Below are 288358 nucleotides of genomic sequence, written 5' to 3' on the forward strand. Positions count from 1 at the left end.
TTGGTCTTTGTCCTCTTTTTCTAGATTTTTTTGGAGGTTGGCTGAATAATCCTGATATTCCTCCTCCTGGGGGCCAGTGTGGCCCCAAGTGTACAGGATCCCCCCAAGGAAACACGAGTTTTCTGGCAAAATCTCACAGGTTACCACAGGTGTAAAAATTGCCAAGTGTGTTCCCTAAACAAATGCCAAGATCGTAAGATCTCTCAATTTTCCTCCACCAGCACTGGACGAACCCATGAAGTAAAACCATTTATCACTTGCTCTAGTAAAGGGGTGATTTATCTGCTTCAGTGTCCATGTGGACTTCAGTACGTGGGGAGGACTAAAAGAGAACTTAAAATCAGACTGAATGAGCATATAGCCAAAATAAGAAGTGGTTTTCCAAACCATTCGGTCTCGAGACATTATGACTCAGTTCACCATAGAAACCCAGAAGGAACTCTGTTTGTGGGCATTGACAAATATAAGCCCAACTGGAGGGGAAGCTCTCTAATTAGAGAAATCTCTAAAACAGAAATGGCATGGATCCACAGGCTGAGGACATATCTCCCCTATGGCCTCAATGTGGACACCGACATCAATGCTTTTATAAATAATGCCTGATTTTAGTTTATGATACATTTTATACATTTTTAGTTCTCTTTCTGAAGACAACTAGATTGCCCATACTAACGATAGAATTATGGATGTGCTACTGGACATGGATTTGAAAACATCGGTGCATAATCCATATTGATTATGAATTGTTCACTCTTAATTTATATAATTAATATATTTAAACATTAGTTTTATTATTTAAAACACCCTTCACCGGGAGTGTAATGTGCACGCACTGAAACCCAACTAAATATTGGGAATCAATTTATGTCGCTCACATAATATAACAAAATAAGATTCACTTTTTGTACATATGTATTTATAACCTTTGGTTTAGTGTGGTTACACATAATAGATTTTGATCAATTTTTATATAATTAATTTTTTCTAATTTTTAATTTTTATATTTAATTGGTGTGGTCACTCACACAACATTAAGTCACCATCATGATTAAAAAATATTTTTCAATATTTTTCAATAAAATCTATGTCCATACGGATTCAGTAATATTGAATCAAGTTTCTTTTTCATGATGTGTCATTTAGATAGGGGTCACACTCCTTAGGTTGCAAGATATGCACCGATGGCTCAAGAACATGTCCAGTATGGCCAGATCCAATTGCCAACAGCTATACACCTCACGTGGTGAGGTTATTCTGCTGTTGTCTTAGAGGGAGCGGAGGTGCCTGGATGTGCAGGGTCATCGCGGTGAGCCGCTCTGTGGAGCGCAATCACTTAGATGGGCGCATGCGCGGAAAATCCATAATGAGGCTTGGTTCATAACGTTATGATGCAGCCCAGCATCTAACGTTTATTTTTAATATGTTTTATTAATTTTAATGGTTTAAATTTTCATGTAATGTATATAGGCATATACAGTTCCCGGGCCGGGTGGTGGTTTGGATGTTGTTTAACGGCGCATATGGTGCGATCGTGTGCAGCACTCAATGTCCCACCGTCCGACGCGCTGAGCTGTGTTGCTAGATTCGGAGTTGTGACTTTGCGGTCCCGCCTCTCAGTTGTTCCTGCCACGCCTCGCCGTAGTGGATTCTACATGTCCCGCAGGTATCCGCCCATTTGGGCGGTGTTACGACTTGTGACCCGGATGTGGATCAATACACTTCCGGTGCATGGGGGAGTCCCGGAACGAGGCTTGGTTAGTGAATTTGCTTCATCAATTAATTGTATTTGTATTTCTATATAAAGGGGTGGCGTCCCACGCCACTCGTACCCCGAGACGAAGTGATCTTGTCACGAAACGCGTCGGGTGGATTGAGTGACGTGTGGACGCCATCCCCTTCATTCCTCCAAACGAGTGGCCTCTTTTTGTTCCTGGACACGTCCGGCCGGCGTTACAGGCCAAATGCTGGTTTATTCAACCCAAATGTGAGTGGTATGTACATTTGCTTACTACTGTTTTAAAAATAAATTACCCGGATTTATGCTATGTGGAGCTCTGTCTTGTTGTCTTCTATATCCCTCGTTGAGCACGGAGTGGTTTAGTGCAAGTGAAGGAGTTACTACTGCCTTACAAAATCTCTGCTTGAGAGATATGTGGATAGTGGTCCGGCAGGACCCAGATTTCCGGTAAGCAGCTGCATGATCGGTGGAGGATTCACGTCTGGTGTATTAATTGCAATATTTCTGGAATCTTCACGGGTGTTTTTATTCATTATATGGACTTACTATCTAATTTAAAAATTAGTCTTGGATTTTATGGACTTTTTAAACACTAATATCGTTACTGTTTATCCAATTATTTGAAGTTATGGTTTATCACTGTTTATGTTATTGATTATTGGGTTTACATATATCAATATCAGCAGGGTAAGAAACCCTGACTTCCTGATTCCATTGGATCATTCATTTAGATACAATGGTCTTCACATACACTTGCTCAATACAAGTGTGTATTTGGGTTTAGCGCAATTATTTTCTTTTTTCATTTGTTAATTTTGTTTATACACAACCTAATTGCTGCTTATTAATCCCGATCGCTCATCCTAGCGCAGTTGTTTCCAACTATTTTTGGACTTAGAAAGAGAACATGTTTTCTTTTTTTCAGATTAATTTTTTTTAGGAAATTCCGTTCGTCTGTATGGAACTCCGACGGAGAAAAAAACATGCAGGCTCAGAATTAAGTCGACGCATGCTCGGAAGCATTGAACTTCATTTTTCTCGGCTCGTCGTAGTGTTGTAAGTCACCGCGTTTTGGACGGTCGGAATTTGGTGTGACAGTGTGTATGCAAGACAGCTTGAACGGAATTCCGTCAGAAAAATCCGTCAGAGTTTATGGCGATGGAAATTCCAATTGTGTGTACGGGGCATAACACCTTTCAAACCTCAAATCAACTATACCCTTATATAGCATCTTCAATCTCCAAATCTGCATCACAATACCACTACCCCCTACCATACCTCAAATCAACCCTTCCCTTATGTAACCTCGTAATTCTCCATATCTGCTACACAATACAACTACCACCTACCATACCTCAAATCAACTCTTCCCTTGTGTAACTTCGTAATTCTTCATATCTGCTACACAATACAACTACCACCTACCATACCTCAAATCAACCCTTCCCTTATGTAACCTCGTAATTCTCCATATCTGCTACACAATACAACTACCACCTACCATACCTCAAATCAACCCTTCCCTTATGTAACCTCGTAATTCTCCATATCTGCTACACAATACAACTACCACCTACCATACCTCAAATCAACTCTTCCCTTGTGTAACCTCGTAATTCTTCATATCTGCTACACAATACAACTACCACCTACCATACCTCAAATCAACTCTTCCCTTGTGTAACCTCGTAATTCTTCATATCTGCTACACAATACAACTACCACCTACCATACCTCAAATCAACCCTTCCCTTGTGTAACCTCGTAATTCTCCATATCTGCTAAACAGTACAACTACCACCTACCATACCTCAAATCAACCATTTCCTTGTGTAACTTCTCAAACCACCAAAATTGCCAGACAATACCACTACCAACTACTATTCTCAAATTAATCAATGCCCCAACCTATCCTTCACCATACCATCCAACAACTTTCCATGATTGCTTACATTGCCCCTTTATACATCCATCCCCAATAAACCATTTCTGTGTAGAAACACAGAAGAGTGACAGCAGAAAAAAAAGTAGACCATTAAGTCTGTTTTTTTCACATTTTGTCTGAGTAAAGCCCTACACTGGGGTAAATTCAGATAGATCAGCGGATCTTTAGATCCGCGTAATCTATCTTATTTACGATCCGCCAACGCAAGTTTTTGAGGCAAGTGCTGTATTCAGAAAGCACTTGCCTCTAAAGTTCCCCCGGCGGAATTCAAATTACGCGGCTAGGGGGAGTTTACTATTTAAATCAGGTGCGTCCCCGTGCTGATCGTACTGCGCATGCGCCGCCGGATAAATTTCCCAGCGTGCATTGCTCCAAATGACGTCGCTAGGACGTCATTGGTTTCGACATGTACGTAAATTACGTTTGAACACAAGAAAGGGCTGGGACAGCCGCACTCCAAAAAAACTTCTCCTTTTATTAAAAATGGATCACAAAATACATGCCACGGCCAAAAACAGAACAAAAAAGCTGACGCGTTTCGCACTGTATCTCAGTGCTTATTCATAGCTACGTAAATGACGTCCATCCGTATTCGCGACCGACTTACACAAACGACGTAAAAAATTCAAGATTCGACCCGGGAACGACGGCCATACTTAACATAGGATACGCCGCATATAGCAGGGGTAACTATCCGCCGGAAAAAGCCGAACGCAAACGACGTAAAAAAAAACGACGGGCGGGCGTTCGTTTCTGAATCGACGGATCTCCTCATTTGCATATTCGTTGCGTATACAAACGGAAGTGCCACCTAGCGGCCAGCGGGAGAATGCAGCCTAAGATCCGACGGTGTAAGTCACTTACACCTGTCGGATCTTAGGGAGATCTATGCGGAACCTGATTCTATGAATCAGCCGCATAGATCCGACCGGATCAGGAGATACGCCGTCGTATCTCTATCTGAATCTGCCCCACTATGTTTATCCAGGGAAAATCCGATTGCCTCTCGGGGGATCAGGAAGGAATTTATTCCCCTGCTGTAGCAAAATGGACCATGCTTTACTGGGGTTTTTCGCTCTCTTCTAGACCAAATCTGGGTTTAGGATTGTGTATATGGTATTGTATTTTTTTGGTTGAACTAGATGGACTTTTTTCAACCTGACTAACTATCTAACAATGTAACTATGTAACCATGCGTGCATGGACAAGTAATTGCAAATTTTGATAATTTCATTAAAACAGCCCAACCCCTTCAATGGATTTTGGTGTTTCCATGAAACCACGCCTGCCTTTCTCCTAGCTCTCTCCTAATCCCATTTTGGCTTCTGCTTTCACATTATTCATTCACAGTGCCCAGAAGGGAAAAAATTATTTTCCGAAAAGTCAGGAACTGTAATGATTTCTGACAATTTCAGATGTACAGTTTAGTATCCAGTCTGCCTAGTAAAATAAATCTCTGTTTGGTGCCAAGATCAGCTATGTTGTATAGTATCAAAGAATGATGTGTCTGTTATACTTTATACAGTGCCTTGAAAAAGTATTCATACCCCTTGAAATTTTCCACATTTTGTCAACCAAAAATATAAATGTATTTTATTTCGATTTTATGTGATAGACCAACACAAAGTGGCACATAATTGTAAAGTGGAACGAAAATGATAAATGGTTTTCAAATCTTTTTACAAATAAATGTCTGAAAAGTGAGGCGTGCATTTGTTTTCAGCCCCCTTTACTCTGATACCCCCAACTAAAATCTAGTGGAACCAATTGCCTTCAGAAGTCACCTTATTAGTAAATAGAGTTCACCTATATGTAATTTAATCTCAGTATAACTACAGCTGCTCTGTGAAGCCCTCAGAGGTTTGTTAGAGAACCTTAGTGACCAAACAGCATCATGAAGGCCAAGGAACACACCAGACAGGTCAGATATAAACTTGTGGAGAAGTTTAAAGCAGGGTTAGGTTATAAAAAAATATCCCAAGCTTTGAACATCTCATAGAGCACTGTTCAATCCATCATCAGAAAATGGAAAGAGTATGGCACGATTGCAAATCTACTAAGATATGGCCAACCATCTAAACTGACAGGCCAGGCGAGAAGAGCATTAATCAGAGAAGCAGCCAAGATGCCCAAGGTAACTAAGGAGGAATTGCCGAGATCCACAGCTCAGGCGAAAGAATGTGTCCACAGGACAACTATTAGTTGTGCACTCTACAAATCTGGCCTTTATGGGAGTGGCAAGAAGAAAGCCATTGTTGAAAGAAAGCCATAAGAAGTCCTGATTGCAGTATGCGAGAAGCCATGTGGGGGACACAGCAAACATGTAGAAGACGGTGCAAATTCACACCACACATTTCAGATATTTACTGTACAAGTGGTTTCATCTCAAAAGAAATACCTTTAAAGGAATAGTGTACTACTGTATCAGAGAAAGTATAGATACCCTTTTGACCACTGCTGCCTAAACTAAACCGCCCACCCTGTATATACCATGGTAGGGGGATCTTCAAATATATTTTCCTGGTTGTGCCTGGGTAGTAGACCCACACTAAGGCCCCGTACACACGATAGAATCCATCCGCAGATAAATCCCAGCAAATGGGTTTCTGCGGATAGATCCTATGGTGTGTACACGCCAGCGGATCTGTTTCCGCGGAGAAATCTCCTCTGGGATTGATTCCAGCAGATCGGATATTTGCTGTGCTGCACAACAAATCCATCTGCTGGAATCCATTCCAACGGATGGATCCGCTCGTCTGTACAGACTTACCGGATCCATTCGTCCAAAGGGATTCCCCGCACGCGTCGTAATGATTTGACGCATGCGTGGAATTCCTTATATGACAGCGTCGCGCCCGTCGCCGCGTCATAATCGCGGCGACGGCGCGACACGTCATCGGCAGAGGATTTCCGCGCGGATTTCAATGCGATGGTGTGTACACTCCATCCCATCGAAATCAGCGGAAATCTTTGAGAGGATTTATCCGTGGAAACGGTCCGCTGGACCGTATCTGCGGATAAATCCTCTCGTGTGTACGGGGCCTTACTCCTGTATTTAGGAGTGACTCCATAGAAGTCAATAGGGTTTTGATGCAAAAAACTCTTGTGGGAAACATTCATCTGATTCAGGTAATTATGTGATGGGGAAGTGGGGATTCAGTGGAAGTACAGTGTCCATAGTAGGGCAGATTTCTCCATTTAGTCCAAGGGTTGCACTTCCGCAAAGAAAAAGTTTAACCTACAGATTCATCCAGTTGAAACGTTCTTTTTCTAATCTAGTCTTGCTGGAGTACCTCAGTCTACCATATTGTAGAATCCCTGCGTGTGGTTACCTGTTGTGGAAGCCCTTTATCCAATGTATAATCTACTGACCGGGATTCCCAACTCCACCTATCTTCCTATATTTGCAGTCACTGGGCCAGATTCTCGTAGATTTGAGGCGGGTGTAGCGTAAGCCATTTACATTACGCCGCCCCAACCTACTGGAGCAAGTGCCATATTCCTCAAGCACTTGCTCCGTAGTTTGCGGAGGCGTAGTGTAAAAGGCCCGGCGTATCCCCGTGTATTTCAAAGGGGGCGGCTTATATTTAAATTAAGCGCGCTCCCGTTCCGATCGAACTGCGCATGCGCCGGGCTAAAAGTAGCCCAGTGCGCATGCTCCAGTTCTCGGCGGAAAACGTCAATGACGCCGACGTGTGCGTCATTGACGTAAAGTCGTATTCAAGAACGACTTAGGAAAACGACGTACCCGACGGGAAAAGACGACGCGGACCCGCCATACTTAACATGGCATACGTGGGACTGGCGTAAGGTTACCCCTCATATAGCAGGGGTAACCTTACGCTTACGCAAACGACGTAAGCGACGGTTACGCGACGCGATTTTGTTCGGGAATCGGCGTATTAGGCTCATTTGCATAAACAAATGAGACCTGAACGTAAACGCCACCTAGCGGCCGGCGGCGAATTACATTTAAGATCCGACAGTGTAAGTGACTTACACTAGTCGGATCCTAGCCTAAATCCGGCGTATATTGTTTTGTGAATACAAAATAATGATACGCCGGCGGGAAATTCGATTTACGCCGGTGTATCAGTAGATACACCGGCGTAACTTGTTTGAGAATATGGCCCACTGCAATTATATACAACAAAAGACTGCTTCCCTCCCCATGCTGATGCTACAATAAGCATTTCATGGAGCCAGATATATATCAGAAAGGGGAGATGCAGGACACAGAATAATTGTCAAAATATAATGTAAAGGGGATAGTCAATTACATATTTACCGGCCCCTTCCTCCACTCACCCTTGCAGCAACCGCTGGCGGGAGAGGAGGGAAGATGGTAGCACTGCAGAGGCACACTGTGCGCACGCCTATGGTAGTTATCAAAGCCCAGAGGAATTTGCATTCTGCAGACAAACTCACTGTAAACAAAGCAAAAATTCCTGTCTATGCAAAGCTTTGTGAAAGTAGCGCTAACCCCTTTGGAGACGCTGGATTTTTGGGTCCCCCTTAACATGCCCAGCCAGGCAACAGGGATTTTCATAAAAAAGGGAAGGGAAACGGGTCCTATAAAATCAAATCCACAATGGGATTGATAAAACCCTTATACCACCCACCAGTTTATGGTGCTGTTGCCGTAGCCAAAACAGACAGAGCATACAAAGTAAGACCCAGGTAAGGCTACCGGGGTCAAAAAGCAGCTACTTTGGCAACAGAGGGTCTTGGTCAGGGTTTAATTATAAAAAGTACAAAATGTATTGATATTCACAATTGCCGCAAGACATAATAATACATGATGCCACTATAGTTAATGAAACACGGTACACACGATCATTTTTCGGGGTTGTAAAAAACTACGTTTTCAGGCTCTAGAAAAACGAAGTTTTTTTCAACTTGATCATTAAAACGGCCTTGCCTACACACGATCGTGAAAAAAAAATGCTCTAGCAAAGCTCGGTGGCGTACAACACGTACGATGGCACTATAAAGGGGAAGATCCATTCGGATGGCGCCAACCTTTGGGCTGCTTTAGCTGATTTTGTGTTAGTAAAAGACGATTTGCGCTTTTTTGTCTGTTACAGCGTGATGAATGTGCTTACTCCATTATGAATGGTAGTTTTACCAGAACGAGCGCTCCCGTCTCATAACTTGCTTCTGAGCATGCGTGGATTTTTCACAACGTTACTGTAAAGCCCACACACGATCATTTTTTACAACCTGAAAAACGACAACGTTAAAAACTTTGTTAAAAAATAGAGCATATTCAAAAAAAATTTGGGCCATTTTTCAGAACCCGAAAAATGCACTGGAGCCCACATGACATAAAAAAAAACGTAATTTTTTACAACCCGAAAAATGATCGTGTGTACGCGGCATGAGAGTTTTTCCAGAAAAACACCAAAGGACAGTGCTGTAAAGCAGACAAAAAAACTGAAAACACACAAAACAAATATCGACACACATTAACAAAGAAACTGTCGTGCGATTATAATCGCATTAAAAATGAAGTAAATGAACAAAACAAAAAAAAGGTTTGTTCAAAACATGATCAACAAATGATGCGAATGATCCCCAGGGAATCTCAGTTAATTCTTGATCTCCCTAAAGCCGAGAAGCTTACTTAATAATAGCTGAATAGCCAAAATAAAACCCGTGGTTACGGAATGGACAATGATTTGGTCCTGTCGCTAATTAGTTAAATCACTATGGCCCAGATTCTCGTATCTGGGCGTAAAACTGTGCGGGCGTAACGTATCTGGTTTACGTTACGCCGCCGCAAGTTTTACAGGCAAGTGCTTTATTCACAAAGAACTTGCCTGTAAAGTTGCGGCGGCGTAGCGTAAATCTCCCGGCGCAAGCCCGCCTAATTCAAATGAGCTGGGTAGGGGGCGTGGAGAATTTTAATTAGGCGCGTTCCCGCGCCGAACGTACTGCGCATGCACCGTCCGGAAAATATCCCAGGGTGCATTGCTCCAAATGACGTCGCAAGGACGTCATTGGTTTCGACGTGAACGTAAATGGCGTCCAGCCCCATTCACGGACGACTTACGCAAACAACGTAAATTTTAAAATTTCGACGCGGGAAAGATTGCCATACTTAACATTGGTTGCCCCTCATATAGCAGGGGCAACTTTACACGGCGCAAATCTAATGTTAACGTCGTAACTTGACTGCGTCGACCGGGCGTACGTTCGGGAATTCGCGTATTTTGCTAATTTGCATACTCGACGGGGAAAACGACGGAGGCAACACCTAGCGGCAAAAAAAAAATTGCATTTAAGATCCAACAGCGTAAGAGCCTTACGCCTGTCGGATCTAATGGATATCTATGCGTAACTGATTTTAAGAATCAGTCGCATAGATACGACGGCCCAGATTAGGACTTACGACGGCGTACATTGCATTGCGCCGTCGTAAGCCCTTTGAGAATCTGGGCCAAAGTTTTTACATGCCAGTCCTTATTTGCCTAAGGGTGGAATCCATTTAGTAACCAGAGTATAAATATTGTTTCTTTGAAACTCAGTCCCATTTGTATTCAATACAAGCCAAAGCTCTCGTAGTATCCTCAGCAATATCCCAAATAACTTGTTTATATCTGACGACACCTCTGTATAGCAAAACTGGTTCCCGAGAACTTGACATTGATATCTGATGAATAGTTGCTGAAAGTGTAAAATATTGCCAGTCCTGTCATCAACAAAGTAACTCAGGCCCCGTACACACGACCGTTTTCCTCGACAAAATCCATCAAGAAACTTGGTGGCAGAGCTTTTTTGCCGAGGAAAACGGTCGTGTGTATGTTTTTCGTCGAGAAAACTGTCGTGGATCTCGACGAGAAAAAAAGAGATCAAGTTCTCTTTTTTCTTGTCGGGAGTCTCAATTTCCTCGTTGTGTTTCTCGTCGGGCTGGTTTACGACGAGAAACACGTTTGTGTGTATGCTTAGAAACCCGCGCATGCTCAGAATAAAGTATGAGATAGGATCGCACCTTCGGTAAAAGTAGCGTTCGCAATGGATATAGCACATTCGTCACGCTGTAACAGACTGAAAAGCGCAAATCAACTCTCACCAAACTTTTACTTAAAGCGGGGGTTCACCCTTAGAGGGCACTTTTCCCCCTTAGATTCCTGCTCGTTATTACTAGGGGAATCGGCTATTTATTTTAAAATATGTGCAGTACTTACCCGTTTACGAGATGCATCCTCTCCGTCGCTTCCGGGTATGGGCTTCGGGAATGGGCGTTCCTTCTTGATTGACAGGTTTCCGAGAGGCTTCCGACGGTCGCATCCATCGCGTCACGATTTTCCGAAAGAAGCCGAACGTCGGTGCGCAGGCGCAGTATAGAGCCGCACCGACGTTCGGCTTCTTTCGACTACGAGTGACGCGATGGATGCGACCGTCGGAAGCCTTTCGGAAGAATGTCAATCAAGAAGGAACGCCCGCTCCCGAAGACCCATACCCGGAAGCGACGGAAGAAGATGCAGCTCGAAAACGGGTAAGTACGGCTCATATTTTAATATAAATAGCCGATTCCCCTAGACCGAACGAGCAGGAAGCTAAGGGGAGATTTTTAATTTTTTTTTAAATGGGTGAACTCCCGCTTTAACACGCAGTAACATGAGATTAGCAAAAGCAGCCCCCAGGGTTGTGCCAGTGGAATAGAACTTCCCCTTTATAGTGCCGTTGTACGTGTTGTACGTCACCGCGTTTGAGAACGACGAGATTTTGTCTTGACAGTGTGTACGCAAAGAAAGCTTGTCAAGATTCTTGATAAGTACAAAAGAGAAGGATGAGACAGAGGTCTCAAATAATGTCTTTGAGGGAGAATCAGCAACAGGGTCAAATGGAATGGTAACAAAAACTTTATTGATGAATACACATACAGTTTAATAAATAAAGGTCCAACTGGGGTGGTGCAGAGACCTCCCGAGTGGGACCCGTTCCTCCAATGTCGTTATCTATAAAAATGCAAAAAATGACAACGTTGTATAATAATAAAAGTTTGCTAAAAGACTGACCAGCCGCTACTGACTGGGGAGATAAACACAATCCTCCAAAATGCAAACTGATCGCTGGCAAAAAAATATATATATGGATATATGTGTGGCTGATCCCACTGATCTGGGTCAAAGAAAAGGGGGAAACGGATGCAGATTCAAACACACATGTTGAGTATGTGCAGCCTATCAGTTCAAGGAAGGTATCCAGGAAGTGCTCAATGGATTGCTGGATGTCTCCAAATGTAATGGAACAAAATTGATCGATCTCAGATTAATGAAAATCAAACAAAAATAGTCCTTAAAGGGGTTTTCCACCTTTTTTTAAGTTTATTAAAAGTCAGCAGCTACAAAAAGTGTAGCTGCTGGCTTTTAATAAGCAGACACTTACCTGCTCCACGGCTCCAGCGACACGCCGGCCGGGGCTCCGCTCCTCGCCCCCCCTCGCCGGCCGGCGTCTTCATTCTTAGTGTGGGCACCCGGCAGTGACAGCTTTCGGCTTCATGGCTGGGCACCCACTGCGCATGCGTAAGCGGCAGTGCGCATTCGCGTGCGGCGCCGTCCGATTGGACAGGCGCTCGCCTACAGGGAGGGGCTGTGAAAAGGCGATTAAGCTAATCACCTTTCCAGCCCCTCGGCGGAAGGAGGAAGTGGGACAGGAAGTCCCCTTCTCCTGAAGCCCCCACTCCCCCCCAAAAAAATGACATGCCAAATGTGGCATGTAAGGGGACGAGGAGTGGGTTAAGCGGAAGTTCCATTTTTAGGTGGAACTCCGCTTTAAGCGCATCCTGTGCAAAGTAAGCTCAAACAGGTCCATTCATAAAGGCATATGGCTGCCATGAACATACAGGGAATAGAAATCACCGTCCCTGCCAAACTTGAAGCACTTATCAAACCTCAATATGGAAATATTATGAAGTGATTTTGCTGCTTGGAAGGTGATAGATTTCCCTTGACAAGCCTGACAAGAAACTCGTTGAGGAAAACGATGTTTCTTTTACGACGAGATTCTGGGTCGTGTGTACGAGGCCTGAGACTTGGCTCCTGAGTGAATGGACTGATCGTTCAGCAAGAATCAGAACAGGGATTTTCAGCATGCACCCAGTAGACAGAAACCAGTCCAAGGGCTTTGTTATGTTTGTAGTTTATTAGAGAAATCAGCTTGGATGGAGATGGGATGATAAGGAATGCCCACAACTGTATTTGAACGTGACTCGAGGACTTGAAAACAAACTGTCTCTGGCTTCCATAAAGATCACAAGGCTGTGTTCCTGTGGGACAAACTTAAAGTGGGTGTAAACCCACTTTTTGGACTTCTACCTATAGGTAAGCCTAGAATAAGGCTTTGCAGGCTTTGCAGCAAACAAAAGGGTTTACTTCCTCTTGAACAGCCCTGAAAAACACTTGGGTGCTTCTACCTTCCCAGATAACAGCTCTGCCCGGTGCTCAGACCTCGAGGCTGCTGATACCTCCAACATACCAGGATAAGAAGAAGATATAGGGCCAGATCCACGTACCTCCGCCGGCGTAACTTTCAGTGTATTTTCCGTATCCTGAAAGAATTTGCACCGTAAGTTACGGCGGCGTAGTGTAACTGTGTTGGCGTAAGGGCGCGCAATTCAAATAGATAAGATGTGTGCGTGTTTTATGTTAATACGTCTTTACCCAACGTAAATTACGTTTTTTCTGAACGGCGCATGCGCCGTCCATGGGGGTATCCCAGTGCGCATGCTCCAAATTAACCCGCAACAAGCCAATGCTTTCGACGTGAACGTCATTCTACGCAAAGCCCTATTCGCGAACGTTTTACACAAACGACGTACACAACAGAAAATTCGACGCTGGCCCGACGTCCATACTTAACATTGGCTACGCCTCATATAGCAGGGGTAACGTTACGCCGAAAAAAGCCTTACGAAAACTACATAAAAAATGCGCCGGCCGGACGTACATTTGTGGATTGGCGTATCTAGCTAATTTGCATACTCGAAGCGGAAATCGACGGAAGTGCCACCTAGCGGCCAGCGTAAATATGCATCTTAGATCCGACGGCGTACTAAGACGTACGCCAGTCGGATCTAGCCCAGCTTCAGGCGTATCTTGTTTTGTGGATACAAAACAAAGATACGCCGGAGCAACCTAGAAGTTACGTGGCGTATCAATAGATACGCCAGCGTAACTTCTTTGTGGATCTGGCCCATAGTCTACACAAAGAATCCATCTATTCTTAAACTGCACTTTTTGCCAGATCAAATGTCTGCCTCCTCCCTGATCTTACTCTCGTAACGATCACATTGGGTCCGTTGACCTTTATCACACGGAGAATTGTTCGATCCAGCCTGTCATGCCAACCAAACACTAATATTACTAATATACTAATATTATTAAGTCCTTTATCTGACTTGACTCCTGTCTAGTATCTTCAACACCACCTCTTGGGTTATAATCCGGTATGGTTCAAGATATTCGTGTCTTGCACATAGACAGTTAGGCCGCGTACACATGACCGGTTCATTCGATGAGAATGGTCCGACGGACCGTTTTCATCGGTCCACTGCTAAAGTGGCCTGATGGTCTGATGTGTGTACACACCATCAGTTTAAAATCCGATCGGGTCAGAACGCGGTGACGTAAAACACAACGACGTGCTGAAAAAACGAAGTTCTATGCTTCCAAGCATGCGTCGACTTGATTCTGAGCATGCGCGGGTTTTGAACCGATGCTTTTGTGTACTAACCATCGGTTTGGACCGATCGGTCAGCGGTCCATCGGTTCGATTTTAAAGCAAGTTTTAAAATTTTGGTCCGAAGGACAAAAGACCGATGGGCCGTACACACGGTCGGTTTGGATCGATGAAACTGAACTTCGGTCCATTCTCATCGGTTTTGACCGATCGTGTGTATGTGGCCTTACTATTACTATTGCCAGTTACTATTGTTATAGAATACTCCATACCAATTTGCTCCTGGTCGGGAATCCCACTTTGTTGTTCAACAACCCAAATGTAATGCGGACCATCACTTCTTCTTAAACTGAACAGCCTAACTGGTAAAAGACAATTACAACTTCTGACTGCAGGTAATTAATCTACATAGAATAATGCTAAGGCACCTGGCTTCTCATTAAGATTCCCAAGGAAAGGGTGCTGTATGGGTAGCTGTATGGGCTTTGATGGCTCTAAGCTGTTCCTTGTAGATAGTTAGATGGTTATTGCCCCTGGCTGCTTCTCCTCCTATAGGCTCTGGGGTGTAGAATTGAGGCTACTCACTCAGTCCCTTGTAGATGGATAGCTGGGTATTGCACCTGGCTGCTTCCTCTCTTATAGGCTCTGAGGTGTAGAATTGAAGCTACTCACTCAGTCCCTTGTAGATGGATAGCTGGGTATTGCACCTGGCTGCTTCCTCTCTTATAGGCTCTGAGGTGTAGAATTGAAGCTACTCACTCAGTCCCTTGTAGATGGATAGCTGGGTATTGCACCTGGCTGCTTCCTCTCTTATAGGCTCTGAGGTGTAGAATTGAAGCTACTCACTCAGTCCCTTGTAGATGGACAGCTGGGTATTGCACCTGGCTGCTTCCCCTCTTATAGTCTCTGGGGTGTAGAATTGAAGCTACTCACTCAGTCCCTTGTAGATGGATAGCTGAGTATTGCACCTGGCTGCTTCTCCTCTGTATAGTCTCTGGGTGTAGAATTGAAGCTGCTCACTCAGTCCCTTGTAGATGGATAGCTGGGTATTGCACCTGGCTGCTTCTCCTCTGTATAGTCTCTGGGGTGTAGAATTGAAGCTGCTCACTCAGTCCCTTGTAGATGGATAGCTGAGTATTGCACCTGGCTGCTTCCCCTCTTATAGTCTCTGGGGTGTAGAATTGAAGCTGCTCACTCAGTCCCTTGTAGATGGATAGCTGGGTATTGCACCTGGCTGCTTCCCCTCTTATAGTCTCTGGAGTGTAGAATTTAAGCTACTCACTCAGTCCCTTGTAGATGGATAGCTGGGTATTGCACCTGGCTGCTTCTCCTCTTATAGGCTCTGGGGTGTAGAATTTAAGCTACTCACTCAGTCCCTTGTAGATGGATAGCTGGGTATTGCACCTGGCTGCTTCTCCTCTTATAGGCTCTGGGGTGTAGAATTGAAGCTGCTCACTCAGTCCCTTGTAGATGGATAGCTGGGTATTGCACCTGGCTGCTTCCCCTCTTATAGTCTCTGGAGTGTAGAATTTAAGCTACTCACTCAGTCCCTTGTAGATGGATAGCTGGGTATTGCACCTGGCTGCTTCTCCTCTTATAGGCTCTGGGGTGTAGAATTTAAGCTACTCACTCAGTCCCTTGTAGATGGATAGCTGGGTATTGCACCTGGCTGCTTCTCCTCTTATAGGCTCTGGGGTGTAGAATTGAAGCTGCTCACTCAGTCCCTTGTAGATGGATAGCTGGGTATTGCACCTGGCTGCTTCTCCTTTTGTAGGCACTGGGGTGTAGAATTGAAGCTGCTCACTCAGTACCTTGTAAAGATCCAGTAGCTCATGTGCTGAACAGGCCTTCTGCTGGACAGGTCCCAATGGCTCATAGGGTGACTCTGAGGCTGAAAGGGCGTGATGCCTCAGCCCAGGGGTCTCCTCCCAGGCCACTGGACCCCCTAGACTCTGCTCCCACATGGCCATGCTCCAACATATTTATGGGCTATCTCTCCACCTTCTGGGCTGTCCTCATCAAGGGATTGTGGGGGAGACTCCATTAATTTTCAGGCCTTATCTCTGCCCTCCGTCCTCTAAGTTCTAGAACTCTCCAGGAGCTTCTAGAAGCCGGGGGGGGGGGGGGGGTGACATAGACTCAGGCCTCGTACACACGACCGAGTTTCTCGGCAAAAACCAGCAAGAAACTTGCTGGGATTTTTTTTTTTTACAGAGGAAACCGGTCTTGTGTACATTTTTCGACGGGGAAACTGTCGAGGATCCCGTCGAGCCAAAAAGAGAGCATGTCTTCTTTTTCCTCTACGGGAATGGAGAAACTTGCCTTGTCGAGTTCCTCGACAGCCTCACAAGGAACTCGATGAGAAAATGATGTGTTTCGCCCGTCGAGTTCCTCGGTCGTGTGTACGAGGCTTCAGCCCTTGGAGCTCTGCCATGCTAACTCTAAACAAATTAACTCTGGCTGCTCTGGCTTCAGCAGTACCTGTACCTACACTTTACACGGGGGGTGCTACATGAAACAATGTATAAAATGGTTTTAAAAAAAAAAAAAAAACATTTGTTCTTTATGCTGAGTCGCTGACCATGTAAACTACTGAGAGGTCAGACATGCTTGTACAATCCAGCCATCTTACAATGGTTTTAGGCACAACCTCAGCCCTAAAATGAAAACCCTTGGTCAAATGATCATTCCAGTTCAGGGCAATTGAGGAGGGTGAAGGAAATCACATGGAGAAGCCCCCGTTCCAGCATATCTTGGGGCAAAGTTACGAAATCTCATGGTCCCCCGAAATTTCTCTTCTCCATAGACATCGTGGCCCGGATTTAGATAGCCTTTACGTCGGCGTATCTATTGATACGCCGCGTAAGTTCTACGAATCGCCGGCGTATCTTCTTTCTGTATTCAGAAAGCAAGATACGCCAGAATTTTACTAAGATACGGCCGGCGTAAGTCTCTTACACCGTCGTATCTTAGGCTGCATATTTGCGCTGGCCGCTAGGTGGCGGTTCTGTAGATTTCCGCGGAGAATATGTAAATAAGGTAGATACGCCGATTCAGAAACGTACGTCCGCCCGGCGCATTTTTTAACATTGTTTACGTAAGGCTTTTTCCGGCGTAAAGTTACCCCTCATAAAGCAGGGGTAAGTCATGTTAGGTATGGACGTCAGAAACGAAACGAACAGCGTCGTATTTTACGTCATTTGCATAAGTCGTTCGCGAATAGGGCTGTACGTAAGTTACGTTCACGTCGAAAGCATTGACAGTTTGCGGCATAATTTGGAGCATGCGCACTTAGAAACGTTCACGGACGGTGCATGCGTCGTTCGTAAGAAACGTAAATTACGTGGGGTCACAAGTAATTTAAATAAAACACGCCCACATCATCCACATTTGAATTAGGCCGGCTTACGCCTACACATTTACACTACGCCGCCGTAACTTAGGGCACAAGTTCTTTCTGAATACGGAACTTGCGCCCTAAGTTACGGCGGCGTAGCGTATCTGAGATACGCTACGCCCGCCGATAGATACAATAATGTATCTGAATCCGGGCCCGTGTCACCATCTCTGTCACCCAGATTTGTAGCCTCTTATATGATGTCAATGGGCACCATAACACTTGACCTGCTTGAAGTTCCCCTTTTAGGTAACTGAGACAATGGAAGAAATGAATCCGTAACGAGCACTAAAATAACAGATTCTGATGTGACAGTCCAAGAAAACTGCCCAGCAGTCTCAGTATATGGCTTCACATTGCATTTTTCCACTTCATCATTCCTGTGCTCTTTGAGAACGCTCTAAAATAAAATGCAAATCACATGGTATAAAAAGAATAGCTGAGTGCAGTTCTAAAGCTTGAAACCCAAAAGCTGTTATTTCCAGTTGTTCCATGCAGAGCATTCTATACATCTTGTACCAAGTAGAGGTACTGTAGTGATTATGGTATAGGCTGTGCTATAAAAACTGGATAAACACTGAAGCTGGAGCTTATAGCAACCAAACTTCAACTTTCACGGTTCAGTTACTGAAACCGGATAAATTCCTTAGGATGGCAGCTCTGGTTTTCACAACACAGCTGGTGCAGAAGGTTTGAGCGACGAAAACTGTTGCTGTTACCATTACCATTATTGCCTCGTACACACGATCGGAATTTCTGATGGAAAAAGTCAGACGGAATTTAACATCGAATATTCTGACCGTGTGTATGCCCCATCGGACTTTTTCTGTCGGAAAACGCCGACTGATACGCCGGCGTAATTTCAAAATTCCCGCGTCGTATCTTTGTTTTGAATCTGGGTTAGATCCGACAGGCGTACGCCTTAGTACGCCGTCTGATCTAAAATGCAATTTTCCGGCGGCCGATGGGTGGCGTTCACGTCGTAATACGCGTCGACTATGCAAATTAGTTTTTTTACGACGAGCCACGAACGTACGAGCGGCCGTCGCATTCTTTTACGTTGTTTCCTTTTTCCGGCGTATAGTTAAAGCTGCTATCTGGTGGCGTACTCAATGTTAAGTATGGCCGTCATTCCCGCATCTAATTTTGAAATTTTTACGTCGTTTGCGTAAGTCGTCCGTGAATGGGGCTGGACGCCATTACCGTTCACGACGAAAACAGTGACGTCCTTGCGACGTCATTTGGAGCAATGCATCCTGGGAGTTTTGATGGACGGGGCATGCGCAGTTCGTTCGGCGCGGGGACACGCTTCATTTAAATGAAACACGCCCCCTACTCGCCGCATTTGAATTCCGCGCCCTTACGCCGCGAGAAATACACTACGCCGCCGTAACTTACGGCGCAAATTCGTTGAGGATTCAAACTTATGCCAAGTAAGTTACGGCGGCGTAGCGTATCTTAGATACGCTGCGCCGATGCAGATCTTTGTGGATCTGCCCCTAGATGTGCAAAGCTGGTAGAGAAATCCCCAAAAAGACTTGCAGCTGTAATTGCAGAGAAAGGGGGTTCTACAAAGTATTGACAAATGTTTGCACGTCACATCTTTTAGATATTTATTTGTAAAAAATATTGAATATTGGTTCCACTAGATTTTAGTTGGGGGTATCAGAGTAAAGGGGGCTGAAAACAAATGCACGTCTCACTTTTCAGATATTTATTTGTAAAAATATTGAAAACCATTTATCATTTTCCTTCCACTTTACAATTATGTGCCACTTTGTGTTGGTTCTATAACATAAAATCCCAATAAAACACATTTACGTTTTTGGTTGTTACATGACAAAATGTGAAACATTTCAAGGAGTTTAAAGTGACACTCAGGCCTCGTACACACGGCCGAGGAACTCGACGTGCCAAACACATCGAGTTCCTCGTCGAGTTCAGCCCTGAAGCCGCCGAGGAGCTCGGCGGGCCGAGAGCTCCCATAGAACAACGAGAAAATAGAGAACATGTTCTCTATTTTCTCGACGAGTTCCTCGGCGGGTCCAACGGGCCGAAAGTGTACAGACGACAGAGTTTCTCGGCAGAATCAGGCTCTGACCGAGTTTCTCGCCGAATTCTGCCGAGAAACTCTGTCGTGTGTACGAGGCCTCAAAGGTTCACTTTTAAAAAAAATAACAAACATGTTATACTTACCTCCACTGTGCAGTTCGTTTTACACAGAGTGGCCCCGATCGTCCTCTTCTGGGGTCCCACGTGGGCTCTCGCGGGTCCTCCCCGCAATAGCTGACCCCCTCTGGGAAGCTCTCTCCCGAGGGGGTTACCTTGAGGGCGCGCTCCCGTGTCATACACTCAGCGTCCATAGCCGCTGGGTGTATGACTCCGCCCCGCCACCCGCATCACTGGATTTGATTGACAGCAGCGGGAGCCAATGGCTGCACTGCTACCAACCCAACCAATGAAGAGCCGAGAAGCAGTGGAGAGAGCGACGCGGGATCGTGCCCACGGAAATTTGGGGATCAGGTAAGTAAAACGGGGGGGCGGACATCGGATGCATTAAGGTGAAAAAACACGAAGGTTTACAACCCCTTTAAATACTTTTTCATGGCACTTTTGGGTCACTGTTTGTTCAACTTGTAAATTTCTTAAACTTCTGCTTCAGCTTACATCCGATGAGATTCATTGATTTGCATTTTATGTTCTGATGTAGGCAAATCTTTTTTTTTAAAGTTTACATTTGCCTATATGGATTTATCAGGTTCATCCAGGTGAGCTATTCTTCCACACATTCACCTGTCACTTCTATTGCTTAACCACTTGCCGCCCGCCCTATTACAGAATGACGGCGGCAAAGTGGTTTCAATATCCTGACTGGACGTCATATGACGTCCTCAGGATATTGAGCCGCTGTGCGGCCCCGGGGGCGCGCATCGCGGCGATCGTTGTTGCAGGGTGTCAGCCTGACACCCTGCAACACCAATCTAGGTAAAGAGTCTCCGACGGAGACTCTTTACCACGTGATCAGCCGTGTCCAATCACGGTTGATCACGATGTAAACAGGAAAAGCCGGTAATCGGTAATCTGCCGATCGGCTGCACCTCTGACAGGGGGGGTTTGCGCTGATCGATTTTCAGCGCAGCCCCCACGAGGATGCCCACACTGGACCACCAGGGATGCCACTAGACCACCAGGGATGCCCACCACAGGTATGCCACCCTAGACCACCAGGGATGACAATCACAAATAATGGATGCCAATCAGTGCCCACAATGGATTCCAATCAGTGCCCAGGCATTATTGTTTGGCACTGATTGGCATCCATTAGTACAACACATACATTAGTACGTTAGTGCCACCTATCAGTGCCCATCTATGCCCATCCGTGCCACCTATCAGTGCCCATCCATGCCGCCTATCAGTGCCCATCCATGCCGCCTATCCGTGCCCATCCATGCCGCCTATCCGTGCCCATCCATGACGCCTATCCGTGCCCATCTGTGTCGCCTATCCGTGCCCATCCATGCAGCCTATACGTGCCCATCCGTGCCGCCTATCAGTGCCCATCCGTGCCGCCAATCAGTGCCGCATATTAGTGCCCATCATCAATGCCCACCAATGCCACCATATCAGTGCCACCTCATCGGTGCCCATCAGTGCCGCCTTATCAGTGCCTGTCAGTGCAGTACCATCAGTGCCCATCAGTGAAGGAGAAAACTTACTTATTTACAATGTTTTATAACAGAAACAAAAAAAACATTTTTTTTTTCTAAATTTTCGGTCAATTTTTTATTTATTTTTTGCAGAAAATAAAAATCGCAGAGGTGATCAAATACCACCAAAGGAAAGCTCTATTTGTGGGAACAAAATGCTAAAAATTTAGTTTGGGTACAGTGTAGCATGACCGCGCAATTGTCATTCAAAGTGCGACATCGCTGAAAGCTAAAAATTGGTCTGGGCGGGAAGGTGTATAAGTGCCCGGTATGGAAGGGGTTAAAGGGGTTTTAAAAGATTTTTTTTTAAATAACAAACATGTTATACTTACCTCCACTGTGCAGCTTGTTTTGCACAGAGTGGCCCTGAAACTGGTCTTCTGGGGTCCCTCGGCGGCTGTCTCGTCTCCTCCCCGCAAGAACTAACCCCCTTCATGGGAGCTTTCTCCCATGGAGGTTAGTTCTTGTGGGCGCACTCCCGTGATACAGCCGCTGTATCACTGTATCACTTGGCCCCGTCCCCCAGCGTGTTGCATCATTGGATGTGATTGACAGCAGCACGAGCCAATGGCTGTGCTGCTATCAATCCATCCACTCTAGCCAATCAACGGCCAGGCTGAGCGGAGAAGAGGATGTTGTGGGGCGAGCACAGCAGGTAAACGGGCTCAGGTAAGTAAAATGGGGGGGGGGGGGGGCGTAACTGTCAGATGTTTTTTCACCTTAAAGCGGATGTTCGCTGAAATAAAAAATATTAAAAGCCAGCAGATACAAATACTGCAGCTGCTCACTTTTAATATTGGCACACTTACCTGTCCTGGAGTCCAGCGCCGTCCGTCACTCTGCTGCCCCCCCCCCCCCCTGCCATCCTCGTTGAGGGAACCAGGAAGTGAAGCGCTCCGGCTCCACTGCCCGTTTCCCTACGGTGCATGCGCGAGTCGCGCTGCACCTGCTGACTGGCTCCCGCTGTGCTCTAGGAGCCGAGTGGGGGGGATGGGAGGTGACGTCATGCCCGCAGTCTACCCGCAGACTGTGGCCGTAAGTGGGTGCAAATACCTGTCTTTAGACAGGTATCTGCACCCCCCTCCCCCCCTGAAAGGTGTCAAATGTGACACCTGAGGGGGGGAGGGTTCCGATCAGCGGGTGTTCCACTTTAGGGTGGAGCTCCGCTTTAATGCATAGGAACCCCCAAACATTATACCCTGTTTCCCCAAAAATAAGACCTACCCTGAAAATAAGACCTAGCGTTATTTTCCAGGAGGGCTGCAATATAAGCCCTACCCCGAAAATAAGCCTTAGTTACAAAAATGCTTGTAAAATCCTATAATCCAACATATTACAGTAGTATATAATGTACAATGTGTGTGTTTCTGTAATATAATTGCGGGGAAGAGAGCTCCGGCGGGTCACAGAAGTGCAGAGCGGCGCTATAACAAATGTATTTGGCACAAGTATATTACAGAAACGCACACATTGTAAATTATATACTACTGTAATAGAGTGGATTATAGGATTTTACAAGCATTTTAACTCAGTTTACACTGGGGATTCCTGACAGGCAGGGAGGGGGAGAGAAGACAGCACATTGCATGGCAAGACCTACCCCTAAAATAAGCCCTACTGTGTCTTTTGTTGGCATAATTAATATAAGACCCGGGCTTATTTTCGGGGAAACACGGTATAAATATTTTTTTGCAGAGAACCTGCAGAGAACCTATTCTCTAGGGTCTCTGCTAAAAATATTTATATAATGTTTGCGGGATTTCAGCAGGTGATTGTTGCAATATTTTATGTCACACTGTATTTGTGCAGTGGTCTTTCAAATGCAATTTTTTGGGGGAAAAAATTAACTTTAATGAATAAAAAAATAATAATAATAAAAAAAAAACACAGTAAAGTTAATAAAAAATGAACCTTTAGGGGTTGTAAAGGTTGTGATTCTCATTTTTTCCAGATTCGTGCAGCTCTGGGGGGGGGGGGGGGGGGTGATTTGTGCTAAGATTGGATTTTTTTTTTTGGGGGGGGGGGGTCTATGCTAGTAGGGATAATTGGGAGATGGGGGGTATTTGTGCTAGGTGGGGATATTTGAGCGGTAGAGGGGGGAAGTTTTTTTCTTTTTCTTTGGGGGGGTGGAGATTTGTGCTGGGGCATATGTGGAGAGACAGAGAATTTGAGCTGGGGGGGGGGATTTGTGCCAGGAGGGGGATTTCAGCAGGTGGGGTTGATTTGTACTAGGCACCTGTGGGGGGGGGGGATTGTTGCTGACACATCTTGGGGGGGGCAGGGCTGTCTTAATGAGAGGGCAAACCTGGGCACTGCCCAGGGGCCCCAGCTGCATGGGGGGCCCATGCACATTCCCCAAAGCTACTGGTCCTTGAGCCCACCCTGCCCCGAAATTGGGGGCCCCATGATGGCACTTAGAGTGATAGATACACAGGGGAGGCACTCTGCCTCCTACCTACTTGATGTCCGTTTACCTGCACTGTCATCGTTGTAGGGGCCCCAGAGCATTACTTTGCCCAAGGGCCCATGATGCTATTAAGACGGCCCTGGGGGGGGGGGGGTCACAGTTTGGCATGTTGGCCCTGGGCACCAGATGACCTTGTCCTGGCACTATTGCCAGTAAAAGAGTTTATAGTGCCTGAGTCTCTATCCTGGAACAAGCAGGTTAGTAGAGGAAAGTCGGAAATCCTCATCTACACGCCTGTTTTGGGTTTGTGATTCAAAGTATCAAACATGACAGCCAGGCAGCTGGTATTTCTGAAGTCAATGGCAATCACTGTTCCTCTCCTATTAATTCCTGGTGTAAAATGTTCACCGTCATAGGAGGAGGAAGGCAGCGGATTGGATCGTCAGACTCTGTACACCATAGAGATCATACTGAGTGGGTGACTGAGGGACTACAAGTGTCAGCGGGTGCACGTCACATCCACACTCCATCCACTCTATCATAGGTGTGCGCACAGGTAGGTAGATTCACAAAGAGTTAGGCCGGCTTATCTACAGATAAGCCGGCCTAACTCGGAATCTGCGCCGACCTATGTTTAAGTGTATTCTCTAACAGAGATACACTTAAACATATCTAAGATACGACGGCTTGCGCCGTCCTATCTTAGATTGCAATGTTTTGGCTTACCGCTAGGGGCGCTTCCATTGCGGCCGGCGTAGATTATGTAAATGAGCATTTACGACGATTCCCGAACGCACGCGAGCCCGCCGCAGTCGATTAACGTTGTTTCCGTAAGGCCTTAGGCGGCCTAAAGTTATTCCACCTATGAGGTGAAATAACAATGTTAAGTATGGCCGCCGTTCCCACCGCAAGGTTTGAATTTTTTACGTCGTTTGCGCAATTCGTTCGCGAATCGGGATTTACATCGTTTACGTACACGTCAAAATCAATAGGCCCGTACGGCCTACTTAGCCGCAATGCGCACTGGGAAATGTAGTCACCCGGCGCATGCGCAGTGACAAAAAACGTGAGGTCAAGCCTCATTTCCATACAACACACCCCCCTCCCAGTCATTTGAATTAGGCGCGCTTACGCCCGCTCGTTTTAGGCTACGCCGCCGAAAATTAGCAGGTAAGTGGTTTGAGAATCACTACTAGCCTAACTAATTTACGGCGGTGTAGCCTAAAAAGACTAGGCTAGGCCGCCCTAAAGTTAGGCGCCCCTACGTGAATCTACCTAAGGGTGTGCCAGGTGTGCCCAGGCATACCCTAATTACCCTGTGCAGCACAGATTCCCCCTATTGTCCTAGCGGTGCCACTGCGGGCATCCCTCCTCTCCTCTTCCAGCGGCTGATGCTGCGGGATGTTTTAAGATTAATGGGGGAAGGGGCCGATAAATATGTAATTTACTGACCCCTTCCCTTTCTGAATAAACATAGTGAGCGATCGGTAGTGTGTGTTTTAACTTTGGGTGCACACCATAATGCCATAGGCTGCGCACACCTATATATATAGGGCCAGATTCAGAGAGAGATACGACAGTGCATCTCCTGATACACCGTCGTATCTCAGATTTAGTCCGGTCGTATCTATGCGACTGATTCAGAGAATCAGTTACGCATAGATATGCCTAAGATCCGCCAGGTGTAATTGTGTTACACCGTCGGATCTTACCTGCAATTTAAAAATGGCGCGGGGGCGTTCTCGCTGATTTACGCTGAGAAATATGTAAATCAGCGAGATACGCAAATTCACGAACGTACGCGGACCCGACGCAGTGTTGTTATGACATTTCCGTAGCGGTTTTCCCGGCGTATACTTACCCCTGCTTCTATGAGGCGCAGCCAATGTTAAGTATAGCCGTCGTTCCCGCGTCGATTTAGAATTTTTTTACGTCGTTTGCGTAAGTCGTTCTCGAATACGGATGGACGTCATTTACGTAAGCGTCGAAACCACTGACGTCCTAGCGACGTCAGTGGGAGCAATGCACGCCGGGAAATTTCGCGGACGCCGCATGCGCATTTAAATCGGCGCGGGGACGCGCCTGATTTAAATAGTACACTCCCCCCTAGCCGCGGAATTTCAATTCCGCCGGGGGTTTTACGATCCGCCGCCGCAAGTTTGGAGGTAAGTGGTTTGTGAATTACCCACTTGCCTCTCAAACTTGCCGCAGCGGATCTTAAATCACATAGATCACGCGGATCTAAAGATCCGCTGATCTATGTGAATCTAGCCCATACTGTGTATGTGATTGTATGGAGAGATCGAATGTATGCGCCGGTATTCTTCTATCCCATTGATGAGAGAAGATCGTTCTCCATCCACACACACCGATCATCTCCGCTCCCAGCCGGGGACTCAGCACAGAGATCGGGGAAGAGATCCGAGTGGCCGGGCTGTAGATGAGGGGCGGGGCTTGTCGGAGGGGGCGTTCCCTGTACTGTGGCCGGACACCGGGCTCTCCGCTCTGTCTGCTCTCCGCTGTCTCCGTCCAGTGATCAGGTAAGGGGGGTCTGTGTGTGTGTGTGCGGGGACCGATCACATGTCACCGATCTACTCATACTGAACCGAGTACACGGACCGCTCTGCACAAAGTTTATGGAGTGTGATCGGTGCTCTGCAACAAGTAGAAGTGCAGTGTTCTGCAGGGTGTAGATGGTCGGTGTTCTGTAATGTGTGTTTTTTTGCAACAAGTGGAGTGCTCTGTAGGGCATAGATGACCAGTGTTCTGCAATGTGAATTTTAGAAGTGCTCTGCAGGGTGTAGGTGACCAGTGTTCTGCAATGTGTAATTGATCAGTGTTCTGCAATGTGTAATTGATCAGTGTTCTGCAATGTGTAATTGATCAGTGTTCTGCAATGTGTAATTGATCAGTGTTCTGTAGGATGTAGATGATCTGTGTTCTGTAGAGTGTAGACCGGTGTTCTGCAGGGTATAGATGGTCAGTGTTCTGCAGGAGGGTGTTGTAGATGATCAGTGTTCTGCAATGTGTAATTGATCAGTGCTCTGTACGGTATAGATGGGCGGTGTTCTGCAAAGTGAAGTTGAGCAGTGCTTTGCAATGTAAAGTTTAGCAGTGCTCTACAGGGTATAAAATAGATGATGGTGTTCTGTAACAAGTAGACATGGATTGCTCTGCAGGGTGTAGATGATCAGTGTTCTGCAATGTGTAATTGATCAGTGCTCTGTAGTGTGTAGAAGATCAGTGTTCCGCAGGGTGTAGATGATCCGTGTTTTCGCAGGGTGTAGATGATCTGTGCTCTGCAGGGTGTAGATGATCAGTGCTCTGCAGGGTGTAGATGATCAGTGCTCTGCAGGGTGTAGAATAGATAATCAGTGTTCTGCAGGGTGTAGAATAGATGATCAGTGTTCTGCAGGGTGTAGAATAGATGATCAGTGTTCTGCAGGGTGTAGATGATCAGTGTTCTGCAGGGTGTAGAATAGATGATCAGTGTTCTGCAGGGTGTAGAATAGATGATCAGGGTTCTGCAGGGTGTAGATGATCAGTGTTTCGCAGGGTGTAGAATAGATGATCAGTGTTCTGCAGGGTGTAGATGATCAGTGTTCTGCAGGGTGTAGAATAGATGATCAGTGTTCTGCAGGGTGTAGATGATCAGTGTTCTGCAGGGTGTAGATGATCAGTGTTCTGCAGGGTGTAGAATAGATGATCAGTGTTCCGCAGGGTGTAAATGATCAGTGTTCCGCAGGGTGTAAATGATCAGTGTTCCGCAGGGTGTAAATGATCAGTGTTCTGCAGGGTGTAGAATAGATGATCAGTGTTCCGCAGGGTGTAGAATGGATGATCAGTGTTCTGCAGGGTGTAGAATAGATGATCAGTGTTCTGCAGGGTGTAGAATAGATGATCAGTGTTCCGCAGGGTGTAGATGATCAGTGTTCCGCAGGGTGTAGATGATCAGTGTTCTGCAGGGTGTAGATGATCAGTGTTCCGCAGGGTGTAGAATGGATGATCAGTGTTCCGCAGGGTGTAGAATAGATGATCAGTGTTCCGCAGGGTGTAGAATAGATGATCAGTGTTCTGCAGGGTGTAGAATAGATGATCAGTGTTCCGCAGGGTGTAAATGGTCAGTGTTTCGCAGGGTGTAAATGATCAGTGTTCCGCAGGGTGTAAATGATCAGTGTTCTGCAGGGTGTAGAATAGATGATCAGTGTTCCGCAGGGTGTAGAATGGATGATCAGTGTTCTGCAGGGTGTAGAATAGATGATCAGTGTTCTGCAGGGTGTAGAATAGATGATCAGTGTTCCGCAGGGTGTAGAATGGATGATCAGTGTTCTGCAGGGTGTAGAATAGATGATCAGTGTTCTGCAGGGTGTAGAATAGATGATCAGTGTTCCGCAGGGTGTAGAATGGATGATCAGTGTTCCGCAGGGTGTAGAATAGATGATCAGTGTTCTGCAGGGTGTAGATGATCAGTGTTCTGCAGGGTGTAGAATAGATGATCAGTGTTCCGCAGGGTGTAGAATAGATGATCAGTGTTCCGCAGGGTGTAGAATAGATGATCAGTGTTCTGCAGGGTGTAGAATAGATGATCAGTGTTCCGCAGGGTGTAGATGATCAGTGTTCCGCAGGGTGTAGATGATCAGTGTTCTGCAGGGTGTAGATGATCAGTGTTCTGCAGGGTGTAGAATAGATGATTAGTGTTCTGCAGGGTGTAGAATAGATTATCAGTGTTCTGCAGGGTGTAGAATAGATGATCAGTGTTCTGCAGGGTGTAGAATAGATGATCCATGTTCTGCAGGGTGTAGAATAGATGATCAGAGTTCTGCAGGGTGTAGAATAGATGATCCGTGTTCTGCAGGGTGTAGAATAGATGATCAGAGTTCTGCAGGGTGTAGAATGGATGATCAGTGCTCTGCAGGGTGTAGAATAGATGATCCGTGTTCTGCAGGGTGTAGAATGGATGATCAGTGTTCTGCAGGGTGTAGAATGGATGATCAGTGTTCCACAGGGTGTAGAATAGATGATCCGTGTTCTGCAGGGTGTAGAATAGATGATCAGTGTTCTGCAGGGTGTAGAATAGATGATCAGTGTTCTGCAGGGTGTAGAATAGATGATCAGCGTTCTGCAGGGTGTAGATGATCAGTGTTCTGCAGGGTGTAGAATAGATGATCAGCGTTCTGCAGGGTGTAGAATAGATGATCAGTGTTCTGCAGGGTGTAGAATGCCTCACACTTTACTTTTCTCTTTATTGGAGTATCACAACTTCATTCACCTCTATGTAGCGGAGTGGTCTGTATATTTATGAAGTGGTTATCACTGCACTTGTATGGCGTGGCCAGGGCATGTTTTCTGTGTGCCCTTGTATGGCGTGGCCAGGGCATGTTTTCTGTGTGCCCTTGTATGGCGTGGCCAGGGCATGTTTTCTGTGTGCCCTTGCATGGAGACAATACAGATCAACACAGTTTGATGGACATGGGGGTAGATTCACGTGGGGCCGCGCAATGATACGGTGGCGCAGCGTATCGTATTTACGCTACGCCGCCGTAACTTACAGGAGCAAGTGCTGTATTCACAAAGCACTTGCTCCGTAATTCGCGGCGGCGTAGCGTAAATGGGGCCGGCGTAAGGGCCGGCGTAAGCGCGCGTAATTCAAATGTGGAAGGGGGCGTGCTTTATGTAAATGTATGATGACCTGACGTGATTGACGCATGCGCCGTCCGTGAACATATCCCAGTGTGCATTGCTTCCAAGTACGGCGCAACGACGTATTGGTTTCGACGTGAACGTAAATGACGTCCAGCCCTATTCGCGAATGACTTACGCAAACGACGTAAAAAATTCAAATTTCGAAGCGGGAACGACGTCCATACTTAACATTGGCTGCGCCTCCTAATAGCAGGAACAACCTTACGCCGAAAAAGCCTAACGTAAACGACGTAAATACATTGCGACGGGCGTACGTACGTTTGTGAATCGGCGTATCTAGGTAATTAGCATATTCTACGCCGACAACAACGGAAGCGCCCCTAGCGGCCAGCGTCAGAATGCACCCTAAGATACGACGGCGTAAGAGACTTATGCCAGTTGTATCTTAGGCTAATGTCGGCGTATCTTGCTTTCAGAATACAGAAAGTAGATACGCCGGCGCAGATTTGAATTTAGATACGCCGGCGTAAATTCTATCTGAATCTATCCCATTGTGTGAATGAACCTGTTACCACTAACCTATAGGGATATGAGATGCGTGGTTACCCATATCAACCAATCAGAAATCCTCTTTGTAAAGAAAAAAATAACAGAACTGAAAGAAGATGCCACTTGAGCGGAGGATCCATAGACTGGTCCGCTCCTGAACTGGATCAGAATGGGAATGGAAGTGACCTTTGTGACCTCCGAGTCCATTCCGCTGACGCATATAATCCATATGGGCAACCGGCTGTAATGGGCGTGTGCCCGTCTATATCTGCCCACATGCGGTCATGTTTGGTACAAAGGTATGGCATTCGGTCCGGCAGACCTGGAATTAAAGTGCACCTTCGCTCACATCCTTCCACCCAAATGGATACATTGCAGTCCTTTCCTAATCTAATCACGGGTCAAAGCTGGAATGATGTATTGCACACGGGAAAGGGTCCTAAGGAACATCAGTGATTTTGGAAAGTGGGGGGCTGGTTGCCATGTAGGGTATAGTTGGCGCACAGTGGAGTTCTTCTATTAAAGTAGCCATTCTCAGGAAGGGATCACTGGAACCCCTGGGGTTCCTCCCTAGGTTGTTAGGGGTTCCTTGATCTGTGACTGATTGACTTACCATTTGATGGGACCCGCAGGTCCCAAGGCCAACACCACTTGGCAGAGCCAGTGGCATGACACCAATGATCTCTTCAGCTGTCTGTAAGTGGGGCATTGCGATCAGCACTATAAGTGGGTAATTCTTCCTACTGACCCATATAATATTTAGGACAACCTGGGATCAGAAGAAGTGGGTTGAATGATGCTGACCATCAGGCTGAGGACACCCAGAGGAAGCAGAAAAATACTGCAGGGAAGTCTATGGATTGCAGATGGATATTGTAGAAAAAGCTGATCTTGTTTTTTTAAAACTTTTATTGGTCTATTCATGTTATCTTATTTTTGGTTAGAGTTCCACTTGGAGTAAGTGCTAAACCTGCATTGTATGTCCATCTTTGGAAGGTGACCGGCCCCGACTCACCCGACAGCCTCCCAGACAACACGATTACATGATCTAAAGCAGAGGTGGCCAACTTTTGAATATGGGGGGGCTTCAAGAATGGCCCCTGACATCACCAAAGGATTGGTTGGTAGGATGCCAGCAGTCCCAGAAACTGACCATGGTGGAGAGAGGGCAGAGGGCTGGTTGGCCGGCAGTGGATGCGCCAGCCTCTGTATTATGATAGACAGCCTGGCGCATCCACTGCCAGCCAGGATTGCTGCGAGTCGCTTGTTTGGAGACTCCTGATCTATAAGAACTGGAGACACACGTCACCTGAATGATTCACTAAGTTACATACTGTTGGTGGCCGACTTACCACCTCTCAGGTTGACGTTGAATCATTTGCTAAAACATTATTAACCCTTGTTGGGGAGTGCACAAGGCATGCAGCAGTCATGGTGTGATCATACATGTGTTTGCTCCTTTGGCTTGAGACAGGACTAAGCTGGTCCTGGCAGTATAAGTGCGGTACTACCAGTATAGGTGAGGTTCTGCCAGTATAGGTGAAGTTCTGCCAGTAGAGGTTAGATCAGCCCTCAAAATTTCCACTCGCCTACTAGCATTTGGCGAGTGGATTTAAGCTGGGGGCGAGTGATGACAGGGCTGCATGACCAATCTTCCTCCAATCTGTGCCTACACTTAGATTCCCGATGAGATTGGCGCCGAAGAGGAAAGGTGCATGCTCGGGAAAAGTAGTCTGGTGAGTCGCGCACAGGCAGAGCAGTACACAGGTGCTCTACTTACAATTCTCATTAAGCCATGGGACCTAACAGTATGACCTCTCTGAGCCTGCCCCCCTCCTCCAGGCCCCGACCAATGTAGCTGGAGAGCAGAAAGTAATGAGTGAGGTGGAGGATTGCAAAAATTACCACTCCGGTGCAGCGCTCACTGAAAGTTGCCCTGACATGAGAGCGGCAGCCTTCTAGTTTGTGCAGTTTTCCTCTCCTTGTGCTCTATGTAAGTGTCCAACAGTTTAGCCTGAGCACTGTGAACAGACTGGTCTCAATGTGTGCTGTGCGCTGTCAGTGTTGCGCTGTGCTATGGTGTCAATGGCTGTGCAGTTGTGTGGATCTCAGCACTGGATTGTACTCCCTCCCGCTGTGCTGCAGCTCCTCTTCTCTCTGCCAGCCTGAATAAAAGGGGAAGTGCGGACATGCAAGCGTGGAGCCGCACACACAGGCTCCTGATGATGAGATGAATGGGAGAGAGAGGATGGATGGGAGTTGCAGAGGAGACAGCAAGAGAATGGGGAAGAGACCCAGTTCTAGTGCCCTGTCCCTCTGGTCTGCCCCCAGTGCCCTGTCCCTCTGGCTTGCCCCCAGTGCCCTGTCCCTCTGGCCTGCCCCCAGTGCCCTGTCCCTCTGGCCTGCCCCCAGTGCCCTGTCCCTCTGGTCTGCCCCCAGTGCCCTGTCCCTCTGGTCTGCCCCCAGTGCCCTGTCCCTCTGGTCTGCCCCCAGTGCCCTGTCCCTCTGGTCTGCCCCCAGTGCCCTGTCCCATTTTGTTAAAGTTGTTGTTGGTAATATTTAATTTTGTAACTTGATTCTGCATAAAACATTTAACAGTGTCATTCCATGAGATAATCTACAAGGGCATGTTTACGGGTGCAATTAGGCGCAGGGCAGTGTATGAATTAGGTGGGGCAACTGGTGGCGAGTAACTCTTGAGGCCTGGCTAGTAGCTCAGGACTTGAAATTTTGAGCCCTGGGTTAGATCATGGTAGTATAATTGTGGTCCTGCCAGTATAGGTGAGGTCCTGGCAGTATGAGTGTGGTCCTGCCAGTATAGGTGAGGTCCTGGCAGTATGAGTGTGGTCCTGCCAGTATAGGTGAGGTCCTGGCAGTATGAGTGAGGTCCTGCCAGTATAGGTGAGGTCCTGGCAGTATGAGTGAGGTCCTGGCAGTATGAGTGAGGTCCTGGCAGTATGAGTGAGGTCCTGCCAGTATAGGTGAGGTCCTGTCAGTATAAGTGTGGTCCTGGCAGTATAGGGGAAGTTCTACCATTAAAAGTAAGGTCCTGGCAGTATAGGTGAGGTCCTGGCAGTATAGGTGAAGTCCTGGCAGTATAGGTGAGGTTCTGGCACTATAGGTGAAGTCCTGGCAGTATAGGTGAGGTCCTGTCAGTTTAGGTGAAGTCATGCCAATATAGGTGAGGTCCTGGCAGTATAAGTGAGGTCCTGCCAGTATAAGTGAGGTCCTGCCAGTATAGGTGAGGTCCTGCCAGTATAGGTGAGGTCCTGCCAGTATAGGTGAGGTCCTGTCAGTATAGGTGAGGTCCTGCCAGTATAGGTGAGTTCCTGCCAGTATAGGTGAGGTCCTGCCAGTATAGGTGAGGTCCTGCCAGTATAGGTGAGGTCCTGCCAGTATCTGCAGGTTTCTATCAGAGTTTGACTTTTACTCCAGGCTACGGCTGAGTGGATGGAGGAGTTTTGGAGAAGAACGGGAGAGGTTTTGGCTTTTGTCCACCTGAATCCGCCTACAGGATAAGAATCTTTCCATTACTCTCGGATAGAGTGAGCGCTGCTTGGATGAAAGGAACTGTACGAGCAAAAAATTCCCAGTTATATTATGGAAATGGGAACTGACATTGTCGTTTTTCTGCAATTAATATTTCCTTATCCACTGATATGAGGAGTTTAAAGTAGAACTATAGGCTAAACTTTTTTTTCATTTTGGATAGAGTAAGGGGGGGGGGGGGTTTAACCCCTGTAATGTTTATGTTTGCCATCTTAGTCCCATTGGGGAGATTTACCTTCACTTCCTGTCCCATAGCCAAACAGGAAGTGAGATGAAATCCCTGCAAATTAACCACTTGCCGCCAAATCACATACCTGGTACATTATTTGACTTCAAGTGGCAGGCATCACCCCGGTATTGTTTTTTGGAGCTGATGGTCATCTCTCTTGTAATTAGAACTGGTTTCGTATTACAAGCAGAAGAAGGGGACGTCACCCCCCTTCTGCCGATTTCCATGGCTTGCTAGGGCTCCTCCCTCCCACTGGGAGACCCGAGCTACTAGCCGGCATGAAGAAAGCCGGAATCGGCTATGATCAGGTCGGCGCTATGGTAACTCGGAAGCGACGATATGACATCACTTGCGGTTCATCGGCATCTTAATGGGATAATTTTTTGAAAATCTAAAGTATTCAAAAAGGCTGATCTTGGCGTTTTGAATGCTTTCAAGTGCAAAGGAGGGATTTGTGGTATTATAGATCACAGACCCCTCCATACAGAGTACCTGTCACATCCCTATTGCTGTCACAGGGATGTTTACATTCCTTGTGACTGCAATAAAATTTATAAAAAAAAAATAAATAAATTGAAAGCAACATTGTAAAAAAAAAAAAATACAATTACCGGTAATTAAAAAAAAAAATGTTCTGCTAGCGTGCAAAGGTGAACGCGTGAATGCATGCAAACTGTGTGACAGGCAGCACAAAGGAGACAGTTGATGGTGGGAGCAGGCAATACAGAGGGGGAAGTTGATGGTGGGGGCAGGCAGCACAGAGGAGACAGTTGATGGTGGGGGCAGGCAGCACAGAGGAGACAGTTGATGGTGGGGGCAGGCAGCACAGAGGAGACAGTTGATGGTGGGGGCAGGCAGCACAGAGGAGACAGTTGATGGTGGGGGCAGGCAGCACAGAGGAGACAGTTGATGGTGGGAGCAGGCAGCACAGAGGAGACAGTTGATGGTGGGGGAAGGCAGCAAAAGGGAGACAGTTGATGGTGGGGGCAGGCAGCACAGAGGAGACAGTTGATGGTTGAGGGCAGGCAGCACAGAGGAGACAGTTGATGGTGGAGGCAGGCAGCACAGAGGAGACAGTTGATGGTGGGAGCAGGCAGCACAGAGGAGACAGTTGATGGTGGGGGAAGGCAGCACAGAGGAGACAGTTGATGGTGGGGGCAGGCAGCACAGAGGAGACAGTTGATGGTGGGAGCAGGAAGCACAGAGGAGACAGTTGATGGTGGGGTGCTCTCTATAAACTGTATGTAATCTCACCTACCTACAGTACACAGCGTCGTGCTCTGACAGAAGGACGAGAACTTCCCATCCCAATTCTGGAGTAAAATCGAGTCGGGTTGAGCGCTATGAATAAATACAAAGTTTCCTCTGATTGGATGAGGTGGGGAGGTGGGTTGATGACATCTCAGTGTACATTACATGTTGTTACAGTGTGTCCCTATTCACATCAATGGTGGTGATAATGCCTAAAGAACGCTATTTGTGCTATTTTTGCCACACTAGGACTGCCACAACGTATACTAACATGGCCAGAGGCATGCGGCTGGGTGGTCAGGACTGGTAAAACTGCGGCTCAACTTTCTATATACACGTGTCCTTATATAATCAGATTTACCATCTTGTCTTTAAGTCTCTCCTGACGTGACTTGGAAAAACGAAGGCTTTTACTAGGCAGAAAAGTGATATAAAGACCCTTCCAGCCTATAGAGTGTTAAATGTGTATTTATTAATGACCTCAGTGTTGGGTGTACTCCATGTAGATCAGCCGAGGAAAGTCTTAACATACATTTCCATTTGGTGAAAGTGATTATTCCCTTTGTGGGTTCCATATAACATCCCATAATATGAGCACCATGGAGGCCGAGACTCGTATCCACTCCCATCTAGAACACCACTGACCTCACTTTCTGAGTAAAACAAGTAACACGAGCCGCCATAAACATGAGAGCTTCAAGACAAATCATATGTACAACTATAATGAAAAGAAAAGCTTGCCTCCGCTGCCATTACTTATATAACCATGACCACTGCGGCAGGAAAAAAGGATGGAGGCCAGTCCCCTACCGCTCCTTTATAAACAGAGAAAATATGGACTATCTCGGTACCAGTTTGGACACTTAACACAAATGAGTTAATAAAAAATTATATTTTTATTTATACAGAGAAAGATAAAAATAGGATATTCCAATACATTGTTTCATATTCAACAAATTCCAAGTTAGTTCACACCTGAGCGTAGCGTCTTTAAGAGATTTTCCGGCGTTTTTTCCGGGCGTTTTTGCACGTTTGCCAATAGAGAAAACTCTTATCTGTTGCATCATTTGTTCCTAGGTATTATAGCTTTTTTAGCTTTTCCATTTCTTCTTTTATTATTATTCATTTATTATAATGTTTTTTCGTTAGGGTAAGGGGTTTGAGTTCAGTTATTATTATTTATTTATTATTATTATTATTATATGAATAATAATAAATCTAAAATGAATACACAAATAAAAATCTTAAATAAAAAATAAAATAAATGAATACCAAGTGATAATAAATAAATAATTAACCCTTAACTTTAATCATTACCCCTTAAAATATAAAGTAATAATAACTAAACACCCTAGCACAAAAAAAATATTATTATTAATAATGTATTTTTTTGTTTGGGTGTTGTTATTTTATTATTATTATTATTAATTATGTATTTAATATTTTTTTTAGGTTATTTATTATTGTATTATTACATATTATTAATTTATTTTACTTACTTATGATGATGTTTAGTTATTTGTGTATTTATTTTCGATTCATATTTAATTTTTTACCTTTTTTTCCTCTCATATCTGCAAATGAGGATATATTTTTCCCTCATATATTACTTGCGATATTCTTTTTACTTCAAATTTTGTCCATGCTCTAGGGTCCCGAATAGAAGTTAAGGCTGCATTCACACCTAAGCGTATATACGCCTGAAGCGCGACGCCGCAGCCGCCCCTAAGACGCTGGAGGGGTGATTTTACATGGTCGACTATGGAGATGGTTCACATCTCCACGCCGAACGGCGAGACACCTGAAGCTCAAAAGAAGTCCCGGACCCTTTTTTTCGGGCGGCTTCGGCATTCGGGCATAGCCGACCATGTAAAAAATCACCCCTCCAGCAAAAAACACGCCGCGTTTTGTCGCCGCAAATCGTGGGACAAAACGCCTATTTGATGTCGCCGCAATACGCGGCAGATCACCTACGCTGAGTTGTGAATGGAGACTTTTAATGTATCAACTTAGGATTTCTCCATAATGGAGTATTTGGGGATATACCGTATTTATCGGCGTATACCGCGCACTTTTTTGCCCTGAAAATCAGGGCAAAATCGTGGGTGCGCGATATACGCGATACCTGCTTTCCCGCGCCGAGTTTGAATACTGCGCCGACATATACCGAGCGCAGTACACTCGTGTATTGTCGGGCAGTCTCGGCTCCTCTCGCGCTGACGTCCTGGACGTACAGAACGTCAGCGCGAGAGTTGCCGAGCCTGCCCGACGATACACGAGTGTACTGCGCTCTGTATATGTCGGCGCACTATTCAAACTCGGCGCGGGAAACGAGCGGGGAGGACGCCGCAGGACGCCGGACCCGACGAAGAGGACACCCGAAGCCGCAGACGGATGCCGGACCCGACGAGGCCGCCGATGGACGCCGCGCAAGACACCAAAACTGTAAGTACAAAAAAACTTTTTTCCACAGGAATTCGGGGCAACATTAGGGGTGCGCGCTATACGCGGGAGCGCGCTATACCCCGATAAATACGGTATCTGTTTTTAGATTACTCTCTCTTGCTATACCTACTTTCCATACCTTTATTGTTGTTATCATTGATGGAGTTAAATCTCGCCTACATTTTAATCCACGAAATGGTAATGCCTGCAGTGCCTCCAAAGACTGGACCACTGCCGCCTCTACCATTGTAGCGGGATCATATCCATCTGGATTCAACCATCTCCTTATTGTCACCAGCTGGGTTGCAAGATAATATTTATGTAAATCTGGAAATGCTAACCCTCGTCCCCACCTTGCTTTAACTAACCATTAATATACTGTAAAATCTATCTAAATGTCCATTTTACTTACCTGATGCCACTGTCACATGGTGATTCTTCTCTCTTCTCTTTACTTCTTGGGGTCCTTCTTTGGGTGTCCACATCGCTCTTGCATGATGTGGACACTTCCTATAGATGGAGGCTCCAGAGGCAGGAGAACGTCCCGTGGTGGGGAGGGGACCAGTGCTAAAGAATATAACAAGCAGAGAAAAATACCCAGCCCACAGGGCAGGAAACTCAGTAGTGTATTTAGGTTTTGTGCTGCTCTAGGCCTGACTAAACTTGTGCACCCCTAATTTAAATATGACCCACCCCTTCCTGTCAAGGCCACACCCCTTCCTGTTTAACCACTTAAGCCCCGGACCAATATGCTGCTAAATGCCCAAAGGCGCTTTTACAATTCGGCACTGCGTCGCTTTAACAAACAATTGCACGTCGTGCGACGTGGCTCCCAAACAAAATTGGCGTCCTTTTTTCCCCACAAATAGAGCTTTCTTTTGGTGGTATTTGATCACCTCTGCGGTTTTTATTTTTTGCGCTATAAACAAAAATAGAGCGACAATTTTGAAAAAAATGCAATATTTTTTACTTTTTGCTGTAATAAATATCCCCCAAAACATATATAAAGACATTTTTTTTCCTCAGTTTAGGCCGATACGTATTCTTCTACCTATTTTTGGTAAAAAAAATCGCAATAAGCGTTTATCGATTGGTTTGCGCAAAATTTATAGCATTTACAAAATAGGGGATAGTTTTATTGCATTTTTATAAATTTTTCTTTTTTTACTACTAATGGCGGCGATCAGCGATTTTTCTCGTGACTGCGACATTATGGCGGACACTTCGGACAATTTTGACACATTTTTGGGACCATTGTCATTTTCACAGCAAAAAATGCATTTAAATTGCATTCTTTATTGTGAAAATGACAGTTGCAGTTTGAGAGTTAACCCCTGTGGGCGCTGAACGTGTTAGGCTTCACCTAGTGTGTGTTTACAACAGTAGGGGGGTGTGGCTGTAGGTCTGACGTCATCGATTGTGTCTCCCCTATAAAGGGGATGACACGATCGATGCTCCGCCACAGTGAAGCACGGGGAAGCCGTGTTTACATACGGCTCTCCCTGTTCTTCAGCTCCGGGGAGCGATCGCGACGGAGCGGCTATAAACGAATAGCCGCGCCGTCGTCCCAGATCGCTCCCCGAGGGAATCCGCCCGCAGCGGGGGGGGGGGGTCCCGATCGGACCCCTGACCCGCGGAAAGGCAAGGACGTATATATACGTCCTTCTGCCTGTCCGTGCCATTGTGCGGACGTAAATAGTCGTGCGGCGGGCGTTAAGGGGTTAAGACTTGTCCTGAAATTTTTGAGTGGGAACGCTAGTTCTAAGGGCCTGGGTGGGGCAATGAATTCCCTTAATTTGCATAGATTTCCTCTCACTTCCTGTTTGGCTACGGGGCAGGAAGTGAAGGTAAATCTCTGCAATAGGACAGGGATGGTAAAAAATAAACTGACATGATCTATATCCAGTGGCGTATCCACGGTATGGCAGCCATGGCAAGTGCCATGGGAGCGGGGGGCGCCCAAAAAAATGCTCAGAAAAAAATTCCCACCCGTCCTTCTGCGGCTGCGGCCGCCTCCCGCACTATAGCCCCGGCGGGCGGCACGGCACTTCACCTGCAACTACTGTTGCTTAGCTCAGCTGTGTCTGGCAGTATGGAGTGTGACAGGCGCCCCCTCTGCGCTCTTCATCTTTTCCCCGAGTGGCGAACGGGTGGGTGAGTGACGTCACCCGTCACGTGAGGTGTCTGAGGAGGACAGAGAGGAGACCTGCACAATTAGGGGAATCCCTCAGCCAGGCAGCAGCACTGCAGCAGCAGGCACGGTACCGTCCGTACACGTGAAGTCACCATCTTGCTCAATATGGATTAAATGGATTTTAATTATGCATAGCCATAGATATCATAAATAAAGTGATTTGTGCAAGTAGTACCTGCTGTTGCACAAATCACTTATTTATGATATCTATGGCTATGCATAATTATGATTTATGTAATCCATATTGAGCAAGCACTATATTTGATTGGCTGCTTGCCTCTATTTGGGCATGTGCCTGGCACATGATGACTAAGGATGAGCTCTGGCGTGTTCGCATAGTACACGTGCAGAGCCCGTCAAGATGTGTGCACGGCGCTGCGCTAATCACAGCCAGGGAGACATTTCCCGATCTCTGTAGCCGAGCATCGGGACAATGTCTCCCTGGCTGTGATTAGCGCAGCGCCGTGCACACCTCTTGGCGGGCTCTGCACGTGTACTATGCGAACACGCCAGAGCTCATCCTTAATGATGACTTAGGTTACTTTCACACTGGGGCGTTGCGCCATCAGCAGTAAAGCGCCGCTATTTTAGCAGCGCTTTACTGTAATTTTTGCAGAGCTATTTGGCCGCTAGCGGGGCGCCTCAAAGACTTTTCTGTCCTGCCAGCACACAGCTAGCGGTCCAAAAGGGTTAAAACCAGCTGCAAAGCGCCACTGTAGCGGCGCTTTGCTGGCGGTTTAGTGTCGCTGCCCATTGATTTCAATGGGCAGGGGCGCTTTAAAGGCAGTGTGTACACCGTTCCTACAGCGCCTCAAAGATGTGGCTAGCAGGACTTTTTTTAACATCCTGCCAGTGCACCGCTCCAGTGTGAAAGCTCTCGGGCTTTCGCATTGGAATGAGAAAAGAGGCTCTTTCAGGGTGCTTTGCAAGCGCTATTTTTAGCGTTAAAGCACCTGCAAAGCGCCTCAGTGTGAAAGTAGCCTAAGACCTCTTTCACACTGAGGCGCTTTGCAGGCGCTTTAACGCTAAAAATAGCGCTTGCAAAGCACCCTGGCTCCATTCACTCTAGTGTGAAAGCCAGAGTGCTCTCACACTGAAGCGGTGCGCTGGCAGGACATTTAAGGCCCCTTTCACACTGAGGAGTTTTTCAGGCGGTACAGCGCTAAAAATAGCGCCCAAATACCGCCTGAAAAATTCCTGCCCAGCCTTCTAAATGTGAAAGCCAGAGGGCTTTCACACTGAGGCGATGCACTGGCAGGAGAGAGAAAAAATCTCCTGCAAGCGGCATCTGCGAGCGGTGAGAGGAGCGGAATGTATACTGCTCCTTCACCGCTCCTTCCCATTTAAAACAATGGGAAACCGCGGTAATACCGCCCACAATGCGCATTGAGGGCGGTATTAACCCTTTATCGGCCGCTAGCGGGGGTTAAAACCGCACCGCTAGCGGCCGAATCCCGCGGCAATTCCGACGGTATAGCACCACTATTTTTAGCGGCGCTATGCCGCCCCGGGCCTCCCGCCCCAGTGTGAAAGGGGCCAAAAAATGTCCTGCAAGCAGCATCTTTGAGGCGCTGTAGGAGCAGCTCCTAAAGCGCCCCTGCCCATTGAAATCAAAGCAGCGCTTTGCGGGTGTTTTTTTTAACCCTTTCTCGGCCGCTAGTGGAGGTTAAAGGCACCCCGCTAGCGGCTCAATAGTGCCGATGCCCCCACCGCCCCAGTGTGAAAGAGACCTTAAAGTCATCATCATGTGCGATTGTGCGTGTGTGCTAAGCCGCTGGTGATCCTACTCCCTCTCTCCCCCAGCACAGTGTCAGAGGCACTGGCGCAGCATTGGCAACATCCTCTGCACTGCTGCGTGCCCCTGATCATCACAGTGCCACTGCCAGTGAGTGTGACCTGTCTGTGTACCACTGCATTTATGGGTGCTGGTAAGGCCGCATTTATGGGTGCTGATATCACTGCAATTATGGGTGCTGGTATTACTGCAATTATGGGTGCTGATATTACTGCAATTATGGGTGCTGGTATCACTGCAATTATGGGTGCTGATATCACTCCAATTATGGGTGCTGATATTACTGCAATTATGGGTGCTGGTATCACTGCAATTATGGGTGCTGATATTACTGCAATTATGGGTGCTGATATTACTGCAATTATGGGTGCTGATATTACTGCAATTATGGGTGCTAATATTACTGCAATTATGGGTGCTGATATCACTGCAATTATGGGTGCTGGTATTACTGCAATTATGGGTGCTGATATCACTGCAATTATGGGTGCTGGTATTACTGCAATTATGGGTGCTGATATCACTCCAATTATGGGTGCTGATATTACTGCAATTATGGGTGCTGATATTACTGCAATTATGGGTGCTGATATCACTGCAATTATGGGTGCTGATATCACTGCAATTATGGGTGCTGGTATTACTGCAATTATGGGTGCTGGTATGACTGCAATTATGGGTGCTGATATAAACAAATAAAAACTGCGCCAACAAATAGTACCTAGCAACCAAATGCTAGTTAAATGTAAAGAATACAGGCCCAGATTCTGGTAGATCGCCGCATCTCTGCGGCGGCGTAACGTATCTCATTTACGTTACGCCGCCGCAAGTTTTACGGGCAAGTGCTTGATTCACAAAGCACTTGCCTGTAAAGTTGCGGCGGTGTAGCGTAAATCCTCCGGCACAAGCCCGCCTAATTCAAATGATCCAGGTAGGGGGCGCGGATCATTTAAATTAGGCGTGTTCCTGCGCCGATCGTACTGCACATGATGCGCCGTCCCTAAAATTTCCCGACATGCATTGCACTAAATTACGTCGCAAGGACGTCATTGGTTTCGACGTTAATGTAAATGGCGTCCAGCGCCATTCACGGACGACTTACGCAAACGACGTCAATTTTTAAATTTCGACGCGGGAACGACGGCCATACTTAACATTGGCTGCGCCTCATATAGCAGGGGCAACTTTACGCGTCGCAAATCTTACGTAAATGTCGTAACTTCACTGCGTCGGTCTTGCAATTAAGATCCGACAGCGTAAGAGCCTTACGCCTGTCGGATCTAATGGTTATCTATGCGTAACTGATTCTATGAATCAGGCGCATAGATACGACGGGCGGACTCAGAGATACGACGGCGTATCTCTTTTGAGAATCTGGCCCAAAGTCTATAACTTCAAATTCTAAATGAATACATTCGAAAAAATGAAAAAAGTCCCAAAGGTACAGAATGAATCGCATCTGAGCCCACAATCAGGACGAACAACACCGCTGTGAACTGGACTTCTGTGAGAAAACTACCACCATATGGAAAGCCGCTTACCAGAAGGACAAGCTTATACAGCATTAAGCATAATAGTCTCCGTCCGTATGTTGGAACACCGGATTGCAAGGACCCCAGAAATAATACTTCCGATGGTAAGGTTGTTATACGAGTATAAGATTTGAACCATCGATGGGCAGGCTGATTGTACCCAAGTCGATCCATCGACATAGGTATAACCAGCATGTTGGATTCTTACATGCAATTATTCTATAGCCACTAGCAATAATCACTGTGTTCTCCCTGGCAGGGACCGACTTCTGGCAGACCGGCTGCCGTACACGGGCCAAATGTTGGCTGGTTTGTATTGAACCATCTGATGCCACCCGATATTTGGCTCATGTGTAGAGGTTTTGGACTACTCAAGACTGAGGAGTAAGATAATTGACGTATAATGCGATATTTACATTTTTCTGCCTGGAATTGGGCTTTAAAAAGCTGGTCTGTGTTATTTTCTGTGCTGTGCAGTCAGCTGAGTTTGTGCTTTGAACCCTTGTGATAAATGTAGCAGTTGTTTGTTAGATCTTCAGATATTCATTAGAATACCAACAAGTGTGCCAAAAATGTTCTGCTTCCCTATTACACGATGACTTAAAAGACAGCCATCAATCATAAGCCACGTGTCCTGATCAGACCAACTCTACCTTTTAAATATAGCAATTACAGTATTTATTGGGGTATAGCGCGCTCCCGCGTATAGCGCGCACCCCTAAAGTTGCCTCCAATTCCTGTGGAAAAAAGATTTTTGTACTTACAGTTTGGTGTCTTGCGCGGCGTCCATCGGTGGCCTCGTCCGGTCCGGTTTCCGTCTGCGGCTTCGGGTGTCCTCCTCGTCGGGTCCAGCGTCCTTCTGCGGCGTCCTCCTCTCTCGTTTCCCGCTTTCCCGCGCCGAGTTTGAATACTGCGCCGACATATACCGAGCGCAGTACACTCAGGCAGGCTCGGCTACTGTCGCGCTCACGTCCTGTACGTCCAGGACGTCAGCGCGAGAGGAGCCGAGACTGCCTGACAATACACGAGTGTACTGCGCTCGGTATATGTCGACGCAGTATTCAAACTCGGCGCGGGAAAGTGGGTATCGGCGTATATCGCGCACCCACGATTTTGCCCTGATTTTCAGGGCAAAAAAGTGCGCGGTATACGCCGATAAATACGGTACATCCATTTATTATTATTATTATTTTCATCGTTATCAGAAATCAGTTTTATATCTGATGGTGTTGGGTTCAGACTGGACTGTAAAATGGACCTGAACTCGAAAACTGAAAATGTGTTATGTTAATACCTTGAAGTTTTAATTGTGGCTAAGCAGTACCTTAAACATGTTACCTTTTGTCTTAAAGCGGAGGTCCATCCTAAAAATAAATTTCACATTATTAGCTTCCTTTTAATGTAATAAAAATCATTTAGTTAAAAAAAATGTTTTACTTGCCTCAAAGACCCTGTTACTAGGCAAACGAACATATTCGCCAGCACACCATGGATCGTAGTTTACGTCCAAAAATGTAATGCAAAACAAACATCACAATTGTGCAACGTTTCGAGGTCACACAGGACCTCTTCGTCAGGCGAGTCACTTGCCTGACTAAGAGGTCCTGTGTGACCTCGAAACGTTGCACTATTGTGATGTTTGTTTTGCATTAAATTTTTGGACGTAAACTACGATCCATGGTGTGCTGGCGAATATGTTCGTTTGTTTGATGGTTCCAGTGCCCAGCTGGTGATTTTTTCAGCACCCACTTCTCTTCTATGAGCCGTTTTTCCAGGAACATGTGCGATTGCAATATTGACTAGCCTGTTACTAGGCAGACTTCCTAATCTGCCTACTTCCTATTCCGCGGTGGTCCTACTCCTCTTCCTGACTCGCCTGGCCTCCTGGTAAATGAGTGTCATCATTTCCAAGGCGTCTGTGGAAGGTTAGGGAGTCATTGTTTTATTATCTGCATACTTCTGTTATCTGAGTTGTCATAACAATGGGGCGGGACCTTCCTACGTCGCCGCCCGTTGTTATGGCAACTATACAGAGTAACGGCTCTACGAGCACCGTTTAACTGCACATGCGCGAGATTGAGAGGTGGTTACCCAGCATGCACCTCTCTCAGGAAAACCAGGAAGATAAATCAACCGGGCTTCACATACCCATAGCTAAGATGGAAAAGGCCAGAAGTTTGATTACAACATATTCTGTACGTTTTTGAATTGATTACTGAACAGATCGGGAAGTATTGATATGTTTTACTGCATATATATTATACAAATTTTGAGATTGTAAAAAAATAAAAATTATGACCAGAACACTGCTTTGAAGTAAGACCATATCCTTATTCTCCAAAAAATAATCCATACATGTCAATTACTTAATGGCCCTATAATCCTATAATGGCCCTATATCTATTTTTCATGAAAGTGGTTCTTTCTGTGCTTTTCTCTCTCATATTGTCTGCTCCTCTACTTTTTCCCATCACTTACGTGTTTGGAATGAGCAGCACGTGTTAGTTGTGGTCATATTTACTGCTCTATGCACACTACACATCCCATAGTCCATCTCAGAAGTAGAGAAGAAAGGGTGGCTAACAAGTCAGATCACAGCAGTGATAAAAAGGAATTTGGAGATTTGGAAGAGGCTGAAAGCAATAGAAGATACTTTTTCTAATTAAGAATACATACCGTATATACTCGAGTATAAGCCGAGGTACCTAATTTTACCACAAGAAAACTGGGAAAACTTATTGACTCAAGTATAAGCCTAGGGTGAGTAATGCAGCAGCTACTGTAAGTGGATAAGCTCTAAAACAGACGCCCGTATCTTCCGGGTTCAATCACAATGCGCGGTGATGTCAGAACGTCGCCTCCCTACGTTTCGTCTCGAAGGGGACGTGGTCACGTGACCACGTCCCCTTTGAGACGAAACGTAGGGAGGCGATGTTCTGACGTCACCGCGCATTGTGATTGAACCCGGAAGATACGGGCGTCTGTTTTAGAGCTGGCCGGCTTGAATTTTACTGGATGCTTTTACTGACTGACTTGATGTAAGTGCATACCCTTTTATTCCTATTAAAACATGAGGATTTTACACTATATGAGTCCTTCTTCTATTGCATATACTTACCGTGGGTTGGCTGAGATGATCGATCGTTTTGAGCGCTCTGAATTGGACAAACCTGTTTGAATACCTGTTTGAATAACATCATTTCATGCTGTATTGGATCTCCTTAAACAGAGACCAATAAGATTCGAAAGAGGCAGTGTTTGTTTTTGGTGGAAGTGCCTTTCTCATCACTTTTCCTGGGATGTTTCATTGATCCTGCACTGGGGACATCTTTATAATGAACTTTCTTGATGGTGGACTTTTGGCTCACTTATGTGACTTTATCCACTGAATTTTTCATATTTTTTCACTAAGAGATTTATATTTTTCACTAAGTATATATATATATTTTTCACTAAGTATATATACATATGTTACAATATATTTGCATATGGTGTCATTTAATTTGATATTAGTTGCTTTGCAGATAGCTTGTCATGTATATTAGCGCAAACTGCTCTCTGTTTTTATATTTGTTTGGTGTAGTATAACACTTTTTGGTCGCAGCTTTTCACTTTTAATTTTAATATTTCGGAACGAGCGCAATAATTTCTCCATTTACCAATAAAAATAAATCCCTGATGTTTCCCCTGCTGTCCACTGAAGCTAATGAAGCACAAATCGTGCTCCATTAGCTTTTTCCTCAATACAGCAGCCAAAGAAAGTGTCAGTCAGATCCTGGACGTGGCAATATACCCTCTGACTCTGTGATCAGACGTTCACTGGACACATGGGCAGTCAGGTGGGGGAAAAAGTACCTTCGGTGGGCTTTATATGATTTAATTAAAGATGAAGTTTCTTTTTGGTTTACGTATGTAGTAAATCATCCTCCAAATTGATACTTCTGTGTTATTTGTATTAGCCTGTTGGATGAAGCCTATGTTCCCTACAGGTATATCAAGGCATCAGCTTCAGTCTTGACTGGAGTACATCTTTAATAAATTCTTACAGTTGGTGTTTCCATTATTCACCAGGAAACTCCCGTTTCACACACAGTAGCTCTGGTTATGTAGCTGAAAATAATTCCATAAATAAAAGTGGTCAGCCTTCCAGGGAGAAGTACATAGAGTTTGAGGAAAGAGATGAGTCACCTATCTTTATTACCCAACCACAAAGTATCAAATGAGATCCTTCATCACTTCATCTAGCAGGAAACTACATCTGGTAGCATGGAGCAAGGACACATAGGCAGATATTATGCCGGCAGTATGGCAGGTCCCTCTGGCCCACAGGGTGCTAACTTGTCTATCTGAGAATGGACATAAATGAAGATACTGACATATTTAGAGCTCATTTTACCTTTAGAGGAAAACATAAATTCTAGGTGCCAGAGTCTAATGTAGAAAGCAGGTGACAGATGGATTTCCATGCCAGTTTTACTATATAAACTTGGCTTTTATTTAATGATCTGAGAACTCTGTGGCAGCAGCCAAAATATTAAGTTTTATTTTCACTTCATGTAAAACCATTACTCATATATAGTATGTTAGATGTACAGTACAATCAAACATGAACATTTTTCAAGATACATGCCTGCTGAGTGATTGTGGCCTTTTTTCCTGTGCTAACCACCCTGTTACCTAAGTCCTTGTTGATGATTGGTTATTGGTTTTTGAAATTTAAATGGCCTGAATCCAAGAATTATGAAAATGCTGACCTTATGGCCAAGGAGCACTGTTTGCTGTAGTTCTCAAAGAAGGAGAATGCATTGTGTAGAGCAGCCTTTCTCAACTAGGGTTCCTCTAGAGCAGAGTTTCTCAACTAGGGTTCCTCTAGAGCAGCCTTTCTCAACTAGGGTTCCTTTAGAGCAGAGTTTCTCAACTAGGGTTCCTCTAGAGCAGAGTTTCTCAACTAGGGTTCCTCTAGAGCAGCCTTTCTCAACTAGGGTTCCTTTAGAGCAGAGTTTCTCAACTAGGGTTCCTCTAGAGCAGAGTTTCTCAACTAGGGTTCCTCTAGAGCAGCCTTTCTCAACTAGGGTTCCTTTAGAACAGAGTTTCTTAACTAGGGTTCCTTTAGAGCAGCCTTTCTCAACGAGGGTTCCTTTAGAGCAGAGTTTCTCAACTAGGGTTCCTCTATAGCAGGGTTTCTCAACTAGGGTTCTTCTAGAGCAGAGTTTCTCAACTAGGGTTCCTTTAGAGCAGAGTTTCTCAACTAGGGTACCTCTAGAGCAGGGTTTCTCAACTAGGGTTCCTCTATAGCAGGGTTTCTCAACTAGGGTTCTTCTAGAGCAAGGTTTCTCAACTAGGGTTCCTCTAGAGCAGGGTTTCTCAACAAGGGTTCCTTTAGAGCAAGGTTTCTCAACTAGGGTTCCTCTAGAGCAGGGTTTCTCAACTAGGGTTCCTCCAGAGGTTGCTAGGGTTCTCTTGAGCAATGTTCAATTTCTACCTCTCTGATACATAATCACTAACTCCAATCTGTGGATATTCTTATCACTAATACACCTCCAATGTAAGGACTGTTCTTTCCATTTATCGGCAGTGCAATGGGGCCATTCTTCTACTTACCCCCAGTGTAAGGTGGCCCTTTTCGCAATGCCCAATAATGTTAGGAGGTTCTTTTTCCAATGACCTCAAATGCAACGGGCTCCTTCTCTACTGACCACCATTGTAAGAGAGCAATTTACTAACCACCAGTGTAAGGTGGCATTTTCCCAATGACCCTCAATGTAAGTTAGCACTTTTCCACCGACAACCAATTTAAAGGAACACTTCTCTACTAACCATGAATGTGAGAAAATAATATGTTTTCAGTAGTACATCAGTTACCATGGCAGGTATTATACCTATGGTATTGAATGGGGCTATACTGTTACAGCATAATAACAGCCCCATTCAATTCTTAAGCTAGCCACAGGACTGAACATGAGAGATAAGTTGACCATCCCCCATCCATGATCAACAGTGTGGATGGACGAATCTGTAGTTCCGGCTATTGTCTTCCTAAATACTCAATATGGCCTGCATCAGACTGGATACAGGCACTGTTTGGCTAAGAATTTAACCCTCTGTTTCCTCTGGTCAGCTGGTTACATAGGTGTAAGCTCTAACGAGCAGGGCCCTCTGATCCCTCCTGTATTGATTGTATTGTGACTGTACTGTCTTCCCTGATGTAAAGCGCTGCGCAAACTGTTGGCGCTATATAAATCCTGTATAATAATAATAGGTGGTGGGGTTGAAAAAAAGACATCAGTCCATCAAGCTCAACCTATGATGTGTGTTTTTGTATTTATGTCAATAGTACATCGTATACCTTTGTATGTTGTGGAATAGTTTTTTTTAAACTATCGATGCTCCCTGCCGATACCACTGTTTGTGGAAGAGAATTCCACATCCTTACCACTCTGACAGTAAAGAACCCTCTACACAGTTTATGGTTAAACCGCTTCTCTTATTACTTTAGTGAATGGCCGCGTGTCTTTTTAAATTCCCTTTCACTAAATAGTTGTTTCCCTATGCTAGGGTCACCAGTACGGTATTTGTACATTGATACCATATCCCCTCTCAAGCGTCTCCTCTCCAGAGAGAATAAGTTCAATGCTTGTAGTCTTTCCCCATAGCTGAGGTCCTCTATTCTCTTAATTATCTTTGTTGCCCTTCTCTGCACTCTCTCCAGTTCCAGCACATCATTCCTGTGGACTGGTGCCCAGAACTGGACAGCATATTCAAGATGTGGCCGGACCAGAGTCTTGCAGAGTGGGAGAATTATTGTTTTATCTTTGGAGTTAATCTTCTTTATAATGCATGCAAATATTCTGTTGGCTTTACTTGCAGCAGCCTGGTATTGCATGCCATTGCTTAGCATGTCATCTACTAGGACCCTAAGGTCCTTTTTCATCCTAGATTTCCCCAGAGGTTCTCCCCGTAGCCAGTAACTTGCGTTCGTATTTTTGGCACCCAAATGCATTACCTTACATTTTTAAACATTAAACCTCATTTAAAACAGGATTGGTCCCAGGACAGATCCCTGGGGGACCCCACTTTCCACACCAGACTATTCCGAGTACTCACCATTTATGACTACCCTTTGGACTCACCCATGTAGTCAGTTTTCAATCCAGGTACTCACCCTATGGTCCATGCTGACAGACCTTAGTTTGGACAGTAATCATTTGTGGGGAACTGTATCAAATGCCTTTGAAAAATTTAGATACACCACATCCACAGCACTTCCTTTATCTAGATGGCAGCTCACTTCTTCATAAAAGGTTAATAGTTTGGTCTGGCAAGAACAATCCTTAATGAAGCAATGCTGTTTACTGCTAATGATAATGTTTTCATTACTAAAATCTTGTATATAGTCCCTTATCATTCCCTCTAATAGCTTGCAGACTATTCCTGTTTCCCAGGGATATATCTTGGCCCTTTTTTAAATACGTTGGTGTAACGGCTAGCCGGACTAGTGAGAGGGTCTCAGCCGTTGGAGACGTCCTTTTCCCTGGCAAGCTGCGATATGCAGGTACCGCCGGTATATCCCATCAAACGCCCTTTCAAGAAACGAGACGGGCTACGTTTGCAGAGTCAAGCAGGACTGAGCTTTAATGCCACATTTTTCCTCCTTATATCTGGTTACAAACTGTACAGGAAACAAATGACACTCCCCCCCCACCCAGGGGGGCCTTCAATACACACACTTTGAAATAATGACATTCCCTTGAGCCAATCAGTCGCTAGCCGTTTTGGCTCCTAAACTTAGTTTGATCAGACAATAGAATTCAATTAACCTTTAAAACAATTATCACTCACACATAATCCCCATCAGCATACACCTCACAGGGGGGCGGTTACCTACACAAGAGAGAGTTCATTAGCTATGCAAAGGTACATTAGCATTCAGCAGTGAAAGAGATCCTTGTCCAATTAACCCTTTGAGCTCAGAATACAATGTGGTACATCCAATTGTGACAAGCCATGCAGTTCCTTGTAGTCCTCCCTGCATGAAGATTATCGATGTCCCGGCAGCATGCATAGGTCCGTTACAGTTGGCTTTTCTCCAATCAGCTGGTACCATTCCAGTCAGCAAGCTGTCCATAAAAATTAGGAACAATGGTGTGGCTATCACTTGGCTGAGCTCCTTAACCACTTACGGACCGCCCACCGTCATTATACGGCGGCTGTTTGAAGAGAGATATCATTGTTATGGCAGCAGCTAGCTACCATAACCCTGGTATCCTCTTCTTCAGCGGGCGGTCCTCTTTCAGATAAAAGTGGTCTCTGCAGCAGATTCGCCGCAAGATTACTTTTATCGGCGGCGGGATAGGGGCCCCCCTTCCGCCACTCTCCAGTGCCCTCCGCCGCTTACCAGAGCTGCCGGCAGTGAGTGAGGGGAAGATGGCCCCCACCCATCTCCATACCATTGCAGGTTAAAAGCAAAATTTTTATTTTATTTTTTAAATTTCAATTTATTTTTTTTATTGCATTTTTGTGTAAATATGAGTTCTGAGGTCTTTTTGTTAAGTTGTAAATAACAAGCTTGAAAAATTCCTGTAAATAACAAGTTTGAAAAATAGGCCCGGGTGTAAGCCATCTGGTCTCGGTGACTTATTTATGTTATGTTTTTAAAGTCTATTTCTTATTCTGTCTTCTGAGATATAGAGATCGGAATTATTTGGTCCCCAAACCAAAGTTCCGAAGGGTAAAGGCAATTGGACTATCTCGGAACAGGTTTGAAAAGTAGACTCGGGTATGGAAACACATATATAGAAAAATATAAATTACGTTTTTATTAATACGATATCAATAAAAGACAACACAAAATCATATAAAGATTAAATACAGATTAATCTGTATATGATTTTGTGTTGTCTTTTATTGATTTTGTATTAGTAAAAACTTAATTTATATTTTTCTATATATGTGTTTCCACACCTAAATCTACTTTTCAAACCTGTACCAAGATAGTCCAATTGCCTCCGCCCTTCGGAACTTTGGTTTGGGGACCAAATAATTCCGATCTCTATATCTATAATTCCTTGGATGATGGTACTACTGATTTATAATATATTACATATATATCTCCAAGAGGCTAAATCGCAATTTGATTCTGTCTTCTGTTAGCCATGAGAGTGCTTCCTGTGATGTGTTACATTACAGTCTTGGTTACTGTATCCCCCCCCCCCCCGTTTCCTTTATCAAGACTGAGGAGAAGAATATATTCAGAACCTTTGACTTCTCTCTGTCCTTTGTAGCCAAATTTCCTTCATCATCCTTTATTTGGCCAATATGTCCTGGTCTCGCTTTCTTACTGTTTATATACTTAAAGAATTTTTTTTTACTCTCCTCCACTATGTGCCTTTCGTGTTCTATCTTGGCCGCCCTGATTTCACCCTTACATTTCTTATTGCATTCTTTGTAATGTTGAAATGCTGACAATGACCCCTCAGCCTTGAACGTTATGAAGGCTTTTTCTTTTGCTTTTATATGCATTTTTACATTGGAGTTTAGCAATCCAGGATTTTTTTTGAGCTCTTTTAAACTTATTTCCCATTGGAATGTACTGGCCAATACCTTTATTTAGTATGCTTTTAAATCACTCCCATTTTTCCTCTGTGTTTTTTGTTCTTAGGGTGCTGAGAGAATTTCAACTAATTTAGCAGAAATGGGCCAATATTTCATCCATGTATGGCTTTATTTAAGGGTATATACTGTGCAAACCTGGGCAGTCCTGAATTAGAAAATACAGAAGAAGGCTACTGCAGTCAGCAAAAAGTGAGTAAGCACTTGGATGGGGGTGTTAGGGCTTATAATAGGTGAGGTTGCTATGGTGGGGAGGGGTTAGGGTTTTTTTTTATTTTTTTATTTTGTAAAAATGAGCTCGATGAGCAGCGCCCCCTTCATTCCCAGCATGATAAAAAGTTATGAACCTGTGCAGACTACTAGTGATGCATCTTGGCATACAGTGTCAGGAATCAGAGCTTTATGGGATTTAGAAGCAATAAGCTGACATAATCAAACCTTTAGTGATAAAAGATACAGTGGAACCTCGTATTACAAGCATTCTCCTGGAACGGATTATGCTCATAATCCAAGGTTCCACTGTATCTTTTATCACTAAAATATTTGTATCCAAAGTACTTGCATATCAAAGCGAGTTTCACCATTGAAGTCAACGAAATGAAAATAATTTGTTCCGAATTGACTTCAATGGGATGCAATACCGCATGCGGACAGAGGCGGGGGGTGCCGGAGAGCCTCGGAAACGGCCGAAATACCCGAGGACACTTCGGCTGGCCTCTGCAAACCTTGGAAAGACCTCGTACCCAAGATTTGCAGAGGTCAGCCGTGCTGTCCTCAGGCCTTTCCGTGCATTTCCGAACGTCGCCGATCAGCTGAAATCGGCGACGTTCGGCTCTGCTCAGCTCCGACACCCCCACCTCAGGCCAAATGCGGTACTGCACACCGATTTGACCTGAATCGTCCTCGTTTTGCGAGACCAAGTCACATTTCTTCCACTTGCTTCAGAGATCAGTCTAGAGGTTTCTTTCTGGGTTTTCATTGGGAACAATGAATTTGGATAGGTAGCATGGGATACCCCGGTAAACTGTAGAACTGAACCATTTGAGGACTCCTTACTTCCGGCTGCACTGCACAAAATTGAATGTCTCACGGGATCTCTATGCTGTTGGTAACCTGTAATGCTTCCAAAGTTAAAAGCTACACATGATCACTATGCTTCAGCCCTGGGGTTATTTACACACACAGCCACAGAATTATCGGTTGCCTCCTGCTGATATCCACCAGGCTCTTCCTAGTAAGGGAGATGTAGACTCACGCCACCATAGGACAGCTAAACTCTTTCTCCCCAACTTCCTCCTGGCTCTCTCCAGTGAGAGATCCCTGGACTTGAACTTGTGAATAGGCCCCCCAGCTACAGTAAGCCTAGCTGGAACATTGTTGTCTTCCTGAAAGTTCCTCCTCTAAGGTCCTGCACCAGGGGTCTCCTCCTGCAGGACTGGACCCAGGAACACTGCACCCTGCTGCCTAGGCCTTAGACTATTTATGGGCTCTCTCACCACCTACTGGACATACCTTCCCAGGGATTGGCCAGAGTCCCATAAATATTCAGGCTGCATGCCCCATCCTTCCTGCCACTATGGCTCTAGAATCCTGTAGAAGACAGGGGAAAGTAACAGAGCAGCAGCCTGTGAAACACTGAGGAGCCCTAAATAATAAACCCCTGCTCCTCTGATTACAGGGGAGCCAAACTAAATTTCTCCAGCAGCCTACCCTAGACTAGGAGGGTACTTCAATACCATATGTGGTGGGCTGCACTTGGCCAATGCAGTTGCCCAACATGTAGACAAGACATTTTGCTCTATTGTTTCAGTGCACACCACTGTGCTGTGGACATTCTCCCTAAACAGTGCTCACGTAATGATGTGAGCTCCTCCCAGTAATGGAGTACGAGCCTAGCCTGCATAATAACACCCACCGAGGTTGTGTCCGTGACGAGAAATTGGCAGTGATGTGCTTTGCCCGAAGAGGACTGGCAGCACATGACAGAGGAAGAAGCTGAGGACATTGCTGAATCATGGAGTGGTCAAATATAGCTTGGGCTCCTTATTTCAACTATACAAAAGGGAGGAGGGGCAAAAAAAAAAAATTAAAAGTGGAGTTGCAATCCAATGACTACAACTTTGAATGTCTATTTAGTGGTGTAAGCTACCACTCCTTGTGAATATATTGTGCAGTTATGTTTTTGGAAAAAAGGATCTTGCCAAAGAATTCCAGAGGGTTTACTCAGCCAAAGTTGACTTGAGTTAAACTGTCCGACATGCAAGGAACTCCTGTTTTAATAGGACCATTACCGTAGACAAATGTTGATCTCTTTATATTGCCCGTAATCTAAGATTACTTTTCCTTAAACTGGTTCCAAGACAAAACATACATTTGAGTCTTCGCAGGTTGAACGTAGTGGCCATAAGTAAGTGCAAGTATAAAACGCGGCTGACGAAAGCTCGTAAACTGGAGGAAGATTTCCGTGTTTGTGTGTCACTTGGGGGCAAATAAGTCTGGCTGTCAGATTCCTAGAACGTCTGTGTGCAGAGGTGTCTGCTAAAGGGTTTTAAGTCTGGATGGCAATTACAGCTGTGGATTTGGGAGAACTGTGCCGATGCATTGTGTTCTGCTGATTCTACACTTCTTTTCATCCCGATTGAAAACTGTGTCTTCATTGTCTTCATCTCCTTCAAGGAGAACAAACTGCAGTAATAATGTTCAAAATAAATATTTACCCTTGCCTACATTTTATTTTTGGCACCATTCATAATTAAAAAAAAGACTTCTGCAAAGCTTTAGGCCTGTAGACATAAGAAAAAGTCTTTCTCTGATTCTTTTTTTTAAATCAGAAAAGTTTTTATTTTGAAAAAGAAAAGCAGTAGCAGTACAGAATACCAGGCATGTACAGTACATACAAGTGACCAAAAGGAAACAAGGCCATACAGAGTACATATTTAGTTGAACACCAAGCCAAGGAGCAAAACATATTCTTAGTAGCAGTAGTAAAGCGATTTTTCCATACTACTGGTATTCCACCTTTAGGCACATTAAACATAAGAGAAATATAAAACACTAAATAATAATAAAAAAGAAAAAAAAAAAGGGGGGGGGAAGAAAAACAATAAAGGGGGGGGGGGGGAACCAGCCCAGCCTGATGCCAAAGGTATCACGTTTGTTAGACCATATATCCCATTAACTGCTCAATCAATAGTCTGGAGAGATGGTCCCATCCCACCGTTGTATTTAACTAGGTCCTCAACCAAGTAACAGCCTATCAAGTACCAATTGTGGAGGGGCCACTTCTGGGGATCCCAGCCACCCCTGCCATATGTTGTCAAATTTTTGTGGTGCCTTTCTATGCAAGTATGTGTTCTTCTCCCTTATAAGGATCCTATTGACCTCCTTTATCCACTGTCGGCTCGACGGAACCCGGGCAGACAACCAGTATCTCGCTATAAGCTTCCGTGCCAAATACAGTAGTCTAAGCAAGGCGGTGTAGACAGGAGGCAGGTACAGGTCCTCATCTATACCCCCCAGCAAGCACACCAGTGGGCTTGCCAGCAACTGGACCTGGTAGGTAGAATTAATGATCTTAACCACAGCGTTCCAGTACCTCACTAGCTTGGGGCACCTCCACAGCATGTGGATGAGGTCACCCGGGTGAGCCTGGCATTTGGGACATATGGGTGTATCACGCCTACCCCAACGGTGCAATTGTACTGGAGTTCGATAGACTCTATGAAGAATAAACAAATGTGACAGTCTTTGGGCTGCTGAGACTGAGACCAAAGGACCTGTACTCAGTATTTGCTCCCATTGCTCCCCATCTATGAGTCATATGTCACTCTCCCATTTCCCTCTGCAGGGAAGAACATCAGGTGCTTGTATGGGTGCCAGTAGCTGTAGGTACGCCCTGGAAATAAACCCCTTTTTCTCAGTGTCATCAAAGACTGAGCCTAAGAAGCGAGACTCTTCCCGTCGCAACGTGGAACAATGACCCTGGGATCTAATCGCATGAGCTAGCCTAATGTATTGATATTGTGACCCGACCAATAAGGGGAACTCCTCCTTCAGCCTTTCAAATGATTTCAGGGCCGCCCCATCAAAGATTTGACTTAAGTATTGAATGCCCGCTGCCTCCCATCTGGAGCAGTCCTGAATTTTAACTAACTCGGTATAGAATCTGTTCCGCCAAATGGGCGTACTAGGCAGGAAGCCCATGATCCCCATCCTCCTCCTAACAGCATTCCACAATTTTTTAAAGAGGCAAATCGTAGGGCACGTATCCGGGGCCCCAGGGAAACCCATCTCCATGTGAGACATTGCAGAGTACGAAGTGGTTGGGTCAATGAGCAAGGCCTTAGAAGGGTCCGTCACTGCTGGCTGGTTCCAACCTGCAAAGTGCTGTAATTGGGCTGCACAGAAATACGTCTGAGCATGGGGAACCGCCACTCCCACCTGATCCTTAGGGTATTGTAAAGTGAGGAATTTTATTCTGGCCACCCGATTGTTCCAGATAAGGGACCGGAATTGGGAGTCTATGCGTTGGAACCAACATTTCGGGATCCACACCGGGGCATTATGCAAAATATACAACAACTGTGAAGCCCAGACCATCTTAATCAGGTTTACTCGTCCCGTTACTGTCAGGTGTAACTTACACCAGGCAGAGCATTTAGTTTTAAATTTATGTAGTAAAGGTTTAAGATTTAGGGTTACATAGTCTGTTGGGTCTTTAGTCACTGTAATTCCTAGGTATTTAAAGAAGTCTACTATTTGTATTCTGGACGCTATCCCCGGCAATTCCGAAGGCGGGTCATCGAGTGGGAGGAGCACCGACTTATGCCAGTTAATGGCAAAGCCAGACAGATCCCCAAAACGCTCAATGAGTTGCATCACGGCAAGCAGGGACCCCTCCGTGTCCCCCAAATACAGCAGTGCGTCGTCCGCATACAAGGACAGTCTGGTCTCTCCATGCCTGCGCCGAAACCCCACTATGTCGGGGGACGTGCGTATTCTAGCGGCCAAGGGTTCCAACACTAGGGCAAAAAGCAGGGGCGACAAAGGGCACCCCTGCCTAGTGCCCCGGAACAAAGAAAAGGCCTCCGACATCTCGTCATTTATCCTAATTCTCGCTGACGGGGCTGCATACAATAGTTTTATCCATTTGACAAAGTCCTCCTCCAGGCCAAATCTATTCAACACCGACCAGAGATACCTCCACTCGACGCTGTCGAAAGCTTTGGCAGCGTCGAGCGAGAGAATCGCTCTATGTCCCGAGCAGGGATAAAGCCTGACTGGTCCACATGGACCAGCCTAGCTATCACCGTGGAGAGCCTCGTTGCCAGAATACGTGCCAGAATTTTAACATCTGAATTTAATAACGATATAGGCCTGTAAGAATCAGGTTGCAAAGGGTCCTTGCCTGGCTTAGGAAGTACCACCACCACAGCTTCTTTCTCTGATTCTGGTCAACTACGCTAGGCATGCAAAAAGCAGAAAACCTTAAAGGGGTTGTAAAGGTTTGTTTTTTATTTTCTAAATAGGTTCTTTTAAGCTAGTGCATTGTTGGTTCACTTACCTTTTCCTTCAATTTCCCTTCTTGTAGCTGGATTCAGGTAGGGCGGCTTACTTTTGAGGCGGCGTAGCGTATCGCATATACGCTACGCCGCCATAAGTCAGAGAGGCAAGTGCTGTATTCACAAAGCACTTGCCTCCTAAGTTACAGCGGCGTAGCGTAAATGGGCTGGCGTAAGCGCGCCTAATTCAAATGTGGAACAGGGGGGCGTGTTTTATGTTAATGACTGGTGACCCGACGTGATTGATGCATGCGCATGCGCCGTCCGTGGACATATCCCAGTGTGCATTGCTCCAAAGTACGCCGTTTCGACGTGAACGTAAATTACGTCCAGCCCTATTCGCGTATAACTTACGCAAACGACGTAAAAAGATAGGCCTGTTCCGACGTCCATACCTTGCATGGGCTGCGCCACCTAGGGAGCAGCTTTATCTTTACGCCGGCGTATCTCTAACGTAAATGGCGTAACTAATTGCGACGGGCGCACGTACGTTTCTGAATCGGCGTATCTAGTCATTTGCATATTCTACGCCGAACTCAACGGAAGCGCCACCTAGCGGCCAGCGTAAATATGCACCCTAAGATACAACGGCGTAGGAGACTTACGCCGCTCGTATCTTAGCCTAATTTAAGCGTATCTGGTTTCCAAAATATGCTTAAATTTACGATGGCGTAGATTCAGAGTTACGACGGTGTAAACTGAATCTAGCTATAAATGTTTTTTTTCTTTGTCTGAATTTCTCACTTCCTGTTTCTCCTCAGTAAGCTTGCCCCCATCATCCGAGCCATTCTGGTTGGGGGTTAGACAGCCAGAACAGCTTACTGAGGAGGAACAGGAAGTGAGAAATTCAGACAAATAAAAAAACATTTAGAAGGGAAATCGAAGGAAAAGGTGAGTGAATCAACAATGCACTAGCTTAAAATGGACGTAAACCCTCCATTGCAACTTTCACCTACAGGTAAGCCTAGATTAAGGCTTACCTGTAGGTATTTGCAATATCTCCTAGACGGTTTAGGAGATTTTTGCCAAAAACAATGCATTGTTGTCTACAGCGAATGCGTGTCGTAGACAATAGCACAGGTGCACTGAAAATGCCGGTTTTCTCAATGGAGAATGCCGGCTTTGACGACTCCCACGCGCATGCATGGAGTGACAATCACAGCGCCGGATCGGCGATACCCGGAAGTAACCTTCCGGAGAGATGTCTTCGGCCGGAGGGAGAGACGAGGACGGCTTCGGGGGCTTCGATCTAAGATAAGTAATGCATAATGAGCTATTATGCTAGTCATACTAGCTCATTATGCCTTTTTCTTGCAGTTTTTTTTTTACTTTTGGGGTTTACAACCGCTTTAAAGGAAGCTATTTACAAAATAAAAAACGGACCTTTACAACCCCTTTAAAGTCCAGGTATGGCAATTTTTACAAAGTTACGTTGGTCCGGCATGGACCGGTGTACTTAAGTATGTATGTGCCATACCTATGAGATCCCCATAGAAGCTGGAAATCATTGTAATAGACATTACTACTACAGTGTCGGCACAGGTCTTGTGCCAAGCAGCTGCTTACTGAGCACACAAGCTCACCTGCTCGGCATGGTTGCCATTTTAGAGAACACTTTGCATTTTCTCAATGAATACAAAGTGTCCTCTGGACGGGCTGGAGATTGTGCTGTCACTGCCCTTTGTCTCAAGCTTGTCCAATCAGAGAATGTTGTGCATTAATTGAAAAAATGCAAAGTGTTTTCTCCACAGGGGTCAGCCAGGTATGGAACGTGCATACTTAAATTGTATTTAATTTGTAATTAAAGCGGTGGTTCCCCCTAAAACTAATTTCTAACAATAGATTCGTAAGACCCGTTACACTGCGGGTAGGCTGGCTTTTTTTTTTTTTTTTTCGTACATACCGAGATCTCCCCGTCTCGTCCCTAGGCGGTGGGCGGAACTAGTTGATTGACGTTCCTCGGACAGGCGCGTACGTGACGTCACGACTTTCCGAAAGAAGCCGAACGTCGCTGCGCATGCGCCGTATAGAGTCGGCTCTATACGGCGCATGCGCAGCGACGTTCGGCTTCTTTCGGAAAGTCGTGACGTCACGTACGCGCCCGTCCGAGGAACGTCAATCAACTAGGAACGCCCACCGACAAGGAACGAGACGGGGAGATATCGGTATGTACTAAAAAAAATTAAAAAAAAGCCAGCCTACCCGCAGTGTAACGGGTCTTACGAATCTATTGTTAGCAATGTGTTTTAGGGGGAACCACCCCTTTAAAGTAAAGAAATGCCATAACTGGAATCCAGCTTTAAAGTGAAACTTCATCCTCCCAATAAAAGTGTCAATCTTTTTACCCCTGACCTTTGATGCACTTTTTATGCTGTAATATTATACTATACCCAGGGGGTCCAGCATTGTCCTCCTCGTTTGCACCACTCTCCTTCTACAGGTCCCGTCCCGCACCATCATCTTCCTTTTTTACATCATAAGGAGACGACTAATGAAGAAGGAATAGGGGGTTGGGAGTTTATATGAGGCATCAAAAATAACTGACCAAATTTCTCCATCCCTGAGGCATACTATACTACCTTGCACCTTTTCAAATACTGCCCTACATTTTGGCACAGTTCTACTCATTATTCACCTTTTTTAGTCAAAGTACTACTACACTTTCATTTAATAATTAGTTACCTCATCTTCTACCCTTATGCATTATTTCACATTAAAGTAGAGGTTCACCGGTAATATGCTGTTTTTACCCTTAGATGGATGCTCATTTAGTCTAGGGGAATCGGCTAGTTGTTTTAAAATCCGAGCATTACTTACCGTTGTAGGCCGGGTACACACGGGCAAACATGTACAATGAAACCGGTCCGTCGGACCGTTTTCACCGTACATGTCTGCCCGGGGACTTCTGTACGATGGCTGTACTAACCATCGTACAGAAGTCCGCGCGTAAACAATACACGGGGCGTGTCCGCGCCGTCGCCACGACGATGACGCAGCGACGTGGGCGGGCCTGCCTTTTAAATGCTTCCACGCATGCGTCTAAGTCATTCGACGCATGCGAGGGACGGCGGGCGCTCGGACATGTACGGTAGGTCTGTACTGACGACCATACATGTCCGAGCGGGCAGGATTTCAGCGGACGGTTTTAAAACAAGTCCAGGAATATTTGCCCGCTGGGAAAAGGCCCGGCGGGCAAATGTTTGCTGGAATTCTGCCCGCTCGCGCCTACACATGACCGAACATGTATGCTGAAACTGGCCCGCGGACCAGTTTCAGCATACATGTTTGGTCGTGTGTACGGGGCCGTAGAGGGCGATCTTCTCCGCCACTTCCGTGTATGGGCTGCGGGACTGGGCGTTCCTTCTTGATTGACAGGCTTCCGAAAGGCTTCCGACGGTCACATCCATCGCGTCACGATTTTCCGAAAGTAGCCGAACGTCGGTGCGCAGGCGCAGTATAGAGCCGCACCGACGTTCGGCTTCTTTCGGCTACTCGTGACGCGATGTATGCGACCGTCGGAAGCCTTTCGGAAGCCTGTCGGAAGACTGTCAATCAAGAAGGAACGCCCAGTCCCGAAGACCCATACCCAGAGGTGGCGGAGAAGATCGCCCTCTACAACGGTAAGAAATGCTCGGATTTTAAAACAACCAGCCGATTCCCCTAGACTAAATGAGCATCCATCTAAGGGTAAAAACAGCATTTATGGGTGAACTCCCGCTTTAAAGGGGTTGTAAAGGAAATTTTTTTTTTTCATAATAAGCATCCTTTACCTGCAGACATTCCTCTTTTCACTTCCTCATTGTTCGTTTTTGCTCAGAAGTTGCTCTATTTCTTCTCTGTTCTGTTCACTTCCTGCTTGTCTGATTTTACTGACCACCGTGATGGGGGGCTTTACTGCGGTGGTGAGTAACGTGCTCACCCCCTCCTGGGAACTACATCTGTGTGGCAGGACGCTCTCTACGTGTTAGAAACTTCAAGGAGGTGTGAATTACTGGGTTTGCCGCAATTCATACTGGGAAATGTAGTTCTTACATGAACAGACGATGCAAACCAGGAAGTGAATGAGAGAACAGAAACTAGAACGCCGGAGGTGATAAAGATGAAGGAATTTAATAGGTATTTACTCATTTTTTAACAGAATCATTACACTATTCTGTCTGTCTACGTTGCAGACATTAATTTTAGGCAAAACATTTTTTTTCCTTTAGTGACCCTTTAAATTTACACCTTGTTATAGATGTATGTTGACACATTTCACATATGGTGGTTCATTCCCGGGGACTGCGGTTTCCTGCTGGTAATTTCCATCGTTGTGCCATGGGGTTTACTACCTCAGCTCTCGGGGCTGATGACCTTTCCGCCCAGCTTCCAGCTCTCCACCCTTGCACCCAGATTCATAGTTGGTCTGTAATATGATTGGGTGTTTATTTTTCCATCCCTTTTCCCTTCTCCTCTTATAGACAGAACCACTATAACATTCTTCAATTTATAGTAACCTTTAGGCTGCATTCACACCTCCGCGACAAGCAACGCCGCGTACGCGGCGTATTTTGCCGCGAATAGTGTATCTTTTTTTTTTTTTTTTCAAATCCTTCCCATTGCTGTCAATGGCCGAACGCCAATGTCGCCTGAAAAAAAGGGTCCGGGACTTTTTTTCAGGCGACAGGCGTACGGCGTCTATGAGATGTGAACCATCTCCATATACAGCAATGGGAATTCTCCCCTCTAGCGGCACAAGCGTCCGGCGTCGGGCGTTTTTTCGCCTAGATGTGAATGGGCTCTTAATATTTTTATAGACTCCTATCTTACATTTGCTCCTGAAGAATGAAGGGAAAAGGGATATGGCAGCCTCTGCCCCATTTTCCTCATGGGAAAATGGCGGGAGGTTAGGCAAGATTAGGTAGTATAGGATGTAAGGGGTTAATTGGCGGGCTCACAGGTCTGAGGGGACAGGCAGATTTTTTCCCTTAGCAACTGGAAAAGCCCGCCTAAAGTTTAAACAAGTAAAAACCAGTTTTCTGAATTTTCTGTCTAGCAACAGGGAAAGAAGCCCGCGCAAAGTGTTCAAATCTAGTTTGAACCAGCTGATTTTAGGGCTATTTAAAGAAGGGTTCCGGCGGCCCGGAGCTCAGTCGCCTCAGAGACAGAAGAACTGTGGTGTTCTCCCCCCCCCCCCTTTTTTCTCATTACTTATGTCGCGGGTGTTATTATGTGGTGGGTCACCTTTGTGTTTGTACAGAGAGGGACGAAGTGTGAATAAAGTATAAAAAAAAAAAAATATTATTAGTTGGGTTTTATGCTATGTTCATGGGAATGTAGGCTGTACCAAATAAATATAACTAATACCTATAAATAAAAACTCAACATACCAAAGTGTATTTAAATAATTTTATTGATAATAATTATTTTTTTATTCATTTTCTTTTTTGGTAATAGAAATGGCCGCGGCACCTTTATTGGTAAATATATCAATATATATAAATAAATAAATAATCCAATTAATAATTTAACTTCTTAATAAATAAAACTTTCAATATTCAACTTCTTAAAATAACTTTCCAAACTTAAAATTCTCTCTCAAGATCTCGCTCAGTCATAAAACTCGAGCGAATACCATAAATAATAAATAAATACAAGTCCCCCCTTGACTTCAAGGGTGACATGACACATAACAGGTGCTGCGACAGGGTGGGAGGGAAGGGGGAGCACACCACGCTGATCCAGGTTACAGCTGGTTAATGCCTCGGGGTGCTGGGCTTATATAGCCCCAAAAAGACCGGGAAAAACGTGACTTGAAAAAGACCGGGAAAAACGTGACTTGAAAAAGACCGGGAAAAACGTGACTTCAGCCTTCCCGCTCAAAATAACGTTTTTGCCGCCCAAAACCAGGCTTCTACCCGCCCAAATTATACCTGACAGCCATAGTGAAGCTGACAGGACGCCATTTTTTTTTTAAAAAGACATATAAAATAACGTTTACTGTAAATTTAATTTATTTATTTATTTTTTATTTATTTTGCCAGCCACTCTCCCCATGTTGTGGGCACTAATTAATGCCCCCTTTTCATTCTGCTCGGTGCTTTGGTTACTTTGCAATGGGTATTTTTGGTTGCAGCCTGAGCCGTGTTGGCTAGGCTTGCTAAAAGTTATGTATATATATTTATTATTATTCTTTAAATTATTATTATTACCCATCAGTTATTATTTATTTTATTTATTTATATAACTATTTATTATCCAGTTAATTAAAACCAATAATAAACATCCGCGGCCATTAATATCCAACAAGTGTCTGCGTCTTTTTTATAATTTTTAGCGTATAAAACATTTTATTTAAAGTTATAGGTTTTATTTCCAGTCTATTTTCCCATGGCGGGAGCCATGAAACGTGTCAGCTATCAGACTGTTGTAGATGTTTTTATGAAAGTTTACAAAATGAACTAATATGTTACTGTATGCTGTATATTATCATGTTGCTATATATTCTGTATGAAATAAATCTTATGTATTTTACTTCTTTGCCATGCAATATGCTTATAATGTAACATATGTAGTTCTATTTTACTAATTACCCACCAGACACACTTTTGTTGTGTCATCTCCCTGGCTGCATGCTTCATATAAAGTCCCAAACAATCCCCATATTTTTCATGGGGAGATTACTGTCTCTGGTTCTTGAAGCTAGCCTCTGGTTCTCTTTTATGCCCCCATCCCTAATAGGACATAATCATTTTTCCTCTTCTGACTTTCCATTTAGCTATGAGTAAGACCCCATTCACACCTGGGCGTTTTGTAGCTTGAAGCCTGAAGCTACAAAACGCTGGAGGGGAAAAAAGCTATTATTCTCTATGGAGATGGTTCACATCTCCACTACAAAACGCCTGAAGCCAGAAGTTCAAAAACGCCTGAAGCTCAAACAAGTTCTGGGACTTTTTTTTAGGAAAATTTGGGCATTTTTATGTTTTTAACATTGGTGGCCCTTAGACCTGTCCAAATTCGCGAAAAAAAAACGCGGCAAATAACGCTGCAAATATCGCGACAAAACGCGGTAAAAAACACTGCAAAATCGCGGCAAAACGGTACGCTCAGGTGTGAATGCAGCCTTAAGCCCTGGTAAACTCAGAGGGGCAGATCCACAAAGATCTGCCCCGGCGCAGCGTATCTGAGATATGCTACGCCGCCGTAACTTACTTTTGTTTGGTTTGAATGCAGAAAGAATTTGCGCCGTAAGTTACGGCGGCGTAGTCTATCTCTCGCGGCGGAAGGGCGCGTAATTCAAATGCGGCGAGTAGTGTTTCATTTAAATGAAGCGCGTCCCCACGCCGAACGAACTGCGCATGCGTCGTCCGTCAAAACTCCCAGGGTGCATTGCTCCAAATGACGTCGCAAGGACGTCAGTGTTTTTGTCGTGAACGTAAATGGCGTTCACGGACGACTTACGCAAACGACGTAGAATATTTAAAATGATACGCGGGAACGTCGGCCATACTTAACATTGAGTACGCCACCAAATAGCAGCTTTAACTATACGCCGGAAAAAGCCGAAAAAAAACGACGTAAGAAAATGCGACGGCCGCTCGTACGTTCGTGGATGGTCGGAAATAGCTAATTTGCATACTCGACGCGGAAAACGACTGAAACGCCACCCAGCGGCCGCCGGAAAATTGCATCTTAGATCCGACGGCGTACTAAGGCGTACGCCTGTCGGATCTAACACAGATGCCGTCGTATCTGTTTGGTGGATACCAACCAAAAGATACGACGCGCAAAATTTGAAATTACGCGGCGTATCAACAGATACGCCGGCGTAATGGCTTTGAGGATCTGCCCCAGTGTTTCTCTAATTGAAGCTTCCACAGGGCTGAGGATAGGCACCAAGAACGTCACATGAGTGAAAGGAAAGGGAGTCACATGTTTCTATACACTTGGAAGTACTGGATATTTTGTGTCTCCCAGCAGCTGAATGAGGCAGCAGGGTAGCTAAGTAATGTACTGCTGAAGAGGGGTAATTTAGATGCCCATAGGTGGTTCGATATTCGTCCGGGTCAGCAGAAACCAGCAACATTTTGATTCATCTATGGCAGGGGTAGGCAACCTGGGGCCCTTCAGCTGTTGTGGAACTACATTTCCCATGAGGCATTGCAAGGCTGGCAGTTACATTTACTCCCAGAGGCATGATGGGAATTGTAGTTCTGCAACAACTTGGGCACCCCAGGTTGTCTACCTTTGATCTATGGCTATTGTTTTGTGAAGGCACTTGGTGCACACAAGGTGGAATTATATCCTAGGTGGCTATCGAGAAATAGGTTTAAATGAAACGTTTTTGTGTACCATAAGTTCAGCTTTAAACTTCACTCATTTTATTTCCAGTTTTAATGGCAGTGGCTTTCCTCTCATCTTTCAGGCATGGCTCTTGTGAATACGTGCATCATGCTTCCACTCCTGTTCCTGGCTACGGAGGCGGTGGAGAAACGACAGTCAGGTGGAAAAACTGAGGTGGAAATTCAATCTGATTTATTAAGTAAGTAGAAACATGTAACTGAAACATTTGCACGCCTACTATATGTGACAGCGCCACACAGCCGAGCCAAGAAGTAGACAGATTTGTCATGTTAACGAGCTGTCATTTGTAGACCTGTGCTTGAAAAATCAATGGACTTTTTGACAATCTTTATTTATAAAGCTGGACAAAACAAAAGTGCACATGTGATACAAGAATATAGAGTGGTGATATGTAGACACAATATAGCTGTCAGTAATACTTTTGAACATTTGCTGACTGGTATATATGTGTAAATACCAGGTCCGCAGACCCTCAATCAACCTGCTGCCCTACTTACAGCCTGGGTCTTTGAAGAACTTGCGCACACAGCATGAACGGGCCTGTTGAGATTGTACTCACAGTTGTACCTGAAACCTGCTTTTATTGTGACATGGTTCACATGAGAGTTGCCATATAACAGGCACAGCTGTCATTTACACGACTTCAACGTTTTTGAGTGACTGTCCAGACTGTTGCATTATAGACTGCCTGGTTGATGAACCAGGATTTACAGAGATTGCATCGTTAGAGATTTACACTGCCCATTTACACTAAGGGTCCTTTCACACTAGCGGACCGTTCGTCCGTTCATTACAAGTCCGTTAACGGACTTGTAATGAATCCCTATGGGATCGCGTCCGTTAGCGTGGCGTCGCAAGGACGTCATTGTTTTGACGTGGACGTAAATTACGTCCATCCCGACGACTTACGCAAACAAAAAAAAAAATTCAAATTAAACGCGGGAACGACGGCCATACTTAACATAGCAGGTTTAACTATACGCCACCAAACAGCAGCTTTAACTATACGCCGGAAAAAGCCGACTAGAGACGACGTAAAAGAATGCGACGGCCGCTCGTACGTTCGTGGATCGTCGGAAATAGCTAATTTGCATACTCGACGCAACGGATTACGACGGGAACGCCACCCAGCGGACGCCGAAGAATTGCATCTTAGATCCGAAGGTGTACGAAGACGTACGCCTGTCGGATCTAACCCAGATGCCGTCGTATCTTGTTTTGAGGATTCAAAACAAAGATACGACGCGGGAAATTTGAAAGTACGCCGGCGTATTAGTAGATACGCCGGCGTACTCGCTTTGTGGATCTGCCCCATAATGTCTAGTTACGGGTGTAGAGTGCTCAGTTACAGAGGGAGAGAGAGAATGCATATGTAGGGAGTGGGAGACTGCCCAGCAACTGGTCCATTTACAGAGAGACAGAGACTGCCTAGTCACTGAGAGAAATAGCCCAGCAACTGCCGAGTTAAAGGTGTCTGCAGAGAAAGAAAGTCTACCCAGCAACTGACTAGTTATAGAGAGACTGCCCAGCATCAACCCAGTTATGGAGAGAGAGACTGCTTAGTTATTGAGAGAAATTGCCCAGCAACTTTCCAGTTACAGAGAGCAAGAGACTGCCTGTCACCTACCCAGTTGAGGAGAGAGAGAGACTGCCCAGCAACTTCCCAGTTACAAAGAGCGAGAGACTGCCTAGTTATAGAGATTGACCATCACCTACCCATTTATGGAGAGAGACTGACTAGTTATTGAGAGAAATTGCCCAGCAACTTCCCATTTACAGAGAGCAAGAGACTGCCAATGTTTAGAGAGACTGACCATCACCTACCCAGATATGGAGAGAGACTGACTAGTTATTGAGAGAAATTGCCCAGCAACTTCCCATTTACAGAGAGCAAGAGACTGCCAATGTTTAGAGAGACTGACCATCACCTACCCAGATATGGAGAGAGACTGCGTGCCCGCCGCGTCACTCAGGTGCCGATGCGCCGTAATATCTCAGTCCTGACAAAAATCACAGATAACCGCCATTACTAGTAAAACAAAATTATAAAAAAAAAAATCATAATTCTATCCCCTATTTTGTAGACGTATAACTTTTGCGCAATCCAATCAATATACGCTTATTACGATTTTTTTACCAAAAATATGTAGAAGAATACATATCGGCCTAAACTGAGGACATTTTTTTTTTTAAATTGGGATATTTATTATTATTATTTTATTATAGCAAAAAGTAAAAAATATTGGCCCAGATTCTTGTACATCGGCGTATCTCTGCGGCGGCGTAACGTATCCGATTTACGTTACGCCGCTGCAACTTACACGGGCAAGTGCTGTATTCTCAAAGCACTTGCTCCGTAAGTTGTGGCGGCGTAGCGTAAACCGGCCAGCGTAAGCCCGCCTAATTCTAATGTGGAAGGGGGGGCCTGTTTTATGTTAAACTACTGTGACCCGACGTGATTGACGTTTTTGCGGAACGGCGCATGCGCCGTCTGTGGAATTTCCCAGTGTGCATTGCTCCAAAGTACGCCGCAAGGACGTCATTGGTTTCGACGTGAACGTAAATGACGTCCAGCCCCATTCACGGACGACTTACGCAAACAACGTAACTTTTTCAAATTTCAACGCGGGAACGACGGCCATACTTAACATTGGCTGCGCCTCATATAGCAGGGACAACTATACGCTGGGAAAAGCCTAACGGAAACGTTGTAACTTTACTGCGTCGGCCGCGCGTACATTCGGGAATTCGCGTATCTAGCTAATTTGCAAACTTGGAATTCGACGGAAGCGCCACCTAGCGGTCAAAAAAAAATGCAGTTAAGATCCGACGGCGTACGCCTGTCGGATCTAATGGATATCTATGCGTAACTGATTCTAAGAATCAGACGCATAGATACGACGGGTCGGATTAGGACTTACGACGGCGTACATGGCGCTGCGCCGTCGTAAGTCCTTTAAGAATCTGGGCCATTGTGTTTTTTTTTTCAAAATTGGCGCTCTATTTTTGTTTATAGCGCAAAAAAAAAAAATCGCAGAGATGATGACATACCACCAAAAGAAAGCTCTATTTGTGGGAAAAAGGGACATCAATTTTGTTTGGGTACAACATCGTACGACCGCGCAATTGTCAGTTAAAGCGAGACAGTGCTGAAAGCTGAAATTTCGCCTGGGCGGGAAGGGGGTATATGTGCTCAGTAAGCAAGTGGTTAATAATGTCCTTTTGTATTACATAATAGAATATCTTCCTAAATGCTTGAAGCTCCCTCAAATGCCAGGGCCCATAGTCGATAGGCAAGAGTTTTATATAACAAAAACTAGGATTTTTTGTACTCACCGTAAAATCCTTTTCTCTGAGTCTATGGACGGACACAGCTCCTTAAATCTTGACAAGTGGGTTATGTTCCCTGCCACTTGTCAAGATTTAAGGAGCTGTGTCCATCCATGGACGATAAGAGAAAATAGGATTTTTTGTACTCACCGTAAAATCCTTTTCTCTAAGTCCATGGACGGACACAGATCCTTAAATCTTGTCAAGTGGCAGGGAACATAACCCACTTGTCAAGATTTAAGGAGCTGTGTCCGTCCATGGACTATAAGAGAAAGTATTTTTTTTAAAAGTCAATAATTGTAAAGTGGAACTGTTCAGAGTCAGCAGTTTTGACTTCTGTTTTACAATAAATCACAATTTAATAAAATGTAATTTTAGTTAAATAAAAAGGATAAGGGATTGTTCTGAATACTAAAAGCAAAAAGAAACCCTTTTCAGGATATAAACACTGCGGACGATCCTTGAGAAAGACTGATCTAAATATTTTACTGCTGCCATTGTGAAATGGAAACCAACATAAAAATCAAGGCTTCTTTTCCCATAGAGCCTGATCTGTAAAGAATAATAATTTCCCATAAAGCCCTCTAACTCCCAATAATCTCTACACTACGGAGTTCTAACATTTGCGTATTTCTGTTTAGATTTTTTATGTGCGATACAAGCCAAATCTTGGGAGTTTAGATCTTTATCTAGAAAAAAAATGTTCCAGAGATTATATGCAATGTAATTAGTTATAATGTGGCACAGATGGTTTCCGTTTCAACTGGCGGGATAGAAAATACATTTAGATACATGAATTCACTGCGGATCCTTTGTAAGTTTCAGCTGTATGCTATGGAAGGTGATTTGGGCTCTAAAGTTCGCTGCTTGGACTGGTTTACTGAATGTGGCTGTCCATGAAACCATGCCCACCACGCTCCCATGCCTGGGGGCAGATATGGAGCTATCTTGTGTAGAGCAAAGAAGCCCAAGGAACACAGGGGTAATTACTATAATTATCCCCTTGCCTTCGAGCATATGCACATATGCGGCCTCGGCTTTCAGGGGTTATACCGGTATGATGCCCGCAGCTGCAGGCATCATCCGGTATCATTTTTTAGAGCCGGCGATTAGCTTTCCAGGGATAACATCTGATGTGGCTAAAAACCGTTCTCTTATTATCCCGGAGGCCTCCTGTCCCACCGGGAGACCTGATCTATGATCCGCCGCCTCCAGTGTCTAGAGACAGACTGAAACAAAGCCGCAAACGGATTCGATCTTGTCTCTTCAATGTAAACACGGAAGCGACGTCACAACGTCACTTACAGTTTGTGTAGAAAAGTGATTTTCGCGCCAAAAGAATTTATACTAAAAGTGTGGGATAAATGAATAAATAAAATATCAAAAAGCAGCTCCCCTAGAAAAAAGAGCATATAAATCTCTAATTCAGTGAATAATGGAGTGATAGGGGGCGCTATAGCCGTAGGCTAACTATAAAGTGTATCAGAAGAGAACATAAACTAACTAAAATATATGCGCAAATGTGAATAAATAAATGCAATTCAGGCCCTAACAGCAGGAACTGCGTGAGGTGATATATGCAGCAACTGGATCTTGAATACATAAAAATATATAGTGCCAATAACCATTTGATGGATATAAAGGTGAACAATATATATGTGAAACACAATATGAAAAAAAGTGCTTTTTTGTTTTGATTTTCTGGTTTTGGGAGCACTTTTTTTCATATTGTGTTTTACATATATATTGTTCACCTTTATATCCATCAAATGGTTATTGGCACTATATATTTTTATGTATTCAAGATCCAGTTGCTGCATATATCACCTCACGCAGTTCCTGCTGTTAGGGCCTGAATTGCATTTATTTATTCACATTTGCGCATATATTTTAGTTAGTGTATGTTCTCTTCTGATACACTTTATAGTTAGCCTACGGCTATAGCGCCCCCTATCACTCCATTAGTCACTTACAGTTTACTCGGCTGCCAATGGCGCCGGTTTAAAAAAAATACACAGTATTCAGAATCACTGTTTTCGGCAATCTGAATACTTTGAAGTGCAAAGAAGGGATCGGGGGTCTTTTAGACCCCTGATTCCTCCATAAAGAGTACCTGTCACCACCTATTACTGTCACAAGAGATGTTTACATTCCAATAAAAGTGATCACATTTAAAAAAAAAAAAAAACACGATTTTATATTATAAAAATAAATTAAATAAATTAAATAAAAAATTTAAAGCGCCCCCGTCCCCGCGAGTTCGCTCAGCAAAGAAAAAACATATGGAAGTTGCGCATATATAAACGGTGTTCAAATCACACATGTGAGGTATCGCCGCGATCGTCAGAGCGAAAGCAATAATTCTAGCCATAGACCCCCTCTGTAACTCCTAATAATAGCATGTAATAGCTAATGAACATTTTATTAGACATATGGGGCATTTAATGCTCTAAAAATATATCATACAGTAAATATATACAGTAAAACCTTGGATTGCGAGCATAATTCATTCCAGAAACATGCTTGTAATCCAAAGCACTTGTATATCAAAGCGAATTTCCCCATAAGAAATAATGGAAACTCAGATGATTCGTCCTGCAACCATTTATTAATAAGTCCTTCAGTTTATAGTCCATGTAAAAAGATTATAGCAATGTGATAGGTTGTGTAACAATAAAATGTCCATCCACAAATGTAACCCTCCACAAGGGGATTAGAAGCAAAATCCAGCAGGAGCTCCAGAGTATAAAAGAGAAGAGAGGCGCCTCTAAGTGTAGCAATGTGTTGCTAAATGCTGTACCTTCATTAAATGTAACCATATTGCTACACTTAGAGGCGCCTCTCTTCTCTTTTATACTCAGTTGTGACATGACGTTACTCTTATATCAAGACATTAGCTGTATATCAAGGCAAAATGTATTAAAAAAATGTTGCTTGTCTTGTAAAACGCTCTCAAACCAAGTTACTCTCAAACCTTGTTTAACCACTTGACCACCAGGCATGTAAACCCACTTAATAACCAGACCAATTTTCCGCTTTCGGTGCTCTCACAATTTGAATGACAATTACTTAGTTATACAACATTGTACCCAAATGAAATTTTCATCCTTTTTTTCGCACAAATAGAGCTTTCTTTTGGTGGTATTTAATCACCGTTGTTTTTTTTTTGTTTTTTTTTGCGCTATAAGAGAAAAAAGACTGAAAATTCTGTAAAAAATATGAATTTTTCTTTGTTTCTGTTATAAAATTTAGCAAATTTTGTATTTTTTCTTCATTCTTTTGCATAATGTGAAAGATGAAGTTACGCCGAGTAAATAGATACCCAACATGTCACCCTTCAAAATTGCACACACTCGTGGAATGGCGCCAAACTTCGCTACTTAAAAATCCCCATAGGCGACGTTGCAGGGTATTGTGGGGTATTGCAGAGTATTGTGGGGTATTGCAGAGTAGTGTGGGGTATTGCAGAGTATTCTGGGGTATTGCAGAGTATTCTAGGGTATTGCAGAGTATTCTGGGGTATTGCAGAGTATTGCACAGTACGGGTATGGAGCAGAGTATTGTTAGTATGGGGCAGGGATGGCTGAGCAGGGATGGATGGCTGGATCTGTGACTGCATTTGTCACAGATCCAGCCCACAGCACTCGTGCTGCATCCGCTCTCTCCCCTCTCCTCTCACACTGTACCGTTCGGTACAGAGAGGGGAGGGATGAACCGGCGTCATCACATGACGACGGTTTGATACAAGTGATCGCTCATTGGACGGAGCGATCACGTGGTAAACCGCCGCCATCAGCGCCGATTTACCATGATGCGGACCCGGTGGTCATGGACATTCCCGCGTGCGTGCCCCAGGGGGCACGCGGGAGCGCGATTCTGGGAGGACGTCCATGGACGTCCTCCCAGAGTTAAGGAACCGCCTTGTAGACGTCTTTTGTCTATAGGGCGGTGATTAAGTGATTAAAAACACTGTAAATCAAACTCTTTTCAAATGAACCGAGAGTGTGTAGAATCAATAATCAAAGATAATAGATGAGTTAAACCAGTGGTCTCTGAACCTTGTCCCACAGACCGGATGTTCCCCTTGCACCTATTTCCCCCACTGACACCAAAGATGGGGCACTATTCCCCACCACTATTACCAATGATGGGGCACTATTCCTCCCATCAATACTAATGATGGAGCAGTATTCGTCCCACTGACACCAATGATAGGGCACTATTCCTCCTCTTATTGACTACAGGTGCTATGTAATTTTTTTCCTTTGGCTGACTACCAAACCTGAGGCACTTTTGCTAGGGAATTTCTACTCCCACTGACCACAGTCTGCGCACTCCTGTAGACTGACATCCACCCATCAAGACATTTTAGGAAGCCATGTACAGCTTTCTGCCAGCCCCACCCAGCAGCCATGATCTGTCTGCATTGCACAGAGAAGACCCAGTGAACACAGGAAAATATTCAATGTAAATTCCTGGTGTTTCCCATTAACTTACAGATACCTAGTGAAGTGACTGGCCTCAGGTGATGATCAGAGATGAAACAAATCCATCAACATAAGTTGTACCTGTTTTTCTGCAGTCTTCTCTACATATGTTCAAAGTCCAGAATTTATAAGGCTTGTCTAAAGCTGTCAAAAAAAGAGCGAAGTTAGGAGAACTCTGAAAGCTGGTTGGAAGGAAGGGATACACCCACCTCCACAGAGTACACAGGAACAGAGCTGGGGCTGTTAATCTGCTGTAGGTCCCTCCCCTTGTTACCTTTTTTCTCATGGTGTCAGGAAAACTTGTCAGAAGTCACTTATGCTGATAGTAGAGGAACAGAGCAGTTGACAGAAATGGTTCAAACCAGTCATCAGTTATATTACTTATGTTTTGTAGCCATTTAAAAGTTTTTTTGTTGTTGTTAATAGTTTTGCATGTATTATAAGAGTATTTCATTGCCTACCGTGTATTCTTTTTCAGAGGAAGCCTGTCATAACAAACCATTGGATCTTGTCTTCATCATCGACAGTTCCAGAAGTGTACGCCCGTATGATTTTGAAAAGGTGAAAGAATTTCTAATCACTATGCTAAAGTTCCTGGACATTGGCCCAGATACCACCAGGGTGGGCCTGTTACAATATGGCAGCACCGTAAAAAATGAGTTTTCCTTAAAGACGTACAAAAAGAAATCTGATATTGAACGAGCAGTGAAGAGGATGATGCACCTTGCCACTGGAACCATGACGGGACTGGCCATTCAGTATGCCATGAACATTGCCTTTTCTGAATCTGAGGGGGCCCGCCCATCGCATCAATTTGTGCCAAGGATTATTATGATAGTAACTGATGGCAGGCCGCAGGACCCCGTAGCTGAAATCTCAGCAAAGGCAAGGAACTCTGGGATCTTAATATTTGCCGTTGGGGTGGGTCGGGTAGATATGGACACTTTGATATCCATTGGAAGTGAGCCACACGAGGAACATGTCTTCTTAGTAGCCAATTTTAGTCAGATTGAAACGTTGACATCTGTCTTCCAGAATAAGCTTTGTGGTAAGTGCGTGTATATTTTTTTTCCTTTTTTTTTATTTTTTTATTAAAGCGTATGTTAACCTCCCCAAAAAATATGAATCCCGCTCCTTTAAAGCATGTTATGACACAGTGCTTGTCCTGTGTAATTTGGACCCCTGTAACACCTTTAAAACCTGGCTGATCCTGCCAGTTTTTCCCCTCTCCCTATGTAAACTGACCACAGTAATTATGGCTGCTGAGCCCTGACACAGTGGTCAGTTTGCGTGCCTCCATCAGCCGCAGCCCTGCTGTTTTTCCTTTCTGCCTTGTGTCCCCCTCCCCTCCCTGCCTCTCGGCTCCTGTGTCAGGGTCCGCCCCGCCGCCCCTGCTGCTGCTGTAATAGCATGATTTATTGTATATAATCTACTCTGTCTTATAATGATACGTCCCCCTGTGTGTGTGCTGTATAAAAATAAAAGCCGTATATATGTTGTCTGTGAGTGCTGATTATGATCACGTGACAGGCGCCACATCTATCCGGCTCTCGCCTGCTCCCCTCTAGACTGACACTAGTGGAGGAATCTCGGCCCCTCCCACTGCATCTGTAAGACAGGGAGAGGAGAGATGTGGCACGTCACGTGACCACTGATTGGCACTCACAGATGAGGTAAATATATATATATTTTTTTATACAACACACACACGGGGACATATCAATATAAGGCAGAGCGGATTATATAAATTACATGATGTGAGTTAACAAACCCTTTAATTAACCACTTCCCGACCCCCGCATGTACATATACGTCCACAATATGGCACGTACAGGCACATGGGCGTACACGTACGTCCTCGCCTATTAGCGGGTGGGGGGTCCGATCGGGACCCCCCCCGCTACATGCGGAGGTCGGGTCCGCTCGGGGAGCGATCCGGGACCACGGCGCGGCTATTTGTTTATAGCCGCTCCGTCGCGATCGCTCCCCGGAGCTGAAGAACGAGGAGAGCCGTGTGTAAACACGGCTTCCCCGTCCTTCACTATGGCGGCGCATCGATCGCGTCATTCCCTTTATAGGGAAGACACGATCGATGACGTCATTCCTACAGCCACACCCCCAAACAGTTGTAAACACATACTAGGTGCACCCTAACTCCTACAGCGCCACCTGTGGTTAACTCCCAAACTGCAACTGTCATTTTCACAATAAAGAATGCAATTTAAATGCATTTTTTGCTGTGAAAATGACAATGGTCCCAAAAATGTGTCAAAATTGTCCGAAGTGTCCGCCATAATGTCGCAGTCACGAAAAAAATTGCTGATCGCCGCCATTAGTAGTAAAAAAAAAATAAAAAATAAAAATGCAATAAAACTATCCCCTATTTTGTAAACACTATAAATTTTGCGCAAACCAATCGATAAACGCTTATTGCGATTTTTTTTACTAAAAATAGGTAGAAGAATACGTATCGGCCTAAACTGAGGAAAAAAAATGTTTTTATATATGTTTTTGGGGGATATTTATTACAGCAAAAAGTAAAAAATATTGTTTTTTTTTCAAAATTGTCGCTCTATTTTTGTTTATAGCGCAAAAACTAAAAACCGCAGATGTGATCAAATACCACCAAAAGAAAGCTCTATTTGTGGGGAAAAAAGGACGCCAATTTTGTTTGGGAGCCACGTCGCACGACCGCGCAATTGTCTGTTAAAGCGACGCAGTCCCGAACTGTAAAAACACCTTGGGTTTTTAGGCTGCATATTGGTCCGGGGCTTAAGTGGTTAAAAAGCCTTTATTTCATTAGTAAATAGCATTACAATGTTTTTTACCAGAAAGGGACAAATTCCAGAATAAAAGTTGTTCTTTTGATACGTTACTGTAGAACTAACCATAGTTCCCAGATAGAAGAATAAATTTTTCTTACAATAAGTTTAATGAAAACCTGATTATCTTTCGTTGTGCTCATTATGAGTAAATCACGCTAGTTTAACCAAGTTGCAACTCCCATCATCCTGTTTCAAAGACCAAAAGGTAGTAACCTTAGGGCCGATGAACAGCAGCCACCATTTCTGCACACCGAGTCAGCCCGTCTATTGTATAGTTTTACATGCAAGCATGATCTGTCTGGGTCTGGTGGATGGGCAAGGGGCACACGTTGGCATCTTCATCTTGGGTGGTAGAGGACCCTTTCCAGGCATTGTATATGCTGGGTAGGTATAACCTGACAGGATTGTTCCTATAGTGTTGGTATCTCAATCCTTTCACATTTTGAGTTTAAAAAAAAGACATAATTGGTGTCAGTAGGAGGAATAGTGCCCCATCATTGGTGTCAGTGGAAGCAATAGTACCCCATCATTGGTGTCAATGGGTGGAATAGTGCTCCATCATTTGTGTCTGTGGAACGAATAGTGTACCATCAATGATCATTGGGAGGAACAGTGTTCCATCATTGGTATCATTGGGAGGAATAGTGTCCCATCATTGCTGTCAGTGGAAGCAATAGTAACCCATCATTGGTGTCAGTGGAAGCAATAGTAACCCATCATTTGTATTAGAGGTGCGCTGAATGGAAAATGTGGGTACCGAAACTGAAAATTCAGAGAATAACAGTTTAAAAAAAAAATTATATATATATATATATATATATATATATATATATATATATATATATATATATACACACACACATACATATATTTAATATATATTTTTATATGTAATTGTATTATATTCGACTTTTTAATTAATATCATGAACCTAAATGAATATGAATCTATTGTTGGCCATTATCAGCACCTTTAGCGTGAGAAAAGCTCAGGAAAAATGCATCCCTTTAAATTCTGTGCATGTCTTCACACCAGTCCATTGTGCTTCCATTGCTTGCTGCGTTTTTGGTCAGTTAAAAAAACTGCACCAAAAAACACACCTTGAAATGCATTTAAAACGCAGCAAGAATGCATCAATAACTCATCCGTTTTACGTTTTTGATGCGTTTTGTTGAGTCACATGACTTTTTGACATACATTTTTGGCACAATTATCGTCACCTTTTTCTCTAAGTGCAAAAACACAATTTTTGGGTGATATGTTTCGGACGCTGAAGTTTCGGTGCATCTCTCTAATTGGTATCAGTGGGAGGAATAGTTCCCCATTATTGGCGTCAGTGGGAGGAATAGTGCCCATTCATTGGTGTCAGTGGGATAATTAGTTCCCTATCTCTGGTGTCAGTGGACGGAATAGTACCCCATTGTTGGTGTCAGTGGGAGGAATTGTGCCCTGTCTTTTGCATCAGTGGAGGGAATAGTGCCCTAAGGACTAGATAAAAGCAAGCAAAGGGCCACATCTGGCCCACGGGCCAAATTTTGGAGACCCCTGGAGTAGAATGAATGAGAGTTAGGACCTCTTCCAGGTTTCTTCTGGTGTCCATGTTCCCATTGAGATGGTGTAATGGAACTATGTATTCTGCCTGGACATCTATAATCCTCATGCAGTGAGGCCTACAAAGGGTTAATTGTAGAGTGACTCTTTCACTCCTAAATTCTAATGCCCCCCTTTCTTCAGCTAATTGACTCTCCTTTGTGTAGTTAACAGCCTCCTGTCAGGTGTATGCTGATGGGATTATCTGTGAGTGTGTATTGTTCTAAAGGTTAATTGAATTCTATTGAGAAAGGAATGTGTCTGATCAGGTCATGTTAAGTGGGTCTCGGGGCCGAAACGTCTAGATACTGACCAAGTGATTAATTTAAGGAGATGTCATTATTGTAAAGTATCTGTATTGAAGCCCCCCCACTGTGTGAGGAGGGGGGGGGCGGAGTTTCATTCTTCCTGTAACAGCTTGTAACCACATATAAGCTAGGTGAATGTTCCATTAAAAAGTCAGTCTTTTTTTGACCCTTCAAAACGCAGCCTCGTCTCGTTCTTGAAAGGGGATGCTATGGGACTATTCTGCTCCTTTCACAGCCGAGCCTGACTCTCTCTCTCTCCCTGGATCTTGTGGATGGGATGATACCGGTTTTACTTGCATACAGAAACTTGCCAGGGAAAAGGACGTCTCCAGCGGCTGATACCCTCTCACTACCTGGGTAGCCGTTACAGATGGTTTCCCACACTTCCTGCCCATGTAATGAACTGAGTGTCAAGATCACCAAAACAGGAAAATAGAGAAAAGCTCACCAATAGGGACACAAACAACCACAACAAATCAAAAACTACGGAATCACTTTGACTGAGAGCTTGTGTTTGGTCCAATTTCTTCCTCGAAACATCTGCTCAACCATTTAAAGTTTTAATGGTAGTTGATTGTTTAGGAGGTAAAAAGCTTCTTGGCTCAGAAACAATGGAGTTGATACTTAAAGATATTAATTCTACTTGAATATTGTTTCTTAGCCATGAGATTCCTTTGGGTTCCTGACATATGCTAACCCTTCACTGAGTGTGTGAGGTCTATCAGAATCTCGTGGTTATGGGTAGACCACAGGTCCAGTAATGGAACAAGAGGCCCAGCCTTGGAAAGACATTCAGATTAGCAGCACCAAAACCACAAGAATCCCTCTTGTGTTGCTGCAGACGGCTGCAAAACAAGTAAATAGGAATTGGGCTCAGGGGACTCGTGGTGGAGTTATATTGATTTACTGTTAACTTCCCCCAGTGGCACGGCTCCAAGCACCGACAAGAAGACATGTACTTCAACTAGAATAAACATCTAATGCAGTAAAGCAGCTACTGTAACATAAAATAATAAACAGGCTATAACTTATCCGACAGTACTTTGTGTTTGTGCCAACTGATTTGTGTGTACTAGACATGTACAATTAATTACTATAATATTAGCTCTGGGACTCTTTGTTTATTGACATTTTCAGCGGCGGTTCATGTGCCGAGTCTTCTGTAGTGCACAGATGGATAGATGATCTTACGTAGGAAAGACTGTATACTGCTGAATCACAACTCCCTAAGGATCACTTAACGTAACATACAAAGGGCCTCAGAAAAGTGTCTTAGTGGAACTGTCAGTGCTGCACTGTTGGCATCAATCAGATTCAAGCTTTCAGAATCCAATTACCAGTGAAAAAGTCTCTTGCCCACAGGCGAAAAAATGCAGCGTTTGTGGCCTTTTATCCTGGCAAGGTGCATTGTTGTCTATGGGACAATGCACACTTAAAGGGTTTGTTCACTTTTACCAAAATATTGCCTATGCAGGTGAGGGGGCCTATAGAGAAGATCGAACTGCAGCTTTGGCTAAAGTTTGATAATGCTATAACTATAGGTGCAGGCCAGAGGTCTCCAAACTGCGTCCCAGGGGCAAGATGCGGCCCTTTGCTTGCTTTTATCCAGCCCTTGGGGCACTATTTCATCCACTGATACCAACAATGGAGCAAAAAATTTGCCTCCCAATGAATCCAACGATGAGGCACGATTCCTCCCAATCACACCAATGATGGGACACAATTCCTCCTAATGACACCAATGATGGGACACAATTCCTCCCAATGACACCAATCAGGGGGTACAATTTCTCCCAATGACACCAACAATGGGGCCCAATGATTTCAATGATGGGACAAAATTCCTCCCAGTGACACAATGATGAAACATAATTCATCCCAATGACACCAATGGTGGAACACAATTCCTCCCAATGAAACTAATGGTGGAACTCCATTCCTACAAATGATAGGGCAAAATTTCTTACAATGACATCAATGATGGGACACAATTCCTCGCAATGATACCAACAATGAGGCCCAATGACTTCAATGATGGGACACAATTCCTCCCACTCACACCAATTATGGGGCACAGTTCCTCCCACTGACCACAACTATGGGGCACAGTTCCTGACACCAAAGAAGGTGCCGTAGGGACCTTTTCTATGTACTCCCAATGTACAGTCTGACCCCTCTAAAGTCTGAAGAACAGTCAGCTGGCCCTTTGTTCAGTAAGTTTGGAGACTGCTGTTGTAGGTTATTTATGTACCTCCCAAATCCTGGCTTAAAACTCTCACAGATAGTATCATCCTGTCCTGCCTTGTTGCTAGGACTTTGCTAAGACAATCCAAGCTGTTTCTGCTCATCCCCACCCTCACAGGAGTGAGCTCTCAAACCCCCACGTGTGTAGTCCACTATCTCCTTTGACACAGCATTGCTAAGCTCAGAGCTACTGCGACAGTGGGGAGATGTCTGTGGATATTACAGTGGGGGAGATGTCTGTGGATATTACAGTGGGGGAGATGTCTGTGGATATTACAGTGGGGGAGAGGTCTGTGGATATTACAGTGGGGGAGAGGTCTGTGGATATTACAGTGGGGGAGAGGTCTGTGGATATTACAGTAGGGGAGATGTCTGTGGATATTACAGTGGGGGAGATGTCTGTGGATATTACAGTGGGGGAGATGTCTGTGGATATTACAGTGGGGGAGATGTCTGTGGATATTACAGTGGGGGAGATGTCTGTGGATATTACAGTGGGGGAGATGTCTGTGGATATTACAGTGGGGGAGATGTCTGTGGATATTACAGTGGGGGAGATGTCTGTGGATATTACAGTGGGGGAGATGTCTGTGGATATTACAGTGGGGGAGATGTCTGTGGATATTACAGTGGGGGAGATGTCTGTGGATATTACAGTGGGGGAGATGTCTGTGGATATTACAGTGGGGGAGATGTCTGTGGATATTACAGTGGGGGAGAGGTCTGTGGATATTACAGTGGGGGAGAGGTCTGTGGATATTACAGTAGGGGAGATGTCTGTGGATATTACAGTGGGGGAGATGTCTGTGGATATTACAGTGGGGGAGATGTCTGTGGATATTACAGTGGGGGAGATGTCTGTGGATATTACAGTGGGGGAGATGTCTGTGGATATTACAGTGGGGGAGATGTCTGTGGATATTACAGTGGGGGAGATGTCTGTGGATATTACAGTGGGGGGTGATTGTGGATATTACAGTGGGGGAGATGTCTGTGGATATTACAGTGGGGGAGATGTCTGTGGATATTACAGTGGGGGAGATTTCTGTGGATATTACAGTGGGGAGATTTCTGTGGATATTACAGTGGGGGAGATGTCTGTGGATATCACAGTGGGGGAGATGTATGTGGGTATTACAGTGGGGAGATGTATGTGGGTATTACAGTGGGGGAGATGTCTGTGGATATTACAGTGGGGGAGATGTCTGTGGATATTACAGTGGGGGAGATGTCTGTGGATATTACAGTGGGGGAGATGTCTGTGGATATTACAGTGGGGGAGATGTCTGTGGATATTACAGTGGGGGAGATGTCTGTGGATATTACAGTGGGGGAGATGTCTGTGGATATTACAGTGGGGGAGATGTCTGTGGATATTACAGTGGGGGGTGATTGTGGATATTACAGTGGGGGAGATGTCTGTGGATATTACAGTGGGGGAGATGTCTGTGGATATTACAGTGGGGGAGATTTCTGTGGATATTACAGTGGGGGAGATGTCTGTGGATATTACAGTGGGGGAGATGTCTGTGGATATTACAGTGGGGGAGATGTCTGTGGATATTACAGTGGGGGAGAGGTCTGTGGATATTACAGTGGGGGAGAGGTCTGTGGATATTACAGTAGGGGAGATGTCTGTGGATATTACAGTGGGGGAGATGTCTGTGGATATTACAGTGGGGGAGATGTCTGTGGATATTACAGTGGGGGAGATGTCTGTGGATATTACAGTGGGGGAGATGTCTGTGGATATTACAGTGGGGGAGATGTCTGTGGATATTACAGTGGGGGAGATGTCTGTGGATATTACAGTGGGGGAGATGTCTGTGGATATTACAGTGGGGGGTGATTGTGGATATTACAGTGGGGGAGATGTCTGTGGATATTACAGTGGGGGAGATGTCTGTGGATATTACAGTGGGGGAGATTTCTGTGGATATTACAGTGGGGAGATTTCTGTGGATATTACAGTGGGGGAGATGTCTGTGGATATCACAGTGGGGGAGATGTATGTGGGTATTACAGTGGGGGAGATGTATGTGGGTATTACAGTGGGGGAGATGTCTGTGGATATTACAGTGGGGGAGATGTCTGTGGATATTACAGTGGGGGAGATGTCTGTGGATATTACAGTGGGGGAGATGTCTGTGGATATTACAGTGGGGGAGATGTCTGTGGATATTACAGTGGGGGAGATGTCTGTGGATATTACAGTGGGGGAGATGTCTGTGCATATTACAGTGGGGGAGATGTCTGTGGATATTACAGTGGGGGAGATGTCTGTGGATATTACAGTGGGGGAGATGTCTGTGGATATTACAGTGGGGGGAGATGTCTGTGGATATTACAGTGGGGGAGATGTCTGTGGATATTACAGTGGGGAAGATGTCTGTGGATATTACAGTGGGGAGATGTCTGTGGATATTACAGTGGGGCGATGTCTGTGGATATTACAGTGGGGGGAGATGTCTGTGGATATTACAGTGGGGGAGATGTCTGTGGATATTACAGTGGGGGAGATGTCTGTGGATATTACAGTGGGGGAGATGTCTGTGGATATTACAGTGGGGGGAGATGTCAGTGGATATTACAGTGGGGGAGATGTATGTGGATATTACAGTGGGGGAGATGTCTGTGGATATTACAGTGGGGGAGATGTCTGTGGATATTACAGTGGGGGAGATGTCTGTGGATATTACAGTGGGGGAGATGTCTGTGGATATTACAGTGGGGGAGATTTCTGTGGATATTACAGTGGGGGGAGATGTCTGTGGATATTACAGTGGGGACTATATATGGTGGTGATTCGAAAAATGTATGTGCATTATTTTTAATCGAAATTAGTAGATTAATCAATTCAAATAAAATCGTTTTATCAAAAACGAAAATTTTAATCAGTAACAGCCCTACATTGTATGTTTACAAACTTCAAGATTGTAGCCTGGAAATAATTTAAATACAATATGGATGTGATGGATATGAATATACTGTCATGTTTTGGGATTTTGACCATACATACGTTTTAAAGCTGTTCTTCACCCTGTTTGAAAAAATAAAAAAATTCAGCAGCCACAAACTCTGTAGGTGCTGGAAAAGAGAAAAACTGCGCCAACTACAAATAATACATAGCAGAAAGCAAGTATAATATCGAATAACCAGAAAAAAGTCCAATTGGTTAGATTATTGAACAGGACGCCTCAGATTCGGGAATCAGGACAAACAACACCCAGGTGCACTTGATATCCGTGGGAACCACCACCACATGGAGAGCCGCTTACCAGATAATGGATAAACAACAGAAGTGTATAGTAATCCACAGCGGGATGGAACCAGGGTGAATGGAGCCACAGGTAGGTATTAGAATCCTCAGATTATGGAGACATCGGGTCCGTGTTTAGACAGCCAATCCATAGGTCATGCATAATTATTTCTGTAGGTGCTGAATTGAAAAAAAAAAAGGACATTTAGAGCTGTCTTCACCTGAACTGTTCTTCACTGGTATTTGGGTTACCGGCATTGGAATGTTTATTGCGGGGCAGCTTCTCAACCAGCTGCACATGCCACACTATACTTTGTGAATGGTCCCGCAGCCTTGTGCTGATTTAACTGGGAGCAGCAGTGGGTACCTGCCAAAATCAGGTACCTGTTCTCCACCCTCCAAACTAGTAGGGGGAAGGGAGGAGGGCATAAAGTAGACGTGTCGCGCCATCGCCGCGATGATGACGCGGCGACGTGCGCGACGCTGTCATATAAGCAATTCCACGCATGCGTCGAATCATTACGACGCATGCGAGGGATGGTTTCGGACGGATCGATCCGGTGAGTCTGTACAGACCACCGGATCGATCCGCTGGAGCCGATTCCAGCGGATAGATTTTGTAACGGATCATGGACTATGCTGCCGGGACAGTTATAATCTTCATGAGGACTACAAGGAACTGCATGGCTTGTCACAATTGGATGTACCACATTGTATTCTGAGCTCAAAGGGTTAATTGGACAAAGAGTCTCTTTCATGGCTGAATGCTAATGTTCCCTTCGCATAGCTAATGAGAACTCTCTTTTGTGGAGGTAAACAGCCCCCCTGTGAGGTGTATGCTGATGGGGATTATGGGCCAGATCCACAAAAGAGATACTCCGACTTAACTGCTGTTCAGTCTGTGTGTAACTTTGGAAACGATCCTCAAAAGGCTTTTTCCAAAGTTAGGCAGAAGATCCGGCATGTGTAATTGAATTACACTGCCGAATCTTAGGATGCAGTACCGCATCCGCCGCTGGGGGCATTTCGAGTCGAAATGCCGTTTCTAGTATGCAAATTAGCACTTAAGGCGATCCACAAAGCTTTCCAGCTTCGTTTTTGCGCCGTAAGTGTTATTTTGCAAGTGTAAAATTAGGGCTGGTTCTACAAAGTGTAAACTAGTCACACCTTGTAAAGGCCCATTCCAGCGACGGCATTTGGCATGCATTCCCGAGGGAGAACTCCACGGCAATTTGTAAAAACAAAACCGGCATGGGTTCCCCCCCAGGAGCATACCAGGCCCTTAGGTCTGTTATGGGTTGTAAGGAGACCCCCCTACGCCGAAAAATCGACGTAGGGGGTCCCCCTACAATCCATACCAGACCCGTATCCAAAGCACGCTACCCGGCCGGTCAGGAATGGGAGTGGGGACGAGCGAGCGCCCCCCCCCTCCTGAGCCGTGCCAGGCCGCATGCCCTCAACATGGGGGGGTTGGGTGCTCTGGGGCAGGGGGGCGCACTGCGGGCCCCCCCACCTCAGAGCACCCTGTCCCCATGTTGATGAGGACAGGACCTCTTCCCGACAACCCTTGCCATTGGTTGTCGGGGTCTGCGGGCGGGGGCTTATCGGAATCTGGGAGTCCCCTCAAATAAGGGGGCCCCCAGATACCGGCCCCCCACCCTAAGTGAATGGATATGGGGTACATCGTACCCCTATCCATTCACCTGTAGGCAAAAAGTTAGTTAGTAAACACACAACACAAGGCTTTTTAAAATATTTTATTATTCTGCTCCGGATGCCCCCCCTGTCTTCGTTATTAGCTCAATTACCAGGGGGGGCTTCTTCCGCTCTCCGGGGGTCTTCCACTCTCCGGGGGTCTTCTCCGGACTCCGGGGGGGGCTTCCCTGGACTCCGGGGGGGGCTTCTCCGGACTCCGGGGGGCTTCTTCCATCTTCTCCCCTCTTCCGCTGTTGACTCGGCGAACCCCGGTTCTTCTGCAGATGTCCGGTGCCTTCTTCTTCAGCGCTGGCTGCCTGCTATGTTTGTGTGTTAGCTCGATTTCTAACAGGCAGCCAGCGCGGTCTTCTGTGACGTCAGGGTCTTCTCTTCCCTTCTTCCGATGTTGCCTCGTCGCCTGTTGTCGCTGTAATGATGGAAGCGCGCCTTGCATCCCATTTATATAGGCATCACCGTCCCATCATGCTCCGGTAGGTACCCACGTGGTGGGTGCACGTGGGTAGGCACCCACCACGTGGGTACCTGCCGGAGCATGATGGGACGGTGATGCCTATATAAATGGGATGCAAGGCGCGCTTCCATCATTACAGCGACAACAGGCGACGAGGCAACATCGGAAGAAGGGAAGAGAAGACCCTGACGTCACAGAAGACCGCGCTGGCTGCCTGTTAGAAATTGAGCTAACACACAAACATAGCAGGCAGCCAGCGCTGAAGAAGAAGGCACCGGACATCTGCAGAAGAACCGGGGTTCGCCGAGTCAACAGCAGAAGAGGGGAGAAGATGGAAGAAGCCCCCCGGAGTCCGGAGAAGCCCCCCCCGGAGTCCGGAGAAGCCCCCCCCGAGAGCGGAGAAGACCCCCGGAGAGTGGAAGACCCCCGGAGAGCGGAAGAAGAAGCCCCCCCTGGTAATTGAGCTAATAACGAAGACAGGGGGGGCATCCGGAGCAGAATAATAAAATATTTTAAAAAGCCTTGTGTTGTGTGTTTACTAACTAACTTTTTGCCTACAGGTGAATGGATAGGGGTACGATGTACCCCATATCCATTCACTTAGGGTGGGGGGCCGGTATCTGGGGGCCCCCTTATTTGAGGGGACTCCCAGATTCCGATAAGCCCCCGCCCGCAGACCCCGACAACCAATGGCAAGGGTTGTCGGGAAGAGGTCCTGTCCTCATCAACATGGGGACAGGGTGCTCTGAGGTGGGGGGGCCCGCAGTGCCCCCCCCTGCCCCAGAGCACCCAACCCCCCCATGTTGAGGGCATGCGGCCTGGCACGGCTCAGGAGGGGGGGGGCGCTCGCTCGTCCCCACTCCCATTCCTGACCGGCCGGGTAGCGTGCTTTGGATACGGGTCTGGTATGGATTGTAGGGGGACCCCCTACGTCGATTTTTCGGCGTAGGGGGGTCTCCTTACAACCCATACCAGACCTAAGGGCCTGGTATGCTCCTGGGGGGTGAACCCATGCCGGTTTTTTCTTTGAAAATTGGCATGGAGTTCTCCCTCTCAGGAATGCATGCCGAGCGACGCTGTAATTTTTTTTTTTTTTTCCCCGACGCAACTTTTTTAAGCCGTCGCGATCCTCAAAACTCGGCGTAACGTAACTTCGCGCATGCGCAGTACGGCCGGCGCGGGAGCGCGCCTCATTTAAATGGGACTCGCCCCATTTGAATAGGAACGCCTTGCGCCGGCGGAATTTTAGTTACACAGCCTGAAATTTCTAGATAAGTGCTTTGTGGATCAGGCACTTAGGTAGAAACTTTAAGGCAGTGTAACTTAAATGGGATTTTTTAAGTTACGCCAGGTTTTTGTGGATCTGGCCCTATGTGTGAGTGATAATTGTTTTAAAGGTTAATTGAATTCTATTGTCTGATCAAGTTAAGGAGCCAAAACGGCTAGCGGCTGATTGGCTCAAGGGAGTGTCATTGTTTCAAAGTGTGTGTATTTAAGTCCCCCCTGGGGGGGGGGGGGAGTGTCATTTGTTTCTGTACAGTTGTAACCAGATATAAGGAGGAAAAATGTGGCAAATAAAGTCAGTCTGCTTGACCCTTCAAACGTAGCCCGTCTCGTTTCTTTGAAGGGCGTTCGATGGGATATACCGGCGGTACCTGCATATCGCATTTTGCCAACGGCTGAGACCCTCACACTACTTGGGTAGCCGTTACAGATTTCTTAGCATGCTAAGAAATTTTTATCCGCTGGAAATCGGTCGGCCCGAGAAAAATCCACGGAAAAATATCCGCTGGGTTGTACACACCAGCGGATCTATCCGCTGGAACTGATCCGCAGATAAATTCCAGCAGATAGATCCTCTCGTGTGTACGGGGCCTTAGCATCCAAAGATTCTCTGTGCAGCCAGTGTTGTGTTCATCATCTCAAACAGCAGGTAACACACAATAGGCTGCACAGCAAGCCCAGAATGGGAAGGAAGAGTGATGGGGTGCTGACAGGAGTGATGGGGAGTAACCTGCAGGTCCTCAGTAATGCACTGCCAGAACCAGACACAATCTCCTTCACACTGACACATTGATGCAACATTCTTTCATTGAGGATTTGTTTCCTTTTACTATCATTGTTGTTCCAAGTGTAGATTTTCCAAAAGACTGGAACATTGCTCTGTGAAATAACAAGCGTTTCCTACTTTTAGAAGGGCTCACTATTGCTCTGCTGATAGATCCTGGTTGGCTTAGTGATGCATTTTTAGTGAATATTGGATCTTTTGTGACCCCGGTCTTCTCTCATTTCCTCATAGCTCCTCATTTATGCTCTACTACTGAACATGGCTGTGATCACTTCTGTATCAATACTCCGTTCTCATACATTTGTAGATGCAAGCAAGGATACATCCTGAACCCTGATGAGAAGACCTGCAGAGGTAAGTCGGCGATTTCTCTTTGTCTGCATTGTGCAATAACAACCCTGCACTTCTGTAATAGCAAAAATATAGGAGAAATGGGGCTGTCTCCAGAGGGTGATGACATCATTGAGATGACTCCACCAAATCTTTTCTTTGCCCTAGTCAAGCAACATGTCCTCCTTATTGGAGTGCATTTTTACATAAATTGTACTTTTCGATCCTGTCTAACCATTCTGGACTAAATAAGCCCACCCTACCCTGTTTAACCGCTTGGGATCCGCGCTATGGACGAAAGACGTCCACAGCGCGGCTCTCAAGTGCCGAGTGGACGTCTTTAGACGTCCTATTGTTGTCATTCCCTGTGCGCGCCGCTGGGGGCGCGCAGCGGGGAAACAACATGCCCGGCGCATCGCTCGGGAGCCGATGCGAGTGACTGGCGGCTGTGATGTCCGCCAGACACCCGCGATCGTCGGTGACAGCAGGGACATGGAGCTCTGTGTGTAAACATAGAGCTCCACGTGCTGTCAGGGAGAGAGGAGACCGATCTGTGTCCCTTTACATAGGGACACAGCATCGGTCACCTCCCCCAGTCAGTCCCCTCCCCCCACACAGTAAGAACACAATGAGGGAATACATTTAACCCCTTCCTCACCCCCTAGTGTTAACCCCTTCACTGCCAGTCACATTTATACAGTAATTCGTGCATTTTTATAGCACTGATCGCTGTATAAATGTGAATGGTCCCAAAATTGTGTCAAAAGTGTCCGATACGTCCGCCGCAATATCGCAGGCCTGACAAAAAAAAAAATCGCAAATCGCAGCCATTACTAGTAAAAAAAAAAAATCATAAATCTATCCCCTATTTTGTAGGCGCTTTAACTTTTGCGCAAACCAATCAATATACGCTTATTGTGATTTTTTTTAACAAAAATATGTAGAAGAATACGTATCGGCCTAAACCGACGGAAATGTATTTATTTATTTTTTAAAATTGGGATATTATTATAACAAAAAGTAAAAAATATTGTGTTTTTTTTCAAAATTTTCAGTTTTTTTATGTTTATAGCGCAAAAAAAAAAATCGCAGAGGTGGTCAAATACCACCAAAAGAAAGCTCTATTTGTGGGGAAAAAATGATAAAAATATAATTTGGGTACAGTGTTGTATGACCGCGCAATTGTCGTTCAAAATGCATCAGTGCTGAAAGCTGAAAATTGGTCTGGGCACGAAGGGGGTTTAAGTGCCCAGTAATGAAGTGGTTAAGATGCAATCCCACCATATTGTCACAGCTGGGTAATGTTGACATGCCATGTCCCACAGTCTATCTTTGTAGTTATCTGAACCTCTGGGAGACATTGGGGTTGATCTTCTAAAACTAGAGAGTGAAAAAATCTGGTGCAGCTCTGTATAGAAACCAATCAGCTTCCAGTTTTTTATTTTTTTTGTCAAAGCTTAATTGAAAAATCTGAAGTTAAAAGTTGATTGGCTACCTTGCAAAGCTGTACCATATTTTGCTCTCTCCAGTTTTAGTATATAAACCCCATAGTGTTAGGGCTCTTTCACACAGGCGGACCAGTTTTTTAGGCGGACCTGAACGGGCGCTCCGTGCTGCTCTATGGAGCCACAGATGTCAGCGGTGGCATTCCCGCTGACATCCGACCTGCTCCGATCCGCCAAAGTGTGACAGAGGAAAAACCTACTTTTCCATCCGTCTGCGGATCAGAATGGGTGAACACGGACACACGGTCCATGTTCATCCGATCCCCCCATAGGGGAGAGCAGAGAAAAGACAGGGCGGTCCCTGCACAGCGTGTGGGGACCGCCCTGTCATCCGCCGGCTCAGCGGGGATCAACGGAGCGATCCCTGCTGAGCAAGCGGAGGTTCATGTGAAAGGGGCCTAAAAGTGCACTTATCCTTTAATGCCCTCCTCAGCAGCACAAACTCAACTTTCCTTTGCTCCCCTTGCACTTTGTTAAACTGCTAGAGTGAAGAAAAATCCAGGTACTTCTGGGCATGAAGAAGCATGTGACCACTCCATATGTAAGCACTAATACAGTTGTGTTCAAAATTATTCAACCCCCAATGCTGTAAAGGGTTTTAGGAAATTTAGTGTACATTTGTAATTGTATTCAGAATGAAATCCTACAAGGACTTCTTAAAGAACCATATGCAACTAAAATGACATCAATTGGTTTTGTAATACAGTAGTAAATGTGTATTTTGTGAATTCTTCATTTACACAATTATTCAACCCCTTAAAGACTACCACTCTGAAGAACAGAGGTTCATTGGAGTGTTTTCAATCAGGTATTGAAAACACCTGTGGATGTCAGGGAGCAGCAATAGAGCCTAAAAAGCACAAATCAGGCAGCTTTAAAATGACTGTGATACTCAGCTCCTTCTAGACATTTACTGGTGTGGTTACAAACATGGTGAAGTCAAGAGAATGGTCGGGGAAGACAAGAGAAGAGGTGATTACTCTTCACAGGAAGGGCAATGGCTATAAGAAGATTGCAAAGATGTTAAACATACCAAGAGACACCATAGGAAGCATCATTCGCAAATTCAAGGCAAAGGGCACTGTTGAAACGCTACCTGGTCGTGGCAGAAAGAAGATGCTGACTTCGACTGCTGTGCGCTACCTGAAGCGTAGAGTAAAGAAAAGTACCCGTGTGACTGCTGAGGAACTGAGAAAAGATTTGTCAGATGTGGGTACTGAAGTTTCTGCTCAGACAATACGGCGCACACTGCATAATGAAGGCCTCCATGTCAGAACTCCCAGGCGCACCCCCTTGCTGTCTCTAAAGAATAAGAAGAGTCGACTGCAGTATGCAAAAATCATGTGGACAAACCACAGAAGTTTTGGGATTGTGTTCTGTGGACTGATGAAACAAAATTAGAAGTGTTTGGGCCCATGGATCAACGCTATGTTTGGAGGAGGAAGAACAAGGCCTATGATGAAAAGAACACCTTGCCTACTGTGAAGCATGGCGGGGGGTCAATCATGCTTTGGGGCTGTTTTGCTTCTGCATGTACAGGGAAGCTTCAGCGTGTGCAAGGTACCATGAATTCTCTTCAGTAACAGGAGATAGTGGATAACAATGTGATGCAGTCCGTCACAAACCTGAGGCTTGGGAGACATTGGACCTTTCAACAGGACAATGATCCCAAGTATACCTCCAAGTCCACTAGAGCATGGTTGCAGATTAAAGGCTGGAACATTTTGGAGTGGCCATCGCAGTCACCAGACTTAAATCCTATTGAGAACCTCTGGTGGGACTTAAAGAAAGCAGTTGCAGTGCGCAAGCCTAAGAATGTGACTGAACTGGAGGCTTTTGCCCATAACGAATGGGCGAAGATACCCGTAGATCGCTGCAAGACACTTGTGTCAAGCTATGCTTCAAGTTTAAAAGCTGTTATAACTGTAAAAGGATGTTGTACTAAGTACTAAGCTTGAATGTCACTTGGGGGTTGAATAAAACTGATAATGATGTGAGCACAGAAAATACATTTGTGGTTATTTCATTATAAATGTTATGTTCTATTTGTCTGACCTACACGTGCCTCTTTGATTAAATTGAAAGCAGGATGACTGAATGATCAAAATCAATGTCAAACTGGGCAAAACAATCAATTTCAGTGGGGGTTGAATAATTTTGAATACAACTGTACATGGGAATTGGCTCAGCTGTCGAATGGGGTTTGACCTAGTCCTCAGCTTTGTGTAAGCTCCAGCTAGAGCAAAATGGAGCTTATTTAAGGCTTCCAGATATGAAAAAGCATGTGACCTACTGTGATGGAATGCCTGGAACCCCGCCTAGGTGTCTCCGCCATACGGTACCTCCTGCCCTCCAAACCCTTCCAGCTAGCCAATACCAAGCATAGTACACAGACAGGATGTTGAGGTAAGAACCAAAGGAATCACAGGTTTTTTACACTTTAACCAGTTAAGACCTGGACCATTATGCAGGTTAAGGTCCTGGCACCTTTTTACGATTCGGCACTGCGTCGCTTTAACTGACAATTGCGCGGTCATGTGTTGTGGCTCACAAACAAAATTGGCGTCTTTTTTTTCCCCACAGAGCTTTCTTTTGGTGGTATTTTTTATTTTTTGTCACAATTCAAAAAAAAAAAAAAACGATATTTTCTACTTTTTGCTATAATAAATATCCCCCCAAAAATATATATAAAAAAAAAAAATTTTTCTCAGTTTAGGCCGATATGTATTCTTCTACATATTTTTGGTGAAAAAAAATCGCAATAAGTGTTGATTGGTTTGCGCAAAAGTTATAGCGTTTACAAAATAGGGGATAGTTTTATGGCATTTTTATTAATAATTTTTTTTCTTACTAGTAATGGCGCCGATCATCGATTTTTTTTCGTAACTGCGACATTATGGCGTACACATTGAACACTTTTGATACATTTTTGGGACCATTTGTGCTAAAAAAAAGTGCTATAAAAATGCACTGGTTACTGAAGGGGTTAACCACTAGGGGGGCGCTGTAGGGGTTAAGTGTGACCTAATGTATGTTTCTTACTGTATGGGGCGTGGCTGAACGTGTGACATCACTGATCGTCGTTTCCTATGACAGGGAACAGACGATCACTGACACTGCCACAGAGAAGAACGGGGAAGGTTTGTTTACACTCACCTCTCCCCGTTCTTCAGCTCCTGTGACCCGATCACAGGAATCCGGCCGCAATCGGGTCCGCGGGTCCGGTCATGGAGCTTCGGACCGGGTCGCAATCGCGTCACGAGTGCGAACCGTGGCTGGGTTCTTAAAGGGGAAGTACATGTATGCCCTTGTGCCCAGCCATGCCATTCTGTCGACGTATATCGTCGTGCGGCGGTCCTTAAGTGGTTAAAAATAGGGCAGTCCCCACATGAACAATAAAACCAAATATTACACATTGGTGTAACCATCCCACAATGGTTGGGTAACAAGGTAAAGTTTCCACAAGATGAATCACATCATAAAGACAGAAACAATAGGTGACTCAATGAATTAATATAATAGTGGGAATGCACACCTGGGGGCACACAATGGGGAAAATACACTTAACAGTAAACACATAACACCTTAATAAACAGATTATACATAACAGCAGGAGACCCCAGCATCAGGTTGTTTTGAGCAGATTATTATCATCTGTTTTGAGTCTCTGGATCTAGGAGAGGTGGAAGCAGTCAATGCTAAAACACAGAGGCCCCAAATCTGTATCCGGGTCTTCCAATTCTTAGGCCGCGTACACACGGTCGTTCCAAACGGATGAGAATGGTCCGACGGGCCATTTCCATCAGTTCAGCGCTGAAGTGGTCTGATGTGCATACACACCATCGTTCCAAAAACCGATCGGGTCAGAACGCGGTGACGTCAAACACACGACGTGTTGAATAAAACAAAGTTCAATGCTTCCAAGCATGCGTCGACTTGATTCTGAGCATGCGCGGGTTTTGAACCAATGCTTTCTGTACTAACCATCGGTTTGGACCGATCGGGCAGCGGTCCATCAGTTCAATTTTTTAAAGCATGTTTTAACATTTTGGACCGAAGGACAACAGACCGATGGGCTATACACACGGTTGGTTTGGACCAATGAAACTGAACCTCGGGTTCATTCTCATCCTTTTCGTCCGACCGTGTGTACGGGGCCTTAGAGTTTGTGTGTTTCAGGGAGACATGGACTTGAACCGGAAGTAAAACTACTCCAAGAATAGAGCCCCCTCAAATGCCAGGGCCCATCGTCAGTAGGCAAGAGGCTAGCGTGCAGTCCCCTCCAAAAGCCCCTGTAGCGGTTGGGTCTGTCACACCTACTACATGATGTGACAGCATTGTTGCTTGGTGATTGGCTTAGTCATAGGCGTGCGCACAGGGTGTGCCAGGTGTGCCCAGGCACACCCTAATCACCCTTTGCAGCACAGATTCCCACTACTGCCCTCCCTTTCCTCCCACAGCGCTTCTGGCTTCCTTCCTCTCCTTCCCTGCCAGCTGTTACTGTGGAGATGTTTTAGGATGAGTGGGGGAAAGGGGCCGGGAAATATGTAATTCACCGGCCCCTTCCCTTTCTGAATGAACATTGTGAGTTATCGGTAATGTGCTTTTGAGCTTTGGGGTGCACACTCTAATGCAGGGATAAGCAATTAGCGGACCTCCAGCTGTTGCCAAACTACAAGTCCCATCATGCCTCTGCCTCTGGGTGTCATGCTTGATGCTGTCAGAGTCTCGCTATGCCTCATGGGACTTGTAGTTTGGCAACAGCTGGAGGTCCGCTAATTGCATATCCCTGCTCTAATGCAATAGGCTGCGCACACCTATGGGCTTAGTGCTGTCACAAGTGGGTGTGCAGAGTCCTCCGCTCTGTGTAAGCTCCAACTGAAGAGACATGGAGCCAATAAAAGGCTTTCTTTTCTACCTTCTCATGTCTGAATGGAGCAGCAGTATAGCAAATGAAAGGTGAGCATGTGCTGCTATGGGGAGGGGGTGGAATTTAGGTGAACTTGTTGCCTTGAATGGAGTGAGCACAGGTTCTCTTTAAAGTTAACACAGCAATATCAACGCCCAATATGGGCTCAATGAAAATACACCATGCTTTACCTTTAATTATGATTGATCTCTGCAATGTGCCTGGAGAATGCAAGAAGGAAGAGATCAGTAGCAACAGAATGGCATCTGAATGCATTTATTAATTGTCTTTCTTGTGTAGTTCAGGACCTGTGTGCTTCAGAGTCCCATGGCTGTCAGCAGATCTGTGTGAACACACCAGGATCCTACGTGTGCCAATGCTACGAGGCCTATGAGCTGGCCAAGGATAAAAAGTCTTGTAAAAGTAAGTTGTCTTCTGTGTTCATTCACCTTGAAGTTGAAGCCCATCTCTGGTGCCAGGGGGACAGGAAGTGAGGGGAAATCTTTCATGTGGGAACACAGATAGATCAAAGTAAAAACTTTTTTAATGTCCTTCAGAAAAAGTTCCCCCCGGCGGATAAGGCCACCCCCCCCGTATTGCGTAGGAGCGTCAGGAAAGTCACGGAGTTTCCGAAAGTAGCCGAACATGTAGAGCCGCTAGTTAGCTCTACACGGCGCCTGCGCACCGACTAGGAGGGGGGAACTTTTTCTGAAGGACATCAATCATCTGGGCGAACTCCCAGATTACATTGCGGCTCAGCTTAGAAACGCCTACTCCCGCGGGAGTGAGTACCCGAAGCCAGATTGAAAATAGAGATAAAAAGGTATGTACAGCCTAAAAAACAAAAAAAAGTGCCTACTGTACATGTTGGAAGTATAAAGAATTGGTGGATGCAGGGGAGAGGAGGAAGCACCAACAACAGCTGGTGATTAGTAGATTCAGCGGTACCAGCATCTAAAGTTACTTGCAGGTCTTGCGTTGGCCCATCTCCTTCAATATAATTAGGAGCATTCTGGAGCCATAGGGAGAATCAGTGCATGCCAAGTTCCAAGATTTGGGAAAATAAAAGTTCACATTTAGGTATTTTAATTGTCTATTTAGTTGTTTTATTTTACAATTCTTTCACATGTATTTGATATTTCTGAAATGTTACTTTTGTTTCTCTTTGTAGTTGTGAACTATTGTGCCTTGGGTACTCATGGCTGTCAGCACGAGTGTGTGAACGTTAACGACTCGTACATCTGTCAGTGTCGTCCTGGGTTTATCTTGAATCCAGATAAGAAAACATGTAGCAGTAAGCATAATCTTGCCCTCCTCTGATTATACTGCATTATTTTCTACTCTGCCTCTTTCTTCTGTTAGATCTTTAATGTCAGCCTAAAATGTGTAACACTGTTATTGCTTAATCTGTATTTCAGCCACCTTCCACCTGGCCTATTGTAAAAATGGCCAGACGGGAAAACTTGGGAGGAGGTCATATGACTTCCTCCCATTTGCACGCTTAGTGCATGCCCTAGGTCATAGGTGTCAAACACAAGGCCCGCGGGCCGAATCCGGCCCTCCAAGCCATTTATGGTGGCCCTCGCACCTCCAGCCCTCCTCTGGTCCTTCTCCAAACCCTACTTTCTGCTTTTAAGCAATGCATCCAGCTTCTTTCCAGCAGCAGCATAAGGAATGGGGGGTGCACTGTGATGTAAGGGAGAGTGGGGGACTCAACTTCTAAAGGTGGGGTGGCTCTTGACATCTAATGTAAAGGGAGGGGATGCGCTGGACATCTAATCTTACAGACACAACCGGCCCTTTTGAGGGCAATCATAATGCTGATGCGGCCCATGATGAAATTGAGTTTGACACCTCTGCCCTAGGGGGTACCCAGTGGCACGATCTATGACCCACTATGTCTGGTGGAACACAGATCGTTGTACCAGACCGCCATGTGACCAATTTCATCAATCACGTCAGTGGTCAAAATTGGCTTTTATTCATAGCCATTGCATGTACTATTGTGATCTATGTGATTGGTCACAGTGATCACATTGTACAGGGGCCAGTCACACCACACCTGTACCATGTGATATCTGTGGCCATTCACACCATCACAGTAGTAAGCAAGCTTTCATGAATGAAACCTTTGAACAGTGATCATCACTGTAATTAGCAATCAGAGTGTGAAATAGAAATCCCGATTACGTTCCCAGAGCAGTAGAGTGTCACTATGGTGACACTGTGATGCTCTGGCCACAGTATGTAAACAGAGAAAAAGTGTAATAAATGTCTTTTACATAGTGTCACCAGTCAGTGTTCCTGATCCCCATTTCCATGATTAAGCCCAGAGGGCGGAGAAAAACAAGTTTAAATTGTGGTCTGGATGAAGCGAGCTGAGACTGCTCTAACCTGCTAACCACTCGGGCCAAGGCTATCTTATGCTATTTTTGAAGTATTATAAAAAGTGATATCTGCACTGTGAAACAATATTAATAATAATAATAATTTCTAATAAGGAGGCTTACACAAAAAGCAGTATATCTGTGATTTAGTAGAAATGTGCAAAATAAGAGTGCAGCGCCTCATAAGCATACAAAACAAAAGACTCCAAGGACTTCTCCTTTAGAAAGCTTCCAAATATGAATGAATAAAGCTCGCCAAGAGCCAGAAAAAGATTCCAATAGAATCGACTCGCTGTCCTTTATCTGCTGCATACTTGTTTTTAACATTAAAATACTACACTATTGGAATCTTTTTCTGGCTCTTGGCGAGCCTTATTCATTCATAGTTGGAGGCTTTCTAAAGCAGTGGTCATCAACCCTGTCCTCAGGGCCCACTAATGCCCCTTACACACGATCGGACCGACCAAATTCACATCGGAATTCCGCCAAAATTCCATGGGAGGAAAATAGAACATGTTCTCTATGTAAACTCTGATTGAATTCATCGGAATTTCTGATGGAATTACTCCGATGGGGCATACACACGGTCGGAATTTCCGTTGGAAAAAGTCAGTCTGACTTTTTCCATCGGAAATTCCGATTGTGTGTACGAGGCATAACAGGCCAGATTTTTTTTGTTTTTTTTTCCATAAAGGCCAGGTTTTATGTATTGCCTTGGGGAGATGCAGACTAGAATACTGCAATCACTGGGGTAGATTCAAGTAGGGGAGCGCACTACTACGGCGGCGCAGCGTACCGTTTTTACGCTACGCCTCTGTAAATTACTTGAGCTACGCTTCATTCACGAAGCATTTGCTCTGTAATTTGCGGCGGCGTTTCGTAAAAGTGGCCGACGTAAGCGCGCATAATTTAAATGATCCCGTAGGGGGCGTGGATCATTTAAATTAGGCACGTTCCTGCGCCGAACGTACTGCGCATGCTCCGTCGGGAAAATTTCCCGATGTGCATTGCGGTAAATGACGTCACAAGGACGTAATTTGCTTCGACGTGAACGTAAATGGCGTCCAGCGCCATTCACGATTCACTTACGCAAACGTCGTAAATTTCGAAAATCGCGACGCGGGAACGACGTGTATACTTACCATTGGCTGCGCCTCCTAATAGCAGGAGCAGCCTTACGCAGAAAGCGACGAACGCAAACGACGTAAAACATGACCGCCGGGCGCGCGTACGTTTGTGAATCAGCGTGAGTATGCAATTTGCATACTCTACGCTGACAACTACGGGAACGCCACCTAGCGGCCAGCGTCAGAGTGCAGCCTAAGATATGACGGCATAAGAGCCTTATGCCAGTGGTATCTTAGGCTACAGTCGGCGTATCGAGCTTTCTGAATACAGAAAGTTGATACGCCGGCGCTACTTAGCAATTACGCTGCGTATCTATGGATACGCAGGCGTAATTGCTTGCTGAATCCACCCCATTGTTATTATATCACCTGTGATGTATTTCAGTTATCTTGCAAACCTGGCCTGTTAGTGGGCCCCGAGGACAGGGTTGATAAACACTGTTCTAAAGGATAAGTCCTTGTAGTCCCTATGCTGCCATGTTCCTTGCTTGATCAACATGTGAGGAGGGGAGGCTGCAATCAATAATCAGGGGGTGGAACTGAAGCAGTGAAGTATGGCTCCACTAAGTATCAAATGCAGGGCATAAAAAATGCAGCACCTCACCCACATAAAAACACCACACCTCCTGCCTAACAATTCCCTCAGGCCCTATGTGCTGGCACCGACCATTGCCTTCCCCTTGCTGAGCTCCAGCATGATAGCTACTATTGTCACTGTCTCTGTATCGTTGTACTGTACACAACACTGTGCCTTCCTTAGTAGGCAGCGTTTTCCTCACAGGCCGCTACAGTTTAACAGTTTGTGAGATAGATGCCACCTACCACACAAGCACGGATTTTGTAAATAAGCAGCGTTTTTCTGCACTGACTGCGACAGCAGTCACAGGAAAAAAACATTCACAGGGGAAAAAGGGTGAAACTCAGATGCGTTTCGGCCTTTTTGGGGCTTAATAGTAGAGGCCTTTATGATTAGGACCTGAAAAGGGCAAAACGCATTTAAAGTGGAGGTTCACCCAGAAATGTACATTTTTAACATTAGATTCATGCTCATTTTGTCTAGGGGAATCGGCTATTTTTAAAAAAAACGAAGCTGTACTTACCGTTTTAGAGAGCGATCTTCTCCACCGCTTCCGGGTATGGGCTGCGGGACTGGGTGTTCCTATTTGATTGACAGTCTTCCGACAGGCTTTCAACGGTCGCATCTATCGCGTCACGATTTTCCGAAAGTAGCCGAACGTCGGTGCGCAGGCGCCGTATAGAGCCGCACCGACGTTTGGCTTCTTTCGGCTACTCGTTTCGCGATAGATGCGACCGTCGGAAGCCTTTCGGAAGACTGTCAATCAAATAGGAACGCCCAGTCCTGAAGACCATACCCGGAAGCGGCGGAGAAGATCGCTCTCTAAAACGGTAAGTACTGCTTTGTTTTTAAAAAAACTAGAGGATTCCCCTAGACAAAATGAGCATCAATCTAATGTTAAAAAAAAAAATCCGGGTGAACTCCCGCTTTAAGAAGTTCTGTACAGCTGAAGCCATCTTTTACTCACCTTATTCACATTCATGCAACAGGGAGTCTATCGCTTTATACAAACGGCCACCATTTTGTTGAAGCCTGACAAGCTGATCCTGTCTGTCTTGCACCAGACTAACTGCGTACTAATCCGACAGATACAGGTCTGGGGAGCAATTATTTATCTGCAATGTACATGGTAGCCTGAGGCTGTGTTATCTTTGTCTAGGCTGTAGGTGCTGTGATGGAGCTCAAAGTAGTAATTTTATGAGAAAGTATGTATTTTCTTATAGAAACGTGTAATGTGATTTGGTAAAGCTGGCATATGCCCTATTGAGTATGACTAGTAACAAAGGGCCAGATTCAGAGACATTTGTCCTGGTGCAGCGTATCAGAGATACGCTACGCCGCCGTATCTTACCTGGCGGAATTTCGAATCCAGGAAGATTTCGCTCCGTATGTTATGGCGGCGTAGTGTATTTCTCGGCGCGTATTTCAAATTGGGCGGGTAGGGGGCGTGATTCATTTAAATGAAGCGCGTCCCCACGCCCATTGAAATGCGCATGCTCCGTTTTTAAATTTCCAGCCGTGCTTTGCGTGAAATGAAGTCGCACCGACGTCATTTTTTGAACGTAGACGTGAGTTACGTCCTTTCCTATTCACGGACGACTTACGCAAAAAAAAATTCAAAATTCGACGCGAGAACGACAGCCATACTTTAACATGGCAGGTCTATCTATACGCCACAAAATAGCAGTTTTAACTATACGCCGGGAAAAGCTGACTAGCGACGACGTAAGAGAATGCGACGGACGCGCGTACCTTCGTGGATCGCCGGAAAAAGCTAATTAGCATACCCGTAGCGGAAAACTACGCAAACTCCACCCAGCGGGCGCCAAAGTATTGCACCTAAGATACGAAGCCGTACGCCTGTCGGATCGAAGCCAGAAGCCGGCGTATCTTGGTTTGAGGATTCAAACTAAAGATACGACGTGGCGCATTATATGATATTTTTTTTTTTCTTTTTGTACTATATATTGTCCTTCAATAAAGCACTCCTGATTGTTAAAAAAAAAAAAGATACGACGTGGCAAATTTGAAAGTAGGCCGGTGTATCAGTAGATACGCCGGCGTACTTCTTCTGTGAATCTGGCCCAATATATCCACTTATACTCTATGCCCGATATATCCCTTATATATACACATCTGTTTTACCCAGAACCAGATTACTGCGCCTTGGCTAATCACGGATGTCAACACGAGTGTGTTAATACAGACGATTCATATTACTGCAGATGTCGGCAAGGGTTTACCCTCAATCCAGACAAAAAAAAGTGTACAAGTAAGCTCTATTCTTCATATACTGGTTTTATTTTTATTGTGAAAACCAAAAAAATATAAATATCTATGAAAATGCTCTGTGCTTAAAGTGGTTCTAAAGCCTGGACATTTTTGTCCCAGTGTTGCATAGCCCCCTCACCCCCCTGTATATTTACCAGAGTCCTATCTGGATCCAGCGTTGGGCCTGTTTGCAGCGGCACTGATCTCTGTTCTTCTCCTCAAAGGACACAGAGGCAGCAGAGGGAGACATTTGCTCCTGCTACTGTCAATCAAATGCTGTGAGCAGAGAACGGGGACAGGGCTGAGCCGCTCTGCGTGTGTAACTAGGCGCACACAGACCATCTCAGGATGGGTTGTGCTGCATTCTTTATATTACTATTTAATCCTGGAATACAGCACATCTCATCCAGAGTGTTTGGCAGTCTGCTGTCCTCAAACATTTGGTCCCTGGTAGATCGATCCTCACAATTGGGTCCTTACAAGGCTCAATCCCCAGCATTTAGACTCTAATGGGTTCTCTCAGGCTCTAAGCACACACGATAACAAGTCCCCCCATCTCTGGTCCCAGAACAGAAAACAATCTTTTAGTGGCTCGGTCCTGTGGCTCTCTGGGCACGCAGAACACAGCGATGGCACCAATGGTGGCTGGTGCTCACTATTTTGTGGGGGGGCAGCACAGCCAACACCCCCCCGTAGTAGACACAGACAGAGGCGATCATCCGCCCCCCACCATGAGAGACGGATGGTGGGTCAGCTACCACCCCCATGGGAGAGAGACAGACGGGAGCGATCACCCATCCCCCCCTTGTGGGAGACGGGCAGCGATCACCCCCCATGGGAGACAGGGATGGCGGCGATCACCCAAGTGGCTGCCTTACCTTATTGAAGCATGGAGGCAGGGAGAAGGAAAAGCCGGGGCCACTCTGGCAAGCACACAGGCATTCTCCTTCTGACCGAATAGAAACCCAAAGTATGTCCTGAGACAGGATTGGCCATTAGGGCCAATAGGGATTTCCTGATTGGCCAGGAGGAGAATGAGGAAGAATAGCAAATATTAATTTGCTAGTGTCACACAAATGGGTGAGATCAGGGCGCAGTGCTCTGCGCCCCGAACCCACCCTGATTTGAAGCCTATTAGAGCCTCTGGCCCCCTTGCCATTTCAATCCATTTGTCCGGCACCCTGAAGATCAGGGGACCAGACGCATGGATGGGGGGTCGTTCCCCTTATAGAGCGGCTGCCATTGGATGGCACCCTTATCTCCACACAGGCTGTGCTCTCTCTGGTGTAGAGCATTGACCTCAGCAACAGGTCTGCACTCTCTGGCAGTCGGGGGTGCCCTCCCTCTCTGGCTCACTTCTCTGACTCTGGAGTGGGCACAGAACAGGAGCATGTTTGTGCCCCCTCTGGGTCTCACAGATAAGACACCAAGCTGAATGCTCCACTTCCCAGCCACAAAAGACCCCGCTCAGTCCCACAATGCCTGGGAAAAGTCAATATTCTTGTCTATTATTCTGTTTGCAGGGAATCCTAGGTGTTGAAGTCCACAGTCTCATCCATTTACTTTGTATAGTGCTCCACCGGGACTAAATGTCCTATGATTCTCCTCCCTGCAGCACCATCATCTCCTCTTCACATGCTCACTTCTGCTGCCAAGAAGGAGGTGGGGAGAACATGGGATTTCACAGAGCCACTCCAGCAGCGTAGTGGCGGTGAGCAGAGGTGAACACAGCCCTCTCTAAATTGGGTTGAACACTTGGGGGGGGGGGGTCGTTGTGGGGGAGAACGGCCCAGGAACACACAGCTGGCTGGCAGCACCCGGCTATACTACCAGAGGAAGCTGGTTCCTATGGTGGCACACCGAGAAGAGGAGGGACAAAGAGTGCCGACTGGGCAGAGGAGGTTTGGGGCTTGGGGTGAGTTTAGACTTTAAATATAGTTCAAAAGATAATTTTTGTCAGTGGTTACTTATTTGGGTAAAGACTGCGCTCTCAATAAGCATTTTAATAAATAAATACATATGAATACTGTGGAGCTGTGGTTCATAAAGAGGACTGATGAGAAGGACATCATACACTTCCTGTTCTAGGGTAACAATACTCTGTCTCCCAGTTGTGCTCCTATGTTGTCACCTTGAAAACCACAAGTGCCCATTTCCAATGCACATAAGGCAGGCCCATAGGTGTGCGCAGCGGATGTGCAGAGTGTGCCTGGGCACACCATAATCACCCCATGCACCAGGGCCACTGATAAGGCAGTACAGCTGGCCCACCTGTACTGGACTCAGGTCCTATCAGTTCAAAAGGAGGGTTTGGGTACCTGCTGATTAGAAGGACCAGCTGTACTGCCTTATTGCAGACACCAATCCTCTTTTTTTCTTCCCCTGCAGCACTGCCAGATTTTCCTCATCTTCCTTCCTCCAGTAGAGGGGGGGGGGCTGGTAAATGTGTCATTTACTGGCCCCTTCCTTTTCTAAATGAACAGTGATCGATCGGTACCAATCGGTCCAGTGTTCATTCATCACTGAAGTATAGTAAACTCTGTTTACTATGATTTAGTTTGTGAATTGATAGGAACCCTGTAAGTGCTTCTTATTCATTCATCTGTGCAGCTGAGGCTCAGTCTTAAAATGTGAGACATCAAGGGTTTGTTTAGACCCCTGATATTTCACCAAAGCCCCTCCAACAGGGCAATAAAAAAATGTAAAAATAGAAAATAAATAAAATAAAAATACTGTAAAATGTAACATTTAAATTCTAAAAAAATATTGCTTTGATCTCTATAATTTCTGCCATGGCATAGAATCACAGCCATGGCACGTGCACACCCCTAGCCACTGCTTCTGTTGCTCTGTGTTTGAGCTTTGGGGTGCACACCCTAATGCAATAGGCTGCGCACACCTATGAGCAGGCCAACCAAGTCTATCCACCATCATAAAACCCACCATGAGAAATGCCATTGCATGTGTGTAGGCAAGAAGGGGCTTTATAGTGGCTGCAGGAGATGCAACAAAGGGTGGGGGAAAAATGAAATCCAATATAAAAAAAAAAAAGAATTAAAAAATGGCATTCAAGAATTTACTGTGATACATAGATGTTTAGGAAATGAAATGTCATCCAGTTGGGGCTTACATCTTCTTTATGTGTTCCTATTCCAGAGATTGACTACTGTGCACGGGGCAACCACGGATGTGAACACGAATGTGTGACTACGGACAGCTCCTTCATATGTAAATGTCGGAAAGGCTACGCTCTGAACCGCAACGGAAAAACATGCAGAAGTAAGTTACCAGAAGAAAGTCATATCACTTGAAGGGTGAGGAACAGGGCCAAGAAAAGTGATTATTGCCGTTCTACAAGTTAAGTCACAACAGTTGAGCTCCGATGTATACAGAATATAAACATTGTGCTGCTGATAGGTTGCAGCTGCCTTTCTGTAGTACATTAGATGATGGGTGAGGCGCACTGTGAGCCGTCCATACTCCCAGAAGTACAGCACTCTTTTCTCTTATGTTGGAACATTTTAACCTTGTTCTTTATCCATGTCATTGGAATCAATTTACCATTGCCTAGGGGAACAAGTACGACATTTTACAGGAAAAAGAATCCCAAGATGATGTTAGTAAATTATTGCAGATTAAAGCACAAGAAAATAATTTGGCTATGTTCTAATTTAGCGTGGCATTTATGGCCACATGACCACTTACATGAGCAGCGTAGGCTTAATCTTTTTGGCAAATCTAAATCGTTGTTGCCTCGTTCTAACGCTGTGGCAGCATATATGGAAAGCAATACCGGTGACATAATTGGGCCCAATTCCTGTATATCTTACAACTGCCAAGGGCCATGTCTAGTGCCAAAGTATTCCGCCTAGTTAAAGCTGCTTTCATGGTAGACTGCTATATACACAAAGGGGAAAAACGTGCGCTAATAAAAAGAATACGTTAAAAATGTATGAAAACAAAAAAAAATGTCCAGATAAAGCAGCAGCTTGATGTGAGATATACAAAAAAATACGGAAATGGGTAGAAGAAGCCCCCCCATTAGATTATTTTCAAAATACAAATAGCTAGATTCACAAAGAGTTACGCCGGGGTATCAGTAGATACGCTGTCGTAACTCGGAATCTAAGCCGTCGTATGTTTAAGTGTATTCTCAAACTGAGATACACTTAAACCTAGCTAAGGTACGACGGCCTGCGCCGTCGTATCTTAGCTGTCTAGTTCCGCCGGCTGCTAGGGGCGTGAATGCTGATTTACGGCTAGAATGCGTAAATCAGCGAGATACGCCGATTCACGAACGTACGCTTACCCGTCGCAGTAAAGATTTATTTATTTATAAAAATGCTTATTGGGAGCGCAGTCATTACCCAAAAGGCCTCGATGCGCTCATAGAACCGACATATACAAATACAAACAGTCTCCCATTACTGTACGATAATTATATAAAAACACATACTAACCATTTAAAAACTGAAGTACTAATATCTTACCCTAATTCGGACCATACACTTGAGAAAATAAAAAAGTTTTTAAAAACTTCCTAAATTTTAATAAATCCGTCTCACATCTTATGTATAGAGGTAGAGAATTCCAGAATATAGATCCCTGCACATCCAGTGTCCTCCCTCCACATGTAGTCTTTCTAAACCTAGGGACAGTTAAATTGACCTGATTAGCAGATCTCAACGCTCTGTTGGGAACATAACAGGTAAATTTTTCTTGTAGGTACCCTGGGCCTATCTTGTGGATAGCTTTGTGGACGATACAACCCACTTTGAACAAAACCCGATCAGCAACCGGTAACCAATGCAGGGCTTTCAGAGACGGTGTAATATGCTCCCGACGACCCACACCAGTTAGTAACCTAGCTGCAGCGTTTTGGATCAGCTGAAGCTTATGCAGAAGGATTTTTGGACACCCCATGTATAGCGCATTACAATAGTCAAGCCGGCTACCAATAAAAGCATTAATCACGTGCACTTTGTCCACCTCGTCAATAAAATGCAGTGTAGAACGCAGAAGTTTCAGTTGGTAATAGCATAAGCTCACCACCTGATTCACCTGCGATTTTAATGACAATTTGGAATCCAGAATGATTCCCAAGTCCCGAACCTGGGTAGCCGGGGTAGGGGATGGCATAAACGAAGCCGGCCAGGAAGGAAAATCATTCAGACTGGCCTTACTCTGATTGCTAATAACAATACACTCCGTTTTAGAGCCATTAAGTTTTAAATAGTTGGCTCCCATCCAGGACTGTATCTCCTCCAGGCAGGATGCCAGATCCACCTGTACTTCCTCCTTTTTAGGCAGCTTGAAATAAATCTGCGTGTCATCTGCATAAACATGAAATCTAAGATTATGCCGCCGAATAATATACAACAGCGGCCTCATATAGATATTAAATAATATCGGCGATAACGCCGACCCCTGAGGAACCCCGCAAGACAAGGAGCTATTAGATGAATAATACGTCCCTAGTCTTACCCTCTGAGTCCTATTCTGTAGGAATGAGGCCATCCATGTCAGTGCCATGTCCTCAAACCCGGCCACAGACACCAGCCTTTCCAAAAGTCTGGCATGATCTATAGTGTCAAAAGCAGCCGACAAATCCAGCAGTATTAACGCTGAAGCCTTATCGCTGTCCATGGCCCATAGGCAGTCATCTTTCACTTTAATCAGGGCCGTCTCTGTGCCTCTACCAGGACGGAATCCAGACTGATACTCATCGAAAATATCATTGGACTCCAGGTGTGGCTGAAGTTGCCACACAGCTGCTCTCTCCATAATTTTAGCTAAAAAAGGCAAGGTCGAAATTGGCCGATTATTGCTTAACTCAGACCGCAACACGTTGGCCTTCTTCAATAAGGGGATTATAACCGCATACTTCAAAATACTCGGCACCATTCCGATAGCAAACGACATATTAACAATGTCTGCTATAAACGGTGCCAAACTAACAGCAGAGTCTTTCACCAGCTGCGCAATACAGGGGTCGAGCGCTGAAGACGAAGCTCTGAGTGACTTAAGAATAGTCAATATCTCTACACTCGTTACCGCCGAAAAACAGGTAAAACGTACCCCTTTATACACAGGAGGACTTTCTGTATAACAAGAGCTCTTACGTCTATAATTTTTTGCTTAAAATACTCTGCTAACTTCTCACTTAGTTCCGGAGAAAATTCTTCCTTGATGTCTAAGCAGATGGGATTTGCAAGAGTATTGGCCACTTTGAATAATTCTGCGGCCTTATTTTCCGCCAGCCTAATTTTCTCTGTTAGGTATGTTTTTTTAGCTTTTTTTATTTCAGCTTTATATTTTTTCAAAGCCGATCTGTATGCCTCTCTAGTACAGGAATTAGGATTTTTCCTCCATATTTTTTCTAACGCTCTGCAACTCCATTTTAACGTGCGAGTATTTTGATTAAACCAGAGCGGGTTATTTGTTGGCGATCTTATATTTTGACTCTGTTTTTTTGGGGCCAGAAGATCTAAAGTTTTTATTATTGCTGAATTAAATACTTCTATTTTATCCTCAATAGTATGTATTTTTTTAAATGCCCTAATATCTGAATTCTCTAGAAATATTCTAGAGAAAACATCTGCGGACACTTTCGAATAATTGCGAGTAAGCAATGGTTTACCAACCCTATTAGGTATGTGCGGGTTTTTTTTTTGTACATTACCCACTATTTTAAAACCTATAAAAAGATAAGGCGTTTTCCGGCGTAAAGTTAGTCGAACAAATAGCTGGCCTAGTCAATGTTAAGTATGGCCGTCGTTCCCGCGTCAAAATTTGAAAATATTACGTTCTTTGCTTAAGTCGTCCGTGAATGGGGCTGGACGTAATTTACGTTCACGTCGAAACCAATACATCCTTGCGGCGTACTTTGGAGCAATGCACACTGGGATATGTCCACGGACGGCGCATGCGCCGTTCGTAAAAAACGTCAATCACGTCGGGTCACGAGTCATTTACATAAAACACGCCCCCCTCATCCTCATTTGAGTTAGGCGCGCTTACGCTGGCCCATTCACGCTACGCCACCGTAACTTAGGAGGCAAGTGCTTTGTGAATGCAGCCAATGAGACAACACTCGCAAACCGAGTTAGGATTTTCCCCCAAAAAATGCTTGTATTGCGAAACGCTCGTTAACCACGTTACTCGCAATCCGACGTTTCGCTGTATAGGAATTGCTTTATCTGCCAAGTGATTCTGTCACTCCTGCTGCACCTCCTCTGTTGCAGCAACTCAAGTACAAATCATCCAGCCTGCTGATTAGACAATTAAGGAGCAGCAGTGAAATGAGGAGTCATTCCTCTGTTTATTTTCCTCCTGTCAGCATATTCTCTGTGGGCAGCACAGTGCCTCATTGGCTCCCAGTGCTGGCCCTCCCTGCTATGAAAGAATTACAGAACACTGATATCAGATACTAAAGCTGGCCATACACACATAGGGGCAGATTCACGTAGATGGGCGTAAATTTGGGCGGGCGTAACGTATCTGTTTTACGTTACGCCCCCGCAAGTTTTTCAGGCAAGTGCTTTATTCACAAAGCACTTGCCTGTAAAGTTGCGACGGCGTAGCGTAAAACACCCGGCGGAATTCAAATTTGGCGGGTAGGGGACGTGTTTCATTTAAATGAAGCGCATCCCCGCGCCGAACGAACTGCGCATGCGCCGTCCCTAAAATATCCCGGCGTGCATTGCTCTAAATGACGTCGCAAGGACGTCATTGGTTTTGACGTGGACGTAAATTACGTCCAGCACCATTCACGGACGACTTACGCAAACGACTTAATTTTTACATTTTTGACGCGGGAACGACGGCCATACTTAACATCGACTGTGCCTCATAGACCCAGGGGCAACTTTACGCTGGGAAAAGCCTAACGTAAACGTCGTAACTTTACTGCGTCGGCCGCGCGTACGTTCGGGAATTCGCGTATCTAGCTAATTTGCATACTCGACGAGGAAATCGACGGAAGCGCCACCTAGCGGGCAAAAAAAAATTGCAGTTAAGATCCGACGGTGTAAGAGACTTACGCCTGTCGGATCTAAGGGATATCTATCCGTAACTAATTCTAAGAATCAGTCGCATAGATACGCCGTCGTATCTCTGCCTAGCGCCGTCATATCTGGAGATGCGCCGTCGTATCTCTTTTGAGAATCTGGGCCATAGATTTTTTTCGTGCAGTGTGGTTGCCGCAAGGCCAATTATTTTGAATGGGTCATGTTTAAAGGTGGGAAAGCATCATGCCATTTACTATTTGCAAGGCGTTGTGGCAGCCTTGAGTGACTGCATGTCCTTGTTTTGGGAGAAGGGGAGGTAGTTGGTGGGCGAGTGGGTAGTGTGAGGGGCAGCGGGTGTGTATGACCCCCTTGGAAGAGTTCACTACACAAAAATTAGGCACAGCAAACAGCAGTGAAGGTGAAGAAACAAAGGCACGGTTTATCTACACTATTTACAATGGTCACAAACAGCAAAACAAAAAGAAACATGAAAATAAATCCTTGCCAACTTGGCCACTTACTATGTACACAGGTTCCCTGGCTATCAGCTAGGTGCAGCCTTGTGCTGACCCAGCACCTATCTCCCTGTTACAGAGTCTTGCCACACAGGCGTTGTCTCACCACGCGCATGCGCACACAGATATCATGCTCCCCAGTCTCAACAGGCACAAAACTAGTTCCAGGATGGAGCAACTCTCTGCATGCTGGGAGTTTTTGTAGATGCCTTAATGAGCCAACTTAATTGAGCTGGGCTCATTACCTCTACCCCTGCAGGACTCTCAGCACTTCCCCCTAGTGGTACAAATGGGCATATAGCCTGAATCTGGGACACACATATTTGCCATCCTGGATGCAACCTGGCGATCTTACCTGCTTGCTGTCACAGTAGATATATAGCTAAACCACCTGATTTTACCACCCTCTGGCGGCTCATTTGAACAAGCCCTTATGGAAATTCCCCTCACTTTAAGACATTTCTTCTAACGTCACATTGTATCTCTGTGACAGGAAGTAAAGGGAAATTTCCCCAATGATACCCAGATAGCTAAAAAATAACCTGACAGGATCTTTAACCCTTCCTTACTTTATCCAAAATTAAATAAACTATTTTGGTTATACATACACTTTTAAAAATTAACTTGATATTTTTTTAACCTTCGCCTATTACAACATATTTTGCTTCTGGTGCCTCCCACCTCCCTTCTCCACAATTGGATAAGCTTCCCACATTTTTAGGATGGTTTCTAAACTTTTTTTAGTGCTGTAGCCCGGCACTTCCTGCTTTCCTGCCTAGGCAAGAATGACGTAGCCTGTAATCGCACATGGAGCAATTACCTGTGATTTGGGACAGATGACGCAAGCTGTTTGTGTCCAGGGGTGATCACTTGTCCCTAATCCCAGGTAATCGATCCATGATGAATTATCTCCAAACACTGGTGGACAGCTGCACCCCCATCAGCCTGTCATTGGTATGTCCACATCCAGCTGTACATCCAGCCACAGAAATGCGCTGGATTATTTTTTCGTGGCTGGCATTGAAATCCTGTGTAAATGAGGCCCTAATGCTGCTTTCACATTGGGTGGTGGAGCCGCGGTGAGGGTATAGCCGCGCTATTTGTAGCGCCGCTATACCGTCGTATTTACCGCGATATTCGGGCGCTAGCTGTGAGGTTTTAACCCCCGCTAGCAGCCGAAAAAGGGTTAATACCGCGGTATTACCGCGGTTTCCCATTGATTTCAATGGGAAGGCGCGGTATAGGAGCGGTAAACACACCGCTCCTATACCGCTCCAAAAATGCGGCTAGCAGGACTTTTGGAGCGTTCCTGCTACCGCACCGCTTCAGTGTGAAAGCCTTCGGGCTTTCACATTGAAGCCTGCAGGGCATGATTTTTTCATGCGGTATAGCAGCGCTATTTTTAGCGCTGTACCGCATGAAAAACGCCTCAATGTGAAAGGGGCCTTATAGGCTGAAGTATTTGTACCGTGTGTGTTTATACTGCGTCTTGTGTTTTGGACTTTTTACGTTAGAAATGCTAATTTATTGCAACTGGCTCACTTTAATATTGCGTCTCCAGTGAATTTATTGAGATCAATATGGTGTCATAACACTGAGCGGTTCTTTAATCTGCAGTCAGTTTCATGGGACCAGACAGAACTGTAAGCCAGAACTGCAAAGGGTGATTGTGGGATAAACAGACGCCGAACAGTTTTCAGAAAACAGTTGTTGAGCCCAGATTTTACTATTAACAAATGTTTCCAAGGGAACGCGGTATGAAGCCGTACCTGCCGCCGCTTAATGTTTAACAATGCATGATTGGGTTATTGTAAAGCGCTCATGCACAGCTCAGCCTGATACAGAATACAGATAAACATGTGCTAAGAACGTTGTCAGGCAGCCAGTGCACATTTTGTACAAAACAAACTTTAACTGCTAGCAGCTGGCTGCGGTAACAAGTCTCATGTCAGTCTGGTTACGAGCTTTTATTATTTAGAGGAATTGAATATGGAAATGCACCTTGTTAACTGTTTATTCTGAAAATGCTAGCTGCCTGGCTAACATGGTGATCCAGGGGCTTTTGCACTCACTCAGAATAAAAGCAGCGGGAAGCCTGCTAATCTGACAGGTTTGTAAATATGACAGAACACTGCTGCTTTGAAAAATCAACATCTAAACCATAAGTGGCAAACACAAGGCCCGTGGGCCGAATCCGGCCCTCCAGGCCAATTCATGTGGCCCTTGCACCTCTCCAGCCCTCCTCTGGTCCTACTCTAGACTTCTACTTCCTGCTTTCAAGCAATGCATCCAGCTTCTTCCCAGCAGCAGCATAAGGAAAGGGGGTGCATTGTGATGTAAGGGAGTGGGGGACTCAACTTCTGATGGTGCGGTGGCTCTTGACATCTAATGTGAAGGGAAGGGGGTGCGCTGGACATCTAATCTCACAGATATAACTGGCCCTTTTGAGGGCAATCATAATGCTGATGCGGCCCACGATGAAATTGAGTTTGACACCCCTGATCTAAACAGTCGGATTTCTAAATCCTGTATTTTACTATCTAAGCTGAGTTTACTGTTAACCACTTAAATACCAGGCACTTAAGCCCTGTACACACGACCGGGATTCCCGGCGGTAAAAAGTCTGATTCCCGGGAGGAAAACCGAGAACCTGCTTGATCACTTTCCCCCTGTACACACCAGAGGTTTTCCCATCGGTGAGAGCTTTGGCCGGGAGTCCCGGTCGTGTATGCTCCACCACAGTGTTTCCCATAGGGAAACTGCCGGGAAAAAGACCGCCGGAAATGTTCTTGTGCTTATTTTTCTTGTCAGGATTCCCGGGGGTTTTACTGTCGGGAAAACTGCCATGGCGCATACACACGGCCAGTTATCCCGGCCAAAAGCTGTCATGGCAGTTTCACCAACGGGAAAACTGCTCGTGTGTACGAGTCATTACACCCCCTTCCTGCCCAAGCCAATTTTCAGCTTTCTGTGCTGTCGCTATTTAAATGACAATTGCGCAGTCATGCTACACTGTACCCAAACTGAATTTTTATAATTTTGTTCCCACAAATAGAGCTTTCTTTTTGTGGTATTTGATCACCTCTACGATTTTTATTTTTTGCTAAACGAATAAAAATAGACCGAAAAAAAAAAAAAAAGTTTTTCTTTTGTTTCTGTTATAAAACTTTGTAAGTGCATTTTCTCCTTCACTGATGGCCACTGATAAAGCGGCACTGATGGGCACCGATGAGGTGGCAACAATGAGGTGGCACTGACGATGGGCACTGATATGCGGCACAGATGGGCAGTGGTAGGCGACACTAATGGGCATTGATAGGCGGCACTGATGGGCACTCATGGGTGGCACTGATGGGAACTGAAACGCTGCAATTATGGGTACTTATGGGTGGCACTGATAAGCGGCACTGATACGTGGCACTGATGGGCACTCATATGCGGCACTGATAGGCATTCATGGTGGCACTGGCATTAGTAGGCATTGTGGATGGGCACTGATTGGCAGCTGCCTGGGCATTGATTTGTATTTCCCTGGTGGTCTAGGGGGGCTTACCTGGTACCGGTGTGGTGGTCCCGGCGGCATCCTGGTGGTCATGGGTGGGCATCCGAGGAGCTCTCCTCTACTCGTGTCTGTCAGACGCGAGTGAGGAAAAGCCGATAAACGTCTCTTCCTGTTTACATTGTGATTGGACACGGCTGATCACGTGGTAAAGAGCCTCTGTCAGGAGGCTCTTTATCGAGTTTGGTGTAGCGGTGTGTCAGACTGACACACCGCAACACGGATCGCTACGATGCACGCCCCCACAGGCGCGTGGCAGCTGTTATTCTGCTGGACGTCATATGACGTCCAGTCAGGATAACTGAACCACTGTCCAGCCGTTATTTTGCTATAGGCCGGGTGGAAAGTGGTTACAAATAAGCGTGAAATGCATGACTCCGGTGGGTGTAACAAGACGTCCGCTTGCTGCCTTCTGACTGTATCTTTACTGTGGATGAGTGCAGGGTGTGGCAAGATGGCGGCGACGGAATGTCACTTCCGTTACAAAATCTGACAGGTCGCCTAATCTGACAAAACGCCTGCATGTCTGAGCTAAGGCCAGATGGATTCCAGGAATTAAATGCTACATGAATCATCTGCCCTAGCTCAAGATGGCCACGGCTAGAAATGATAGGGGGGTGTTTTTCAAAGTGATTTCTCAACTAAATAAAATGGAAACATGGATGGATTGGTGAGTTGGCTGTGAATATAAAACATTTATTAAATAGCATTTTTAGTTTTTGGTGCTCAAATACAATTTAGTTCCTATTTATATAGCAAAGCACGTAATTGTGGTTTAATAACAAGAAAAGATTGTCACTTTGGGTGTTTTATGTTCAGTTTAAAGGCTTGGTGATGCCGTGGAATGTGGAAATCATCCATCCCAGCTGTTAACCTGTAGAGTGATTATATGCTGTAATTAGGGGCCTGCTGTACTCCCCCCATGGAGAGCTGTCAGGCTGGGCCCTAGGGTAGTACAGGGCCCCTCTACTCTTCCATAGCGGTGTATGAAGTGCAGAGCACAGTGACAACCCTAATTCATAGCTTACTTTACATGGCAGGTTCACTGTCCCACAAATAACCTCTCATGTCCCTCGGAGAGTTCAGGCCTGGTACTACGTATGTAGAAATCAAGCAAGTAGTTCCATTGTTCTGCTGGAATTCCATGAAAGGAAATCTCTTTGGAAAAAGAATCCTCTTGCATGTCAAAGTGCTTTGATTACAGGAGAAAAGGAAACCCGCAATGAGGAAGTATGGAGGCCGTCATCACAACCCTCCCCATCTAAAAAAATTAGCTTCCTGGCTGACCTTCTAACCTTCATGCTTGTTCTGGGTCAGTGAATCAGGAAAAGGGTAAACTGTATGTAAACCCTATTAATTATTATTATTATTATTATTATTATTATTATTATTATACAGAATTTATATAGCGCTTTACAATATTAAAAGGGAGACAATACAGTTATAAAATACAAGAGGGCCCTGCTCAGAAGAGCTTACAATCTAATAGCAATGAACTTATCTTCTCTCCTTTTAGTCTGTTAAACCTACCGTTTAATTCATTTTGTAATATCTATTTAATTGGTGCAGAAAATACCATCCTGCCGGCAATCCAGTGAGCTCATACGGAGGGAGGTGTGGGTTCATGGATTCACCGATGGGTACTCAAATAATATTCCGATACAGATGTTCACAGATGTGGTCACTTTAAATGGTGATCGATTTTATTTATAGGGGAACTATATTATTTTGCATTAAAAAATATATATGTGTAAAGGCTGGCCGAAGGCTAGCCTGTGTTTGTGGGAGGAGTCTGCTGAGTACTTAAGCCTCCTCCCACGCTGGGTCCTGTGTTGGCGCCATTCCAGGTGTCGGACGCCACTTCCGTTTTTTGTACAGAGCAGTGGCGGCAGCTGCAGGTGTCTCGTGGCAGTTCTGATCCCCACTGGATATGGCTGCTATAGGGGTGGTATTTTTGGGGGTTCCGCACTGGTCCCTGCTGTCTTCTGGGACCCGTGTGTGTACTAGAAGACAGCGGGGGGCGCCGGACATGCCAGTCTTAGACAGGTATCTGCAGGTATCCTCCTGAAAGGTGCCAATTCTGACACCGGAGGGGGAGAGGAAGCTGGACAGCGGAGGTTCCATTTTTGTGTGGACCTCCGTTTTAAGGCTCCATGCACACTGAGCTTATAAAAACGTCTGTTCTTATTGGAGTAAAAAACTTCCATAGAGTATTTTTTCTTCAAAGTTTAGATGAGTTTAGGAGAGTTTTACATTTTTTCTGTCAGTGAGCTCCAATCAGAAACGCGAAATGAGAAGGGTTTTGTTCTGCCTCTAAACGTTGTTCTCAAAATATGCCTCTTAACGTCCTAATGTACATGAACAGATAGGATAACATTGAGTTGCTTGTAGAAGCAGAACACAAAACTCCTGTAGAAGCAGCGATTTTTAGGCCAGTGTGCATGGAGCCTTATGGCAGGGTTTGAAAAATTTGCTTGGAATCTAGGAGCCAGCTAAAAAAGTTAGGAGCCAGAAAACGCACCCCGTACCGACGAGCTTGCGCGCAGAAGCGAACACATACGTGAGCAGCGCCCACATATGTAAACGGTGTTCAAACCACACATGTGATGTATCGCCGCGATTGGTAGAGTGAGAGCAATAATTTTAGCCATAGACCTCCTCTGTAACTCAAAACATGCAACCTGTAGATTTTTTTAAACGTCGCCTATGAAGATTTTAAAGGGTAAAAGTTTGTCGGCATTCCACGAGCGGACGCAATTTTGAAGCGTGACATGTTGGATATGAATTTACTCGGCGTAACATTATCTTTCATAATATAAAAAAAAATGGGGATAACTTTACTGTTGTCTTATTTTTTAATTAAAAAAAGTGTAATTTTTTTCCCAAAAAAGTGCTCTTGTAAGACCGCTGCGCAAATACGGCGTGACAGAAAGTATTGCAACAATCGCCATTTTATTCTCTAGGGTGTTAGGATAAAAAAAATATATATAATGTTTGGGGGTTCTAATTAGAGGGAAGAAGATGGCAGTGAAAATAGTGAAAAATAGTGAAAAATTATATTAGAATTGCTGTTTAACTTGTAATGCTTAACTTGTAATACCAACGGCCACCACCAGATGGCGCCAGCTCACACATCTGGTGGTAATAACTTGTAATACCAGCGGCTCACCACCAGATGGCGCCAGCTCACAAAAAAAACCGCCTTATTTTTTGCCCACCTTCCAAGCCAAGTCGCCAGGACACTATTTCTAGTCGCCATGGCGACCTGGCGACCGGGATTTGTCGAGCCCTGCCTTATGGTGTATTTAGCTGTTTGTCTGGAGTTCAGCTTTAAATGTTCCTGCAAAGATATTGTAACGGACCTATGAACTATTCTGCCTACAGAGGACTGCATGACTTGTTACTGAGCTCACAGGGTTAATTGTAGAGTGACTTTTTCACTGCTAAATGCTAATTGACGCTCTGTTGTGTATTACCAGTTAACAGCCTCCTGCCAGGTGTATGCTAACGTGATGATCTGTGAGTGTGTATTGTTCTAAAGGTTAATTGAATTCTATTGAGAAAGGAATGTGCCCGGCCAGGTCATGTTAAGTGGATCTCGGTGCCGGAACGTCTAGAGACTGATTGATTCAAGGAGATGTCATTATTTCAAAGTATCTGTGTGAAGGGGTGGGCGGAGATTGTCATTGTTCCTGTCACAGTTGTAAGCACATATAAGCTAAGGGAAATGTCCCATTAAAACAGTCTTGTTTGACCCTTCAACACGCAGCCTCGTCTCGTTCTTGATGGGGGACCCTCTCTCTGGATCTTGTGGATGGAATGATACCGGTTTTACTTGCATATCGCACTTTGCCAGGGAAAAGGACGTCTCCAACGGCTGATACCCTCTCACTAGCCCGGGTAGCCGTTACAGATATGTATTCTTATGGATAAACAAAACCATTACCACATTTAATTGCATTCTGTAGACCACAGGGTATTTATGAAGCTCCTACAAGCTCAATTGAAGTTCTGTGGTATTTAAACCACTTTAAAGGTCCCGTGGCACCTGGCTTTTGTCACTTCAAACAGGTTTTGCATTCCCTTACTAGTCTATTAGAATGCAACTCTTGCTTGAAGCAAGTCAGAAGGTGGTCAAATGCATCTGTCAACGAATTCTGAATGATCTCAGAAGTGTCTTGAATGGATGCCATCAATATAAGTCCAACAAATGAATAGAAGAGATTAATGTCATCTTCAGGTGCGTTTCTTGGAGAATCCAGCACTAGACTTATTTTCATCTACTGTACTACTAATGGAGAGCTTATCTAATTAATGGGTGAGCAGGAGCGGAAGCCTTGACAGATGGAGCTGGGACCAAAGGGAGCTGCGGACAGTTTATATAAGTGATAGCAAATTAATTTTATATTCATTTTAACAGAACACTTAAGCTGCAAGACATTACTACATTAATCCCCAATGCCTTCAAATCTACCATGCTGCAGAAGCTGCCGCAGTGCTGAAGAACAAGTAAAGAACATTTGGTGCTTTATAAATAGCAAGATCTATCAAATAAATGTTGGCTCTCATCTCAGAAGTTATGGTAACGATGCAAAACAAGAAAAGAATCATGATTAGAAATGAGCATAACAGAAATCTGTTATCTATTATAAAAAATATGCATTTATATGCCCACAGGCTCACAGCTCCCGAGGGTTCATAATCGTGTTTAAGTGGACCTTCAAAGGTCTCCTCGCCTCCCCCCAAAGAACTGCAGAGCTCACATTGTATATTTCATTTTAGCAGATGGAAGACATTTTGGCTTTACTTGCCTTCTTCCTAATTGGCACATTATTATTGTGCTTAATAGACGCATATGAAAGGCTACCAGTACATAAATTCACTGTTGGGTTGACACATATGTAGCGCCTGGCTACTTTCAGAGCCGTTAAATGTTAAATTTAGGGGAGAATTCAGAGAAATAGTTAGCTCTGAATTAGTTTGACTGTTTAAAGCGGGGGTTCACCCTAAAAAAAAAAAATTCTTTATCTACCATACAAACGAGCATACTAGCGTCAGCTACAGTATGCCTTTTTTTTGCGCTGTACTTACGGTTTAATCCGTAACTTTCGTTTCAGACTCCGGACGGGAATTGGGCGTTCCTATGAAGAGGGGTACATGATTGACATCCAGCTATGGCGCGTCATGCCTTCTGAAAAAAGCCGAAATAGGACGCGGACATATACGGCGCCTGCGCAGTCAGCTCCTAGTCTGTGCGCAGGCGCCGTATAGCGCCGTGAAGAGCCGAGTCCTACTCCGGCTATTTTCGGAACGTGTGACGCACCATAGCCAGCCGTCAATCATGTTCCACTCTTCATAGGAATGCTTACTCCCCGCGGGTGTCTGAAACGAAACTTACGGATTAAACCGTAAGTACAGCGCAAAAAAAAAAGGCATACTGTAGCTGATGCTAGTATGCTAGTTTGGATGGTACAAAGTTGTGTTTTTGGGTGAATCTCTGCTTTAAATTTGGGTCTCTGCTCTAGCTTGGCTGTGCTGTGGGCTAGCCTTTTGTCCAGGGACTCCCGTCACCCCCAGACGACAGGTGGCAGCAGTGGGGTCAAGTGAGTCTGAGTATCACTCCCTAGCAGCCAGTCAGGGGTTGGCCGCCTCGTTGTGCATGCTGGGGAGGGGTATAAAGGGGTCAGACACCATTCTCTTGAGGTTCTTCTTCCTCGGGTGGCGCCCACCATTGGGGTAGTAATTCCACGACACTGCCGCATGTGGCCCTCCTGGCCGGGGTGTGTGTGGGTAGCAGTGTTCCTGGTTTTGGTACAACGTTGGCCTGGAGCAATTGATCTGCTGTGTGGGCCCAGTGATCGACTGGGTCCCCAATCTGGAGGGGGTCCCGAGCTGTCCGTCCAATTGGAGGAAGCTAACCGATGAGGAGTCTGTCCGAAGGATACCAAGCACGAGATGGTGTTCCAGGAGGGGCCTGTCCATTCATCGGGGGACAACCTGGGATCTGACAGGCTGGATGTTTGTCGCCTGTCAGTCGCTGATGTTGCAAAACTACCTGAAGAAGATCCGGGTGCTGAATCTACTGAGAGAAGATTCCAGACCATAATTGTCTCCATTCTATTAGGAGGGTCTGTGGCAGAGACTTGATCCTAAGTTCGAGTGACATTCTGGCTGCCAGGCTGGTGAGAGAGGCCTGTCCAGATGCGCTATACCCACTCGGGCTGGAGTAGCGAAGTAAAGTGTTGTTGGAAGCAGGACTGTTTCCCGTATTCAGTTACACCTGAATCTGCTGTCTCCTATTTGCTATCCCTTCACCTTTCTACTGTTTAATAGTTTTTACCCGGCTGGGTAATAAAAGCACAGAAAAGACATTCCCTTTACTACAACTCTCATCAAGTACCCTAGACGGCGGAGATACAGAGGTAACGTGCCACCCAAAACAAACCAGCAGCTCCTTTGGGGTAGTGCTACACATATAGACCATTACAACTGACTAGTGTTTGTGTAGTACTAGTTCTAGACAAAACTGGGGAGCTGTGAGTCTGCAGAACTCTACAGACTATGGGCAGGTAATTGCTCCTGTGTTTCTCCCGCCATACAAGATAGCACCGGATGTCAATCTCACCCAGTGAAGTCGTCGGGCAGGCTCGGCTCCTCTCGCGTTAAGGACGTACAGGACGTGGGTGCGCGATATACGCCGATACCCGCTTCCCGCGCTGTGTTTGAACCACTGCGCCGACATATACCGAGCGCAGTACACTCGGGTATAGTCGGGCAGGCTCCGCTCCTCTCGCGTAAAGGACGTACAGGACGCACAGGACGTGACCGCGAGAGGAGCCGAGCCTGCCCGACTATACCCGAGTGTACTGCGCTCGGTATATGTCGGCGCAGTGGTTCAAACACAGCGCGGGAAGCGGGTATCAGCGTATATCGCGCACCCACAATTTTGCCCTGATTTTCAGGGCAAAAAAGTGCGCGGTATACGCCGATAAATACGGTAGATGAGGAGGAATAAGGGAGGGCAAAATATAAGCAGATAAAACTTCAAACTAAACCCGAACTGCATAGGTTAAAGCGGAGTTCTGCCCACATTATTTTTTTTTTCAAAGGCAACTGTTTTTATTTAAGTAATCTCAGGTTGTAATCGCTATTTTTTATTATTTTAATAAAACTGACCTTTGTTTTGGCTGTGTTGCACGCTTCCATCTCGCTTGTGGGCATGTGAAGCCCACAAGGATAGTTTTCCAGATATATGGTGCTGCTGGCTACCCAGCATGCACCTCCCGATCTCACACAGGCACATTAACCACTTAAGACCCGGACCAATATGCAGGTTAAGGACCTGGCCCCTTTTTGCGATTCAGCACTGCGTTGCTTTAACTGACAATTGCGCGGTCGTGCGACGTGGCTCCCAAACAAAATTGACGTCCTTTTTTCTCCACAAATAGAGATTTCTTTTGGCGGTATTTGATCACCTCTGCGGTTTTTATTTTTTGCGCTATAAACAAAAATAGAGTTACTTTTTGCTATAATAAATATCCCCCAAAAATATATAAAAAAACATTTTTTTTCCTCAGTTTAGGCCGATATGTATTCTTCTACATAATTTTGGTTAAAAAAATCGCAATAAGCGTTTGATTGGTTTGCGCAAAAGTTATAGCGTTTACAAAATAGGGGATAGTTTTATGGCATTTTTATTAATAATTTATTATTTATTAATACATTTTTTTTACTAGTAATGGCGGCGATCAGCGATTTTTTTCGCGACTGCGAAATTATGGCGGACACATCAGTCACTTTTGATACATTTTTGGGACCATTGTCATTTTCACAGCGAAAAGTGCTATAAAAATGCACTGATTACTGTGAAAATAACAATGGCAGTGAAGGGGTTAACCACTAGGGGGCGCTAAGGGGTTAAGTGTGCCCTAAGGGAGTGATTCTTACTGTAGGGGGGCGTGGCTGGACGTGTGACGTCGCTGATCGTCGTTCCCTATAACAGGAAACAGACGATCAGTGACACTGCCACAGAGAAGAACGGGGAAGGTGTGTTTACACTCACCTTTCCCCGTTCTTCAGCACCTGTGACCCGATCGCGGGACACCGGCGGCGATCGTGTCCGCGGGTCCCGCGGACGCGGTCATGAAGCGTCGGACTGGGTCGTGAGCGTGCCGCTGGCGGCGCGCGACCCACGGCTGGACTCTTAAAGGGCAACGTACCTGTACGTGCCTGTGCCCAGCCGTGACATTCTGCCAGCGTATATCGCCGTTAGGCGGTCCTTAAGTGGTTAAACACAGCGGGAAATGGTGCACCATCATGATCCAGTGGTGGACTGTTCCTGACATCCTCCTGTCCAGAGCAGGTCTGTGGGATTGATGATGTCAGGAACAGTCCACTGCACAAGACCTCTAGACTGTGGTGGGGGGGGGGGGCAGGATCTGCAGGGACTAGTCTTCTGCAGGGTAGGGTGACCACATTTCCAAACTACCATTCAGGGACACCCCCCCTTCCCAAAAATCAGCTTGTGCTGTAACGAATCACAACACAGTGATTGGACGGGATTTACGATTTCTCCAATCACAAGCAGGGGGCAGGGATTGTGCTCTTCCAGGCATTCCAGGCCAGGGCAAGTACTGTTAGTGAGTAAAGCAGTGATGTGGCGGCCTTTTTTGGGGGCATCAGATTGACCGGGGGCAATCCGGGACACGTGGTCACTCTACTGCAGGGAGAATCAAAGGATTAGGTAAGTAGATCTCTGTTCTCCAATGCCCTAGACAAAAACAAGCAGGTAACCCTTGCGGTGCACCACAACTTTTTTTTTGCCCTAGTTTGGGTGTTTTTATCAAATGAAAAAATAGCTTTTTAGCTTTGCTTTGTTTTGCAGGATACCGCAGTCTTCAGAGCGCTGCCTATGGTGCATGGGCAGTGCCTGCCTGACTGTGCCATCGCCTTCAGTTGCATTGCTCCCCCTGGTATCTGAAAGGTGGGGATCTATATCCAGGAAGCCCCAGGCACGCTTTCCGAAGCTGATTCTTGATCCTTCTCACTCAGATGGAGCTGTCTTGGGATCTAATCATTTAGAGAGCCCAGACATTTCCGGAATTAATGGCCTTACTTTATTCAGCATTTGAAAATCACTATTCATTAATAGAATCAGGAGATTGTTGTAACTTGTTATACGCAGGATGATCTCATGCATGAATTATTAAAGTATCATTTAGTTGGAATAAAGAGAAGCACTTTTGTCTTCGACTCTCAGCAGCTATTTATTTCAGAAGTGTGACCCGGACAAATGCTGGAAAAGAGCACTCTAGGCAAAAGTCACAATCATCTAATAAATATGTAATGAGGCCAGGTATTTACTTGAGTCATTTACTGCTAATTACTTTGTTTGGAAGGAAGGTCATCTTGTTCAAACATTTGGGCCTGTAATAGGAAATTAAAGGGGTTGTAAAGGTTTGGTTTTATTTTCTAACTAGGTACCTTTAAGCTAGTGCAATGTTAGTTCACTAACTTTTTCCTTCGGTTTCCCTTCAAAAAAATGTTTTCTTTGTCTGAATTTCTCACTTCCTGTTCCTCCTCGGTAAGCTGTTCTGTCTGACTAACCCCCGCTCGCATGATGGGGGCAAGCTTACTGATTTGTTCGGTCGATTGGTCAGTCGCTCAAACTCCCCACAACGTCGCTCAGTCATTCGTCAAACCCCTTTATCTCCCGTTGTTTGGTCGATCGTCCATCTGCCCATCAGCCCAGCACTTACCCCGTCCAGGCTTCAGTGTCTTCCCCCTGCGTCTCCTCCTTGGCATCTCAACCCCTGCTACCGGTCAATATGGTCGCTTCTCCTCTCAGCTTATCAGGTCTTAAGCCCCGCTTCATGATTGGCCGGGAGGAGAAGCAGAAAGACAATAGCAAATATTAATTTGGGTATTGTCACACAAATGGGTGGGCTTAGGGTGCACCTTTTTTTTAAGCCAATTAGAGCCTAATGCTGCGTACACACGATCATTTTTTGTCATGAAAAAAAACGACGTTTTTAAAAACGTCATTTAAAATGATCGTGTGTGGGCTGCACATCGTTTTTCATCTTCTGAAAAACAACCAAAAAAATTCGAACATGCTGCATTTTTTAACGTAGTTTTAAACTATGTCGTTTTTCGGGTTGTAAAAAATGATCGTGTGTGGGCTAAAACGACGTTTTAAACCCGCGCATGTTCAGAAGCAAGTTATGAGATGGGAGCGCTCGTTCTAGTAAAACTACCGTTCATAATGGAGTAAGCACATTCATCACGCTGTAACAGACAGAAAATCGCGAAACCTCTTTTACTAACACGGAATCGGCTAAAGCAGCCCAAAGGCGAATAGAACTTCCCCTTTAGAGTGCCGTCATACGTGTTGTACGTCACCGCGCTTTGTTCATCATTTTTTTAAAACGATGGTGTGTGGGCAACGTCGTTTTTAATGATGAAGTTGGAAAAACTTTGTTTTTTGGACATGCTGAAAACGAAGTTTTCTTTTCATGCCGAAAAATGATGGTGTGTACGCGGCATCAGGCTCTAATCACGTGATTCATTTTTTTAAAGAAAAACCCCATTGAAATCCATGCGTCTGGCATCCTGCATGTAAATTAGGGGCCGGGTACATCGATTACAGGGGCGGCGCCCCTAATGGAGCGGCCGCCACTGGGCCACATGTTACTGGTTAATACCACCTAGCTGAAATAAAAAAGTTAGAAAATTTCACTTATGGGAACACAGGAAACATTTTAATTTTAGGGTAGTAGGTCAATTAAAGCCCCAAAGGAAAATCTTGAGAGTTCAAAATCTTTAATTGCTCATCTGGTGACTGCAAGTAAAGAAAAGGACAACCAATGCGTTTCGGGGGCCATAAAACCCTTTATCCCAGTTGGGTGGAGAACAGAATATTTTATAAATTTGAAAGTGCTCCTTTGCAGATTGGTCTGCATTGCAGGCAGATAATATTAGAGAGGACAATCAGTGTTCACAGCAAAATGGCAGGGCATTTTTATTTGACTTACTACCCTTGGATTTTTCTATTCAGTCTAACCCCTCCCCTAAGGTGTCCCTGTTTTGTGGCAAGCTGCCATTGGGCTCAAGTGATGACTTTGTCCACCTTCTAAGAACCTGTAAAAATGTGTGTCCAGTGCCTCGCCATGAGCTGTTCTTAACCACTAGAGCACCGGGCCATCGTCAAATGACGGCTCCACGGTGACTCTGAAAATTCAACAGGACGTCAATTGACGTCCTGTATTCTTGCGGCCACTGGGGGGCGCGCGAGCGCGCCGGCGGCGGCGCGCGCGCGCCCCCGAGATGCCGATGCGCGTGCCTGGCGGTCGCGATGTCCGCCAGGCACTCGGAATCGGCGGCTACAGGGACAAGACGTGGAGCTCTGTGTGTAAACACAGAGCTCCACGTCCTGTCAGGGGAGAGAGGAGACCGATCTGTGTCCCTTGTACATAGGGACATAGATCGGTCACCTCCCCCAGTCACCCCCCTTCCCCCACAGTTAGAACACAATTTAGGTATACATATTAACCCCTTCCTCACCCCCTAGTGTTAACCCCTTGAATGCCAGTCACATTTATACAGTAATTAGTGCATATTTATCGCATTAATCGCTGTATAAATGTGAATGGCGCCAAAAACGTGTCAAAAGTGTCCGATGTGTTCGCCGCAATGTCACGGTGACAGTAAAAAAATCGCAAATCGCCGCCAATACTAGTAAAAAAAATTATAAAATAAAAATGCCATAAATCTATCAGCTATTTTGTAAACGCTATAACTTTTGCGCAAACCAATTAATATATGATCATTGCGATTTTTTTTACCAAAAATATGTAGAAGAATACATATCGGCCTAAACTGAGGAAAAAAAACGTTTTTTTTTTTAAAAAATTGTGATATTTATTAAATAAAAAAGTAAAAAATAGTGTTTTTTTTTTAAAATTGTCACTCTTCTTTTGTTAAAACCGCAGAGGTGATCAAATACCACCAAAAGAAAGCTCTATTTGTGGGAACAAAATGATAAAAAAATTGTTTGGGTACAGTGTAGCACGACCGCGCAATTGTCATTCAAAGTGCGACAGTGCTGAAAGCTGAAAATTGGCTTGGGCAGGAAGGGGCGGAAGTGCCCGGTATGGAAGTGGCTAAACAATAATGTTTTAACAGGTAAACGCTCAAGGTCATTTGTTTGTAGCGCAGACTCTATACTGGTCCTGCTTTTCAACCCGGGTTCTGATCCCAATTTGGTGCAAACAGCCAGTCGAAAAAGGTATTTTCAGGCAGGTGCACAAAGTTTAACTCAGTTCTTCACAGGCAGATAGGAGAGAAATTAGTTTTTGGGACTTTGAATGAGATGTGTTTTTAAGCAAACAGTAAGTATAAATAAAGTTGTATACGTAATAACCAGGCTCACACTTACCACCCAAACAGCAGGCCAAATTCAACTGTCTAACTGTATATGTTAAAAGCAGAGGATTGGTTGCACGCATTTGCAAATACATGGTTAAGCTGCAGGCCATCGCCAAGGCTCTCTGCATACTGCAGTCCTAACTAAACTTTTAAAGTCTCCTCAATAGAGGCATATAAATAATGAGTAGATAGGGGGCAGGTGACTGGGGGTGTGTCACGGCCCCTACCTATGATTGGTATAGCAGTAAAGAGCGCTGGAAAAAAAATGCATAAATGTATAAGGGTATCACAAAACACATCTCCATCCCTGTGTAGTATAAAGAAAACTAGGATTGGGACTTTAAATGAGGCATATGCAAAGCATACACCTCCATCCCTGTTGGTTAAAAGAGGGATGGAGGTGTATGCTTTGCATATGCCTCATTTAAAGTCCCAATCCCAGTTTTCTTTATTCACAGGCAGATAGTGGCAGTTTTTATTTTATTTTATAGAACTGGTATAGGGGTTGGGAAAAGCCTTGGGTTACCCAGAACTAACAACTTGATGGAGGACACTATCTAGCAAACAGTTATGTGTAATAGAAGAGTCTTCTATGAAGGAAATAGCAAACAATTCAGCACAGGGAGCTCCCATCATGGAAACAACCCTGGCCCATAGGTCTGGGACAGTCCCTCTAGCAAAGAAGTGGCACAATGGCCACAGTCTCTCTCCTAGGCTTTCTCTAGGGCCTACTCACTGCGTCACTGATTATCTGGATGTCTTCTTCCAGTTTCAGCTGACACTGCATCAACAGCCTCCTGATAAGATCCTTCTTGGACGTTGCCTGGTTTTTCCTGCTACTTGTGGATGATCCTTCAGCTCTTTGGTGAGCCAGAGTCATCCAGAACCCCTTTGAGGCTCTTAAAGCCTTGGAAGGTTTAACAGTACTTTCAGGCTAAGTCACTCGCCAGCAGGCAAAGGACCCTGTTATTCTCTGCTCATTACCCCATATTCTCCTCTCATCCTCCTACTGCTCACTCTCCCGACCAGGGATTGGCTGAGGCTGTATACATGGTCAGCCCAGTCTCTACCCTCTCCACCCACTATGTTCCAGAGCTTTCTGGAAAGGGGCCAGAATAGACCAAAGTAATCAATTCAGCTCCACTGGCTACACAGAGGCCAAAATAACTACATTTACCTACAACCTACCTAAACTAGCACCTAACTAGGGGGTATGCTACATTTTTATTTTTTTTGTAGCTGTGTAAGGTGGAATATGGACAGCAATTCAAAGTTGACAGATATTTTAAACCCTTTCCTACTATTTTAATAAACGTGTCTGTGTGCCCACAGGAGAGATTCCTCTAATTTCCTGATCTGCTAATACAACAGGATGTGGAGGGAAATTTATTATACTGGGACACAGAACAGCAGTAAGAGCTTGACAGGGATTTTACCTACTTTATTATATGAAAACAAAAACATTTTGGCTGCAATTCTACATATTTTTATTGAAAAAAACATTGTTTTAGTTTAAGTAGTTATATCTAAGATAGGGTGACCAGACATCCCTGGTTTTGTTTATTATTATTATTTATTATTGTTTATTGTCATTAGTACAGTGATCATATTTTTAGCACTGATCACTGTATTAGTTTCACTGGACCCCAAAAAGTGTCAAAAATATTACTTAGTGTCTGATTTTCCCGCCGCAATATCGCAGTTCTGCTATAAGTCGCTGATTGCCGCCATCACTAGAAAAAATAAATATGTCCCTGGATTTCATTTTAAAAATCTGGTCACCTTAGGGCCCTTTCACACGGGGCGGATCAGTAATGATCCGCCTCCGTGTGTCCGTACAGCTCAGCGGGGATCCTCTGTAACATCCCCGCTGAGCTGGCAGCTGACAGGGCGGTCCCCGCACACAAATGCGGATCTTTGCGGAGGCGGACAAATTACGGGTGTCAGCGGATGGTCATCTGCTGACACCCGTAATCACATAGAGACCCATGTATGTCCCGTTTTCATCCACAACGGACAGATGAAAATGCGGACATACGGTCCGTACTTAATGTAGCGCTACCCCTGCAGGAGCCGCTTTTTGATTCAGGGTCGGCCTTCTAGGTTACCTTATTGACTTGGTCTAGGGGTGAATACTATGAGTGAATAAAGAGAGAGCGAATGTCCAGACACAAATTCAGTTTCAAAGCTTTATTCCAAGGCCCAAACTGGCCAACATCAACAAGGCACATGACAGGAACAAGGCTGATGAGTGTAGAGGAACTTAGTATCAGGCCTTCAGATGTTAGGAGAGAGCAAGCCTGCTCTCAGCAATGATGCAGATCAATTCGTCGCCACCCAATCAGGGTGGGTAAAGTGCCCCCGGACAGGCAGTTATCTCAGGCCTGGCAGCCGGAGCGTCACTTGCAAAAATCACTGGGAGGATACAGGCCTCTGCCACAGGCCTGCCTCAGGGCCTCTGCCACATGCTGAACAATTTAGGAAATCAGTTTGAGTAAATCCTCCCAGTTATTTCAATCAATGTCACCCACTGACAGCTTAAGCATACCTGTCATACAGTGCGGCGACTGGATCCCCGGTGGTTCGTCTAGGCCTTCCGGACAACCTCTGGTTCTAGGTTCTCCCGAGCCAATTCCCACCGCACAGCTCCCAGCTTGGGATCAACTCAGCAACCGTTTGGGACCCAGCAAGCCGCTGGGGTCCATCTCTAGTTAAGGTGCATGATGCACGACCTTAGCATGGCAGGACGCGGTGGCCAGGCCCATGGATGCGCGTACCCTGAAGGTGGGTACCGCACCTGGAACTTGGGCCCCGCAAAAACAACCCGCCAAAAGCGGCCGCCACAGATATATCCCCCCTCCCAGCATGCCCAACGAGGGAAGAAACCCCCTGATTGGCTGCTGAAAGGAGGTGGATCCCCCAGAACCCCTCTTGCACCAACTGCCGCCCAGGGGTGTCAACACACCCCTGGTGCGCAGACTGACCTACAAAACAGATTCTGGAATTGGCAGCAGCCTGAATTTCCACAATTCGTAAATGGGGGTGATTAAGCCTCCCATTCCCCACTGATTTTAGTGTAACACCCGTACTGAAAGTAGGGGGGCGCTACATTAATCTAAGAGCGGTTCTTATGTTATATTTTTTGATGCATTTGTTACAGAAGTGGACCACTGTGCTGAGAGCAGTCATGGATGTCAGCAAATCTGTACCAACACAGAAGAATCGTATGAGTGTCAGTGCTATGAAGGGTTTAAGCTAAACAGAGATAAGAAGACCTGCAATCGTAAGTGCCTGATGTCATAACAATAGAGTAATATCAACAAATATGTCCTCTAAGAGCACCTGTCTCCTACATATGCTTTTGGTGGCCATTTTGTGGGCTAGCATTGATGAATTTGACCAACTTTGTAATAAAATAAAAAAGTATTTGCAGATTTTACTACATTTATTATATTATTTAGCCAGATTTTGGTTCACACTTTTAATCATGGACACCTGATTGGTTGCTGTGGATTAAACATTTCAGCACATGGACCCAAAATATTCTGTCCATTCACTAGAAAATAAAGACAGTGATAAAGCTGAGGTAGCTGAGCTTGATATTCAAGTGCCTCAGAGGTGTCCTGGGACACCTCGCTGATTGTGCGTTCAGAGGCCTTCACATATGAAAGTACTGGAGTCATAATTCTGTGCAGTCCTGAAAATATTGCCATTTCATTGATAAGGGGCTGGAAAAGATAGGAATGCTGAGTCATATATGTACGCCACTATTTTATCATTTCAGTAACATTTTAGAAAGCACTAATTTGAAGAAGAAATGCAAAATTCAAAAGTTTACCAATGATTAGGTATAAACAGCTATATACAATGTGATAAGTAGATATTATACTGTGATCCATTGATCTGATTGGTGATTTTATTGGTGATTATTATTTAGTAAAAAAGCAGCAAACAGTCATTATCTGATGAAGCCAAGCGAATCCTACATGCAACCACATGCAGTTGCAGCATGGTGCGATTATGTGCAATTCACTGCTACTGTGTAGGTTACACTATAGGGAGTAATTTGTTCTATTAGTTCAAATGGATTCATGTTTAAAATAAGACCTACCCCGAAAATAAGACCTAGCATTATTTTCCAGGTGACTGCAATATAAGCCTTAGTTTAAAATGCCTGTAAAATCCTAGAATCCTCTCTGTTACAGTAGTATATAATGTACAATGTGTGTCTTTCTGTAATATAATTGCGGAGAAGAGAGCTCCAGTGGGTCACAGAAGCGCAGAGCGGCGCTATAACAAAGGTATTTGGCGCAATTAAATTATAGAAACACACACATTGTACATTATATAATACTGTAATAGAGTGGATTCTAGGATTGTACAAGCATTTTAACTCAGTTCACACTGGGGATTCTTGACAGGCAGGAAGAGAGAGGGGAAGAGAAGACAGCACATTGCATGGCAAGACCTACCCCGAAAATAAGCCCTACTGTGTCTTTTGTTGCCAAAATGAATATAAGACCCGGGCTTATTTTCGGGGAAACACGTTACTTTGTAGTACGGTTTAATAACACACGGTTTACCATGTGTAACCAAAACATGCAGTAATGTGCCCCCTCTTCCTGTGCCCCTGCTCTGTTTTCCTTCCGCCTCCCTTCTCTGCCCCTGCTCTGTTTTTCTTCCCCCCTCTTCCTGTGCCCCTGCTCTGTTTTCCTTCCCCCCTCTTCCTGTGCCCCTGCTCTGTTTTCCTTCCCCCCTCTTCCTGTGCCCCTACTCTGTTTTCCTTTCCCCCTCTTCCTGTGCCCCCGCTCCCCCCCCCCACCCTTCTTCCTGTGCCCCTGCTCTGTTTTCCTTCTGCCTCCCTTCTCTGCCCCTGCTGTGTTTTTCTTCCCCCCTCTTCCTGTGCCCCTGCTCTGTTTTCCTTCCCCCCTCTTCCCGTGCCCCTGCTCTGTTTTTCTTTCCTTCTCTTCCTGTGCCCCGTTCTGTTTTCCTTCCCCCCTCTTCCTGTGCTCCTGCTCTGTTTTCCTTTCCCCCTCTTCCTGTGCCCCCGCTCCCCCCCCACCCTTCTTCCTCTGCCCCTGCTCTGTTTTTCTTTCCCCCTCTTCCTGTGCCCGGTCTGTTTTCCTTCCCCCCTCTTCCTGTGCCCCTGCTCTGTCCCCCCCCTTCCTCTGCCCCTGCTCTGTTTTCCTTCCCCCTCCTCCTCTGCCCCTGCTCTGTTTTCCTTTCCCCCTCTTCCTCTGCTCTGTTTCCCCCCCCCCCCCCGCTCTGTTTTCCTTACCTTTTTCCTGTGTCCCCACTCTTTTTTCCTCCCCCGCCCCTCTTCCTGTGCCCCCTGCTCTCTTTTCCTTCCCCCCCTTCTTCCTCTGCCCCTGCTCGGTTTTCCTTCCCCCCTCTTCCTCTGCCCCTGCTCTGTTTTCCTTCCCCCCTCTTCCTGTGCCCCTGGTCTGTTTTCCTTCCCCCCTCTTCCTTTGCCCCTGCTCTTCTGCTCTCCCCTCTTCCTCTGCCCCTGCTCTGTTTTCCTTCCCCCCTCTTCCTGTGCCCCTGGTCTGTTTTCCTTCCCCCCTCTTCCTGTGCCCCTGTTCTGTTTTCCTTCCCCCCTCTTCCTGTGCACCTGGTCTGTTTCCCTTCCCCCCTCTTCCTGTGCCCCTTCTCTGTTTTCCTTCCCCCTCTTCCTGTGCCCCTGCTCTGTTTTCCTTCCCCCCTCTTCCTGTGCCCCTGTTCTGTTTTCCTTCCCCCCTCTTCCTGTGCCCCTGGTCTGTTTTCCTCCCCCCTCTTTCTGTGCCCCTGGTCTGTTTTCCTCCCCCCCTCTTTCTGTGCCCCTGCTCTGTTTTCCTCACCCCTCTTCCTGTGCCCCGGCTCCCCCCCCCCTCTTCCTCTACCCCTGCTCTGTTTTCCTTCCCCGTCTTCCTGTGCCCCTGATTGATTTTCCTTCCCCCTCTTCCTGTTTCCCTTATCTGTTTTTCCCTCTCCCTTGTTCCTAAGCCTAAACAAACTACTGTAGGGAATGGCAACATTGGATTTTTCAGGGATCTATAAAGCAGACTGTCAACTAAACTACTCCAAAACATGTCAGTTGTGGCTGAAATTGCCATGAATTTTATATATATATATTCCATAGTAATATATTTTAATACAGTAATATAGTTTAGTTGGTTAGAACAAAAAATGTAGGTGGTTCACCATCACTTAATTTAATTTTGAAAGTCTTGGCCAGGTTTCTTTGTTTATAAGATGATTTGCCTTGTGTGAGTCCGGCAGCCCTTTTGTCTGATCCAAACCATCAGAGCTTCAGATCCAAGCTGCATTTAGTTTACTTTTTTTTTTAAATGACTTTGTATTTTAGCGGTTGATTACTGCGCCTTGAATGAACATGGCTGCGAGCACTTGTGTGTGAATGCTGATGGATCCTTCAAGTGCCAATGCTCCGAGGGATATTTTCTTCGTGATGATAAGAAGACATGCCAAAGTGAGTGACTTTTATGCTTTATAGACATTGGGAGATCATTGCAGACTGTGATAGGATGTGCGATGTCCACACAGATATGTCAACAATTGTTCCAGCATATGCTTTTCACAGTGATAATGACATTGACAGTTATTTTCTCAACCATCATTTCCAGCTTTAGGGCAGGTAGAGTCTAAAATAAACGTCATTCCTCGTGTCCTTTAAAATGCCTTTCATGTACAAATCTCATTTAATACTATGAGCCTATCTCACTTCTATGCATTGTGGTTTACCACATTTTTAAAAAGCAGGACATGTTAGCATAAAATAAGTTGATGAGGGACCTTTAACAAGTATGCAGCTGGTAGAGTCCACAGTAAGTTACAGTAAGCAGAGGCAACAGATGATCCAAGCAGGGTATGGCAGCACAGGTATTTTATTGTGTGTGTGTGTATATATATATATATATATATATATATATTGATCATCTGCAGAAGGTAATAATCATATAATAATGACTAGACATGTGCACACTGAAATATTTTGTTTCGGAATTTCGTTTTCGTCCGAAAAATACATTTATTTAGTTACTCCCGAAATTTGTTTTTATTTATTTCGTTTTTCGTTAAAAAAATGCATTTGTCCGAAAATCCAAATTAATTAAGGTCGAATCTGTCATTGAAGGCTATTGGTGTCTGTTGAATGTTCTAAGAAGATTCGACGGAATCTTTAAAAAAAAAGAATTGATGGAATCTTTAAAAAAAAAAGAAGATTCGACAGAATCTTTAAGGAAAAAAAAAAGATTCGACGGAGCAACGAAACTGTACGATGCCGCAATCGTACATTTCCGGTCAAATGTTCCGCCTACAAGCTATAGAAGAATTCTAATGTTGTATGACTAAAAAAAATTATATTTATTAATTATTTTTACTAGTCAACCAACATTAGAATTCTTCTATAGCCTATTTCACCATAAATGTCCGCTTGCTGCGATCGTATGTTTTTAGCTACTTCGTCGAATCTTTATGTCTCTCTATGTCGAATCTTTTCTCTCTCTATCGAATCTTTTCTCTCTCTATCGAATCTTTTCTCTCTGTCGAATCTTTTCTCTCTGTCGACTCTTCTTCATGTCTCTATAATGTCAAATCTTTTCTCTCAATGTCGAATATTTTCTCTTTATGTAGAATAATATTGGACTAATAGAGTTAAGATTAGGCACATTCGACCGCAACGAAAATGAAAATAAAGCATTTGTTTATGTCGGATCTTTCGTTTTTCGTTTTCTGTGCTTTCGTTATCGTTTGTTAAAACGATAACCAAAATACCTGAAATTCGGACGGAAATGCATTCGGACGAAAACAAATGCACATGTCTAATAATGACCAGAAAAGTAACACAGTTGGTGCAGTGGTCAGGAGAAAGTACTGCACACCACGGCTTATAGAGTACAGCATTTCTGAGTATATTTAAGGTAAGCACTATGCAGAGTCATCAGTGTACTGCTCTCTTATATAGGTAGTCAGAGAGGTGCCCCCCTTTACACTGGTAGTTCCCCTTTACATTGTTAGTCAGTATAGAGACCCTATCACATTGGTCGTCAGCCTAGTGCCCTGTTACATTGGTGGTCAGTGTAGTGCTCCCATTACATTTTGGTGAGTAAGGTACCCCTTTACATTGATTGTCAGAATATTGGTGGCCAGTGTAGTGCTCTCTTACATTGGTGGTCATTGTAGTGCCCTCTTTACATTGGTAGTCATTGTAGAGCCCCCTTGTATTGATGGTCAGTGTAGCGCCCCCTTTACCTTGGTGGTCAGTATAGTGTCCCTTTTACATTGGTGGTCAAAAGAGTGCCCCCTTATATTATATATCGGTGACCTTTGGTATAATTCTCTATGGTGGTCTATGATTATATGTCCCTTTACATTGGTCACTATAGTGCTCTCATTTATGTTAATTTGTGTTCAGTGAAGAGTTGTCACCATACATTGTATATACATTATATTACAATAGTGACCTTAGGTATAGTGCTCTTTATTGGTGGTCTACGCTAACATACTAACGTACATTGTTCAGCAAAGTGCCCCCCCATACATTTGTGCTCAGTGAAGAGATGTCACCATATATTGGTGGTCAGTGTAGTTCCCCCCCTTATATTACAATGGTGGCCTTATGTATAGTGCTCTTCATTAGTGGTCTATGCTAACATACCTATGTGCATTGCTCAGTAAAGTGCCTCCCCATACATTTGTGCTCAGTGAAGAGATGTCACCATATATTGGTGGCCAGTGTAGTGCTCCCTTACATTATTGGTCAGTGAAAAGTTGCCACTTACTTTAGTGATCCGTGTAACCAAGCTTATGTGTTTATCTCCTGACAAGTTCCTAGTAACTTAGGAAGCCAATTAAACACGTTCTTGTTTCTAAACTGATATTTTATTATGGTTTATACATTACATGCATTCTATCTCACAGGTAAAGACCCCTGTAAAACCTCTGAGCATGGCTGTGAGCATCTGTGTGTCAATAATGGGAATTCCTATATGTGCAAATGCTTTGAAGGATACAGTTTAACTGAAGATGCAAAAAGCTGTAGAAGTAAGTATGAGAAATGCAGATGGTCTGATTTACTGAAAAAGAGGTTATATATCAAGGAACATTTTTTTAGAGTAAAAAAAAAAAATTTAATCTGCATTTTCTTTCCATCTTTATTCCTCTGATTTCTGCTGATTTACACATATGTGCATGTTTGCCCTTGCTCACATGGGCACACTACAGAGTACACCTGTGCGAGGGGCGGATGTCAAATTAGGAGCAGTGACTGTGTCCATGCAGCTGCTGCATTACAGTTACCATGAATGGGACTGCCTGCGTGGAGAAGCAAGGACCACTGTGCATCCCCATGTGAGTAAACATGGCCCTCGCATAGGCGTATGCTGTTGTGCCCTCGTGTGAATGAGGCCTTAATGCAGGAGTTTTTTTGGATTGATCAAAGTTTTTTTTAAGGCAGTGTGCCCTTACATTGGTAGTCAGTAGAGAAATTCCCTCTTACATTGGAAGCCAGTGGAGAAGTTCATCTTTACATTGATGGTCAGTAGAGAGGTGTACCCTTATAATTGGTGGTTAGTAGAGAAATATACCCTTATAATTGGTGGTCAGTAGATACGTGTACCCTTATATTGGTGGTCAGTAGATACGTGTACCCTTATATTGGTGGTCAGTAGAGAAGTGCTACCTTTTATTGTTGATCAGTAGAGAAGTGTACTCTTATATTGGTGGTCAGTAGAGAAGTGTACCCTTATATTGGTGGTCAGTAGAGAAGTGCTCCCTTATATTGGTGGTGGAGAAATTCACAATTACATTAGTGCATAGTGGAGAAGTGCTCCTTTACATTGGTGGTCAGTAGAGAAGTATACCCTTATATTAGTGGTCAGTAGAGAAGTGTACCCTTATATTGGTGGTCAGTAGAGAAGTGCTCCCTTATATTAGTAGTGGAGAAGTTCCCAATTACATTGGTGCATAGTGGAAAAGTTTACCCTTACATTGGTGGTCAGCAGAGAAGTATACCCTTATATTGGTAGTGGAGAAGTTCCAAATTACATTGGTGCATAGTGGAATGCAGAAATGCTCCCTTACATTGGTGGTCAGTAGAAAAGTGTACCCTTATAATAATGGTTAGTAGAAAAGTTTACCCTTATAATAATGGTTAGTAGAAAAGTGTACCCTTATAATAATGGTTAGTAGAAAAGTATACCCTTATATTGGTGGTTACTAGAGAAGTGTAACCTTATATTGGTGGTTACTAGAGAAGTGTACCCTTATATTGGTGGTCAGCAGAGAAGTGTAACCTTATATTGGTGGTCAGTAGAGAAGTGTACCCTTATATTGGTAGAGGAGAAGTTCCAAATTACATTGGTGCATAGTGGAATGCAGAAATGCTTCCTTACATTGGTGGTCAGTAGAAAAGTGTACCCTTATAATAATGGTTAGTAGAAAAGTGTACCCTTATAATGATGGTTAGTAGAAAAGTATACCCTTATATTGGTGGTTACTAGAGAAGTGTACCCTTATATTGGTGGTCGGTAGAGAAGTGTACCCTTATAGTGGTCAGCAGAGAAGTGTAACCTTATATTGGTGGTCAGTAGACCAGTGTACCCTTATATTGGTAGTGGAAAAGTTCCCAATTACATTGGTGCATAGTGGAGAAGTGATCCCTTACATTGGTGGTCAGTGATGAGATGTTCCCATTTATTGGTGGTCAGTGTAGTGCTCCCTTACATTAGTGGTCAGTGAAAAGTTACCACTTACTTTGGTGATCCGTGTAACCAATTACCATTCTCATAAAATCAGTAAGGACAGCTTATGTGTTTATCCCCTGACAAGTTCCTAGTAACACAATTAGGAAGCAAATTAAATATGTCCTTATTACTAAATAATGGCTTATACGGTACATGCATTCTATCTCACAGGTAAAGACCCCTGTAAAACCTCTGTGCATGGCTGTGAGCATCTGTGTGTCAATAATGAGAATTCCTATATGTGCAAATGCTTTGAAGGATACAGTTTAGCTGAAGATGGAAAAAGCTGTAGAAGTAAGTATGAGAAATGCAGATGTTCTGATTTACTGATAAAGACGTGTGTAACCACCTAGATATCAAGGAACATTTTTTTTTAGATTAAAAAAATTTAAATCTACATTTTCTTTCTATCTTTATTACACTGATTTCTGCTGATTTACACCTATGTGCATGTTAGGCCTTATTCACATGGCATACTACAGAGTACACCTGTGCGAGGGGCAGATGTCAAATTAGAAGCAGTGACTGTGTCCATGCAGCCGCTGCATCCCAATTAAAATGAATGGGACTGCCTGCATGGAGAAGGAGTGTGCCCTTACATTGGTGGTCAGTAGAGAAATGCCCTCTTATATTGGAACCAAGTGGAGAAGTAGAAAAGTGCATATTCACATTGATGGTCAGTAGAGAGGTGTAGCCTTATAATTGGTGCTCAGTAGATACGTGTACATGGGCGTCCGCTGAAATTTTTTCAGGGGTGGGTGTTCAGCAGCGGCGATACACAATCGCATTTAACCCTTTCTTCACTAGCACTAGCGGGGGTTAAAAGCGCCCCGCTAGCGGCCGAATACCGCAGCTAAAATGATGGTAAAGCGTCGATTTTTAGCCACGCTTTACCGATAATGCGGCCAGCTGGCAGTGTGAAATAGCTCTTCAGATAATTCAGCTTCACTCCATGCCCATATAAATATAGCCTAGAGAATGTACAGACCCCCCTTCAGCACAGATGGACCCCCCCCCTTCAGCACAGACCCCTCCATTCAGCACAGATGAACCCCCCCCTTCAGCACAGACCCCTCCATTCAGCACAGATGGACCCCCATTCAGCACAGACCCCTCCATTCAGCGCAGATGGACCCCCCCCTTCAGCACAGACCCCTCCATTCAGCACAGATGGGCCCCGCATTCCGCACAGACCCCTCCATTCAGCACAGACCCCCCCTTCAGCACAGATGGACCCCCTTTAAGCACAGGACCCCCTTCAGCACAGATGGATCCCCCCTTCAGCACATATCATCCTTCAGTAGAGACTCCCCTTCAGCACAGATGGACCCCCCTTCAGCACAGATGGACCCCCCCTTCAGTACAGACCCCCCTTCAGCACAGATGGACTCCCCATTCAGTACAAAACCCCCTTCAGCACAGACGGTCCCCCCCTCACCCCATCCGATTCAGGAGCTCAGATCAGCCATCAGCACGGCACAGGCAGCAGGTTCCCTCCCCCTGTGTACACATAAACACTGGAGGGGGAGACGGCTTCACTCTGCTCACTGTGCCTGTGTGACATCCGGCCCAGGACTGCTCAGACAGTCCACGGCCGTAAGACTCTTCAACACCTTCTCGATTTTTAAGGGGGGGTCAATTGCCCCCCCTTGCCCTATGGAGCGGACACCCATGTCCCCTTATATTGGTGGTCAGTCGAGAAGTGTACCCTTATATTGGTGGTCAGTAGAGAAGTGCTTCCTTATATTGGTAGCGGAGAAGTTCCCAATTACATTGGTGCATAGTGGAGAAGTGCTCCCTTACATTGGTTGTCAGTAGAGAAGTGCTCCCTTATATTGGTAGTGGAGAAGTTCCCAATTACACTGGGGCAAAGAGGGGGGATTTTTCCTTTACATTGATGGTCAGTAGAGAAGTGTACCCTTATATTGGTGGTCAGTAGAGAAGTGTACCCTTATTTTGGTGGTCAGTAGAAAAGTGCTCCCTTATATTGGTGGTGGAGGAATTCACAATTACATTAGTGCATAGTGAAGTGCTCCCTTACATTGGTGGTCAGTAGAGAAGTGTACCCTTAAATTGGTGGTCAGTAGAAAAGTGTACACTTATATTGGTGGTCAGTATAGAAGTGTACCCTTATATTGGTGGTCAGTAGAAAAGTGTACACTTATATTGGTGGTCAGTAGAGAAGTGCTCCCTTACATTGGTGGTCAGTAGAGAAGTGTACCCTTATAATGATAGTTAGTAGAGAAGTGTACGCTTATAATGATGGTTAGTAGAGAAGTGTACCCTTATATTGGTGGTCAGTGGAGAAGTGCACCCTTATATTGGTGGTCAGTATAGAAGTGTACCCTTATAATGATGGTCAGTTGAGAAGTGTACCCTTGTATTGGTGGTCAGTAGAGAAGTGCTCCCTTACATTGGTGGTCAGTAGAGAAGTGTACCCTTATAATGATGGTCAGTTGAGAAGTGTACCCTTGTATTGGTGGTCAGTAGATAAGTGTTCCCCTATATTGGTAGTGGGGAAGTTCCCAATTACATTGGTGCACAGTGGAGAAGTGCTCCCTTACATTGGTGGTCAGTGTAAAAGTGCTCCCTTACATTAGAAGTTATGGAAGACTAGTCCCTTAAATTGGTGTTTAGGGTAAAAGTGCTCCTTTACATTGGTGTTCAGTGGAAAAGTGTTCCTTTACATTTATGGTCAATGGAGAAGTGTCCCCCTACATTGGCAGCTGGTAAAAAAAATGCCCCCTTACATTGGTGGTCGGTGGAAAAATCCCCCCTACATAGGTGGTAAAGTGCAACCTTTACATTAGTGGACATTGGGAGCTAAGCTACATAGGTCGATGACTTCTTGTACCCAGGGTGGATTGCTCTAACCACCCTACCCTTAGTTCAACACTGCAGATATTTATCCCATGACAGACAACAGTGCATGAAAACATATTTTTTAGGTTGTTATTACCATTGCCTGTCCGTAGAGGCTTTATTTTGTGCAGCATGGTTTTGTCTGTGTGATAAGTCTACTTTACCCTGTGGACTGAAACAACTTTTCCAACATTTTAATTCTGCCTCCTGGCTCATGTCTGAACACGGCCTGATCTTCTATGTGTGTGGGCCCGTCCTCCTCCAGCACATGCCACCCTCACAAAAGATAGAATAGGTTGCAGAAGTGATGTTATACCGTCACCCTTCTTTCCCAAGTAGCAGAAAATACAAACTTTGCCTATGTCAGTATAATCTGAAATTTTAGCTAGTGTGCAAAGGGTAATTGTTGTTAAATGTAAAGAAGAATTACAGATCATTATGTCGTTTAGAGAGAAGAAAGTCTATACTAAAGGGAAGTTTCACATTTCCCCGTGGCTCTGTTGTAATCCCTATGTAGCAGTATTGTGTGAATATAACCCTGTCTTATGGACCCCATTGGGCAAATGACAGCACACTTTCCATCATTATATGGTCTGGCTTTATAGATAAGTGTGCCCATTACAACCATGCCTGGTCCTCTATAGAGGTCTACTGCCCGTTCAATGAGGTTTTGGTTGTTACCCAATACTGACTTATTCTGCACTGGAAAATAGCAGGGACACGTTGTGCTGGAAATAGTAGCTCTGGGCTGCACATTCCTCATTGTTTACGTAATTTTTTTCTATATTAGAAATAAAAAGATCTAGACTATGTGGATGTAAAATTCTCATGATGGCACAATAAACTGCACAAAATAGATATTTAGTCTGGTCTGGTTGACTGGTAATTTGGACTTGAAGCTGAAATTTAATCTGCTTATATTTTGCCTTCCTTGGTCTCCCCACCCCCCCAAATCACATGCTATTGTAATTAAACCTTTCTATTTTGATCCCATCAAACCCACTCATGTCAAACCCAATGGGCCTCTGTGCTTCGCTACGCAGTGCAGGCAGATCATAGCTAGTGGGGGGAGCTGTACATAGCTCCCTGAAAACAGCAGATTACCTTAAATAGGGGCTCCAGTTTGGGGGAAAAAAATGAACTGCCAGCAGCTACAAATGCTGTAGCTTCTGACTTTTAATACAAGGACACTTACCTGTCCAGAGATCCCGCAATGCCGGCACCCCTAGCCAATTTGTCAATGGGTGCAGGCATTGGCATCTTCACTAAGGGAAACTGGCAGTGAAGCCTTCATTGCCGGTTTCCTACTGTGCATATGAAAGTTGCGCTGCTTTTTCTGAATGGTCCCGTCCTCTTTTGGGACCTGTGTGTATCCAAGAAGGCAGTGGGGAGAATGAGGAGGGGCTGGAAATGCTTGGAGATTGCGGTGATCTTACCCAGAAGTGGGAGCAGGTACCTGTCAAAACCCCCCCCCCCCCCCAAATAAAAAGTGCTAAATGTGGCAGTGGAGGGGGAGAGGGTGCAAACAAGTAGAGCTTCTCCTTTTGGGTGGAGCTCCGCTTTAAGTAAAGCCACATGCGATGCAGAGCCTCCATGAGTAAAAGAACTGGAATCCAATGAATGAAGGGGGTGGGCCAAGGACAGTAATCTTAGGAGGAAAGTCCTAAATAATGCTGAACATCCTGGAGTGCAAGTTTAAAGTAAATCTAAGTCATGTTATTAATTATTGAAGGTAGACAATGTAGATTGAAATATACACCGGTGTGAAGAAAGTAAATACAAATTATATGTTAATTTATTGTATTGTAATAATAAATTGAATAAATGATTTTTATTTATGGAAAATTGTGCGACATTGTATAATGTGATGGTTAATAGGGTGGTACATCAAATAGACACTTGATATGTGTATGGGAGGTCTTGGCTAAATGTGGTTTGTGTTTTGTCTGTAACAAAAGAGAAACATTTTTTAATAAAAAATTACTTTTCAATTTCAAAGATTCAGAAAAAAAAAAAACAGAGCAGGTCTGGACAAATATAATCCGCTCTTCCTGTAAATGCTGGGGGCCGTGCAATTACGTCACTGATTGCTATTATGTGTCAAAACAAACCGATAAAAAAACATTGCTCAATTCAAAGAAGTCCCCAAAAAAAACTATGGTGGGCAATGGTTTCAAAGATGCAGCCCTCCTCCGACTAGGTGGTCTTCCAAATAATGTAAAAACATACACAAGAGGGCGCAAATGCCTAGTGCATTACCACCAAAACCATTTATTAAAAACACACAACAGTGTTATACTCACAAAATTGGAATAAAACAAGCTTATCAAGTAAACGGCTCCAGCAGGTGAGAGGGGTAACTCATCTAATGCCACTCGGCACACAACAGTGTTATACTCACAAAATTGGAATAAAACAAGCTTATCACCTGGAGCAGCAGGTGAGACGGGTAACTTATCTAATGCCACATGGTGGAAAATCTTACACTTTTTGGGGAACAAACCCCCCTCCTCAGAGCTCTGAGTAAGGAGGTTTGTCCCCCTAAATTCGTAAGCTTTTTCACTGTGTGGCATTAGACAAGTTACCCGTCTCACTTGCTGGAGCTGTTTACTTGATAAGCTTGTTTTATTCCAGTTTTGTGAATATAACACTATTGTGTGTTTTTAATGATTTTGGTTGTAATGCACTAGGCATTTGTGCCCTCTTGTGTATTTTTTTGCTAGGATGTGTTATAATACATAGACTGGTGCATCTACTGCCATTCAGACGGGGCTCCTCCAGGTCAGATATAATCTTGTAGCCGGCCAGTTATGGCCCATGGGCAATAGTTTGAAAATCCCTGACATATGAGGATCAGCTGAATTTCAAGTAGATTATCTTTTCTGGAGTTTTTATATATAACTTTCATGAAAGAAATTGTCTTTCACCACGGACCAGATACTAAAAAGTTCAGCTGGCAGCGTACATGTTCAATCCCGGAATTTACTAAGCACTGAAAGTTGTACTATCAGTATGAAAGCCATACTGATATGTTGGTAAGTGCAGCCCATGTATTTGAGTCCTGATAACTTCAACAAATAGGAAGTCCATTACATATTGTATGTCTTTGTTGGTCATCCAATATTTTAATATGAATCGTACACTCTATCCCATAGGTAAAGACCCCTGCAAAACCTCTGAGCATGGCTGTGAGCATCTGTGTGTCAATAATGAGAGTTCCTATGTCTGCAAATGCTTTGAAGGATACCATTTAGTGGAAGATGGAAAGCGATGTAGACGTGAGTACAGAAAATGCTGGAGGTTTGGTTTTGATGTATGTATTACCCGTAAAGCTGTCTGTAGAAAACTAGCACATTATTGAGGAACGTTGTGGACTAAAGAAGAATTAAAAATGATCATTATCTCTCCTTCTTTATTCCTCCCTTATATGACTGCCTAAAAACTTCCATGGTCCTTGACAATGAAAGTTACATTGCACTTACACTTCCTTTTCATGTTGCTGATATCAGATGGCACTGAGACAATGCAAAAGGAATAAAACAAAACTATGAATGCTTTTGCCAGTGACAAACGAGACAACATAATAATGTATAGTAATAAAACAGGTACAGACTAAGTACCAAGCCTGTGTGGCCTTCAGAACTATGGCTGTGTAAGTCCATGACCCACAAACAGCTTTTCCTTTGTTCTTTAATGCCCTGTAGAACTATGGGCATTTCTCCAACAGCTGAAGAGTTGCAGGCCATTGCTAAAGGTCAAGGTACTGAACTTAAAATTCAAAGAGTTTTGATCAGTAAAATGTTCTTTCAGCAGAGGTCCCAATCTCATGTTTGTGTTATGACTCAGATAAGATCTGTCATTGTAAGTCTACCAAAAAATAGACCCTCATCAGTGTCCCCTTACATCAAGTGTTCCTATCAGAGTACCCCCTTACATAAGTTTTCCCTCATTACAATGCCCCGTTAGTACCAGTCAGGCAGAGGGAAGGAGTCTAGAGATAGAGCAGGTTGCAGGTCTAGATGAAGTTAGTTGGGTGGGGCACGCACATGATATCTCTAGTTGGTAGAGCAATGGTGGTCCTAACAACCAATGACTTCTGAGGAGTCGTGGGAATCTGCACTGTTGACTGGCTGGCTGGCAGTTAGTTTGGGTCCGGACTGTGGTCCACTAATTAGTGGGAACTGCTGTAAGTTCTAGAAATGGTTCTTATAGGAACTTTCAGCCAATATGTAATGGGGGTAAGTTATTTGTACTTACATGGTCCTCTATTCCCCAAAGTTGGATGATCAGAAAAATGTAACCCCAATAAGCTTTGGAAAATATGGGACAATTTCTCACCTTTCCACGTGTTCTAATTTTGGGGGTTCCCAGATTCAGCACCTCCATATCAGTATGCATTATTATGGCCTTTATTGGAAAAACAGAGAAAGTGGGGGGGAATAACATGCACTGGGGACCGGTTGGCAGGAGGTCGAGTTAGGACTTTTACTCGCTTCAGCTCCAGACCAGTGTTAATTTAGATGTCAAATTTCAATTTCGTTTTAGTCATGGGGGTAATTTACTAAAACTGGAAAATAAAAAATCTGGTGCAACTCTGCATAGAAACCAATCAGCTTTATTGCCAAAGCTTAATTGAGCAAGCTCAAAATAGAAGCCGATTGGCCACCATGCACAGCTGCACCAGATTCTAAGTGCACCAGTTTTCGTAAGTCTACCCCATAGTCTTTTGACTAAAATGCCATTTTAGTTTTAGTCGTATTTTAGTCATCTGAATTGTTTTAGTTCTAGTCGTATTTTAGTAGACTAAAATCTCCAGTATGTTTTAGTCTACCTAAATCTAATGGGTTTAAATAAATTGTAATGCATTATTTAAGCATTTCTCTAGAATCGCCAAACTCATTATATACTCCTGGAGTAAAAAACGAATAGCATGTTATTTCTGGTATTACGGTTTGAACATGCACTACAGACACAGATTTAGCCATTGTGATATATATATAACGAGGCAGATCCACAAAAAAAACGTTTACGACGGGTCACGACGTATTTGCATAAAACACGCCCCCATCACAGAGATTTGAATGCCGCACCATTACGCCGCCAAAGATACACTACGCCGCCGTAACTTTCGGCACGAATTCTTTGAGGATTCAAAAAAAAAGTAAGTTACGACGGCGTAGTGTATCTTAGATACGCTACGCCCGGCGCAATAATGTGCCGCTGTACGTGGAACTACCCCCTGGTCTTAATGGAAGAGTCATCAGAAGAAAACCTCTTCTACGTCCTCACCACAAAAATCAGCGTTTGAACTTTGCAAATGGACATATAGACAAGCCTGATACATTTTGGAAACAAGTTCTGTGGACCGATGAGGTTAAAATAGAACTTTTTGGCCGGAATGAGTAAAGGTACGTTTGGAGAAGAAAGGGCACAGAATTTAATGAAAAGAACCTCTGTCCAACTGTTAAGCATGGGGGTGGATCAATCATGCTTTGGGGTTGTATTGCAGCCAGTGACACAGGGAACATTTCACGAGTAGAAGGAAAAATGGATTCAATAAAATTTCAGCAAATTTTGGGTGGTAACTTGATGCCATCTGTGAAAAAGCTGAAGTTAAAGAGAGGATGGCTTCTACAAATGGATAATGATCCTAAACACACCTCAAAATCCACAGGGGATTACATAAAGAGGCATAAACTGAAGGTTTTGCCATGGCCTTCACAATCTCCTGACCTCAACATAATTGAAAATCTATGGATAGACCTTAAAAGAGCAGTGCGTGACAGACAGCCCAGAAATCTCAAAGAACTGGAAGACTTTTGTAAGGAAGAATGGGCAAAGATACCTCAAACAAGAATTGAAAGACTCTAGGCTGGCTACAAAAAGCGTTTACAAGCTGTGATACTTGCCAAAGGGGGCAGTACAAGATATTAACTCTGCAGGGTGCCCAAACTTTTGCAGACGCCATTTTTTTGTTTTCTGTAATTTTGAAAGTGTAAATGATGGAAAAAAAATCTAACTTTTTTTGACATATAAGAATGTCTAATCTGTAATTTGATGCCTTTTGGAGATTTTTTCATCTTTCCTTGGCTTCGTTATGCAATTTTTACCTGGGGTGCCCAAACTTTCGATCCCCACTGTACATTTTCCTCTGTTCCCCAAGGGTTGGATGATCAGGAAGATGCAATGTCTGATCATCCAGCTTTAGGGAACTTCTCCACGTGCTCCAATTTCTGGGGTTCCCAGATTCCGCGCTTCCATCGGTATTCATGAACATGACCTTTCCTTGAAGACCAGAAGGAGTTAAAGCCCAGGAAATGATTAATCACAAATTGCACAATAGGATTTGTCTGCGCTAGCAAATCAGCCGACACAAAGAATACAAATTAGGCCGGAACAGTTGGTGAGAAATTTTAGAGGCATAATCCGTTTCTGTGTCCAACTTAATGCTCTGGCGAACCAAGGAATCTATATGATTGAATAAAGCTTGGCAAGCATTGGCGGTGATTACATTGGGGCCAGGAGGGATCATTCATTATGAGTCTGGCCCAGAGAGAGGGAAGAGCGGTGACACTCGGCGCAGTTCACTCCGTTCAGAAAGAAGGCGTCTGCTGGATTTGTCACTCTCACAGCTGGGGACATCACTTACAATGCTATGGCGGATTAGGCAGTCTCATTTAGGGTGATGATGTTAGGTGCAGCATCTGTTACATTGCCAAGCGGCACGTCTATTTTTTAACAAATGTTTCACTCCTAGTGATATAATAGATCTACAAAGACAAGCACATGAGCAGGTTGTTTTTTTCCCCTTAACCCTTTCATGACCAGGGGTCATTGAAACCTAGATGCCCACATCAATCTTGGGAGCATCAGTGTGCATCGGCTAACTTGACAATAACTTTTTGACTTCTATGCATACAGTTGTACTCATAAGTTTACATACCCTGGCAGAATTTATGATTTCTTGGCCATTTTTCAGAGAATATGAATGATAACACAAAAACTTTTCTTTCACTCATGGTTAGTGTTTGGCTGAAGCCATTTATTATCAATCAACTGTGTTTACTCTTTTTACATCATAATGGCAACAGAAACTGCCCAAATGACCCTGATCAAACGTTTACATACCCTGGTGATTTTGACCAGATAACATGCACACAAGTTGACACAAAGGGGTTTGAATGACTATTAAAAGTAACCATCCTCACCTGTGATCTGTTTGCTTGTAATTAGTGTGTGCGTGTGTGTGTGTGTGTGTGTGTATATATATAAAAGGTCAATGATTTTTCTGGACTCCTGACAGACCCTTGCATCTTTCATCCAGTGCTGCACTGACGTTTCTGGATTCTGAGTCATGGGGAAAGCAAAAGAATGTCAAAGGATCTGCAGGAAAAGGTAGTTGAACTGTATAAAACAGGAAAAGGATATAAAAAGATATCCAAGGAATTGAGAATGCCAATCAGCAGTGTTCAAACTCTAATCAAGAAGTGGAAAATGAGGGGTTCTGTTGAAACCAAACCACGGTCAGGTAGATCAACCAAAATTTCAGCCACAACTGCCAGGAAGATTGTTCGGAATGCAAAGAAAAACCCACAAATAACTTCAGATGAAATACAGGACTCTCTGAAAACATGTGGTGTGGCTGTTTCAAGATGCACAATAAGGAGGCACTTGAAGAAAGATGGGCAGCATGGTCGAGTCGCCAGAAGAAAGCCATTTCTACGCAAATGCAACAAAGTATTTGTCATGGCAAAATCGGTTGTATGCAGAACACACAGCCATTTTGCCTTGTGCTATAAGCACACACTTCATCTTATTGAAATAATCCATCTTTAAGCTAAAAGGTTCACTCACCATTCATTCGGTCTGCCATTCATTCAATAACCAAACACCACCATCTTGTAAGTTCTCTGTTCAGCATCCCAACAATCACTGGGATTCCCAGCTCCTCATGGCTCCTTTTATTCTCACAAACCGGAAGTGATCGCTGCAGCAGCTAATCACCTCCCCCATGGGAGTGGTCATCACAGGATGTCCCCTTTACACAGGAAACACCATATAAAGGGCATCCCTCTAGCAGGATGTCCAATGCAATACAATGAATACAATACATAAATACAACACAATACAATGAATACAATACATGAATACAACACAATACAATGCTGGCTAAAGTCTTATGGGCGTATCTGGGCAGGGAACACATGTATGCTAGTAGCAAACAAAGCCGTATTGCGTTTAAAACATGGATGCCTTCCCTGACTCTGAAAACGATCACAAGCTCTCATATTACCGCTGATAGGAATCCTTATTTTGCGCCATTCTATAGAATAACGCATATTCAGATTATACCATTATTGTAGGTGAAATCTACAGGCGTGCGCTACGAATCCCGACTATGCTGATCAGACACAGCAGAGACAAGAGCGCACATCCGCCTATAACCACTAATGTTCTTGCGGAGTGAGCATATCCCCTCCTCAACGATCGTTCGCACTAATGCACAGAGGGCCCCTCGTTGGCGGACATATGCCCACGCCGCAAACCTCACACTCCAACCTCAAGACATTTTCTACTACCACACGGGATTCAACCAGTCTCAGACTGCCCCAATCAGCTCTTTAGAGCAGGTTGCGGAAGTGGTGACAATATGACAATACATATTAAATACATCTTGAAATTTTCACAACAGTATTTTGCTTACAATACGCCAAACAGCACAGAGACAAGCCACAAACCTTCTGCCACAAAGTCATTTGGAGTGATGAGATCAAAATTAAGCTTTTTGGCAACAACCACAAACTCTACATTTGGAGAGGAGTCAAAAGGCCTAGGATGAAAGGTACGGAGGGGGATTGCTGATGTTTTAGGGATGTGTGAGCTACAGAAAGGCACAGGAAATTTTGTCAAAATTGATGACAAGATGCATGCAGTATGTTATCAAATTCTGGGGGAACATTTGCATTCATCAGCCAGGAAGCTGCGCATGGGACGTACTTGGACATTCCAACATGACAATGATCCAAAACACAAGACCAAATCAACCTGTCATAGACAGTGCAAGCTTAGAGATAACATGCCACCCAAAACAAACCAGCAGCTCCTTCGGGGTTAGTGCTACATAAAGTTTTGATCATTTGGGTAGTTTCTCTTGCCATTATGATTTAAAGCGGTGGTTCACCCATAAAAACGACTTCCCCCTATTACACTGCCCCCCCCCCCCGCATTACAATACGAATATGCCATTCATTTTTTTTTGGCTGCTGTACATACCTGGGTACAGCTATTCACCCGTGTCCTCCGGGTTGCGAGTCCCGCGGGAGTGGGCGTTCCTACCATGGCGGTGATTGACGTTTTGACTAAAAAATGAGCTCCCCCCCGTCGCGTAAGCCGCGTCACGACTGGCGAAAGGAGCCGAACCGCGATGCGCAGGCGCAGTATAGCGCCGACTCGCCGTTCGGTTCCTTCCGCCAATCGTGACGCTGCTTACGCGACGGGGGGAGCTCGTTTTTTAGTCAAAACGTCAATCACCGCCATGGTAGGAACGCCCACTCCCGCGGGACTCGCAACCCGGAGGACACGGGTGAATAGCTGTACCCGGGTATGTACAGCAGCCAAAAAAAAATGAATGGCATATTCGTATTGTAATGCGGGGGGGCAGTGTAATAGGGGGAAGTCGTTTTTATGGGTGAACCACCGCTTTAAAAGGAGTAAACACAGTTGATTGACAATAAATGGCTTCAGCCAAACACTAACCATGAAAGAAAAGTTTTTGTGTTTTCATTCATCTTCTCTGAAAAATGGCTAAGAAATCATAAATTCTGCCAGGGTATGTAAACTTATGAGCATTTTAGATGGACCACTCAGGCTTTTTCTGCATTCAGTCTTCTGTGTTTACAAGTGCAGTGAGTGGGAAAAAATAATTATGCAGAGAGAGGAGAAAATTAGAGCTTTACAGTGCAGAGAAATTGAGGAGTGGTACTGTGCAGAGAGAGAGAGAACGCCTGGAGCAGCATCTTCTGGTGCACAGTATATCAGCCCTCTATTATTCTTTATCCACCCCAGCAAGACTGTCAGGAAACCAGCTGAATATACAAATACATAGCACACAAGGGAGTTGTGTTACCTGTCAAAGGATTGTATTTCTGTCCATGGCTCAGACACACCAATCAGCCTTGTCTGGCTGGGGAAGCACCTGATTTTCCCTGTATTAGTTAACTAATACAAGTCTTGTCCCTCCCCACACTGTGATTGGACATAAAGGAAAAGCTGCAGACTGATGAGCTGACCTCTCTGTCACTCTGCTCTCCATTCCTATTAGCATGCTCCTTGTTAGCCTATAAGCACAGCGACACCACTGATTGGCTCCCTGTACTGCTTCTCCCTCTTTCTTTCTGAGCTTCACTGTACAGATACTACAAGAGACTAAGACCCCTTTCACACTGAGGTGCGTTTCAGGCCCTTTTAACGCTAAAAGTAGCACCTGAAAAGCTCACGAAAGCCTATTTCCATTAAAATCAATTAATGATTTCACACTGGGGCAGTGCGCTGGTTAAAAAACACCTAATCACTGTATAAATGTCAATGGTCCCAAAAAAGTGTTCGATCTGTCCGCCACAATGTCGCAGTCCCGCTAAAAATCGCAGCTCACTGCCCTTACTAGTAAAAAAAACATTTATTATAAAAATGCCATAAAACTATCCCCTATTTTGTAGGCGCTATGGGCCAGATTCACGTAGCGCAGCGGATCTATAGATCCGCTCGTTCTACATGAATTAAGATCCACTCCCGCAAGTTTAGGAGGCAAGTGGCTAATTCACAAACAACTTACCTCCAAACTTGCGACGGCGGATCCTAAATCCCCCGGCGGAATTCAAATTCCGCGGCTAGGGGAGTGTACTATTTAAATCAGGCGCGTTCCCGCGCCGATTCAAATGCGCAGGCGCTGTCCGGGGAATTTCCCGGCGTGCATTGCTCCCACTGACGTCACTAGGACGTCAGTGGTTGCGACGTGAGCGGGACTTGCGACGCGCGTGTTCGTGAATCGGCGTACGCAAACGACGTAGGAAAATCCAAATTCGACGCGGGAACGCCGGCTATACTTAACATTGGCTGCGCCTGATAAAAGAAGGGGTAAGTATACGACGGAAAACCGCTACGGAAACGACGTAAGAACACTGCGACGGGTCCGCGTACGTTCGTGAATTTGCGTATCTCGCTGATTTACATATTATTTTTAAATTGAAAAAAAGATCCGACAGTGTAACACATTGTAACACTGTCGGATCTAGCCCTATCTATGCGTATCTGATTCTATGAATCAGGCGCATAGATAGGACCAGTTTACGTCAGAGATACGATGGTGTATCTGTAGATACACCGTCGTATCTCTTTGTGAATCTGGCCCTATAACTTTTGCGCAAACCAATAAATATATGCTTATTTATTTTTACCAAAAATATGTAAAAAAATACATATCGGCCTAAACTGATAAAAATACCACAAGTCGATCAAATACCACCAAAATAAAGCTCAATTTGTGGGGAAAAAAATAATAAATTTTTTTTCGGGTACTATGTCGCATGAGCACTCAATTGTCAGTTGAAGTGACGCAGTGCTGTATCACAAAAATGGCCCGGTCATTAAGGGGGCAAATCCTTTCAGTCCTTAAAAGTGGATGTAAACCCGAAAAAAAAATGTCTTTGCTGTCATATAGGTAGATTCAGGTACGTTGGCGTAACTTTGCGGCGGCGTAGCTTAAGGAAATTAAGCTACGCCGCCGCCGTAAGTTAGCGAGGCAAGTACATGATTCACAATGTACTTGCCTGCTAAGTTACGTCGGCGTAGCCTGAATCGGCGGGCGTAAGGGCGCCTAATTCAAATGTGTTTGAGGGGCGCGTGATTTATGTTAAAGGCGCTTGACCTTACGTTTTTTACGTTTTTTCTACTGCGCATGCGCCAGGCACCTACATTTCCCAGTGTGCATTGCGGCTAAGTACGCCGCACGGGCCTATTGATTTTGACGTGGACGTAAACGACGTAAATCCCGATTCACGGAATGACTTACGCAAACGACGTAAAAAATTTGAATTTTGATGCGGGAACGGCGGCCATACTTGACATTACTATTCCAATAGGGCCTAGCTCTAACTTTACGCGGGCTATCTCTTACGTAAACGGCGTAAAAGTACTGTGTCGGCCGGGCGTACGTTCGTGAATCGGCGTATCTCCTCATTTACATATTCTACGCCGACCGCAATGGAAGCGCCACCTAGCGGCCATCCAAAATATTGCAATCTAAGATAGGACGGCGCAAGCCGTCGTATCTTAGATATGTTTTAGCGTATCTCTGTTTGAGCATACGCTTAAACATAGGTCGGCGCAGATTCTGAGTTAGGTCGGCTTATCTACTGATACGCCGGCCTAACTCTTACTGAATCTACCTAATAATGTACAGTATAAGATTTCCGATCATCTGTGCCCAGTCTTGCCACACAGAGTCAGTCCAGCTCTGAGCAATCCTCTTTTATTGTTCAGGAAAATAAAACGAACTTACAGAGAAAAACCTTAGTCCGTTCCGCCCCCTTGCTGTGAGTGACAGGTTATTTACATATCTCATGCACTAGTCTGGAGATAGGCATTATTTTTTAATTCCCACCCCGACTCCTTTTCTGAAGTCATGTGGTTACTTTTCTGGATTTCGACTGGATGTTAGTGATCATAGCTGAATTTAGTTAAAGGGGAGTGTTGAGGTGGGCGGGGAGTCTACTGACATCACGACTCCACCCACCGAGCTCCAGACAACAGATCCACCCACAGAATCTGCAGTTTTTCAGTTCTTATAACAGACAGAGGGGAGACATTTGACAGGTAAGGATACATGAAGGAGGCATCTATATCCTTATAGATCTGCACTATGGCAGTAGTTTAGAAAGGATGAGAGTGGCATTACATCCACTTTAAGTAGTTAACTGACAATTGCGTGGTCATGCGACACTGTACCCAAATAGAATTGATGCCATTATTTTCCCACAAATAGAGATTTATTTTGGTAATATTTGATCACCTCTGGATTTTTTGCATTATAAACAAAAAAAAAGACCAATAATAAGAAAAAAAAAATATGTATTAATTTCTACTTAGCATGACTTTAGTATGGTTCTTCTTGAGCCACTCCTTTGTTGCCCGACGGTATGTTTTGAGTCATTGTCATGCTGGAAGACCCTCCAATAACTCATCTTCAGTGTTCTGGCTGAAGGTTCTCATCCAAGATTTTACAATACATGGCCCCTAAATGTGGCAAAGTTGGCCTGTATCTTTAGCAGAGAAACGGCTCCAAAGCATCATGTTTCCACCTCCATGCTTGACTGTAGGGATGGTGGGCCAGATTCACAGAAGAGATACGACGGCGTTTCTCTGAGTATCAGAGTATCTATGCGACTGATTCATAGAATCAGTTACGCATAGATAGCCCTAAGATCCGACAGGTGTAATTGTCTTACACCGTCGGATCTTAGGATGCAATACCGCGGCCGTCGCTGGGTGGAGTTTGCGTCGTATTCCAGCGTCGGGTATGCAAATTAGCAGTTACAGCGATCCACAAAGGTTTTTCCCGTCGTTACGTTGGCGCAAGTCTTAGTTTCCCATCGCAAAGTTAGGGGTGCTATTAACATGGTGTAAAATTACTCCGCCATGTTAAAGTATGCCCGTCATTCCCGCGTCGCTTTTGAATTTTTTTTTTCCCGGCGTAAGTATGTTATGCACGTCGCGATTCACAAACACGTCGGGCCGCCGTAAGTTCGCGCAAAGCACGTCGGGAAAATTGCGAACGGAGCATGCGCAGTATGTCCGGCACGGGAGCGCGCCTAATTTAAATGGTACCCGCCCCATTTGAATTGGGCGGGCTTGCGCCGGACGTGTTTACGATACACCGCCGCAAGTTTACAGGTAAGTGCTTTGTGGATCGGGCACTTACACTGAAAACTTGCGGCGGTGTAACGTAAACGGGTTACGTTACACGGCCACAATTCTACGTGAATCTGGCCCGGTGTTCTTAGGGTCATAGTCAGTATTTTTCTTCCTCCAAACACAGCGAGTCGAGTTAATGCCAAGGAGCTCAATTTTGGTCTCATCTGACCACAGCACTTTCTCCCAATCCTCTCTGAATCATTTAGATCAGCCGTCACTAAATGGCGGCCCGCGGTCCGAGTCCGGCCCGGGTGGCGCTTCTGCCCGGACCGCCATTATCATTTTAAATTTCAGCGTTGGTTTGCTGGGGCCGCGGGTTTCCCCAGCAACCAGTGACGCTGAGAGCGGAGAAGACAAGCAGTCACGTGCCGCGAGTAGGGGCGTGACGTCACGTGCGTGCCCCGCCCCCTGCTGCATGCGGGTCCACTCCTGGCTCTCCTTGCGAGATTGGGGCGTGACGTCACGTGCGCGCCCCGCCCCCCTGCTGCTCGCATTTCCCGGGCTCTCCTTATCGCGCAGCATGCAAGGTATGTGACAAGTCAATTAGTTGTCACTAATGGGCAGATTTGTTTGTTATTGTGCTGTCACGCTGATGGGCACCTTTTTTTATGTTAAGGGGCATGCTGATGGGTATATTTTTAATGTGCACACTGATGAGCATATTTTGTTAAGGGGCACACTGATGGACACATTTTGTTGTGCCCATCAGAGTGCCCCTTAACATAAAATATACCCATCAGCGTACCCCTTAAAATAAAATGTGCCCATCAGAGTGCCCATTAACAAAAAATGTTCCCATCAGCATGCCCCTTAACATAAAATAAGGGTCACGCTGATGGGCACCTTTTATGTTAAGGGACACTCTGATGGGCACATTTTATTTTAAGGGGTATGCTGATGGGTATATTTTATGTTAAGGGGCACTCTGATGGGCACAACAAAATGTGTCCATCAGTGTGCCCCTTAACAAAATATGCTCATCAGTGTGCACATTAAAAATATACCCATCAGCATGCCCCTTAAAATAAAATGTGCCCCTCAGAGTACCCCTTAACATAAAAGGTGCCCATCAGCGTGACCCTTATTTTATGTTAAGGGGCATGCTGATGGGAACATTTATTGTTAAGGAGCACTCTGATGGGCATATTTTATTTTAAGAGCAACACTGATGGGCCCTTTTTGTATTAAGGAGCACTCTGATGGGCAGATTTTATGTTAAGGGGCACATTTTCTTGTGCCCATCAGAGTGCCCCTTCATATAAAATGTGCCCATCAGGATGTCCCTTAACATAAAACTTGTCCATTAGAGTGTCCCTTAACATAAAATGTGCCCATCAGTATGACCCTTATTTTATGTTAAGGGGCACGCTGATGGGCACATTTTATGTTAAGAGGGACTCTGATGGGGACATCTGATGTAAGGAGGCACTCTGATGGGAATGCCTGATGTAAATGAGCGCTGTGATGGGGACCCCTAATGTAAAGGGGTGCTGTGATGGGGACCTCTGATGTAAAGGGGCACTGTGATGGGGACCTCTGATGTAAAGGGGCACTGTGATGGGGACCTCTGATGTAAAGGGGCACTGTGATGGGGACCCCTGATGTAAAGGGGTGCTGTGATGGGGACCCCTGATTTAAAGGAGTGCTGTGATAGGGACACCTAATGTAAAGGGGCACTGTGATGGGGACACCTGATGTAAAGGGGTGCTGTGATGGGGACACCTGATGTAAAGGGGTGCTGTGATGGGGACCCCTGATTTAAAGGAGTGCTGTGATAGGGACACCTAATGTAAAGGGGCACTGTGATGGGGACACCTGATGTAAAGGGGCACTGTGATGGGGACACCTGATGTAAAGGGGCACTGTGATGGGGACACCTGATGTAAAGGGACGCTGTGATGGGGACCCCTGATGTAAAGGGGCACTGTGATGGGGGACACCTAATGTAAAGGGGCACTGTGATGGGGACACCTGATGTAAAGGGTGCTGTGATGGGGACACCTGATGTAAAGGATGCTGTGATGGGGACACCTGATGTAAAGGGGTGCTGTGATGGGGACACCTGATGTAAAGGGGTGCTGTGATGGGGACACCTGATGTAAAGGGTGCTGTGATGGGGACACCTGATGTAAAGGGGCACTGTGATATGGACACCTGATGTAAAGGGGCGCTGTGATGGGGACTCCTGATGTAAAGGGGCACTGTGATGGGGACACCTAATGTAAAGGGGCACTGTGATGGGGACACCTGATGTAAAGGGTGCTGTGATGGGGACACCTGATGTAAAGGATGCTGTGATGGGGACACCTGATGTAAAGGGGTGCTGTGATGGGGACACCTGATGTAAAGGGGTGCTGTGATGGGGACACCTGATGTAAAGGGTGCTGTGATGGGGACACCTGATGTAAAGGGGCACTGTGATATGGACACCTGATGTAAAGGGGCGCTGTGATGGGGACTCCTGATGTAAAGGGGCGCTGTGATGGGGGCACCTGATGTAAAGGGGTGCTGTGATGGGGACACCTGATGTAAAGGAGTGCTGTGATATGGACACCTGGTGTAAAGGGGCACTGTGATGGGGATCCCTGATTTAAAGGAGTGCTGTGATGGGGACACCTGATTTAAAGGGATGCTGTGATGGGGACACCTGATATAAAGGGGCGCTGTGATGGGGACACCTGATATAAAGGGGCGCTGTGATGGGGACACCTGATGTAAAGGGGTGCTGTGATGGGGACACCTGATGTAAAGGGGCGCTGTGATGGGGGCACCTGATATAAAGGGGCGCTGTGATGGGGAAAAATGGGGACTTGAGATTCGGACCTCGGCCCAAAGAAAATTTTAGTGACCGGACCTCCTTGAATTTTAATTCAAGACCCCTGATTTAGATGTTCATTGGCATGACTGCACATGTGCCTTCTTGAGGAGGCCGTGTTTGGAGGAAACAAAATGCTGACTGTGACCCTAAGAACACCATCCCTACAGTCAAGCATGGAGGTGGAAACATGATGCTTTGGGCCTGTTTCTCTGCTAAAGGTGCAGGCCAACTTTGCTACATTGGAGGGGCCATGTATTGTAAACTCTTGGATGAGAACCTTCTTCCCTCAGCCAGAACAATTAGGCCCCTTTCACACTGGGGCAGGAGGTGCGTCGGCGGTAAAGCCCTGCTATTTTTAGCGCCGATTTACTGTCGGATTTGCGGGCGCCAAAACCACCCCACTAGCGGCCGAGAAAGGGTTAAAACCCACTGCAAAGCGCCTCTGCAGAGGCGCTTTGCCAGCGGTATAGCCGTGGTGTCCCATAGACGGTCGTTTTTTGTGATGAAATAAAACAACGTTTTATATCATGAAACAAAACATACGTTTTTGAAACTTCAATTTTAAAAAACGACGTTGCCTACACACCATCGTTTTTTCGAAATGCTCTAGCAAAGCGCGGTTACGTTCAGCACTCTTTTCCATTGAAGCTCGCTTCATACCTTGCTTCTGAGCATGCACGGGTTTAAAAACTTTGAAAACGACACAAAAAATTGAAGCATGCTCGAATTTTTTTTTTTGTCGTTTTTCAAAAGACATAAAACGACGTTTTCCCCACAGACGGTCATTTTAAATTACGTTTTTAAAAACGTTGTTTTTTTTCATCACATAAAGCAACCGTGCGTACGCGGCATAACTCTTGCGATTGCACTTGGGAGGTCATTCATTCCGGTGCCAAGGTGTGCTGGGAACATACATTGAGCATCTCAGTGTACATTCTAAAAAAGATTGCCAACAGACAGATACATTTTATTGCAGAAGATAAATAACAAGCAATTTTTTAATTTTAGAATTTAGTTCCATTTTAATGGCCCAATGTTTAATTTATTTTTTTCAAACCGGTGCTAATCACTGCTGGTAAGTTAATTGTCTCATTTCTAAATTGGCCCTAGTACTGTTGTGCTCAAAAGTTAGCATACCCTGGCAGACATTGTGTCATTTTGGCATTTATATTGAAATAATGACTGATCATGCCAAAAAACTGTCTTATATTTAAGGATAGCAATCACATGAAGCCGTTTATTATCACAGTTTTTTGGCTCCTTTTAAAATCATAATGATAACAGATATACCCAAATTTTACACTTATTATTAAGGCCCCTTTCACACTGGGAAAGGATGTGCGGTGGCGGTATAGCGCCGCTATTTTTAGCAGCGCCAAACAGTCGGAATTACGGCCGCTAGCGGTGCAATATTAACCCCCTCTAGTGGCCAAAAAAGGGTTAATACTGCCCGCATTACCGCGGTGTCCCATTGTTTTCAAAGGGAAGGAGCGGTATACATACCGCTCCTCTCGCCGCTCCAAAGACGCTGCATTGGCTCAGTGTGAAAGCCCTCGGGCAGGAGTATTTCAGGCGTTATTTAAGCGCTATTTTTAGTGCTAAAACGCCTAAAATATGCCTCAGTGTGAAAGGGGCCTAAATTATTGAACACTACTGACTGCCATATTCAAGGCTTTTGATATCTTTTGATATCCTTTTCCATCTTTGTAAAGTTTCATTACCTTGTTACGCAGGTATTTTGTCTGTTCTTTTCTACCTCCTCATGGCTCAGTGTCTAGCCTGCTTAGTGCATCCATGTGAGAGCTAATTGTGATTTAAAAAGCCACAAATGTGATAAATGAATCTTTAATTTCCATTTTAACCTGTGTGCTACCTTCTGTGTCTGTACCAAGGCCAAACATTCCAGGGTATGAAAACTTTTTATCAGGGCCATTTGGGTGATTTCTGTTATTATTTTAAAAGGAGACAAAAAACTGATAATAAACGGCCTCATGTGATTGCTATCCTTAAAGCGGGGGTTCACCCAAAAAAAAAAAAATTTACATTAGATTCAGCCGAGTTGTCAGAATGACAATCGGCTGTTTTTTTTTATTTTATCCCCGTACATACCGTATTTTCACCGCCACTTCCGGGTATGTCTTCTGTGGGACTGGGCGTTCCTAATTGACTGACAGGCTTCCGACCGTCGCATACTGCGCGTTACGAGTTGCATAAAGAAGCCGAACGTCGGTGCGCAGGCGCCGTATAGAGCCGACTCGCAGTCCGGCTTCTTTCGGCAACTCGTGACGCGCTGTATAATGTTAAAAAAAATTTGGGGGTAAACCCACGTTTTAAATAAAAGACAGTTTTTTTTTGCATGATTAGTCATATTTTCACAATTTCTGTCAGGGTATGCAAACTTTTGAGCACAACTGTATGTGTATGTATGAATGTGAGTTAGGGACCTTAGATTTTGAGTTCCTTGAGGGCAGAGACTAATGTGAATGCATAATAAAGACTGAGGCCCGGATTCTCGTACCAGTTACGCCGGCGTATCTACAGATACGCCGTCGTAACTCTGAGTCCGAGCCGTCGTATCTATGCGCCTGATTCTTACAATCAGTTACGCATAGATTTGTATTAGATCCGACCGTCGTAAGTCTCTTACGCCGTCGTATCTTAACTGCATATTTACGCTGGCCGCTAGGGGCGTGTACGCTGATTTACGATTAGAAATATGTAAATAAGCTAGATACGCGAATTCACGAACGTACGCCCTGCCGACGCAGTACAGATACGCCGTTTACGTTAGGCTTTTCCCGGCGTAAAGTTACCCCTGCTATATGAGGCGTACATGAGGCGTACCAATGTTAAGTATGGACGTCGTTCCAGCATCGAATTTTGAAAATTTTACGTCGTTTGCAAAAGTCGTTCGCGAATAAGGCTGTGCGTCATTTACATTCACGGGTTAATTTGGAGCATGCGCACTGGGATACTTTCACGAACGGTGCATGCGCCGTTCGTAAAAAGCGTCATTTACGTGGGGTCACATTAAATTTACATAACACACGCCCACATCTACCACATTTGAATTAGGCGGGCTTACGCCGGCCTATTTACGCTACGGCGCCGCAACTTTGGTTTGAGAATACGGCACCTGCCTGTCAAAGTTGCGGAGGCGTAACGTAAATAGGATACGTTACGCCCGCACAAAGATACGCGGTTCTATGTGAATCCGGGCCTGAATATGTAAAGAGCTGCACAAATTGACAATGCTACAAAAGATAAAAACAAACAAAGAAATAAATAAACCACCTCTGGTATTGTGTTGGTTTGTCCAAACCCCTCTCATTGTCACCTTTGCTGGACAGCTTGGTCTGCATGTAAATGTGAAAAAAACATAAACAATGGCTTGTGAAATGAAAAAAATAATTATATTACCAATGTATGTTAACCACAAACCTTTATCAGAATAAAAAAAAGTGCTGAGATCTTTGATGTGAGTTCAGACGCACAATAAAGGATCTCTGGCTTGATACGTGTCTCAGCAGCACACTCTAGTGGTAGGTTATGATATCGCACTTACTCATTAAACAATAAACCACATACAGTAGCAAACATCATTAAACAAGTTAAAGCAAATACCGTGAACAAGCGCATATTTACAAGGCTTCAGATGTACATTTAAAAAATAGACCAATAATTTGTCTTCTGGTTTTTCCAGGATGTGGAGAAGGACCTGTGGACTTGGTATTTGTCATTGACGGATCGAAGAGCCTTGGCGAAGATAATTTTGAAATTGTAAAGCAGTTTGTAAATGGGATAATAGACTCACTAGAGATCTCCCAGAAAGCTGCCCGTGTGGGTTTAGTACAATATTCCACCCATGTCCGCACAGAGTTCACCATGGCACAGTACAGCTCAGCCAAAGAGATGAAGAAAGCCATCTCCCAGATGAAATATATGGGCAGAGGCTCCATGACGGGACTGGCCCTGAAACTAATGTATGAGAAAAGCTTCACAGAGGTTCAAGGCGCCAGGCGACGCTCCTTGGGTGTTCCCAGAGTGGCCATTGTGTTTACCGATGGGCGAGCACAGGATGAAGTAGCCGACTGGGCAAGCAGAGCAAAACAGAGTGGTAATCCAGCTTTTCTTTCATCATGTTTTTATTTGTATGATTTCATCTTTTTATTTCCTTTTCCACATTTTGCTGAATGAGTACAGTGGCAGAGTGGCTCTCCTGTGTCGGATCACATACCTAGTACATAATCCAGCACTTCTGGGTAGGGGGCGCGCCCTGCTGGCGTGCCCGCTGTGCTGTGATTAGACACAGCACAAGTCGATCAGCAGGTGCCAATCAATGGATGACCGCCGGCACCCTGCTGATCGGTGAGAAGGAAGACCGGACAGAGCTCTGACAATGTAAACACTACAGAGCTGTCTTGTCCGCAGGGATATGCTGGTTTTTGTTTTCCTGCAAAGCAGGTAATAAAAACCAGCACATCCCTTAGTAAAAGCACCTCACTGTAAACACACTAAGCACTGTTAGGCCTCGTACACACGATCGGATTTTCCGACTGGAATTGTGTGATGACAGGCTTTTGTCTGAAAATCCGACCGTTTGTACGATCCATCGGACAATTGTTGTCGGATGTTGGATAGCATGCTTTAAAATCCAAAGTACAAACACGCATGCTCGGAAGCAATGCTAACCATAAGGCCTTGTACACACGAGAGGATTTATCCGTGGAAACGGTCTGATGGTTGTACTAACCATCAGATCAAAATCCGCGCGGAATTCCCTCCGCGGTGACGTGTCGCGCCGTCGCCGCAATGATGACGCGGCGACGTGTACGACGCTGAAATATAAGGACTTCCACGCATGCGTCGAATCATTACGACGCATGCGAGGGAGGGAATCAGACGGATTGATCCGGTGAGTCTGTACAGACCACCGGATCAATCCGCTGGACTGGATTCCAGCGGATAGATTTCTTAGCATGCTAAGAAATTTTTCTCCGCTGGAAATCCATCGGCCCGAAAAATATCCGCGGATAAATATCCGCTGGGTCGTACACACCAGCGGATCTATCCGCTGAAACCGATCTGCAGATAAATTCCAGCGGATAGATCCTCTCGTGTGTACGGGGCCTTACACAATATTAGCAGAAGTTGCCCAAAGGGTGGTGCTAAAGAGCTTAAAAAACACGTTGTTTCGTGCTTGTTGGCTGACAAGTTCACGGCCAACGCCCTTCGGAACAAAAGGGCTATAAACCAAAAAAGACTGACAATTTTGAAAAAAAAAACAATGATTTTTATTTTTTTCTATAATAAATATCCCAATTGTTTATAAAAAATATATTTTTTAGTGATTGGTTTGCACAAAAGTTATAACGCCTACCAAATAGGGGATAGATTTATGACATTTTTTTTATTATTTTTTTTTTTTTACTAGTAATGGCAGTTATCTGCGATTTTTGTCAGGACTGCGATATTGCGGTGGACAGATCGGACACTTTTGACACTATTTTGGGACCATTCACATATATACAGCGAACAGTGCTATAAATATGCACTGATTACTGTATAAATGTGACTGGCAGGGAAGGGGTTTGGGGGTGATCAAGGGGTTAAATGTGTTCCCTAGGGAGTGATTCTAACTGTGGGGAGAGGGAACTGACTGAGGGAGGTGACCGATCAGTGTCTTTATGTACAAGGGACACACCATCGGTCTCCTCTCCCTGACAGAACGTGGATCTATCTCTGTGTTCACACACAGAGATCCACATCCCTGGCTCTACAAATGCTGATCGGCGCCGCCAGGCACGCACATCTGGACCCGAGTGACGTGGCCGGCGCGCACCCCCTATCTGCCGTGAGGCCCGAGGACGTCATATGACGGCCACCCAGGATGGGAAGTAGTTAAAAGGTGCAGGCTCCAGGGCTGCCATGCTGATCCTCACTAACAAGAGAGTAAAGCCTCGTACACACGATCAGATTTTCCGACGGGAATTGTGTAATGACAGACTGTTGGCCTAAAATCCGACTGTTTGTACGCTCCATCAGACAATTGTCAAACTTTCTGCCGACAAATGTTGGATGGCAGGCTTATAAATTTTCCATGGACATCGGCCTGTTAGATTTTCCTATTGTGTGTACACAAGTCCATCAGACAAAAGTCAAAAGTACAAACACGCATGCTCGGAATCAATGCTCACAAACACAACATTACCAGAAGGTGCCCAAAGGGTGGCGCTCAAGAGCTGAAATATCACCTAGTACGTAACTACGTTAGTGTTTGTTGGCTGACAATTGTGTGCCATTTGTATGCAAGACAAGTTCATAGCCAACGCCCTTCGGCAAAAGTCAGACGCTTTGGGCTAAATTTTAGGTAGAAGTTACGGCGGCGTATCTCCAGATACGCCGCCGTAATTTCTAATCTGCGCTGGCGTATCTTTACGCCAATTCTCCAAGGCAGATACGTCAAAAAAATAGGCTTCCTCCGCCGACGTAACTTGAATGCGGCGGCGTATAATTGTGTGCATTTTTGTGCTGGGCCCTAGGGGCAGTTCCGTTGTTTTCGGCGTAGAATATGCAAATGACCTATATACGCCGATTCACAAACGTACGTACGCCCAGCGCAATTTTTTTACGTCGTTTACGTTAGGCTTTTTCGGCGTAAGGTTACTCCTGCTATTAGGAGGCGCAGCCAATGTTAAGTATGGACGTCGTTCCCGCTTCGAAATTTGAATTTTTTACGTCGTTTGCGTAAGTCGTTCGCGAATAGGGCTGGACGCAATTTACATTCACGTCAAAACCAATACGTCGTTGCGGCATACTTAGGAGCAATGCACACTGGTATATGTACACGGACGGCGCATGCACTGTTCGTACAAAATGTCAATCACGTCAGGTCATCATAGATTAACATAAAACACGCCCCCCCTTCCACATTTGAATTACGCGCGCTTACGCCGGCCCCATTTACGCTACGCCGCCGCAACTTGCAGAGCAAGTGCTTTGTGAATACTGCACTTGCTCCTGTAAGTTGCGGCGGTGTAACGTAAATACGATACGCTGCGCTGCTGTAACTATGCGCGCCCCTACCTGAATCTAGCCCTTTGTCTGTGGAAAATGCAATCGTGTTTATGAGGCTTTACTGACCTAGAACAAGGATGCAGCCTGTGGCCTCTGAAAAATCTGACCTCCAATCCTACTTCAAGCACAGAACTCATGAGGAACCTGTAAGAGGACAGCCAAACTCTTTAAATGAGGATTTTTTTTTTCCCCACAAGGGCAACGGTAGATTAATGATGACATACAGTACAGTCTCGCCTCACTGCCTGCCGCCTGGGATGGAAAATGATCGTGTTCATCATCTCACTCGGCTGCTCTGTGAAAGTGAACTTGTAAAGCAAAAAACATTTTGTGACGGGTGGTAGAAAGTCCGAAAAGTATATCTATTTCAGGGAAACTTTAGTGAGTTTTCGGAAACGACGTTTTATCTGAATATACGTTTTGATGTGACTCCCACATTCCACCTGTATGCTCTTCCACCATATTGTTATTGTGTCACGTACCATAGAGCCAGTGATCCCTTTGATAGGGTGACCAGACATCCCCGGTTTCAGGGGACAGTCCCCGGATTAAGGACACTGTCCCTGGACCAAGTTTGTCCCTGGTTTTGTCCCCGGATTGGATTTGAACAGGGGCTGGGGAAGTTTCAACGACAATCGGTGCAGAGTAAAAAAAAAAAAAATCTGAATTACACCCCCCCGCTCCACCACTCCTACTAGCTTAGGGGGGGTCTATGTTTTTCCATTATCTGTTCCCCTTTCTGATGATCATGTGCTGGTAGGAGCGGAGGAAATATTTCTTAAAGTGGAGGTTCACCCTAAAAAAAAATTCTAACAATACATTCAAAAGACAGAAGCCGAACGTCATTGCGCAGGCGCCGTATAAAGTCGGCTCTATACGGCGCCTGCGCAGCGACGTTCAGCTTCTTTCGGAAAGTCGTGACGCGCAGTATGCGCCGGTCGGAGGAACGTCAATCAACTAGGAACGCCCAGACCCGCAAGAATCATACCCGGAAGCCGAGGGATGAAACGGCGATAACGAGGTATGTACGAAAAAAAAAAAAAAACCCAGCATACCCGCAGTGTAATCAGTCTTCTCAATGTATTGTTAGAATTTTTTTTTTAGGGTGAACCTCCACTTTAAGTTTCGGGTGCATGCCCATTCAGCTCCGCTCGCATGTTCTTCTACCTTGGCTCAGGTCCCGGCCAGCCGCCTGCCTGCTTATCTCCTTGCCTTCCCTGGTGGAGTGATCTTCCTTCACTCCCCACCCAGTAGTAGCCGGGGCATGGAGAGTAATGCCGCGTACACACGACCCTTTTTATCGGCATGAAAAAAACAAAGGCCCGGATTCAGAGAGCAATTGCGCCTGCGTAACCATAGTTACGCAGCGCAATTGCTTGCTTGCGCCGGCGTTACGAATGCTCCTGATTCAGGAACATCGTAACGCCGACTGCAGCCTAAAATCTGCGTGGCATAAGGCTCTTATGCCACGCAGATTTTAGGCTGCATTCTTGCGATGACCGCTAGGGGGCGCTCCCATTGTGCTCAGTGTATAGTATGCAAATTGCATACTAACACCGATTCACAATGTTGCGCGAGCCCTGCGTACGCAAGTTACGGAGTTTCCGTACGGCGTCTTTAGCGTAAGGCTGCCCCTTCTAATAGTAGGGGCAGCCAATGCTAAAGTATACCCGCCGTTCCCGCGTTGTGAAATTTGAATTTCACGTCGTTTGCGTAAGTGATTCGTGAATGGCGCTGGACGCCATCCACGTTTACTTGGAAGCAAATGACGTCCTTGCGACGTCATTTGCCGCAATGCACGTCGGGAAAGTTTCCAGACGGAGCATGCGCTCTACGCTCGGCGCGGGAACGCGCCTAATTTAAATGATTCCCGCCCCCTGCGGGATCATTTAAATTGCGCGCGCTTACGCCGGGCAATTTTGCCGGCGCGCCCTCGCAATTTACGGAGCTACTGCTCCGTGAATCGAGGGCAGCGGCGCAAATTTGCGGGGGCGCAGGGCAAAATCGTTGCCCTGTGCCTTCGTAATTTCGTCGCAATTCTTACTGAATCTGGGCCAATGTTTTTAAAAAATGTCATTTAAAATGATCGTGTGTGGGCTTCACATCATTTTTCGGGTTCTGAAAAACGACAATTTTTTTTTTTTTTCGAACATTTTGCAATTTTTAACAGCGTTTTAAAGGACCTGGTATGAACCCGGGCGCGCTGTTTTTTTTCCCACAATTTTTTTTAGCAGCCAATTATTTTTTTGAACATTCAGCTGTCAGCGGGGAAGCCCGATAACAGATGATGACTCATCGGCTTCCCGGCCCTCTTTTTAGCAACCAGCTATATACAGTGTATAAAAAAAAAAAACACAAGTTGCAGCAAAATCGTGGTACTTGCTTTTTGGATCCGGGTCCATGAAGTCTATTAAATGCAAAACGCTGCATTTTTTCAGGAAAAAAGTCCCAGACACTTTCCAAAAACACAGAGTCACAAAAATGCATTGATGTGAATGTTAAAAAAAATTCCCTGCATTTCTGCAAAATTCAAAATGCATCAAAAACGCATTAGACCCCTTTCTCACTGGAGCGGTTTGCAGGCGCTATTGCACTAAAAATAGCGCCTGCAAACCGACCCAAAACAGCCGCTGCTGTATCTCCAGTGTGAAAGCCTGAGGCCCCGTACACACGAGAGGATCTATCCGCTGGAATTGATCTGCGGACCAGATCCAGCGGATAGATCCCCTGGTGTGTACAACCCAGCGGATCTTTTTCCGCGGATTTTTATCCCCTGGGATGGATTTCAAGCGGATAAAAATTTGAAGACATGCTTTCAAATCTATCCGCTTGAATCCATCCCAACGGATTGATCCGCTGGTCTGTACAGACTCACCGGATCAATCCGTCCGAATGGATCCCCCGCATGCGTCGTAATGATCCCACTTATGCGTGGAATTCCTTATATGACCGCGTCGCGCACGTCGCCGCGTCATCATCACGGCGCGACACGTCATCGCGATGGGATTTCGGCGCGGATTTCGATCCTATGGTGAGTACACTCCATCGGATCCAAATCCGCCGAAATCCTCGAAAGGCTTTGTAAAGGGGCCCCCCACGCTTCTCTCCGTTGGACCGTATCCGCGGATAAATCCTCTCGTGTGTACTAGGCCTGAGGCGCTTTACCGCCGGCGCACCCCCCTGCCGCAATGTGAAAGGGGCCTTAGTGTGAAATGAGCCTGAGACGCTCTTTCATTTGAATTCCTGCAAGGACACTACCAGCATGGAGTCTGCATGTCTCCCTGTACTTGTAGGCAGGGCCGCCATCAGGGGGGTACAGGCAGTACACCTGTAAGGGGCCCGGAGGTCCCCAGGGGCCCGGATGGCAACCCCCTTTAAAAAAAAATAAATAAAAAAAATTTTTTTTTAGATTTTTTTTTAGGGGTCCGGAGGTCCCCAGGGGCCCGGAGGCCCACAGGGCCCCATATGGCAACTCCCCTTTTTTTTATAATTTTTTTATAAAAAAAATAATATATATATATATATATATATAATTATTATTATTATTATTATAGGGCCCAGAGGTCCCCAGGGCCCCGGATGGCAACCCCCCTTTTTTTATAATTTTTTATATATATATATATATATATATATATATATATTTGTTTTTATTAAAGGGCTCAGAGGTCCCCAGGGCCCTGGATGGCAACCCCCTTTTTATTTTTTGTAAATGTTTATTTTATTTTTTTGTATATATTTCTTTTTTTATTAAAGGGCCCAGAGGTCCCGGATGGCAACCCCCCTTTTTTGTAATTTCTTTTTATAAAAAAAATAATTTTTTTTTATATATATTTTATTAAAGGGCCCAGGATGGCTACCCCTCTTTTTTATATATATTTTTCTTTATTTCTTCTTTTTTTTGTAAAGGGGCCCCCCACGCTTCTCAATTCGCACCAGCCCCCCCCCCCCCGCTTCTCAATTTCAGGCGGCAGCATCCCCCCCCCCCCCCCCCCCCCGGTTCTCTGCTCCAGGGGGCCCATGCCTGAAGCTGTGTAAGGGGCCCCATAATTCCTGATGGCTGCCCTGCTTGTAGGTTTCCTAAGGTACTCTGCTTTTCTCCCACACTCAATGCTAACATGCTGGTAGTTTAATTGGCCCTAGTATGGGAGATTGTGAAATTAGATTGTAAGCACCTTGAGAGCGGGGACTGATGTGAATGTACAATATGTGAAGCACTGTGTAAATTGTTGTTGCTACATTAATATCTGTAATACATTTTGGGACAGACTACAAGAGAGAAATATTGTCTATGCATGACACATCTCCGAAGTAAAACCCCGCTGTGATCCATTAAGGGTCCTACCGTGTCTAATAATGTGAACTGCCTCCCCTCAGTCACCTGTATGCGCTGCCCCAGCTCTGAGATGACAGCGCGTTCCTCGTAGCTGCGCTGATCACGGTGGAATCGTTCTGTTTTCGTACTTTGACAGCTGTGGTCGGCTCAGGTCACTCGGAGGTTGTTGTGGATTTAATGTCCATGATGTCATTATGCAGTATTCTTTTTTGTCTCCTTCTCAGGCATTACCATCTATGCTGTCGGTGTGGGCAAGGCCATTGATGAGGAGTTACGGGAAATTGCTTCAGCTCCCCATGACAAACATGTGATTCATGCTGACGACTTTAGCTCCATGGGATATATCACGGAAAAATTGAAATCCAGCATCTGCGAAGGTATTGTCATACATTATGGATGTGCCACATTGCTTGGTAGTTTACAACGCACCAATGTGAACCTGTCCAAGGGATGACATTGATGAGAGTTTGATGGATTCCAGCAGCTCCTCGTTGTAGAGGTGCTTTATGTTGTGTGGGACACCGCTGTGTTATATAATGACAGTAGGGGGGTGGGACGCCGTCACCAGGAGTCAGGGCTGTTTAGGACAGGCAGGACTTAAAACAAGCATTTGTTGATGTCCATTCTTAAAGCGGAATTGCAGGTATGGATATTTTTGTATAGTTACATTGGACCAGGTGGCTCAATGTAAGTACCATATTTATCGGCGTATACCGCGCACTTTTTAGCCCTGAAAATCAGGGCAAAATCGTGGGTGCGCGATATACGCCTATACCCGCGCCGAGTTTGAACCACTGCGCCGGCATATACCGAGCGCAGTACACTCGGGTATAGTCGGGCAGGCTCGGCTCCTCTCGCGGTCACGTCCTGGACGTACAGGACGCACAGGACGTGACCGCAAGAGGAGCTGAGCCTGCCCGACTATACCCGAGTGTACTGCGCTCGGTATATGCCGGCGCAGTGGTTTAAACTCAGTGCGGGAAGCGGGGAGGACACCGCAGAAGGACGCCGGACCCGACGAGGAGGACACCACCGAAGCCGCAGACGGACGCCGGACCCGACGAGGCCACCGATGGACGCCGCGCAAGACATCAAAACTGTAAGTACTAAAAAATTTTTTACACCACTTTAGGGGTGCGCGCTATACGCCGGAGCGCGCAATACCCCGATAAATACGGTACATATACCTGTGGGGTCCCAGAGGAAAGCAGGAACAAAAATTGTCTCTGGACAGCCACGCTCTGAACAAATTGTAGCCTTTATTAAAAGAAGGACGGCACTACAAGTCACAGTAAGGGTGCATTCACACCACGATTTTATCATCCTACTTGTTCTCACGATTCTTAGGTTTGAAATCGTACAAATCTGTATGGCAAAACGTATCCATTCACTTCCATTCATTAATGTAGGTCCCCAAGTGCATCCGATTTGATCCGCATCAGATTTGATACGATTTAAAATCGCATCAAAAATCGTGTTTGACCACGATTTTTGGTCCTGATTTGAAATCGTATTAAAATCGTGTCCGATTTTTTTTTTTCTAAATCTTAATAAATCGGATGACTGTGCGTTTTTATCCGATAAATCGTACCCGATTTTTTATTACGCATGCGCACTAGACACTGGAAGCTCGTCTCTCTTTCTCCACGCTCTAAACCACACCCCTTTTGTTCATTGAAACAAGCTTTATTGTACAAAACAAAAAAAAAACATTCAAATAGCCAAAACTTTATGGCCATTGCCAGACATTATTTAAAATCAGGATCCGATTTTTTAGTGAAAATCGGATGGATACGATTACATACGATTTTGTCATATACGATTCCATCCGATTTAACGGTCCGATTATCGGATGTAAAAATCGTGATGTGAACCTAGCCTAAAATGAAATAAACCCCCCGACTCTGATGCGTTTCGCACTGAAATTAGTGCTTGGTCATAGCTTGACCCGGGTCCCAGAGGAAGCTGGAAATAATTGCAGTAGGCACTGCTACAACAGTGATCGCTGCCAGTTTCCAGGTCACTCGATCAGCACAGGCACCATTCAGAGAACACATTTTCTCAGTGAATGCAAAGATGAGGTGAAGAGACAGATAGTGACCTTACAGTCTCAACCTCATCCAATCAGTTTTTTTTTTTTTTTGTATAGAGAGGGGACGAGTCAAAATATGTCAGATTTTTAATTCTGTCTGTTACTCCATTGGACAGATGTTCCTTTATATCCTGTCCCTGTGACACCATGGATAGAGAGGTTCACAACAAGACACAGCCCAGCAATAAAACATTTTATTCTAACCCCTTCCTCGCTCTATTAAAAATAAATCGTTTTTGTTTTATATCTCTGCCCCCCCCTTGAAGAGGTTTTTCATCACTTTTTGTCCTGACATAAACAGAAACAAACAGAAAAAAAGTGGATCCAGGCATGCTGGGAGAAACCACCATCAGCCTGTCCTGACTGTGGAAGGGAAGCTCCCAAGAATAGGAGGGCTTAAAAGGTAAGTATGGGCACTGGCGTAGCGGGGGGGGGGGGGGGCAGGGGGGCTGTCGCACCGGGCAAAAAATCGGGGGGGGGCGAAATCCCGGCGTCCGTGTGACTTTTTTTTAAATCAATAAAAGTCATATACTGTGTCACTGTAATGCGAGCGAGCACGGCCACCATTTTGCGGCAGCTGGCGCCCTGTGATTGGGCGTATGTGGTCATGTGCTGGCGGGGCTGGCCAATCCATGAACGTGGGCGGGCGCATGCGCAAAGGCTGCCCCCGGGAGGAGTCCCGCCCGCACAGCTGTATCCGGATTCCGCCGCCATCTTCTCCTCCCCCCTTCCTGACAGCGCCGGTCCGGATGTACAGTGGACTTCGTCTGGGAGGAGACTGAGAGTCTTGCAGGTGAGCCTGTGTGTGAGGAGCCTGACAAGTGACAATACATAGATATATGGGAGTGGTAGGACTCGGCACCGCACCGCCACCACACCAGCACCTAGTTGGGGGAGAGGAGGAGATGAATCAGACTCACGACACCGCCATGCTGCCACCATGCCACATGTATGTTAATGCATTGCCCGACCAGACTCACTCTCCAGCAAGACAAGTACACACGCAGCATGCCTGCCCTGAGGGCCTAAGCACAGACACAGTACAGACTCATTACAGTAACAATGTGTCAGGTCAGTATATAGGTCAGTGTAGGTCACTGTAGGTGTATAGGTCAGTGTAGGTGTATAGGTCAGTGTAGGTGTATAGGTCAGTGTAGGTGTCAGGGTCAGTGTAGGTGTCGGGGTCAGTGTAGGTGTCGGGGTCAGTGTAGGTGTCGGGGTCAGTGTAGGTGTCGGGGTCAGTGTAGGTGTCGGGGTCAGTGTAGGTGTCGGGGTCAGTGTAGGTGTCGGGGGTCAGTGCCATTACCGGTTGAACTTTCACATATACACGATCAGCGACTCTATAGCCTGCCAATTGTGTATATGTGCTGGCTGCGTGCCCCCCTACCCCCCTACCCCCCTCCAGTACTGCCTCCGCCCCCCCTCCTGACCCCCCACCTTCAATCCCGGGATCCGCTGCCCCATCTGCGGCCCGGGACCGGCTCAGGAGGTAAGATGGTAGGGAGACCAGCATCTTCCTCCTTGCTGATCTCCCTCCAGGCTGTGAATGCAGAAGTGATGTGTATTACATCCGAATTCACCTGTCAGTCATCTGGCTGCTATAGCCAGAGAGAAGAAGCAGATCTGTGCTTTTTCAGCTTCTTTTGGGGTCCCCAGGTGACAGGGGTCCTAGAGACCCCTAATGTCTCCATTAAGAGGACCTGTCAGTGTACCTGTGCTATTATATAGGGGGATTTGTATCCCCCTATGTAATAGCAATGACATCAAGTGTAAAAAAAAGAGTGAAAAAAAAATAAGTACATTTAAAAAAAAAGCTCCAAAATGTTTAAGTCCCCCACGTTTACGCACATATAAACGTGGATGTTTATATAAGGGGGGGGGGCGAAAAAAAAATTCCGCCCCGGGCGCCCATAACTCTGGTTACGCCACTGAGTATGGGATATGTGAAAAACAAAGCTTCACACTCCCTTCCATGTTCCATCATCCATGTCGAGATGCAGCTGTCCCATGTTAGCTCTAAAACGAAGAACTGAGTGATCAAACGACCACTAATTGCTCAGCCCTCAGTCTTCATTTGAGTAGAAAGCAGTAACTGTCAGTACCGGCCCTCTGCTCTGCCCCTCAAGTGCTCACTGGAGTGCCAGGTTGGGCAAGGTGTGGGATCGGTTGCCCCAGGCTCTCACCCATGCACTGAAAGGCGGGGCTAGCTGTTAATTAGGCAGCTGGGTTAATCCTGACAATATTGTCCGGATCCTTCCTAAGCCTGGCGCGGCTTTGTGACATTAGCTGGTAGTGGGCAAAATCCCTATATAAGCTGACTGTGGATCACAGGAGAGCAAAAGTAAGCATACTCCTGTAACCCATGAGAGAAGCACAACCAAAAACACTTTGGCCATATTTCTTTTTTAAATGCAGAATTTTTATCATTGACCTGACATGACCAATTCTTTGGTCAGGGAGGTCATTAGGCACAGCAATTCACTGATTTATGAATAATTTCCAAATTTATGAAGTGCAACGTGTAAAAAAAATGTCATCAATTATAGAGGTTTGGTTAAGGTGTTTAACCTCAGGGTAGGAATATGGTGCCATGAAAGTGCAAGCTTCTGGGCTTCATGTCTCTGTGAATGGCTGGTCTCTAACTAAGCCACGTAAATCACAGGACAAAAAGATGTTGCCGCTTCTATCATCATTTAGGGATTTCTCATCACTTCCTGTTCTTATGACTCCCTGTCACTGGGACAGGAAGTGAGGGGAAATCTCCCTGACAGGACACAGACAGCAATAAAAACCTGAAAAAGGATCTACCTACTGTATCACAAACGGTGTGCCTGGAGATGAGCTTTAAATACTACAAAAGACAGCAATAATCTGCCTAACCTTATAGGTTCCCTGTGGATCAGAAGATGTCATACAGTGACTAACATTGATATTAGACAGAACTTCCCATTATTGGCGAGCCATCCAGGGGCCAATTTGAATTGTTCAGCTACCTGAAAATCAGAAAACATTTGGACAGATAATAAGTAACAGACACACTTATTTTTCTTTCAGGGTGGACCAACTGGAAGGTCAATACTGAAATATCTAATGAAGGTGAGTGCTATAGTATGTGTATGTAAGGCCAAGTCCTTCTAGGACAAGCCCACACTGTACTGTAAGGGACTCAGCCAGCAATACAAACTTGGCAGAGGTTTTAAGCCTTCCTCACTATATCCAAAAGTTCAATAATAAAAAACACGATCCACTTACACAGCATGCACACTGTGGTGGTGTGTATGTGTGTGTGTTTTTATATATATATATATATATATATATATATATATATATATATATATATATATATATATATATATATATATATATATATATATATATATATATATATTTCAGGTTTAACCCCTTCACGCCGACCGAACACAAATATGGGGCCTCACTGGACTGGGCTTTTTTTCTGCGGGGGCCACATATTTGCGTATCTCCCTTTGTGCATGGCGAGCACACCCGTGCATGGGTATGTGAGCCGCCGGTAATGGCACACTAGCTGAAGCAATGGCACGAATGTGCCGTTGCTTCAGTGCGCATGTGTCGATGACTTTGGCACATACCGATACAGGGGATATCTCCTAAACATGCAGCCTATCACGTCTCCAACTAATCTTTTACCACTTCCATCAGCTCATTCCCCACAGTTACAACCTTTTGTACCACCTGCCCCCCCTATTAGATTGTAAGCTCTTCTGAGCAGGGCCCTCTTAATGCTCTTGTATTTTATTGTATTGTAACTGTATTGTCTCCCTTTTATATTTTAAAGCGCTGCGTAAAATGTTGGTGCTATATAAATCCTGCATAATAATAATAATAATAATAATAATATCCGGGGTAGCTACAGGTAAGCCTTATTATAGGCTTACCTGTAGTAAAAAGTGGTCTGTAAGGGTTTACAACCACTTTAAGAATAGCCATCCCCCTTTTCAAGGTGCCAACATTAATTGGACAATTGAATCAAAAGTGGTTTCATGGCCAGTTGTGGGCTACTCCTTCGTTATTTCTTTATCAATTAAAGCGGAGGTTCACCCAAAAACACACCTTTGTACCATCCAAACTAGCATACTAGCATCAGCTACAGTATGCCTTTTTTTGTGCTGTACTTACGGTTTAATCCGTAAGTTTAGTTTCAGACACCCGCGGGGAATGGGCATTCCTATGAAGAGTGGAACATGATTGACGGCCGGCTATGGCCCGTCACACGTTCCGAAAATAGCCGGAGTAGGACTCGGCTCTTCACTTCGCTATACGGCGCCTGCGCACAGACTAGGAGCTGACTGCCCAGGCGCCGTATATGCCCGCGTCCTATTTCGGCTTTTTTCGGAAGGCATGACGCGCCATAGCTGGACGTCAATCATGTACCCGTCTTCATAGGAACGCCCATTTCCCGGCCGGAATCTGAAACGAAACTTGCGGATTAAACCGTAAGTACACCGCAAAAAAAAAAAAAAAAGGCATAATGTAGCTGACGCTAGTATGCTAGTTTGTATGGTAGATAAAGAAAAAAAATTTTTAGGGTGAACACCCGGTTTAAGCAGGTAAAAGGTCTGGAGTTGTTTTCAAGTGTAGTATTTGCATTTGGAATCTATTGCTGTTAATGTACATAATGCGTTCAAAGGAGCTGTCCATGCAAGTGAAACAAGCCATTGTAAGGCTTAAAAAACAAAACAAATCTATCAGAGAGATAGCAGCAACATGTGAGCTCAGCAACATAAAAAAGGCCTGCACATCCACAGAACAGTGGTGGATGATCGCAGGACCCTCTCTATGGTAAAGAAAACCCCAGTCACAACATCCAGACAAGCAAAGGACACTCTCCAGGAGGTGGGCGTATCATTGTCAAGATCTACTATCAAGAGAAAACTTTGCAAGAGCAAATACAGAGGGTTCACCACAAGTTGCAAACCATTCATAAACCTGAAGAATAGAAAAGCCCAAATTAGACTTTGCCAAAAAACATCTAAAAAGACAGACCAGTTCTGGAAAAGCATTCTTTGGATGGATAAATATAAGATTCATCTGTACCAGAATGATAGGAAGAAAAAAGGTGTGGAAAAGGCTTGGTACAGCTCATGATCCAAAGCACACAACATCTTCTGTAAAAACATGGTGGGGGCAGTGTGATGGCATGGGCATGCATGTCTTCCAGTGGCACTGGGTCATTGGTGTTTATTGATGATGTGACATAAGACAGAAGCAGCCGGATGAATTCTGCAGTGTTTGGAGATATACTGTCAGCTCAGATTCAGCCAAATGCAGCAAAGTTGATTGGACGGCACTTCACAGTACAGATGGACAATGATCCGAAACACACCGCAAAAGCAACCCAGGAGCTTTTGAAGGAAAAGTAGTGGAATATTCTGCAATGGCCGAGTCAATCACCTGATCTCAACCCAATAGAGCATGCATTTCCCTTGCTGAAGGCAAAACTAAAGACATAGGGCCATATTCTCAGAAGAGTTACGACGGAGTATCTCAGGAAACTCAGTCGTATCTCTGTTTTTTGACCCGCGTATCTATGCGAGTGATTCCTAGAATAATTTTCGCATAGATACGCTGAAGATCCGACAGGTGTAAGTCACTTACACTGTCGGATCTAAAATGTAATTCGCCGCCGGCCGCTAGGTGCCGTTTACGTTCAGGTCTCATTTGTTTATGCAAATGAGCCTGATACGCCGATTCAGGCGCATAGATACGACGACTGCCATTCAGACTTACGACAGCGTATCAGGAGATACGCCGTCGTAAGTCTTTGTGAATCTGGGCCATATAGTGCAGTCCATCTAAAGGTGCAAATTAATAGCTTCCAAAATATGTGACAGTTTATAATCCAGCGTTGATGTGTCGAAGTAATCACGTATTTCCAAATACTGTACAGTTCTTGTTAAAGGATCACTAAAGTTTTTTTTTTTTTTTTTAACCACTTGACCACCAGGCCTATTTTGGCATTTCTCTCCTTCATGTAAAAATCACAATTTTTTTGCTAGAAAATTAATCAGAACCCCCAAACATTATATATTTTTTTATCAGACACCCTAGGGAATAAAATAGCGGTCATTGCAATTTTTTTTCTCGCATCGGTATTTGCGCAATCATTTTTCAAACGCCTTTTTTTGGGGAAAAAAAAACGGTTTCATGAATTAAAAAATAACAAAACAGTAAAGTTAGCCCAAAATCAGTGAAAAAACATTCACCGATCTCAAGCCGACAGCCGCGATTGCAGCTTTGTTTACTTATGGGTACCGGGCGTGACGTCATAACGTCGCGCCCGGGCCTCCGACGGTCATAGAGATGACTGGTGACCATCTGGTCACCAGTCATCTCTATGCTTCCCCAGCCAGCGCCGGCGGGAGGGGGGTGTCCCCTCCCGCTGCCTATTCCAACGACCAAGCAGCGGGACTGCCGCTTTGATCATTCTTATTGTGCACAGAATCATTCAGATATCACCGCACAAAGTCGAGGACGTCTTTTGACGTTCAGCGGTTGTTAAGTGGTTAAATAACAAACATGTTATACTTACTTCCATTGTGCAGCTTGTTTTGCACAGAGTGGCCCTGAACCTGGTCTTCTGGGGTCCCTCGGCGGCTGTCTCAGCTCCCCCCGCAAGGACTTAACACCTTCATGCGAGTTTGCATGGTGTTGAGTTTTTGCGGGCACGCTCCCGTGATACAGTCGGCGGGCATAGCTGCCGACTGTATCACTTGGCCCACCCCCCCGCATCATTGGATGTGATTGATGGCAGCGCAAGCCATTGGCTGCGCTGCTTTCAATCAACCAATGAATGTGCCGGGAAGATGGCCGAGAAGCCTGCGCATTCACGGCACTGGACTTTCGAGGGGTCAGGTAAGTAAAGGGGGGGTTCGGGGGGCCTCTAATCTGCAGATGTTTTTTCACCAGAATGCATTAAGGTGAAAAAACGTTTACCTTTACAACCCCTTTAAATGAACATAGATAAACATAGTGGTGTGTTATCCCTCTCCTGGTGACACCTCTGTGCCCCCCCCCCCCCCGAGTCAATACTTTGTAGAACCGCCTTTCACTGCAATTACAGCTTCAAGTCTTTTTGGGGATCTCTCTACCAGCTTTACACATCTAGAGGGTGACATTTTTGACCATTCTTCTTTGCAAAATAGCTCAAGCTCTGTCAGATTGGATGGTGAGCATCTGTGAACAGCAACTTTAAAGTCTTGCCACAGATTCTCAATTAAATTTAGGTCTGGGCTTTGGCTGGGCCGTTCTAACACATGAATATGCTTTGATCTAAACCATTCCATTGTAGCTCTGGCTGTATGTTTAGGGTCGCTGTCCCACTGGAAGGTGAACTTCCACCCCAGTCTAAAGCCCTTTGCAGACTCTAACAGGTTTTCTTCTAAGATTGTCCTGTATTTGGCTCTTTCCATCTTCCCATCAACTCTGACCAGCTTCCCTGTCCCTGCTGAAGAAAATCATCCCAACAACATGATGCTGCCACCACCATGTTTCACGGTGGGGATGGTGTGTTCAGGGTGTTGTGCAGTGTTAGTTTTCCGCCACACATAGCGTTTTGTTTTTAGGCCAAAAGGCTAAATTTTGGTCTCATCCGACCAGAGCACCTTCTTCCACATGATTGCTGTGTGCCCCACGTGGCTTCTCGCAAACTACAAACGGGGATTCTTATGGCTTTCTTTTTGCCACTCTTCCATAAAGACCAGATTTGTAGAGTGTATGACTAATAGTTGTCCTGTGGACCGATTCTCCCACCTGAGCTGTGGATCTCTGCAGCTTCTCCAGAGTTACAATGGGCCTCTTGGCTGCTTCTCTGATTAATGCTCTCATTGCCCAGCCTGTCAGTTTAGGTGGACGGTCATGTCTTGGTAGGTTTTCAGCTGTGCCATGGTCTATCCATTTTTAAATGATGGATTGAACAGTGCTCCATGGTATTTTTTTATAACCTAACCCTGCTTTAAACTTCTCCACAACTTTATCCCTGACCTGTCTGGTGTGTTCCGTGGCCTTCATGGTGCTGTTTGTTCACTAAGGTTCTCTAATAAACCTCTGAGGGCTTCACATAACAGCTGTATTTATACTGAGATTAAATTACACACAGGTGAACTCTATTTACTAATTAGGTGACTTCTGAAGGAAATTGATTCCACTAGATTTTAGTTAGGGGTATTAGAGTAAAGGGGGCTGAATACAAATGCACACCACACTTTTCCAATATTAATTTGTAAAAAAAGTTTGAAAACCATTTATCATTTTCCTTCCACTTCACAATTATGTGCCACTTTGTGTTGGTCTATCACATAAAATCCCAATAAAATACATTTGCGTTTTTGGTTGTAACATGACAAAATGTGGAAAATGTCAAAGGGTATGAATAATTTTTCAAGGCACTGTATGTTCACTTAACAAGCACTATATTTAGGAATAAGTGATTACTTCGACACATCGCCGCTGGATTATAAACTGTCACATATTTTGGAAGCTATTCATTTGCACCTTTTAGATGGACTGCACTATATGCACTTATATGTTTACAGCACAGTGTATGAATTGTATATGATTTTATGATACACATAATACGGAGTTTGCACAACTACATTCTTTACTACAGGGGTGCCCAACCTTTTGAAGAGCGAGGGCCACTCAAGCGACTTGGTAACCGGTCGCGGGCCACATAAACGGAGCTACCGGATTGGCAAGTCCATGTCTACTTTTTTTAGAAGATCAGATTGGAGGTAGTAGGACACAAGTCGGTTTACATCTGCCACTCCTTTGAGGTGAATGGAGGGTCCAATTGGGTCAGACTGATCCAATGAATGGGGCCCAAGGCTGCTTTCACACTGATGCGCTGTGATTTACCAACACAGAGTACCTTTGGCTTTCCTGAACTTTGCAATAGACTTCTATTGTATTCTGCATGTTTGGTGCATTTTTCAGAATGTGTATGGCTCAGTGCAGGTAACCCGCAGGTGCACTGCTCTGCATCTTCGGTTCAGTTTGAAAGTAGACCAGTAACCACTGCAGAACAGATTCGCCCATATATACACTGTGATTTTAGTAATAAACTGACCTTCAATAACAGTATTCTATTCTAAAATGGGGGGGTGTAGTGGCGCTTGCAAGCAATGAAGAATAAGCTGATAACAAATTAAAACCAATAACGACTAAAATAACATAAGAGTGCGTCCATCCCCTGCTGAGGTAAAATAGTGTTCCACTCTAGGTCTTAACCAAAGTTACCACCCAGCATCAATGGCTAGATGTGGAAGGTAATGCGAGTGAATAAATACTGAAATCAAATGGACAGATGTGCCTAATGACAGCACAATATAGATGGGATGCTGGCAATCATCATCAATGAGTAACATATAGTGATTAGAACAATAAGATATACTGTGCAATCAATTCCTTAAAGTGCTTCATCCAAAGAACGTGCAATGTGCAAATAATCAACAAATGATAATAAATAAGTGAAAAATTGAAGTCCAAATTCCTGAAAAAATGCTCAATAAAAAACATGCAGGAGAGATCAAACAAAACCAAATAAATAGTCCTGCAGTGCAAGTGTCCGTATGAACCAAACCCAAGGGTTAAACGTATTGCGTGTCAAAATAAAAAATAGGATCTAAAGAAAAATATAATTATCCAATATATAGAAGAATAAAGACAAAATGTGAAATGGGAATAAAAATAAATAAATAGCTGTGTCCAGTGCACAATCGTACAGTAATAAAAAATGAAATATTAAATATAAGTCCAGAGTAAATTCAATCATATAAGTGCAGGGTGCATCTGTGCTCCATTCATAAATAATAAAGTCCACAAGTGGTTAATTCAGTGTAAACTGCTGAGATGTGCCCATGCTTGTACATACAAAAGGCAGGCTTTCCTCGGTGTAAAGATGTTTGTACCAGCCTCTTACCTTGATGAGGCTTTTACCAAGCCTGTAACAGCAGCTGCTTAGTGACCGATATAATCCACTCCAGAACGGCTCACAATCTCTCAGCGCTGGCTCTCAAAATGAAACAAGTATTCTATTCTATTCCATGCCAGAGCAGGAGGTTGCGGGCCACATCGGAGGGCTGCGCGGGCCACATTGGAGGGCTGCGCGGGCCACATCGGAGGGCTGCGCGGGCCACATTGGATGGCTGCGCGGGCCACATGTGGTCCCCGGGCTACTGGTTGGGCACCCCCGCTTTACTACAACATTGTCTATACTGGTGGAAACACAGTAAGGCCGCGTACACACGATCGGTTAAACCGATGAGAACGGTCTGATGGACCGTTTTCATCGGTCCAAACCAATCGTGTGTGGGCGCCATTGGTTATTTATCCATCGGTTAAAAAAAAGACAACTTGTTTAATTTAACCGATGGATTCCTAACCGATAGAAAAAAACGATCGTCAGTAGGCACGTCCATCGGTTAAAAAAAAACGCATGCTCAGAACCAAGTCGACGCATGCTTGGAAGCATTGAACTTAGTTTTTTTCAGCACGTCGTTGTGTTTTACGTCACCGCGTTCTGACACGATCGTTTTTTTAACGGATGGTGTGTAGGCACGACTGACCATCAGTCAGCTTCATCGGTTAACCGATGAAAACGGTCCATCAGATCATTTTCATCGGATGGACCGATCGTGTGTAAAGGGCATAAGGCTTTATGTACACGGGACGTTTAACCTCTCCTGAACGATTTAACATGACAGTTAGAAACCGGCGTCTAAAAACATCCGTTTAGCCGCGTTTACGGCTTTTGTTAAAATGAAAAACGTCTGTAAACGAAACGCTGCTAAGCGCAAGTTACCGCGTTTACAGGCATTTGGCTTTTTTAAATGCCTCTGAACATCTGTTCTGAACCCATTGTTTTGCGTTCCAAAAAATGCTTCTAAACTCAACTGCCTAGAAATGACTATAAACGACCCTGTGTACATGGACTGATAAGATAACAGAGGAGAGTTCAAGTGGTTTTATTTGATACCTATTTTTTATTTTCATGAGGTTTCATTTATTTGGAGCATTATATTATCACAGCGCAGAGGTACACACTTACCTTTTATCTTTCAGAATTAACTTCTGAGTTCAAAGAGAATGGTGAAATCACAGTCTCCTGCTCAATGTCTGCCTTAAAATTCACTACACAAGCAGAAGGTGAGATTCCATGTATTTGTATTTTATCTTATTGTAGTCCATATTTTATTTAACAGTATGGTGGATGCAGCTTAACCCCTTAAAGACCAGGCCCTCTTTTGACATTTGTTGCTTACAAGATAAAAATCCGTATTTTTTTGCTAGAAAATTACTTGGAACCCCCAAACATATATATATATTTTTAGCAGAGAGCCTAGAATGAAATGGCGGCTGTTGCAATAGTTTATGTCACACTGTATTTTCACAGTGGCCTTTCAAACGAAGAAATACACTTTAATGAATTAAGAAAAGAAAAAAAGCAAAACCGCAACGTTAGCCCAAATCTTTTGTACAATGTTAAAGATGATGTTACACCGAATAAATAGATACATAACATGTCATGCTTTAAAACTGCACTCACTCATGGAATGATGACAAACTACGGTACTTAAAAATCTATTTTTTTTGTTTATTTTCTTTTACACTGTATTTATTTTTGATCACTTTTATTGCTATCACAAGGAATATAAACATCCCTTGTGATAGTAATAGGCAGTGCCAGGTACTCTTTATGGAGGGATCTGGGGTCTATAGGACCCCAAACCCCTCCTCTGCACTTGAAAGTATTCAAAAAGCCAAGATCATCGTATTTTAATACTTTTTGATTTTTGAAAATTGGTGCAGTCGGCTCTCGAGTAAACCGAAAGCAACGTTGTGACATCCGAGACCCGATCAACGCTAATTTCGGCTTTGTAACGGTCTCCGGGCCAGCCGGCGGATGTGGCGGTTGGTAGCTCGGGCCTCCCAGTTTGGGGTTAAGGCCAAATAATTCAATTTTAGTCTCATCTGACCAGAACACCTTTTTCAATGTGACCTCAGAATCTTCAAGGCACGTTTTGGCAAAGTTCACTCATGACTGCATGTGGCCTTTCTTGAGGAGTGACTTGTTTCTTACAACCCCCCCCCCCCCCCCCCAGCCACATTTCTCCTGATCCATGGAGGGTCTGTGTTGTACCAAATACCTTACACTTCTTAATAATGGACTTCACTGTGCTTCTAGGCATTGATAAAGCCTTTAAAAAATGTTTGTATCCATCTCCCGACTTGTGCCTGTCCACAACTACATCCCAGAGATCTTTTGACAGTGCCTTACCGCCCATAGTTGATTGTTTGCTTCGGTTGCTCTACCAGGGACTAAAATGCTCCAGGAAAGCTATTTTCATGCTGAGCTAATAAAAATGACCACAGTTGAAAGTCAAATTGCTTTGTGCGCCATTTTGAATGTGATTAGCTATACCTGATTGAGTTTATAAGTAATTTTTAGGAAGGGGGTGATCCTTTTTCCAACTCTGTGATTCTGTTTTTGATTAAAAAAAAATGTCTATGTTGGTGTTATATCTTTCACTTGGATGTTAGAATTTGCTAAATACAGCTGGATAAAAAAAACTAAAACTGTGTCTGTCTTCATTTCAGGCCGTAAAGCAACAAAATGTAATTATTTTAAAGGGAGTCAGGCCCCATACACACGATAGAATCCATCCGCAGATAAATCCCAGCAAATGGGTTTCTGCGGATAGATCCTATGGTGTGTACACGCCAGCGGATCTGTTTCCGCGGAGAAATCTCCTCTGGGATGGATTCCAGCAGATCGAATATTTGCTGACATGCACAACAAATCCATCTGCTGGAATCCATTCCAACGGATGGATCCGCTCGTCTGTACAGACTCACCGGATCCATCCGTCCAAAGGGATTCCCCGCACGCGTCGTAATGATTTGACGCATGCGTGGAATTCCTTATATGACAGCGTCGCGCCCGTCGCCGCGTCATAATCGCGGCGACGGCGCGACACGTCATCGCCAGAGGATTTCCACGCGGATTTCAATGCGATGGTGTGTACACTCCATCGCATAGAAATCTGCGGAAATCTTTGAGAGGATTTATCCGTGGAAACGGTCCGCTGGACCGTATCCGCGGATAAATTCTCTCGTGTGTATGGGGCCTTAAAGCGGGGGTTCACCCTAAAAAAAAAAAATGTTTTCTACCATGTCATCCAGCATACTAGCGCGAGTTACAGTATGCCTTTATTTTATTTTTTTGTGCCGTACTCACTGTTTAATCCCGTAGTTACGTTTCAGACTCCCCGCGAGGAGTAGGCGTTCCTATGCAGAGGGGAACATGATTGACGGCCGGCTATGGCGCGTCACGCTTCCCGAAAATAGCCAAAATAGGACTTGGCTCTTCACGGCGCCTGCGCAGTCAGCTCCTAGTCTGTGCGCAGGCGCCGTATAGCGCCGTGAAGAGCCGAGTCCTACTCCGGCTATTTTCGGGAAGCGTGACGCGCTATAGCCGGCCGTCAATCATGTTCCCCTCTGCATAGGAACGCCCATTCCCCGCGGGGAGTCTGAAACGTAACTAACGGATTAAACTGTGAGTACGGCGCAAAAAAATAAAGGCATACTGTAGCTCAAGCTAGTATGCTGGATTTTATGGTAGAAACTTGTTATTCAGGGTGAACCACCGCTTTAAAGGGAGTTATTGTTTTCTATACTCACTTTATCTGTCGTAAATGAGTAGGCACGTGATTGAATAGGAGCCCATCAATTGCTCTGGCACAGGACCCTACTGTACATTTTAGAGATTTTATGTTGATGAATTGAATTTTATATATGTTGTCTTTTACCTTTTATTGTCCTAGATATATCCGAGGAGCAGTGCCAGTGTAAGAATATACTGGAATTTCAAAACAATGCAAACGAAGAAATCAAGCGGCTAAGTCATCAATATATCCTTTCACAAAGGGCCCATTCGCATTTGTTTGTTCCTGTGTATTGTGTTAATACGCACTAATGTGCATTGCCTTCGAGCAGCCCATTCATTCCGTGCACAGGAGTGGATCACAAAACGTACACGTAGCTTTTCTTCTGGTACACTGCACCACAAAGCACAGGAGTGCACAAAAATGCATGCCTGTTGCAGCGCACGTTTGCTTAAAGTGATTGTAAAAAATCACCTTGTAAAACAAACTCATTCCGTTTAAAATAGAAAAAAAAAAAAAAAAAACTTTTTTGGACAGATACCTGTATAGAAAAACATTATAAATTTCCTTTTATTTTCTCACCCTTTTTTTTTTTATAAGTAATCACATTCTCTCTGTTCTCAGCTGCATAAGAGCTGAGGGACGAGAAGTAGCAGAACACTGATCTTCCCAGTGAATGGCTGTGCAGTGGGGGCATGTCAGGACAAGTCTGCTCATTGGAGAAGAGCAGGCTGAGTTCTCAGCATAGCTAGAGAACTGACCAGGTCGTCCTTTCCTGCTTAGTGTGGTCAATTTTTTGTAAAAAAAACAAAGGGGCTGACAGGAACACCAGGGATTTCCCATAAAGGAAGCAATACAAAGAGAACAGGATACTTTCTCATACAAGTACTTAGTACAGCAGGCACATATCAGGATCATAATGTGTTAGGGCAACAAACGCTTTAAGACTAAGGGCTACATTCAGGTAGGGGCGCGCATTGTTACGTCGGCGCAGCGTATCGTATTTACGCTACGCGGCCGTAAGTTAGAGAGGCAAGTGCTGTATTCACAAAGCACTTGCCTTCTAAGTTACGACGGCGTAGCGTAAATGGGGCCGGCGTAATTCAAATGAGGATGAGGGGGGCGTGTTTATGTTAATTCTTGGTGACCCGACGTGATTGACGTTTTTCCCGAATGGCGCATGCGCCGTCCGTGGAATTTCCCAGTGTACATTATTCCAAAGTACGCCGCAAGGACGTCATTGGTTTCGACGTGAACGTAAATTACGTCCAGCCCTATTCGCGAACGACTTACGCAAACGACGTAAAAAATTCTAAATTCGACGCGGCAACGACGTCCATACTTAACATTGCATACGCCTCATAATAGCAGGAGCAACCTTACGCCGAAAAAGCCTAACGTAAACGACGTAAAAAAATAGCGCCGGGCGTACTTAAATTTGTGAATCGGCGTATCTAGGTCATTTGCATATTCTACGCCGAAAACGACGAAAGCGCCACCTAGCGGCCAGTGTAAATATGCACCCTAAGATACGACGGTGTAAGAGACTTACGCCAGTCGCATCTTAGGCTAATGTCGGCGTATCTTGCTTTCTGAATACAGAAAGAAGATACGCCGGCACAGCTTTGAATTTACACGGCGTATCTATAGATACGCCGGCGTAAATCAATGCTGAATCTAGCCCAATGTTTACAGTTTAGGCAGACCTTGCCTTCAGAAGACCTGCAATGGTATTGCCTTCCCACCAACTGTTTTAACCCTGTAAAGCCAGCAACACCCCATCCACAACTGTGTGCTAGCCCCATTCATTTGACTAGGTCATGTTTAGCGGTGGTCCTGCCCGCTGAATGCAACAGGTGGTATAATTTTTGCCACGGCATGTGTACAACCTCATCTGGCTGTATGCAGCTTAAAGCGGTTGTAAACCCTTACAGACCACTTCATGCTACAGGTAAGCCTATAATAAGGCTTACCTGTAGCTACCCTGGATATCTCCTAAACCTGCATGGTTTAGGAGATATCCCCTGTCCCCTGCATATGCCAATGGGGGGGAAAATTAAGTTATGGTACCTATGCGCCGTTGCTTCAGTGAGTGTGCCTTTACCGGCAGCGACATCATCATGGCTCCGGCCACAGTGACATCTGGGAGAGATGTCCCCAGCCGGAGGGAGCTACAAGGGCCGCTGCGGGGCTTCGATGTAAGGTAAGCAATTCATAATGACCTAGTATGCTATGCATACTAGCTCATTATGCCTTTGTCTTGCAAGTTTTTTTTCCCCAAGGGTTTATAAGGCTTACCTGTAAGTAAAATTAATATCTCCTAAACCTACACAGTTTAGGAGATCTTCACCTTGCACGCAGCCTCTGATGTCGGTGGCGCATGCGCAGTGAACGTCAGGCGGATCGCGCCAGTGACATCATTGCGGCTCCGGTCACTCACAGCGCCGGAGCCACGAACCCGAAAGAAATGCAGAGGAGAAAATTTCCGCTCCCTCTGCGTTGACCGGGATGCGATGTAGGGACCTTGTCCTAAGGTAAGTATTTCATAATGGGCTATTATGCGGTGAATACTAGCTCATTATGCCTTTACAGGTTTTTTATTTTTTTGTTTGCAGGTATACAAACCCTCTTTAAGGAGATTTTCTGTTGAGTTTTCCATCCATACTATCATTCATTAGAAATGAAAAATGGAAGAGATCGCGCTAAAATGATTAAACAATGAATAATAAATAAGTGGAAAGTTCAAAATAAAAAATCAGTCCCGCCACACAGGCAAATTCATATGAACAATCTCCCAAGTGTAACACCAAATCCACATAAGAAGAGTGCTTGAAAGGAAAGATCCTCCACCAAGGTTATAAAAGCCTCTTACCGGATGGAAATGATCTCCAAATTATAAGAGATCAAATAAAGCGTGATAAGAGACAAGGATGGATGATATCCCATAGGAAGCCACAGCGCTGAAATCCTGATAGACTGTATCCTTATGTTAGATAGGTACTCCCGATAAACCATCCAGGGGTATGCAAAAACAGAAGGGGCTCACATAGTGTAAAACCTTCTTTAATTAATAAAATAAGTGGAAATACACTTACATAGTATCAGCAAACATGGAGCATAAAATCAAGCCGGCCAGCTTAACAAACAGCCCGTATCCGTAGAAGATGCGCGGTGACGTCAGAACGCCACCATCATTAATTAGAGTGGGAACCTCTCATAATGGCACAGCAGGTGCACAAACCCATGAACTAAGGCCCAGATTCTCGTAGGAGATAGGACGGCGTATCTCCAGATATGCCGTCGTATCTCTGAGTCTGAGCCGTCGTATCTCGGCGCCTGATTTAAAGAATAAGATACGACCAGCGTAAGTCTCCTACGCCGTCGTATCTTAACTGCATATTTACGCTGGCCGCTAGGGGCGTGTACGCTGATTTACGCCTAGAAATATGTAAATCAGCTAGATACGTCAATTCACGAACATATGCCCGGCCGGCGCATTACAGATACGCCGTTTACGTTAGGCTTTTCCTGGCGTAAAGTTACCCCTGCTATATGAGGCGTACCAATGTTAAGTATGGACGTCGGAACAGCATCGAATTTTTCTCGTTTTAGGTCGTTTGCGTAAGTCGTTCGCGAATAGGGCTGGGCGTCATTTACGTTCACGTCGATAGCATTGGCTTCTTGCGGGTTAATTTGGAGCATGCGCACTGGGATACTTTCACGGACGGCGCATGCGCCGTTCGTAAAAAGCGCCATTTACGTGGGGTCACATTAAATTAACATAACACACGCCCATATCTTCCACATTTGAATAAGGTGGACTTACGCCGGCCTATTTCCGCTACGCCGCCGCAACTTTGGTTTGAGAATACTGCACTTGCCTGTCAAAGTTGCGGAGGCGTAACGTTAATAGGATACGTTACGCCCGCACAAAGATGCGCGCTTCTACGTGAATCCGGGCCTAAAGGTGCAGAGATCTCACCAGTAGAGTCCACATGAGAAAGAAATTGTGAGTTGGTGCAATTCTACAGCATCCACCAAAAAGTTAATTGTCAATTTTAGGTGGACTGGCCCTTTAACCCACACAAATGTAGATTCATCCCTGTATGTATTATTTGCTCCCTTGACATAAACTTACTAGAGCAGATGACAAGGCGAATGGAGATTTTGGAGAACCGCCTGGGGGAAAGATAACAGACTTGGATTTGCCCTGAGCTCATTGAAAACATAGCACAAGGAATCTTCATAAAGAAGAAACGCCACGCTCTGAGCGTTCAAAAATGTATTTTATTTATAATTTTTTTTTCTATTTCAGTCCACAAAGAATATACAGAAAAAGCATTTTGTGCCAATTGTATAAATGAGAATTTTATATGTGAATTTCTATGGGACACAAGAGGAACACAAAACATTTTTATGGACCAAGTCTAGTTTTGTCATTTTGAATTTTCAAGCTTGTCACCTCCTTTTATAAAATATAAATATTAAATTGTGTAATGTTTGTTAAACTGTGTCTGTGTATAAATCATTTAACTATGCTTGTTGTAAGCCGAGATATTAAAACCCAAAACTTTTTTGCTAGTGGCTAAAGGGTCACATTTATTGTTACTGCCTGTATCCAGATTGGGGAGATTTCCTCTTACAACCCCAATTCTAAAGCAGTTGGAAAAAATACATAAAAACACAATGCAATGATTTGAAAATCTCATAAACCCACATTTTATTCACAACAGAAAAAAAAAATCAAATGTTTAAATTGAGAAAAAGTAACATTTTGACCATTTTAAGACCGCACATATACTGCGGCAGGGCGGTTCTATTGTGCGAAGCAACGTACCTGTAAATCGTTTCATGCAATAGATACTGTGGGCACGCACGAGGGACCAGCAGACTCGATGTCCACCGGCCCCCCGCAAGCGGTCCACAGAGAGGCAGAATGGGGATCTGCCTGCGTAAACAAGGCGGATCCCCATTCTGACAGGGGAAAAAATAGATGATCAAGAACAGTGATATCTGTGTTGTCCAGATGTGGATTGTCACTTGCCACATTGCCTACCACCAGATGCGAATTATCACCTGCCAGCAGCTGCAGATTGTCACTGCAGTGGCGGCAACACATGCACGCATTAGTTCAGTGGCAGACCTGGAGTGGTGGGTTGCAAGTGAGGGAGAACAGCGGTGATGGGGTTGGCAGTGAGAGATGATCTTATCTCTCTGCTCCCCTGCCTCACCTCCAGCAGTGTAGTGGCCCCGCTGTGTGGGCAGAAGAGTGGCGATGGGGCAGGTGGTGAGAGATGATCCCTCTGCTCACCCGCCTCACCTCCAGCAGTATAGCAGCCCCGCTGTGAGGGCAGGCGGGGAGATATAATGTCATCTCTGCTTACCCGCTGCCGCACGCCAGACAGTGCAGCCTTCTTGGCCCGGGGGTTGGGGGTCCCCTGATCTACAGTACATATCTTCAAAATAATTTTATGTGTGCAAGGGACAAGGCCAAAATGCAATATATGATGCCCATGATCTTTGGGACCTCAGGTGGCACTGTATTAAAAACAGGCATGATTTTATGATGAACATCACTGGATGGGCCCAGGAATACTTCCAAAAAACAATGTCTGTGAACAGTTCACCATGCCATCCAAGAATACAACGTAAGGCTCTATTATTATGCAAAGAAGCCAGATCCAGAAACATCGCCATCTTCTCTGGGACAGAGCTCATTTAAAATGGTCTGTTACAAAGTGAAAAAATGTTCTGTGGTCAGACGAAATTTGCCATTCTTTTTGGCAACCATGGGCGCCACATTCTCCAGGCTAAAGAGTAGAGCCCTTTCAGCCGGTTATCAGCGCTCAGTTCAAAATCCAGCATCTCTGATGGTCCGTGCTAAATTAGTCAACTAAAATATTGTTGTCATTATTTTCATCAGCAGCATTTTTCCAGTGACAAAAACTAAACGAAAATTACTCAGAATTTGTGTCAATTTATGAAGACTATGACAAAAATCAATTCCAATTTTCAGCAACGAATCAAAACAGAACTAAAACGTGAGGGACATTTTACCTATAAAGATGTTATAAAATGGCCAAATCTGTGTCTGTGTAGTTTTTTTCAAACCTTAATATATAACATGTTACTAGATTTTTTTTTACGCCAGTATATAACGACTTTAAGGGTCCTTTCACACGTGCGGACCGTTCGCCCGTTTTGTCATACGTCCGTTTACAGACTGCAATGCTTTCCAATGGGATAGTGTACGTTAGCGGATGAGGATCCGCTAACGTCCGTTAACATCTAACAAAAATAAAAACGGATGAAAAACGGATGACAAACGGATCAACTGATGATAAAAAACTGATCTAAAAAACGGTTCGCACGTGTGAAAGGACCCTTACAAGTTCTAGAGAAATGCATAAATAATGCATTACAATTTAACTAATCCCATTAGATTTAATTTAGCTTAAATGCACTGGAAATTTTTGACTAAATACAAATAAAGCTAAAACAATTCAGATGAATAAAACAGCATTTTAGTCAAAAGACTGACTAAAAATGAAATTTGACATCTAAACGAACCACTTCCCGACCACGCTATGGCCGAATGACTACTGCAGCACAATCGGGCAGTTCTGGGAGGGTGTCATTTGACGCCCTCCCCTAATCGCCCCCGCCACGCACTGTGTGATAGTTGTATCCTTCAGACAAAGCCGATCACAGATTTGGGTAAAGGGCCAATCACAGCAGCCATTTAGCAACTGATCAGCTGAGTCCAATCACAGCAGCCACAATGTAAACACAAGACAGTTATCGGCGTTCGGAGAAACGGTAAACGTTGTGCATGAAAGAGACATCTACCCTGATTATCAGTGTCCCGATTATCAGTGCCCACCAGTACCACCTCGTCAGCACACATCAATGAAGGAGAAAAATTACCTGTTTGCAAAATGTTATAACTATGAAAATCTTTTTTCTTCAAAATTTTCTGTCCTTTTTAGGAAAACATAAGCCCAGTGGTAATTAAATACCGCCAAATGAAAGTTCTATTTGGGTTGATAAAAAAAATTTCATATGGGTAGTGTAGCAAGACCGCACAATTGTCATTCAAAGTGCAACAGCGCTGAAAATTTACCTGGGCAGGAAGGGGGTAAAAGTGGCCAGTAGGCAAGTGGTTAACATTGCTGATGGTATGGGGGTGCATTAGTGGATTTTGAATGGGCCCCTTGCACAACTGGAAAAGGCCCCATCAATGATTAAAGATATTTCCGGGTTTTAGAGCAGAGAATTCTCCTATTCTGATTACATCTTATCCTATGACAGAAGCATGGCTTCGTAGTAGAAGTGACCGGATGCCTGTTTGCAGTCCAGACCTTTTATCAATTGGAAATATTTGGCACATCTTGAAATGAAGAAAAAAAAAATGGCAAATAAAAACCCAACACTGTTGAGCAGTTAGAATCCTATCTCAGGAAAGAATAATAGAATTTTTGTACTCACTGTAAAATCCTTTTCTCTGATTTCATGGACGGTCACAGCAGCAATCTTGACATTGGGGTATTGGCCTTCTGTTAGGAGAGGACTAGGCAGAAAAAGATGTTAAGGCAGAAAAAGATGTTAAAGTGTTAAACACACATCAAAACTGTACAGTACCGCCCGGGGGCGGTCCCTCTAGGTACAACCCCTCTCCCTGCATGCAGCAGCTCAGTTCGTCAAAAAGCAGTACAAATATAGAAAAGGAGGGCTGGGTGCTGTGTCTGTTCATGAACTCAGAGAAAAGGATTTTACGGTCAGTACAAAAATCCTATTTTCTCTTTCATTTATGGACAAACACAGCAGCAATCTTGACATTTGGGACGTCCCCAAGCAGTATCAAAAACGAGGGGTGGAAACAGCATTAAAACAAATTCACCCCAAACAACCATAGCTCCTCAATTGAGGAGGTGCAACTTTGAAACAGCCGCCTGCAAAACCTTGCGGCCAAAGCCAGCATCCGAAGATGCACTCATATCATGCTTGTAAAATGTTGTGATGGTGTGAAAGGACGACCAGGTCGCTGCCTTGCACACTTGAGAAACAGACGATTGATGTCGGAAAGCCCAAGAGGCACCTATTGCCCTGGTCGAATGCGCCGTGACAGGAAAAAAATGCTTATGCATGGTGAAGGGGGGTCTTTGCCTACGGCGTGGCTCCTTACCCTTCCTGGATTGCGGGAGCAGAGTGCTCTTACCTCCCGTGGCATCTTTGATAATGTCATCCAGAAAGGCTCCAAAAAATCTCTCACCCTTAAAAGGTAAATCCAGCAGGGCTTTCTTAGAGGATTGGTCCGCGGACCAACACTTTAGCCATATCAGGCGGCGTAACAGCAGCTCATAGACCGAGGCCATGGATAGCAAGTGAAAAGTATCCAAGGTCGACTCGCAAACAAACTTAAGGCCCTGGACCAACTGCTCGGCCAGTTCCACACAATCCGGGGGAGCCTGGTGCTTCTTTAACCCTTGGTTCAACATTTTTGCCCATTCTGTAAGTGTCTGCTACACCAGTGCCCCGGCCACGGCAGGACGCACTGCTGACCCCACCACGGTGAACAGGGAGCGGGCCACTGCCTCAGCTCTCCTGTCTGCGGGGTCCTTGAAAGCAGGTGCCCCTTCCACCGGAATCGTGGTCACCTTGTTTAGTCTGGACACAGGGGGGTCCACTATCGGGAGAGAAGTACATTTTTTCAGAAACGTCTCCTCAAAAGGGTAACGGACCGCTAAACATTTTGGGGCCAAAAATACCCTTTGCGGCCTGTCCCACTCCTTGTACAAAAGCTTATCCAGGTAAGGTACACAAGGAAACACCTTAGCGGCGCGGGTCGGCGAACGGAACCGACAGCTCCATCGTGTCCTCCATCTTAAGAGTATCCCGCACTGCAGTTATAAGTGCTCCTACAAGTGCCCTCTCATGCGCTAACCCGGAGTCATCCTCACTGTCCGAACAGTCGAGGTCCACATCCTCTGACACATCAGAAGCGGGACCAGGAACCGCAGCTGGGCCCGATTCAGTGTCAAGAGTTGTCCCCGGAAGATGGCGGGGGTGTTTTTTACCCCCCTGACGGCCACGTGCCGCTTCTACCCTGGCAACAAAGGCCACCAGGATTGCCGACATAGCGTCCACAGAACCAGCAGGGGCACCAGTTGCCAATTCAGGAATGACTGGGGAAGAGGCGTCCGCTTCCAACACCATGCTGACCCACGTGTCTGACACCCCCAGGGATGTGAGGCAAGGTACACAGCCCACTCTCCTAGCTGCCACAGAGAAAAAGGGGCCCCCAGAGGACTCGCCACCCGAAAAACGGATACCGCACTGCTGCTGTCTGCCTCTCCCGCCAGGTGTTCCCTGTACAGCTGCCCATGTTACACTGCGTCGCTGCAGCGTGTCCAGGCTGTTTGCGCCATAAGTACTATCACTAGAGGCCAAAATCACTCACAAAATGGCAGCCGAGCAGCCACTCTGTAAGAAATGGCCACATTTAAAGTAAAACGAAAAAAAAAAAACACAGGCACGCACACAAATGGCAGTGAACACCCAGGCCCCCCTCCCCCCGCACAGGGCAGCCAGACAGCACACCCAAGGCGAGCAGACCCCGCAGCGCAGCCAAATGCAAGTGGATGGAGTCCCCCAGGCAGATCCACGGCAGCATAGACAGCCTAGCTTCAAGAGCATTGGAAGGAGGGAAGGGAGGGAGAGAAAAAAAAGGAAAGGTGGAGACCCCTTAATCGACCTCCCTGGGAATGCCCAGCCGTGCTGTCCTGCCGTAGCAGGGGGTGCTACTTACCCGTCTTGCGAGGACTCGTTGGGAGCATCTCTGACTGACCCATCTCCCATGCGTTTACGGTGTGGCTGTTGGCACTGGCACACTGTGACATGGACATATAGCCCAGTCATATGTGTGCCCCAAAACATGTAGCTCACCGGCCACCCATGGAGCAACAGGGCATGTCGTGGCCGACCCAGCATGTAGCTAGAGGCCTACACACACTCGATGGCCGAAAGTGGGAGGACTACAAGTATCTGACATCCAGCCTGTCACCCAGTCGGCAGTTGATAGTAGATCTCAAGAACAAGAAAACAAGTTACCGGTAAGCCTAACTTGAATTTTCCCGAGGCGTCTTTCAGGACAGCACCTTGAGAGGACAACAGAGACTTACTACCTTAGGGCGGGACGACAGCTTGTAGGACCTTCCTGCCAAAAGCCTGATCACTAGCTGAGGCGAGGTCCAACCTATAGTGTCACACGAACGTGTGGAAACTTGACCACGTCGCTGCCCTGCAGATTTGCTCCGGCGTGGCACCAGCTCTTTCTGCCCAGTTGCGAGAGCTCTGGTCGAATGGGCACGGATACCCTCTGGCGGAGTCAGGCCTGCCTGTAAATAAGCCTCCCTGATAGCCAGCTTCAGCCATCTAGCTAGTGTTCCCCTAGATGCCTGCTGACCCCTTTTGTTACCCCCAAAAAGGACAAATAAAGAATCCGAACGCCTAAACGGGCTTGTTATTTCTAAATAATATAACAAGACCCGTCTGACATGTAACATATGGAAAAATAATTCCTTTTCACCCGAAGGGTTAGAACAAAAAGTGGGAAGTACAATGTCATGTACACGATTATTGTTAGAAGCCACTTTAGGCAAAAACTTAGGGTCAGTTTTAAGCACTACCCTATCTGAAAATAAACATAAATAAGGCTCCTTCACTGACAGGGCCTGCAATTCGCTGATCCTACGTGCTGAGGTATAGCGATTAAAAATAAAGTTTTGAAGGTAAGGTTCCTAACTGAAGCTTCCCCTAAGGGTTCAAAAGGCTTGCTTGCCAAAGATCTCAAAACCACTGAGAGTTCCCACTTCGGGAAACCCTTTAACCTTGGTGGTCTAGACCTCAAAAGAGATCTAAAAAACCTCACCACCAATGGTTCTGTGGCTACAGATCTTTCCAAAAAAACTAAGTGCGGATACCTGTACCTTAAGGGTGCTAGCAGCTAAGCCCTTATCAGCCCCCTCCTGTAAAAATTCCAGGATAGATTTCAGTTCCCTAGGGTCCTGACTCGAAGAGCTACACCAAGAGGAAAAAACCTTCCAAACCTTGGTGTAAATGGCTCGGGTTACCTTCTTCCTGCTGTTGAGTAAGGTGGAAACCAAGCGGTCGGAGAACCCCTTTCTTTTCAGGATTTCCCTTTCAGAAGCCACGCGGTCAAGGACAGCCGCGCCACATCTGGGTGAGAAATTGGACCCTGAACTAGAAGATCCTGCCTGAGGGGCAGGTGCCAACAGGGCCTGGTTGACAAGGCTAGAAGCGTTGCGAACCATGCTCTCCTGGGACAAAATGGGGCGATGAGAATGACCGGGACACTTTCTCTCTGAACCTTCCGCAGAACTAAGGGAATTAACTGAAACGGGGGAAAGGCAAAGCAGAGGCGAAAATCCCAGGGATGCGACAGAGCGTCTACCCCTAGGGACCCATCTCCCCGACTCAGAGAAAAGTATCTTCCTACCTGGGAGTTCTCCCTCGAGGCAAACAAGTCTACCTCTGGGAGACCCCACCTGCTGGAGATCTCTGAGAAGACCTCCGCATTCAGGGACCACTCCGACTCCCGAATCTGGTGTCTGCTTAAAAAGTCTGCCACCGTATTCAGGGACCCCTTTAGGTGTAGGGCTGTCAAGGAGATAAAATTGCTCTCTACCCAGGAGAGAATCTCTGTGGCCAGGGACAGAAGCGAAAGGCTTCTTGTACCTCCCTGCCTGTTCAAGTATGCTACTGTTGTAGCATTGTCCGTCAGGACCTGAACATGATGGCCCCTGAGAAATGGAGCAAACTCCACTAGTGCCAGGGCCACCGTCCTTAGTTCCCTCCAGTTTGAGGAACGCAGGGCTTCCTCCCTTGACCACCTTCCCTGTGAAAATTTCTCTTCTAGGTGAGCTCCCCATCCCCAGGCGCTGGCATCCGTGGTGAGCCTTAGTCCCACGGGGAATGACCACTCCAGACCCTCTGCAAGCACTCGCTGGTTTTTCCACCAGTAAAGGGATCTTACTACCCGGGCTGGAATTTTTACCCGGGTGTCCAGAGAACTGGTTTTCCGATCCCATGTCTTTAAAAGAAAAGCCTGCAGGGGCCTGAAATGCAACCTCGCCCATTGGACCGCCGGCATGGTGGAGGTCAAAATTCCTAGGGATGCCATAACCTGTCTGACCGTCAAAGACTGATGGGACTGAAGCAACCGAACAGTGTCCAAGACCTTGGATGCTTTTTCTGGGGGGAGAAAAATTCTCTGGTTCCGCGAATCCACCTGGTATCCCAGAAAACGAATCCTCTGAGAAGGAACCAGGGCGGATTTTTGAAGGTTTAAAATCCATCCTAGGGCTTCCAAGTGGGTTCGCGCCAGAGAAAGATCCCTCAACAACTTCTCCTCTGAGGGAGCAAAGAAGAGGAGGTCGTCCAAGTAAGGGATGACTGCTATTCCTTGTAGACGCAACGGGGCTAAGGCCTCGGCCAGCACCTTTGTAAAAATCCGAGGTGATGATGACAGCCTGAAGGGGAGGGCCCTGTACTGGAAGTGCTGAACTTGACCCCCTATCTCTACCGCCAGTCTGAGAAACGTCTGGGACTGAGGGAAGATAGGCAAGTGAAGGTACGCATCCCTCAGGTCTATCGACGCCATGAAGCAATCTGGCGTCAGAAGATTCCTGATTGAGAATATTGAATCCATTTTGAATCTCCTGTACCTGACACACCTGTTTAAGGGTTTTAAGTTTAATATCAGCCTGAACTTTCCCGTAGGTTTCCTTACTAGGGAGACATGGGAATAGAACCCTCTGCCCTGTTCTGCTAGGGGAACCCGGACCAACTCCCGAATCTGGTGTCTGCTTAAAAAGTCTGCCACCGTATTCAGGGACCCCTTTAGGTGTAGGGCTGTCAAGGAGATAAAATTGCTCTCTACCCAGGAGAGAATCTCTGTGGCCAGGGACAGAAGCGAAAGGCTTCTTGTACCTCCCTGCCTGTTCAAGTATGCTACTGTTGTAGCATTGTCCGTCAGGACCTGAACATGATGGCCCCTGAGAAATGGAGCAAACTCCACTAGTGCCAGGGCCACCGTCCTTAGTTCCCTCCAGTTTGAGGAACGCAGGGCTTCCTCCCTTGACCACCTTCCCTGTGAAAATTTCTCTTCTAGGTGAGCTCCCCATCCCCAGGCGCTGGCATCCGTGGTGAGCCTTAGTCCCACGGGGAATGACCACTCCAGACCCTCTGCAAGCACTCGCTGGTTTTTCCACCAGTAAAGGGATCTTACTACCCGGGCTGGAATTTTTACCCGGGTGTCCAGAGAACTGGTTTTCCGATCCCATGTCTTTAAAAGAAAAGCCTGCAGGGGCCTGAAATGCAACCTCGCCCATTGGACCGCCGGCATGGTGGAGGTCAAAATTCCTAGGGATGCCATAACCTGTCTGACCGTCAAAGACTGATGGGACTGAAGCAACCGAACAGTGTCCAAGACCTTGGATGCTTTTTCTGGGGGGAGAAAAATTCTCTGGTTCCGCGAATCCACCTGGTATCCCAGAAAACGAATCCTCTGAGAAGGAACCAGGGCGGATTTTTGAAGGTTTAAAATCCATCCTAGGGCTTCCAAGTGGGTTCGCGCCAGAGAAAGATCCCTCAACAACTTCTCCTCTGAGGGAGCAAAGAAGAGGAGGTCGTCCAAGTAAGGGATGACTGCTATTCCTTGTAGACGCAACGGGGCTAAGGCCTCGGCCAGCACCTTTGTAAAAATCCGAGGTGATGATGACAGCCTGAAGGGGAGGGCCCTGTACTGGAAGTGCTGAACTTGACCCCCTATCTCTACCGCCAGTCTGAGAAACGTCTGGGACCGAGGGAAGATAGGCAAGTGAAGGTACGCATCCCTCAGGTCTATCGACGCCATGAAGCAATCTGGCGTCAGAAGATTCCTGATTGAGAATATTGAATCCATTTTGAATCTCCTGTACCTGACACACCTGTTTAAGGGTTTTAAGTTTAATATCAGCCTGAACTTTCCCGTAGGTTTCCTTACTAGGGAGACATGGGAATAGAACCCTCTGCCCTGTTCTGCTAGGGGAACCCGGACCAACACCCCCTGCTGTTGAAGTTCCAACAACGAGGACTTTAACGCTACATACTTCACTGGATCCCTTGGGGCCTGAGTGACCAGAAATCTCTTTGGCGGGGCTTCTGAGAATTCTATAGCGTACCCCTGAGCTAGAGTGGTCAGTATGTACTGGTTGTTTGATACAGCTGACCACTGCGGAAGGAACCCCTGTAACCTCCCGCCTACCCTCAGGGTCGAGTCATTGCGGTTTATTGGCAGGCGCAGGAGGATGGAAAAGGACTCCCTTTCCTTTGCCCTTCTGCGCTGCCCAATTCCTTTTTCCTTGCGGTCTTTTCCCCTTATCCTGCTGCTTAAAGGCCCGAAAAAACCGCTTGGGAGGGGGGTTCTTGTTCTTGACCGGGAAGGCCTTCTTGTCTGCCGTCCTGTCCAGGATACTATCCAGTTCAGGACCGAAGAGAAGATCCCCTGAAAACGGGATTCCACACAGCTTGCTTTTGGAGGCTGTGTCACCAGGCCACGTCTTGAGCCATAAATCCCTTCTGGCTGAATTGGCTAAAGCAGCGGATCTAGCGGACATTTTGATCGCCTCGGCCGAGGCATCTGCCATATAGGCTACAGCTGCAGAAATGGTAGAAAAAGATTCCAAAATGTCCTGTTTTGGGGAGTCTGCCTCAATATGAGCTTTGAGTTTATATAACTAGCACTCCAAGTTGCGTGCCACACAGGTGGTAGCCATGGCAGGCTTGAGGTTAACCATAATAGACTGCCAGGCTTTTTTAAGGAGAAGATCCATACGCTTATCCATCGGGTCCCTCAGGATCCCCATATCCTCAAAGGATAAATCTGTGGACCTAGACACCTGGGAAAAAGCTGCATCGAGTTTAGTAACTTTGTTCCACACGACTGATGGATCTTCTCCAAAGGGAAACCGCCTTTTGTGAGATTTAGAAAAAAATGGTTTATTTTCTGGGTCCTGCCATTCCCGCAAGATTGTTTCGGAAATAACCGAGTGAACTGGAAATGTACGCCCCTTGGGCTCGCAGAGACCGGCATACATGCGATCGTGCAGGCTTAAGTCCCTCTTCTCTTCGCTGAGACCTAAAGTGGCATAAATAGCCCTGAGGAGGCCATCCACATCCTCCAGGGACAACTTAAATTTTGAGGGAGGCTCTATTTCTTCCTCATTTTCTGAGTCCTCACTAGAGAGGGCCTGAGGCTGACTATCCCTGGACCCCTCGTTATCAGAGGGCCTAGGAGCCCATCCTGTCTCCTGAGAAGACTGTGATGTGGAGGGCTGAGAAATGGTGACAGGAGCTAGCGACTCTCTCATGGTCTGAAAGGTGGCCAAAAGCTCATCTTTAACAGAAGCCATCAATTCCTCTCTGACTGAGGCTGACTCCTTCTGTACTAAGGCTGCAATACATGCCTTACACCATGGCTTCTTCCAACTTTCCCCCATTTTCTCCCTACAAGAAGGGCATCTCTTTTTTTCAGGTTTAACCTAAAAAGGAACGGGGAGAGAAGAAAAAATATAGGGGAATCCAGCATGAGACCCGGTCTCAATAAACAAACAGGACCCCCCTCACCTAGGTGCACTTAGGAAGCAAAAGGTGTCCACCCGTGCCCTGACAGGCCCCCATGCCACTGGAGGGAAAAAAAGTGAAGAGACCGAGAGAGAAATCCCAAAAGGAGAGAACCCTCACCCCTGGGGAAAAACAGACTTACGTTGCTGCTTCCCGCCGAGGTCCTGCTGGTGCCCGTGCCTGTCTCCACCGCTGATGCATCTGCAGTATCCATCGCAGGAATCAGCGCTCTCTGTGGCATCCACGGCGCTTCCCGGACTCCAATAGCGCCGGACCAGGAAGCGGAAGTAGGCTCCAGCGTCCGCCCTACCCCTCCGCCTGCCGCGTCGGAAATGACGCGCCTCTCCAGCGACCAGGCTACGCCAAAATGGCGACGCCCCGCAAAACGAGGCACCTCTCGATCGCGGATGGCTGGCTCCACTGAGCACCGGGAGAGAGAGGAGCCCGACTACCATCACCGCCGCACGGGTGGTACGGGAGAGCTGACAGTCCCTGAAAAAGGTAAGAGGAAAGAGTCAGTTTTTCAGGCAGCACCTGAGACATCAGACCCTTCCCAAGAAGATGCTCCCTCTGGAGGAGGAAACACAAAAACTGAGGAGTGCAAGGAGGGGCCTCCTTTTAAAAGGATGAAAGAAGGCGTTTCCTGATGGAGTGGGAGGATCATGATATCTCAAGGTGCTGTCCTGAAAGACGCCTCGGGAAACTACATTTCATCAGTTTAAACATTTGATGTTTTCCAATTTCTAGTGTGAATAAAATACAGGTTTATGAGATTTGCAAATCATTGCATTCTGTTTTTATGTAGATTTTACAGTGTCCTAATTTTTTTGGACCTGGTGTTGTACATTCAGTCCTGCTGACACCCTGGGTGTCTGCATTACAGGGTACAATGGAGACATGAAGGGAATATGCAACCACAATAAAATAAACATTGTGCAGCAAGTTCTCGTTCACATTGGAGATACTTGTCATGCGATTGGACAGGTCGAATTGCATGACAATTTACACCCTATCGTCAGTGATAGCACTGTACAAATCGATTCAACACTGACTTTGCAGTGCCGATTGAAAAAGTAGTAGTACATGCACCACTTTTGGTGATTTCAGGTGCGACCTGAATACACATCTGTATGAAGCCGCACCAAGATGCAGCTTTGAAATCGTGCAATTTCAGATGAAGGTGCACAATTCCAAAGCTGCATTCAATGTGAATGAGGGCTTAATATGCAAGATTCTTATGCCAAGAATTGTCATTTACAACTTTCAATGCCGCTGGCTCCTGTCTTGGAGGGAGAGGAGTGTCTTGCCATTCCTCAAGCCATGTCGCTGTGTGTTTCCATTGATGCACACTGTAGGAAGATACAAATCTAGTCCCTGCATGCAAACAGCCACCATGAAACACGGACAGCAGTCATGGTCCCAGCTAAAACTGAAATACGGGCAAAATTTAAAAGATGGATAAAAAAGCAGGGAGCCAAGTCCTTCTCCTATGCTAGGCAAAAAAAAAACTGAGCCGCTGCATGCAGGGAGAGGGGTTGTACCCACTAGGTTTAATCTGCTGCCATTAAGTGCATGAAAAATTGAGGTGTTAAAGGGGTCATAAAGGTTGTTTTTTGACCTTTATGAAATTAAGGGGAAAAACACCAGCCAATCACCGGCCCCCCAGTTTTACTTACCTGAGCCAGTTCACCTGCTCAGCATGTCCCCGTCCTCTTCTCCACAGAGTCCTGGCATTGATCGGATAGATTGATATCAGCACAGCCATGGTCTCCCGCTACTGTCAACTAAATCCAACAAAGTGGGCACCACTCAGCACCGAGTGTATGACACAGGAGAGTGCCTACAAAGTAACCCCCTTGGGAGAGAGCGTCCCAGAGGGGGTTATCTATTACAGGGAAGAGCCACCGCAGGACCACAGAAGTTGAGGATCAGGGCAAGTATGACATGTTTGTTATTTAAAAATACAAACTTATATCAGTTTAAATCACAACTGCACAGCTAGTATTAAATTTGTGGGGTGGCGTGCACATAATTTAGCATAGAGGTTTCTCATCAGGCAAAAATATATATTATATAAAAACACTTCTCATGTATTTATATATATATTTTTTAAAACATGCCTTTTAAAGACCAGTGTTTCCTATAAATGAAGAAAGAGAAAAAAAAGTGTATTGCCTTCACCCAGCATGAAACTCCTGTACTTTTCCTGTGCAGAGCTTTCTGTAATAGAGGCCAGTCACTGCTCTCATTTGTGCAGAGTGACCAGTCCACCCAGTTTCATTGTAATTTAAATATACCAATTCTTTCAAGGTGCGGTTTGTTCCACACACTATGGGGGTTATTTACGAAAGGCAAATCCACTTTGTACTATAAGTGCACTTTCAAGTGTAGTTGCTGTAGATCTGAGGGAGACATGCAAGGAAAATAAACAGCATTTTTTGCTTGCACGCGATTGGATGATAAAATTAGCAGAGCTATCCCTCAGATCTACAGCGACTGCACTTACAAGTGCACTTGTACTGCAAAGTGGATTTGTCTTTAATAAATGCCCCCCCTAGGTGCTGTAATACAGGGCTTGACAAATTTGCTTGGAGTCTGGGAGCCAGCTTAAAAAAAAAAAAAAGCTGGGAGCCTTTTTAGCCATAAAGTTTTATTTTCAAAGGAAAAAAAAAAAAATCATCTCTTCTTTAGGCCTGATGTGCGAGATAAACGTTTTGTATTTTTAGATGTTAACCATTTGCCCACTTTCACTCCCATCGTGCACTTTGTCATTTTTTTCCCCTTTTCAAGATGTGCCAAATATTTCTAATTGGTCAAAGGTCTGGCACTCAGACTCTACAACAAAGCCATGTTATAGGTGCAGCAAGTGGTTTTATTGTGGTCCTGGTGAAATATGCAAGGCCTTCCCTGTAAATGTGCCCGTCAATTGTCAGTTATTGGCTCTCCTTTTCTCATGCTGTGACAACACGTGAGAAAAGTACTACCTGTAACCGGCAAGTCTGTTTACATGCAATCAGCTGTGATCATACACAGCCAATCACATGGTAAAGAGCCGCTATGATTGGCCCTTTACCTTGATATGGATCAGCTGTGTCTGAAGGACATATTATAGCGCACCTGACCCCGCTGGGTGCAGGGTTCTTGGAGGACATCAATACATCCTTAGAACTATAGAACCAATTTCTAGTCGCCATGGCAACCTGGGATTTGCCAAGCCCTGCGGTAATTAAACGCATGTCATTTCCCACAACATGCAATTACATCACAGTGCAATACAATTTGCTGCAGGCTTCCTAGACATGGAAGTGTTAGAAGTTGTATCCTGCCCACAAATGAGAGAATATTCAACCCATATTACAGAAGTGTCACACTGCAAGTATTCGTACACCTACACAGAAAAGAAACAAAACACACAAGACACATCTGGGAAACCACTCATTTATTAACAATTTGATGTTGAAATTTACTTCTCAATGGGCTGCTGTTCTGGCATGCTCCTAATGATATCGGAATCACCTGTAAGACAAAAAAGATGTTTAAGTACAAAATTCAGACTATGACAATTCTCATACAGTGCATGCCAAACCAATTAAAAACAATAATTGCATATACTGCACAACTGAAAGCAGTGCCATTACACCCATCAACTGCTTGCCCAGCCATAGTTCAGCTTAAAGTATATCTATAGGCAAAAAAAATAATCATTTTGGATAGAGTGAGGGTTATAACCCGTCAGATTTTACACCATCTGCAACCCACTGCAGAGATTTCCCTTTACTTCCTGTCCCATGGCTGAACAGGAAGTGAGAGGAAATGAATTTATTGGGATTCCCAGATCACCAGAACTAGTGTCTTCATTGGAAGATTTCCCCTCTAATATTTCTGGGGATGACCCAAAATTTGGATTTTTTTACCTTCAATGATAATCAGGAGAAATGAAAAGGGTTAATCTCCTTAACATTGGCAAAGGTAGAAATAAAAATCTGACAGGTGTTCTAATCTCTCTCCACTCTATTCAAAACAATGAGGTTTTCGTTTTCTCCAGTTTTCATATCAAGCTTATCGTTCAATGAATGAACTACAAGTCCTCTCTGCCATTGCAACAGACTTCATTCTCATGGACGAATGCAGTAATCAGCGCACTTGTAGTCCCACTGACACTTCCTACAGAGATACAGACAGAGCTGGAGAAAGTGTGCAAGAGGCTAGCATTGCACCCACAATCCACTGATCACAGGCACAATGCTTTGCAGGCTCCTGTGAAAAAAAATAAATGCATGTTTTTTTGATGCAAAATATGTGCATTAATAATTTTTTCCCTAAAAGGTGAACTTGGTCTTAGGAGTACCACCAATTACTTGAAGCACTAGGTTTTATGTTTACATACTACAAGGCCACCAAATGCATTGCATCGATAAGATTTTAAACCAGGGTCTTTACTACTCCAAAATAAACCTTGGTTAATTAGGTTTGGCTCTGGTCTCATCTGCCCTGGAATTGGTTCAGGTGCCTACATAACCCTAGCAGAAACTGCATGTACACAAAGCAGCACAATTAAAGCGGGAGTTCACCCATTTAAAAAAAAAAAAAAAAAAATCTCCCCTTAGCTTCCTGCTCGTTCGGTCTAGGGGAATCGGCTATTTATATTAAAATAGGTGCAGTACTTACCCGTTTTCGAGCTGTATCTTCTTCCGTCGCTTCCGGGTATGGGTCTTCGGGAGCGGGCGTTCCTTCTTGATTGACATTCTTCCGAGAGGCTTCCGACGGTCGCATCCATCGCGTCACTCGTAGCCGAAAGAAGCCGAACGTCGGTGCGGCTCTATACTGCGCCTGCGCACCGACGTTCGGCTTCTTTCGGAAAATCGTGACGCGATGGATGCGACCGTCGGAAGCCTCTCGGAAACCTGTCAATCAAGAAGGACCGCCCATTCCCGAAGCCCATACCCGGAAGCGACGGAGAGGATGCGTCTCGTAAACGGGTAAGTACTGCACATATTTTAAAATAAATTGCCGATTCCCCTAGTAATAACGAGCAGGAAGCGAAGGGGGAAAAGTGCCCTCTAAGGGTGAACCCCCGCTTTAAGGTTGGAGGCAAAAATAAATGTGCAGGAGCTATAGCCTGCTGCGAATTATGTGGCTGACTGAAATGCTCCCATTACACAAACTGTTAAAAGCACTTGCATCACTGGGGTCATCAGACCAAATTGCACCCAGGACACTACCTGCCTGGAGTTTTTGTGCATTTCCTCCAATTACTCCATTTACTTCCCACACTCCAAAGACACGTTCACAGGTTAAGTGGCTGCTGTCTAAATTGGCTATAGTATGCACGTGGGTGTGAGTTAAGGCATGCATGATAGGGACTTTGTTTGTAGGTCCTTTGACAGCAGGCACTATGACTGTACAATAAATAAAAAGCAATGCTTAAATTGACAGCACCAACTTATTTTAAAAAGAAACCAAAGGTGACAAAAATCTGTCCTGTAAAAGAAAATTACCAGCTGGAGAATGGTGGGAAGAACCAGAATACATACAATGGGGATCAGGGGAGAGACTCGAGTGTTTCTCAAAAAAAAGGTAATGCAGCAGTTCACACTCTGCAGAACCTTCAAGGGTGTGAGATGTTCTGCCGGATGCCTTCTACCGCGTTCCCCGAAAATCAGGCCCAGCATTATTTTCCAGGGGGGCTGCAATATGAGCCCTAGCCCGAAAATAAGCCCTAGTTTAAAATACTTGTAAAATACTATAATCCACTCTATTACAGTAGTATATAACATACAATGTACGTGTTGCTAATATAATTGTGGGGAAGAGAGCTCCAGAGGGGCAACAAGAGCAGAGTGGCGCTATAATGAAGGTATTTGGCACAATTATATTAGAGAAACACATTGTACATTATATACTACTGTAATAAGTGGATTCTATGATTTACAAGCGGTTTAATTCCATTTACATTGGGGATTTGTGTCAGGCAGAAAGAGGGGAAGAGAAGAAAACACATTACATGGCAAGACCTACCCCAAAAATAAGCCCTACTGTGTCTTGTTGCCAAAATCAATAAGACCCGGGCTTATTTTTGGGGGAAACCGTATCCGAAAGCCACCAGTCAGCTTGAAATATTCATGTGTAAACCCCTTGCTGCCGTTGATGCATGACATATGTTGGTGGTAGTAAAGGGGATAAACACATTAGCATATACATGAATGCATTCATCTACATGCTATAAGTACTGTTCCCATCTATGCCAAAAAAATAAAATAAAAGACCTCCTTGCTGTGGCAAGAATTGGCATATTAACGCTGCTGGAACGCTTGGGTCATGTGATCAGAGTCACTCAGCTCATTTAACCTCTTGACCACCGCCCCATGTCAAAAAGACGTCCTTTTTAAAGTTGAATATCTCGATAACGGCAGCAGCTGCTGCCACAACCGAGATATTCATCTTTTCAGGGGGCGGTGGTGTACACGATAACGGCGGTCTCCGCGGCGGATTCGCCGCGAGATCGCCGTTATCGGTGGCGGGAGAGGGGCCCCCCCCCCTCCCGCCGCTCTCCCGCGCCCTCCGCCGCTTACCGGAGCCGTCGGTAGCGGCGGAGGGGATCCGATGTGTCCGGCAGCTGAGCGGGGACGGGACTGAAGGAGAAATCTCCTTCACCCGTCCTCCTAGCTCTGCTGGGCGGAAGTGACGTCAAAACGTCAGTCCCGCCCAGCCTCTTAAAGAAACATTTTTTTTTTTGTCATTTGAAAAAATGACATTTTTTTTTTTTAATTTTTTTTTTTGCATTTAAGTCTAATTATGAGATCTGAGGTCTTTTTGACCCCAGATCTCATATTTAAGAGGACCTGTCATGCTTTTTTCTATTACAAGGGATGTTTACATTCCTTGTAATAGGAATAAAAGTGATCAATTTTTTTTTTTTTTTTTTTTTCTTCAGTGTAAAAAATTATAAAACTAAATAAAAATAAATAAGAAAACCAAAAAAAATTTTTTTAAAGCGCCCCGTCCCGACGAGCTCGCGCGCAGAAGCAAACGCATACGCGAGTAGCGCCCGCATATGAAAACGGTATTCAAACCACACAAGTGAGGTATCGCCGCGATCGTTAGAGTGAGAGCAATAATTCTAGCCCTAGACCTACTCTGCAACTCAAAAAATGCAACCTGTAGAATTTTTTAAACGTCGCCTATCGAGATTTTTAAGGGTAAAAGTTTGACGCCATGACACGAGCGGGCGCAATTTTTAAGCGTGACATGTTGGGTATCATTTTACTCGGCGTAACATTATCTTTCACAATATATAAAAAAATTGGGCAAAATGTATTGTTGTCTTATTTTTTAATTCAAAAAAGTGATTTTTATCCAAAAAAAGTGCGCTTGTAAGACCGCTGCGCAAATACGGTGTGACAAAAAGTATTGCAATGACTGCCATTTTATTCCCTAGGATGTCTGCTAAAAAAAAATATATAATGTTTGGGGGTTCTGATTAATTTTCTAGCAAAAAAATTGTGATTTTCACATGAAGGAGAGAAGTGCCAGAATTTACCTGGTGGGCAAGTGGTTAAACAATGGCGGGCCGATAGCAGTTGCTGCTGTTCCAGGCCCAGACATCTGGGTCTAACCACAGTCAACATCTGTGTGTGACTATTGTCAGCCCACTATTAATTTAGAGTTTGTTAAAGGGGGAAGTAAACTCATCCATCATGTGGCAGAAATGTAACACTCCCATTGGTTGTGCTCTCAACCAAACTGAGAAACCATCCAATGGCTGGTGTCATAACTGATCACGTGCAGAATCAAGGCAGTTGTAGTATAAACAGAGGCCAAGATGCCAGATTCCTTGACTGAACACGATAGGAGGGAGTACCACCACATTTAACCCCCCCCCCCTCCCAAAAAAATCACCACAAACAAAAAATGCCAGATCATCCTGATCCCTTAAAGCATGTTATATACACACAGTGCTTGTGCTGTGTAATGTGGCCAGTTGTGTCAGTCCCCTCTGCTGAGGAAACAAAAAAATTGCATGCAAACCACCAATGAGGCATGTCAATGACGGCATCGACTAAAGTGAAAAAACAAAAGCGGGCACACACACGTGTGAATGGGCTGTTTAAGCCCTGGTTCACAGTGATGCAGATCTGATGGGGTTCAGAAGCATTCCAGAATGCATAAGTTTGCATGCCAAGTGAAACATTGTTTTCTTTGAAAGCCGTTCACATCTATGCAGTTAAAGGGTCACTAAAGGAAAAAAAAAATTTTTGCTGAAATGACTGTTTACAGGGTATAGAGACATAAAAGTTAACTGATTCCTTTTAAAAATGATTAAAAATTTAATTTAATCTATCATATAATGTGCCTCTAGTTTCACGTTCGGTTTTAAAGGTACATGAATTTCCGGGTGAGAGGTGAGTCGGGAAGACTCACAGAACAAAAACAAATCCAGGGCAGTGTTTTGTTTTTAAAATAAATCTGATTGGTTCTGAGGAGTTTTAGACACACAGTAATGACAGCTTAGACCACCGTGAAAATCTCCCAGTACGATGGTTATAAGGAAACAGGCAACCAGGAAGTGTGGAGATCAGAGCAGAATTACAGCTACTTCAAAGCAAAAACGAACAATGAGGACATGAAACCAGGACTGCAGTAAAGGAAGCTATTTAGCTAAAAAAAAATAAAAAATGCCTTTAGTGACCCTTTAAGAAAGGTGTCCAGTGTGTATTTAGTGTGGTGCCATTTTAATCTCCATGGACTAGTAAAATCACATTACCATTGCAGCGGCCAAGAACAAATTTGCACTCCAAACCGCATAAAAAAAAAAAAAGTTGCATGTAACTAGCTTTTAAGAATCAGAACTGTAGGGATAACCAGTGCTGAGGACACAAGACTAGTTTTATTCTAGCGAACGTCTAGCCTGGAATGATCACGGCAGATCAATCCAGCGAGAATATATTCGCATACATGAAGCAGTCTACATGCAGATGCCAAGTTAAGTGACCAGTACATACCTGGATCAATAATAGCCAGTGTGCACACTCTGTAGTATTTACCGCAGGCTGTACCCAATTCGATGTTGTTGCCGCTGTAGTGGTGGACTCCGGTCTTTGCCAACATTGCATAGTATTCAATCTCTGATTTCCTGTGGAGGAGGAACACTGTACATTAAAATCTTTTATTTGGAGTATTCTGTTGGATTCAGTGCAGTTACACTTCCTATGGAGTAGGATTTTTCTGAAAACTGCACCAAAAAATGCAGGCAGGATTTTTTTTAAAGGACACTCCAAAGACCAATCCCTCAAATTTAGAGATAGCAGTACACTTCCCCAGCTGATCAGTGACTAGAATCTCACACACACACCAAACTGCCTTGGGAGCACCTAAAGCCCCGATGCCTGGAGTATGCACACCAAGACTTATGAAAAAAGACCACCTGTAACAAAGCGGGGCCTGACAACCTACTGAAACGCACCCTACTATAGGATGCAATGGAACATTCCTTATAGCCAACATATCTGAAGTTAGAAGTACTTACAACAGTCATGCTGCAAAAAAAGTAGAAGACATCAAAACCCGATTCTTCTATTTCAAGATTCATGTTCACTGTCAAGTTTAATGTAAAGGGTGCATACTGCATAGTGTGGCGAGTTTTGAAAATAGTGTGTTCGCAACCCACTCATAACAAATGAGCCACGGTCCTCAACACATCACACTGCATGGGATACTTTAGTGCAAGGATATGCAATTAGCGGACCTCCAGCTGTTGCAGAACTACAAGTCCCATGAGGCATAGCAAGACTGACAACCACAAGCATGACACCCAGATGCAGAGGCATGATGGGACTTGTAGTTTTGCAAACAGCTGGAGGTCCGCTAATTGCATATCTCTGCTTTAGTGTATATTGACCCTCAAAGTAGAAGTTCTTCGAAACTCCAGACATCACCTTTTATTTGGCAGGAAAGCCCTTCCAACATGGGGCCAGACTCTCCACCTTCCAAGACTAAACCTTAGGACAATTATGTGGAGTAGTCCACTGACCTGCTCCATTATAAGTCTATCCATATACAGAGAAAGAAAAGAGTTCACTCACCTCAGAGCTGGGCAGTTGTTAGCGAGAATGACGAGCTTGGCCTTGCCCTCGCGGATTCTTTTCAAAGTCTGCTTGTAACCCAGGACATATTTGCCACTTTTCATTACAAGCTGGAGCCTTGAGTTAATTGACTCCAGGGACTTTTTCTAGAATGCAGAACAAAAAACTCAATTAGTTCTAGGTGAAAAAAAGGATTTCTGATCATTTCAAAGAAGCCTAAGAAACGACACCTTCATAGAGTGGCAGCTTTTACCACCAATTCACATACCCATATAAATCAGTAAACCAAATTCTTCTATCCTGGCAAAAACTTGTGGAGAGGTTAGAACCACCAACCAGTCAATGTATTTTTTTATTGCCAACTGTCTACTGTGGAAATATTCACATACCTGTCCTGGAGACCACTGTCAAAGGGGCACAAAGTGATGGCTGTGAGAGAACAGAAGATTGGAGGGACAGACTATTGTCGCCAGAACAGAAAGTGAGGGGAAATATTTTAATAGGGACACCCATCTTGGTAATACTGCCCAACATTAAAGCGGCATCTGGGATATCAAAAGAAACCACCCAATATTCAGCCCGTGTGTACTCAAGTCATGCCACCTTCTGTTGAAGCATGATTGAAAAAGGTCTACAGATCGGCTCCCAATCAGCACTCAGCCAATGGCCAGGGTGTTCTGATGGGTGGGCAGTCCCTGTCAGAACAAAACAGCTCAGTGGGCGAGATTGCAGTACTAACATCGTATAGCTACGTTAGTACAGCAGATCTGACCGGAGCCTTCAAGTCCCCCCCATTAAGCCTGTTGGGTTGAATGAAAAGCACTATTAGTGCGTACCAGACTTTATTACCAAATGTGAGAAAGCTTTCATCTCACAATCTGTTCACACACACCAGCAGGGGTGTACACCATCCAAAGTTCTCAAATTATACACATTTTTTTTTTTTATTATTTACATGTGCGTGAGGAGCAGCCCAGATCCTCCTCTTCTCAGGTCCCTCGGCGCACCAGGCCCCTTCCTCCTGTTGAGTGCCCACACAGCAAGCAGCTTTCTATGGGGGCAACCAAGCCTCCCTGTGACCATTTAGACACAGAGCTGCGTCCGTGTCTGAGCAGTGGGAGCCAATGATGCCTCGCTGCCGTCTTAGCCAATGAGGGAGAGTGAGGCGAGTCTCGTGCAACATCGCTGATCTAGATGGGCCTCAGGTAAGTATTAGGGGGCGCTACTGCACACAGAAGGCTTTTAATATCTTGAGAGATATATATATATATTTATTACACAAAAAATACCCATAAGCCAAATCACGCAAGACATTGCCTATCTGTTTTGGTGCAATGCCACTGCATTCCCCGAAGGTATGAATACTGCCTTTTTGAGCAAAGCTCCACTTTAACCTCTTCACGACCACGCTATGGCAGAAAGACAGCAACACCACGGGCTCAAATTTTGCGGGGAAGGCGTCTATGGATGTCGTCCTGTGATCGCAGTGTCTTTTGGTCAGATGATCAGATTCGGGATAGAGCCAATCACGGCAGCTCTTTTCCACAGGATCAGCTGTGTCTGATCACAGTATAAAGAGGATTTGGCAGTTATCGGCAGTCCTCTCCTCGCGCTGACAGCGAATGGAGTCGATAACCGTCAAATCTACGCAGATAATTGGGGAAACCAAAAAATGTCCACCAATGCTGCCAATCACCACACATCAGTGAAGGAGAAAACTTACTTCTCTATAAATCTCTTCAAAAAGTTTGTTCATATAGTAAAAAAAAGTGGGGATTAAATACCACCAAAAGAAAGCTCGGTCTCAAAATAAAAAAAAACACAGCCACCCCACACACAACTAGGAATCTGTTGAAGAATGTGTAAATGAGCCAAAGCTCACTTGAAGCACCACAAAGCTTCATCGTAAATGAGCTTCATTAAAGCGGGAGTTCACCCGAATTTTTTTTTTTTTAACATTAGATTGATGCTCATCTTGTGAAGGGGAATCTGGTAGTTTTTTTTAAAAACAAAGCAGTACTTACCGTTGTAGAGAGCGATCTTCTCCGTCGCTTCCGGGTATGGGCTTCGGGACTGGGCGTTCCTATTTGATTGACAGGCTTCCGACGGTCGCATCCATCGCGTCACGAGTAGCCGAAAGAAGCCAAACGTCGGTGCGGCTCTATACGGCGCCTGCGCACCGACGTTCGGCTACTTTCGGAAAATCGTGATGCGATCGTCAGAAGCCCGTCGGAAGTCTGTCAATCAAATAGGAACGCCCAGTCCAGCAGCCCATACCCGGAAGCGGCGAAGATCGCTCTCTAAAACGGTAAGTACAGCTTCGTTTTTAAAAAAAAACACCCGATTCCCCTTGACAAAACGAGCATCAATCTAATGTTAAAAATTAACATTTCCGGGTGTACCTCCACTTTAAAGCCATGTAGTGTTTGCAACAGCATACGTGGTATGGGGCTCATTCACACACATTCTTTGGGAAATACTACACGCCCAGGTGTCTCTAGCCAGGAGTGGCACCCATTAAAGCCAAAAGGACCAGGCTGCCATGTACGGAGGGCATGGTGGTGTGGGCTTTCCAGGTAACAGGTGGTGAGGAGATCAGCACTCCGCTTTGTCAATTGCCCTCTAAAGATCCATTACAGGCGAGTTTTCCGAGGGGAAGCAAGGACCACCTAAGTAAATGAGCCCCTATGAGGGGAGGGGGGGGGAATAGGGATATGTCTGGGTGGAGGAGGGCAATTTATATGATGTGCGATCTGCCGATAGATGAATGTGATCGGGGGGAGGGGAGATGGATATGTCAGGGTGAAGGGAAATGTTTTATATGAGATGTGATCTGCTGATAGATGAATGTGATCAGAGGGGGGATATGGATATGTCAGGGTGGAGAAGGAGAATTTTATTTTGTTTTTATCTAGGGGGGGGGACAGGTGATGGGGGTGAGTGACAGTCAATAACGGCGGGACCCCTTTACCAGGGGGAGGTGGGGGGTGGTTGTGCTCAGTTCTCCAAGGAGATTTCCACACAGCAGCTTCAGGAACAGCAGCGTGTCTCATCATTGCACGGGGAATGTTTTATATGAGATGTGATCTGCTGAAGAACGGGATCGAAGGGGGGGAGAGATATGGACAAGTCAGGGAGGAGGATATATGTTTTACATGAGATGTGATCTGATAGATGAATGTGATCAGGGTGGAGGAGGGGGGATATGGACAGGTCAGGATGGTGGAGGGGGAATTTGTTTTATATGAGATGTGATCTGATAGTTGAATGTGATCAGGGTGGAGGAGGGGGGATATGGACAGGTCAGGGTGGAGGAGGGGAATATATGTTTTATATGAGATGTGATCTGATAGATGAATGTGATCAGGGGGGGGATATGGATAGGTCAGGGTGGAGGAAGGGGATTTATGTTTTATATGAGATGTGATAGATGAATGTGATCAGAGGGGGGAGGGAGATATGGACAGGTCAGGATGGTGGAGGGGAATTTATGTTTTATATGAGATGTGATAGATGAATGTGATCAGGGAGGAGGGAGATATGGACAGGTGAGGGTGGTGGAGGGTATTTATGTTTGAGATGTGATAGATGAATGTGATCAGAGGGGGAGGGGAAGGTTCCTATCACATGGGGTCTTCAGTGACAGCTCTAGTCACCCCGGTCCTCCTCCTCCTGTCCTCTGACAGACAATAATCCGGTACAATGAGCCCCGTACACCCCACACACCCTCCGCTCAGCTCCACGTGAGAGCGCAGGCCTCACTCACCGTCTTCTTGGCGGCCACCATGTTTGCAGCGCGGATATCCCGGACCTGAGGAGACACAACAACACACCGTCACACGGAGCCCACTTTGCTCTACCTCCCCGAGAACACTGGGAACCTCCACGGGGCTCCACGCCTCGATAAACCCCCCCGACAGCCGGAGCCCAACTCACCAGAGGTGCAGCTCAAGATGGCCGGGGACCGAGAAAGGAAGACGCTCCCACAATGCACCGCTCTTCAGTCACACGCCGCACACCGGGGGCGGGACTTGCTCGAACGTACGCTGAGATGAAACGCAGCGTTACTGAGTGCACAGGCTGGGGAAACGCACGCTGAGCTGGAACGCAGCGTTAGTGGGCGGTGTGCGAGACACAGTTTTTCGTCAGATATGGCGACCCGTCAGAAAATGTCACGGAAGTGACGTTAAGTCGCCCTACCAGCAGCACTGTCTGTTCCCATGGAGAACGGATGGCTGGTTGTCAGGGTGATGTAGTTGCCCTGAGAATCTTCTATCGGGTTGTTCTCCACATTATAATACAGAAAAGGACTACTACAGGGGAAGACAACTTGAGCCCACCAGCTATGCTGAAACTACAAACCCCATCATGCCCCTGCTTAGCAGCATAGTGCAATGCCTCATGGGATTTGTAGTTCCATAACAGTTGGCATGCTCTTGTTGCCTCTACCTGTACTGCTTTCCTCTTATAGCATTGCCTATATACAGTCACTGGCCACTTTATTAGGTGCACCTGTTCAATTGATTGGTAATACAAATTGCTAATCAGCCAATCACATGGCAGCAACTCAATGCATTTAGGCATCTAGGGCTAGATTCAGCAAGAATTTACGCCTACGCCGCGTAAATTCAAAGCTGCGCCGGCGTATCTTCTTTCTGTATTCAGAAAGCAAGATACGCCGAAATTAGGCTAAGATCCGACTGGCGTAAGTCTCTTACGCCGTCGTATCTTAGGGTGCATATTTACGCTGTCCGCTAGGTGGCGCTGCCGTCGATTTCAGCGTAGAATATGCAAATGAGCTGGATACGCCGATTCAGAAATGTACGTGCGCCCGGCGGATTTTTTTACGCCGTTTGCGTAAGGCTTTTTCCGGCATAACGTTAGTCCTGCTATATGAGGCATAGCCAATGTTAAGTATGGACGTCGTTCCCGCGTCAAATTTTGAAAATTTTACGTCGTTTGCGTAAGTCGTTCGCGAATAGGGCTTTGCGTAAATTACGAAAGCATTGACTATTTGCGACGTGATTAGAAGCATGCGCATTGGGATACGTTCACGGACGGCGCATGCGCCGTTCGTTAGAGACGTCATTTACGTGGGGTCATGTTTTATTTACATAAAACACGCCCACCTCTTCTCAATTTGAATTTGGCGCGCTTACGCCAAGAGATTTACGCTACGCCACCGTAACTTAGGGCGCAGGTTCTTTGAGAATCCAGCCCCAGCCTCACTAAGGTACGGCAGCGTAGCGTATCTCAGATACGCTACGCCCACACAAACTTACGGCGGGCTTTATGAATCTAGCCCCTAGAAGGCAACTTTCTAAAGTGCAAACCACTCATCAGAATGGGGCATAAAAGGGGGTTTGAGTGATTTTGAGCCTAGGTTCACATTGCTGTGGGTTAGAAACTCGCACAATTTCAACCCAGCAACACAGTCCAACTTCGGAGGCGATTTGACAGACATGAGGGCGGGTTCCTGCACAGATATCTATACAAATCACCTCCCAAAGTCGCCAAAAGTAGTATAGGAGCTAATTTTGTGAATCAGTGCAGCATTGCAAAGTCAGCACCGCACCGATTTGGACGTTGCTGGCAATAGCAGCCGATTTGGCATGTCAACTCGCATTGCCAAATCCTACCAATGTGAACCTGGGCTGCATGGTTGTTGGTTCCAGACGGGCTGGTCTGTGTATTTCAAAAACGACTGATCTACTGGGATTTTCACACACAACCATCTCTAGGGTTTACAGAGAATGATCCGAAAAAGAGAAAATATCCAGTGAGCGGCGGCTGTGTGGCAGAAAATGCTTTTTTTCATGTCAGAGGCACACATCCCAAACTGCAAAAACAAATTTGAGGGAGGTGGTCGTGGCTTAAACCATGCTACATATTGGGCGTGGCGTGGATATGCAGCACTGATTGGCAGCATTGGTGGGCACTGGCTGGATGCTCTGTTGTGTGCTTGTGACATATTTTGCTCTGCATTTCTGTAACGCCATCCTCTGGTTGTTTCAGTATGGGCAGATCTCAGCATGGTGTGCAATAAGGATAAGGCACAAAGCCTAGGCTGGCAAGCCTCTCCCCTCCTCCTCCTTCTCCTCCAACTGAGTGATTGACAGCAGCTGGAGAAAAACGCTGTCAGTGGACCGGAAGTTCAGGGCAGTGGCACTGTGCAACCTAGAGTCAGTGCTGGTGTATAGTAAATAAAGTTTTTTTCTTTTTTAACCACTTGCCGACCGCGCACCGTCGATATATGTCCACAAGGTGGCTCTGCTGGGCGAGAGCACGTAATATGACGTCCTCTCTCCCAGCCGCCACTAGGGGCGCGCGCGCGCCCCCCGCTCGCCCCCGACTCCCGTGCGTGTGCCTGGCGTGCGCGATCGCCGCCGGGCACACGCGATCGCTCGGTACAGAGCGGGGACCGGGAGCTGTGTGTGTAAACACACAGCTCCCGGTCCTGTCAGCAGGGGAAATGCTGATCTTCGGTTCATACAATGTATGAACCGAGGATCAGTGTTTCCCCTAGTGAGGCCACCCCCCCCCACAGTAAGAACACACCCAGGCATACTTAACCCCTTCCCCGCCTCCTAGTGTTAACCCCTTCACTGCCAGTGGCATTTTTATAGTAATCCAATGCATTTTTATAGCACTGATCGCTATAAAAATGCCAATGGTCCCAAAAATGTGTCAAAAGTGTCCGAAGTGTCCGCCATAATGTCGCAGTACCGAAAAAAAAAATCGCTGATCGCCGCCATTACTAGTAAAAAAAATATAATAAAAATGACATAAAACTACCCCCTATTTTGTAAACGCTATAACTTTTGCGCAAACCAATCAATAAACGCTTATTGCGATTTTTTTTTACGAAAAATATGTAGAAGAAAACGTATCGGCCTAAACTGAGGAAAAAAAATGGTTTTTTATATATTTTTGGGGGATATTTATTATAGCAAAATGTAAAAAATATTCATTTTTTTCAAAATTGTCGCTCTATTTTTGTTTATAGCGCAAAAACTAAAAACCACAGAGGTGATCAAATACCACCAAAAGAAAGCTCTATTTGTGGGAAAAAAAGGACGCCAATTTTGTTTGGGAGCCACGTCGCACGACCGCGCAATTGTCTGTTAAAGCGACGCAGTCCCAAATCGCAAAAAGTACTCTGGTCTTTGGGCAGCAATATGGTCCGGGGGGTAAGTGGTTAAACCCCATCCGTATCGTTTTTTCTGTGAACCTTTAGCCGGTATGCTGCCCCCCCCAACTGCTCTTCCTTTAGCTGCAGGGGCAGAGGGTTGGGTGTACACATGCTGCAGCCACGATGCATCCAGAACTATACCCCCATCACGGCAAAGGACCAGTGGCACTGGACTGAGGATGAAGATGAGGACAACGCTGGATTGTAGAAAGGGTAAGTAACTCTTGGGAATATTTGTATTCATCTGGAGGGAAAGGGGGAGGGACCATAAATGAAGAATAAACTAAAGAGGAACTGCAGTCTGCTCACATAATCTGGAATAAAAACATCTTTGCCATTCTGAAGCTTCCCTCCAACCACTTTGCATATTATTTTATATAGACTGAGATTCTGTACTTGCCAAATATGCTGCAGAAATCTCCCGCCACTGAGTCCGCCTGCATCCATTTTAATTGTGAGCTGCTGAAGCTGCTGCCTGTTCACTTCCTGGATTTACACAGAGGCACACATCCAGCTCTGCAGCTCTCATTGGGCCTCTTATGACTCACCCCCTCCCTTCCTGGCAAACTCTCACCAGAGTGAGAGAGAGAGCTGTGCATGATGTCATAAGCCTAGGATAATGACCAGACAAGAACCAGGAAGTGGGCTGTATAAGGTATTTACTGGCAGAAAAAAAATGTTTTACTATCCAAAGCTAAAACAACAACAACAAGGGCAGAAGATTTAATACATGGAATGATGAAAAAATGACTGAAGGTCCGCTTTAAACTTGAAGTTTAATTTTAAAGTGGAATGTCAGTGCACCTCCCAGGTGGCTTCACCCCGTTTTGGGCAGCATCATTATAACACATGCACAGATACCCCGATGGGCTCTGCTCTGCCTTCAGGTCCTGGCAGAGCCGGCTCACACATCTCCACTAGGGTGACCACGTGTCCCAGATTGCCCGGGACAGTCCCGCATTTTGCAGGTCTGTCCCGGGCACATTCATTCCAGGACAATACAGTGTTCCAGGAAGGAAACTGACACAGCTACCCCCTCCCGGGCCAATATGATGCCCCCAAAAAAGGCCGCCACATCACTGCTTTACTCACTGACAGTACTTGCTGGGAATGCCTGGAGGAGCACAATCCTCACCCCCTGCTTGTGATTGGAGAAATCATAAATCCCGCCTCTTGTGTCCAATCACTGTGCTGTGATTCGTTACAGAACAAGCTGATTTTTGGGAAGGGAGGGTGTCCCTGAATGGTAGTTTGGAAATGTGGTCACCCTAATCTCTGCGCACATTGGGGATTTTTCACGCATGCGCAAAGACAGGGAAGGTTTAGGACGTCCTTGGTAGCAGTCTTCGCACATAAATATATGGCATGGGGAAACTGGCGAATATGCAGATGTGCCGCAGGACTCTCTCGGGAAATGTGAAAATCCTGCTTTGCAGCACAGATAAAGTCATTTGTTCAAAATAAATAAATAAAGTCCATTTGTAAGAAAGGAAAAGGGGGGGGAGGCAGGGCAACAACATTTGTCATTTAGGATGAATGTCCATTTTAAAGTACTGTACAGTATATATACTTTTGGATAGAGTGGTGAGAGGATAGAATTTAACCACTAGATGGCTCTGCATGATACCAGAAAACATAGAGGACAATGAGAGCCACAAATATAACTACAGTAATGAAATACCGTATTTATCGCGGTATAACGCGCTCCCGCGTATACCGCGCACCCCTAATGTTGCCCCCAATCCTGTGGAAATTTTTTTTTTTTTTACTTACAGTTTTGGTGTCTTGCGCGGCGTCCATCGGCGGCCTCGTCAGGTCCGGCGTCCGTCTGCGGCTTCGGGTGTCCTCTTCGTCGGGTACGGGTCCTTCTGCGGCTTCCGGGGGTCCTCTTCGTCGGGTCCGGGGTCCGTCTGCGGCTTCGGGTGTCCTCTTCGTCAGGTCCAGCGTCCTTCTGCGGCGTCCTCGCGGCGTCCTCCCCGCTCGTTTCCCGCGCTGAGTTTAAATACTGCGCCGACATATACCGAGCGCAGTACACTCGTGTATCGTCGGGCAGGCTCGGCAACTCTCGCGCTGACGTCCTGTACGCTCAGGACGCCAGCGCGTGAAGTGCCGAGACTGCCCGAAGATACACGAGTGTACTGCGCTCGGTATATGCCGGCGCAGTATTCAAACTCGTGGCGGGAAAGCGGGTATCGGCGTATATCGCGCACCCACGATTTTGCCCTGATTTTCAGGGCAAAATAGTGCGCGGTATAATAATATTAGTTCTAATTAGTAATGCAGTAAAACCTTGGATTGCGAGCATATTTTGTTCCGGAAACATGCTTGTAATCCAAAGGACTTGTACACTACACAAGGCCGACCTGCAGGCGGCCTTTTATAGTGTGGGGCGTGTACTAAACCCCCTGTGCCATAATTGGCCAAAGCCACCCTGGCTTTGGCCAATTATGTCTCTCCGTTTTTTGCAAGCTGTGATTGGCCAAGCATGCGGGTCATAGTGCATGCTTGGCCAATCATCAGCCAGCGATGCACTGCGATGCCGCAGTGAATTATGGGCCGTGACACGCCACTCGAATTTGGCGCGAACGGACCGTAACGTTTGTAATTCGACGAACGGTCGAACATACGATGTTCGAGTCGAACATGATTTCGACTCGAACACGAAGCTCATCCCTAGTGACCAATAGGTGTCCTTATGTACAAGGGACACACCATCTGTCTCCTCTCCCTGACTGAATGTGGATCTGTGTGTTTACACACACCGATCCGCAGTCCTGCTCAGTTACTAGGCAATCGCGGGTGCCCGGCGGACATCGCGGCTGCCGGGCACATGCATCTGGTCACCAGTGACGTGGCGGTGCCCCCTAGCGGCTCGGGAAGGCAAAATGTCATATGACGTCTGGCCAGAACGAGAGCCTCATGGTCCCGCTGTCATATGACGGCAGGCGGTGGGCTAGTGGTTAATCTGTAGTATGTCATCTCTTGAATGCGGCCAAAGCATGTATACCTTGTACTTGGAAGCAAAGACAACCCCCATCAGTGGGACTTTGGCTTAAGAGAGTAGAGGAAATGAATCAAATGGGAGAACTGATATGGACAGCTTGACATAAAAGAGAGACCTACCGGAAAACATGGTCTGCAAGGAAAATTCTTTATTAAAGGGGTTGTAAAGGTACAATTTGTTTCCCCTGAATAGCTCCCTTACCTTAGTGCAGTCCTCCATCACGTACCTCATCCTTCCATTTTGCTTTTAAATCTCCTTATTTCTTCTGAGAAATCCTCACTTCCTGTTCTTCTGTCTGTAACTACACACAGTAATGAGAGGCTTTCTCCCTGGTGTGGAGTGTCGTGCTCGCCCCCTACCTTGGACTACAGAGTCAGGACGCTCTCTACGTTGCAGATAGAGAAAGGAGCTGTGTTTTAGTGGGCGCCCTGACTCTCCTGTAGTCCAAGGGAGGGGGTGAACACGACACTCCACACCAGGGAGAAAGCCTTGCATTACTGTGTGGAGTTACAGACAGAAGAACAGGAAGTGAGGATTTCTCAGAAGAAATAAGGACATTTAAAAGCAAAATCGAAGGATGAGGTAAGTGAAGGAGGACTAGACTAAGGTAAAGGAAGCTATTTAGGAAAACAAATTGTACCTTTACAACCCCTTTAATTCAAAAGAGGGTGGAACCCTTCAGGGATCAGTATAAAGGAGTGCCATACCCTGGATAATGGGAGCTGGGGGGCGAGAGGTGGAACCCAGTGGAGTGGAGAGGGGGATACAATTTTTTTTTTGTTTTGTTTTTGTGTCGTGATTATTATCCTTGTTGATGTTTTGTTCTGTAATGTGTTTGTCGTGTCATATGTTCGATGGTAGGGGTAAATGAAGGGGAGCGATAGAGATAGATAACGTACTATGAATATTTGATTAGACCGAGCCAGTAGACATGTGCACAACAAAAAAAATGCTTTGTTTTTTTTTTGTTTCATCTCGTTCCGTAGATTCGTAATTTCGTAAAACGCAAGTTTTCCTATTCGGACCCATTCGTCTTTGCGTAACAGTTTTATACTGAATGATTCATAATTCTGTCTAATTTATTTTCGCTGATTCGAAATTCGTAATTTTGTTAGATAACAAATTTACGAACAGACAAAGAAACGGATTTACAAAACAAATGAAAATACGAACATACGAATGAAAATACGAACAAAGGGCCAGATTCTCAAAGGCGTTACGACGGCGCAATGCCATTTACGCCGTCGTAAGTCCTAATCTGGCCCGGCGTATCTATGCGACTGATTCATAGAATCAGTTACGCATAGATATCCATTAGATCTGACAGGCGTAAGGCTCTTACGCTGTCAGATCTTAGATGTAATTTTTTTTCCCGCCGCTAGGTGTCGCCGACGTCGTTTTCCCCGTTGTCTATGCAAATTAGCTATTTACGCGAATTCCCGAATGTACGCGCGGACGACGCAGTGATTTTACGACGTTTACGTAAGCGTAAACTTGCCCCTGCTATATGAGGGGCAAGTTTACGTAGGTCCGTCGTATGCCATGTTAAGTATGGCGTCGGGTCAGCGTCGGCTTTTTCCGTCGTTTTCGTAAGTTGTCCGCGAATACGACTTTACGTCAATGACGCTCACGTCGGCGTCTTTCCGTCGTGAGCTGGAGCATGCGCACTGGGCTATTTTTCCGCCCGGCGCATGCGCAGTTCGATCGGCGCGGGGGCGCGCTTAATTTAAATACAAGCCGCCCCCTTTGAATTACGCGGCCTTACGCCGGGCCAATTACACTACGCCGACGCAAATTACGGAGAAATTGCTTGGAGAATACGGCACTTGCTCCAGTAAGTTGCGGCGGCGTAGTGTAAATGGCTTACGCTACGCCGCCGCAGATTCTACAAGAATCTGGCCCAAAGCAGGGGTCAAGTCCTGGGGAAAAAAGTGTGGGAACTCCCACCCAAGATCCACTACCCCACAAAAAAAAAAAAAAAAATGATACGCTCATATGCATAATTTCTAAACCACATGTTCTTTCTAAATCCCGCGATAACCTCCGCAATGTCTCCTGGGAACAATGACACAAGGTCCCAGGAGACATTGCGGCATCGAGGAAGTGACGGAATACCCACACACTACCCGATGAATCCATATACAGGAAGCGGCCAGTAACATAAAGGATTACTAAGGTTCCCCTGCCCCTGACAGTGACTCGAGCTGGGCATCGCCGCTTAGTGAAGGATTGGCAAGGGCAGCTCGGCTGCTCTCGGCTGCTCTAGTCCTGCAAAGGGAACTGCGTTCCTGCTGTGAAAAATGTGCAGGAACTCCGTTCCCACGCGTTCCCGCAGGACTTGAGCCCTGCCAAAGGATTTAAAATACGGAATGCAATTCGTTCGTAAATAGATGTCATTTTCGTTCTTTTGCTGTTTCGGTGTTTCGTATTTTAGTAAGATTGTCCAATCGTACGTTTGTATTTTCGCTTGTTCTTTATTTTGCTTATTCGTAATTTTCGTATTTTGGTTCTTTCAGCTTTTCGGATGTTCGAATTGATCCGAATGTACGAATACTAACAAATTTGTACGAAAATCCATTCGTTACGAACGGGAACGCACATGTCTACGAGCCAGTAAATGCATGACTAAGGGGAGATGAATACCTGGAGAAATAAATGGTCTACTGTGATCATGAATAGAATGAATGTAAGTTTTGAAATGTAACCATCATTTTGTTGAAGGAATATGTCTATTATGATTTATGTTATGTTGATGATATACGGAAACTGTCTTGAAGATCCTCCTTTTTATTTTTATTTTAAATATAGAAAAGATATAAAAAAAAAGCATACCTTCTCAACGCACATAAGACCTCTCTGATTTGTAGCGCACACCTTTAGATAAAGGTAAACCAAACAAATGTTCATTCTTTGCTCCATTAATAAATACGGCACAATCATCTTGGCTATGTAACGCTCTTGTTTAGACGTCATAAATAAGTTCCACCACCCTTTCGTGACTTACCAAACCTGGCTACAAACCATGTCATGTTCAACCTAATAATCCCTCCTTTTATCCAATAACAGTTTGATACATTTTGATTAAACACTGTCATTTTCCTGACTGACTCCATGGCAGCCTACGTGTGGGTTAATCCCGCCTCCTCTCCAATGCTATAGGACCCCATACCCATAAAAGTCAGCTCACCTATCAGTACTGTGTTCCTTTTTTGTCCTCCTCATGGACCTACATCACGTTTGTTCCTGCTGGCGTCCGTTTGCAATATTTCCTGAATTTTTGGCATATCATCCATGCGGTACAGCTCAGGGCTGAGCTACGAGTTGGCCTGTGCAATTCTTTGGCAGTATACACTCCATAGAGAAGAAGGGATCTGCCGCTCCAGCTGAGTGCACTAAGCAATCAGTGTCCTCTCAGAAGCCTGGGTGCAGGCAATGCATGGAAACAAAGCTTGAAAGGAAAAAGGTGAACAAATGCACTTCCAAAAATATATACCCCAGTAATGGAATGGAGGTTGCCACGGTATGCCTGAAGGTGGACGCATCAACGGCTGGCAAGGTCTGAACCTTTTTCACTTCCTCCATGGCAGTCGCCTCTGTGTCTATTTGTTTGTTTGTTTCCCTTTATTTTCTGGTACTCTCCGGTACCTCTGTGTCCCCTCACGGCGCATGGAATGCATTTGCGTTCCAGGGTGCCACGGTACTTCCGGGTCACGGACGCTGCCACCGCTCTGCGCATGTGCGGGGCCTCTGTGATAGTGAGGCCTGGCTCTCGTGTTCACGCAGTGGCAGGTGGTCCGGCGACCGCGCAGGTGCCGTTAGGCTGTCTTCACGGCGCAGGCGCAAGGTGGAGGGGGCGGTGACGTCACCAGGCCGGGGATTCAAATGTCTGCCTCCTGTCAGTGCGGGAATTTTCCTCAGACAGTGAGCGGTGGCTTCCCCCATGCTGAGTCTGCACCAGGATGCACTATATGTAAAAAAAAAAAAAAAAAAAAATTAAAAAAAAAAAATGTATATTTTTGATAATATAAAAACAAAAAATAATAATAAATAGATGTTTTTTCTTCTGGTTGGCTTCCCTGGCCTGGGTAGCATTTATGGGTCATCCGCAGACTGTATGTATTTTTTGCTGACGTCCTGTCCAGAGGTTATGGACAGGTCACTGCCTTTTTGCAGCCAGCCCTTGCGCACTGGGTAGGTGCAGGCAAGGGGAGGGGGCTGAGGTTGCATTCTCAAGGGTTTGAGATTGCGTTTGGTGTCCCCACCCCCCAATCTTTCTTTTGCAGCTCTTTCAAAAGATCGGACCAGCAATTTGTGGTCCAGGATGTCCGAGACCTTGCCAGACCACAACTTTCTCCATTTATTGTCTAGATCTAGACGAGATTCGCCGTCTAGACAGAAGAGGAGAAGTCACATTCCTCCTGCAACTGGAGGTGAAGCCGCATTCCTCCTGCAGCTGGAGAAGTCACATTCCTCCTGCGGCTGGAGAAGTCGCATTCCTCCTGCGGCTGGAGAAGTCGCATTCCTCCTGCGGCTGGAGAAGTCGCATTCCTCCTGCGGCTGGAGAAGTCGCATTCCTCCTGCGGCTGGAGAAGTCGCATTCCTCCTGCGGCTGGAGAAGTCGCATTCCTCCTGCGGCTGGAGAAGTCGCATTCCTCCTGCGGCTGGAGAAGTCGCATTCCTCCTGCAGCTGGAGAAGTCGCATTCCTCCTGCAACTGGAGAAGTCGCATTCCTCCTGCAACTGGAGAAGTCGCATTCCTCCTGCAACTGGAGAAGTCACATTCCTCCTGCAACTGGAGAAGTCGCATTCCTCCTGCAACTGGAGAAGTCGCATTCCTCCTGCAACTAGAGGAGACGTTGCATTCCTCCTCCGACGAGAGGAGACGTTGCATTCCTCCTCCGACGAGAGGAGACGTTGCATTCCTCCTCCGACGAGAGGAGAAGTCGCATTCCTCCTCCGACGAGAGGAGAAGTCGCATTCCTCCTCCGACGAGAGGAGAAGTCGCATTCCTCCTCCGACGAGAGGAGAAGTCGCATTCCTCCGACGAGAGGAGAAGTCGCTTTCCTCCTCCGACGAGAGGAGAAGTCGCATTCCTCCTGCAACTAGGAGAGGTAGCATTCCTCCTACATCTAGGAGACGCAGCATTCCTCCTGCAACTGGAAGGAGACGCAGCATTCCTCCTGCAACTGGAAGGAGACGCGGCATTCCTCCTGCGACTGGAAGGAGACGCGGCATTCCTCCTGCGACTGGAAGGAGACGTGGCATTCCTCCTGCGACTGAAAGGAGACGTGGCATTCCTCCTGCGACTGGAAGGAGACGTAGCATTCCTCCTGCAACTGGAAGGAGACATGGCATTCCTCCTCCAACTAGAGGAGACGTTGCATTCCTCCTCCAACTAGAGGAGACGTTGCATTCCTCCTCCAACTAGAGGAGACGTTGCATTCCTCCTCCAACTAGAGGAGACGTTGCATTCCTCCTCCAACTAGAGGAGACGTTGCATTCCTCCTCCAACTAGAGGAGACGTTGCATTCCTCCTCCAAATAGAGGAGACGTTGCATTCCTCCTCCAAATAGAGGAGACGCTCCATTCCTCCTCCAAATAGAGGAGACGCTCCATTCCTCCTCCATTCACCTTACCCACTGCCGTGACAGCCGCTCTGAACGCAGAGCCTGCTGGGGATATGGGACACGAGTCCCGGAGGGCAAGTCCTTATGTGACCAATGTGATGCCCAGGCGGTTGAGGGAAATAGAGACTGGAAACTATGAAGTATGAAAAGTCTCTGGTGAAATATGTGGTAGATCAATCCCTAAAGAAATGGGATACATCCCACACACGGAGCCAGTCCACCATTCTACATGGCTCCTTGGCTGATGCGGCCCAAAGGATTTGGATCCTTACAGCCCTACGCTGCTTCTCCGGATTCTTCGGTCAGCGAGCTGGAAGGTGATGTAAAGTGTCAGCGGCCTTGATGGCTCTTTGGCTCCCCCACTAGTCAGGATGGTTAAGGAGACCCTTAGGTGGGTGGACCCTTCCACCCCCGGCTAAGCGAAGAGGTTCTTTAAGATTCTTACGGAGTTAAAGGATATCATCGGAGTGGACTATGGTGGACATGAAAACTGCTTCATCAAAAAAAAAAAAAAAAAAAAACATTTCCAGAGTATACCCCTTCATGACAGAAGAAGTGAAGTCTCTGGGAACACTCCCCCCATAGTTGCAGCATTAATACGGTTGGCTAAATGGGTTACCATTCTTTTAGAAGATCCTGCGTCCTTCAGGACGGGCTGGAGAGAAGAATAAGCCAAGACCCAAGAAAATCTATGGGATGGCTGTTGACCTGACCTGGCGCTAACAGCTATGGCTAAGGCTTTGGAAACCTGGACAGAGAACATATGTCTCCATACTCAAGCCTCGGTCACGGTTAGTGGGCCTTATACTTACGTCTTCCCCAAGGTTAGGCGTCTGTTTGATCGGAAGAGTTTCTAGTATGGAAGGTTCTGAACGCTCGGGAGAAGCTCACCCTTAAAGGCCTGGCTGAAACTTCTGGCACATCTGTGTGGACTTAAATCGTTGAAGTCGCAGGGAGCAGCGGTACATGTCCCAAGGGACGGAAATTCCCAGGGGGTATACCCCCCCCCTCTCTCGTAGCACAAGAGAAAAGGTTTATGGCGACCAGTGACAGTCTTAGCTTACCTAAACAAGTATATGTAGTATGAAGGGTCAAATGTAGACTCCGTCTGGCTATTCTTAATCCACTTAAAATACTTACCTCCATGTTCTGGTGGCGAAGGAGTTTCTCAAATACCTCCGGTTGCAAGTTGGACGATAACATCTACATTTCATCTTCCTTCCTTTTGGGCTGTCAACCCCACCCAAGTCTTCTCTAGAATTCATCTGGCCATAGTGGCTCTCATCAGAACGTACGTCCTTTCACTACTTCAACCTCCTGTTGCTGTCCCAAGACAAAGGGTAGCTGCTGGTTCACAGGGAGAAGGTAGTCTCCACCTTGGCCAGCTGTGGATGGCTAATAGATCAGTGAAAGAGCCACCTAGAACTAGTCCAGCGCCCGCTGTACTTTGGAGCCCAGCTTTGTTTTTTCTATAGTGGAAGGCACCATCGCACTCCCAGTGGGGAAGATCTCGTTTTTTCCAGAGGAGAATTAAATTTCTCTTCATGGCTGAAGACCTCATGGTATCAAAGATTATCGGCCCAATGGGCTCCACGATCTCTATGGTCAAGTGGTCCCTGCAGACGTACGCCCTTCTTTCCAGCTAGGTTGTCGACAGCAACGGAAACCAAGGGGCAACAGTCAACCTATTTCACGTATCGAGGATGAGGGGCAACCTCTTCTGGTGGCTTCAGTTCTAAACCGGCGTAATTGCCCCATCTCATGGGTCATGGTCACGACTGATGCCAGCAGTTACGGTTTGAGAGCCCTCTGCAGAATGGATCCTGCTCCAAGACAAATTGGCTATGCTTCTTCTCATCCCGGGCTAGATCGTTCTGGAGCCTCAGGCAGCTTAGGGTGCCCTTCAGTCCTTCTCCCGTCTCCATAAGGGGGAGTCAGTTTCATTAAGAATGGTCGACACCACGGCGATCTCCTATATGAAGAGTTTGAGGGAGCACTCGGGGGGAGGTCAAGCCCATTCTGTCTTGGGACCAGAAGAACCTGTCCAGCATTTCAGCGGCTTGCATCCCCGGAGCCCAGATTGTCCAAGCGGACTTCCTGACGCGTATTCGGTTAAACACCAACAAGTGGTCTATTCATGTGCAGACATTCAAGTGGATCCTGTTCCTGGGAAGTCAATTCCGAAGTGGATCTATTCTCTTCACTGGCAACTTCAAGCTTAAGAGGGATTTCACTCAGGGCCGTACAGTTAAGGCCTCCGGTATGGATGTCCTGACAAATCGATTGGGTTCCAAGAGGGCATACGCCTTCTGACCACTCGCATTCATCCTCACGTTCCTAAAAAGACCTCATGCGGAAGCGATCTAAGTGATGGTAGTATCTCCTTATTGGCCGCACAAGCTTTGATTTTATTTTCCCTCCCTGAGCTAGCTCAGCTTTTGGGATCAGGTGCCTCATCCTCTCAGGCTGGATTCTTTTTTCCTCGAGGGTCAGTTCTGCACCCCTGTCCGGTTTGGGTGCGCTTTAAGTCTGTTTTTTTTCATTCTCATAAGCTCTAAGGAAATGGGCATGAATTAGGTATTTAGGGAGGCTGAGCCTCTGTCAAGAATGATTGTGGCCTGAATCGTTCAGTCCATCCAACAAGCTTGTAGAGTCGAGGGCTTGGCTCCTCCGGAGCCAGTGAAGGCACTTTCCACCAGGAGTATGGTGGTTTAATGGACAGCAGTCCAGCACATTGCTCCAGATGTTATCTGTGAAACGGCCCTATGGCCTCTGTCATGTTACATGATATTATTTTTATTATGTACTGTCTCTTTAATCCCTATCTAGTTTGACTCTTGTGGCATTCCTTAGTTTGCATGCTGCTCAGTCTCCTCCCCCTCTTTTCTGTATCAGTCATTTCAATGCTGTACTTCATGTGACCTGTATGTTTCTTCTACCTGCATGTAAGAATCGTTCTTTTATCTGTTGTAACTTGCATTCTACGGATCATACGACGAATAAACATCGCCAGATCTTCTTTCATGTGAGTTGTGACTGAGTAAGCTATCTGGAAAGGTGATTTGGGATGGATAATCTCTTCAGGGCAATGAGCTCCATGTGCTACTGAAACCCACATTCATAGCCTTAGCAGCCGATTCAGAATAGTAAAAGAACGTATCCAGCAGCCTGCACAGAGATAACTGCGTCACAGAACAGATCATAGTGAAGTGTAACTGTGTGTATTGCATGAGAATTCTGCATACAACCCCAGCACAGCTTGTTACAGCTCCTCACAGTATACAGACACTCTTCACTGCTACAGCCAAGCCTGTGTACTGCAGGCCATCATGAGTGGAAAGGGCTCAGTGTGTGATGAAACACCACAGCATGCTTCACACAGAGAAAGCCAGGATGAGGACCCAGAGTCCACTGCATTGACCAAACGCTCTGTGAAACCCACTTGGAAGGTTAAAGAGAACTATGAATCCATGAGAACTGAACTAGCAACCAGTTTGAAGCAGATTTGGGATAAAATCCTCACCCACATTGATGTGATTTCATGTCCCAGCCATGAGGTACTGCAACTAGAGGGCGCCATAAAGCATCTCTCTGCTTCACACGAACTGTACCAGACTACAAGCAACAAGTATAAAACTATTCTGCAAAGCATCAACACTGAGGAGTCCTTAGAGCAACTTAACAATGCCCAGCTTCTTAATGAGGAAAGAGAAAGCTTTATCCAGCGAACTAAAGCAAAGGCAGAAGCAAAATTAATGCTGCCACGGGACACTGTATCTCACAAATCTGTATCCACCAGACGTTCTAAAGGTTCCTCTAGATCCCGAAGTTCAAGGCACTCAACGCTTAGTGAACAGCTAATGAATGCCCGCGCCGAAGCAGAGGCTATCAAGGTACGGGCCGCATATGCAAAAAAGAGAGCAGAAATGGAAACCGAGGCAGCGCATCAAAAGGCAGTAATGGAAACCGAGGCAGCGCATCAAAAGGCAGTAATGGAAGCCGAGGCAGCGCATCAAAAGGCAGCAATAGAAGCTCAAACGGCACGTCAAAGGGCAGCAATTGAAGCTTTAAAGGAACAGAGCAACTACGAGGCAGCTGCAGCAAAACTAAAGGTTTTGGAACAAGCTATCGGTGCAGATGAAGATGCTAGCGAAAGGGTCAGCGTCAAGGCAGATGTAGAAGATCCTTTTGAACGCACTAAGAACTATGTTCTAAACCACAGCAGTGAACACTCAATTACCTCCACGTTTCACGGCAACGCAAGGACTTCACCACATCATCAGGTAAAAGCTGTTCCAGCCACTTCCTACATGCAAACCCACCCCAGTGCAGCTCCCGACTGTCATGCTGATCCCGCATATGTCACAAAACGGCACACTAATCCGCAAGCAAGTCGCCAGCCTCCTGCTAACAGTACTGTTCCAGACCTTCACCCAACAATTCAGCTGAATGCCCTTGCTGCACCATATCTTCCCACGTCTCTTTGCAACGATACCATAAACAATGCTATCCACAACAATCAACCAGCAACCTCCTATGTAAAGTCAGAGGCAACCGATACAACAGAGGTAGTAAAGTACTTACTTCGACATGAGCTCGCCAAGTCAGGCCTAGTAAACTTCGACGACCATCCTGAAAATTATAGAAGCTGGAAAGCCGCTTTCAAAACTACATTAGGCGGTATCGGTTTTACTGCCGATCGTGAGCTGGATCTGCTGATCGGGTTGCTTGGCCCACAGTCAACAGAACGTGTCAAGAGCCTCAGGTCAGTTTACATCGACAATCCAACTGCAGGTCTCACCGCAGCATGGGAGCGTCTAGAACAGACTTACGGTAGTCCTGAAGCCATAGAGAATGCATTGCTCAAACGATTGGAAAATTTCCCAAGGATATCTGGTAAGGACAATATAGAGTTCCAGAGACTCAGCGACCTTCTTCTCGAAGTCCAGCTTGCCAAAACTGACCCTAAGCTACCTGGCCTCAGTTACCTGGACACTGCTCGAGGAGTTAACCCTATCGTTTGCAAGCTTCCGCATGGCCTACAAGAAAAGTGGATCCAAGTTGGGTCATCATACAAACGGGAAAACAAGGTTTCCTTTCCCCCGTTCTCCTACTTCTGCAATTTCGTCAGGAACATTGCTGACACCAAGAACGATCCTAGTTTTGCATTCAGCGAGTTCAATACTCCCTCACCTAAAGGTGACAACCTACATACTAGCTACAGGAACCGCAGAGGTCCCGTGTCCGTTAGGAAGACAGACATTATTCCCACTCCCGCCCCAAACAAGAGCGGCAAGATCGAAAACCCAAACCGATTATGTCCCATCCACAAGAAGCCTCATCCCCTCAAAAAATGTATCGGTTTCAGAAAGAAGCCCCTACAAGAACGAAAGGAACTCCTAAAGACTTTTGGGGTATGTTATAGATGCTGTGCTTCCACCGATCACTTTGCCAAGGAATGTAAAACTTCTATCAAGTGCATAGAGTGCGGTTCCGAGGACCATGTGCAAGCACTCCATCCCCTTGAGTCCAATCCTTCACAACATGCAGACCTTCCTCCTGGGCAGAACCACAGCGGGAAGAGTACAGATCACGTACCTAATTCCACCATGGTATTTTCTTCGTGCACTGAAGTCTGTGGGGAAGACCACTGTGACAAATCTTGCGCTAAAATATGCCTAGTGAATATTCATCACAAGGATCAGCCAGAAAAGACTTTAAGGGTGTATGCTATCTTAGACGATCAAAGCAATCGATCGCTTGCACGATCCGAACTGTTCGATCTATTTTGCACAAAGGGAGAGGTTCACCCTTACACCTTAGGCACTTGTAGTGGAACTACAGAGGTTTTTGGAAGAAGGGCTCATGGATTTATTGTGTCTTCCCTAGAAAATAACCTACAATTACCCTTACCTACACTTGTAGAGTGTAACCAGATACCAGCCAACAAAGAAGAAATACCTACACCAGAAGTTGCCTCCTACCACCCTCATCTAAGGTCAATAGCCAGTGAAATCCCACCACTTGACAAAGATGCTAAAATCCTTCTTCTGCTGGGAAGAGATATTCTAAGGATCCACAAGGTACACAGGCAGGTCAGCGGACCTCCAGAGGCCCCATTCGCCCAGTACCTGGACTTAGGCTGGGTCATCATAGGCAACGTCTGTATAGGCAAAATGAAAAGGCCTACTAACATTTCTTCATTCAAGACAAATGTATTGCCAAATGGTCGTAATACTCACTTTGAGCCATGCCCACATCACTACTGGGTAAAGGAGAAGGTAACTAGCTGCAAGTTGCAACATTGCAACACAAACCTTTCCCGCACCTACGATGACAGCTTTGGTTCTACAGTTTTCAACGTAAGCAGTGAAGACGACAAGTTGGCTCCTTCGGCAGAAGACAAAGAATTCCTTAAAGTAATGGACAATGAGTTCTTTCAGGAAGATTCCAATAGCTGGGTAGCACCCCTACCCTTTCGCCTCCCGAGAGAGAAGCTACCAAACAATCTACATCAAGCAGTCAAAAGATTCTCCTCCTTAAAGCGTACCTTAAGCAGGAAGCCAGAGATGGAAAGACATTTTGTGGACTTCATACAGAATATCTTTGACAGGGGTCATGCCGAACCCGCACCCCCATTGAAAGAAGGAGAAGAATGCTGGTACCTCCCTTCCTTCGGTGTGTATCACCCACGAAAGCCAGACCAAATCAGAGTTGTCTTTGACTCCAGTGCCCAACATGAAGGCTTCTCACTTAACGACATGCTCCTCACAGGGCCCAACTTGAACAACAACCTCATTGGAGTCCTAATTCGCTTTCGTCAAGAACCTGTAGCGGTGATGGCCGACATTCAACAAATGTTCCACTGCTTCATCGTCAAGGAAGATAACAGGAATTACCTCAGGTTTCTATGGCACAAGGACAACGACATCAACAAAGAGGTAATTGATTACCGAATGAGGGTACATGTCTTTGGGAACAGCCCTTCCCCAGCTGTAGCAATCTATGGACTAAAAAAGACAGCTCAGCTTGGAGAAGCTGAGTATGGATCCGATGCTCGTCAATTTGTTGAAAGGAACTTTTACGTAGATGACGGGCTCAAATCCTTTCCTACTGCTAAAGAAGCAATTAATCTTCTTACCAGAACAAAGGAGATGCTAGCTGTAGCAAACTTGAGACTTCACAAAATTATATCTAACAGCCAAGAGCTAATGAATGCATTTCACCCTGAGGACTATGCTGCCAGTGTGAAAGACCTTGACCTTGGGTCAGACACACCCCCTATGCAGAGAAGTCTAGGTCTGCTGTGGAACATCAAAGTAGACACATTCACCTTCCAGGTGTCAACCTGTGACAAACCCTTCACCAAGAGAGGAGTCTTGTCCGTAGTGAACAGCATCTACGACCCACTGGGATTTATAGCCCCAGTCACCATCCAAGGTAAGATGTTATTAAGACAGCTTACTACCGATAACCTAGATTGGGACACTCCGTTACCTATTGAGAAACAACAAAGATGGGAGAAATGGAGAGGTTCTCTGAAGACATTAGAACAGCTCCAAATTCCACGTTGCTATGCCCCAGTCTCTATCTCAGCCGCTGTCCAGAGGGAAATCCATATTTTCTCTGATGCATCAGTTGAAGCTATAGCTGCAGTGGCCTATTTGAAGACCTCAGGAGTTAATGGAGACATACACTGCAACTTTGTTCTAGGCAAGACAAAGCTAACACCAAAACCCGCACATACCATACCCAGACTTGAACTTTGTGCAGCTGTGCTAGCAGTGGAAATAGCTGAAGTCATAATGAGTGACTTAGGCAGGAGTACCGGCTATACCTGCTATGGCGGGGAGAATATCACTATCACTATTGACTGTGCTACTGTTGAAGTCCCACGATTACAAACGATAGACTGCAGGGCTCAAGCCATCTGTTTTTTTGGACGTCGTTTCATTGTTCATTTACTGCGTACCTTCTTGTGTTTGCGGGTATCTCGTATCTATGGTTTACACACCAGTTTTACCTTTAACGTTTCTTCCCCTACAGGTTCAAGTTGGACTTATCTTTATATATGTAATAGACTTTGAAATCTAAAGATTTCAGGCGGGGAGTGTCATGTTACATGATATTATTTTTATTATGTACTGTCTCTTTAATCCCTATCTAGTTTGACTCTTGTGGCATTCCTTAGTTTGCATGCTGCTCAGTCTCCTCCCCCTCTTTTCTGTATCAGTCATTTCAATGCTGTACTTCATGTGACCTGTATGTTTCTTCTACCTGCATGTAAGAATCGTTCTTTTATCTGTTGTAACTTGCATTCTACGGATCATACGACGAATAAACATCGCCAGATCTTCTTTCATGTGAGTTGTGACTGAGTAAGCTATCTGGAAAGGTGATTTGGGATGGATAATCTCTTCAGGGCAATGAGCTCCATGTGCTACTGAAACCCACATTCATAGCCTTAGCAGCCGATTCAGAATAGCCTCCATTAAGACCTTATGTCACTTTTGTAGTGAGCCTGCTTCGCTATCTTCTGTGATTTTGTATTTGTAAATCCTGTTGGTTGACGGGTCAAATTTTCTGTTCATCATACCCACCCGTGTGGTTTGGCTAGTTATTTCCCACACGTAGGCTGCCATGGAGTCAGTCAGGAAAAGGGAAAATTTATTATCAATACTTACCGTAATTTTCCTTTCCTGATGGACTCCATGGCAGACGGAGTTCCCACCCTAAAGGTTAATAAGGGGTCCAAGAGTCGGCTAGTTACGGAACACAGTACTGATAGGTGAGCTGACTTTTATGGGTATGGGGTCCTATAGCATTGGAGAGGAGGCGGGATTAACCCACACGTAGGCTGCCATGGAGTCCATCAGGAAAGGAAAATTACGGTAAGTATTGATAATAAATTTTCCCTTTTCACTTCCTCTTCATAAAACCTTTTTATTTGAAATTTGGTCAGGAAAAGCAAGAGAGAAAAAACGTTTGAAAACTAAAGTCATGAATTAACATTCGATCTGTTTTAAATTTACCACTTCAATACCGGGCCTATTTTGGCACTTCTCTCCTACATGCATAAATCATAATTTTTTTGTTAGAAAATTACTCAGAACCCCCAAACATTATATATGTTTTTTTAGCAGACACCCTAGGGAATAAAATGCCGGCCATTGCAACTTTTTATCTCGCACAGTATTTGCGCAATAATTTTTCAAACGCCTTTTTTTTGGGGAAAAAAACGGTTTTGTGAATTAAAAAATAACAAAACAGTAAAGTTAGCCCAATTTTTTTGTATAATGTGAAAGATACGCCGAGTAAATAAATACCCAACATGTCACGCTTTAAAATTGCGCACACATGGAATGTCGCCAAACGTCAGTACTTAAAAATCTCCATAGGTATCGCTTATTTTTTTTTTACAAGTTACAATTTTAGAGTTACAGAGGAGGTCTAGTGCTAGAATTGTTGCTGGCGCTCTAACGCACGCGGCGATACCTCACATGTGTGGTTTGAACGGCGTTTACATGTGGGTGGGACTTACGTATGTGTTCGCTTCTGAGCGCGAGCTACCGGGGACAGGGGCGTTGAATTTTTTTTTTTTTATAATTTTTTTATTTATTTTACTCAATTTCTTTTATTTTTACACTTTTTTTTTTTGATCACTTTTATTCCTATTACAAGGAATGTAAACATCCCTTGTAATAGGAATGGCTCGTGACAGGTACTCTTTATGGAGAGATGCGGGGTCAATAAGACCCCACATCTCTCCTCCAGGCTGGAAAGCATTAGATCGTGAATTTTTTTTTCACAGATCTAATGCTTTCAGCCGCGATTGCGGCTGTGTTTACATTCCAGGACCCGGGCGTGACGTCATAACATCGCGCCCGGGCCTCCGACGATCATAGAGATGACTGGTGACCATCTGGTCACCAGTCTACTCTATGGTTTCCATCCGACGCCGGCGGATCATTTCTCCGGGTCTCCGATGGCAAAGGAGAGCCCGGAGAAGCACCGGACGCCGCCTATAAGAACGATCAAGGGGCGAAACCGCCGCTATGATCGTTCTTATGGTGCACAGAATCGCCGGCTGAAGAAATGGATATCTGAATGATGCCTGTAGCTGCAGGCATCATTCAGATATCCCCACTCAAACCCAGGACGTCATTTCACAATGGGTGGGTATTGAAGTGGTTAAGGATCATTTTGTTCTTTATAACCATTAACCAACTTGCCCACTCTTTTTACTAGGGTTGTCCCGATACCACTTTTTTAGGACCGAGTACAAGTGCTGATACTTTTTTTCATGTACTCGCCGATACCGATACTTTTTTTTAAATGCAGCCATGTGTCCCCAAATGCAGCCTTGTGTCCCCAAATGCAGCCTTGTCCCTAAATTCAGCCATGTCCCTAAATTCAGCCATGTCCCTAATTCAGTCATGTCCCTAAATTCAGCCATGTCCCTAATGCAGCCATGTCCCTAAATTCAGCCATGTCCCTAAATTCAGCCATTTCCCTAGATGCAGCCATGTCCCTAGATGCAGCCATGTCCCTAGATGCAGCCATGTCCCTAATGCAGCCATGTCCCTAATGCAGCCATGTCCCTAAATGCAGCCATGTCCCTAATGCAGCCATGTCCCTAAATTCAGCCTTGTGCATAATGCAGCTTTGTCCCTAATGCAGCCTTGTGTCCCCTAATAGAAAGCCAAGTCACAGAAAGAACCAACCAAAATAGCAGCAATGTTTGAAGTGTTAGGTCACCGTTACAATTTTTCTCTAAAAAAGGTGAACACCAGCAATCTTTAGCTATAAGGGCTCCCACACAGGCTCCACCAGTCCAGGGATTTGAAATCCCTGCTGCTCACTCTCCTGCACTGCCAAGATGGATTCTGATTGGTCAGCGCCATCCTAAACTGGAGGACGCTGATCAATTAGATTCCCTCTGGTTCATCCTGGCAGTACAAGATCAGTGGAATGAGTGCAGGAGTCCTAACAGCTAGGTGGCAAGTACAGCAGGGGGAGGATGGGTTGGGGAGGAACACAACAGCTTTCATTTGAATAGCTGTGTGTTTCCCGCCGCGCCTCATGTATAGACACTCCCCCTTGCCTGGGCACTTTGATAGACAGATCACCCGTCCAATCCTGGGACAGGTGATCTGTCTTTCAAAGTTTCTGGGCAAGGGGGAGTGTCTATACACGAGAGGCGCGGCGGGGAACACACAGCTATTCAAATAAAAGCTGCTGTGTTCCTCCAGCGCAAATTAACTAGATGTCGGCGGGGGGGGGGGGACTAGGCGGCAGCGGCAGCAGCTCTCCTCTTCTCCATACGAGGACTGCTCTGCTCCGCTCTCCACCCCCTTTCCGCCCCCACTCCACCCCCTCTCCACCAGCTCACGAAAAAAAAAAAAAAAGTATCGGGTCAGGCATCGAGAGCATTTGCGTGAGTACAAGTACTCGCGCAAATGATCAGTATCGGTCCCAATACCGATACTAGTATCGGTATCGGGACAACCCTACTTTTTACCTTAGGTAGCCCTTGGCCTTGGTTTTGTTTTTTTGTGCAGATGAAAAGTACTAAATACTTCCTTCTCGTAGCGTATAAATCAGTGGTTCTCAACCTGGGGGTCGGGACCCCCTCGGGGGTCAAATTATGATTTGCCAGGGGTCACCAAATCCTGGGCTGTTCCTAAAGCCCACGCTGCTCTCCCAGGATCGGAGATGATAAAAGGGGAAGGAACAAAGAAAAAGGGAGAGAAAGAAAAAAAGAGAGCAAGAAAGACAGTTAGGGGGAGGGATGGGGAAAAAAACAAGGAATTAGGATAGAGAGTTGAAAGGGAAAGAAAGGAGAACAATGAGAAAGAATGGTACACCCTAAAATGTACTATACGAGGTTTTAATACTGTACGAGTGGAAGGCACTCAGGAAGAGCTAAATGTCCGTGGGTTAGGGGCGAAAATTACTTGTCTTGCCTTGGGTGCTTTCAACCCACGCTATAAAAATAATTTTACTGTTATGCCGCGTACACACCATCACTTTCTGCGATGTAAAAAAACGACGTTTTGAAAAACGTCAATTTAATTGACCGTGTGTGGGCAAAAACGTCATTTTATGTCTTCTGAAAAACGACCAAAAAAAATTCAAGCATGCTTCAATTTTATGTGTCGTTTTTGCCCAACGTCGCTTTTTGTGTCCTAAACATTGACCGTGTGTACGTAAAAACGTTGTTTTAAGCACGCGCATGCTCAGAAGCAAGTTAGGAGACGGCAGCGCTCATTCAGGTAAAACGACTGTTCAGAATGGAATAAGCACATTCGTTAGGTAGTTTTCAGCTTATATAGAAGAAAAGAAAGCGCTTCTTTAACCCCTGCTTTTAAATGCTACACAAAAATGGACGTTTGTTGCGGCTGATCTTGTTACATAGTTAGGACAAGCTTTTAACTTGATTCTTTCTTGTTAGATAATGTTTATGTTTGTGTTGTGTTATTTAGTTGTATCTTCCATCTTCCAAATTTTAAATATATATATTGGCCAACCTTATTTTTTTTTTTTTTGTCATCAATGTTTGGTAAAATCTCTATTTTGGGTTGATTTGGGAGTGTGTGAAGTGGCTGCAACAACATAATTTTTTTTGGAAGTTACCCACAAGCATGTTTTTTTACCTTGTTAATGTTTCCAAAAACGTTTCTGAAATGGGTCTGCCCACTCACTAATGATCTCTCAAATCTACAAAAAATACACATGGTCAAATTTGGATGATAACTCAAAAGTGCATTTAATCTGCCCAAAAAGTAATAATTAAAATGATGACAACCCAAAAACACAACTTAATAAAAACAAAGATGCCAAGGAAGGCATCACTTGAGAGCGTGCTAGAACTTTGATGAAAACAAGGGTCCCCGAAGCCACCAATTCAGCCTGTGAGTCAACATAAAATTCCATCAGGGGCACCGTGTTATTTTTTGGGCTTTCTCTTCCCAGCAGCCTTTCCTGCAGTTTTCCCTGCAGCCTTCCCTGTAGCCCGAGTCCTTGGGGGCTGGGTTCCTGGAGGAGATGAAGTGCCAGGAGCCAGAGCAGCCTCATGAAGAGGAGGAGCAGGAGCAGGAGCAGGAGGAGCAGCAAGGACAGGAGGAGCAATCCGCACAATGTCGGTGTCGTCATCGAGCTGCCCCAGGGATGCCATGCTTATGGCTTTGAAGATGAGGAGTTTGTAGCGCACACGCTGGCTCTGCTCCAGATTGTGGAGCTTGGCTGCAATGAGCGCTGCGAACCCCTCTACTTCACTGGGTGGCTCTCGGAAGCTTGGCGAAGCAGGGTCTGGGTCTCCTCCTCCATTTGGCGCAGACTTCTGTGCCTTTTTGCGTGAGTGTGGAGTGGTCCCCCTGGAATTGTGGGGGTTGTTGTAGGCCTAATTTAGGAAATAAGTGGCCTTTTCCCCCAAAAATTAAGTAGTCAATTTCGTGTCAACTAGATTTTACACAAAAAGGCTGTTTGACATCTGGGACCCCTTGCAGGTGTATTGCGTTACCCCCCCCCCCCCCCTACTGGCCTCTCCGAAAATGACACCCACTCCTTCCGAAACATTAATAATTCTGAAATTTTGTACCCATCCTGTTTTGCCACTACTGACTATTGATCTTATCCTCAAAATTTTGAGATTCCCTTTGAATTTCGAACACTAGTAACATAAATAACATTATTATTAGACTTGTCATATACTAACTAAATTCATACAAAAAACACATACCATGCTCCATGGGTCACAATTGGGGTCCTCCAGGAACTCTTGCTCTTCCTCCGAGCTTGCCTGCTCTTGTCTGCAGAGAAGACTGGAGGATTGGCTGCTGGGAAGCTGGGAGCTACCTCTTGGGGGAAGGGTAGACAGGGATGGCCTGGTCTCTATGTGGTCGTCCAGGAACTGCAGCTGACTGTAGTACCACAGGGTAGGTTTGTAGATGGAGTCAGCTGCAGCCCCAGACCTCATAGAGGCCAGGACTTGGACCCGTTGGGCACTGTAGGTGCCCCTGATGGAATTGATTTTGCTCTTGACTGTGTCTTTTGTGGCGTTGGGGACCCTTGTTTTCACAAATTCCAGCATGCTCTCTTTTGCTTTTTCCCTGGCATCTTTGTTTTTATTGATGGTATTTTTGGTTTGCCACAGAACAGGATGTTCCTTCCATTTCTGAATAAATTCAGTCATGAACTCCGCTTCCTTGAAGGGATCCATTCTTTCTGCGCATGAAACATATAATGCAAAACATAATGTCAGTAAAGCCACTAGCTTTATTCCCATATCTAGCCCACAAACTCATTCCCTCTTCACTATAATAAAGTCGCAAAAATTAACTTACATATCGTCGTTAGCAAAGATCGTGACTTCCGCCTTCTTCAACAGACTGTGCACGCCGTTTACAAACACGTCCGATCCCTTTTTACACTACGCACGCGTGACGCTCCGCACGACACCCCGCCCCTGACGTTCGGAATCGTCCTTTCCACGCCCCTTCTCTGTCGTTTGGTGAGGGAGAAATGATGGACAACATGGAGGTCTATTCCAGCTCAAGCCAGGAGGCAGGCCAGGCCCAACCACGCCGCAGATTCAGGTGCAGAGCCTCCAACATGTCATTCAATGCAATGGTGAAGATGGTCACCATTTTGAGAAGGGAGGACTATGATGCCAAGCATGGCCCCTACATGCATCCAAACAAAGTTAAGGCCACAATAATGGCGAAGGTTATCCGTAGGCTCCAGCGGAAGTTTGGAAAACGCAGGAGCAGAGAGCACCTGCGCAAAAGGTGGTCAGATTTAAAGAAGAGAGAACCACACCAACTAGCAAAAATAAATAGGGTGATTCGAAGAAGAAGTAAGTTTTTTCCATGTGTATTAATTATTTGGGTGTGTTCTTTGTGCCATGTGTTTTTTTTTTGCAGGTTGACCAGAATTGTGATTATGATTGTGGCCGCATGATTCTGTCGTCGTAGTCGTCGTTCATTCGCTGACTTTCAATAATAAAATACCATATTAGTGAGAAATGGCATCATGCCTATTTTGCATGTGCAAAGGGGAGTTGAATCACTGTATCATACAAAAAAAGCGTAATTTTCGGAATTTGAGGCGAATGAACGACGACTCCTAGGACCAATTATTCGACCCACAAACATGAAATTTGTTATATTTTTTGGTTTAAGGTGTCATCAATTGTGGTTTTGATGTGAATGCGTTTCTGATTATATTTTTTTTTAAATAAAGACCTTTATATACAGAAAAAGGAGTGTTTGCTCAGCAGTTTTTTATTGCACATGTGGACTCAGTAGCACAATTGTTTGTCACAATCACAACCTATGTCGGGTGTCACACAGGGCTGAGCAGATCCAGTGGATACTTGGTTAGTTTCCATATAGAAAACTACACCAATTGGACCAAGATTATGAATTACTTTGTAAATGGATTAAATACTGGTCTATCTTCTTTGAATGCTTTTGCAAAACACCAATATTGCCATCTTTTATTTTCCAAAAAATCTTTTTATTTCCTTTCAGGCCGCTCTAATGTTTTAACCTCATGTTTTCCCTTTCTTCAATCTCGTAGGGCACAATGAAGCAGCAAGGCAGGAGGCACAAGCAAACCAAGCCACACCCCCGAGGGATATAGACGAAGGGGAACCTGCCACAACATCCGGTAAAGTAACATATACCACAGGTTCAGGTAATATAGATGTAGGCCTACATTATTTTAACACATGTTTTGGTCCCACATTTCAGGAAGAAATCGGGCTGGTGAGGGACTTGACACCTATAGTGCCCAGCTCCTCATCGCAGAGGTATTGTCCTGCAGGGTCCAAGTCGAGGACATCCGTCTGGCCTGCCGGGAAATTCGCCACAAAGCGAAAACGCTAGAACGCCAGCTTAAAAATTTGATAAATGTTTTGGGGAGGGTTTAATTTGTTGGGGTCCTTTTATTTCTTTTAAAAACAAAACAATATTTTATATGTAAAAACACAAAAAATAAATAAAAGTGATTCTATTTTACCAAATCAAAAAAAAAAGAAGAAAAAAAAAAAAGTGATTCTATTTTGTCATAAAAAAAAATAAAAAAATAAATATTCTATTTTGTCCTAATTTAAAAAAAAAAAATATACAAAAACTGATTATATTTTGTAAGAATTCTTGCTAAAAAATAAAGATATTTGTACTCTAAAAAATGTGTGGCTAGTTATTTGTATCAATGCTGACTCATTAAATTACTCAGGTATATTTGTACAGTTAATAAGATTGACACTGATGGGAATTTAGTACATCCCAAACACATGGCTGGATGAGAACCTAGGAAAAGTAAACAATACCCAAAATAAGAAAAAACAATTATACTATAAATAATTACACTGTTTAATCCAGAAAAAAGAAAATTTTTTTTTTTAAGGAAGATCGGGCATTGCAATGGCCCCCCTCCCCATAAAATAATCCACATAGGATTGACGCACTGCACGTGCGGTTTGGGGGGCCAAGCCTCTATGGCTAGCCTCATGTCCCGGCTCCGGAGCCACAAGATCTGCCTCATCAGGCAATACCGTTAGGTAATTGTGCGAATGTCTTCTTAAATAATTGTGTAGAATGCAACAACATAAGATGATGTGATTCCATTTATATTCCGCAAGGTTGATTGCTGTTAAAAACAATCGGAATCGGCTGGCCATGATTCCAAAGGCATTCTCTACCACACGTCTTGCCCTGGCCAGCCGATAATTAAAAACCCTCCTCTCATGGGTGAGGGTGCGTTGGGGAAATGGCCTCATGAGGTGGGGACCCAAAGCAAAAGCCTCATCTGCAATAAACACGAAGGGCAGACCCTCTTCGTTCTCCTCCGCAGGTGGCAAGGCAAGGTCCTCCGACTGAAGCCGTTGGGCGAACTCGGCCATTTTTCCCAACATCCACGTACATGAAATCATAGTTGGCAGACACCACCGCCATCAAAACAACGCTGTGGAACCCCTTGTAGTTGTAAAAATGGGATCCACAATGGGGTGGGGGCACGATGCGGACGTGCTTGCCATCAATGGCTCCTCCGCAGTTCGGAAAGTTCCAACGCTGGGAGAAGTCCGCTGCCACAGTCTGCCATTCCTGTGGCGTGGTGGGGAACTGGATAGAAAGATAAGAAAAAATCCATTCAAACAAACATTGTGAACAGAATATCACTACAATTTCAAGGGATCCCCCAAAAATAAAAGAAAAACATTTAAGATTACAAAATAATATGGGATCACTAAGCATATTAATCACCCCCTCTGATGTTACGAAAAAAGAAAAGGGGGAGGGGGGGCCCAAGATGAGTTTGTGACCTGACAAACCACCCCAAAAAATACTTTACAAAAAAAAGTTCAGTAAAAATTATTAATATGTAGTCCAACAATCTGGGGGGGTTTTGGACAATGGAGGCCACAAATAACCGGGGATATAGGGACACACAAAATGCAGCACTACAATGGAGGCCACAAATAAACGGGGATATAGGGACACACAAAATGCAGCACTACAATGGAGGCCACAAATAACCGGGGATATAGGGACACACAAAATGCAGCACTACAATGGAGGCCACAAATAAACAGGGATATAGGGACTAGGCTAGGTGGGTTTGGACACAAAACAGAATGCTGGACAGGTTGGCTAACTAAAATAAACATGTAGGGCTTTAAAAATTGGGAAGAACAGCATACATGGAGACAAAGTGAACATTCTCAGCATATTATAAACAGGTTAATTAGGGAGTGTTTTTGGGCATAGTTTGGCCATTGAAAGAACAACACTTACCTTAACATAGTCCTCCTGAAGAACCTGAATGATGGCCGAACAGGTCTCCGGGATTATGAGGCCCAGAGCCTGGGGGGAGATGCCCGTCGAGAACTTCAAGTCCTGCAGACTTCTCCCTGTTGCAAGGTAGCGCAACGTAGCAACTAGCCTCTGCTCAGCAGTGATGGCTTCCCGCATAACGGTGTCCCGCCTGGTGATATATGGCGACACCGAAGCCAAAAGCTGCTGAAATACGGGGTCAGACATCCTAAGAAAATTCCTGAAATCATCAGGGTTATTTTCTCGGATCTCCCGCAGCAGAGGCATATGAGAGAACTGGTCCCTGCATAGCAACCAGTTCTTGGTCCACAACCTCCTCCTCACCCTGTTCATGGACCGTCGCCGGGATGCAGCACACATCCTAACAACAAGCACAGCACGATCTCGGCGACGAGTTCGTACCCGCAACATGGCTAGAAAACGGTCGTCAAATCAGATCAGACTAGAAATTACGCCCTGAAGTACAGAATGGCCTCTGAAGAATGACCTGCTAAACAGCACCGTGCACACAAAAACGTAATGCCAAAACAAATACGTCCTTATTACAAGCACTGTATCACAGATCAGACGACAAATACACAAACTGTACGACAGAAAACGAAATTTAAAGCACAAACACTGAAAATCACGAATCGTCTCTCACCAAACTTTTACTAACACGCAGCAACACGATATCAGCAAAAGAGGCCGTCTTCCGCATGGAAACGACCCTTTATAGTGACGTCGTGCGTGATTGACGGAACTGCGCTTTGCTAGAGCGTTGGGAAAAAGTGATGGTGTGTATGCTACGTCGTTGTTCAAATTGAAGTTTCAAAAATGTCGTTTTTTTCAATCACAGAAAACGTCGTTTTTTTACATCGCAGAAAGTGATGGTGTGTACGCGGCATTAGGGGTCCCCACAACTTGGAAAATTTTATCAAGGGGTCACGGCACTAGTAGGTTGAGAACCCCTGGTATAAATTAACGTATGTGCTCCTCCTCCTCCGGCTCTAACACAGGTCTTTTAATAATTTTCCTTTTTTTTTTTTACTTTTATTTTGTTAATTTTCATGTTAAAACAGGAAGCATTACATGATTTAATAATCACACTTTTTTTTCTGCTATGTGCAGATTCAAACGGTCTCTAAACTGTAAAGAACGTGGTTGCTACGGCAACACACTGATGTCATCGGGCTCTGGCAGTTGGAAGGGATTTAAACTGTGCAGATCCAAACGTCTCTAAACTGTAAAGAACACGGTTGCCTGGCAACATATTGTGATGTCATAAAACTCTGGCAGTTGGAAGGCATTTAAACTGCTCAGGCAGAGATCACGTCAGAAATCATTGGTCACTGGACAGAGCAGCATCACTTCTTACAGAGGGATCAGCTACTACTACTGACTGCGATTTACTTTTGCCAATTTAATAGATTACTGCAAATTTCTGCATTTTACCTTTGTGGGCTTCGCTCACCGGATTTAGATTGAACTTTTCTTTATTGTACTAATTTATCAACAAGTAAGTCTCTCTCTATACTTTGTATGTTATTATTATTATACAGGACATTGTACACATCTTGTAGCATCAATCCATTTCTTCATATGTTTATTCCATGGACAATTTCAAAGTGATTCTCAGGGGATTTCATTACATTCATTCTCTACAGAACTTTCTGTTACATCTCAGACTGTTCTCATCCCTCCAACTGCCAAACTGCCAAATAACTCAGCAGAAATTAAAATTTCCCTCCAGTATGACCAACCCTTTTCCTAAGCGTGACATAGCTGAACAGCTGTGTATATATATATATATATAAAATAGTGGAGTATAAATCCATATTATATCCAAAAACATTTATTATATTGCAGCTTACCAATTCTTATGCCGCGTACAGACGGTCGTTTTTTGTGATGAAAAAAAAACGACGTTTTAAATCATGAAATAAAACAACGTTTTTGAAACATCATTTTCAAAAACGACGTTGCCTACACACCATCGTTTTTTCACAATGCTCTAGCAAAGCGAGGTTACGTTTCACCACTTTTTTCCATTGAAGCTCGCTTCATAGCTAGCTTCTGGGAATGCGCAGGTTTAAAAACGTCGTTTTAAACGTCGTTTTTTGCTACACACGGTCAATTTCTGTGAAACAAAAAACGACGTTTTGAAAAACGACACAAAAAATTCAAGCATGTTCGAATTTTTTTTGGTCGTTTTTTTTGAAGACATAAAACGACGTTTTGCCCCACACACGATCATTTTAAATGACGTTTTTTAAAACGTTGTTTTTTTTCATAACAAAAAACGACCGTCTGTACGCGGCATTAGATGTGGTGGCTCTAAAGAACATGGTTGCTACGGCAACACACTGATGTCATCAGGCTCTGGCAGTTGGAAGGGATTTACCGTATTTATCGGCGTATAACGCGCACCGGCGTATAATGCGCACCCTAATTTTAGGAGGGAAGTTTTAGGAAAAAACCTTTCAACAGCCCCTTTTATATTCCAAAGCCTGCACATTACATACAGATCCCAGCACATTACATACAGATCACATGACAGCACATTACACATAGATCACATGACAGCACATTACACATAGATCACATGACAGCACATTACACATAGATCACATCCCAGCACATTACACATAGATCACATCCCAGCACATTACACATAGATCACATCCCAGCACATTACACAAAGATCACATCCCAGCACATTACATATAGATCACATCCCAGCACATTACATATAGATCACATCCCAGCACATTACATATAGATCACATCCCAGCACATTACATATACTGTAGATCACATCCCAGCACATTACATATAGATCACATCCCAGCACATTACACATAGATCACATCCCAGCACATTACACATTTTCAAACTGCCTGTGAGTGCTGTATGGGTGGGGGGGGGGATACTCTGCCCTCCTACCTGCTTCTCCTGTCACAGCATGAGCCGCTCCACTCACCCAGCTTTGGCGTAAGCGTCTGTAGTCCCGACGTCTCACGGATCACGTCGGATCAGGTCTCTGGGTGTTGATACCCGTTCAAGACAGCGCCGGATTGGGTCCCCACGGATGCCCGCAAAGACGATCAGGTCGGCATCTAACCACACAGTCTCCCACTCAAACCGCTCAAACCACACTGTCTCCTCCTCCTCCTCTCCTCCTCCAATCTGAAGCTACACTCGGAGGGGGAGGAGGAGCAAGAAGAGGAGAGAAGGGACTTTTTTTTTCATCTTTTTAGTACGCCGTCGGCTGTCCCATGCGAGGTGGGATGGCCGGCACGACACTCCTGCCCAATCCCCGCCCCCCCCCCCATTGGTAAATGATAATGACATCGGCCTATAACGCGCACCCACGATTTCCCCCTGATTTTAAGGGGGAAAAAGTGCGCGTTATACGCCGATAAATACGGTAAACTGTGCAGATTTAAACGTCTCTAAACTGTAGAGTACACGGTTGCCTGGCAACATATTGTGATGTCATAAAACTCTGGCAGTTGGAAGGTATTTAAACTGCTCAGGCAGAGATCACGTCAGAAATCATTTGTCACTGGACAGAGCAGCATCACTTCTTACAGAGGGATCAGCTACTACTACTACTGACTGCGATTTACTTTTTCCAATTTAATAGATTACTGCGAATTTCTGCATTTTACCTTTGTGGGCTTCGCTCACCGGATTTAGATTGAACTTTTCTTTATTGTACTAATTTATCAACAAGTAAGTCTCTCTCTATACTTTGTATATTATTATTATACAGGACATTGTACACATCTTGTAGCATCATTCCATTTCTGCATATGTTTATTTCATGGACAATTTCAAAGTGATTCTCAGGGGATTTCATTACATTCATTCTCTACAGAACTGTCTGTTACATCTCAGACTGTTCTCATCCCTCCAACTGCCAAACTGCCAAATAACTCATCAGAAATTAAAAATTTCCCTCCAGTATGACCAACCCTTTTCCTAAGCGTGACATAGCTGAACAGCTGTGTATATATATATATATATATATATATATATATATATTAGGGCTTTGGAAATTAACTATTAATTCATCGATTAATCTTTAATTTTTTTGATCGATCAAAATTCTTTTGATTGGTACTCACCTCTCCGCCGGCTTCCGGGCCTTTAGGGAGTTCCGTCGGAGATCCGGTGACAGACACTGGCGGGGCTTGAAGGGCTCCTTTGCTGTGCCTTCATATCTGCATGCCGGCAGGACCTTACTATCTGCCACACGCAAGGGCTGTTACACTTCCCTCCATAACTTCCCTCTATCAACCTGGGATTCTACAGCCATCCACTGGGAGTTGTGATAGTTCACTTCATGGGACATCTACATGCCGACGGACTGATGTTAACCTCTCCTCATCTGAATTCGGCAGTGGTATCATTGTACACATTTTTATACCAGTATCATACTTAGCTACATGTTTTTATGACTGCTTTTGGTACCGTTTGGTATTACTCGCACCATTTTTACAGTTTATGTAGCTACATCGATTTTATCTCCAGTGCAATATTTATTGTGTTACCTACTTGAAGACTATAAAAGTTTTAATGCTATTCCCATCGAGTCCTGCCTTTGTGTGTTTTTTGTATCCTGCTATCCATTTTTCCAGTGGTTGGTAGCTGCACTGGGAATCAGCCTGCAAGGAAATCAGCTAAAAGTAGTTGGATCTGTATGTGCGTTATAATTAATCGAAATTAGTCGATTAATCGATTAAAAAAAAATCGATTAATCGAACACAACATTTTTGATCAGTAACAGCCCTAATATATATATATATATATATATATATATATATATATATATATATATATATATATATATATATATATATATATATATATATAAAATAGTGGAGTATAAATCCATATTATATCCAAAAACATTTATTATATTGCAGCTTACCAATTCTTAGATGTGGTGGCTGTAAAGAACATGGTTGCTACGGCAACGCACTGATGTCATCAGGCTCTGGCAGTTGGAAGGGATTTAAACTGTGCAGATTTAAACGTCTCTAAACTGTAAAGAACACGGTTGCCTGGCAACATATTGTGATGTCATAAAACTCTGGCAGTTGGAAGGTATTTAAACTGCTCAGGCAGAGATCACGTCAGAAATCATTGGTCACTGGACAGAGCAGCATCACTTCTTACAGAGGGATCAGCTACTACTACTGACTGCGATTTACTTTTGCCAATTTAATAGATTACTGCAAATTTCTGCATTTTACCTTTGTGGGCTTCGCTCACCGGATTTAGATTGAACTTTTCTTTATTGTACTAACCTATCAACAAGTAAGTCTCTCTATAGTTTGTATATTATTAGTATACAGGACATTGTACACATCTTGTAGCATCATTCCCATGGACAATTTCTAAGTGGTTCTCAGGGGTCTTCATTACATTCATTCTCTACAGAACTTTCTGTTACATCTCAGGCTGTTCTCATCCAGTGTAAAAGCCAGAGGGCTTTTACACTGGAGCGGTGTGCTGGCAGGGTGTCAGAAAAAGTCCTGCCAGCAGCTTCTTTGGAGCGCATTAGGAGCGGTGAACTCACCTAATGCGCTCCTAATGCGGTCCTGCCCGTTGAAATCAATGGGAAGCGCCGCTGTACCACAGACAAAATGCAGCTGTAGCAAATCCGACGGTAAAGTGGCGCTAAAAGTAGCAGCGTTTTACCGCCGACGCTCTGGGCGACTCGGTGTGAAAGGGCTCTTAATCACTGTTGATAAACATTTGCCAGCTGAGTTTTTTCTTTGGACAGCTCTGAGAAGAGAATGGCTCTGCACTTGTTTAACATGAACCGGGGAAATGCTGTATTAAGATTGTGAGGGGGGTTGAATGCCGTTCACGATTTTTTAATGATTTATCGTGCAGCTCTAGTGTATTATATATATATAGAAAAATCAAACATTTATTATATTGCAGCTTACCAATTCATAGATGTGGTAATCACACAATTGCTATGTAGCGATTGTTTCATTTTCCGGGGTATAAAGCATCAATAATAACAATGTTCTCTTCTCTCTGTTTTGCAGGATGGTGATTCGATACCTTCTTCATCTCCTGACACTCTCAGGAATGGTTCCAAACATGGAACCCCCGCCTGACTGGCGTTCAGACCTTCGCATGAGAATGTGGGCCGATATGATGGAGAGAAAGAAAATAGAAATTGAGGAAATGTTTGAGAGACTGAGGATAGAGGAGATACAGGCGAGACAGACGAGAGAGGAGTTACTGGCGAAAATGGCAAGACTGTCCCAACAGAACCCGCCAGCAGAACTTTACCAATGGGCCACTTATCTACCGATTATAGTGGTCTGCATTCTATTCCTCATGGCCACGTTCCGAATGCTGATTAAAAGCGCATCTGGAAAAGTGTTTTTCTCCTCTGCATATTTGTTTTTCTGCCTGTACATATTTCCACTCATAAAAAACTATTTCACAGGAGTGGAAATTAATACATGTATTGTTTGGCCACTGAAGGCTGAAGTGGGACCAGAACTCAGCCTGACTATAGGATGGATGTTCCATTTCTATATCGCATACTTCATTCAGGGACTACACATGCTGGTTGAGTTCCACCTTATTAAAATTGTTATCCTACTTGTGCCGCTATTTATGTTCTCATATTTGATGGCATATGGACTGAAAACACTTGTTAGAACCTTTGTGGAACATGGTGTGTACCATACGCTGGAGGCTCCACAAATCCTCCAGGTACTGGCATTGTGGCTCAGCCTGCACTACATTGTGTGTATTATCTTACAAAAGCTTCCACGGGGTAACGGCAGCGACAAGTTGACCATCGTCGTGCTTTTGTTGGAGTTTGGAGCATTTTACTGGATGAATGCATTGGATGCGACATCTCTGGAGAAGATTAACCCCTGTACGATGTAGAATGGGATTAGTGACAGTCGGGGCTGGAGCTAGGCTATTTTAGAGGGATGACGTGGGATGGGGACAGAGGGACTCTGTGGGAAGGGGACAGAGGGACTCTGTGGGAAGGGGACAGAGGGATGCTGTGGGAAAAGGTCAGGGGGACACCATGGGATGGGGACAGAGGAGAGACGTGGGATGGGGACAGAGGGACGCTGTAGGGAGGGGACACAGAATTTTTTAATTTGGGGGGAGAGGGGTTAAAAGGATATGGGCTGCTTTGCTTTGAAGAGGGCAGATAGACCCTGTGGGATAGGGACAGAGGGACGCCGTGGGATAGGGACAGAGGGACGATGTGGGAAGGGGACAGAGGGACGCCGTGGGATAGGGACAGAGGGACGATGTGGGAAGGGGACAGAGGGACGCTGTAGGGAGGGGACACAGCATTTTTTTATTTGGGGGGAGAGGGGTTAAGAGGATATGTGCTGGGGAGTGCTTTGCTTTGAAGAGGGCAGATAGAAGCCGTGGGATAGGGACAGAGGGACGCCGTGGGATACGGACAGAGGGACGCCGTGGGAAGGGGACAGAGGGACGCCGTGGGATAGGGACAGAGGGACACCGTGGGAAGGGGACAGAGGGACGCCGTGGGAAGGGGACAGAGGGACGCCGTGGGAAGGGGACAGAGGGACGCCGTGGGATAGGGACAGAGGGACGCCGTGGGAAGGGGACAGAGGGACGCCGTGGGAAGGGGACAGAGGGACGCCGTGGGATAGGGACAGAGGGACGCCGTGGGATAGGGACAGAGGGACACCGTGGGAAGGGGACAGAGGGACGCCGTGGGAAGGGGACAGAGGGACGCCGTGGGAAGGGGACAGAGGGACACCGTGGGAAGGGGACAGAGGGACGCCGTGGGAAGGGGACAGAGGGACACCGTGGGATAGGGACAGAGGGACGCCGTGGGATAGGGACAGAGGGACGATGTGGGAAGGGGATAGAGGGACTCCGTGGGATAGGGACAGAGGGACGATGTGGGAAGGGGACAGAGGGACGCTGTAGGGAGGGGACACAGCATTTTTTTATTTGGGGGGAGAGGGGTTAAGAGGATATGTGCTGGGGAGTGCTTTGCTTTGAAGAGGGCAGATAGAAGCCGTGGGATAGGGACAGAGGGACGCCGTGGGATAGGGACAGAGGGACGCAGTGGGAAGGGGACAGAGGGACGCCGTGGGAAGGGGACAGAGGGATGCCGTGGGATAGGGACAGAGGGACGCCGTGGGATAGGGACAGAGGGACGCCGTGGGAAAGGGGACAGAGGGACTGCCCCCGAGAAAGGCCAGTGGAACTTCCCCCCAAGTTTCATCTGCCCTCACTCCCCCACGCCAGGAAACTGGTAATACCACCTGCCCTCACCTATATGCACTTATCTACCACCAAGAGGGGACGCTACCACCCTGGGTATGGGGTGAGTGTGGCCAGTGGAACTTCCCCCCAAGTTTCATCTGCCCTCACTCCCCCACGCCCAGCATACTGGTAATACCACCTGCACTCACCTATATGCACTCATCTACCACCAAGAGGGTACGCTACCACCCTGGGTATAGGGTGAGTGTGGCCAGTGGAACTTCCCCCCAAGTTTCATCTGTCCACACTTCCCCACGCCCAGCGTAATGGTACTACCCCCTGGCCCCACCTATATGCACTCATCTACCATCAAGAGGGTCCAGAGAAAATGGGAGCTCTGTGTGGGGGATTGTCCCTCCTCCCCCGCTCTCCACACACCGAAACCCAAATCTCCACTCACTTACCACCGAGGGTGGGGCTCCAATTGCCCACCCTCCCCCACACACAGGGCTGATCCAGGAAATATTCGATTGCCTCTCGGGGGATCAGGAAGGATTTTTTTCCCCAGCTGGAGCACATTGATCATGCTTTGCTAGGTTTTTCGCCTTCCTCTGGATCAACTGCCTCACAACCCAATACACCCGCTAATCTACCACCAAGAGGGGACGCTACCACCCTGGGTATGGGGTGAGTGTGGCCAGTGGAACTTCCCCCCAAGTTTCATCTGCCCTCACTCCCCCACGCCAGGAAACTGGTAATACCACCTGCCCTCACCTATATGCACTTATCTACCACCAAGAGGGGACGCTACCACCCTGGGTATGGGGTGAGTGTGGCCAGTGGAACTTCCCCTCAAGTTTCATCTGCCCTCACTCCCCCATGCCCAGCATACTAGTAATACCACCTGCCCTCACCTATATGCACTCATCTACCACCAAGAGGGGACGCTACCACCCTGGGTATGGGGTGAGTGTGGCCAGTGGAACTTCCCCCCAAGTTTCATCTGCCCTCACTCCCCCATGCCAGGAAACTGGTAATACCACCTGCCCTCACCTATATGCACTTATCTACCACCAAGAGGGGACGCTACCACCCTGGGTATGGGGTGAGTGTGGCCAGTGGAACTTCCCCCCAAGTTTCATCTGCCCTCACTCCCCCACGCCCAGCATACTAGTAATACCACCTGCCCTCACCTATATGCACTCATCTACCACCAAGAGGGGACACTACCACCATGGGTATGGGGTGAGTGTGGCCAGTGGAACTTCCCCCCAAGTTTCATCTGCCCTCACTCCCCCACGCCAGGAAACTGGTAATACCACCTGCCCTCACCTATATGCACTTATCTACCACCAAGAGGGGACGATACCACCCTGGGTATGGGGTGAGTGTGGCCAGTGGAACTTCCCCCCAAGTTTCATCTTCCCTCACTCCCCCACGCCCAGCATACTGGTAATACCACCTGCACTCACCTATATGCACTCATCTACCACCAAGAGGGTATGCTACCACCCTAAGTATAGAGTGAGTGTGGCCAGTGGAACTTCCCCCCAAGTTTCATCTGCCCTCACTCCCCCACGCCAGGAAACTGGTAATACCACCTGCCCTCACCTATATGCACTTATCTACCACCAAGAGGGGACGCTACCACCCTGGGTATGGGGTGAGTGTGGCCAGTGGAACTTCCCCCCAAGTTTCATCTGCCCTCACTCCCCCATGCCCAGCATACTGGTAATACCACCTGCCCTCACCTATATGCACTCATCTACCACCAAGAGGGTACGCTACCACCCTGGGTATAGGGTGAGTGTGGCCAGTGGAACTTCCCCCCAAGTTTCATCTGTCCACACTTCCCCATGCCCAGCGTAATGGTACTACCCCCTGGCCCCACGTATATGCACTCATCTACCACCAAGAGCGTCCAGAGAAAATGGGAGCTCTGTGTGGGGGATTGTCCCTCCTCCCCCGCTCTCCACACACCGACACCCAAATCTCCACTCACTTACCACCGAGGGTGGGGCTCCAATTGCCCACCCTCCCCCACACACAGGGCTGATCCAGGAAATATTCGATTGCCTCTCGGGGGATGAGGAAGGAATTTTTTCCCCAGCTGGAGCACATTAATCATGCTTTGCTAGGTTTTTCGCCTTCCTCTGGATCAACTGCCTCACAACCCAATACACCCGCTCATCTACCACCAAGAGGGGACGCTACCACCCTGGGTATGGGGTGAGTGTGGCCAGTGGAACTTCCCCCCAAGTTTCATCTGCCCTCACTCCCCCACGCCCAGCATACTAGTAATACCACCTGCCCTCACCTATATGCACTCATCTACCACCAAGAGGGGACGCTACCACCCTGGGTATGGGGTGAGTGTGGCCAGTGGAACTTCCCCCCAAGTTTCATCTGCCCTCACTCCCCCACGCCAGGAAACTGGTAATACCACCTGCCCTCACCTATATGCACTTACCTACCACCAAGAGGGGACGCTACCACCCTGGGTATGGGGTGAGTGTGGCCAGTGGAACTTCCCCCCAAGTTTCATCTGCCCTCACTCCCCCACGCCCAGCATACTGGTAATACCACCTGCACTCACATATATGCACTCATCTACCACCAAGAGGGTACGCTACCACCCTAAGTATAGGGTGAGTGTGGCCAGTGGAACTTCCCCCCAAGGTTCATCTGCCCTCACTCCCCCACGCCCAGCATACTGGTAATACCACCTGCACTCACCTATATGCACTCATCTACCACCAAGAGGGTACGCTACCACCCTGGGTATAGGGTGAGTGTGGCCAGTGGAACTTCCCCCCAAGTTTCATCTGTCCACACTTCCCCACGCCCAGCGTAATGGTACTACCCCCTGGCCCCACCTATATGCACTCATCTACCCCCAAGAGGGTCCAGAGAAAATGGGAGCTCTGTGTGGGGGATTGTCCCTCCTCCCCCGCTCTCCACACACCGACACCCAAATCTCCACTCACTTACCACCGAGGGTGGGGCTCCAATTGCCCACCCTCCCCCACACACAGGGCTGATCCAGGAAATATTCGATTGCCTCTCGGGGGATCAGGAAGGAATTTTTTCCCCAGCTGGAGCACATTAATCATGCTTTGCTAGGTTTTTCGCCTTCCTCTGGATCAACTGCCTCACAACCCAATACACCCGCTCATCTACCACCAAGAGGGGACGCTACCACCCTGGGTATGGGGTGAGTGTGGCCAGTGGAACTTCCCCCCAAGTTTCATCTGCCCTCACTCCCCCACGCCCAGCATACTAGTAATACCACCTGCCCTCACCTATATGCACTCATCTACCACCAAGAGGGGACGCTACCACCCTGGGTATGGGGTGAGTGTGGCCAGTGGAACTTCCCCCCAAGTTTCATCTGCCCTCACTCCCCCACGCCAGGAAACTGGTAATACCACCTGCCCTCACCTATATGCACTTACCTACCACCAAGAGGGGACGCTACCACCCTGGGTATGGGGTGAGTGTGGCCAGTGGAACTTCCCCCCAAGTTTCATCTGCCCTCACTCCCCCACGCCCAGCATACTGGTAATACCACCTGCACTCACATATATGCACTCATCTACCACCAAGAGGGTACGCTACCACCCTAAGTATAGGGTGAGTGTGGCCAGTGGAACTTCCCCCCAAGGTTCATCTGCCCTCACTCCCCCACGCCCAGCATACTGGTAATACCACCTGCCCTCACCTATATGCACTCATCTACCACCAAGAGGGTACGCTACCACCCTGGGTATAGGGTGAGTGTGGCCAGTGGAACTTCCCCCCAAGTTTCATCTGTCCACACTTCCCCACGCCCAGCGTAATGGTACTACCCCCTGGCCCCACCTATATGCACTCATCTACCCCCAAGAGGGTCCAGAGAAAATGGGAGCTCTGTGTGGGGGATTGTCCCTCCTCCCCCGCTCTCCACACACCGACACCCAAATCTCCACTCACTTACCACCAAGGGTGGGGCTCCAATTGCCCACCCTCCCCCACACACAGGGCTGATCCAGGAAATATTCGATTGCCTCTCGGGGGATCAGGAAGGAATTTTTTCACCAGCTGGAGCACATTGATCATGCTTTGCTAGGTTTTTCGCCTTCCTCTGGATCAACTGCCTCACAACCCAATACACCCGCTCATCTACCACCAAGAGGGGACGCTACCACCCTGGGTATGGGGTGAGTGTGGCCAGTGGAACTTCCCCCCAAGTTTCATCTGCCCTCACTCCCCCACGCCAGGAAACTGGTAATACCACCTGCCCTCACCTATATGCACTTATCTACCACCAAGAGGGGACGCTACCACCCTGGGTATGGGGTGAGTGTGGCCAGTGGAACTTCCCCCCAAGTTTCATCTGCCCTCACTCCCCCATGCCCAGCATACTAGTAATACCACCTGCCCTCACCTATATGCACTCATCTACCACCAAGAGGGAACGCTACCACCCTGGGTATGGGGTGAGTGTGGCCAGTGGAACTTCCCCCCAAGTTTCATCTGCCCTCACTCCCCCACGCCAGGAAACTGGTAATACCACCTGCCCTCACCTATATGCACTTATCTACCACCAAGAGGGAACGCTACCACCCTGGGTATGGGGTGAGTGTGGCCAGTGGAACTTCCCCCCAAGTTTCATGTACCCTCACTCCCCCATGCCCAGCATACTAGTAATACCACCTGCCCTCACCTATATGCACTCATCTACCACCAAGAGGGGACGCTACCACCCTGGGTATGGGGTGAGTGTGGCCAGTGGAACTTCCCCCCAAGTTTCATCTGCCCTCACTCCCCCACACCAGGAAACTGGTAATCCCACCTGCCCTCACCTATATGCACTTATCTACCACCAAGAGGGGACGCTACCACCCTGGGTATGGGGTGAGTGTGGCCAGTGGAACTTCCCCCCAAGTTTCATCTGCCCTCACTCCCCCATGCCCAGCATACTAGTAATACCACCTGCCCTCACCTATATGCACTCATCTACCACCAAGAGGGGACGCTACCACCCTGGGTATGGGGTGAGTGTGGCCAGTGGAACTTCCCCCCAAGTTTCATCTGCCCTCACTCCCCCACGCCCAGCATACTGGTAATACCACCTGCACTCACCTATATGCACTCATCTACCACCAAGAGGGTACGCTACCACCCTAAGTATAGGGTGAGTGTGGTCAGTGGAACTTCCCCCCAAGTTTCATCTGCCCTCACTCCCCCACGCCCAGCATACTGGTAATACCACCTGCCCTCACCTATATGCACTCATCTACCACCAAGAGGGTACGCTACCACCCTGGGTATAGGGTGAGTGTGGCCAGTGGAACTTCCCCCCAAGTTTCATCTGTCCACACTTCCCCACGCCCAGCGTAATGGTACTACCACCTGCCCTCACCTATATGCACTTATCTTCCACCAAGAGGGGACGCTACCACCCTGGGTATGGGGTGAGTGTGGCCAGTGGAACTTCCCCCCAAGTTTCATCTGCCCTCACTCCCCCATGCCCAGCATACTAGTAATACCACCTGCCCTCACCTATATGCACTCATCTACCACCAAGAGGGGACGCTACCACCCTGGGTATGGGGTGAGTGTGGCCAGTGGAACTTCCCCCCAAGTTTCATCTGCCCTCACTCCCCCACGCCAGGAAACTGGTAATACCACCTGCCCTCACCTATATGCACTTATCTACCACCAAGAGGGGACGCTACCACCCTGGGTATGGGGTGAGTGTGGCCAGTGGAACTTCCCCCCAAGTTTCATCTGCCCTCACTCCCCCACGCCCAGCATACTGGTAATACCACCTGCACTCACATATATGCACTCATCTACCACCAAGAGGGTACGCTACCACCCTAAGTATAGGGTGAGTGTGGCCAGTGGAACTTCCCCCCAAGTTTCATCTGCCCTCACTCCCCCACGCCCAGCATACTGGTAATACCACCTGCCCTCACCTATATGCACTCATCTACCACCAAGAGGGTACGCTACCACCCTGGGTATAGGGTGAGTGTGGCCAGTGGAACTTCCCCCCAAGTTTCATCTGTCCACACTTCCCCACGCCCAGCGTAATGGTACTACCACCTGCCCTCACCTATATGCACTTATCTTCCACCAAGAGGGGACGCTACCACCCTGGGTATGGGGTGAGTGTGGCCAGTGGAACTTCCCCCCAAGTTTCATCTGCCCTCACTCCCCCATGCCCAGCATACTAGTAATACCACCTGCCCTCACCTATATGCACTCATCTACCACCAAGAGGGGACGCTACCACCCTGGGTATGGGGTGAGTGTGGCCAGTGGAACTTCCCCCCAAGTTTCATCTGCCCTCACTCCCCCACGCCAGGAAACTGGTAATACCACCTGCCCTCACCTATATGCACTTATCTACCACCAAGAGGGGACGCTACCACCCTGGGTATGGGGTGAGTGTGGCCAGTGGAACTTCCCCCCAAGTTTCATCTGCCCTCACTCCCCCACGCCCAGCATACTGGTAATACCACCTGCACTCACATATATGCACTCATCTACCACCAAGAGGGTACGCTACCACCCTAAGTATAGGGTGAGTGTGGCCAGTGGAACTTCCCCCCAAGTTTCATCTGCCCTCACTCCCCCACGCCCAGCATACTGGTAATACCACCTGCCCTCACCTATATGCACTCATCTACCACCAAGAGGGTACGCTACCACCCTGGGTATAGGGTGAGTGTGGCCAGTGGAACTTCCCCCCAAGTTTCATCTGTCCACACTTCCCCACGCCCAGCGTAATGGTACTACCCCCTGGCCCCACCTATATGCACTCATCTACCCCCAAGAGGGTCCAGAGAAAATGGGAGCTCTGTGTGGGGGATTGTCCCTCCTCCCCCACTCTCCACACACCGACACCCAAATCTCCACTCACTTACCACCGAGGGTGGGGCTCCAATTGCCCACCCTCCCCCACACACAGGGCTGATCCAGGAAATATTCGATTGCCTCTCGGGGGATCAGGAAGGAATTTTTTCCCCAGCTGGAGCACATTGATCATGCTTTGCTAGGTTTTTCGCCTTCCTCTGGATCAATTGCCTCACAACCCAATACACCCGCTCATCTACCACCAAGAGGGGACGCTACCACCCTGGGTATGGGGTGAGTGTGGCCAGTGGAACTTCCCCCCAAGTTTCATCTGCCCTCACTCCCCCACGCCAGGAAACTGGTAATACCACCTGCCCTCACCTATATGCACTCATCTACCACCAAGAGGGGACGCTACCACCCTGGGTATGGGGTGAGTGTGGCCAGTGGAACTTCCCCCCAAGTTTCATCTGCCCTCACTCCCCCATGCCCAGCATACTAGTAATACCACCTGCCCTCACCTATATGCACTCATCTACCACCAAGAGGGGACGCTACCACCCTGGGTATGGGGTGAGTGTGGCCAGTGGAACTTCCCCCCAAGTTTCATCTGCCCTCACTCCCCCACGCCAGGAAACTGGTAATACCACCTGCCCTCACCTATATACACTTATCTACCACCAAGAGGGGACGCTACCACCCTGGGTATGGGGTGAGTGTGGCCAGTGGAACTTCCCCCCAAGTTTCATCTGCCCTCACTCCCCCATGCCCAGCATACTAGTAATACCACCTGCCCTCACCTATATGCACTCATCTACCACCAAGAGGGGACGCTACCACCCTGGGTATGGGGTGAGTGTGGCCAGTGGAACTTCCCCCCAAGTTTCATCTGTCCACACTTCCCCACGCCCAGCGTAATGGTACTACCCCCTGGCCCCACCTATATGCACTCATCTACCACCGAGAGGGTCCAGAGAAAATGGGATGCCTTGCAGATAAGTTGGGCTACATGCCCAGGTAAAAACAGGACTAACATTTATTTACTAACACACTGGTCAACATACAATGACTGGCATGCACTGACCTACACTAACAGACGACGTCCAGATGTACATAAACTGACCGCTCAATGCTTTAGATAGATGCACACAGACAGACAACCAAATTAGGAGAGAGTAGATCGCACACACAGATTATAGGATGAGGCCTACTACAAACATACATCCAACATTAGAAAAAGGATGACTAGCATCCAGTAGGGTAGCTTAGTGTAGTTAGTGTAGGTCCTGCCCTAGAAGAGTCTACCTTGCCGTGGTGGGCAGGCTTGGAATCTCTTGGTCAAAAGTGGGTCAGCGAATGGGCGAGAGGATCACTAGATCTCCACTTCTGGCCAATTGATTTTACCAAAGGACTCTTGGTTTATTCAGAGTATATATAGTTGGAAAAGGAAAAAATGTGTATAGATCCATAATTATACTTTCATAAACACACAATAAAAATCTGATATATTTACAATTGAATTGCTTCCCTTTTCATGACCGGGGGTCATTACCACTTGGATGCACAGGCCACATTTGCAAGGCTGGAAGGGGCTCTATGGCTACTTCTTCCACTTCTGGTGTGTGCAGTGTAGGGATGTGTAATAGGTGTTTATGTAATAACATGTATATATGTATGTACCGACAAGCCCCTTATGTGACAGTAGTGACAACAAGGTCCTCTCAATGGAGACATCAGGGGTCTTCTAGCTTCACCCCAAGTACAGGATATATGATTAAATCCTGTAATGAAACATCCCCCTTTACTAGGAAAATATATCAAGTTCTCAGGGAATTTTATATACATTTTTAAATATTATATATTCCCCTCACAAAATATATCGGGAATTCTTTGCTGTTATCCAGGGCTAGAGGATCTGCTCTACAATCTATACTTTAGTATTAAGCCTTTCTCTAGTCTCCATTATAATTGTGAAATTCTCAATTTTAAAAGTGACTGTAAAGCTTTAATTTTTTTTTTCATTAAAATAATAAACATGTAATACTTATCTGTTCTGTGTAATGGTTTTGAACAGAGTAGCCCTGAGCCTCCGCTTCTTAGGTCCACCCCCGTCTGTGCTCCTGGCTCCTCCCCTTGCCTGCTATGGGGCACTTGTGCGTGCTCGATCCGGAGCCTCACTGTCTTTGTCGATTGTGTAAAAAACTTCTGCACTTAGTGACTATTAAATGACACAATGAAAAGAATTGTGACTCTCAGGCCGCGTACACATGGTCGATCCATCCGATCGATCCGACGGACCGTTTTCATCGGTTCACCGCTGAAGCGGCCTGATGGTCTGATGTGCGTACACACCATCAGTTCAAAATCCGATCGGGTCAGAACGCGGTGACGTAAAACACACGACGTGCTGAGAAAACGAAGTTCAATGCTTCCAAGCATGCGTCAACTTGATTCTGAGCATGCGCAGGTTTTGAACCGATGCTTTTGTGTACTAACCATCGGTTTGGACCTATCGGTCAGCGGGCCATCGGTTTGATTTTAAAGCAAGTTCTCAAATTTTTGTCAGAATGACAACAGACCGATGGGCCGTACACACGGTCGGTTTGGACGGATGAAACTCGACTTCAGGCCGTTTTCATCGGTTTGGACTGACCGTGTGTACGCGGCCTCAGAGAAAGCAACACTCTAAAATGTGTTTAAACGCATCAACACCCAAAAAAAATTCACTATAGCTGGTTTGGCTGTTACTTTGATATGAAAAGCTTAATTGACAATGACACAATGACAGTGGGACTAGGCCCTGCTATGCTCACAGTTTTTGACTGACAGAAGCTGGAGCCAATGGCTCCCAATGCTCTAAGCCAAGCCTGTGAGAGCGGGGAGAAGAGCTGCTGCAGACGTGTATAGATCTGGATCGAAATCGGGGCTCAGTTGAGTATTAAGGGGGAAGGGGGGGTGGGTACTATTAAAAAGTTTTTACCTTAACCCTCCTAGCGGTATTCCCGAGTCTGACTCGGGGTGAGATTTTTTGGCTACGATCGGTAACCCCGAGTCAGACTCGGGCTCGCCTCGCTGCAGCCACAGGCTTGGTTTACTTACCTTGTCCCTGGATCCAGCGATGCCACCGCGCTGTGTGAGCGAGCGGGACCTCGCTCGATTCACACAGTGCCTCTGTGTGCCGCCGATCTCCGTTCCCTGCGACGTTATGACACACAGGGGCGGAGAACAGCGCCAAATTCAAAAAGGTAAACAAACACCTTACATACAGTATACTGTAATCTTATAGATTACAGTACTGTATGTAAAAAATACACACCCCCCTTGTCCCTAGTGGTCTGCCCAGTGTCCTACATGTACCTTTATATAATAAAAACTGTTCTTTCTCCCTGCAAACTGTAGATTGTCTATAGCAACCAAAAGTGTCCCTTTATGTCAAAAATGGTTTTAGAGCAGCTAGAAAACAGCGATAATAAATTATAATCACTTGCAGAATTGTGCGATAGCGATTTGTGGAGAAATTCGTCATAAAAAAATAAAAGTAATGACAGCGACAATTCTGCAACTGAGCAAATTTCAGTGATTTTGAGTTGATTACATTATTGAATAATTATTATTATAATTATATTATTATTTGTTATAATTATTTATAATTATTTATTATATTATAATTTATCATTTTGTTTTAAAAAAAAATTCATACCCGGGATGCCTACTGGACTCTTGTTTGGTCAGATTTAAGTGAGTTATTCCTAAAAATTACAGGCCTACAGTATAAAACGCCAAATTTCCTTGCAAATAATGGTACCGCTTTCAGCACCTTTTTTCTGAAATAATCATACCGCCAGGGAGATCAATGCATTTTAATTAAAAAAAAAACTCCAATAGTACAACCAATAACATTTTGCTTCTCAGGTTATCTACTTTTATCTATATCCTGTACAGTATGTCCTCGGTCTCTTTGTCATTCAACTTTTACCAGAGAGGAGTCGAGCATTACAGACAGAAACATTTTTTCTATATTCAATAGTGCTGTAGGAATAAAAGTAAAAAAATAGCCAGGGCTGAGCTTTTACTCCTTTCACACGGCATCAGAAATATATTATTGACTTATTTCCCAGATCACCTTTCTTTATTAGAAGGGACTTCTCCATCCTGGCTAGCATATATGGTGTGACTAAATGGGGTTCTGAACTAAGATTTTCCTTAACCACTTGACCACTGGGCACTTAAACCCCCTTCCTGACCAGACCAATTTTCAGCTTTCGGTGCTCTCACAATTTGAATGACAATTACTCAGTCATACAACATTGTACCCATTTGAAATTTTTGTCCTTTTTTTCACACAAATAGAGCTTTCTTTTGGTGGTATTTGATCACCTCTGGGTTTTTTATTTTTTGCGCTATAAAAGAAAAACGACTGAAAATTCTGTAAAAAAAAAAAAAAAAAAACTTGTTTCTGTCACATTAGCAGGTTATTTCTCACACACAGCATATGCATACCACAAATTACACCCCAAAACACATTCTGCTATTCCTCCCGAGTATGGCGATGCCACATGTGTGCGACTTTTACACAGCGTGGCCACATACAGAGGCACAACATGCAGGGAGCGCCATCAGGCGTTCTGGAGCACCCAGGCCAATTCTGACATTTCTCTCCTACATGGAAATATCATAATTTATTTGCTAGAAAATTACATAGAAACCCAAAACATTATATATGCTTTTTTAGCAAAGACCCTAGAGAATACAATGGCGGCCGTTACAACTTTTTATCTCGCATGGTATTTTCGCAGAAATTTTTTGAACGCGTGTTTTTAAAAAAAAAACAGTTTTGTGCTTAAAAAAAACAAAACAGTAAAGTTAGCCCAATTTTTTTTCATAATGTGAAAGATGAAGTTACGCCGAGTAAATAGATACCCAACATGTCACACTTCAAAATTGCGCACACTCATGGAATGGCGCCAAACTTTGCCACTTAAAAATCCCCATAGGTGACGCTTTAATTACTTTTATTGGTTACATGTTTTTAGTTACAGAGGAGGTCTAGGGCCAAAATGATTGCTCTCGCTCTAACGTTCGCAGGGATACCTCACATGTGTAGCTTGAACACCGTTTTCATATGTGGGCGGGACTTACGTATGCGTTCGCTTCTGCATGCACACGTGGACAGGGCGCTTTTAAAAAATAAATAAAAATGATTGTTCATTTTACTTTATTTACTTGATTTTGACACTTTTTTCCCCAAAAATACATTTTTTTATCACTTTTAGTCCTATTATAAGGAATGTAAACATCCCTTGTAATAGGAATATAGCATGACAGGTCCTCTTTACAGTGAGATACGGGGTCAATAAGACCCCACATCTCACATCTAGGCTGGGAAGACTGCAGAGTATCGCGCAGGGTATTGCAGAGTATCGCACAGGGTATTGGGGTATTGCATAGTATCGCGCAGGGTATTGCAGAGTATTGGGGTATTGCAGATTATCGCGCAGGGTATTGCAGAGTATTGGGGTATTGCAGAGTATGGGGGTATTGCAGAGTATCGCGCAGGGTATTGCAGGGTATTGGGGTATTGCAGATTATCGCGCAGGGTATTGGGGTATTGCAGAGTATCGCGCAGAGTATTGGGGTATTGCGCAGGGTATTGCAGAGTATTGGGGTATTGCGCAGGGTATTGCAGAGTATTGGGGTATTGCAGAGTATTGCGCAGGGTATTGGGGTATTGCAGAGTATCGCGCAGGGTATTGGAGAGTATTGGGGTATTGCGCAGGGTATTGCAGAGTATTGGGGTATTGCAGAGTATGGCGCAGGGTATTGCAGAGTATTGGGGTATTGCAGAGTATTGCGCAGGGTATTGCAGAATATTGGGGTATTGCAGAGTATCGCACAGGGTATTGCAGAGTATTGGGGTATTGCAGAGTATTGCGCAGGGTATTGCAGAATATTGGGGTATTGCAGAGTATTGCGCAGGGTATTGCAGAGTATTGGGGTATTGCAGAGTATTGCGCAGGGTATTGCAGAATATTGGGGTATTGCAGAGTATTGCGCAGGGTATTGCAGATTATAGGGGTATTGCAGAGTATTGCGCAGGGTATTGCAGATTATAGGGGTATTGCAGATTATAGGGGTATTGCAGAGTATTGCACAGGGATAGCTGAGCTGGGATGGATGGATGGCTGGATCTGTGACTGCAATAGTCACAGATCCAGCCACAGCGCTGCTGCTGACACCCGCTCCCCCCCCCCCTCTCCTCTCACACTGTACCGAACGCTACAGAGAGGAGAAGGAGGAACCGGCGTCATCAAATGACGCCGGTTTGTTTATAGGTGATCGCTCCGTCATTTGACGGAGCGATCACGTGGTAAACGGCCGCTATCAGCGGCAATTTACTGCGATCCGTGATGCGCCGGGTCTTCTAGACCCGGCGCTCACGGATGATTCCAGGGGGCGCGCGAGTGGAGGATTCTGGGAGGACGTCCCAGGGACGTCCTGTCAGAACAACTCGACCGCGCTGTAGCAGTAAAATGCCTATGGCGCAGTCGGCTAAAGTGGTTAAAGTGGTTCTAAAGTTTCTAAAGTGGTTCTAAAGTTTTATGCCGGGTACACACGCCCGATTTTCCTGGCCTGCAAAAAAACAAAGTTTTTCTCGACGTGATTCGTCGTGATTCCTCAAGCCTGCCTTGCATACACATGTTCATGAAAAAAAAAAAACGCTCGAGCAAAGTGCGGTGACGTACAATACATATGACGGCACTATAAAGGGAAAGTTCCATTCGAATGGCGCCACCCTTTGGGACGCTTTTGCTAATTTCTGAGCATGCACTTTTTTTTCCCTCAGGAAAGCATACACATGAGCAGTTTTCGTGACGAGAAAAAGAACGACGGGAAAAACGACGAAAAAAAATAGAGCAGGTTCTAATTTTTTTGCAGGCAGTTTTCTCGTCGAGAAAAGCATAGACACAACTATGGAGCATACACACGATTGGTTTTCAGGACCAATCTAAAAAATTTCAGTTTTCTTGTCATGAAAAACGGTTGTGTTTACGCGGCATTAAAGTAATTGTGAAGGTTTTTTATTTATTTATTTAATAATCAACATCTCTATACTTACTTGCTCTGTGCGACAAAATTGCACAAAGCGCTGGTGAACCTCTTCTTTTTGTGTCCCTGTCTGCGCTTCTGGCCCCTCTTCTCTGTCCAGTGCCCCCATAGGAAGCCGCTTCCCATGAGGGAACCTGAGCCCCACTGCTGCATCAATTCACATAGACAAACATGTCATACTTACCTCCACTGTGCAGTTTGTTTTGCACAGAGTGGCCCCGATCCTCCTGTTCTGGGGTCCCTCGGTCGGCTCCCGCGGCTCCTCCCCCGCATTAGATAACTCCCTCTGGGAAACTCTCTCCCGAGGGGGTTACCTTGCGGGTGCGCTCTTGAGTCATTTATTCGGCGTCCATAGCCGCCGAATTTATGACTGTGCCCCGCTCCCCAGGCGTCATTGAATTTCATTGACGGCAGCGGGAGCCAATGGCTGTGCTGCAGTCAATCTATCCAATCAAGAGCCGGGAAGCCGTGGAGAGAGCGACGGGCGGACGCGCTCACGAAAATTCAGGGTTCAGGTAAGTAACTGCTGTCAATCAAATGCGTGGGAGCGGGGACGAGTCCTGCCGTCAATGAACGCAGCAGTGGGGCTCAGGAGCGAGCATGCACAGGTCTCCCTGGGGGCACCCGACGAAGAGGAGGGGCCTGGAGCGCTGGCGGGGACCCCAGAAGAAGAGGATCAGTCAGGGTTGCTCTGTGTAATAAGTATAGACATGTTTGTTATTTTTATTTAAAAAAAATAAGCTTTAAGAGCAGGATGACTGGCAACAAATGTGGGAGATATAGGGCCGGATTCAGATACCTGAGCGTATCTGTCCGGTCGGCGTAACGTATCTCCGATACGTTACGCCGCTGTAACTTTGGGCGCAAGTTCTGTATTCAGAAACAACTTGCACCCTTATTTACGGCGGCGTAACGTATGTGTTGCGGCGTAAGGCCGCGTAATTCAAATGGGGATGTTGGGGGCGTGTTTTATTTAAATTAGGCTTGACCCCGCATATTTTACGTTTTTTTTGAACGGCGCATGCGCCGTTCGTGAAAACATCCCAGTGCGCATGCTCGAAAATCCACCGCAAAACGTCATTGCTTTCGACGTGAACGTAAATTACGTCCAGCCGTATTCGCAAACAACGTAAAAATTACAAAACTCGGCGTGGGAACGACGGCTATACTTAACATAGGATACGCCGCACATACCCCTCATATAGCAGGGGTAACTTTACGCCGGAAAAAGCCGAACGCAAACGGCGTTAAAAAAAAGCACAAATAGAACTTTCTTTTGGTGGTATTTGATCACCTCTGTGGTTTTCATTTTTTTGCGCTATAAACAAAAATAAAGCAACAATTTAGAAAAAAATTCAATATTTTTAACTTTTTGCTATAATAAATATCCCCAAAAAATATATAATTTTTTTTCCCCTCAGTTTAGGCCGATACACATTCTTCTACATATTTTTGGTTAAAAAAAAAGAAAACTGCAATAAGCGTTTGCACAAAAGTTATAGCGTCTACAAAATAGGGGATAGTTTTATGGCATTTTTATTGTTTTTTTTTACTAGTAATGGCGGCGATCAGTGATTTTTATCGTGACTGCGACGTTATGGTGGGCAAATTGGACACTTTCGACACCATTTTGGGACCGTTGTAATTTTTGCAGCTATAAAATGCACTGATTACTGTAAAAATGACACTGGCAGTGAAGGGGTTAACCTGTTGTGGACATTGAGTCCGAGGGTCCTGCGGGCACAGTCACGGAGCTTGCAACAGGGTCGCGAGCGCGCCAGTGGCAGCACAAGCGCAACCCCACAGGGCAAATTAAAGGGAACCTATATATATACGCCCATTTGCCCAGCCGTGCCATTCTGTCGACGTATAAGGACGTGTATCGGCCCTTAAGCGGTTAACCACTTAAGCCCCGGACCAATATGCAGCCTAAAGACCCAAGGTGTTTTTACAGTTCGGGACTGCGTCGCTTTAACAGACAATTGCGCGGTCGTGCGACGTGGCTCCCAAACAAAATTGGCGTCCTTTTTTTCCCCACAAATAGAGCTTTCTTTTGGTGGTATTTGATCACCTCTGAGGTTTTTATTTTTTGCGCTATAAACAAAAATAGAGCGACAATTCTGAAAAAAATTCAATATTTTTTACTTTTTGCTATAATAAATATCCCCCAAAAACATATATAAAAACATTTTTTTTCCTCAGTTTAGGCCGATACGTATTCTTCGACCTATTTTTAGTAAAAAAAATCGCAATAAGCATTTATCGATTGGTTTGCGCAAAATTTATAGCGTTTACAAAATAGGGGATAGTTTTATTGCATTTTTATTATTTTTTTTTTTTTTACTACTAATGGCGGCGATCAGCAATTTTTTTCCTGACTGCGACATTATGGCGGACACTTCGGACAATTTTGACACATTTTTGGGACCATTGTAATTTTCACAGCAAAAAATGCATTTAAATTGCATTCTTTATTGTGAAAATGACAGTTGCAGTTTGGGAGTTAACCACAGGTGGCGCTGTAGGAGTTAGGGTGCACCTAGTGTGTGTTTACAACTGTAGGGGGTGTGGCTGTAGGACTGACGTCATCGATCGAGTCTCCCCTATAAAGGGGATCACTCGATCGATGCGCCGCCATAGTGAAGCACGGGGAAGCCGTGTTTACATACGGCTCTCCCCGTTCTTCAGCTCCGGGGAGCGATCGCGACGGAGCGGCTATAAACAAATAGCCGCGCCGTGGTCCCGGATCGCTCCCCGAGCGAACCCGACCGCCGCATGTAGCGGGGGGGGTCCCGATCGGACCCCCCACCCGCTAATAGGCAAGGACGTACATTAACGCCCATGTGCCTGTACGTGCCATATTGTGGACGTACATTTACATGCGGAGGTCGGGAAGCGGTTAAAGTGTGCATTGACCGAAAAAAAAATTGAGAAACATTGGTCTAAGGTCCAAGCAGTATAGCAGGGGCCACTTAAGCGACTTGGTAACCGGTCGCGGGCCATAATGAACAGAGCGGGTGGATGGCATGTTCGTGTCTGCACCACCGTCCCTAGGGCATGCAGGAAAAGCACAGGCTAGAACATATTATTTATTTGAAACAGACTCCAACCAAATTGATGAAATGCCTAGGTGAAATAGTTGGGCCCATCCATTTGGTTGGAGTCTGTTTCAAATAAATAATATGTTCTAGCCTGTGCTTTTCCTGCATGCCCTAGGGACGGCGGGGACCCGGCATCATTATGAGCGGAATCATCTCTACTGCCCATTTAGCACTTTGAGATAGGGTTAATATCCGTTGGCTGTATACTGATATGGTGGGCAATATAGAGTCTATTGTAGCCAAATATGTGCAGCATTCTATGTATACTTTTAAAAGGCCACTAGATGGCACTGCAACCGTTGAGTGTTAAGCCCTGTACACACGGGCCAGAATCTCGTCAGGAAAAAAATGTTGTTTTTCCTGACAAGATTCTTGGCAAGAATCTCTTGCCGCCCGAGTGTACAGACACTCCTTTCAAAAGAACCGCGTTTTCTTTGGAAGGCAAGAACATGGTGACGTCATCGCGTGCAACGAACATGCGCTCGTCACCCTACCTATGCCTCGGAAGCTACTGCGCATGCGTCAAAGTCATTTCGAGCATGCGTGGGTTTCCACTGCGACGGGTAGGTATACACACTCTTGGGTTTTCTCGGCAGGAAAACACTGCCGAGAATCACAACGAGAGAAAAGAGAGCAGGTTCTCTATTTTTCTTGTTAAGATTTTAGGCAGTTTTCTTGTCGAGAAACCTGAAAGCCTCGTACACACGCTCTGTTTACTTGGCAAGAAAGCTCTGCCAGTATTTTCTTGCTGATTCTTGCTGAGTAAACTGAGCGTGTGTACGAGGCTTCGGAGTTGATTAGTTCACTTGTTCATATGTAAACTGACACTGCGGCTGCTCAAACAAACATTCCCTCACCAATCAATTGGGCTTCCAGCTTATAAAACATGTGACCACCAGTGACCAGGTACACCCCCTGAAGACGCAATTTACGAAATGTACGTCGGTGGAGGTACCTGGTCACGTTACCCCACGTCATATCCGGCCATCTAGGACTTGTTATAGATATGAATATCACATGAACTAGTGCAAAAATGTTATCACTTTAAATAATTGGCACAGCGCTCCCTATATTTTTTATCATTTCTGAACAAGTGTTTCACACTCTATCAGGGGAATGGCGTATTTGTATTGTGACACATTTTTTATATATTTTTTGGCGTGGAGTTTTATTATTTTTTTGGACTGTTCAGGTCCGCCTGTCTGTTTGTTCGATGGACCTGAACGGGCGCTCAATGCTTGTCTATGGAGCATCGGATGTCATTGGTGACCATGTCCGCTGACATCCGATCCGCTAAAATCAGACGGATGGCAATACGTAGCTATCCGTCCTGGCGGATTGGGTGAGATCTGATGAAAACGTACATGCTGCCCGTTTTCGTCCGATCTCTCCGTAGACAAGCAGCGGCGCTCGACAAGCCCCTCCACGCTCAGTGAGCAGAGAGGGATCTGTCATCCACTGGCTCAGCAGAGATCAATGGGGAGATCTCCTGCTGAGCTGGCGAATGCCGCTGACGTATCCGTCCCCATGTGGAAGGGGTCTAAACCTTCTACAAACAACAGTTTGGTCAAGCCTCAATCCTGGATCTGCCAATAACCTCCCTATCCTGGTAAAGGGGGTGTCACCTCTCACTCTCTCACTTCCTGTTTTGGCAATGGGGCAGGAAGTGAAGGGAAATCTCCAGAATGGGACACAGATGGCAAAAAACACAGTATTTTAAACCCTCTTGTACTCTATCCAAAATGAATTAAAAATGTCCTCCTTAGTTCTATTTTAACCACTTAAGGACCGCCGCACGACGATATACGTCGACAGAATGGCACGGCTGGGCACAAGGGCGTACATGTACGTCCCCTGTAAGAACCCAGCCGTGGGTCGCGAGCGCGCCATCGTCGACCCGGTCTGAAGCTCCGTGACCGCGCCCGTGGGACCCATGGACCCGATTGCCACTGGTGTCCCGCGATGGGGTCACAGGAGCTGAAGAACGGGGAGTGGTGAGTGTAAACAAACGTTCCCCGTTCTTCTCTGTGGCAGTGTCAGTGATCGTCTGTTCCCTGTCATAGGGAATGACGATCAGTGACGTCACACATCCAGCCACGTCCCCCTACAGTAAGAAACACACATTAGGTCACACTTAACCCCTACAGCGTCCCCTAGTGGTTAACCCCTTCACTGCTGTAACGGTCACCACCGTTTACGATTTCCCTTCCATCAGTCACGACAGCTTATCTGACACTCCACAATCTAGCAGACATCATCCATACCAATTCCCCAGAAATAATGAGACAAGCTCCGTTCTCTGAGTCAAAATGTATGAACACTTTTAATGGTAACTCTCAGTCTTATATACAGTACAACATATTACAGTAATCAAAGGAACAAAGAACTCTCCACCCACACATCACTTCAATACACACTCTCTTAGACAATGACATCCCGTTGAGCTAATTATTCCCCAGACATTCCGTCTCCGACAATTAGTGATTCACCTGCAGAATACACATTTCTATGACAGACGTTTTGGGCACCGATTTAACATGACCTAATTACTACAGCTGAGAAGTCACATTCCACACATGAAACAGTATTAGCATACCTAATGAAAGGTCTTTGAGGAGCTAGGTTGTCTACCAAGCTCAAATCCACCTCACCCCAGTACAGACTCAATTACCATCTCAACAGCCTGTGCTACACAGAGGAATGAGTCACTATTGACCGGTAGGGCCAGCATATTAGTTCTTTGCAGACATTAAGGAATGTATTGTGGATTACTGTCCATGCTAAAACAATCCAACATGTGTCCCTTATTTCCTGGCTCAATACATGAATTAACAGTAATATCCCATCTCATGTAATTTATAATTAATATTTCTCAGTCACCCTATGCCCAAAAGGGGCACAGGATGACCCTACACCCAAAAGTTATTAGTGACGCTGGCACAGGAATACCCCCCATCCTTCAAAGGTCTCTGGTTGTCACGGGTCATTCCGTTACAACTGCCATTGTCATTTTCACAGTAATCAGTGCATTTTTATATCACTTTTTGCTGTGAAAATGACAATGGTCCCAAAAATGTGTCAAAAGTGTCCGATGTGTCCGCCATAATGTCACAGTCATGAAGAAAATCGCTGCTCACCGCCATTACTAGTAAAAAAAAAATATTAATAAAAATGCCATAAAACTATCCCCTATTTTGTAAACGCTATAAATTTTGCACAAACCAATCAATAAACGCTTATTGCGTTTGTTTTTTTATTGTCGCTCTATTTTTGTTTATAGCGCAAAAAAATAAAAACCACAGAGGTGATCAAATACCACCAAAATAAAGCTCTATTTGTGGGGAAAAAAGCACGCCAATTTTGTTTGGGAGCCACGTCGCACAACCGTGCAATTGTCAGTTAAAGCGACGCAGTGCCGAATCGCAAAAAGGGGCCCGGTCCTTAACCTGCATAATGGTCCGCGTCTTAACCGTTTAAAATACAATATTTGTAGTTATCTTACCTTATAAGGGGTCAGCTTATTCAAAACTGAGATCTGAGTAGTTGACGCTATTGGGTTAAAGCAAAATTGGGTCCATATACCTACACTCCCGCTCTGCAAGCTCCCTTGCCACCTTTTCAGTTCCTTGCCTGGCTGGCTTGTTCCAGGTTTGTCAATTTTACCATTTTGAATAGCTAGCCAAGGGTGATGTAACTCCCATGCATGAACATGAGAGCTAATTCATCCCAGTGTCAAGCAATGCCAATATTGTACACTAAAGTGTGCAAAAAGCTCAGTGTTCAATCTTTAGAAACTTGCTGGCAGGCTGGTACGTAAAACAGAGCCTTTTCTGCATAAAAAGCCATTCTGAAAGCAAATTTATTCCTTTCTTTTATAAAGTCCCACTTCAAATTACCAACTAACTTGCCACCATACTTAAAATTGTTGACTATACCAAAGTAAATAAAGGTTGTGGAAATGATCGGTCAATACAATTATTTTTGTATTGGTGGCTAATTAGAGGTTGTGGGAAAGGTCATTCAGCACATACAATTATTACGTTTAACCACTTAAGGACCGGACCAATATGCTGCTACATGACCCAAGGGGTTTTTACAATTCGGGCACTGCGTCGCTTTAACAGACAATTGCGCGGTCGTGCGACGTGGCTCCCAAACAAAATTGGCATCCTTTTTTCCCCACAAATAGAGCTTTATTTTGGTGGTATTTGATCACCTCTGCGACAATTCTGAAAAAAATGCAATATTTTTTACTTTTTGCTATAATAAATATCCCCCAAAAACACATATAAAAAAAAAAAATTTCCTCAGTTTATACCGATACGTATTCTTCTACCTATTTTTGGTAAAAAAAATCGCAATAAGCGTTTATCGATTGGTTTGCGCAAAATTTGTAGCGCTTACAAAATAGGGCATAGTTTTATTTTTTTTTATTTTTTTTACTACTAATGGCGGCGATCAGTGATTTTTTTCGTGACTGCGACATTATGGCGGACACTTCGGACAATTTTGACACATTTTTGGGACCATTGTAATTTTCACAGCAAAAAATGCATTTAAATTGCATTGTTTATTGTGAAAATGACAGTTGCAGTTTGGGAGTCAACCACAGGGGGCACTGTAGGAGTTAGGGTTCACCTAGTGTGTGTTTACAACTGTAGGGGGGTGTGGCTGTAGGTCTGACGTCATCGATCGAGTCTCCCTATAAAAGGGATCACTCGATCGATGCAGCCGCCACAGTGAAGCACGGGGAAGCCGTGTTTACATACGGCTCTCCCCATCCTTCAGCTCTGGGGAGCGATCGCGACGGGGCGGCTATAAACGAATAGCCGCGCCGTCGTCCCGGATCGCTCCCCGCGGGAATCCGACCACCGCATGTAGCGGGGGGGGTCCCGACCCCGACCCACGTCTAGGCAGGGACGTACAGGTACGCCAATGTACAAAGGGCTGCTCAACTAATATCCAGGCCTGATACCACAAGTTTCTCTCTTTTCTTCATCAACCTGCTCTTCCCACTTATTGTTGATGTTGGCGTGTTGGCCTGGAAATAAAGCATTGGAAAAACCTTTATTCACTGTCTGGACATTCGCTCACTGTTTTGGCTCACTGCTATCACCCCTAGACACATTGCAGGGTAACTTAACCTCTTGACCACCGCCCCATGTCAAAAAGACGTCCTCTTTTTAAAGTTGAATATCTCGATAACGGCAGCAGCTGCTGCCACAACCGAGATATTCATCTTTTCAGGGGGCGGTGGTGTACACGATAACGGCGGTCTCCGCGGCGGATTCGCCGCGAGATCCGCGCCCTCCGCCGCTTACCGGAGCCGTCGGTAGCGGCGGAGGGGATCGGATGTGTCCGGCAGCTGAGCGGGGACGGGACTGAAGGAGAAATCTCCTTCACCCGTCCTCATAGCTCTGCTGGGCGGAAGTGACGTCAAAACGTCAGTCCCGCCCAGCCTCTTAAAGAAACATTTTTTTTTTTGTCATTTGAAAAAATGACATTTTTTTTTTTTTTTGCATTTAAGTCTAATTATGAGATCTGAGGTCTTTTTGACCCCAGATCTCATATTTAAGAGGACCTGTCATGCTTTTTTCTATTACAAGGGATGTTTACATTCCTTGTAATAGGAATAAAAGTGATCAATTTATTTATTTATTTATTTTTTCAGTGTAAAAAATTATAAAACTAAATAAAAATAAATAAGAAAACCAAAAAAAAATTTTTTAAAGCGCCCCGTCCCGACGAGCTCGCGCGCAGAAGCAAACGCATACGCGAGTAGCGCCCGCATATGAAAACGGTATTCAAACCACACAAGTGAGGTATCGCCGCGATCGTTAGAGTGAGAGCAATAATTCTAGCCCTAGACCTACTCTGCAACTCAAAAAATGCAACCTGTAGAATTTTTTAAACGTCGCCTATCGAGATTTTTAAGGGTAAAAGTTTGACGCCATGCCACGAGCGGGCGCAATTTTTAAGCGTGACATGTTGGGTATCATTTTACTCGGCGTAACATTATCTTTCACAATATATAAAAAATTGGGCAAAATGTATTGTTGTCTTATTTTTTTATTCAAAAAAGTGATTTTTATCCAAAAAAAGTGCGCTTGTAAGACCGCTGCGCAAATACGGTGTGACAAAAAGTATTGCAATGACTGCCATTTTATTCCCTAGGATGTCTGCTAAAAAAAATATATAATGTTTGGGGGTTCTGATTAATTTTCTAGCAAAAAAATTGTGATTTTCACATGAAGGAGAGAAGTGCCAGAATTTACCCGGTGGGCAAGTGGTTAATACGCCGATCCCAAAACAATCAGCGGCTCCTTCGGGGGTATCGCTACACACAGAAATGCCTTCCTAGTCTAGCCAATCACATAGTTGCCAACATTGCAAAAAATGTAGGTGGAGCCTTGTTATAATTAGGGGCGGGGCATTCAGTAATGGGCGTGGCATAGCAGAATAGAAAAATGCGGTGCGCAAAGCGAAAAATAGGCATGGTTTACATGGGATAGTGTGTCCCACATCAGAGTTCCCCCCCCCACATTTGTGTCCCACATCAGAGTCCCCCCTCCCCCACATTTGTCAGCCCCCTCCACACTTGTGTCCGCATCAGAGTCCCCTCCACACTTGTGTCATCAGAGTCCCCTCCCCACTTGTGTCATCAGAGTCCCCTCCCCACTTGTGTCATCAGAGTCCCCTCCACACTTGTGTCATCAGAGTCCCCTCCACACTTGTGTCATCAGAGTCCCCTCCACACTTGTGTCATCAGAGTCCCCTCCCCACTTGTGTCATCAGAGTCCCCTCCCCACTTGTGTCATCAGAGTCCCCTCCACACTTGTGTCATCAGAGTCCCCTCCACACTTGTGTCATCAGAGTACCCTCCACACTTGTGTCATCAGAGTCCCCTCCACACTTGTGTCATCAGAGTCCCCTCCACACTTGTGTCATCAGAGTCCCCTCCCCACTTGTGTCATCAGAGTCCCCTCCACACTTGTGTCATCAGAGTCCCCTCCACACTTGTGTCATCAGAGTCCCCTCCACACTTGTGTCATCAGAGCTCCTCCACACTTGTGCCCCCCCCCCCGCACATTCCTTTCCCCACTATCGCCTGCTATAGATCTGTGTGAATAGCTTACCGGCCAAGTTAGAAGCCCCACGACTCCCGCAACTCGACCAGAGTCCGTACCTGCACTAAGTCTGATGACTCTGCAGGCCGGATAAAAGCACATAGCGGGCCGGATGATCAATCGTACCTCGGGGACCCATGAACTTTGCAGACCCATGAACTAGGTGGCGGCAGCGGCGGGTAGAGGAAGATCGCATCCCATCCACATGTTCAGTGGATATCGGGGAGGGGCCGCCAAAAGAGAGAAGCCGATTGGCTGCCCCTCTCCTCTACACTGAACACAAGAGGACTATAGGAAACAACACAGTGGCGGCGGCGGCCATTTTAGTGTAGCCGTTGCCGTTTTTTGGCAAACATTTTTTGAATTTCCCGGGACAAAGTCTCGAGACAAAAACAATCCGTGACAAGGGTCCTAAATCCGCGAATGTCCCGGGAAATCCGGGACTGTTGGCAACTATGCAATCAGAGTGAGGCAGATGTAGTAGCGCTGAGAGGGGGGCAACAGAGTGGCGATCTACCCGTTGCATTGACTGTCCAGAGTTTCCTGCAAGGAACAGGAGCTCAGTGCTGTAACAACTGGTCTGTGGGGCACTTGGATTGTGTTTGAATCCTGGGACAGTCCCTCAGAATCTGGAACTGTTGGGGGTAGGGTGCCCACGTGTCCCGGATTGCCCGGGACTTTCCCGCAATTGACATGTCTGTCCCGGGTCCTGGGCAGCTTCATTCTGGGACAATACAATGTCCCGGAATAAAATAGAGGACACAGCCACCCCTTACTAACTAATAACTACATTTCCGGAACTGGTTGCTAGGGCCGGCGCTGCCTGGCGTCTTGCAACCAGTGACAATTTACTCTCGGACAGTGAGACTGGGAGCGAGGCCTGCGCCTAGTGCAGCACTGCTGTCCCCACCCACCTCGGCACCTCCTCCTTCTCTGGCACCCAGCGGCAAGCAGCAGGGACTGGTGTGATCTTCACTCTCCAGATAGTGACGCCACTCCTTTCCTTCTACGCACGCGGCTCATGCAGAGGGAGTGACAGCAGCACTGCATCTGGTGGCAGGCTATGGGTGGCAAGCGGCACTGCATCTGGTGGCAAGTGGCACATTCACCTGACAAATAACCCGCCGCCAAATACCCCATCAACCCCGAGACTACATTTCTCCCTGCCCCCCCCCCCTCATTTTTTGGGGGGGGAAGTGAGAGGGGGTGTGTCCCTGAATGGCAGTTTGGAAATGTGGTCACCCTAGTTGGGGGGTATGCAGGGCTGTCTTTAATATTCATTGGACCCTGGGCAAATATTTTCTTGGGCCCTCCTAAATCAACTTATCAACTATTTGCGGGCAGTGGGGGCTCAAGGGGCAGCTGTTTTGGGCTCCACAACAATGACTGGGCCCAGGGCAGCTTCCTCTTTTGCCCCTTTTGCCCTGCTTTAAAGACGGCCCTGGGGGGTATGGAAGAGGCTTGTATGTAATTGGATTAACTGGGGTCTTTAGTGTACACCTACCTTTATAGTAAAGTATACTAAAGCCATCCTTACTGAACACAAAACATTGTTTACCTCTCCTGGCCTCTACCTACATACCATCATGTACATAGAAAAAGGACAGGAGTTCCACCCGTGCAGCACATCTGTTCATCTTATGAAAGTGCATGAAACAAATGTAAGGTGTGGCATTTCTCTGCCTCTCACACTTTGTTACCCCTGACTAAATGATTGTGATCGATCCACTGGAATGTCCCAGGGCGGCCTCCGGCCTACATTACTTTCACATTGTGCGTCTCCACTTGATATTAATTGTGACAAGCTGTGTTTTTTGATAATGAACATGATGACATGAAATAACGAGCCAGCTCATCTCATTCTCCTCAGGTCATGCACCATCTTATCCGCTTTTTGTCCAGGAAACAAATCTATCTCTTTGTTCAGCACAGCATGTTAGAAATCTGGAACCCTGATAAAGGTGGAGATTTGCTGAGGCAGCGCTCACATGTTTTCATGGTGTAATCCAGCTGGATAAAGTGCTTCAAGCGCAAAGGGAATTTTGGCAACAACATTGATTATAAAATATAGGCAAACAGTTGTGTACAAACATATAACTGATACTGTGTGTGTCCAGGGATAAGGGCAAGTCTGCTTTGTGAAAATATGAGATGGTAAAGTAGGGCAGTGCCCTAATAAACATTGCAAATAGTTTTCATTGCCTATTATGTCCGATATTGTTGACTGAATTATTGCTGATGTGAAAATTCTGATTGTTGCCGTGGGGTCTGAATACAGTAGAGTGTGGGATGTTTACATAGACCATCATCCCAATGTGACTAGAGCTACCAAGCAACAAAGAATAGTAGAAGTTTTCTATATGGCACACATCCAGGGGCGGACTGACCATTGGGACTCTCGGGCACTGCCCGAGGGCCCCATGCCACTAGGGGGCCCCATCAGGGTTGCCAGGCTCAAAAAAAAAAAAAACAGGGACAGTATGTAAAAATCTGTGTTTTTTTTTTACATCTGTCCCTGATATGTCCAAAACCGACATGCTTTTGATGTGAAAATTCTGAGATTTTAGCTGCCCTGCCTATGCAATGCCTCCTGGCGTGGTGGCCATCTGTAAGCCCGGGGGCCCCATAATCTTCTATTGCCCGGGGGCCCCATGAGTTGTAAGTCCACCCCTGCACACATCCAAGGTTTCCCGTCACATCAGAGCTCCCCATCACATCAGAGCTCCCCATCACATCAGAGCCCCCCCATCACATAAGAGCTCCCCATCACATCAGAGCTCCCCCATCACATCAGAGACCCCCCCCTCTAAAACAGAGCTCCCCATCACATCAGAGCCCCCCCCCCATCACATCAGAGCCCCCCATCACATCAGAGCTCCCCCATCACATCAGAGCTCCCCATCACATCAGAGCCTCCCCATCACATCAGAGCCTCCCCATCACATCAGAGCTCCCCATCACATAAGAGCTCCCCATCACATCAGAGCTCCCCCATCACATCAGAGACCCCCCCTCTAAAACAGAGCTCCCCATCACATCAGAGCCCCCCCCCATCACATCAGAGCCCCCCATCACATCAGAGCTCCCCCATCACATCAGAGCTCCCCATCACATCAGAGCCTCCCCATCACATCAGAGCTCCCCATCACATCAGAGCTCCCCATCACATCAGAGCTCCCCCATCACATCAGAGCCTCCATCACATCAGAGCTCCCCATCACATCAGAGCCCCCCATCACATCAGAGCTCCCCATCACATCAGAGCTCCCCCATCACATCAGAGCCCCCCCATCACATCAGAGCTCCCCATCACATCAGAGCCCCTTCATCACATTAGAGCCCCCATCACATCAGAGACCCCCATCACATCAGAGCCCCCATCACATTAGAGCTCCCCATCACATCAGAGCTCCCATCTTATCAGAGCTCCCCATCACATCAGAGCCCCCCATCACATCAGGGCTCCCCCAGTGCCAACTCCTCACATGAGAGCTCCCTCTTCACATCAGACCCCCCATCACATAAGACCCCCCCATCACATTAGAACCCCCTATTTACATCAGAGTCTCCTCTTCATGTCAAAGTCCCCCATCACATCAAAGCCCCCTGTTTATGTCAGAGTTCCCCCATCACATCAGAGCTCTCTCTTCACATGACAGCTCCCTCTTTACATCAGAGCCCCCCAACACATTAAAGTCCCCTCTTCACATCAAAGCCCCCTCGTAATGTCAGAGTTCCCTCCATCACATCAGAGCCCCCTATTCAAGTCAGAGGTTCCCCCCAATAACATCTGAGAGCTCCCTTTTCATGCCAGAGTACCCCCATCACATCAGAGCATCCTCTTCATGTCAGAGTTTCCCCCATCACATCAGAGCCCTCTCTTTACATGAGAGCCCCCTCTTTACATCTGAACCCCTTCTTCACATCAGTGCCCCCTCTTCATGTCAGAGTCCCCCATCACATCAAAGCCCCCTCTTCATCTCTTCATGTCAGAGTTTCCTCCATCACATCAGAGCCCCCTCTTCATGTCAGAGATTCCCCCAATAACATCTGAGAGCCCCCTCTCCATATCAGAGTACCCCCATCAAATCAGAGCATCCTCTTCATGTCAGAGTCCCTCATCACATGAGAGCCCCCTCTTCATGTCAGTGCCCTACCATCACATGAGAGCCCCCTCTTCATGTCAGAGTACCCAATCACATCAGAGCCCCCTCAGAGGTTCCCCCATCACATCAGAGGTTCCCCAGTCAGCTAAAAGGTCCCTCATCACATCAGAGCTCCCCTTCACATTGGAGGTCTTCTCCATGTCCGTGGTCCTCCCATTACATCAGAATCTCTTGATCACATCAGGATGCCCCCATCACAGAGCCCCTAGTCACATGGGCCTCCAATTACACAGTCTCCCCTGACCTCACAGACCTACCTTTTGGCTCCAGCAGCTTGACAGAGGGTAGGGAGTAGAGAAGGTCTTGGAAAGCAGAGTTCCCATCTTTTTCTGAATGCCGAGGCTGGTCCTGCATGCCACCTGCCTTGGATCAGAGTCAAGTGTTGCAACTTGCTATGTGTGGGTGAGCCAGCCGCCATCACCATAGCAAGGAAGCATATTGAGCACCCTGGCTCTAGGGCGTCATTGATTGTTATGGTGCTGGTTCCTCTAGCACCCTAGTTGAGAAGCACTGGCATCTCAACCAAAAGCCGAAGGGAAACTTCTTAGCCAAACACTGACTGTAGCCAATCAGAAGCAGCCACTGGCTGCAGAAGCAATGGCTGTCAAAGTACAACTGAGAGGGAAGATTCCTCAATTTTCACTGTTAAGCCATGATAAAGGAATCTAATTTATCTCACTGTGCCTGCAGGGTTGAACAAGAGTAATCTTATTATTATTTAGAGACCCTTTGATGGCCGGCTCGGTGCCACTAAATAGGCGTAAGGTCAACGTGGTGCCTATATTTAAAAAGGGGTCAAAGTCTTTACCAAGTAACTATAGACTTGTTAGTTTAACTACTATAGTTGGGAAGAGAGTTTAATAAAAGACCACATAGATAAGTTATTGTTAGAAAATGTTGGGGCAGATTCAGGTACCTGCGCGCCTAGTTACGGCGGCGCAGCGTATTGTATTTACGCTACGCCGACGCAACTTACAGGAGCAAGTGCAGTATTCACAAAGCACTTGCTCTGTAAGTTGCGGCGGCGTAGCGTAAATGGGGCCGGCGTAAGCCCGTGTAATTCAAATGTGGAAGGGGGGGCGTGTTTTATTCTAATGTGTGATGACCTGACGTGATTGACGTGTTTTACGAACGGCGCATGCGCCGTCCGTGTACATATCCCAGTGTGCATTGCTCTCAAGTACGCCACAACGACGTATTGGTTTTGACGTGAACGTAAATTACGTCCAGCCCTATTCGCGAACGACTTACGCAAACAACGTAAAAAATTCAAATTTCAAAGCGGGAACGACGTCCATACTTAACATTGGCTGCGCCACCTAATAGCACGAGCAACATTACGCCGAAAACGACTTACGCAAACGATGTAAAAAACTACCGCCGGGCGCGCGTAACTAGGTAATTTGCATAATCTACGCCGAAAACTACGGGAGCGCCACCTAGCGGCCAGCATGAGAATGCACCCTAAGATACGACGGCGTAAGAGACTTATGCCAGTCGTATCTTAGGCTAATGTCGGCGTACCTTGCTTTCTGAATACAGAAAGAAGATACGCCGGCGCAGATTTGAATTTGCGCGGCGTATCTATAGATACGCCGGTGTAAATTCTCTCTGAATCTACCCCATTGTAAGCAAAAGGCAGCATAGATTCACGAAAGACAGATGACTTATTTTTATGAGGAGGTAAGTAAAACATGAAGCCTCGTACACACGGGCCAGAATCTCGTCAGGAAAAAAACGTTGTTTTTCCTGACGAGATTATTAGCAATAATCTCTTGCCGCCCTAGTGTAAACACACTCCTTTCAAAAGAACTGTGGTTCTTTTGAAAGGCAAGAATGCGGTGACGTCATAGCGCACGACGAGCATGCGCTCCTCACATTCGATGCTGCCATCTTGCTTCACCCTACCTATGCCGTGGAAGCTACTGCGCATGCGTCAAAGTCATTTTGAGCATGCGCGGGTTTCCACGGCGACAGGTAAGTATACAGACGCTTGGGTTTCTCGTCGGGAAACAGGCCGACAAGAATCTCGACGAGAAAATAGAGAGCAGGATCTCTATTTTTCTCGTCGAAATTCTGGGCAGATTTCCAGAAACCTGACAGCCTCGTACACACGTTCGGTTTACTCGGCAAGAAAGCTCTGCCAGCAGTTTTCTTGCTGGTTCTTGCCGAGAAAACCGAGCGTGTGTACGAGGCTTTAGACAAAGGAGTGGCTGTGGATTTGGTATACTTGGATTATTCCAAAGTATTTTACACAGTTCCCCACACACAGATAACGAGTAAAATAAAGTCTACAGGCTTGGAAAAATCTTGGAAAACTGGCTAAAAAAAAACGTATTCAGAAAAGAGTGATTATTGAATCATACTCTAAATCAGGGGTGCCCAACCATTTGAAGCACGAGGGTCACTTAAGTGACTTATAGGTAGATTCACACACATTGGCCTAACTTTAGGGCGCCTAGCCTAGCCTTTTTAGGCTACACCGCCGTAAATTAGTTAGGCTAGTAGTGATTCACAATCTACCTACCTGCTAATCTACGGCGGTGTAGCCTAAAACGAGCGGGCGTAAGGGCGCCTAATTCAAATGACTTGGAGGGGGGCGTGTTGTATGGAAATGAGGCTTGACCTCACGTTTTTTGACGTTTTTTGACACTGCGCATGCGCCGGGCGACTACATTTCCCAGTGCGCATTGCGGCTAAGTAGGCCGTACGGGCCTATTGATTTTGACGCGGACGTAAACGACGTAACTCCCGATTCGCGGACGACTTACGCAAACGACGCAAACATTTCGAACCTCACGGCGGGAACGGTGGCCATACTTTAACATTGTTATTCCACCTCATAGGTGGAATAACTTTAGGCCGCCTAAGGCCTTACGGAAACGACGTAATGCGACGGTGTAGGCCTGGCGTACGTTCGTGAATCGGCGTATCCCCTAATTTACATAATCTACGCCGGCCGCAATGGAAGCGCCATCTAGCGGCCATCTGAAACATTGCAAGCTAAGATAGAACGGCGCAAGCCGGCCTATCTTAGCTTTGTTTAAGTGTATCTCTGTTTGAGAATACACTTAAACAAACGCCGGCGTAGATTCAGAGTTAGGTCGGCTTATCTACTGATAAGCCGGCCTAACTCTTTGTGAATCTACCTGTTAGTAACCGGTCTCGGGCCACAATGAGCGGAGTGGACGGATGGCAGGTCTGTGTTCGCTCTGCATATGCAGAGTGGATATGGACACAACCCACTATACTCTTTTATTTTATTTTTTGGTGGATCGGATTGGAGGAAGGACACAAGTCGGTTTACATCTGCCAGTCCTTAGAGGTGAATGGAGGGTCCAATTGGGTCTAACTGACCGTGTGAAAGGGGCCCAAGGCTGCTTTCACACTGATGCGCTGAGGCTTACCTGCACCGCAGGTGCCACACAGTGTACCTTTGGCTTTCCTGCACTTTGCAATAAACTTCTATTATATTCTGCAGGATTTGTGCACTTTCAGAAAGCTCACCAAACTTGCAGTTATTAACAGAAGTCTCTGGCTCAGTGCAGGTAACCCGCAGGTGCACTGCTCTGCATCTGTGGGTCAGTTTGAAAGCAGCCCAGTAACCAATGAAGAACAGCTATGCCCATATATACACTGTAATTTTAGTAATAACTGACCTTTAATAACAGTATTCTATTCCATCCCAAAGCAGGAGGTCGTGGGCCACATCAGAGGGCTCCGCGGGCCACATCAGAGGACCACTGGTTGGGCACCCCTGCTCTAAATGGTCTAAGGTTATTAGGGGTGTACCCCAAGGTTCAGTGTTGGGATTACACTATGGGCCAGATCCACGAAGAAGTTACGACGGCGTAGTGTATCTGAGATACGCTATGCCGGACGTAAGAAAGCGCCGCGCTACGTGGATCTGGCCCTATGTTTCTTTTAAACCTATTTGTACTGTAAATTATATGGTGCAGGGGTGTCCAACCTGCGGCTCATGGGCTACATGCGGCCCATAATGGCTATGAATGCGGCCAAACACAAAACCGTAAACGTACTTAAAAATGCAGATTTTTTTTTTTTAATGCGTTTAAATTAAGTGAACACATGCTGCAAAGAAAAATGTAATAGTGTCTCTTTACTGGACTTTTATACGTTTTATCTTTCCAAAGAAAAATCTCCCACTCTTCACAATCACGCCTTATTCATGTCATCAATTTTCAGCAGCACCTTTATTTGTGAGCAACTATTTTGATGGATGAAGCGCATGAAGCACAAATTTAGAACCAAAATACCTGATGAGTACCTTGAGAACCCATTGAGAATTGCAACTACGTCCATCTTACCAGATATTGACGCGTTCGTTTATCAAAAACAGTGTCAAATATCGCACTAGTTTTATGTTGCCCTCTTTTACTTTAATCATAAAAAAAGAAAAAAAAAGAATGAAGTTTTATTACACAGATAGCTACATTGGCCCAGATTCACAGAGAGCGGGCGCACATTACGCCGCCGTAGTGCAAACAATGTACGCTACGCCAACGCAGCGCAGAGAGGCAAGCATGGAATTCACCGAGCCAGTGCTCCCAACGCTGCGCTGGGTTTCGATGGCGTACGCCGGCGTAGGTGGAAGTGGGCGTGAGCCATGCAAATGAGGCGTGACCCCATGCAAATGATGGGCCGAGCGCCAGACAGATACGTATCACGAACTGCGCATGCGCCGAGACGTGGACGCATCCCCCTGCGCATGCTCACAACCACGTCGGAACAACTGCCTAAACTACGCCGGAACACTGCGTACGGCGTGAACGTAACCTACGTCCAGCCAGACATGTCCAACGTAAAATACGCCGGCTTGTGTTCCCTGGTGCAGACCTTTGCATGTCTGCTGCTGGGTTACACCTCCTTTATGGGGAATAACTTTACGCCAGACGTACAACTTACGCGCACTGCGTCGGGCGCACGTATGTTCGTGAATCGCTGTATTTCACTCATTTGCATATTTGAATGGCTAATCAATGGGAGCGCCACCATGCGTCCAGCCTAAATGTGCGCCCACCCTACGCCGGCGTAGGCAAGTTACGTTGGCGGGATGAAGCCTGTTTTTAGGCGCATCTTAGTTTGTGGGTCCGGCGCACAGATACGTCGCGCGTATCTTGTTATACGTCGGCGTAAGTGCTTTGTGAATCTGGGCCATTATCTATATCGGTGATCGTTAACCTGTGAACTTCCCTACTTTTCTGCTCATCAGCTCTCATTTTTAATGTATTTTATGTGTGGTCCAAGACATTTCCTCTATTTCCAATGTGGCCCCGGAAGGTCTGAAGGTCGGACACCCTTGATATGGAATTTGGGATTAAAAGTGCCATTTCTGTGTTTGCAGATGACACCAAGCTATGCAGTGGAATAACGTCCTTACAGGATGTCTCCAATTTACAAGCTGACCTCAAAGCTCTGTCTAATTGGGCGACTATGTGGCAAATTAGGTTAAATATTAATACATGTAAAGTTATGCACTTGGGGACTAAAAACATGCATGCATCATACATTGTAGAAGGAGACACAATCCTCCACTAGGAAGGACTTTACCCTGATCCCCCGGGGCGTTAGGCTCCAGACGGGGACTAAGGTACTCACTAGGTCCATCTGGCCAAGACCAGACAGATCCCTTTCTCTGGAGGGTCTGCGGAAACAGACCGGCTCAAGTACTCGGTAGGGTTGCCCCGAAGGGAGACCCTATGAGACCCCAAGACCCCAAGCCAGAAGGCTATGTCCACCCCTCCCAAGACGTTCAGAATAGGCCCATGGACCCACACCCTACTAATCACACAGTGACAAAACGTGTAACACATCAAACAAACAAAAAAAAACCCATAAAAGTGACACATTTTTATGCATTACTTTTTAAATAAAAAGAAAGTGGGGAGACGGAAGGTGGGAGAAGTGAAAAGTGGCCATCGTGTGGTACAATGGCTGGTTCTAGACGGAGAACCACTGGGGGGGTCAATGGTGAAGGATCTGGGTGTTCTAGTAGATCATGGACTTAATAATAGCATGCAACGGTGAGAGTCTGTCCTATTCCTCTAAGTATAGTCTAAGGCCCCGATTCTCAATGGCGTTACGACGGCGCAACACCATTTGCGCCATCGTAAATCCTAATCTGGCCCCCGGGTATCTATGCGACTGATTCCTAGAATCAGTTACGCATAGATACCCATTAGATCTGACAGGCGTAAGGCTCTTACGCTGTCAGATCTTAAAAGCAATTTTTTTTCCCGCGCTAGGTGTCGCATCGTCGTTTTCCCCGTCGTCTATGCAAATGAGGTAATTACGCGAGAATCACGAACATACGCGTGGTCGACGCTGAGAATTTACGTTGTTTCCGTAGCGTACGCGACGCGCAAGGTTGCCCCTGCTATTAGGAGGGGCAACCAATGTTAAGTATGGCCGTCGTTCCCGCGTCGAATTTAAAAAAAATTACGTTGTTTGCGTAAGACGTCCGTGAATGGCGCTGGACGCAATTTACGTAAACGTCTAAGCAAATGACGTCGGGGCGACGTCATTTAGCGCAATGCACGTCGGGTAATTTACCCGACGGAGCATGCGCAGTACGCTCGGCGCGGGAGCGCGCCTAATTTAAATGGTGCCCTCCCCATTTGAATTGGGCGGGCTTGCGCCGAGCGCTTTTACGATACACCGCCGCAAGTTTACAGGTAAGTGTTCTGAGAATCAGGCACTAACGCTGTAAACCTGCGGCGGTGTAACGTAAAGCACATACGTTACGCTGCCCAGGAGCAACGTAATTGTTTGAGAATCTGGGCCATAGTGAGTAATGCCCCCCCCTGTGCTCCTAAGCCTTGGGAGACAATGACATCTGATTGTTAGTGCCGGCTAGCCTGGCAACTGGGGTAAGACACAATAGATAGTTGACCTAGTGGAGCAAAAATATGTAAGCCCAGAGCTGCCAACTGGATGTCCATAGGTGACAAATTATTGTCACTACAGGAAGTTTACCTATGCTAAATAAAATATGCTGTGTCATTGGTTGCAAGATTGCAGGGTGCAACGAAAAGGACTGCTAAACAATGACTTTAAAAAGAAGAATGTCACTGTTGTTGGATACCAAGGCTTTACATTATTATATCACAAGGAAATAGTTACAGGTCTAAACAAGGAACAAAATGTACAAAACCTCCTAACACATATACATTACAATTATCACTACACATAGGAAGCAGCTGCACCACCTCACATCTCAATTTGTGTTTGGTGGGCAGTAACACTGCCAACACAACCCAACAAAGTGAATTGGGCCGCACTGTAATCATTCACCTATTGGTTGGGGGCACCTGTTCCTCTTTCTAAGAGGACATTATCCCCTAATTACTACTAATTTCCTCTAACTTCCTCTTGTATTTCTTGGATAGGAAATGAGGGGAAATCTCCCCAGTGGGTCACAGACAGTGAAAAATACTGACAGAGATTCAAGCAATTCCCTACTCTACCAAAACATAAATAACAGCAAAGTTTTGGTTCTACATACACGTTAACCATTCTTTACTGTAGATATGCTAGCTTTGGCTTTAGATAAACACTATGGGGTAGATTCAAAGAGCAATTGCGCCTGCGTAACCATAGTTACGCAGCGCAATTGCTTACTTGCCCTGGCGTATTGAATGCTCCTGATTCAGGAACCTCGATACGCCGACTGCAGCCTAAGAAATGACTGGCATAAGGCTCCTTATGCCGTCATATCTTAGGCTGCATTCTTACGCAGGCCGCTAGGTGGCGTTCCCGTTGGTATGCAAATTGCATACTAACGCCGATTCACAACCCTGCGCGAGCCCTGCGTACGCAGTTTACGTAGTTTGCGTACGTCGGTTTTTGCGTAAGGCTGCCCCTGCTATTAGCAGGGGTAGCCAATGCTACGAATATCTGTCGTTCCCACGTCGCGAAATTTGAAATTTACGTTGTTTGCGTAAGTGAATCGTGAATGGCGCTGGACGCCATTCACGTTCACTTTGAAGCAAATGACGTCCTTGCGACGTCATTTACCGCAATGCACGTGGGGAAAGTTTCCCGACGGAGCATGCGTACCACGCTCGGCGCGGGAACGCGCCTAATTTAAATGATCCACGCCCCCTACGGGATCATTTAAATTGCGTGCGCTTACGCCGGGCATTTTGCCGGAGCGCCTACGCAATTTACGGAGCTACTGCTCCGTGAATCAAGGGTAGCGCAGGTAATTTGCGGAGGCGCAGCGGCAAAACGGTGCGCTGCGCCTCCGTAAAAACTGCGCAAATCTAC

At 45.6% G+C, this 288358-nt stretch overlaps 2 protein-coding genes and 1 non-coding gene across 6 annotated transcripts; 1 reads left to right on the forward strand and 2 right to left on the reverse strand.

Annotated features, from left to right (window-relative positions):
- The first annotated feature begins 26323 nt into the window (after positions 1-26323).
- On the forward strand, positions 26324-188573 carry MATN2 (matrilin 2). 4 transcript variants are annotated; one of them, XM_040354754.1, is made up of 19 exons: positions 26324-26423; positions 66645-66761; positions 74879-75448; positions 89093-89215; positions 95906-96028; positions 96777-96899; positions 101846-101968; positions 105124-105246; positions 129637-129759; positions 132820-132942; positions 135393-135515; positions 137387-137509; positions 143233-143355; positions 160567-160980; positions 168498-168650; positions 173420-173461; positions 181463-181546; positions 184225-184311; positions 188204-188573. In XM_040354754.1, exons 2-19 carry the CDS (start codon positions 66647-66649, stop codon positions 188257-188259), a joined length of 2751 nt encoding a protein of 916 aa, XP_040210688.1. In that variant the 5' UTR covers positions 26324-26423; positions 66645-66646; the 3' UTR covers positions 188260-188573. The 4 variants fall into 4 exon arrangements, with proteins under 4 accessions (XP_040210688.1, XP_040210691.1, XP_040210690.1 ...); XM_040354755.1 differs by lacking the exon at positions 26324-26423 and adding an exon at positions 52769-52871; XM_040354757.1 differs by lacking the exon at positions 137387-137509.
- A 14598-nt stretch (positions 188574-203171) lies between these two features.
- RPL30 (ribosomal protein L30) lies at positions 203172-213832 on the reverse strand. Its single transcript, XM_040354758.1, has 5 exons — positions 213768-213832; positions 213598-213642; positions 209832-209977; positions 208752-208882; positions 203172-203265 (listed from the first exon to the last, which is right to left on the reverse strand). Exons 2-5 carry the CDS (start codon positions 213616-213618, stop codon positions 203213-203215), a joined length of 351 nt encoding a protein of 116 aa, XP_040210692.1. The 5' UTR covers positions 213619-213642; positions 213768-213832; the 3' UTR covers positions 203172-203212.
- LOC120942098 lies at positions 208571-208702 on the reverse strand. The gene has a single exon (XR_005749893.1). It is a non-coding gene; the product is annotated as a small nucleolar RNA SNORA72 (small nucleolar RNA).
- Positions 213833-288358: the final 74526 nt, after the last annotated feature.

This window comes from Rana temporaria, chromosome 5 (assembly GCF_905171775.1).
Source record: "Rana temporaria chromosome 5, aRanTem1.1, whole genome shotgun sequence".
NCBI classification, from domain to species: domain Eukaryota; kingdom Metazoa; phylum Chordata; class Amphibia; order Anura; family Ranidae; genus Rana; species Rana temporaria.

Bases quoted from the DNA above. Each gene is read 5' to 3' on its own strand.
- MATN2 (XM_040354754.1), top strand. From the start codon at position 66,647: ATGGCTCTTGTGAATACGTGCATCATGCTTCCACTCCTGTTCCTGGCT. The intron at 129,760-132,819 runs GTAAGTGCCTGA...TTTGTATTTTAG, and splicing joins AGATAAGAAGACCTGCAATC to CGGTTGATTACTGCGCCTTG. The intron at 160,981-168,497 runs GTAATCCAGCTT...TCTCCTTCTCAG, and splicing joins AAGCAGAGCAAAACAGAGTG to GCATTACCATCTATGCTGTC.
- RPL30 (XM_040354758.1), bottom strand. From the start codon at position 213,618: ATGGTGGCCGCCAAGAAGACG. The intron at 208,883-209,831 runs GTGAGTGAACTC...CCTCCTCCACAG, and splicing joins AACAACTGCCCAGCTCTGAG to GAAATCAGAGATTGAATACT. The intron at 203,266-208,751 runs GTATGTACTGGT...TTTGTCTTACAG, and splicing joins ACTGGCTATTATTGATCCAG to GTGATTCCGATATCATTAGG.